Source organism: Salmo salar, chromosome 10 (assembly GCF_965601325.2).
Source record: "Salmo salar chromosome 10, fSalSal1, whole genome shotgun sequence".
NCBI classification, from domain to species: Eukaryota; Metazoa; Chordata; class Actinopteri; order Salmoniformes; family Salmonidae; genus Salmo; species Salmo salar.
This window is the reverse complement of record NC_138300.1, coordinates 28,833,805-29,115,207: the sequence shown is the minus strand read 5'-3', so window position 1 is coordinate 29,115,207 and position 281,403 is coordinate 28,833,805. Positions and strand designations below refer to the sequence as shown.

General features: G+C 42.8%; 8 protein-coding genes, 1 long non-coding RNA gene and 1 other non-coding gene across 28 annotated transcripts; 7 read left to right on the top strand and 3 right to left on the bottom strand.

Annotated features, from left to right (window-relative positions):
• Positions 1-46,439: 46,439 nt before the first annotated feature.
• Positions 46,440-46,514, top strand: trnaa-ugc (transfer RNA alanine (anticodon UGC)). Its single transcript has one exon. It is a non-coding gene; the product is annotated as a tRNA-Ala (tRNA).
• An 18,126-nt stretch (positions 46,515-64,640) lies between these two features.
• Positions 64,641-94,106, bottom strand: ect2 (epithelial cell transforming 2). Of its 5 annotated transcripts, XM_082956879.1 has the most exons (27): positions 93,777-94,106; positions 92,734-92,892; positions 92,505-92,584; positions 89,768-89,863; positions 89,020-89,202; positions 88,265-88,354; positions 88,026-88,133; positions 87,257-87,330; positions 86,497-86,627; positions 86,193-86,308; positions 85,753-85,815; positions 85,066-85,291; positions 84,504-84,770; positions 83,975-84,099; positions 82,739-82,858; positions 82,455-82,523; positions 82,267-82,377; positions 81,968-82,064; positions 80,951-81,032; positions 80,736-80,814; positions 77,408-77,527; positions 76,191-76,329; positions 71,989-72,143; positions 71,124-71,231; positions 70,838-70,978; positions 69,832-70,200; positions 64,641-65,637 (listed from the first exon to the last, which is right to left on the bottom strand). In XM_082956879.1, the coding sequence occupies exons 2-26, from the start codon at positions 92,861-92,863 to the stop codon at positions 69,856-69,858; spliced, it is 3,255 nt and encodes a 1,084-aa protein (XP_082813005.1). In that variant the 5' UTR covers positions 92,864-92,892; positions 93,777-94,106; the 3' UTR covers positions 64,641-65,637; positions 69,832-69,855. The 5 variants fall into 5 exon arrangements, with proteins under 5 accessions (XP_082813005.1, XP_082813006.1, XP_082813007.1 ...); XM_082956880.1 differs by lacking the exon at positions 89,768-89,863; XM_082956881.1 differs by lacking the exon at positions 69,832-70,200 and having other exon boundaries at positions 93,777-94,105.
• Positions 94,107-96,564: 2,458 nt separating this feature from the next.
• mcf2l2 (MCF.2 cell line derived transforming sequence-like 2) lies at positions 96,565-232,381 on the bottom strand. Of its 8 annotated transcripts, none has more exons than XM_082956871.1 (34): positions 231,954-232,381; positions 208,644-208,727; positions 205,310-205,424; positions 195,661-195,751; positions 195,209-195,328; positions 185,123-185,239; positions 184,737-184,886; positions 184,263-184,387; positions 184,039-184,153; positions 179,115-179,234; positions 178,706-178,897; positions 168,510-168,701; positions 168,211-168,397; positions 167,753-167,859; positions 167,019-167,107; positions 146,051-146,117; positions 145,555-145,670; positions 122,293-122,362; positions 122,103-122,195; positions 121,815-121,907; positions 121,251-121,376; positions 120,806-121,024; positions 120,114-120,206; positions 118,853-118,931; positions 117,210-117,264; positions 116,967-117,064; positions 114,598-114,696; positions 106,362-106,448; positions 105,715-105,789; positions 105,251-105,340; positions 104,788-104,903; positions 104,186-104,301; positions 99,293-99,390; positions 96,565-98,566 (listed from the first exon to the last, which is right to left on the bottom strand). In XM_082956871.1, exons 1-34 carry the CDS (start codon positions 232,030-232,032, stop codon positions 98,475-98,477), a joined length of 3,765 nt encoding a protein of 1,254 aa, XP_082812997.1. In that variant the 5' UTR covers positions 232,033-232,381; the 3' UTR covers positions 96,565-98,474. The 8 variants fall into 8 exon arrangements, with proteins under 8 accessions (XP_082812997.1, XP_082812998.1, XP_082813000.1 ...); XM_082956872.1 differs by having other exon boundaries at positions 195,215-195,328; XM_082956874.1 differs by lacking the exon at positions 231,954-232,381 and adding an exon at positions 223,491-223,858.
• On the top strand, positions 147,325-154,855 carry b3gnt5a (UDP-GlcNAc:betaGal beta-1,3-N-acetylglucosaminyltransferase 5a). The gene is given in 4 exon segments (XM_074112227.2): positions 147,325-147,568; positions 151,891-152,984; positions 152,986-153,083; positions 153,086-154,855. Coding segments are annotated over 3 exon segments (1,113 nt in total). The 5' UTR covers positions 147,325-147,568; positions 151,891-152,187; the 3' UTR covers positions 153,304-154,855.
• Positions 232,382-236,909: 4,528 nt separating the features above from the next.
• Positions 236,910-243,991, top strand: rfc4 (replication factor C (activator 1) 4). Of its 2 annotated transcripts, none has more exon segments than NM_001140769.2 (11): positions 236,910-237,051; positions 237,274-237,394; positions 237,608-237,686; positions 237,788-237,867; positions 237,994-238,113; positions 238,302-238,445; positions 238,614-238,734; positions 243,145-243,270; positions 243,389-243,469; positions 243,591-243,704; positions 243,791-243,988. In NM_001140769.2, coding segments are annotated over 10 exon segments (1,068 nt in total). In that variant the 5' UTR covers positions 236,910-237,051; positions 237,274-237,281; the 3' UTR covers positions 243,881-243,988.
• A 30-nt stretch (positions 243,992-244,021) lies between these two features.
• On the bottom strand, positions 244,022-246,147 carry LOC106613919 (uncharacterized). The gene is made up of 2 exons (XM_014216706.3): positions 245,652-246,147; positions 244,022-245,466 (listed from the first exon to the last, which is right to left on the bottom strand). The coding sequence occupies exons 1-2, from the start codon at positions 245,823-245,825 to the stop codon at positions 244,246-244,248; spliced, it is 1,395 nt and encodes a 464-aa protein (XP_014072181.3). The 5' UTR covers positions 245,826-246,147; the 3' UTR covers positions 244,022-244,245.
• Positions 245,305-249,911, top strand: LOC106613917 (fizzy-related protein homolog). 5 transcript variants are annotated; one of them, XM_014216704.2, is made up of 14 exons: positions 245,305-245,393; positions 246,671-246,767; positions 246,989-247,117; positions 247,240-247,303; positions 247,405-247,532; positions 247,613-247,692; positions 247,790-247,973; positions 248,082-248,147; positions 248,267-248,369; positions 248,468-248,652; positions 248,790-249,023; positions 249,119-249,223; positions 249,309-249,401; positions 249,542-249,911. In XM_014216704.2, exons 2-14 carry the CDS (start codon positions 246,699-246,701, stop codon positions 249,581-249,583), a joined length of 1,482 nt encoding a protein of 493 aa, XP_014072179.1. In that variant the 5' UTR covers positions 245,305-245,393; positions 246,671-246,698; the 3' UTR covers positions 249,584-249,911. The 5 variants fall into 5 exon arrangements, with proteins under 5 accessions (XP_014072179.1, XP_014072177.1, XP_014072178.1 ...); XM_014216702.2 differs by having other exon boundaries at positions 245,323-245,393; positions 247,402-247,532; XM_014216703.2 differs by lacking the exon at positions 245,305-245,393 and adding an exon at positions 246,209-246,227 and having other exon boundaries at positions 247,402-247,532.
• Positions 249,912-254,504: 4,593 nt separating this feature from the next.
• On the top strand, positions 254,505-258,110 carry LOC145858579 (uncharacterized). Its single transcript, XR_014379014.1, has 2 exons — positions 254,505-254,641; positions 257,147-258,110. It is a non-coding gene; the product is annotated as an uncharacterized LOC145858579 (long non-coding RNA).
• Positions 258,111-259,195: 1,085 nt separating this feature from the next.
• k0841 (K0841 protein) lies at positions 259,196-267,207 on the top strand. Of its 2 annotated transcripts, XM_014215723.3 has the most exons (20): positions 259,196-259,290; positions 259,471-259,571; positions 259,771-259,833; positions 259,982-260,014; positions 260,185-260,209; positions 260,342-260,474; positions 260,602-260,761; positions 260,878-260,968; positions 261,059-261,150; positions 261,240-261,294; positions 261,396-261,523; positions 262,075-262,153; positions 262,248-262,396; positions 262,597-262,759; positions 265,542-265,622; positions 265,713-265,858; positions 265,998-266,094; positions 266,214-266,352; positions 266,536-266,668; positions 266,785-267,207. In XM_014215723.3, the coding sequence occupies exons 2-20, from the start codon at positions 259,474-259,476 to the stop codon at positions 266,885-266,887; spliced, it is 1,968 nt and encodes a 655-aa protein (XP_014071198.2). In that variant the 5' UTR covers positions 259,196-259,290; positions 259,471-259,473; the 3' UTR covers positions 266,888-267,207.
• A 985-nt stretch (positions 267,208-268,192) lies between these two features.
• On the top strand, positions 268,193-277,417 carry sin3b (SIN3 transcription regulator family member B). 2 transcript variants are annotated; one of them, XM_014216699.3, is made up of 19 exons: positions 268,193-268,686; positions 269,747-269,853; positions 269,974-270,127; positions 270,382-270,720; positions 270,912-271,064; positions 271,184-271,306; positions 271,395-271,484; positions 271,598-271,716; positions 271,898-272,111; positions 272,576-272,692; positions 272,851-273,089; positions 273,203-273,386; positions 273,504-274,239; positions 274,366-274,535; positions 274,719-274,892; positions 275,132-275,224; positions 275,527-275,621; positions 275,964-276,162; positions 276,410-277,417. In XM_014216699.3, exons 1-19 carry the CDS (start codon positions 268,579-268,581, stop codon positions 276,641-276,643), a joined length of 3,648 nt encoding a protein of 1,215 aa, XP_014072174.1. In that variant the 5' UTR covers positions 268,193-268,578; the 3' UTR covers positions 276,644-277,417. The 2 variants fall into 2 exon arrangements, with proteins under 2 accessions (XP_014072174.1, XP_014072173.1); XM_014216698.3 differs by having other exon boundaries at positions 270,382-270,741.
• The last annotated feature ends 3,986 nt before the right edge of the window (positions 277,418-281,403 follow it).

The following is a 281,403-nucleotide window of genomic DNA, read 5'->3' as shown; positions in this document are numbered from 1 at the left end:
GCGTCTCACAAAGACACAGCGGTTAGAACCAAAAATCTCATTTGGAATCATCAGACCAAAGCACTGGCGGTTCTAGCTTGTATGGCTCCCTGAGCGAAACCCCCCTTCAGCCCCCCCCCCCCCCCCCGAAAAAAAAGCACCATTCTGCACTAACTGTAATTTTTATTCAGACATTTGAAACAACACAAATAAATAATCATAACATTTAAAACTATATAAATATAAAAATATATACAAAAATAAGACTCATAGATATAAAAAAACAAGTAACAAAGAGAAATAGAAACATTTGTGTTGATTTGGCACTCATCCCCCAACACGGTCAACCAAGAGTCAAGACTACACCACTTCACCTTGGTGGTGTGCAAACTGGTTTTATATTATTAACAATTTTGCACAAACCAGAAAGAAATGCAACAATATGTCTGTGAAACCATATATTCACAGTATTATGAATGAATTGTTGTGTATTTGGTAGCATTTCGTAGTGTGACTGATTTTACTAATTGCATTAGTACTGTACAAAGTTAGAGGTGCGCTATTTGATAGATTCCCCTGCTCCCCCTACCTCGGGCTTCCAGTGGGGAGACCTGAGGTAAACCTACCCCTGACCCTCTCCCCATCTCATACTTGGGCGGCATCTATACCTAAATCCGCCACTGGACCAGAGGACAGATTTCCACCGGTCTAATGTCCATTGCTCATGTTTCTTGGCCCAAGCAAGTATCTTCTTCTTATTGGTGTCCTTTAGTCGTGGTTTCTTTGCAGCAAGTCGACCATGAAGAACTGATTCACGGAGTCTCCTCTAAACAGTTGATGTTGAGATGTGTCTGTTACTTGAACTCTGTGAAGCATTTATTTGGGCTGCAATCTGAGGTGCAGTTAACCTCTATGGGCTAGGTGGGACGCTTGCGTCCCACCTACTCAACAGCCAGTGTAATCCCGTGGCGCGATATTCAAATACCTCAAAAATGCAAAAACTAAAATTTTTCATATGACTATTTTACACCCATTTTTCAAGCTAGCATATAATGTCACAGCTAAATGCAGCACTAACCTTTGATGATCTTCATCAGATGACAACCCTAGGACATTATGTTATACAATACATGCATGTTTTGTTCAATCAAGTTCATATTTATATCAAAAACCAGCTTTTTACATTAGCATGTGACTAGCATGTGACTAGCATTCCGACTGAACACTGCCGGTGAATTTACTAAATTACTCACGATAAACGTTCACAAAAAACATAACAATTATTTTAAGAATTATAGATACAGAACTCCTCTATGCACTCGATATGTCCGATTTTAAAATAGCTTTTCGGTGAAAGCACATTTTGCAATATTCTAAGTAGATAGCCCGGCATCACAGGGCTAGCTATTTAGACACCCAGCAAGTTTAGCACTCACCAAAATCAGATTTACTATTAGAACATTTTTATTACCTTTGCTGTTCTTCGTCAGAATGCACTCCCAGGACTTCTACTTCAATAACAAATGTTGGTTTGGTCCCAAATAATCCATTGTTATATCCAAATAGCGGCGTTTTGTTCGTGCGTTCAAGACACTATCCGAAAGGGTAAATAAGGGTGACGAGCATGGCGTACTTCGTGACAAAAAAATTATAAATAATCCATTACCGTACTTCGAAGCATGTCAACCGCTGTTTAAAATCAATTTTTATGCAATTTTTCTCGTAAAAAAGCGATAATATTCCGACCGAGAAAGCGTGTATACGTACAAAGAGAGAGAAAATAAAAACATCTCGTGCGCTCGTGCACGAGCCTGAGTCTCAGAGTACTCTGACCAGCCACTATCCAAACGCGATAATGTGTTTCAGCCTGGGGCTGCCTTGATATCATTCAGCTTTTTCCCGGGCTCTGAGAGCCTATGGGAGCCGTAGGAAGTGTCACGTTACAGCAAAGATCCTCAGTCTTCAATAAAAAGAGCCAAGATGAACAACAACTTGTCAGACAGGCCACTTCCTGTTCAGAATCTTCTCAGGTTTTTGCCTGCCATATGAGTTCTGTTATACTCACAGACACCATTCAAACAGTTTTAGAAACTTTAGGGTGTTTTCTATCCATATATAATAAGTATATGCATATTCTAGTTACTGGGCAGGAGTAGTAACCAGATTAAATCGGGTACGTTTTTTATCCGGCCGTGTCAATACTGCCCCCTAGCCCTAACAGGTTAACTCTAATGAACTTTGAGTCTTCCTTTCCTGTGGCGGTCCTCATGAGAGCCAGTTTCATCATAGCGCTTGATGGTTTTTGCGACTGCACTTGAAGAAATGTTCCAGATTGACTGACCTTCATGTCTTAAAGTAATGATGGACTGTTGTTTCTCTTTGCTTATTTGAGCTGTTCTTGCCATAATATGGACTTGGTCTTTTACCAAATAGGGCTAACTTCTGTATACCGCCCCTACCTTGTCACAACACAACTGATTGGCTCAAACGCATTAAGGAAAGAAATTCCACAAATTAACTTTTAACAAGGCACACCTGTTAATTGTAATGCATTCCAGGTGACCACCCCATGAAGCTGGTTGAGAGAATGCCAAGAGTGTGCAAAGCTGTCATCAAGGCAAAGGGGGGCTACTTTGAAAAATCTCAAATATATTTTGATTTGTTTAACACTTCTTTGGTTACTACATGATTCCATATGTGCTATTTCATAGTTTTGATGTCTTCACTATTATTCCACAGTATAGACAATAGTAAAAATAAAGAAAAACCCTTGAATGAGTAGGCGTGTCAAAACTTTTGACTCGGTTTCATTTTAAGCATGTTTTTATACTTGCATCAATTGCAAAGACATTGGCAACTTTATATTTGTAGTCAACTTTGTTTTGAAGTTATCAGGTCACAGAGAGGTGAATAAACCATGTGATTCTATGTTTAGTCGAGGTCTTCTGTGTATAAAGTTACGCAGGAGGGCAAAAAATTGATCTAACGACTCACTTAGCTGTTCTACGAGTGGTCTTGGCTGTTCTACGAGGCGGGCGTTAGATTACAAGCGTTTTCAAGTTCAACGTAAATAACGATGGTTTTTTGAAACAGCTCAGAGATTTAACGATGCTCCAATGAAGGTTCTAACAATGAACTTAGTCTTAAAATGCTTTTGTGAAACTGGGCCTAGGACATTGTTGGACTTTGTATACATTCTAATGGGGTTCAAAAGAAATAGGCTTCTTGCTTTTGGGGAAAGAAATTATGGAACTTGTTTTAACAGACCACGTGAAATTATTGTCTGGAAGCACAACAGTCAATTCAAACATGAAATGGCAACCTCACTTTTCAAATGTAATTTTGTTCTGGAGGTGGAAATTCTATACTGTAACGAGTGCGCTGAGAGTCGGGAAGCAGGCCTACAGGTGAGCAAGTTTTGGGGGAAACAGAGACTGCGAGATAAAACGACTTGTCTGAGAAGGACAGAAGGACAGACTGTGCAACAGAAGGCACACAATCGAATCCACCTTGAGCCACCTGGGAAAATCTGCAGGGATTACCACTGGCCTTGAAATGACTGACATTGAGTCTTTTGTCAATTTGATGATAACAGAGCCCCTGATAACTAGGAAGAATTCTGCACAGGGACAGAACACAGATCTAAAGAAACCGAAAAACAGAAGAATACGCTCAATACAGGCCGCAAAATCTCCTTCAAACTTGACAGCCCAATCAGAAGATTGGTGGTAGTTTGTGGACCCATATGGCACCCACAGGTGGACAACTTTACCTGCCAACCAGACTCCTCTAGAATGCCAAATCATTGTCCAGGGAGAATGCCAGTGACATTGAACCAACTGCAAAACCAAGTTTTCTTTGTTTTGAAGCCATTTTAGTTAGCCACCCATGACTCCAACTCAATCCTCAAGTTTGTACACGACACAATATAGTGGTAGGCCTGATTACCAATAATGACAAGACAGCCTACAGTGAGGAGGTTAGAGCCCTGGCGGAGTAGGGCCAGGAAAATGAACTTTCCCTCAACGCCAACAAAACCAAGGAGCTGATCGTGGACTACAGGAGCCAGAAGAGGGAGCACCCCCCCATCCATATCGACAGGGCCACAGAGGCGAGGATCAAAAGCTTCAAGTTCCTTGGTGTGCACATCACTGAGGACCCAAAATGTTCCCACCTCACTGACACTGTGGTGAAGAAGGAGAAACAGCGCCTCTTCGACCTCAGGCGGCTGAAGAAATTCATCATGGCCCCTCACAAACTTCTACAGATGCACCATTGAGAGCATTCTGTCAGGCTGCATCACCGCCTGGTATGGCAACTGCACAGTCCTCAACCGCATGACTCTTCGGAGGGCACTCTGCCTGCCCTCCAGGACATTTACAGCACTCTGTGTCAAAGGAAGGCCAAGAAGATCATTAAGCACCTGAGCCCCAGTCTGTTCACTCTGCTACCATCTAGCAGACAGAGACAGTACAGGTTCATCAGAGCCAGGACCGAGACACTGAGAAACAGCTTATATTTCCAGGCCATCAAGTCTGTTCAACAGCCATGACTAGCCAGCAATCTTCCCAGTACTCAGCTCTGCACCTTGTGACTAATGCCCCATGTACAGTCGTGGCCAAAAGTTTTGAGAATGACACAAATATTAATTGCTTAAGTTTGCTGCTTCAGTGTCTTTAGATATTTTTGTCAGATGTTACTATGGAATACTGAAGTATAATTACAAGCATTTCATGTGTCAAAGGCTTTTATTGACAATTACATGAAGTTGATGCAAAGAGTCAATATTTGCAGTGTTGACCCTCTGCAATCCGCCCTGGCATGCTGTCAATTAACTTCTGGGCCACATCCTGACTGACGGCAGTCCATTCTTGTATAATCAATGCTTGGAGTTTGTGGGTTTTTGTTTGTCCACCCGCCTCTTGAGGATTGACCACAAGTTCTCAATGGGATTAAGGTCTGGGGAGTTTCCTGGCCATGGACCCAAAATATCGATGTTTTGTTCCCCGAGCCACTTAGTTATCACTTTTGCCGTATGGAAAGTTGCTCCAACATGCTGGAAAAGGCATTGTTCGTCACCAAACTGTTCCTGGATGGTTGGGAGAAGTTGCTCTCGGAGGATGTGTTGGTACCATTCTTTATTCATGGCTGTGTTCTTAGGCAAAATTGTGAGTGAGCCCACTCCCTTGGCTGAGAAGCAACCCCACACATGAATGGTCTCAGGATGCTTTACTGTTGGCATGACACAGGACTGATGGTAGCGCTCATCTTGTCTTCTCCGGACAAGCTTTTATCCAGATGCCCCAAACAATCGGAAAGGGGATTCATCAGAGAAAATGACTTTACCCCAGTCCTCACCAGTCCAATCCCTGTACCTTTTGCAGAATATCAGTCTGTCCCTGATGTTTTTCCTGAAGAGAAGTGGCTTCTTTGCTGCTCTTCTTGACACCAGGCCATCCTCCAAATGTCTTCGCCTCACTGTGCGTGCAGATGCACTCACACCTGCCTGCTGCCATTCCTGAGCAAGCTCTGTACTGGTGGTGCCCCGATCCCGCAGCTGAATCAACTTTAGGAGACGGTCCTGGCGTTTGCTGGACTTTCTTGGGGGCCCTGAAGCCTTCTTCACAACAATTGAACCACTCTCCTTGAAGTTCTTGATGATCCGATAAATGGTTGATTTAGGCACAATCTTACTGGCAGCAATATCCTTGCCTGTGAAGCCCTTTTTGTGCAAAGCAATGATGACGGCACGTGTTTCCTTGCAGGTAACCATGGTTGACAGAGGAAGAACAATGATTCCAAGCACCACCCTCCTTTTGAAGCTTCCAGTCTGTTATTCAAACTCAATCAGCATGACAGAGTGATCTCCAGCCTTGTCCTCGTCAACACTCACACCTGTGTTAACGAGAGAATCACTGACATGATGTCAGCTGGCCCTTTTGTGGCAGGGCTGAAATGCAGGGGAAATGTTTTGGGGGGATTCAGTTCATTTGCATGGCAAAGAGAGACTTTGCAATTAATTGCAATTCATCTGATCACTCTTCATAACATTCTGGAGTATATGCAAATTCCCATTATAGAAACTGAGGCAGCAGACTTTGTGAAAATGAATATTTGTGTCATTCTCAAAACTTTTGGCCACGACTGTACAGTATATGGAGTCATGGAACGCTGGTCACCTCGTACTCTGTTTATATACTGTTGTTTACTCACTGTGTATGTATGTATGTATGTATATACTGTATTCACAACATAGCTCATCCTAATATACCCACTACTGTCCATACCATTTAAAAAACATTGTATAATAATTTTGTATTGGCTAGACATTCTACTGCACTGTTGAAGCTAGTAACATTCGCATTTTGCTGCACCTGCTATAGCACCTGCAAATCTGTGTACGCAACCAATAAACTTCGATTTGATTTCAGTTTTTCTGATGGAAATAAAGAATTTGATGTGCCAAACATTTTTGTAACTTACCAGACACTTATCCAGAGCAACGTAGTAGTAAGTTCCTTGCTCAAGGGCACAGACATGTTTTTCACCTAGTCAGCTCATGGATTTGAACAAGCAACCTTTTGGTTACTGGCCCAACACTCTTAAATGCTACACTACCTGCCTCCCATCCTTTCTTTATTCTGTTTTAGAACACAAAGAAAGTGCCTTTGACTGTTAATTCAAAGGGAGAATCTAACTGGTGGAAAAACACTGGGAAATATGATAGGGCTGGGTTTGTAGTCGACTACAACTGCATTCACTTAACATTCAGAGACCAAGCAAAGGGGCTGTACAGGCCTGACCTTTGGTGAGCTTTATGATAGCTGTGCAAACGTTCCTCTGTGATAGGCTGCGGTATTGTTGCATATAAAATAATTACAATTACAGATTATTTCCCCCCACTTCCCTTTGCAGTACGATTGAACCTGCTCACGACAAGACTATTTTACCCTTAGAAATGCCGGATATCTAGAGAGAGACACTGAAAATATACTTAATAATTATTTCTGAACACAAAGGAGGGAGAGTCTGATTCCTGTAAGACTTTAAACAGGTTTGAAAGGTGCGTTGACTGGAACATCTTTGAAGACATCTTCAGGAGGAGAAATAAAACGGCTGGGCTCATTCCTGGTAATCCTAAAGAAGAAGGTACAGGAGGAGTGATTTTAAGTCAGCCACTGACAACTATAAAAAGCTTTAGATATTCCTCCAGTCTTTAAATAGCTAAAGAGTCGATGTTAGTAAAGGTAAGGAGTTTATATTTAAACCTTATTCAAAGAGATCATCTGTAGACATCGACATTACACAAGGCATCAATTAGTGCTTTGAGCTGACACGACAAAGATTGTGTAAAAAACTGTCCCGCTCCGGGGTTGGATGTGATGTTTTTATGAGGTGAGTGGTTGAGGATGCTATTTTAATTGTCATAAGTGCAGTGGTTTTAAAAATACATTTAATTGGTGCTGCTTAAAAGTCAGATGTTGGTATGTTAGCAGCTCCTGGAGGAAGAAGCAGTGCATTCTCAGACAGCTGAAGAAGCTGCTCAGTATTTCCTCTGCATTCTTGTCTCTGACTTGGGCTGTTATCACCTTCAGAGAGTTAATACGCTGCAAAGTCATTTGTGAACAATCAGTGTATTTTTTACACAAAAGCACACCAAAGCGCTTCAATTGACCCTGGAAGTTTTGGAAGAGGCAATTACTGAAAAAAGATTGGATGAGAGCCAGTACAGATGAGAGGACGAGGACAAGAGAGTGCATACTGAGACTGACAACCTCGAGAGAGTTTATGAAATGTAATTTAGCTAACGGTCACACAGCACAAGTTATGCTGTCCTTCTGTTTGTAAAGGAATCAGATTCTGAGGCATATTTGTCATTCTTGTGGGTGCTTTTGTCCATTCTTATTATCACCACGTTTAGATGATACCTGCAGTAAGATCTTCAATGGGAAGCACAAGGCCCTCTAGGATTACATCATCAGTAAATCATAAGCATCTTTATGTTCTGTGGACACTTCAGCGTTCTCATGAAGGACTAAGCTAACATATGGAATTGTTTTGAAATGGTCATACCATGGATCATTTAGCTATCTGATTTAGAATTTTAGGACCCCTTTAGGTATAAAAATAAATATTTGATAAAATATTCAATTTGGCATTTACTACTATAGCCCATAGAAACACATTGAATAATACATTGATAAATGGCAAAAAATAGAGTAAAAAAAATTATAATAAGAATAAAGTTTTGAAGTGTCTGTCCAATATAAGAACGCTCAGGACATACATGCATACATACATACAGTGGGGGGAAAAAAGTATTTGATCCCCTGCTGATTTTGTACGTTTGCCCACTTACAAAGAAATGATCAGTCTATAATTTTAATTGTAGGTTTATTTGAACAGTGAGAGACAGAATAACAACAGAAATATCCAGAAAAACGCATGTAAAAAATGTTATAAAATGATTTTCATTTTAATGAGGGAAATAAGTATTTGACCCCTCTGCAAAACATGACTTAGTACTTGGTGGCAAAACCCTTGTTGGCAATCACAGAGGTCAGACGTTTCTTGTAGTTGGCCACCAGGTTTGCACACATCTCAGGAGGGATTTTGTCCCACTCCTCTTTGCAGATCTTCTCCAAGTCATTAAGGTTTCGAAGCTGACGTTTAGCAACACGAACATTCAACTCCCTCCACAGATTTTCTATGGGATTAAGGTCTGGAGACTGGCTAGGCCACTCCAGGACCTTAATGTGCTTCTTCTTGAGATACTCCTTTGTTGCCTTGGCCGTGCGTTTTGGGTCATTGTCATGCTGGAATATCCATCCATGACCCATTTTCAATGCCCTGGCTGAGGGAAGGAGGTTCTCACCCAAGATTTGACAGTACATGGCCCCATCAAATGATGCGGTGAAGTTGTCCTGTCCCCTTAGCAGAAAAACACCCCCAAAGCATAATGTTTCCACCTCCATGTTTGACGGTGGAGATGGTGTTCTTGGGGTCATAGGCAGCATTCCTCCTCCTCCAAACACGGCGAGTTGAGATGATGCCAAAGAGCTCCATTTTGGTCTCATCTGACCACAACACTTTCACCCAGTTGTCCTCTGAATCATTCAGATGGTCATTGGCAAACTTTAGACGGGCATGTATATGTATTCTTGAGCAGGGGGACCTTGCGGGCGCTGCAGGATTTCAGTCCTTCACGGCGTAGTGTGTTACCAATTGTTTTCTTGGTGACTATGGTCCCAGCTGCCTTGAGATCATTGACAAGATCCTCCCGTGTAGTTCTGGGCTGATTCCTCACCGTTCTCATGATCATTGCAACCCCACGAGGTGAGATCTTGCATGGAGCCCCAGGCCGAGGGAGATTGACAGTTCTTTTGTGTTTCTTCCATTTGCGAATAATCGCACCAAATGTTGTCACCTTCTCACCAAGCTGCTTGGCGATGGTCTTGTAACCCATTCCAGCCTTGTGTAGGTCTACAATCTTGTCCCTGACATCCTTGGAGAGCTCTTTGGTCTTGGCCATGGTGGAGAGTTTGGAATCTGATTTATTGATTGCTTCTGTGGACAGGTGCCTTTTTTACAGGTAACAAGCTGCGGTTAGGAGCACTCCCTTTAAGACTGTGCTCCTAATCTTAGCTCGTTACCTGTATAAAAGACACCTGGGAGCCAGAAATCTTTCTGATTGAGAGCGGGTCAAATACTAATTTCCCTCATTAAAATGCAAATCAATTTATAACATTTTTGACATGCGTTTTTCTGGATATTTTTGTTGTTATTCTGTCTCTCACTGTTCAAATAAACCTACCATTAAAATTATAGACTGATCCTTTCTTTTTCAGTGGGCAAACGTACAAAATCAGCAGGGGATCAAATACTTTTTTCCCCCACTGTACATACATACATACATACAACCATTCAAAAGTTTGGGGTCACTTAGAAATGTCCTTGTTTTCCATAAAAACATACATGAAATAAGTTGCAAAATTAATAGGAAATATAGTCAAGACGTTGACAAGGTTATAAATAAGGATTTTTAATTGAAATAATTATTGTGTCCTTCAAACTTTGATTTCGTCAAAGAATCCTCAATTTGCAGCAATTACATTGCAGACCTTTGGCATTCTAGTTGTCAATTTGTTGAGGTAATCTGAAAAGATTTCACCTCATGCTTCCTGAAGCACCTCCCACAAGTTGGATTGGCTTGATGGGCACTTCTTATGGTCAAGCTTCACTAAATAGTTATTTGTGTCATTGTCCTGTTGTAGGACATTGGCTCCAATTAAGCGCCGTCCACAGGGTATGGCATGGCATTTCAAAATGGAGTGATAGCCTTCCTTCTTCAAGATCCCTTTTACCCTCTACAAATCTCCCACTTTACCACAACCAAAGCACCCGCAGACCATCACATTGCCTCCACCATGCTTGATAGATGCCATCAAGCACTCCTCCAGCATCTTTTCATTTTTTTCTGCATCTCACGAATGTTCTTCTTTGTGATCCGAACACCTCAAACTTAGATTCGTCTGTCCATAACACTTTTTTCCAATCTTCCTCTGTCCAGTGTCTGTGTTCTTTTGCCAATCTTAATCTTTTGTTTTTATTTGCCAGTCTGAGATATTACTTTATCTTTGCAACTCTTCCTAAAAGGCCAGCATCCCGGAGTCGCCTCTTGACTGTTGACGTTGATACTGGTGTTTTGCGGGTACTATTTAATGAAGCTGCCAGTTGAGGACATTTACATTTACAATTTCGTCATTTAGCAGACGCTCTTATCCAGAGCGACTTACAAATTGGTGCATTCACCTTATGATATCCAGTGGAACAACCACTTTACAATAGTACATCAAAATCTTTTTTGTGGGGGGAGGGTGGGGGGGGGGGGGGGTAGAAGGATTACTTTATCCTATCCCAGGTATTCCTTAAAGAGGTGGGGTTTCAGGTGTCTCCGGAAGGTGGTGATTGACTCCGCTGTCCTGGCGTTGTGAGGGAGCTTGTTCCACCATTGTGGTGCCAGAGCAGCGAACAGTTTGACTGGGCTGAGCGGGAACTGTGCTTCCGCAGAGGTAGGGAGGCGAGCAGGCCAGAGTTGGATGAACACAGTGCCCTTCTTTGGGTGTAGGGACTGATCAGAGCCTGAAAGTACGGAGGTGCCATTCCCCTCACAGCTCCATAGGCAAGCACCATGGTCTTGTAGCAGATGCGAGCTTCAACTGGAAGCCAGTGGAGTGTGCGGAGGAGCGGGGTGACATGAGAGAACATGGGAAGGTTGAACAACAGACGGGCTGCGGCGTTCTGGATGAGTTGTAGGGGTTTAATGGCACAGGCAGGGAGCCCCGCCAACACCGAGTTGCAGTAATCCAGACAGGAGATGACAAGTGCCTTGATTAGGACCTGCGCCGCTTCCTGTGTAAGGCAGGGTCGTACTCTGCGAATGTTGTAGAGCATGAACCTACAGGATCGGGTCACCGCCTTGATGTTAGCGGAGAACGACAGGGTGTTGTCCAGGGTCACGCCAAGGATCTTGGCACTCTGGGAGGAGGACACAATGGAGTTGTCAACCGTGATGGCGAGATCATGGAACGGGCAGTCCTTCCCCGGGAGGAAAAGCAGCTCCGTCTTGCCGAGGTTCAGCTTGAGGTGGTGATCCGTCATCCACACTGATATGTCTTCCAGACATGCAGAGATGTGATTCGCCACCTGGTAATCAGAAGGGGGAAAGGAGAACATTAATTGTGTGTTGTCTGCGTAGCAATGATAGGAGAGACCATGTGAGGATATGACAGAGCCAAGTGACTTGGTGTATAGCGAGAATAGGAGAGGGCCTAGAATTGAGCCCTGGGGGACACCAGTGGTGAGAGCACGTGGTGCGGAGACGGATTCTCGCCACGCCACCTGGTAGGAGCGACCTGTCAGGTAGGACGCAATCCAAGAGTGAGTCGCGCCGGAGATGCCCAACTCGGAGAGGGTGGAGAGGAGGATCTGATGGTTCACAGTATCAAAGGCAGCAGATAGGTCTAGAAGGATGAGAGCAGAGGGGAGAGAGTTAGCTTTAGCAGTGCGGAGAGCCTCCGTGACACAGAGAAGAGCAGTCTCAGTTGAATGACCAGTCTTGAAACCTGACTGATTTGGATCAAGAAGGTTATTCTGAGAGAGATAGCAAGAGAGCTGGCCAAGGACGGCACGCTCAAGAGTTTTGGAGAGAAAAGAAAGAAGGGATACTGGTCTGTAGTCGTTGACATTGGAGGGATCGAGTGTAGGTTTTTTGAGAAGGGGTGCAACTCTCGCTCTCTTGAAGACGGAAGGGACGTAGCCAGCGGTCAAGGATGAGTTGATGAGCGAGATGAGGTAAGGGAGAAGGTCTCCGGAAATGTTCTGGAGAAGAGAGGAGGGGATAGGGTCAAGCGGGCAGGTTGTTGGGCGGCCGTCCGTCACAAGTCGCAAGATTTCATCTGGAGAGAAAGGGGAGAAAGAGGTCAAAGCATAGGGGGCGGGGCGCTGTCGCCTGCGCTGCTTGCCTCGCCAGTTGTGCACCGGGGCCTCCCACTCCTCTTTCTATTCTGGTTAGAACCAGTTTGTGCTGTTCTGTGATGGGAGTAGTACACAGCTTTGTACGAGATCTTCAGTTTCTTGGCAATTTCTCGCATGGAATAGCCTTCATTTCTCAGAACAAGAATAGACTGACGAGTTTCAGAAGAAAGTTCTTTGTTTCTGGCCATTTTGAGCCGTATGTTTTTAAGCTAAACCGTTCAGACGCTACGGACCTTTTTCGTGAGAAAACTGATTTTCGCGATGTCTCATGGCCTGACAAAGACAGCTGTAGTTCGGCCGCCTTCCACAACAGACGCGGAAGGCAGACATTGGTGAATATGGTGGGTGCAAAAAAACTCTTGCTTAAACTGACAGATTTTGATGGGGATTTTTTTATTTTGTTACCTGAATTGATACACGGGTGCGTCGATAGACTCTTAAGGATTCAGAATACATCTTGGGTTAGCTGATAATGTAACAAAAACAATGCTCATGCTTCAAAGGGGCAGAAGGCCATGTGTTGTTATGGTTCTGGAGGGCCAGATAGCTAGCAACAATAACAAGAAACTGCCATGTGGTGAATCTTAAATAGCTTGTCTTAGCTCGTTTAATCTTGTTCTTGTTTTGAGGTGTTTTGACTGATGTCACGTCTATGCTAATATGGCTAAAAATTTGCTTACCAACAACTGTAACATTGTCTTTGAGAGACAAGTGCTCATTGTGCAACTTTATTTGTTTTCAATAAACATAAGGGAGACTAAATATTGTTATCAACAATCTAAGCGAACCCTGTCTGTTTTGCCACATAGTTGCACACGCGTCGGTTTGTTGCTAACCAACCAACCTCATGGAAAGGGGAGACTCTCAAACACGATGGTGTTCCCCATTTTTCTCTATAACCCCCACAAGTGTCACGGGACTCGTCTGAAGGTAACCCAGTACAGGTTAAAACAATTACTGGAAGAATGGAAGTAGTTTTGTGCCAACAAAAAAGGGGTTAAATACGTGTCAAAAAATATATATATTTCCTGAGATTTCTTATATCGCTTTCTTATATTGATCAAATCGCTGAATACAACAGGTGTAGACCTTTCAGTGAAATGCTTACTTACAAGCCCTTAACCAATAATACAGTTTAAGAAAAATAAGTGTTAGTAAATACTTTCTTAAAATAAACTGATATAAAAAATAAATACAATTTTAAATTTAAATTAAAAAGAAGAAAATAGCAAAAAAACAAATAGGAGCAACAATAAAATGATAGTAGCGAGGCTATATACAGGGAGTACCGCTACAGAGTCAATGTGCGGGGGCACAGGTTAGTTGAGGTAATTGAGGTAATATGTACATGTAGGTAGAGGTAAAGTGACTATGCATAGATAATAAACAGAGTAGCAGCAGTGTAAAAATGGGGCAGGGAGAACAATGCAAATAGTCCGGGTAGCCATTTGATCAGCTGTTCAGGAGTCTTCTGGCTTGGGGATAGAAGCTGTTAAGAAGCCTTTTGGACATAGTCTTGGCACTCCGGTAGCGCTTGTCATGCAGTAGCTGAGAGAACAGTCTATGACTGGGGTGGCTGGAGTCTTTCACAATTTTTAGGGCCTTCCTCTGACACCGCCTGGTATAGAGGTCCTGGGTGGCAGGAAGCTTGACCCCACTGATGTACTGGGCCGTACGCACTACCGTCTGTAGTGCCTTGTGGTCAGAGGCCGAGCAGCTACCATACCAGGCGGTGATACAACCAGTCATGACTATCGATGGTGCAGCTGTAGAACTTTTTGAGGATCTGAGGACCCTTGCCAAATCTTTTCAGTCTCCTGAGGGGGAATAGGTGTTGTCGTGCCTTCTTCACAACTGTCTTGGTGTGTTTGGACCATAATAGTTTGTTAGTGTTGTGGACACCAAGGAACTTGAAGCTCTCAACCTGCTCCACTACAGCCCAGTCAATGACAATGGGGAGCGTGCTTGGTCCTCCTTTTCCTGTACTCCACAATCATCTCCTTTGTCTTGATCACATTGGGGAAGAGGTTGTTATCCTGGCACCACACTGCCAGGTCTCTGACCTCCTCCTTATAGGCCCTCATAGTTGTCGGTGATCAGGCCTACCACTGTTGTGTCGTCAGCAAACTTAATGATGGTGTTGGAGTCGTGTTTGGCCACGCAGTCGTGGGTGAACAGGGAGTACAGGAGGGGACTAAGTACACACCCCTGAGGGGCCCCAGTGTTAAGGATCAGCATGGCAGACCAGGGGCGAAAATCTGATATCAACTTTGGAGGGGACAATTACATGACATTTTCTCAAGAGCAATTCCTGAGGGGGACACCAAAAGTAGTGCTGTAACACATAGCCTACATTGTAATATGGTAAATGTATATTGAGGAACCAAAGAAATAAGGTGTTTGCCGTACTCCTAACTACCGGTACCCAAAACTACACAACTAATCACAACAGCAATACCATTGCCTTTAACAAATCTTAGTTCAGTCACCAGTTTAAGTTGAGAGTGGGGGTATCCATGGCATTTTCCAATTATGTTCCTATTTTACAAGTCAAAAAAATGGAGAACCTTTCATAATGTTGCCAAACAAAGACTCAACAAACTTACCTGAGACTCCGTCTCTGCCAGTCTGTCCCTGCATATCTGTCCCCAACTCTGCTGTCTGTGTGCCATCTGTTGCCTGCTCTGCCTAATGACATCATTGTGAAACATTTCCATTAGAATTTAATTTCTTTCTTATGAACATTTTATCAACTACTCTTTGAGATATTAGGCTACTAGGGTTCTTACTTTGCGTTTTGGTGTGCTGAAAAATACTCTTTTTCTGCCATTTTTCTACCTGGCTGGCTGGCTACACACACACACAGTGTGTAGGTTATTTACAGTAGGAGATGGGCTTCTATCATCTTATCTTTTATCATTCTATTTGGGCTTCGATCTAAAAGGTAGCTAGCAAATGTGAAACGGATTAAAATGACAAGAGTTGACAGCTGTATGAGTTCACCATTTACACAACATATGCTGCAACCTTTTGTAATTTTAATAGTTTGTTTCATATTGGCTGGCTTCCAACAATAGCTGAATTTGCAAAGCAAGCGAGCACCAATTCCGTTTCAGTGGTGTTTGCTATAATCTTTGCTACCCGGGTTAAATAAAATAAATAAATAAAAGTTCCCTTGCGACAATTTAGCTTTTGCAATGAGACCATTAAATATATTTAAGACAATGGTAGAAGAGAGTGTAGTTTTGTTCAGTTTGGACTTCAGTTTATCGCTAACCTTATCACAGGGACTTTGAAGCACTAACTTACATCATCTGCATGCTGATCTTGGAATAAATTGACGATAGCAAAGATTCCATCTTTGACGAGGCCACATAAATGGAATAGGTACTAGCTAGCTTAATAGTTAATATTTGCGCGCTAGCTCTGCATATTCAGCTAGTGTGTGTGCGCGATTGACTGGATTAACCTCACTTCAGTTACGTTCATTGAGTGCCTTTCAGACAGTAGACACGACCCCTCTGTTACCTTGACAACTAAGGAACTGGCAGTGGATCAAACCATTGTGAGGCAAAGGGTGGGGGGGGTCGCAATCTTTTGAAACTTAAAAGCGCGCTATTAACCTATTACATCTAGACGTTCCGCTAGCGGAACACCTGCTCCAATATCCAATGATAGGCGTGGCGCGAATTACAAATTCCTCAAAAATACAAAAACTTCAATTTTTCAAACATATGACTATTTCACAGCATTTTAAAGACAAGACTCTCCTTTATCTAACCACACTGTCCGATTTCAAAAAGGCTTTACAGCGAAAGCAAAACATTAGATTATGTCAGCAGAGTACCAAGCCAGAAATAATCAGACACCCATTTTTCAAGCTAGCATATAATGTCACAAAAACCCAGAAGACAGCTAAATGCAGCACTAACCTTTGATGATCTTCATCAGATGACACACCTAGGACATTATGTTATACAATACATGCATGTTTTGTTCAATCAAGTTCATATTTATATCAAAAAACAGCTTTTTACATTAGCATGTGACGTTCAGAACTAGCATACCCCCCGCAAACTTCCGGAGGAATTTGCTAAGAATTTACTAAATTACTCACGATAAACGTTCACAAAAAGCATAACAATTATTTTAAGAATTATAGATACAGAACTCCTCTATGCACTCGATATGTCCGATTTTAAAATAGCTTTTTGGTGAAAGCACATTTTGCAATATTCTAAGTACATAGCCCGGCATCACAGGGCTAGCTATTTAGACACCCGGCAAGTTTAGCACTCACCAATATCAGGTTTACTATTATAAAAGTTTGATTACCTTTTGTTGTCTTCGTCAGAATGCACTCCCAGGACTGCTACTTCAATAACAAATGTTGGTTTGGTCCAAAATAATCCATCGTTATATCCGAATAGTGGCGTTTTGTTCGTGCGTTCCAGACACTATCTGAAAGGGTAAATAAGGGTCGAGCGCATGGCGCAATTCGTGACCAAAAAAATCTAAATATTCCATTACCATACTTCGAAGCATGTCAACCGCTGTTTAAAATCCATTTTTATGCCATTTTTCTCGTAAAAAAGCGATAATATTCCGACCGGGAATGTCCATTTAGCTAAACAGAGGAAAGTAAACAAAGCTTTCGGTCGACGCGGGCACGAGCCTGAGTCTCACAGTACTGTAACCAGCCACTACCCAAACGCGCTACTTTTTTTCAGCCAAAGCCTGCAAAGCCACGATTCAGCTTTTTACCGCCTTCTGAGACCCTATGGCAGCCGTAGGAAGTGTCACGGGACAGCTAAGATCCTCACTCTTCAATAAACAGAGACAAGAAGAACGACACCTTGTCAGACAGGCCACTTCCTGCATGAAACCTTGTCAGGTTTTTGCCTGCCAAATGAGTTCTGTTATACTCACAGACACCATTCAAACAGTTTTAGAAACTTTAGGGTGTTTTCTATCCATATGTAATAAGTATATGCATATTCTAGTTACTGGATAGGAGTGGTAACCAGATTAAATCGGGTACGTTTTTTATCCAGCCGTGAAAATACTGCCCCCTAGCCATAACAGGTTAAGTGTCTATAATCAGCACATTTGCTTTCATTGCGTATTATTAATATTATTTAAATTACATAGTTATGTTTCAGTGATATATTGGGGGGGACAAATCATATTTTTCCCAGGATGGGGGGGTCGTGTCCCCCTCGACCCCCGGGGATTTCCGCCCCTGTGGCAGACGTGTTGTTGCCTACTCTTACCACCTGGGGGCGGCCCGTCAGGAACTCCAGGATCCAGTTGCAGAGGAGGTGTTTAGTCCCAGAGTCCTTAGCTTAGTAATGAGCTTTGTGGGCACTATGGTGTTGAACGCTGAGCTGTAGTCAATGAACAACATTCTCTCATAGCTGTTCCTTTTGTCCAGGTGGGAAAGGGCAGTGTGGAGTGCGATTGAGATTGCGTCATCTGTGGATCTGTTGGGTTGCAGAATGCTGTGGTAGCCACACTGGTTAAGAGTGCATTGCATTCTAAATAAATCACTGACAGTGTCACCAGCAAAGCATCATCACACCTCGTCCTCCATGCTTCAATGTGGGAACCACACATACGGGGATCATCCGTTCACCTACTCTGCACCTCAAAAAGACCAGGCGGTTGGAAACAAAAATCTAAAATCAGACCAAAGGACAGATTTCCACCGGTCTAATGTCCATTGCTCGCGTTTCTTGGCCCAAGCACGTCTCTTCTTATTATTGGTGTCCTTTAGTAGTGGTTTCGTTGCAGCAATTTGACCATGAAGTCCTGATTCACGCAGTCTCCTCTAAACAGTTGATGTTGAGATGTGTCTGCTACTTGAACTCTGTGAAGCATTTATTTGGGCTGCAATTTCTGAGGCTGTTAACTCTAATGAACTTATCCTCTGCAGCAGAGGTAACTCTGGGTCTTCCTTTCCTGTGGCGGTCCTCATGAGAGCCAGTTTCATCATAGCGCTTGACGGTTTTTGTGACTGCACTTGAAGAAACTTTCAAAGTTATTGACATTTTCCGGATTCATGTCTTAAAGTAATGATGGACTGTCATTTCTCTTTGTTTATTTGAGCTGTTCTTGCCATAATATGGACTTGGTCTTATACTGCCCCTACCTTGTCACAACACAACTGACTGACTCAAACACATTAAGAAGGAACTTTTAACAAGGCACACCTGTTAATTGAAATGCATTCCAGGTGACTACCTCATGAAGCTGGTTGAGAGAATGCCAACAGTGTGCAAAGCTGTCAACAACACAACTGACTGACTCAAACACATTAAGAAGGAACTTTTAACAAGGCACACCTGTTAATTGAAATGCATTCCAGGTGACTACCTCATGAAGCTGGTTGAGAGAATGCCAACAGTGTGCAAAGCTGTCAACAAGGCAAAGGGTGGCTACTTTGAAGAATCTCAAATATAAATATATTTTGATTTGTTTAACACTTTCTTGGTTACCACATGATCCCATATCCCATTTTCACTGTTATTCTACAATGTAGGAAATAGTACAAATAAAGAAAAACCATTGAATGAGTAAGGTGTATCCAACATTTTGACTGCTACATGTGATGGTGAATGCATGCAAAAAAGATATACACCAAATGAGATGTAGAATTTCACTCAGAATGAAATATCAAGAAAGATCAGGTAAGAATAATTTAATTAATAAATAATCAAACAGATATCAATTGCCAAAGCCAACTCAATCATTTTTTTTCTGCCAAGGTAGGATTTACCGGTCATGCGTAGATGGATACAGTTCTGACATTTTTTTTTACATTTTAGCTAACCCTAACCCTTTTCCTAACCTTAACCAACTCCTCCTAACCCGCTACATTAATTATCCTATCCTGCTGCGTAAGTTTTCTTAACCTGCTACGAAAAAAATCTAAAGCTGTATCCCTTCTAGGCCAAACCAGATTTACCCTCAATCCTCCTTCTCTTCTGAACCTTTCCTTTCCACTTTGAAGGGGTATTTTCTTTTGTTGGGCTGGTCCATGAAATGATTTGGTCAAATGTAACAGAGTAAAAAGCAAGTTACTCCCTTCAGCAATTACTTGAATAAGAGTACAAGTACAGCCCACTGAACGTAACTAGAAAAGTACTTGTTCCTCCAAAAATTCAAAGAGCAGTAGTGGGCCAGATTCAAACCCATGCCAACTCTGGCATAATGTGTGGTGGGGTCAGCACCTGTAACCACTGGACCACACAGGCACTGAAGCAACATTACATTTATTCAGACTATTGGTTTCCTTGAAAATATAATAATACAATTGATTTAAAAAAAATCTTTTCCCTAACAAAAAATGCATCTATTCCCTATAAATGTCAATTTATTATAATCCACACAAGACGCTCAGAAGTCTGCATGTAGCCAACAAGGTGAAAAATCTGTTGATGTGCCCTTGAGCAAGGCACTTAACCCTAATTAGCTCCAGGGGCACCATACTAATATGGCTGATCCTGTAAAACAACTCATGTCACTGCACATATCCGGTGTGTGACAATAAAAAAAAAAGTTGAAATGTTAATGACGCTCAGTGGACCTGCATTCTAATATAGCGTACAAACACTGCATCCAGCTGCTGTTGGTGATTCTAAATATTCAATATTCATTCAAATTCTCCAGCTGCAGGATTATTTTCCTCCTGCGATGAAAGGGGCCAAATTAAGATCCGACATCTGTAGTGTGAGTAAATGTTTGCTGCCGACACCAGGCTTACGTTAACAGATATATGCTCAGAGAAATGAATAATGAGTGACCTGGAGGTAAAAAAAAAAAGGTGTGTGGGAAGAAAAACCATTCCAGGAAGGGAAGATGATTCCACACATACTGGAATGGTTTGTTGGTTCGATGAAACTATAGATGTTCCATATAAAATCAAGAATTGACATTCTCTTAATTCAAATGCTGTATAGTCTGAAACTGAGTGATATGTAGATGTGAAGGGTAAGGAATGCCCTTCACAGGAATGGGAGCTAGAAACCTTAAGACAATCTCTCAGAGAAGAGCTGAGAGCCTCACAAGGTCACAGACATAGAATGTTAAGGTACAGCTGGAAATGGAGCGGAAACACTGCCCTAACTCATCATTACTATGGTAAAACATGTAAATAACCTCCGCTCTTTCTCCATTTGATATTGGCTCTTTAAGTAATCACTCCCCTTAGTGGAAAGTCAATACTGTTTCTCACCTGTTAAGTGCCATAAACCCTTGTGCCATGCATACATTTTTCATAATTTGAGACATTGATCCAAGTTGTGCTATCACCTCTCTCTCTCAGGGGGTGTCTCATTGCACAAGCAGACAGACCAATGGTGTTTTAAGTTACCTAGAATATCAGGTCGTCATTTGTGATCATAAGGAATCCAGCCAAAGGACTGGATAGAGTGACGTCCTACTGAGGTTTTCAACTATGGTAATTTATAAAGGGCTTGTTGGAGACCGACAATATCCCACAGTACACGAACATGACAGCTGTTACAGGAAAAAAAAAACATACATTTATTTTTAAAAGGGGCACATCTTCTTTGTTACACACACATGGATGTTACACTTTGCAAACAGCAGACAACCTTAATTGACAGTTGCAAACTGCACCACTTCTCTCCCGAGTGGCACAGCGGTCTAAGGCACTGCATATCAGTGCTAGAGGCGTCACTACAGACCCTGGTTCAATACCAGGCTGTATCACAACCGGTGTGATTGGGAGTCCCATAGGGCAGCGCACAACTGGCCCAGCGACGTCCGGGTTTGGCCGGGGTAGGCCGTCATTGTAAATAAGAATTTGTTCTTAACTGACTTGCCTAGTTAAATAAAGGTTAAATAAAACATAAATAAAAGGGATGACAAATAAAAAGGCCAATGTCAGGTCATGAAGTGCTATGGGATGACCCTGAGATAAAGTATAGTGTTTCCAAGATGATAGAATAGCTCAAATGGCTGAGGGGTAACTTTCATCCATAAAACTATATAGTTTCACGCATGAAACGAGGTGTTATGAGTGTCTGACTGCATCGGATTCAGATATAAATAGAAAAAATCCATCAAACACATACAGTGCATTCGGAAAGTATTCAGACCCCTTGACTTTTTTCAAATGTTTCTACGTTACAGCCTCATTCTGAAATTGATTAAATCATTTTTTCCCCTCATCAATCTGCACACAATACCCCATAATGACAAAGCAAAAACTGTTTTTTAGAAATGTTTGCAAAAAACAAACAAACAGAAATATAACATTTACATAAGTATTCAGACCCTTTACTCAGTACTTTGTTGAAGCACCTTTGGCAGAGATTACAGCCTCGAGTCTTCTTGGGTATGACGCTACACGCTTGGCATACCTTTCAGGTCTCTCCAGAGATTTTCGATCGGGTTCAAGTTCAGGCTCTGGCTGGGCCACTCAAGGACATTCAGAGACATGCCCCGAAGCCACTCCTGTGTTGTGTTGGCTGTGTGGTTAGGGTCATTGTTCTGTTGGAAGGTGAACCTTCGCCCCAGTCTAAGGTCCTGTGCGCACTCTGGAGCAGGTTTTCATCAAGGATCTCTCTGTACTTTGCTCCGTTCATCTTTCCCTCGATCCTGACTAGCCTCCCAGTCCCTGCCTCTGAAAAACATCCCCGCAGCATGATGCTGCCACCACCATGCTTCACCGTAGGGATGGTGCCATGTTTCCTACAGACTTGACGCTTGGCATTTAGGCCAAAGAGTTCACCCTTGGTTTTATCAGACCAGAGAATCTTGGCTCATGCTCTGAGAGTCCTTTAGGTGCCTTTTGGCAAATTCCAAGGGCTGTCATCTGCCTTTTACTGAAGAGTGGCTTCCGCCTGGCCACTCTACCATAAAGGCCTGATGTTCTTGGGGACCTTTTTTTTTAACCTTTGTTTAACTGTATCAATGGTGCCGACATTTTTTGGTACCCTTCCCTAGATCTGTGCCTCGACACAATCCTGTCTCTGAGCTCTACGGACAATTCCTTCTAACTCATGGCTTGGTTTTTGCTCTGACATGCACTGTCAACTGTGGGACCTCATTTATACAGGTGTGTGCCTTTCCAAATCTGTCCAATCACTTGAAGTTATCACAGGTGGACTCCATTCAAGTTGTAGAAACATCTCAGGGATGATCAATGGAAACAGGATGCACCTGAGCTCAATTTCGAATAGCAAAGTGTCTGAATACTTATGTAAATAAGGTATCTGTTTTTTTATTTGTAATACATTTGCAAAAATGTCTATAAACCTGTTTTCGCTTTGCCATTGTGGGGTATTGTGTTTAGATTGAAGAAGATTTGTTTTATTTAATCCATTTTAGAATAAGGCTGTAACGTAACAAAATGTGGAAAAAGTGAAGGGGTCTGAATACTTACCGAATGCACTGTACCTGACATTCAACAAGGGACGATATTTATTTTATAGTCAAAACTGATTCCATTCATGTAATGGTTCATATGGTGTGGACCACAGAGACTATATGACCCTGGAATAGATCTCTGAAATCATCTCACTTAGTCCTCAGTCGTACATTTGAATGATCTGCTAGTGCTATCAGACTCCGATGATGTCCTGAACCATGGTGGTACTCTACTACTTATAGACCAGAATGTTTTGAAAAAAAAAAACATCACTACATCTCTGCCATCAGAGTTTAGGCCCCTACAAGATAATAACCATCTTGTCAAGATGAGTCTTCACGGTTCACTCTTAAAGAGCGACTTCCCCTAAAAAACAACTACTCCCTTTGAAAATGACCTGTGGCATTGATATGAGTCGTGAAAACCCCAGAAGTGTTGCAGTCTTTGATTCTCTGGTATAAAGTAGCGGTCGAAATGTACACAATTGTTACCAGGAGGAAAATGGGGATGTTTATGCTTTTTCAATTTCAGTCAGTAGGAGGGTTTAGTTGTTTTTGTATTCCAAGGGAGGGTCATTTGAAGTCGATTAAATGTAACAAAATAAATACCCACACCAAACTTAAAGACAGGAAGCAAACCAAAATGATTGAGAAAAAGTAAAACAGGGGAGATCAGAAAAAAGGATTGTTTGTCTAGAAATCAAACAGGGAGAGTCAACTAAAGGTGCTAACCCTCCACATCTCTCAAGACAACTGGAGCACTGGGCCAGCCACTCCTAAATATCAACTGGACCAGCACAGGTGAAACACCTTCCCACTAAAGAGATTACAAATCAGTACAGGTGTAACACCTATTGACTAACAAGGTGACACAAATCTGTGCAACCCCACGTGCTAACATGCTAACGTCCAACCTCAAAATAGAAATGGAAAAACCAAAGCCTCTAACACTAGTGTGATCTCAATATTTTATTTAAAAATATATATTTTTAGGGGTGGATCAGCTTAATATTGCAGAAAGATTGTTGCTTCCATCAATGTAATTGTCTGCATCATTTCCAATCCCACATATCTTTTTTTGGTAAATATCCATTTACATACACACCCATACATATACATATGTATACATATACACATAAATACATACACATACCTATATAGATATACATACTTTTATTAGAATATACCTTTATTATTCCCCGCAAACCCTACCACCCTTCCCCCAATTGGAGTAAACTAATAAACAGTAACACTTAGGCTTCTACCTTCAGTTTATACATCTTATACACATTTTTCAGACACAATCTATTTTACAATAGTTATATTTTGTTTGTTTTTAGTCCTTCCTTTATTTTGGATGTCTATCCAGTTTGATTTATATTTGTAACTGTGCTATTTCACAAAATTTCTGAACCTATATACATTTTACAGACCCTGTATATTATACATTGTTATTAGTCCCACCCTTCAGCTCCATTCAACCCCTCCCATCTATCTCTTAAAACCATCCATTTTGGATTTCTATTTGCCATATATTTTTCAACTGTGCTGTGATGCTTCACAAAAGTACTGAACCTTTCTATTCTCATAGCTTCTACAGATTGTAAATTAAAGATAAACATTTTTGCTAAAATAATTATTATATTATTGATTGATTGACTATGGCTTTTCAAAACACCCTGTATTGCTATCTGCAGTGTTAGTTCTAGGCAAATGTTGCAATTCTTCAGCCATTCCTGGACCTGTGACCAAAAATTAGCTACATATGGACAATACCAAAATAAATGATCTAATGACTCTGCCTCCTCACAGCAGAATCTGCAGAGCTGGGAAGATTGTATCCCCCATATAAATAACATTCTATTGGTTGCAAGAATTTTGGATTGTAATTTAAATTGAAAAATTCGAAGTTTTGAATCCGGCATTGTTTTGCGTGTCAGTTCATAAACCATGTGCCATGGAATGGGTACATTGAAAATCTCTTCCCAACTATTTTGCAATTTATATGGCACAGGTGTCAATTTTTTGTCCTTAAATGAAATTGGTATATGTTTCTTTTTATCACACTTTTCTTTAACCATTAATGTTCTTTAATGCAGGGCCGACATACAAGTTCCTTACTTTTTCCCATCCTACTTGCCTCTTCCCTTTTTGTGGTAATGCTGCAATTAGTTGGTTGTAATTTTGGGTAGAGCAGACATTTCCATATGTCTGTGTTAGCTGCATGTGTGACATAACTCCACCAGTCCTTTTTATGTTATCATTCACTAAAATTATAACTTTTTTTTAAATTTCATCGAAAAATACATTTTTTTATCAATATCAACATTTGTTGTATTATTTGCTCTGTCTTTTCAGGTAGATTAAACTGAAATTGCAACCAAAATTCTAAGGCTTGTTTAAAAAATAACGATATTTTGGAGATTCTTTCCTTTTCAAACAACCGAAAGTGAGCAGTTGGAATCTGAATAAAGGGAAAAAGGCCATTCTTGAACATGGGGTGAGACATTCTTACCAATTTACTAGAGAACCAGTTTGGATTTAAGTATGTATGACTGATGACTTTAGTGAGAGGTCTAATGCTTTAATATTTAATAATTTCTGCCCTCCAAATTCATATTCGTTATATCAATAGGCCCGTTTACTTGTCTGGCTTGCCATTCCAAATAAAATGGAATATTCCTTGTTCATATAATTTTAAAAGCAGGTCACTAGGTGTAGGCAAAACCATAAGCAAATAGGTAAACTGTGATATGACTAAAGAGTTAAAATCAGGGTGATTTTTCCACAAATAGACAGGTATTTTCCTTTCCATGGTAGCAAGATCTTATCTGTTTTTGCTAACTTTCTATAAAAATGTATTGGAGTGAGATCATTTCTTTCTTTTGGGATTTGTATACCGAGTATGTCCACATCCCTGCCAGACCATTTTATTGGTAAACTTCACGGTAATGTAAAATTAGCATTTTTTTGTCATCCAATACGTAATATAGTATCATAATTTGGTTTTAATCCAGAGAGGTTAACAAAAGTATCTAGATCCTCTATGAGGACATGGAGGGATTCTAATTGTGGTTTTAAAAGAAAACATAAATCATCAGCGTACCTTTGTTTTTAAGCCACGGATTTCTAATCCCTTAATATTATTGTTGGATCTAATTTTAACAGCTAACATTTTGATGGCAATAATAAATAGATATGCCTATAGTGGACAACCTTGTTTTACTCCTCTAGATAGTTTAAAACTTTCTGAGATGTAGCCATTATTTACTATTTTACACCTAGGGTTACTATACATAACTTTAACCCATTTTATAAGAGATTCCCCAAAATTGAAATATTCTAGGCATTTATATATAAACTCCAGTCGTACTTTAATCAAAAGCCTTTTCAAAATCAGCTATGAAAACCAGGCCTGGTGTCTCCGATATTTCATAGTATTCTATTGTTTCCAGTACTTGTCTTATATTATCTCCAATGTATCGTCCGTGTAAAAAACTTGTCTGATTAGGATGAATAATATCTGACAATACTTTTTAAATTCTATGCACCAAGCATTTAGCTATGATTTTTCACAACACAGAAGTGTAAGAGGCCTCCAATTTTTTAAGAGGAGAAGATCTTTATATATACCACTTGAGTCCTATTTCAGTAATAATGATATCAGACCTTCTTGTTGCATGTACAATAATCTACCATTTATATAGGAGTGGTTAAAACATGCTAATAATAGTCCTCTGTGTATATCAAAAAAGGTTTGGCATACTTCCACTGGTATGCCATCCAGCCCTGGAGTTTCCCCAGACTTAAAGGCTTTAATTGCACCAAGAAGTTCCTCCTCTGTAATTTGGCCTCCACATGAGTTTCTGTACAGATGTTAATTTTACATTATTATTAGGAAAAAAATCCATACAATTAGCTTCGGTTAGTGGTGATGGAGGAAACTGAAACTAAAACATATTTTTAAAGTACTTAACTTCCTCTTTCAAAATATAATTCGGTGAATCATGCGTAACTATCATTTGTAACAAGTTTCAATAAAAACATTTTGGTAGCATTTCTATACTGAAGACTGAAAAAGAATTTGGTGCATTTTTCCCAATATTCCATCCAGTTCGCTTTATTTTTATAATATTGTATATTACACTGGATCTTTCTTGAATAAGTTCCTCCATTTCTTTTTGTTTTTCCTCTAACTTATTCTGTGCCTCTATGGTACAGTTTTTATTGCTATCTAACTGTACTGTTAGTCCTTCAATTTCCTTTGTTAATATGGACTCTTTTGATCTAAATTGCTTTTGTTTTATAGATGATTACTGAATTGCATGGCCTCTAAAGGCACATTTAAAAGTATCCCATACAATAAGGGGATCTGCTGATTACTTTCTTATGTCAATAAGGGGATTCTATTTATCAAAATATATGTTTGTAAACGTACCATTAAAAAGTAACATGATTGATAGTTTGCAGTGTGATTTCCTATGTTATGTCTGAAAAAGTCAGTTATAAATTCTTCTGTCCTAGTTCTAAACAATTTATCATCTAGTAGGCTTTGATTAAATTTCCAATATCCTCGCCCACGTGGAAATTCTGTAAGAGTAATATATATGCCAATTATGTGATGATCCGACCGCATTCTGTCCCCTATCAACACTTTTTAAACTTTTGGTGCCAGAGAAAATTACATTCCACATTCCAATATATCCATAACATTCATGATTACCTTAAGTGCCTGAGGGTAATAGTTTGCAGTGTGATTTCCTTTCCGGTCCATAGAGGTATTTAAAACTGTATTAAAATTTCCCACCATAATAATAGAGTCTAGTGTTGCTTGTAGACTTGATAAATTCTTATATATATTTTCAAAGAAGCTTGGATCATCATTATTTGGACCATATAGGTTAATAAGCCATATCTGTTTATTGTCTAATAACATATTTAAAATAATCCATCTACCTTGATGATCTGTTTGGACAATTTGCACATTTGGTTCAAAATTACTGTTAAATAACACCATTACCCCTTTTGAATTTCTTTGCCCATGGGAGAAATATATTTTGCCCCCCCCAGACCTTTTTCCACAAAACTTCATCTAAAATTGTTGAATGAGTTTCCTGTAAACAATAGATATTATATTCCTTCTCTTTTAGCCAGGTTTATTTATTTTATTTTACCTTTATTTAATTAGGCAAGTCAGTTAAGAACAAATTCTTATTTTCAATGACGGCCTAGGAACAGTAGGTTAACTGCCTTGTTCAGGGTCAGAACGACAGATTTGTACCTTGTCAGCTCGGGGATGCGAACTTGCAACCTTTCGGTTACTAACCCAACGCTCTAAATACTGATCGTCTTTTCTTATTATCTGCTAAGCCATTACAATTATAAAACTGGCTATACTTATTTCACCACTTGCCATAATGAGACAACTTTCAATTCTATTTATCAAAATATATGTTTGTAAACGTACCATTAAAAAGTAACATGATGATTGAGTGTCTATATAGCTGTGCAATGATATTTGCATTGCTACTAAGTAAACCTCCAATTGGTTCCCACTATTCCACCCGCTAAAAGCCCTCCTCATCCCGAGTTGGGTTGTCATCCCAATGCCCGGCAGGCCACCCTCGACCCCCCACATCCCATATCCCTGAAGAGACTGGGATCCATCCTTCGAAAAGAGCACACAGTGCCACTCACAGAACAGAAGTAGATCAACCACCAAATGCATTTCCACCTCGATTTGTATTATATATAGCCATCAAAAAATATATATTTAAAAAATCCTATTTCTTATTTTCCATAATTAGCTATTAATATTTGTAGTAATCTAGGCAATTTATGCAAAGGATTTTACCTCTCAACAGTCTCGCCATTACCAACATTACAGTATTGCAAGCAATTATTGTCAATCATCCTTTATTGTCCCTAACATCTTTTACTCCCACACACATACACCCACACACTCATACACACTCATACACACTCAACCCCTTTCCCCCACACAACCATAGGCTTACATTCTCAACAGTTGCACCATCTCAGAGCCCAACACAAGAAAAGTCTTAATTTACGATTGCATAAACAGTTGCAGCTGTATGAGAAGGCCTGCAAAACTGTGCAAAAAAGTGGCCTGAAATGGGGAGATTTTATTAACCGTTGTCACGTCCTAGATTGTGGAGGTCAAATGTACCCCTGAAACACCCACAACACGGTCCCCCGTATTGACCATACCCAAGCATCTCCATGCAGTCAGACTTAGATTTTTTTGCCGCCAGAGCCACAATAATATACCCCCTCTCTGAATGGCCGAGTGTGACCCCCCCCCCCCCCATGGGTTACTGCAGCTAGTGTTGCCAGTACTGCCACTGCCTGGGTGGGGGCACCCCACCGGAATCCCCACCGGCTAGGTACAAGGTCGTGAAAGTTCTCATTAGCAGCTTTGAGAATTTCCTTATATAGTATGCTCTCCCTTTAGGGGGGCTTTGGCTTTGCAGGACCAACCCTGCCAAGCAGGCTCAGAATCTTGAGGGGGCAGTGCTGCTCTAGGTCTCTGACCGCATTTTGGCTGCATACGGACCGCTTACAGCAGGCCCATAAAACAGTTCGGGACTTCTCCTTAGTATCTGGGCCATTAGGTGAGTGTCTAGGTTATAGGGTTGTGGACCTTTCCATCAATATAGGATCATAAATACATAAATTAGATGTATAATTTATTTAAAAAAATGTGTTCCCCATGATAGGACAATAAATACCTTAAATGTATAATTTATTTTAAAACGCTGTTCCACCATGATAGGACAATAAATAAATAAATAAGATGTATAATTCATTGGAAAAAGTTTATCCATCATCTGAACAACATTGAAAGCTCTCTCACACCCCCACTCACAGCAATACATTGGTTCTGGGATATGCAACCATTTCCTTGCTCACTCAACGCCAAACTTTCCCAAACACCAAAAAACACACACCACACATACTGTGCCTTCTGTTTACTGCGTTTTTATCTTCACCATGTTGAATTAGTGCTTTTGTGTTCCAATTAGTTATATTTAAAGATATAAAAGCTATATTTTTTGTTGTATTATTACAATCCATGAGAACTGTGTGTTTCATTATTTTTCTCGTCTATAAGAACTTAGTAATTTTTAAAATAACCATGGAGTAGTCTTTGTGTCTCTGAACAACTGGTTATCAATATATAGTTTATCAACGACGAGAGCTACTCGTTTCCCTTTTAATCTATTTTCCTTGAAAATTGGATACAGAACTTTACGCTGTTCTGAAATTTCCTTTGGGAACTGGTCATTCATGCCAGCAAGTAATTTACCCAGGCTTTTAACCATTATTGTATCTTTAAAGAAAGCAAATTTGGCAACGATTGGGTGTTCATACCTCTGCCCAAAACGGTGTACAGGTTCGAGTTGGATTTTGTCGATAGCTTCGCATGAAATCTGAAGCTCTGTAAGGAGGAACTCTCTAACTACAGATTCAGGAACTTCTCCTTCTTTCTCTTGGATACCTGTAAGTACCAGATTCTCTCTCATGGATCTAGTCTGTATGTCAAGTAAGGCTTCTCTCAGAACGGTGTTCTCCTTTTTAAGTTCATTAACTTCGGTTTCAATCTTATTGACTGTCCCTTTTAGCTTGTTTGTGTCTTTCTCCAATGTCGCAGCTTTTTCATCACTCATCTTGAGGCTTGCCTTCAACTCTTTTATATCCTTACTGACTAGTTCAAGTATACCCCGTTTGTCATTTATTGATTTTAACAGATCGGTTTCGACCTTTACCATTCCAGATAGGTTCCCCTGTCTTACTCTCCGTTATGTTTGGGTGTTGCTTGTTTTCGGAATATTTGTCGATACATTTCTCTAGTCTTAAGATTTGTTTTGTGTTGTTATCCAGATTGAAGGTTATCACCCACCAGAATGTGTAGTGCTAATATTCAGTCTAACTTGCTGATATTGAATATTACGTTTTTGTCTTGAGTGCTCTACATAACTACATTCAGTCCGCCATCTTCCTTCCTGGTGTTCTCTCTGGTGGACCTATTGATTGAGAGAGAGGGGGGTAAAGGGTGAGCTCCTATTTATCAGAGTTACATGAATTACTATGAAGTGGCAGCCACGGAGATGCACAGCGCATGGGTTCTGAAAGTAGGCTAATTCGAGAAGGCCTATAATTCATTTAAACAGTCTTCATTTGACTTTAGGCTACTAACAACAGGAGGGCTTTGTGTTGTAACCTATTTCTTCCTATTCAAGAAATAAGAGGTAGGCCTACCTGTTTGACAGACTAAATTATAGTCTATTATCCATAGATTTTTGTCAGACAATTCCTTCAGTCACCATGCACTCCTTAAATATCTCAGTGTCAGTAAAGGCTTGCTATGTTAAGCTAAAACCAGGGCTCAAATTGAGGGCTTATGTGAGGGCATTGTGGCTTCTGTTAAAGAAAATGGCTAAAAGCATAGGCCTACCCCTTGTTACCCCTTGTCATGCTCTGTTATGGTATTAAAAAAAGATTGTTTGTCTCCAGCCATGCAAAATTATTTAGAATTGCAAGAAATGTGTTTATAAAAGGCTATTTTTTTTCAGACCGTAAATAACATTTATTTTGTCCCACCACACAAAACGCGATCACGACCACCAGGTTGAAATATCAAAACAAACTCTGAACCAATTAACGTTATATTAATTTGGGGACAGGTCAAAAAGCATTAAACATTTATGGCAATTAGGCTAGCAGTTGCTAGCTAATTTGTTCTATTTAGCTAGCTTGATATTGCTAGATAATTTGTCCTGGGATATAAATGTTGAGTTGTTATTTTACTTGAAATGCACAAGGTCCTCTACTCCGACAGTCGGTCAACCGAATCGTTTCTAGTCATCTCTCCTCCTTCCAGGCTTTTCTTCATTGGACTTTATATGGCAATTGGCATCAAACATTCATATTATTACACTCAAAAAATTAGGGGTTTAACTGGAGTTCTTCCCAGATCCTCGAAGAACCTTAACAGCCCCAAAAGGTTCTTCAATGAACTTCTTAGGAGGTAGGGTTCATCGAGGAACCCCCATTGTTGCTGGAGTTCTTCGGGGAACTTTGCAACTGAAAACACTCATGTCAAGTTTGAATGTGACAACAGTTAAAAATGTAAGTTGGGTTGATGTTTGGCTCTGAATATGTATCAAAATAATTTCTATAATATTATAAAACATTAATGAATAACGAAGACAATTATGGTCTTCTGTGAATAGCTTCCATAACGTTAGCTGTTACATTAGTTAGCTATAGTTCAGAAGAATTAACGTAAATACTAGAAAGCCGGGTTTGACTGTTGGTGTTATGACCTACAGCACAGTAACGTTAGCTAGCTAGAAAATGTTATGTCCTAACTATGCAGAACTAAACTCAACTCAACTTTAGGACCCTGTCTTTCAAAGATCCTTTGTAAAAATCGAAATAACTTCACAGATCTTCATTGTAAAGGGTTTGCTTTTCAATGAACCATAAACAAATACAACTGTGAAGGACCTTGGCATTACTCTGGACCCTGATCTCTCTTTTGACGAAAAACAGCTTTTTTCCATCTACGTAACATTGCAGAAACTTTCTGTCCAAAATGATGCAGAAAAATGTATCCATGCTTTTGTCACTTCTAGGTTAGACTACTCCAATGCTCTACTTTCCAGCTACCTGGATAAAGCACTAAATAAACTTCAGTTAGTGCTAAACATGGCTGCTAGAATCTTGACTAGAACCAAAAAATGTGATCATATTACTCTTATTATATTAGTGCTAGCCTCTCTACACTGGCTTCCTGGTAAGGCAAGGGCTGATTTCAAGGTTTTACTGATAACCTACAAAGCATTACATGGGCTTGCTCTTACCTCTCTTTCTGATTTGGTCCTGCCGTACATACCTACACGTATGCTATGGTCACAAGACGCAGGCCTCCTTACTGTCCCTAGAATTTCTAAGCAAACAGCTGGAGGCAGTGCTTTCTCCTATAGAGCTCAATTTTTATGGAATGGTCTGCCTATCCATGTGAGAGATGCAGACTCGGTCTCAACCTTTAACTTTTTTAGGATAGGGGGCAGCATTCGGAATTTTGGATGAAAAGCGTGCCCAAAGTAAACTGCCGGCTACTCAGGCCCAGAAGCTAGGATATGCATATAATTATCTATTATCTAGATTTGGATAGAAAACACTCTAAAGTTTCCAAAACTGTTAAAATAATGTCTGTGAGTATAACAGAACTGATATGGCAGGCGAAAACCTGAGGAAAATCCATCCAGGAAGTGCCATTATTTTGAAATGGGTGTTTTTCCAATGAAAGCCTATCGACCATTTAAGGGGATAGGACCCAGATTCCACTCCCTATGGCTTCCACTAGTTATGAACAGTCTTTAGACATTATTTCAGGCTTTTATTCTGAAAAATTAGGGAGAATGACCACTTTGAGTGAGTAGACCCTGGGAAGTCCCCAGAGCTGTTTCTGCGCGTGACTGAGAGTGCGCCTTTCTTGTATTTCTTTTATATTGACGACGCTATTGTCCGGTTGAAATATTATCGATTATTTAGGCTAAAAACAACCTGAGGATTGATTATAAACATCGTTTGACATGTTTCTACCAACTTTACTGGTACAATTTGGATTTTTCGTCTGCCTGTTGTGACCGCATTTGAGCCAATGGATTACTGAACAAAAGGTTTTTGGACATAAAGAGGGACTTTATCAAACATTTATGGTGTAACGTAGTCTTATTAGTGCCACCATATGAAGATCATCAAAGGTAAGTGATTAATTTGATTGATATTTCTGACATTCGTGACTAATCTACTTGGCTTGTAACTGTTTGTAATGTTTTGTGTGCTGGGCGCTGTCCTCAGATAATCACATGGTTTGCTTTCGCCGTAAAGCCTTTTTGAAATCTGACACGGTGGCTGGATTAACAACAATTTAAGCTTTATTTTGATATATTACACTTGTGATTTCATGAAAGCTAAATATTTATAGTAATTTAATTTGAATTTGGCGCTCTGCAATTTCACCGGATGTTGTCGAGGTGTCCCGCTAGAGGCACACAATTCCCAAACAGGTTTAAGTCTTTACTGAAGACTAACCTCTTCAGTAGGTCCTATGATTGAGTGTAGTCTGGCCCTTGAGTGTGAAGGTGAACGGAAAGGCACTGGGGCAACACACCGCCCTTGCTGTCTCACCCTGGTCGGTTCCCCTCTCTCCACTGGGATTCTCTGCCTATAACCCTATTACATGGGCTGAGTCACTGGCTTACTGGGGCTCTTCCATGCCATCCCTAGGAGGGGTGCATCACTTGTGTGGGTTGAGTCACTGATGTGATCTTCCTGTCCGGGTTGGCGTCCCCCCTTGGGTTCGTGCCGTGGGGGAGATCTTCGTGGGCTATACTCGGCCTTGTCTCAGGATGGTAAGTTGGTGGAAGATATCCCTCTAGTGGTGTGGGGGCTATGCTTTGGCAAAGTGGGTGGGGTTATATCCTGCCTGTTTGGCCCTGTCTGGGGGTATCATCGGATGGGGCCACAGTGTCTCCTGACCCCTCCTGTCTCAGCCTCCAGTATTTATGCTGCAGTAGTTTATGTGTTGGGGGGCTAGGGGCAGTCTGTTATATCTGGAGTATTTCTCCTGTCTTATCCGGTGTCCTGTGTGAATTTAAGTATGCTCTCTCTAATTCTCTCTCTCTTTTTCTCTCTTTCTTTCTCTCTTTCTCTAATTTTTTCTCTCTTTCAGAGGACCTGAGCCCTAGGACCATGCCTCAGGCCTGATGACTCCTTGCTGTCTCCAGTCCACCTAGCCGTGCTGCTGCTCCAGTTTTAACGGTTCTGCCTGCGGCTATGGAACCCTGACCTGTTCACCGGACGTGCTGCCTGTCCCAGACTTGCTGTTTTCAACTCTCTAGAGACAGCAGGAGCGGTAGAGATACTCTGAATGATCGGCTATGAAAAGCCAACTGACATTTACTCCTGAGGTGCTAACCTGTTGCACCCTTAACACCCACTGTGATTATTATTATTTGACCCTGCTGGTCATCTATGAACATTTGAACATCTTGGCCATCTTCTGTTATAATCTCCACCCGGCACAGCCAGAAGAGGACTGGCCACCCCTCATAGCCTTGTTCCTCTCTAGGTTTCTACCTAGGTTCTGGCCTTTCTAGGGAGTTTTTCCTAGCCACCGTGCTTCTACACCTGCAATGCTTGCTGTTTGGGATTTTAGGCTGGGTTTCTGTACAGCACTTTGAGACATCAGCTGATGTAAAAAGGGCTTTATAAATAAATGTGATAGATTGATTGAATTAATGAACATGCGCCTGTGGTCACAGTTATGAAAATGTAGGACACTAAAGAGGCCTTTCTACTGACTCTGAAAAACACAAAAAGAAAGATGCCCAGGGTCCCTGCTCATCTGCGTGAATGTGCCTTAGGCATGCTGCAAGGAGACATGAGGACTGCAGATGTGGCCAGGGCAATAAATTGCAATGTCCGTATTGTGAGACGCCTAAGACGGCGCTACAGGGAGACAGGATGGACAGCTGATCGTCCTCGCAGTGGCAGACCATGTGTAACAACACCTGCACAGGATCGGTACATCCGAACATCACACCTGCGGGACAGGTACAGGATGGCAACAACAACTGCTCAGTTACACCAGGAACGCACAATCCCTCCATCAGTGCTCAGACTGTCCGCAATAGGCTGAGAGAGGCTGGACTGAGGGCTTGTAGGCCTGTTGTAAAACAGGTCCTCACCAGACATCACCGGCAACAACGTCGCCTATGGGAACACACCCACCGTCGCTGGACCAGACAGGACTGGCAAAAGGTGCTCTTCACTGACGAGTCACGGTTTTGTCTCACCAGGGCTGATGGTCGGATTTGTGTTTATCGTCGAAGGAATGAGCGTTACACCGAGGCCTGTACTCTGGAGCGAGATTGAGTTGGAGGTGGAGGGTCCGTCATGGTCTGGGGCGATGTGTCACAGCATCATCGGACTGAGCTTGTTGTCATTGCAGGCAATCTCAACGATGTGCGTTACAGGGAAGACATCCTCCTCCCTCATGTGGTACCCTTCCTGCAGGCTCATCCTGACCCTCCAGCATGACGATGCCACCAGCCATACTGCTCGTTCTGTGGGAATTTCCTGCAAGACAGGAATGTCAGTGTTCTGCCATGGCCAGCGAAGAGCCCGGATCGCAATCCCATTGAGCACGTCTTGGACCTGTTGGGTCAGAGGGTGAGGGCTAGGGCCATTCCCCCCCAGAAATGTCCGGGAACTTGCAGGTGCGTTGGTGGAAGAGGGGGGTAACATCTCACAGCAAGAACTGGCAAATCTGGTGCAGTCCATGAGGAGGAGATGCACTGCAGTACTTAATGCAGCTGATGGCCACACCAGGTACTGACTGTTACTTTTTTATTTTAACCCCCCCTTTGTTCAGGGACACATTATTTCATTTCTGTTAGTCACATGTCTGTGGAACTTGTTCAGTTTATGTCTGTTGTTGAATCTTATGTTCATACAAATATTTACACATGTTAAGTTTGCTGAAAATAAACGCAGTTGACAGTGAGAGGACGTTTCTTTTTTTGCTGAGTTTAGGTTTGTATTATTTCCTGAACTATATTCTGTCCCATATATTGTATATCGTTTCCATAAAGCCAACATGGTTTTACACTTATTAATATAAGTTTCCAATCTCACTTTTGTGAGAATGAACTAGCTAACATTAGCTTCGTTGACACCAACTAACCAACTAAGGACGGTGACCTGTCCAGACGAGATGTTGCAACGAACTTAATCGGTCAATGGAGGGCTTCCTCTTTATATAGCCTGCTACAGCATGCAATACTGTTGTGAACTCACAAGGGAGCATAACATTACATGTACAATACTCTCCCATTTTGGAAAAGTTGCATGTATTCCCCCTTGTGGAGGGAAATGAATAGCTTAGATGGTAGCTATAGATGGGATTCAAATGTATAATGGTATTAATACAGTGACTAGACCTCTTTTGTATACATGCATGCCCTTCAGAATCCAAACACAGTATTGCCACGTAGCAAAATGTTGCGTATAATCTTTCAAGTCAGCCTGAAAAAATATTGAACAATTTGTGTACAAAGATAGCTTGAAATGTGATATTAGGCCTGTATGGCAGTACTTTTACTTTATGGCAGTACTTTTACTGTATGGCAGTACTGTATTGGCTAGTGCTTTGTCCAATATGTTCTTCTATTTTGCATTCAATTGTATGTCGATGCCATTTATCTTTCATTATTTATTTAATATATATAAAACATTTTATGCTTGTAAGACTATTCTTTCACACATTTTTTCTTCCTTTGAAATTCTTATAGGACAGAACAGGGACACAATGGAATTGGGATCAAGAAGAAGGCAAGGATATGTAGTAGGACAGCTGCATTTGAAGTGTACATTTAACCTACATAGCAGTCAATACAAACTGAAATCTATCAGCATACAAATGTGTGCAAAGATCTTTTCAGATCTTCTCAGAAGTGAATCAAGTCCATGAAATGGATATAGACGAAATAAAATTCAAGGACCAGCAGAGGTAGCGAGGCGAGGCAGGGGTGAAGACATCATCCTGCTATTTCAACAGTTCCTGAAGGACAATACAGAAGAGGCACACAGGGGTATTTGCTCTTATTCCTTCCCTTTCTATAATGTATTTTGCAATAAAATTAGCAAGTGTAGTAAGATCATTGCTTTACTTTACTAGGACTCGAGACCACAGCAGCGATCCTGCTCTTGCCTCTACTTGTTCAATGAGGACCCAAGTGACCTTTATGTCCGAGACGACAAGGTATGCCTATGCACAAATAATCTGTTTCTTCATAAACATAAATGTGCAAGCTTATATAAAACTACAGCTGAACATTTGTTATGTTCTTTGTTAATTGTATGTGTATTCATCTTATCTTACTTTTGTTGACACAGATTTCACCGCTCCCCACTCCTTTACTGCACATCGGCGGAAATCCATTTCACCATGAGAGTGAAATCACGCTGGCCTTTGATGGGGAGAACAAGCATGCCCTAGAGGACATCCCTAGAGGACATCCCCATGGGACTTGGGGCTCTGCTAGGGCTGGATTTTTTTTAATTTTCAGCTAAATTTCCCCAAAATTTCTGAAAAACACTTATATTCTTAAGTTACTGTGTTCTGGGGATAAGAGACGTTGGGGTGAAGTTACCAGGGCCGGTCATAAAGATGGCAAACTTCCTAACATAACTAAGTTGTCAGTCGTTGCTAGGAGTGGTGGTAGGAGTCAGGCGCAGAGAGCAGAGGTGAGGAACTGTGTGTTTATTCAATAAAAACACAACACGATCGACGCCAACACAACGGACGTGAAAAATGCAAAGTGCCCAAACAACAGGTGCACAGCATGCATGAAAATAGAACAGTAGTAGATCGCCAGCACATCCAAATACAAAAAAACACAACCTGACGCTAAATAATCCCGCACAACACTGGGCGGGCTAACCAGGCTTAAATAACCAAAATCAAAAGACAAATGAGGAACAGGTGCAACCAATAAGACAAACCAAACGAAAAGGAAAAAAGGATCAGCGGCGGCTAGTAGGTCGGTGACGACGACCGCCGAGCGCCGCCCGAGCAGGCAGGGGAGCCACCTTCGGTGGGATTCGTGACAGTACCCCCCTCCTGACGCGCGGCTCCCGCAGCGCGCCGCCACCGACCTCGAGGGCGACCCGGAGGACGAGGCGCAGGGCGATCCCCATGAAGGCGGTGGAACTCCCTCAGTAGTGGAGGGTCCAAAATGTCCCTCCTGGGTACCCAGCACCTCTCCTCCGCGCCGTACCCCTCCCAGTCGACGAGGTACTGTAGGCCCCGCCCCCGAAGTCTGGAGTCCAGAATGGCGCGTATTTTATACGCCGGGGACCCCCCAATGTCCAGCGGGGGGGGAGGAACCTCCGGCACCTCACCTTCCTGCATGGGACCAGCCACCACCGGCCTGAAGAGAGACACATGAAACGAGGGGTTAATACGGTAGTAAGATGGAAGTTGTAACCGGTAACACACCTCGTTTATCCTCCTCAGGACTTTAAACGGCCCTACACACTGCGGGCCCAGCTTCCGGCAGGGCAAGCGGAGGGGCAGGTTTCTAGCCGAGAGCCAGACTCGATCCCCTGGTGCAAACACAGGGGTCTCACTGCGGTGCTGGTCAGCGCTCTTCTTCTGCCGTCCACTCGCCTTTGTAAGTGCGTCTTTGACGGCTCTCCAGGTGTCCTTCGAGCGCTGCACCCAATCCTCCACCGCAGGAGCCTCGGTCTGGCTCTGGTGCCATGGAGCCAGGACCGGCTGGTAGCCCAACACGCACTGGAACGGTGACATGTTGGTTGATGAGTGCCGTAGAGAATTCTGGGCTATTTCTGCCCATGGCACGTATCTTGCCCATTCTCTGGGCCGGTCCTGGCAATACGTCCTTAGAAACCTACCCACCTCTTGGTTCACCCTCTCCACCTGCCCATTACTCTCGGGGTGGAAACCCGAGGTCAGGCTGACCGAGACCCCCAAACGTTCCATGAACGCCCTCCAAACTCTGGACGTGAACTGGGGACCCCGATCAGAAACGATGTCCTCGGGCACCCCATAGTGCCGGAAGACATGGGTAAACAGGGCCTCCGCAGTCTGCAGAGCCGTAGGGAGACCGGGCAACGGGACGAGACGACAGGACTTCGAGAACCGATCCACAACGACCAGGATAGTGGTGTTCCCCTGTGATACGGGAAGGTCAGTGAGGAAGTCCACTGATAAGTGTGTCCACGGCCGCTGTGGAACGGGAAGGGGGTGTAATTTCCCTCTAGGCAGGTGTCGAGGAGCCTTGCTCTGAGCGCACACCGAGCAGGAGGAAACATAAAACCGCACGTCCTTACCCAAGGTGGGCCACCAGTACTTCCCCCTCAGGTTCCGCACTGTCCTCTCGATCCCAGGGTGACCCGAAGAGGGGAGATTATGGGCCCATCGAATCAATCGATCACGGAGACCAAGCGGTACGTACTGAACCCCTGTCGGACACTGCGATGGTGCAGGTTCCGACCTTAACGCCCGCTCGATCTCCGCGTCCAACTCCCATACCACCGGAGCTACCAAACACGACGCCGGAAGAATGGGAGCCGGATCGATGGCCCTCTCCTCGGTGTCATATAGGCGGGACAGTGCGTCGGCCTTCGTGTTCAGTGAACCTGGCCGATAAGAGATGGTGAACCGGAAACGGGTAAAGAACATGGCCCACCTGGCCTGACGCGGATTCAGTCTCCTAGCTGCCCGGATGTACTCGAGATTACGGTGGTCAGTCCAGATGAGGAAAGGGTGCTTTGCCCCCTCAAGCCAATGTCTCCACACCTTCAGAGCCTTGACCACAGCTAACAACTCCCTGTCACCCACATCATAGTTCTGCTCCGCCGGCCCTAGCTTCCTAGAGAAGAAAGCGCACGGGCGGAGTTTGGGTGGCGTGCCCGAGCGCTGTGATAGCACGGCCCCCACCCCAGTCTCGGACGCGTCCACCTCCACTATGAATGCCAAAGAGGGATCCGGATGAGCCAGCACTGGAGCGACGGTAAACAGCTCCTTCAGGCGACTGAACGCTCTGTTCGCCTCTGCTGACCAGCGCAAGCGCGCCGGACCCCCCTTCAGCAGTGAGGTAATGGGAGCAGCAACTTGACCAAAGCCCCGGATAAACCTCCGGTAGTAATTGGCAAACCCTAAAAACCACTGCACCTCCTTTACCGTGGTCGGAGTCGGCCAATTACGCACGGCTTTAACGCGGTCATCCTCCATCACCACCCCCGAGGTGGAAATGCGATACCCCAGGAAGGAAACGGCTCGTTTGAAAAACTCACATTTCTCAGCCTTGACGTACAGGTCATTCTCCAGCAGTCGCTCAAGCACCTTGCGCACCAGGGAGACATGCGCGGCGCGGGTGGCGGAATAAATCAAGATGTCGTCAATATACACCACCACCCCCTGTCCGTGCAGGTCCCTGAGAATCTCGTCAACAAAGGATTGAAAGACGGCTGGAGCATTCTTTAACCCGTACGGCATGACGAGGTACTCATAGTGGCCCGATGTGGTACTAAATGCGGTTTTCCACTCGTCTCCTCCCCGGATACGCACCAGATTGTACGCGCTCCTGAGGTCCAGTTTCGTGAAAAAACGCGCGCCATGAAATGATTCCACCGCCGTAGCGATGAGAGGTAGTGGGTAACTGAACCCTACTGTGATGGAATTTAGACCTCGATAATCAATGCACGGACGCAACCCTCCATCCTTTTTCTTCACGAAAAAGAAACTCGAGGAGACGGGTGACATGGAGGGCCGAATATACCCCTGTCTCAGAGATTCCCGTGACATATGTCTCCATAGCCAACGTCTCCTCCTGTGACAATGGGTACACGTGACTCCTGGGAAGTGCAGCGTTTACCTGGAGATTTATCACGCAATCCCCTCGTCGATGAGGTGGTAATCGGGTCGCCCTCTTTTTACAGAAGGCGATAGCCAAATCGGCATATTCTGAGGGAATGCGCACAGTGGAAACCTGGTCTGGACTCTCCACCGTCGTCGCACCGATGGAAACTCCCTTACACCTGCCTGAGCACTCCTCTGACCACCCTCTGAGAGCCCCCTGTCTCCACGAAATATTGGGATTGTGATTGGCCAGCCAGGGAATCCCCAGCACCACCGGAAACGCAGGAGAATCAATGAGGAAGAGACTAATCCGTTCCCCATGATCCCCCTGCGTTACCATGTCCAGTGGCACCGTGGACTCCCTGACCAGTCCTGACCCTAATGGTCTGCTATCTAAGGAGTGCACGGGGAAAGGTTGGTCCAATGACACCAGGGGAATCCCTAGCCTTAATGCGAGCCCACGATCCATAAAGTTTCCAGCTGCGCCTGAATCGACTAGCGCCTTATGCTGGAAAGAGGGAGAAAACAAGGGGAAAGTTACTAAAACGAACATGTGACCAACAGGGAGCTCTGGGTGAGGTTGGTGCTTACTCACCTGAGATGGACGAGGAGTGCTCCGCCTGCCATCCCGATTCCCAGAGGAGCTCCCCCAGCACCTGTCGGTAGTGTGTCCTCTCCGACCACACTGGATACAAGGGGAGCCTCCTCCTCCGGTTCCCCTGGACGCGGCCCCCCCTAGCTCCATAGGAATGGGAGCTGGAGGACCTGGAGGTGGAACCAACAGGGCCCCGTCTTTCCACCCCGCTCCAGCAGCCAAGGTCCGGAACTCCAGAGCAAAGTCCTGTGCGCTCCTCGTCTCCTGACGCAGGTGGAACAGCCTTTCACCCGCCGCCCGGCCTTCTGCTGGGTGGTCGAACACGGCCCGGAACCGGCGGGTGAACTCAGGGTAGTGATCCCTTGCCGAGTCTGGGCCGTACCACACTGCGTTGGCCCACTCCAGGGCACGTCCCGTTAAGCAGGAGACGAGGACGCTTACGCTCTCCTCTCCGGAGGGAGCTGGATGAACGGTGGCCAGGTACAAATCCAACTGTAGCAGGAACCCCTGGCACCCCGCCGCCGCTCCATCGTACTCCCTGGGGAGAGCCAGGCGTAGGGCTCCGGGTCCGGACGTCGGTGGAGGGGTAGATGGTGGAGGAGGAGTTGGTGCTGGGGATGCGGTAGGGAGGCCACTCCTCTCCCATCGGTCCATCCTCTCCATCATCTGCTCCATCGCTGAGCCGATTCGGTGGAGGATGGTGGTATGGTGAAGGACCCGTTCCTCCATCGATGGGAGAGGAGGGGAGGCTGCTCCTGCTGACTCCATAGCTGGTGCGGGATTCTGTCAGTCGTTGCTAGGAGTGGTGGTAGGAGTCAGGCGCAGAGAGCAGAGGTGAGGAACTGTGTGTTTATTCAATAAAAACACAACACGATCGACGCCAACACAACGGGCGTGAAAAATGCAAAGTGCCCAAACAACAGGTGCACAGCATGCATGAAAATAGAACAGTAGTAGATCGCCAGCACATCCAAATACAAAAAAACACAACCTGACGCTAAATAATCCCGCACAACACTGGGCGGGCTAACCAGGCTTAAATAACCAAAATCAAAAGACAAATGAGGAACAGGTGCAACCAATAAGACAAACCAAACGAAAAGGAAAAAAGGATCAGCGGCGGCTAGTAGGTCGGTGACGACGACCGCCGAGCGCCGCCCGAGCAGGCAGGGGAGCCACCTTCGGTGGGATTCGTGACATAAGTGGTTGTTGGGCAAGTGATTTAGGACACAGACACACTAAAGCAAAAAAATCTGTATTTAGCATCAAGTCGACATTGTTGTTAGTTTAACTATGAATCATTTTTAATGTATCTTGTTTTTATTGTACATCATTATTTAAAATAATTTTTTGTAATGAAAAGTACTATACAAAGTATATGTATGTCATGTCTGCCGAAATGTTGCAATTGTTTAATGTGTTTTGTTTGGTAAATTGTTTTGTAAATATTAATTCACATTTATGGTGCCACTAAACAAACAATGAATTATGTAAATTAATTTTGTCAATATTGTTAAATATTTTTTTTTATAATGGAGGGAGGGTGGACAGGGAGTTAAAAAAATGAACCCCAACGGGTTCTTTGAGGAACCATTAAAAGGGGTTCTTCGAATTATCTTTTTCAAGGGTTCTTCGAAGAACTTATAGGGGTTCCCACAAAAGGTTCTTTGAAGAACCTTTTTCAAGGGTTCCTCGAAGAACTTACAGGGGTGTCAGGGATTTCTTCGTCGGAGGACGATATGGCAAAATCATCATCGGAAAATGAGGACCAATATGCAGCAGAGTTGAGATGGTTCATTTTGAACTTTTAATAAATTCCAAAACGAACATACAAAATAACAAAAATGAACGCACGATACACTGACAGTCCTGTTAGGTTTACACACACTAAACACGGAACACACACTAAACACGGAACAATCTCCCACAATTAAACAGACAAACACAGCCAACTAATATAGGACTTCCAATCAAAGGCAACACCACACAGCTGCCTTCAATTGGAAGTCCACCCCAATTAACCAAACATAGACATACAACTAACTAGATCAACATAGAAATACGTAAACAAGGAACAGTGCCCAAAAACCCCGGGATAATAAATCAAACGCCCTCCTAACTAACACGCCACCCTGAACCACATAAAACAAATACCCTCTGCCACGTCCTGACCAAACTAAAATGACAATTAACCCTTATACTGGCCAGGACGTGACAGTACCCCCCCCCCCCCCCCCTTAAAGGTGCTAACCCCGGAAGCACCTTAAGAAAAACAACCCCAAACAACAACAAAAACAAAAATTCCCCCCTACTAAAGGGAGGGAAGGGAGGGTGGCTGCCGTCAACGATGGCATTGTGCTACACCCCCCCTCCCCAACCCACCTATATCTGGAGGTGGCTCTGGTTCTGGCCGTTCCAGGCAGTCGGGCCACTCTGGCATCGCCGGGGGGCAGTCGGGGCAGTCTGGCAGCTCGGGGCAGTCTGGCCGCTCTGGCAGCTCGGGGCAGTCTGGCGGGGCAGTCTGGCAGCTCGGGGCAGTCTGGCCGCTCTGGCAGCTCGGGGCAGTCTGGCCGCTCTGGCAGCTCGGGGCAGTCTGGCAGCTCGGGGCAGTCTGGCAGCTTGGGGCAGTCTGGCAGCTCTGGCAGCTCGGGGCAGTCTGGCAGCTCGGGGCAGTCTGGCAGCTCTGACATCTCCGGGCAGTCTGGCCACTGACATCTCCGGGCAGTCTGGCCACTCTGGCAGCTCCTGACTAGTGGGTGGCTCTGGCGACTCTTCACTGACGGGCGGCTCTGGCGACTCTTGACTGACGGGCAGTTCTGGCGACTCTTGACTGACGGGCAGTTCTGGCGACTCTTGACTGACGGGCAGTTCTGGCGACTCTTGACTGACGGGCAGTTCTGGCGACTCTTGACTGACGGGCAGTTCTGGCGACTCTTGACTGACGGGCAGTTCTGGCGACTCTTGACAGCACCACGCACTAGATGCCTTGTGCGTGGTGCTGGTACTGGGTGTACCAGACTGGGAACACGCACCTCCAGGCTAGTGCGGGGAGCGGGAACAGGACGAGTCAGACTGGGCTGACGTACTTCCGGGTCCGCACGAGAGACAGGAGCTGGAAACCTAGGGCTATGGAGGCGCACAGGCGGTCTTGATCTTACCTCCTGCACAACCCGTCCTGGCTGGATGGAACTAGTAGCCCTGTACGAGCGGGGTGCTTGTACAGGGCGGACTGGGCTGTGCAGGGGCCTGATGGTAGCCGTGCGTAGAGCGGGAGTTGGGTAGCCTGGTCCTCAGAGGCGTACCGGCGACCAGATGCGCTGCGCAGGCATCCTCCTACCAGGCTGGATGCCCGCTCTAGCACGGCACCTGCGAGGGGCTGGAATAACGCGCACCGGACTGTGCGTGCGTATGGGTGAGATAGTGCGCTCCTCAGCGAAACATGGTGCTCTCCACCTCATACGCTCCTCCATATAACCACGGGTAGCTGGCTTCCGGCTCTTCCTAGGCCTAGCCAAACTACCCGTGTGCCCCCCCCAAAAAATGTATTGGGGGTGCCTCTCGTGCTTCAACGCCAGTCATGTCCCTCGGAAACGTTCCCGGTCCATACCAGCCTTACTCCATGGGCCTTCTCCGGCCATAACCTGCTCCCAAGTCCATCTCTCCCGTTTGTCCAAATCAAAATTCCTCTGCTCCTTCCTCTGCTGCTTGGTCCTGGTTTGGTGGGAGATTCTGTCAGGGATTTCTTCGTCGGAGGACGATATGGCGAAATCATCATCGGAAAATGAGGACCAATATGCAGCAGAGTTGAGATGGTTCATTTTGAACTTTTAATAAATTCCAAAACGAACATACCAAATAACAAAAACGAACGCACGATACACTGACAGTCCTGTTAGGTTTACACACACTAAACACGGAACAATCTCCCACAATTAAACAGACAAACACACCCAACTAATATAGGACTTCCAATCAAAGGCAACACCACACAGCTGCCTTCAATTGGAAGTCCACCCCAATTAACCAAACATAGACATACAACTAACTAGATCAACATAGAAATATGTAAACAAGGAACAGTGCCCAAAAACCCAGGAATAATAAATCAAACGCCCTCCTAACTAACACACCACCCTGAACCACATAAAACAAATACCCTCTGCCACGTCCTGACCAAACTAAAATGACAATTAACCCTTATACTGGCCAGGACGTGACAAGGGGTTCCCCCACAGTTAAATTTGAAGAATCCCTAAAGGATACTCCAGGAACCTTTACTTTTTTGAGTGTGCCATGACGACCGACCGACCTCAGTTCATCTTTCAATCACCCACGTCGGTATAACCAATGAGGAGATGGGAGAGGCAGGACTTGCACCGCGTTCAGCATCACAAATACAACTGACTTCTATTTTAGCGCTTGGCAACGCAGACGCTTGTGTAGGCGGCCTCCCTGTGGCTCAGTTGGTAGAGCATGGTGTTTGCAACGCCAGGGTTGTGGGTTCGATTCCCACGGGGGGCCAGTACGAGGAAAAAAATAAAAAGGGATGAAATGAATTGAAATGTATGCATTCACTACTGTAAGTCGCTCTGGATAAGAGCGTCTGCTAAATGACGTAAATGTAATGTAAATGTAATGTAGGTGTAATGATTGAATAACATGTACAGTTGAAGTCGGAAGTTTACATACACTTAGGTTGGAGTCATTTAAAATCCTTTTTCAACCACTCCACAAATTTCTTGATAACAAACTATAGTTTTGGCAAGTTGGTTAGGACATCTACTTTGTGCATGACACAAGTAATTTTTCCAACAATTGTTTACAGACAGATTATTTCACTTATAATTCACTGTATCACAATTCCAGTGGGTTGACTGTGCCTTTAAACAGCTTGGAAAATTCCAGAAAATGATGTCAAGGCTTTAGAAGCTTCTGATAGGCTAATTGACATAATTTGGGTCAATTGGAGGTGTACCTGTGGATGTATTCCAAAGCCTACCTTCAAACTGACCATCATTATGTTTGGAGGGAAAAGGGGGATGCTTGCAAGCCGAAGAACACCATCCCAACCGTGAAGCACGGGGGTGGCAGCATCATGTTGTGGGGGTGCTTTGCTGCAGGAGGGACTGGTGCACTTCACAAAATAGATGGCATCATGAGGTAGGAACATTATGTGGATATATTGAAGCAACATCTCAAGACATCAGTCAGGAAGTTAAAGCTTGGTCGCAAATGGGTCTTCCAAATGGACAATGACCCCAAGCATACTTCCAAAGTTGTGGCAAAATGGCTAAAGGACAACAAAGTCAAGGTATTGGAGTGGCCATCACAAAGCCCTATACCTCAACCTCAAATACCTCAAAATTTGTAGACAGAACTGAAAAAGCGTGTGCGAGCAACTGGGCCTACAAACCTGACTCAGTTACACCAGCTCTGTCAGCAGAAATGGGCCAAAATTCACCCAGCTTATTGTGGGAAGCTTGTGGAAGGCTACCCAAAACGTTTGACCCAAGTTAAACAATTTAAAGGCAATGCTACTAAATACTAATTGAGTGTATGTAAACTTCTGACCCACTGGGAATGTGATGAAAGAAATAAAAGCTGAAATAAAGCATTCTCTCCAGTATTATTCTAACATTTCACATTCTTAAAATAAGGTGGTGATCCTAACTGACCTAAGACAGAGCATTTTTACTAGGATTAAATGTCAGGAATTGTGAAAAGCTGAGTTTAAATGTATTTGGCTAAGGTTTATGTAATCTTCTGACTTCAACTGTATGTATGAATTTATTTAGCAATGCTTGCACACACAATGCGAGCGGTTTTGTTCAGCATGTTAAGCTCTGGTCTGTCCGAGGAGTGAGGATAAACAGCATGTTGGCATGTTCTCTGCAATCCACTTCATGTTTTAATTTTTACTTTGGGTGTAGGGGAGGGTCACTGGTCTTTTTTCAAGTGTTCAAGATGGGTCGGGGAAAAATATTCACTACCGGTTAAAAGTTTTACAACACCTTCTTATTTAAGGGTTTTTATTTATTTTATACTATTTTCTACATTGTAGAATATTAGTGAAGACATCAAACTAGGAAATAACACATATGGAATCATGTAGTAACCAAAAAAGTGTTAAACAAATCAAAACCAAATTTAGATTTGAGATTCTTCAAATAGCCACCCTTTGCCTTGATGACGGCTTTGCACATTCTTGGCATTCTCTCAACCAGCTTCACCTGGCATGCTTTTCCAACAATTTTGAATGAGTTCCCACATATGCTGAGAACTTGTTGGCTGCTTTTCCTTCTCTCTGAGGTCCAACTCATCCCAAACCATCTCAATTTGGTTGAAGTCGGGGGAATTGTGGAGGCCAGGTCATCCAATGCAGCACTCCATCACTCTCCTTCTTGGTAAAATAGCCCTTACAGAGTCTGAAGGTGTGTTTTGGGTCATTGTCCTGTTGAAAAACAAATGGTAGGCCCACTAAGCGCAAACCAGAGGGGATGGCGTATCGCTGCAGAATGCTGTGGTAGCCATGCTGGTTAAGTGTGCCTTGAATTCTAAATAAATCAGTCTCACCAGCAACCCCACACCATAACATCACCTCCTCCATGCTTTACTGTGGTAAATACACATGCAGAGATCATCCGTTCACCCACACCGCGTCTCACAAAGACACAGCGGTTGGAACCAAAAATATCCAATTCGGACTCCACACCAAAGGACAAATTTCCAACGGTCTAATGTCCATTGCTCGTGTTTCTTGGCCCAAGCAAGTCTCTTCTTATTATTGGTGTCCTTTAGGAGTGGTTTCATTGCAGCAATTCCACCATGAAGTCCTGATCCACACAGTCTCCTCTGAACAGTTGATGTTGAGATGTGTCTGTTACTTGAACTCTGAAGCATTTATTTGGGCTGCAATTTCTGTGGCTGGTAACTCTAATCAAATCAAATTTATTTATATAGCCCTTCGTACATCAGCTGATATTCTCAAAGTGCTGTACAGAAACCCAGCCTAAAACCCCAAACAGCAAGCAAAGCATGTGAAAGAAGCACGGTGGCTAGGAAAAACTCCCTAGGAAAAACTCCCTAGAAAGGCCAAAAACCTAGGAAGAAACCTAGAGAGGAACCAGGCTATGAGGGGTGGCCAGTCCTCTTCTGGCTGTGCAGGGTGGATATTATAACAGAACATGGTCAAAATGTTAAAATGTTAAAATGTTCATAAATGACCAGCATGGTCAAATAATAATAATCATAGTAGTTGTCGAGGGTGCAACAAGCACGTCCGGTGAACAGGTCAGGGTTCCATAGCCGCAGGCAGAACAGTTGAAACTGGAGCAGCAGCACGGCCAGGTGGACTGGGGACAGCAAGGAGTCATCATACCAGGTAGTCCTGAGGCATGGTCCTAGGGCTCAGGTCCTCCGAGAGAAAGACAGAAAGAGAGAAAGAGAGAATTAGAGAGAGCATATTTAAATACACACAGGACACCGGATAAGACAAGAGAAATACTCCAGATGTAACAGACTGACCCTAGCCCCCCGACACATAAACTACTGCAGCATAAATACTGGAGGCTGAGACAGGAGGGATCAGAAGACACTGTGGCCCCATCCGATGATACCCCCGGACAGGGCCAAACAGGCAGGATATAACCCCACCCACTTTGCCAAAGCACAGCCCCCACACCACTAGAGGGATGTCTCCAGCCACCAACTTACCGTCCTAAGACAAGGCCGAGTATAGCCCACAACGATCTCCGCCATGGCACAACCCAAGGGGGGGGCGCCAACCCAGACAGGAAGACCACGTCAGTGACTCAACCCACTCAAGTGACGCACCCCTCCCATGGACGGCATGGAAGAACACCAGTAGGCCAGTGACTCAGCCCCTGTAAAAGGGTTAGAGGCAGAGAATCCCAGTGGAAAGAGGGGAACCGGCAAGGCAGAGACAGCAAGGGCGGTTCGTTGCTCCAGCCTTTCCGTTCACCTTCACACTCCTGGGCCAGACTATACTTAATCATAGGACCTACTGAAGAGATAAGTCTTCAGTAAAGACTTAAAGGTTGAGACTGAGTCTGCGTCTCTCACATTGGTAGGCAGACCATTCCATAAGAATGGAGCTCTATAGGAGAAAGCCCTACCTCCAGCCGTTTGCTTAGAAATTCTAGGGACAATTAGGAGGCCTGCGTCTTGTGACCGTAGCGTACGTGTAGGTATGTACGGCAGGACCAAATCGGAAAGATAGGTAGGAGCAAGCCCATGTAATGCTTTGTAGGTTAGCAGTAAAACCTTGAAATCAGCCCTTGCCTTAACAGGAAGCCAGTGTAGGGAGGCTAGCACTGGAGTAATATGATCAAATTTTTTGGTTCTAGTCAGGATTCTAGCAGCCGTATTTAGCACTAACTGAAGTTTATTTAGTGCTTTATCCGGGTAGCCGGAAAGTAGAGCATTGCAGTAGTCCAGCCTAGTAACAAAAGTAACAAAAGCATGGATTAATTTTTCTGCGTCATTTTTGGACAGAAAATTTCTGATTTTTGCAATGTTACGTAGATGGAAAAAAGCTGTCCTTGAAACAGTCTTGATATGTTCTTCAAAAGAGAGATCAGGGTCCAGAGTAACGCCGAGGTCCTTCACAGTTTTATTTGAGACGACTGTACAACCATCCAGATTAATTGTCAGATTCAACAGAAGATCTCTTTGTTTCTTGGGACCTAGAACAAGCATCTCTGTTTTGTCCGAGTTTAAAAGTAGAAAGTTTGCAGCCATCCACTTCTTTATGTCTGAAACACAGGCTTCTAGCGAGGGCAATTTTGGGGCTTCACCATGTTTCATTGAAATGTACAGCTGTGTGTCGTCCGCATAGCAGTGAAATTTAACATTATGTTTTCGAATGACATCCCCAAGAGGTAAAATATATAGTGAAAACAATAGTGGTCCTAAAACGGAACCTTGAGGAACACCGAAATTTACAATTGATTTGTCAGAGGACAAACCATTCACAGAGACAAACTGATATCTTTCCGACAGATAAGATCTAAACCAGGCCAGAACTTGTCCATGTAGACCAATTTGGGTTTCCAATCTCTCCAAAAGAATGTGGTGATCGATGGTATCAAAAGCGGCACTAAGATCTAGGAGCACGAGGACGTAATGAACGTATCCTCTGCAGCAGAGGTAACTCTGGGTCTTCCTTTCCTGTGGCGGTCCTCATGAGAGCCAGTTTCATCATAGCGCTTGATGGTTTTTGTGACTGGAATTGAAGAAACTTTCAAAGTTCTTGAAATGTTCCGTATTGACTGACGTCTTAAAGTAATGATGGAATGTCGTTTCTCTTTGTCGTTTCTCTTTGTCAATATGGACTTGGTCTTTTACCAAATAGGGCTAGAATTTCCACAAATTAACTTTTTAAGAAGGCACACCTGTTAATTGAAATGCATTCCAGGTGACTACCTCATGGAGCTGGTTGAAAGAATGCCAAGAGTGTGCAAAGCTGTCATCAAGGCAATGTGTGGCTATTTGAAGAATCTCAAATATAAAATAGATTTTCACTTGTTTAACACTTTCTTGGTTACTACATGATTCCATGTGTGTTATTTCATAGTTTTGATGTCTTCACTATTATTCTACAATGTATAAAATAGTAAAAATAAAGACAAACCCTTCTAAAACTTTTGACCGGTAGTGTAGGTAACACTTAATTTTAAGGGGTCCTTATTACCTCCTTATTACACATGTAATTACACTAACAAATATTGTTAATTTAATAACTGTAGTTACATTGTAATAACAACATAACTGGTGGTAATTGCGGTCTGTAATTACAGAGGTGTAAGAACATGCTTGTTACCATGCTTGTTACAAATTCATCAATTTAGTGTTAAGTTTCTTCTCAGCTGCATCTGATTCAGTAATAACTGTCACAAGGTTGTAATCTCATGGACAGATGCGCTATGTGTCCGAAAAGGTTATAATAAAAAATAACTTATAATTGATGTGTACATTACCCATTATGACAACCTGAACCTCCTTGCCATCCAAGTGAGGATAAACCCATTAGTACAACACAGAGTACATGTAATATCTGCATAAGTACAATGTAATTACTCGGTGTTACACAGGATTTATCTACTTAAAATGAAGTGTATCTCGAGGGCTACTTACTTGTAATTAATGTGTACTCATATAGTACATTGCCCATCCTGACAACCTGGTCCTCATTTTAAGGCTTCTGGAAGCACCATCTAAGTGGGAGGATAATCACACTAGTACACCACAGATTAAATGTAATATCTGCATAAACACAATGTAATTACTAGGTGTTACACAGGATATAGCTACTTAAAAGGAAGTGTATCTTGAAGGCTACTTACTTGTAATTAATATGTGCTTATATAGTACATTACTCATCTTGACAACCTGGCCCTTATTTTACAGCTTCCGGAAGCACCACCGAAGTGAGAAAATAAACACACAAGTACACATACATAATATGTTGTAACATTTCTTCAGGGACTTGATTCCATTCAGCCACAAGAGCATTAGTGGGGTCGGGCACTGATGTTGGGCGATTAAGCCTGGCTTGTAGTTGCCGTTCCAATTCATCCCAAAGGTGTTCGAGGGAGTTGAGGTCAGGGCTCTGTGCAGGCCAGTCAAGTTCTTTCACACCGATCTCCACAAACCATTTCTGTATGGACCTCGCTTTGCGTACGGGGGCATTGTCATGCTGAAACAGGAAAGGGCCTTCTCCAAACTGTTGCCAGAAAGTTGGAAGCACATAATCATTTAGAATGTCATTGTATGCTGTAGCGTTGAGATTTATCTTCACTGGAACTAAGGGACCTACAGTGAGGGGAAAAAGTCTTTGATCCCCTGCTGATTTTGTACGTTTGCCCACTGACAAAGAAATGATCATTCTATAATTTTAATGGTAGGTTTATTTGAACAGTGAGAGACAGAAGAAAAACAAAAAAATCCAGAAAAACGCATGTCAAAAATGTTATAAAATGATTTGCATTTCAATGAGGGAAATAAGTATTTGACCCCTCTGCAAAACATGACTTAGTACTTGGTGGCAAAACCCTTGTTGGCAATCACAGAGGTCAGACGTTTCTTGTAGTTGGCCACCAGGTTTGCACACATCTCAGGAGGGATTTTGTCCCACTCCTCTTTGCAGATCTTCTCCAAGTCATTAAGGTTAAGGCTGGCATTTGGCAACTCGAACCTTCAGCTCCCTCCACAGATTTTCTATGGGATTAAGGTCTGGATACTAGCTAGGCCGCTCCAGGACCTTAATGCGCTTCTTCTTGAGCCACTCCTTTGTTGCCTTGGTCGTGTGTTTTGGGTCATTGTCATGCTGGAATACCCATCCACGACCCATTTTCAATGCCCTGGCTGAGGGAAGGAGGTTCTCACCCAAGATCTGACGGTACATGGGCCCATCCATCGTCCCTTTGATGCGGTGAAGTTGTCCTGTCCCCTTAGCAGAAAAACACCCCCAAAGCATAATGTTTCCACCTCCATGTTTGACGGTGGGGATGGTGTTCTTGGGGTCATAGGCAGCATTCCTCCTCCTCCAAACACGGCGAGTTGAGATGATGCCAAAGAGCTCCATTTTGGTCTCATCTGACCACAACACTTTCACCCAGTTGTCCTCAGTTGTCCAACTTCAGACGGGCATGTATATGTGCTTTCTTGAGCTTGGGCTGATTCCTCACCGTTCTCATGATCATTGCAACTCCACGAGGTGAGAACTTGCATGGAGCCCCAGGACGAGAGAGATTGACAGTTCTTTTGTGTTTCTTCCATTTGCGAATAATCGCACCAACTGTTGTCATCTTCTCACCAAGCTGCTTGGCGATGGTCTTGTAGCCCATTCCAGCCTTGTGTAGGTCTACAATCTTGTCCATGACATCCTTGGAGAGCTCTTTGGTCTTGGCCATGGTGGAGAGTTTGGAATCTGATTGATTGCTTCTGTGGACAGGTGTCTTTTATACAGGTAACAAATAGAGATTAGGAGCACTCCCTTTAAGAGTGTGCTCCTAATCTCAGCTCGTTGCCTGTATAAAAGACACCTGGGAGCCAGAAATCTTTCTGATTGAGAGGGGGTCAAATACTAATTTCCCTCATTAAAATGCAAATCAATTTATAACATTTTTGATTCCTGTTTCCACTGCTCCAGAGTCCAATGGCGGCAAGCTTCACACCACTCCAGCCGACGCTTGGCATTGCGCATGGTGATCTTTGGCTTGTGTGCGGCTGCTCGGCTATGGAAACCCACGAACAGTTCTTGTGCTGAAGTTGCTTTCAGAGGCAGTTTAGGACTCGGTAGTGAGTGTTGCAACCGAGGACAGATGATTTTCAGTTGACAGGGACAGTTCTAGCAGGGCAGAAATTAGACAAACGGACTTGTTGGAAAGGTGGCATCCTATGACAGTGCCACAGTGAAAGTGAGCTCTTACTGAGCTCTTCAGTAAGGTAATTATCCTGCCAATGTTTGACTATGGAGATTGCATGGCTGTGTGCTCGATTTTATATACACCTGTCAGCAACGGGTATGGCTGAGATAGCCAAATCCACTAATTTGAAGGGACGTCCATATAATTTTGTATATACAGTATAGGGTATTTATTATGACAATACTTTCTCCAGACAATTTGACGTTTGCGCTGCACCCGATCCTATAGCTGTACAGCAAATTATCAATCTGTTCGCTAGCTCACCTGACCTGTGTTGATTGACAGTTTGCTGGTCTAATCAGAGTGCCGAGTGTGCGTTTCACGAGCCAATCTGTTGTAGTTTTTTTGCAAGGGCGATGCTACTGTCTCTGTCTGCGTATAGATTGATGCATGTAGACTCTGTGCCACAACATTTGTGACAAAATGTTACAAAACCTGACCAGATCATTTCAAATCATCAGTCTCAAGTCAAAGTCGAGTCTCAAGTTATCAAGACAGCTCTGTAGTTAGGCACCTTGGTTGGCTAGTTAGCTATATTAGCTAAATTTGGCTAGCTCGCTCACAAAGGACTTGTGGGCTTAATGTTTTCCCTATACAAAACATAGAAACTGGTTCTGTTCCACGTGCTCCATCTCCGGCCTCTAGGTCACCAGGCTGCTCGTTATGGCGCACACCTGCCACCATCGTTACGCGTTCCTGCGTGTCATCAGACTCATCTGGACTGCATCACCTCCCGGATTACCTTCCCTATAAATGTTACTCCCTTTGGTTCCTTCCCCAGGCATTATTGTTTCTATTCCTGTGTCATGTCTGTGCGTTGTTCGTGTTTCTTATTTTGTATTATGTTGTGTTTATTTATTAAATCACTCACTCCCTGAACTTGCTTCTCGACTCTCAGCGCACATCGTTACAGTAGAAAATGTGCCAAACTAGCCTGACACAGCAGTGAAATTTTGCCTTTACAAACATAGCATGCCACAGATTTAGGACCTGAAAAAAGAAATTGTGGTCTGCTGGGCAGTTCCCAAATCCTTATGTTACATCGCTGCATGTCAGTCCTTTTCAGACAATCCCCCTATCACTGTTGGTCCTCCTCTGTGACCTCACGGCTGAGGGTTTTAACTTTCCTCTTGAGAATTAGAATCAGAAGTACAGTCGTATAGCTCATCGCAATACTTCACCTCTTCGGGCAAATAGTACCCTAGACTGTCCTGATCATCTGGTTGAGAATTCCAGAATATTCCTCGATCCCAGCAGAAATGTCCCATCCACATAGTAGGAATTTAGATGTGCAGATAGACCAAAGCCCAGTCTATTTTACCGTTACTATAGTCAAGTCTCAAGTCTGTGGGTTATGGGATTTAAATATAGATGTTACCATTTTAGTAATCAACCTAGCTAGCTAGTAAAAGTTTAAAAAAAAAATATTTCAAAACAGGCGGACCAGATACCCAGTGACAACACTCAGGTATGCAGCTGCCATTTTCCATTGGGAAAGATAAATTGCTCTGTATTTACCAGAAAAGGTAGCTCATCCACCATGATAGAAGAGGAAGATCCAAACCCTACCAGCATGCCAGACGATGAAGTTCCAGGTCCCTCGGCCGCTGGTAAGAGGCTGCTGTCTGCACAGTTGCAGAATGTTCTCACTGAGGTGCATATTAAGGAAACATTTGCGCAGTGGAAGGTTTACAGGAGAATCAGCTGTATACCTGCAACAGGTATTCAGCATCACAGCTGTCTGATAAAGTACTTAGGATGGAATCAGGACTTCCAGACAAAGACATGTTCAACATCATTGAATACTTGGAACGCTACAAGGACTGCGTTGTCTACTTTGCCAAGTAGAGGGTTGAGATGCAGTCATATGAGGATCACGTGTTTATGGTGCTTATGAAGTTGCGTCACAGCTACACCAACTTGCATCTGGCTCAACTATTCCATTGTAGTACAATCACTGTTACAATCACTTTCATTATCGTGATCCACAATCTTTTTTCATGAGCATCATGAAGACTGTTCCAAGTCAGGAGAAAAACCAAACATGTTTTCCTACATCTTTTCAGGGTTCCAGCAGAAACTTCAGGATAGTCATTGACTGTACTGATATAGAAGTTGCTATTCCAAGTCCGATGGATCTGCAGAAGCAAACCTACTATGTGTACCGTTCAATATATTACTTCAAGCTACTCCAGGGAATTGCACCTCATGCGGTGATAACATACTGCAGTGATTGTATCCAAGATCTGTGTCGGACAAAGCCATTGTCCAGAAGTCAGGGTTTTAGAAGATTTTCACGTCTGGAGACATGATTTTGACAGACAAAGACTTCTTGATCCAGAGCTTAATGCCTGCAGGAGTCAGTCTGAACATTCCTCCATTCCTGAACCGCGGAAGATTCACAGAGAGTGAAATACATCTCACAAAAGACATAGTGAGAAACAGGATTCATGTTGAAAGGGCAAATGCTTGACTAAAAGATTTCAAAATCCTGAGATTCATCCCACCTTATCTGTATTGTTATAGTAATGTGCTGGTGTAGACTTACTGTGCACTTGTAAACCCCTAAAACCCACTCATCAGCTGTTGATTGGGAAACAAGAACAAACAATGAGGCATGAGGATTGGGTGTTGAGGAACCACTTGTCACATTGTCCAAGGTGGGTTTGTGTTATGATAAACAATGCATTTTCTGTCCAGATAAAGATGTTGATACAGCATTGAAAAGGAAACACCACTGACCAAATGTCTCTTTGTTTTCCAGTCCAACAGGAGTGCATCTCTCAGACCATCTGGTGCATGGACATCCTGTGGCAGTGTGATCAGAGCGCGAGCACATCGAGCCTGTGGACGAAAAGGTCAGTAACTCATCAAATATAATACAATATTGTGTGAAACATTGCATTTGTAGATGCATCGACATTTAGACTTTCTGTCCCCTTTTCCCATGTTTTGGACATGAGACGTGACATGCGGAACATCAGGCTCACCCCACCTTTTGATTAAAAAGTTGGAGGAAATACATTCCTAGCGTGTGAGGAACATGTTTGCTGGCCTCATAAATGCTAGCAAGCAAATATTTAGAAACACTTTTTTTTGTTTGGCTAGAGTTATGTTAGCTAATTTGCAATCCCTTTAGCTTGCTTGCTAGCTGTAGGTATTTATAAAATTGTGCCAAAATGTCCCGTTTCCATCAAAGCTGTTTTATGTGGTACGACTTTACTGACATAGAAACTGTGGATGGAAACATAGTTACTTATCTTTTCCACCCTTTTATTTCTGCATTGTTACAGGACATCAGTGTCAACACCTGTGAGCACATTCGAGGTTGTTATTATTTCAAGTGTGTTTTGCAGATGGGCAGATCTTGACGCGATAACTTAATTCCTGGGATAAATAAATAATTGCACCAATGCATCCCATCCAAAAGTAAAAAAGTTCCTCGACAGCGAAACCCTTGCAAGGTTACATGATGGAATAAGAGTTTGTCTTATGACCATTATAAGTGCTTTTATAAAACATTATTCAACCAAACTTAATAGGCGTATAATTTGACAAGCACGGATAGCTATTTCACAATTTTAACCTTTTAACCATGTTGAAAAATGTTTAATTGATAGTTATAGGAATTGAACTATTGTCAAATGTACCGTTAACCTGTCGTTAACCTGTCTGGGCTAGGGGGCAGTATTTTCACGGCCGGATGAAAAACGTACCCAATTTAAACAGGTTACTACTCTGGCCAAGAAACTATAATATGCATATTATTAGTAGATTTGGATAGAAAACACTCTGAAGTTTCTAAAACTGTTTGAATGGTGTCTGTGAGTATAACAGAACTCATATGGCAGGCAAAACCCTGAGAATAATTCAACCAGGAAGTGGAGGATCTGAGAATTGTAGTTCTTCTTTCTAGTCCCTTTCGAAACTACAGTATCCGTGGGGTTATGTTGCACTTCCTAAGGCTTCCATTGGCTGTCTAAAGCCTTCAGAAAGTGGTTTGAGCATTCTCCTGTCACTGGGCAGATAATAGGAGCTCAGTTTCTGAGTGGATTGCCTGGCAACAAAGAGATTGGATATGAGCGGTCATGCGAGCACGCTGTTCCTTCTTTTTCTCCTTGAATGAATACGCTATTGTCCGGTTGGAATATTATCGCAATTTTACGTAAAAAATACCATAAAGATTGATTTTAAACAGCGTTTGACATGCTTCTAAGTACGGTAATGGAACATTTTGACTTTTCGTCTCTTGTTCCGCGCTCGCAAGTTATGCCTTTGGATAAGTGATCTGTACGCACGAACAAAACGGAGGTATTTGGACATAAATATGGATTATTTGGAACAAAACCAACATTTCTTGTGGAGGTAGCAGTCCTGGGAGTGCATTTTGACGAAGATCAGCAAAGGTAAGAGAATATTTCTAATACTAATTCTGAGTTTAGGTTGCCCCAAACTTGGTGGGTGTCTGTATAGCTCACCGTGATGGCTGAGCTATGTACTCAGAATATTGAAAAATGTGCTTTCTCCATAAAGCTATTTTAAAATCTGACACAGCGGTTGCATCCAGGGGTAGTCTATCTATAATTCTTTAAATAATTGTTTTATATTTTGTCAACGTTTATGATGAGTATTTTTGTAAATTGATGTGCACGTTCATCGGACGTTTTGGTGGGAATACATTTTGTGAACATCACGCGCCAATGTAAAATGCTGTTTTTGGATCTAAATATGAACTTTATCGAACAAAACATACATGTATTGTGTAACATAATGTCCTAGGAGTGTCATCTGATGAAGATTGTCAAAGGTTAGTGCTTCATTTAGCTGTGTTTTGGGTTTTATTGATACATGTCCTTGCTTGGAAAATGGCTGTGTGATTATTTTTGTCTATGTACTCTCCTAACATAATCTAATGTTTTGCTTTCACTGTAAAGCCTTTTTGAAATCGGACAATGTGGTTACATCAAGGAGAAGTGTATCTTTAAAATGGTGTAAAATAGTTGTATGTTTGAGAAAGATGAATTATAACATTTTATTGTTTTTGAATTTGCCGCCCTGATATTTCACTGGCTGTGTCCCGCAGGTGGGACGCTAGCGTCCCGCGTAGCCCATAGAAGTTAAATGATTTAATAATTTAAAGTGTTTTTTATGTGATCCATTTGTGAACCTGTTTTTGACATTGAGCCTGGGCATCAGACTCCAGATCTTTATGGCAGAGTTGTATCAATGAGGTGATCGGTTTTCAATTGGCTAACACATATCACGTAGTTTGAAATATGATCCGTTGGGACGCTATCGGAAACTTTAACATTTGTAACAAGCATGGCATTCGTCATTACACCCTTGTAATTAAAGACTTCAATTACATTTTACATTTACATTTTAGTCATTTAGCAGACGCTCACAATTTTTTTTCTCCCCATACTGGTCCCCCGTGGGAATCGAACCCACAACCCTGGCGTTGCAAACACGTTACAAACACCATGCTCTACCAACTGAGCCACACCCTCCCCAGGGTTACCACCAGTTACATGTATGTGTTGCATTGTAGCTATGAATTATTACAATTAATTACATTACTTAATTATATATGTAATTACACTGTAATAAGGACCCCTTAAAATGACGCATTAACAAAATATATTTTACTGAAGGGAGGTTCATCCATTTTCATTCAGAGGTCTGATTTTCTCCAGGTATTCCTCATTATAAATAATGTACAGTCCCTAACTTAGCTAACGACGTTAGATAACGCTTGGTTTCCATACAGTTTTCTGTTTCCAAAACTAGAATCTGAAACAGAGTGGACTGCATTTTGTAGACTTTACCCTTTGCCAAAGTTTTCAAAAATTGTGTTGTTTAGAAGGAGTGCAAGGGCAAATTTAGTTATTGCATACGTGCACTTCACAGCTACGTTCCCTAAAGGAAATATGCAAATAAATGCTAGAATGCTCCAATAGGATTGTTACATCTGCTCCTGCCACGCCCTCTGCTTCTCATCCTGTCTCCCTAACCTGCCCACTCCCCCTGTGCTCTCTCCCTCTTCCCGTGTGTGTGTGTGTGTGTGTGTGTGTGTGTGTGTGTGTGTGTGTGTGTTGTGTGTGTGTGTGTGTGTGTGTGTGTGTGTGTGGGTGGAGACAAGTGTGCTGGAGGCAGAGCAGATCCCCACCAGCTGCAACCTGTTCCATAATCAAGACCTCTATAAATACTCAGCCCTGCCACTTCCACGCTGCCAGGTAGTAACCTCTGCTCAGTCAGTCTGCGGTTTTTAGCTGTTTGTTCCTGCTTAGAACCTGTTTTCATGTTATTCCTGTTTTCCCTTGCCTGACGCTGTTTTCCTCTCCGCTACAGTTCTTCCCGCTCTGACTTTGGCCCCTGTCTCCAGTCCCACGTCTTGTCAGTCCTGCTACTCTGTCCTGGACCCTCCACTCCACTGCGTCCTTGGATTCCTCTCTGGACCTGCTTGCCCAGTCGCAACTCCCCTCACTCCAGCCTCAGCCTTCGCACCTGGCTTCCCCTGGCCTGCACCCCATCTTCCCCCTGTGTTTCAATAAATACCATGGTTACCTCATCCCAGTCTTCTAGTCTGAGTCTGCTCTTGGGTTCACCTGTTCCGCTTCGCGTGACAAGGATCTCACTAGCTTGTTCTTGGCTGCCCACCTCCTTTCTTGTTCTGCCCACTATGATTCAGTTGCTCTCATTGGAAACGATAGATTCTGGGATATCTTGTGTTAGTTATAAAAATCTCTCCAATCCTGTTCCTGGAGAGCTACCGTCCTGAACAACCTGGTCTCAGAGCATTTCATATTATTCTGTATGTAACTCCAAGACACTCCATTTAGTATGATATGTTGCATTTCATACCGTATGTATTAATTTATGGATGTCCATCATCCATTTCTTATGATATGTTACGTATTACAATTCGTATGATATGTTCCGAATTTGCAAAACCTAAAATATGTTTTGAATTTGCAAAATGTACAATATGTTACGAATGTGCAAAATGTACAATATGTTACGAATTCCAATTTGTTGTGGCTCACGTTAGCTAGGTGGCTAAAGTTATCTATTAGGAGTTAGGGTTTTAAGGTTAGGGTTAAAGTTAGGTTCAAGGGTAAGGAGAAGGGTTAGTAAGGTTAGGGTTAAGGGAAGAGTTGGCTAACATGCTAAATGGTTGCAAAGTATCTAAAAAGTAGTAAGTCATTTGAAAAGTTGCTAATTAGCTAAAATGGTCCATTATGAGATTCAAACACTAAACCTTCGGGCTGCTAGACATTAGTTTTTGCCTTAAGTAACCTTCTGTAACATCCATACTAATTTCAGTGTCCCGTATTTACATTTTCTACGTCTAGTCTATGAGACCAGGCTGTCCTGTAGGTTTTCACTCCAACCCTAATCTAGCGCATCGGATTCTAATAATTAGCTTGTTGATTAACTGAATCAGGTAGTTACAACTGGGGTTGGATTGAAAACCTAGAGGAGGGTAGCACTCCAGGAACAGGGTTGGAGAGGGTTGGCAAAACTAAATAGTGGATGCAGCTATGGTGGTAGCTAACTCATGTCTGATTCCGCAATAGCATTACCTGCCTGAATATAATCCAATCTGGAGCTACAGTCAAAGCATATAATTATGGTTTCAACTAGTTACCACAGCCACAAGTCAAAATTGTCAATCGTAAAAATTCATGAAAACAAACATTTTGTTTTTTGGTCTTAATTTAAGGTTGGTGTTAGGCATAAGGTTAGCAGCATGGTTAAGGTTTGGTTTAAAATCACATATTAAGAAGAGAAATTGTAGAAATGGGCAGCCTATATGACTTTATGGCTGTGGTAACTAGTGACGACCTAGAATTAGCTTGACCAAGTTACTGCCCTGATGACACAGATGGCTTCATAAACCTATATCACCCTGTCACAGGCCCTCCCAGTCAATGCCACCTCATAAGATGAAGTACATTGTTTATGAGGATGTCCCGTTTGCAACCGAACATGCAACATAGAGAAGTCCAGCAAGGTGACCCTCAGTATCACATAGACATGCACTAGCTGTGAGAATTCCTATAAATGGAACAGAGAGGAAACTTGAATCAGCTTGATGACAAAACAGTTTTGAGTTTTGTCCCAATTTACCTTCGTAACCTAGCCTGGTGGAACCACATATGATATCTGAAGTCTAGTAGGAAGGTGAATGCAGCAATCAAGTTGGTTCCTTCCACCATGCTAATCATAACTACCATTGGTAATGTAATCTGTGTGTGTGTGTTTTATTTATTTATTTTTACCGACCAGTATCTTTGATGTGGGGCAAGGCGCTGATCTACGCTGCCATGCCCATCAATGACTCTGGCAAAGACCTTACCTCCAGTCTTACCTCTTGCCTGCTCACCAATGGTCGTCGATGGGGAGACCAGAATTAGTTAGGTTAAGTCTGACCTGTTCAAACTTCAACATAATATATGTTTGTCAGATATCACCTATCCTAAGTGCAGTTGGTAATAGAACAGTTACTGTATGTGTTCACAGATGCATCTATGGAGCCAGCACTTGGAGACTTGCAAGATGATGTGAAGGAGTCATGACCGACAGACAGACTTGATACTGACGTCTCTGAATGGAGAGAGACCTGGCACTCAACACATCCACAATGTGGGACTGAAAATGATTACTAATAATATAGTACAGCAGAAATGTCCAGAATTTGTGTCACTGATGAACTCTGCCTGTTTCTACAGATGAAGAGGACTGTAGATGCTTTTGCCAGGTCTCTCTCCATTTGCCAGCCTCGGTCGTTTGATAGGGAGACCATAATTGGGTAGGTATTGTCTGACCTGTTCAAACTTCAACATATTACCTGTTTGTGTTTTAGATATTACCTATCCTACTTGCCATTGGTAATCAAATTTGGAACAAGTTTGGGAAACCCCGGTTTCACTCTGACATGTTTGCCAAGGTAGCCCCATTACAAAAAGACAAAATGCTGATACAAAATATCTGTTTCAGCTGGGAATGACAATGAAAGGTACACATTTTATATTGGCAGAACACTGCTTCTATGGTATTATGTAAAGGTTTGTTTATTCTACATGTACCTGTTACTAGATTTGAAACTTATCAAAACACTTAGTTTAGAATATGTACATAAATTCAGCATTTGCATTCTTCCATATCACTCTATAGGCTACTGACCTATTCAAAGCTTCCTCCGGCATCTCACCATACATCTGCCTGTAGTTATTTAACTCAACCTGGAGGTTTGTTGTGATTGAGTGGGAGGAAACTGCTGCAGGCAAGGTTCTGACAGATGGGTGTGTCCTTGCCACCAAGACACACCCACATCAAACCACACCCCCAAGCCAACTCACATTTGGCTTCTGTCACAGCTGCCAGCTTTTCTTGAAGAGCAAGCCAAAAAAAAACGAGGCCAAATCAGCGGGTGCAGTTCCCCTTTAACTGGCCTGACAGATCTGCTTTGAAGTGGAGGAAAGGCAAATATGAAAAGAGTGTGTCCTCTAATGGGTGCCTTTTCACTGTGGTATTCCCTGGTCTCCCTTTGCCTCTGGGCTCTAGCTTTGGCTCACTATCCAGGAGGCTGCTTATCATCTGGCCCTTTGAACAGACTGGATGGGGAGGATGTGTGTGCTATACTGAGCTTGAATACAAATGTAGAAACGGCAAAAATAAAGGGGATAATATTAAAAAGACACCTTTCAAGTGAGTTACTTGAACCTTAATAGGCCAGTAGCTGTCGCAAAAAGTGCCAAATAAGGAAGTTATCACATTCATTGCTTTACACATGATAGCTCATAGACTGCTTGCTTTGTCCAGTAATGTACATGTCGTGCTCAAATTGAGACAATGAGCATTGCTGACGTGTCTCACTTTAGAGTGGGCTATTCTGAACACGTCAAGAGTGGTCAAAGGATGCTTAAGGCAAGCAAATGGTATCCAGTTAACACTTTACAAATGAACACGTCATTTCAGGCAGCCATTTATTGCTTCCTGGTAATTTCTTTGCAGAACTCCACAGCCTACCAGGTTCAGATTTTCTCTTCCCCCCCAAGTATTAAAGGAGGATAATACACCAAGGACATAATGAATGAGAAAGTAACTGAATAGGTAGATGGGTGAAGTCCAGATGCATGTTTTTGTTCAAAAATAATGTAAACCTCCCCCAAAAAACATCCCAAACACATAATTCATACAGGGATTTTATTAAAATAATTCAATTCCAAACCATAAGTGACTGTATAATAATAGCCACTATTCAATCCAGATGAATGGGGATGGGGGTGCTGATTTATTTTTTAATTCATCTGACAAAAGAAGTAGTGAACAACACCCTATAATTGAATAAACCACCAGAAATAAGCTTAAAGTTGGATCATGTACATGTGTAAGTGCGTTGGATACAGATACATTGGAAGATGATACAGTACCGATAATTACAGACAATCAGGATAGAGGCACATTTACACATTAATAGCAAGAGAGAAAGATACTTTTTAAAGACTATTTACAAAATGATTATGGAGAATAAATATGTACTGCAGCATCATTCCTAGTCCCTTCTGAACAAAAACAACCACTAGACAACAAAATAATCACCTAAAAACTACAGCAAACAGACAGACTTACAGCTTATGTTTGCTTTTGTTCCAATATTCCTGATCATTTGTATAAAAAGTAAAAACATTTCAAGAGCTTTATAAAAGCTGGAAACTATAGTAAGTGAAACCAACAGGCTTGTTCCCATAAAACAAAGAAATAGTTTCATTGGTTAATCATTCAGTGAATTATATACCTCTACGACAAAACTATATAAAATGTCAGTGAATATCTTCTCTATATATGTGGCTGTTTATTACATATGTCAAAATGTCTAACACACGAAGCCAACTTGTAACATTGCAAGTAAACACTAAATACAAGGGTATACATCCTTCATTTTCCAAGTCGGACAATATCTGCCTGAACTTGTGTTAATTAAAACACTTACAGAACATGCCAATCAGCAGTACCATTGCAGAAAGGTGAGCTAATTGAATTACAGTGAGGGGTGCACGGTGCAGAACAGCGTGCTGGGTTTATCCCCTCTGAGTCAATCAGAACAGGTGGGTTGTGGAGCGACTGAACGTGTGGTACTTCCTCTCAAACATGGACGGCAGGTTGACCATGGAGGGAGAGTGCATCGCCTGGTGGGAACAGAACAGGGACATCGATTAAATTAGGAAATTGATTGTGTTCCAAAACAGAAATGACCCCTCGAGTGTTAGTTTAAGGACAATGAGTTACTTGAGTGTTTACTTAAGTTCTTCTATATGAGGGCTTTCTGATCACAAGTATACGCTGGGACTTCTGGAGGACAGTTTAAAAGCCTCGACACGAAGATGGATTGTCATGTGGGCCGCAGAAGCAATCTTGTGGGAAGTGCTTAGTGAAGGATACAAGGTCGTTTTATATGCACCAGTCTCATTTAATTACTTTTACATTCAGCCTTCCCAGCCAAATGTTGGCATTGAACTAATCGAGCAACGCCAATAGAATATTTCTGTTCTCTGCCCAACTTGCAAAACAAGCGTTTAAACCATTCACAACATTTTGTCATGTTATAAAGATGTGGTTCTCTCTCTGCTTATTACTGTGGATGAATCAGTTATATTGAAAAGGAACCCAAGTACTTATATGTTACTGCAGAAACTTGAACATGAAAAGGTGCTGCATAAATGCAGGGTGTTTTCTGGGGAAGCACAGGGTCTGGCTGGTTAAAATGCATACATATTTGACTCTTATTAAGAGTCTGCCCTATGGAGAGACGAGTGTTAAAGGTAGGAGCGTAAACAGGTACGTGTCATGTATACTCCTTCATTAAGGCTGCTGCTGGCTAATGCCAGGGTGAAAGGAAAGGCCAGCCTGAATAGCAACCCAATTTATGCACCAGCACCTCATTGCGTGCTTGTTGCTATAAACACCACCACACAATTTCACTTCAACAGGGCCTAGTCATGTTAATGAGATTTGAGGTGACATTATGGTTTAATGTGAGGACCTGGGATCAATAGCAGTGGAAAAGCAATGACCAGACTGTACAGGACAGACATGAAGCCAGTGCCAGGGTTTCACAAATGCCCAGTGATGGATTGCCAAAAGGTCTGGAGCCTCCATCCAAACACTCAAGCATCATGTGACACACAGATGTTGGCTTTATTGGATTAAATTAGTGGGAGAATGATTAAATAACTGTCACCACAACATTTACTGCTTTGGAGGACATATATCATTACCAAATCATTCGCTGCCGTGACTGCTGTAAAAATACATCCCTCCTTATTCCAAAACGGATTGAGGGGGTTTATGTAAAAGCTTGAGTGAGCGTCTGCCCGGTGCTTCAGGCGGATGTTAGCGGAACTGAGTGAGTGAGGTGTGCAGCAGATAAGTAAAAGCCCACAGAGATCAGGAGAGTGAGTTCCACCCAGGGCTCTAAAGGCTGCATGTACAACCTGGAGTTTTATTTGAGAACCATTGCGGCTAAAAAAAATCCAATACCAAACAATATTTCCCTACACTGCTCAAACAAGACCGGCTGAACAAAAAATAACGAACCTAGATAATTGTTATGATTATTAGGCTTTGCTTTACCGCAGCTTCTGAGTGCTAGTCCTCTCCCTCCAGGGGCTGCTTGCTTCCAGTTCCCAGGCCAGACAAGCCCCGCCCCGTCACTCAAGCAGGCAGCAGTTTCTCCACAGCTGTTTATTCTTTCAGCATGCTGTCAATTTATGCACTCAATATATTCTTAAAAAACAAGAGCGATGCTGCTTCCCAAGCTGCTTCTAAATATGGATCCACATGTTCTCTCTATTAGACTACTAGTTTGTGTATCTTGCGCTCTGCAAAACGCAAGTTAATCTAAGAAAGCTGGCATGTGTCTAAAGTTTTGCTATTCGCTAATGTTTATCGCTAGCTGGATAGCTAAATGCCATTTAGCAAAATGCACTAGCTAGGGCAAAGCAAACATTAGCGCTAATACAGGTTGCTACCAGTATTGGTGTAGATCAGCATGTTTGTACAATGGCATGTTCTGAATCAGATGGTCTACTTTAAAACCTTTGTCTAAATGTAATGTCTATTGAAAAGTGATTATAGTCCCCTGGGAAACACTGACCAACACTTTGGTTCCTACCCTGTTATAACCCATACCTGGCTTTTCATTTGATGCCATGCCAAACACCAACCATAGAATTCGAATAATAAGTATGATTCCAACAATTCACCCAAGTGTTTTGATCTATATCGCAAGTCAAACCGTTACTCAACCAGCTTCAAACGGCTGTGAAAACAATATTTGACTGAAAATATATTTCACAGCGATTTAAGATGGTACAATGACTCCCTACACCATTTAGTGCTTCTTCTCACAAACTGAAATTGAGTTTACAGTGTGAATTTTAGCAACAAGGAAATGACAGAGCGATTTCCATTAGATAACGCAGCCAAAGTCAGAACAGCTTTCACATTTTGCTGCTCCGGCGGCAGAAATCAACAGTCGAATATCACAGCCAATTACAACACTGGCGGGTAAGTAATACTGTGAAAGACTATCATTCCACTATTACTGCAGATATACACTGCTCAAAAAAATAAAGGGAACACTTAAACAACACAATGTAACTCCAAGTCAATCACACTTCTGTGAAATCAAACTGTCCACTTAGGAAGCAACACTGATTGACAATAAATTTCACATGCTGTTGTGCAAATGGAATAGACAACAGGTGGAAATTAAAGGCAATTAGCAAGACACCCCCAATAAAGGAGTGGTTCTGCAGGTGGGCACTTCTCAGTTCCTATGCTTCCTGGCTGATGTTTTGGTCACTTTTGAATGCTGGCGGTGCTTTCACTCTAGTGGTAGCATGAGACGGAGTCTACAACCCACACAAGTGGCTCAGGTAGTGCAGCTCATCCAGGATGGCACATCAATGCGAGCTGTGGCAAGAAGGTTTGCTGTGTCTGTCAGCGTAGTGTCCAGAGCATGGAGGCGCTACCAGGAGACAGGCCAGTACATCAGGAGACGTGGAGGAGGCCGTAGGAGGGCAACAACCCAGCAGCAGGACCGCTACCTCCGCCTTTGTGCAAGGAGGAGCAGGAGAAGCACTGCCAGAGCCCTGCAAAATGACCTCCAGCAGGCCACAAATGTGCATGTGTCTGCTCAAACGGTCAGAAACAGACTCCATGAGGGTGGTATGAGGGCCCGACGTCCACAGGTGGGGGTTGTGCTTACAGCCCAACACCGTGCAGGACGTTTGGCATTTGCCAGAGAACACCAAGATTGGCAAATTCGCCACTGGCGCCCTGTGCTCTTCACAGATGAAAGCAGGTTCACACTGAGCATGTGACAGACGTGACAGAGTCTGGAGATGCCGTGGAGAACATTCTGCTGCCTGCAACATCCTCCAGCATGACCGGTTTGGCGGGGTCAGTCATGGTGTGGGGTGGCATTTCTTTGGGGCGGCCGCATAGCCCTCCATGTGCTCGCCAGAGGTAGCCTGACTGCCATTAGGTACCGAGATGAGATCCTCAGACCCCTTGTGAGACCATATCCTGGTGCGGTTGGCCCTGGGTTCCTCCTAATGCAAGACAATGCTAGACCTCATGTGGCTGGAGTGTGTCAGCAGTTCCTGCAAGAGGAAGGCATTGATGCTATGGACTGGCCCGCCCGTTCCCCAGACCTGAATCCAATTGAGCACATCTGGGACATCATGTCTCACTCCATCCACCAACGCCACGCTGCACCACAGACTGTCCAGGAGTTGGCGGATGCTTTAGTCCAGGTCTGGGAGGAGATCCCTCAGGAGACCATCCGCCACCTCATCAGGAGCATGCCCAGGCGTTGTAGGGAGGTCATACAGGCACGTGGAGGCCACACACCCTACTGAGCCTCATTTTGACTTGTTTTAAGGACATTACATCAAAGTTGGATCAGCCTGTAGTGTGGTTTTCCACTTTAATTTTGAGTGTGACTCCAAATCCAGACCTCCATGGGTTGATAAATTGGATTTCCATTGATTATTTTTGAGTGATTTTGTTGTCAGCACATTCAACTATGTAAAGAAAAAAGTATTTAATAAGATGATTTCTTTCATTCAGATCTAGGATGTGTTGTTTAAGTGTTCCCTTTATTTTTTTGAGCAGTATATTATGGATGTTTTCTTAAATCTACAATGCAAAAATCCTGTCAAGCACCTTTAAATTATGAGCACCAGTGCAACCAATATTTGTATTTATTTTGAGCCCTGGTGCCAGCACAGTCCAGGAATTAGGAGTTAGTCAGTGAGACAGCCATCACCCAAGCACCTATCCCAGTGAGTTAAAGCCAGCGTAGTGATGCTCACATCAGTCTGAGGTCAGTCAGCCACCTATAGGAGGGTCTCTTTGCGGGGGCTCAGGCAGCCTGCCTTGCGGGTGTCAGAGTAGGGGACCTGCAGGTACCGGCAAGCCCCAGGGGGAATCCTCCCTTTGGACGGGACCCTCAAGGAAGGGGGGCTGGTAGAGTAAGGAGGCATGGTATGGGTGGGTTGGGGTCTAGGTGGGGTCTCCTCAGGGCAGGGTAGACTAGGGGTGGGATCGGGGGTGTGAATACAGACGGGAACGCGGAGCCGGGGACAGGGGGCGTTGTCCAGGGAGTTCGAGCGCTGCACCACAGCAGCAGCAGAGTCCTTGGCGGAACCACTGAGGTTGAATGTGGAGGTAGAGCGAGCCATCTACACAGTCACAAATCAGAGCATGGGGGGGGGGGTCAGAGTATTGGGGGAGAGAACTCACAAGACAGACTACTTATCCCACCACTGCACCAAGGTGCACTTAAAATCCCTTTTTAATAGCCAAGTTTGAGAGCAGTAACTTTCTTCAAATATTTAGTGTTGTATGATTAATCTTTACCGTTTTAGTAAAAGGAAAGACAAATATCAAGAAGGTAACCTTGCTCAGAAAAAGGGTAATCAAAGATTTTTTTTAAATTAAGCCTGACATCACTGACGCAGTTAGAAGAACAGGAAATAAATGTCTAAAAGTTCAACAGGCATGTGAAAACTGCAGCCATTATCAAAATACAAATGGCTTGCACTGGAGGAACAGCAATTTCACCGTTAGACAAACTCCTAATGTGTAACCCATTTACCATCATGCTTTGGAGAGCACTGCAAATGGATCTTCAGAGGGAAACAAGGTACATGGTGCAATTAGACAGCCCATGTCAGAATCTTAAATTACGTATGTTTCCTCTGCCATAGCCCTGTTAACCTCCTTTTGACTTGTAATATGCCCCTTTAGCCTCTTGACTTGGTTAGATAAGCCTTGTTCAAGGCTTGGACTTGAAAGTAGATGGTTGGATGAACTTACAGACAGGGTGGCACTGCTGCCCACACGGCTCATGTTCTCAGAGCTAGGGCCAGGGCTCTTGTCATCTGGGGTGCTGTTGGCCATGAAGGCTCTCTGGATCACCCGTTTGGGTGTTTTGGTGAAGGAAAAGGCTCTCGTTACCTGGGGTGTAAACACAGTCACACAAACACTCAAAACCTGACTCAAAATAGCTCTTTCTAACATGCAGCTGTGAACATGTCTAAAATCCAGCATAGGCCTGTGTGGAATACAGGAGTGAGACGGGCTAATTCGGAGCCCATTTTACCTTCTTTGAAGTCTTTTTGATGACTCTAGAGGCTTTACTCAGCGTGCTGTCCATATCCTTTGTGCTCACTTGGACAGAGTCAGGCTCAGTGCACTGAATTAGATCTTGCTGTTTAAAACAGAAACAAATATAAATATCCAGCCCATTCTGCAACGCTGTCAAAATGCAAAGAGTGAGAAGCAGTTGTCCGTTTTTGCAAGCAGCTGGAGCTCATTGGTATTCAGGGTGCGGGGAGAGCCAGTGAATCAATTAAGATCGCAAGCCCAGGTGGTAGTAGAGGTTTACATCGCCACCTAGTGGACACCTCACTCAGAGCTGGAACAGCCCGGGCACACCGCCGAAGCTTATTGCGCCTGTTTTTAATTATGATGGGAAACATACGTCTGTCTGTAGCAGCCAATTACTAGCTAGCTTCCTCAATCAATCCCTAATACTACATCAGTGAAAAGACCTGTGGAGGAGAAAAACCAACCCATCTATGTCTGAAGTGTTAAAGTTCAAATACAATTCCACTTCTAATTACATTAATCCATCTTCCAGTTTAACCATAGAGGACAATCTAATAGAATTAAAATGACCAAAAAGGACTCTTGCGCAATATAATTTGTAAGTGTAATAAAAGTGGCCTAAATAATTAAATAATAGAATTTGTGTCCTCTTCAACCTCCAGAATCCAGACACTGTTCTACATGAGGACACCAGACCAGTGAGGGATGCCTTGGTCCCTTCGGCCAGTCTGGCTGTGTTAGTGAGAGGACGAGCAGACAGGCAGCATGTGTTACAGCTTGTGTTCTCAGGAGCCCTCCCACCCAGCCCCGTCTGGCCTATAGCGGCTCAGTGGACCACTGTCTCTCGCGTCTCTCACCGCGTCAGCCTTGCAGATGGTATTGGCCACCTGGCGACAGAGCATCTTCAGCCAGGTTGACTTCATTGTGTCCTCAGTAGTCAGCTGGAAGCTGAAGAGAAGATTCTCCTGCTCCGTGGGCGGGCGCACCACCAGGGCAAAGGCATTATGGCAATCTGAGAAAGGGAGAAGGGGTAAGGAGAAAGATTTGAGCTTTCTGGTTTGGTCGACTCGATGTAAAGAATAAGCTGCCCAAACATTTCATCCATTTCTCTTTAAGACACGTAGAGGGGCATCTCTGTATGTATCAACACTAGGGCTGGCACAATTACTGTAGTCATAACCGGGTTATTGTGTGTGTAACAAAAAGGTGACTTAAGACGAGACAGCCGGGAATTCGTGCGGTCGAGTCCATTTCTGCGGTAAGGTGGACTCTTAACGTATTGAAACTTTGTTAGTCCTTGCTGAAACAAGCAGTGTTGTAGCAAACTAGTCTTCGGATGCCTAGGCAACACCCCCCTCCCTGCAGCAGCACAGAAATAAAATGAATAGAATTGGAACCTCCAGCCCTTGCAATTTGACTGGTAAACTCATTGGTACACTCGCAAAGGCTGCCTGGTATTGTGATGCAATAATTTCCATGGTAATGTAGAATGTTCATACAAATTATGTTAGCAATGTGGCTCACGCAAATGGAATGCGTTTTTTTGTAATGTCAGTTGAGTTGACTCAAAAACCACAGCACATATTGATAGGTACACCTCCTATACGTTTCTTACACTCGCAATGGCCGCCAGTCCACCCACTACGACATCATTGACTTGAATGGGGACGCCAATTCTATTGAATCATTTCTATGGCAGCACATTCATAGAGGAGAAAATGTGCTTATAACCGTGACCAGTCATTTGGCTGACCAATATTAACAAAAACTCCATGACTGTCATAGCCCTAATCAACATACACTGCTTATAGCTAATACAGTGCATACTGACAGTGAAATTAAACCTAGCAGCTCTTGGACAAGGCCAAACATGAGCTGAGTCACTGCTAGTGGGAGAGAGGAGAGATATGTTTACTTGATTATGTCTGGGCTGTCATATCAGACACTTACTGTTGACTCCCAACATTAGGCTATCCAGTATACTTATGAATGAGATTTCACATGACCAAAAGGATACAGGGGAGAGAAGGACAGAATTAGCAATAAACATGCTCAGAGAATACCGTATTCACCCGAAAGAGTCACACAAACCAGCACTATCCTGTTGCTTAATAATAACGTTCACCCACAAGAGTCTAAGCTGGGGGGGGGGGGGGGGGTTCTACTAAGCTATAGCTATATGGAAATGTTCATACTAAGGATCACTTAGCTACTTCATTTAGAATTCAGAGCTGGAGCTAGCCATACATATATCCATCCACACACACGTTCAAAAGTTTGGGGTCACTTAGAAATGTCCTTGTTTTTATAAAGAAAAGCTCATTCTTTGTCCATTAAAATATCAAACTTGATCAGAAATACAGTGTAGATATTGTTGTAAATGACTATTGTAGCTGGAAACGGCTGATTATTAATGGAATATCTACATAGGCGTATAGAGGCCCATTATCAGCAACCATCACTCCTGTGTTCCAATGGCACGTTGTGTTAGCTAATCCAAGTTTATCATTTTTAAAAGGCTAATTGATCATTAGAAAACCCTTTTGCAATTATGTTAGCACAGCTGTTCATTGTTGTTCTGATTAAAGAAGCAATAAAACTGGCCTTCTTTAGACTAGTTGATTATCTGGAGCATAAGCATTTGTGGGTTTGATTAAAGGCTCAAAATGTCCAGAAACAAAGAACTTTCTTCTGAAACTCATCAGTCTATTCTTGTTCTAAAAAATGAAGGCTATTCCATGCGAGAAATTGCCATGAAACAAGATCTTGTACAATGCTGTGTACTACTCCCTTCACAGAACAGCGCAAACTGGCTCTAACCAGAGTAGAGAGAGGAGTGGGAGGCCCCGGTGCACAACTGAGCAAGAGGACAAGTACATTAGAGTGTCTAGTTTGAGAAACAGATGCCTCAAGTCCTCAACTGGCAGCTTCATTAAATAGTACCCACAAAACACCAGTCTCAACGTGAACAGTGAAGAGGCGACTCGGGGATGCTGGCCTTCCTAGGCAGAGTTGCAAAGGAAAAGCCATCTCTCAGACTGGCAAATAAAAAGAAAATATTAAGATGGGCAAAAGAACACAGACACCGGAGAGAGGAACTCTGCCTAGGAAGGCCAGCATCCCGGAGTCGCCTCTTCACTGTTGACGTTGAGGCTGGTGTTTTGCGGGTAGTATTTAATGAAGCTGCCAGTTGAGGACTTGAGGCATCTGTTAGAAATTGTGTGTGTGTGTGTGATATAAATATATATATTTTTTTTTGGGGGGGGGGGCCTTACTGCTACAGTATGAGCCCATACAAACACATTGAATAACAGATTCACTACATGGAACAGATAACACCCCCAAAAAGATCTAAAGGAAGTTTGTTCTGAAGTGTCTGTCCTATAAATCTGAGAGATAAGAAAGATCAGGGAATATTTGAAATGGTTTTGACATGTATTTAACCCCTTATTTCTGGCACTTAAGTCTCCATATACAGTGCATTCGGAAAGTATTCAGACCCCTTCCCCACCTTTTGTTACATTACAGCCTTATTCTAAAATGTATTAAATAACCCCCCCCCCAATCAATCTACACACAATATCCCATAATGCCCCCCAAAAAATTGAAAATGTATTATGAAATACAAAACCGAAATACCTTATTTACATAAGTATCAGACCATTTGCTATGAGACTCAAAATTGAGCTCAGGTGCATCCTGTTTCCATTGATCATCCTTGAGATGTTTCTACCACTTGGAGTCCACCTGTGTTAAATTCAATTGATTTGACATTTGGAAAGGCACACACCAGTCTATATAAAAAGGTCCCACAGTTGACAGTGCATGTCAGAGCAAAAGAAATCCCACCATATCCACCTGTATTATATTTACTGTATAAATGACCATGCCATGTTAGAATATGTTCTCTTATTTTTATGGCTATATTTTGGTTTATATGAAAATAAGAGTAAATAGCAACCGTGGTTATGAAGCACGTGGTAGATTAATCGGCACTCAGGACAGACTGGGGAAAAGGTTAATCTTCCAACAGGATGACTCTAAAACACACAGCCAGAGCCCTGAACATTGCTGTGCAGCGACACTCCCCATCTAACCTGAGAGCTTGAGATGATCTGCAGAGAAGAATGGGAGAAACTCCCCAAATATAGTTGTGCCAAGCTTGTAGCATCATACACAAGAAGACTCGTTGCCAAAAAGGTGCTTCAACAAAGTACTGAGTAAAGGGTGTGAAAACTTAGGTAAATGTGATATTTCAGTTATGTATTTGTAATAAATTAACACATTTCTAAAAACCTGTTTTTGCTTTGTCATAACGGGGTACTGCGTGCAGATCGATGCAGATTTTTTTATACATTTGCAAACATTTAAAAAATGTTTTTTTGCTTTGTCATTATGGGGTAGATTGGAGGGAAAAAAATTAATTGATCCATTTTATAATAAGGCTGTAACGTAATGTGGAAAAAGTAAACGAGTCTGAATACTTTCAGAATGCACTGTATACAGTACTTCCATTAATTATTTCGACTGACACTGGGGGACCTTCAGATGAGTCTTGTGAGAACTGTGGGCGTCCGAGAGCAAAACAACCAACGTGTACGTGAGCCTCATCTTTCCATAGAGGGGTCACAATAGTTTGGGGGTTTTATTAGTGTGAAGCCCGAACTGTTCAGACGCTACAGACAGAAGTTGTCAGATCGGCTTTACCAACTTCAAAACGGAGAACACCATCGTGTTTGTGAGAGACTCCTCTTTCCATAAAGGGGTCACAATAGTTTGAAGGCAAAACCCGTTTGGACACTACAGACGATTTTGTGAGAAGATCGATTTTAGATCTCAGTCTGACAAACACCGCTCTAGCTCTGTCACCTTTCACCGCAGATCCCCCCCCCCCCCCCAAAAAATCACCTATATCTTAAACTGACAGATTTTGTAGGTTTTGTGTTATTATTATGCTAATTAGACTTCCGCGGGGGGCTCGGACATCGTATCAAGGGGGTTAAGCACTGTCTGTTACGTAGTTCCGTAGAGAACATGCCAGGAGCTGGGGCTCACTCACCCTCTGTATCCTGCAGGTCCAAGACCCTCCTGATCTGGGACAGAGGCATGAGGGTGATGTGTTTGAGTTGGGCTGCAGGCCGCGTCTGGCCCAGAGGACTCCTGAATGTGCTGATCACCTTATGTCTCTTCCTGGCAATCTGCAAATACAGACAAAAATTCTCAATCAAAAAGGGGCTTAGGTGCAGTCGGCCAGTCTGAATTTGAGAAACCTTTAGAGTCCCCCATCTTGGCGATGTAAAGATTTATTTTTTTTAAACGTTAAGGCAATTTCTTGCAATTCTACACATTTCTCCATGAAGCCAAGATACATTTAAAGCTAATTGCACGCTATTTGTTAAAATGTTTCCATTTGTTTTTTTACCCAAACATAAAATCAACTACTAAATTCATTGTTTTTAGAATTTAAAAATGTCCCTGTCTGGCTTTTATTTTGGTGATTTTTATAATATAATCTTTGACAAATAAAACGTATCTTTACTACATACATCATATCTGAAGTATGTGTCCCCTCAGGGGGAGGGGTGATAGAGGTTATGCTGTGACAAATCAATAGGAATAGGGCCTCTTATAAAAGGCAAAAGGTCCCAGTCATTAGCATGCGTTTAAATGGCCAGTGTGGGGGCCGGGGCAGAGGTTTGGGTCTGTCCCATGAAGGCAGGGTGATATCTATCGGGCAGAGGGGAGTGGAGATCTGAATACAGAGGAGTTAATCAATGAATAATTCAAGAGTGCAGCCCCTGCTCTCCCCATCCTCATTACCAGGCTGCTCTGACTCTCCTGAATAAGGACGCCTCACCCATTCTGGGTTTGATTGCTCACCCCCATACTAATGTAACACTTCACTAATTAGGAGAGAGATAAGAAACTGTCAGCAACGATATATCGCACATCGATAAATAATCCACTTTTTTCCCCCTCCAACAATCTCCATTTAAGCATTTCAAATTCCAAAGATTTCATAATGAGGGGGAGGGTGAGAGGACGGCAAGGGGAGTAGCTGGTATGGCAAGATAGTGAAAATGAGCGATGGTGTTAACTTGGAGAGCGTTTGGGGTGTATTGTAAAGTTGTACAATCTAAAGCCATGTCACAATAAGGAGGCATGTGGGCAAGACCACAGTTCAAATGGTAGTTTTTTTCCCCCTTTCAAATATTTTCAGTACTTCATTGAGCCCATCTGGCTCTTTTGGTATTATTTAATTGATGTGGGCGTTACCTCGAGACAGTCGTTGAAGAGAAAGAGTGTGACATTTTCGCCTCGGTCACAGGGTTTGTCTCCCAGGGCGATGGTCTCCACCCTGTGGACCAGGCTGCGGTGGGACGAGAGCAGGTTGGCCTAAAGAGAGAAAAGAAAGGATGAATATCACACTCAACCAAAGACATCCAGCAGCCATTTGTGAATAAATAAATACATGTCACCAGAGATACCTTCATGATTCACTCACAGGCCTCATTTAAAGCTTGAATCCTTAGTGGTGAAACTGCCACGTTCGTTTGCGATATTACAGCAAAGTTACTGCAGTCAACAAAAACGTATTTTCCCATTGCATGGGCAATAGAGCACAATATGTACTGCAAACATTTTTTACCATGCTGCCAGCTCTGCAATAAAAACAATAATGGTGGCACTGTTTCCCGCTACTGCAGATTCCATCTTTAAAGAGCCTTAATTGGAATTAAATGGGTCTAAATCTAAAGATTGGTAATTTCACTGCTTATTCATTTGGATGCTCTGCTTAGGGCTGTGGCGGTCATGAAATTGTCAGCCGGTGATTGTCATACAAATAACTGCTGGTCTCACGGTAAGTAATTGACCGTTAATTAACTTACGTTTAGCGCCTCCGGCTTCCACGCATAGCCTACAATCCACTGATGCGAATCTTGGGAACATCTACATTTTAAAAAGTCTAATAATTTAATATATAGCCTACACCATCACAGTAAATCCATTATTTATTTAGACAGGTGTAAAGAAACAAAGAGAGTAGTACACTCCATATGTATAAACTCCCAGTCATTTATTGGTTAAACAATAAATGACTGGGAGTTAATATACAGTACCGGTCAAATGTTTTAGAACACCTACTCATTCAAGGGTTTCTTTATTTGTACTATTTTCTACATGTAGAATAGTGAAGACATCAAAACTATGAAATGACATATGGAATCATGTCCCAAAAAAGTTAAAATCAAAATGTATTTTATATTTGAGATTCTTCAAAATAGCCACCCTTTGCCTTGACAACTTTTCAAACTCTTAGCATTCTCTCTATCAGCTTCAGCTGGAATGCTTTTCCAACAGTCTTGAAGGAGTTCCCACATATGCTGAGCACTTGCTGGCTACTTTTCTTTCTCTCTGTGGTCCAACTCATCCCAAACCATCTAAATTGGGTTGAGGTCAGTAGATTGTGAAGGCGAGGTCATCTGATGCAGCACTCCATCACTCTCCTTGGTCAAATAGCCCTTACACAGCCTGGAGGTGTGTTGGGTCATTGTCCTGTTGAAAAACAAATGATAGTCCCACTAAACTCAAACCAGATGGGATGGTGTATTGCTGCAGAATGATGTGGTAGCCATGCTGGTTAAGTGTGCCTTGAATTCTAAATAAATCACAGTCTCACCAGCAAAGCACCCCCAAATCACACCTCCTCCTCCATGCTTCACGGTGGGAACCACACATGCAGAGATCATCCGTTCACACACACTGCATCTCACAAAGACACAGCAATTGGAACCAAAAATCTCAAATTTGGACTCATCAGACCGAAGGACAGATTTCCAACGGTATAATGTCCATTGCTCGTGTTTCTTGGCCCAAGCAAGTCTCTTCTTGTTATTGGTGTCCTTTAGTAGTGGTTTCGTTGCAGCAATTCCACCATGAAGGCCTGATCCACACAGTCTCCTCTGAACAGTTGATGTTGAGATATGTCTGTTACTTGAACTCTGAAGCATTTATTTGGGCTGCAATTTCTGAGGCTGGTAACTAATGAACTTATCCTCTGCAGCAGAGGCAACTCTGGGTCTTCCATTCCTGTGGCGGTGCTCATGAGAGCCCGTTTCTTCATTGCGCTTGATGGTTTTTGCGACTGCACTTGAAGAAATGTTCAAAGTTCTTGACATTCTCCGTCTTGACTGACCTTCATGTCTTAAAGTAATGGAGTGTCATTTCTTTGCTTATTTGAGCTGTTCTTGCCATAATATGGACTTTTGACCGGTAGTGTATATATAGTGTATGCAACTATTTTTATAGCTTCCAGTTTATTTCGCCGTTAGTCAGCACCTCCACAATAAATACTTTTCTCTGGGTGTGCACCAGCTCATGCTTTCTATTAGACAGGTGTAAAGAAACATGATATGAAGAAAATGTAGCCTATTTCAGAAGAACAGAAATGCGCTTTTTCTAGCCTTAGACTGCACACGCTGGGCATCATTCACAAGTGATAATATTCTCACCCCATCAGACTATTCTCAATTTAATCTTGTCTTTCACATTATTTAGTATATATAAACGATTTATTTTTAGGGGAATTGACCATTTTCATGCACCTGTCGTAACATGGGCAGGGTAAAAAAGGCATAATCTATATTCACTTGAATAGCGAATGGAGGACGCTTTCCCCACAGATGAATTTCATGCCAGGTAGGCTACTCCGATTGTAATGCGAAGCAAAGTGCTTAATATTAGGAAACTTGAGAAATAAATATATAGTAGGCCTTGCCAATGGAAAGCTGATGGGATCCTCTTTTTAATAGAGGCCATCAAAACTCAGTTCACACTCAATTGCATAGCCTATAGAAATGTAGCGCAAAATGGGCTTATAGGAACACGGATTTCATTCCATGCATCAACCAGCTATGAGGAGCTGGCTCTCACAGCGCAACAGACGATTCTATTCCTCTCAAACTCTGAATGTCAGGGCTCTCATGAAGTGTTCGGTTTGATTTTCGATTTGCATTGATGTCAGAATGATTAGAGAGACCAGAGTGCTGAGCACCGGCCATTAGTGACTGACAGTTAGCAAATTTGGTAGACTACTAATGACCATCAGTGGCATCAGAGCTCAGTTTTGGAGAAGCCTGGTCACGTGGAATTTGACAGCGGTCGTGACTTAATATGTGGCATTAATATGGTCACCCTAACAGCCCTAGCTGTTTAACCAAATCAAGATAAGAGCTATCCTCACAGCCCAGAGCCAGAGGTGTACCAACTCTCCCACTCCCTCTAGTACCAACTCAAGTCCACTCTAATCACCTCAAAACAGGACACCAGAACACAGAAGAATGGCTTGGTTCACATTATACAAACAGCGCAACAGAAATTCTATCCAGAATGTAGCTTGAAACATGCACAATAAGCTGTGCATTACAAGATACACATATGTATTGGACAGTGCGAAAAATGCATCCCAGGGAAATTTGAAATATGGGTATCAGCCTGAACGCATAGGGAGAGGCCTGGCCGTTATTGTGCTGAGGACAGCCATTTACAGATTAAAGGCTCAACAAAGCTTGCCACATTCTAGCGACGAAATACACAAACTTACAGGGCAGCCGTCAACTTCATAGACAACATCAAAGATCTGCTTCTGTCCCTCTGTCTTTCTCTTGTCTTCGTTTATATGACTGGGGATAAAATGCATTCAGTTTAGCCAACTGACACATTTACATAAAATGATTGTAGTAAGGGATAATGGATGAGGCTTCAACTTCATCACAACAAAATGCTTCAGGCATTGCTGGAAATGCACAGTTGACTCACGTCATAACTTCCTTGAGTGATTCGATTGCCTTCTCCAAAGTGATTCTGTCAGGGTTTTCATCGGCAGTGTGCTTCTTAATATCTGCAGCATGGATGGGGTCAATGGACAATAACATACATAATTGATAGAATAATGAAAAGTCAACAGCAAACGGATATGACAAGGACAAATTTGTAACAGCGGATAAAGGCGAGGAGCATCTTTTTCCTTCATGACACTTCAGTTGCAAATCAAGCACTCTTCATACTAGTGTTGTCACGATAACAGAATTTTGAATTCGATATCAGGTTTAGTATCACAATACCAAAACGATGCCACGGCAAAAAAAAGAAAGTTGGGAGAATTTTTTGGGGGAAGGCTAAACTAGTTACAACTTATTAGTTAGCAACATATTGATGACTTACATTTCTCCAAAAAATGTGCAACACAGTAAATGTAATGTAGGCCTGCCTACCTGTTACAATTGATCCATGTTACATTTAAAATCACATCAAATTTCATTCAGCCCCGGTCTCCCGTATGCAGTCACGTCGAATTGCGAAGCACTATGCTGATACTGTTTCAAAAAAGTGCAGTTCACGCTAGTTTTTTTAGGAGTTGAAAAATAAATGAGGTTGTGATGGAAAGCTGGTCTTTTTAACAAGGGCCATCAAAAGTGCTTTCAAAGTGTTTCCCGCGATTGCTTAATGCTGACTCCCCATTGCATGCGCAAGAAACTAAGCCTAGTACTGCCTTGAGAGAATTCAAACAAATTGACAGACACGATCCGCTCAGTCAGTTTATGACATGAGACACATTTTGATAGAAGTACCGAAAGTAATAGAAATTCTACAACTGAACCGTTGTTTATGTTGTAGTATCTAAAAAGTACCACAGTTTTGCAATACCGTGAAACACTTCTTCATACTGCAGCTGAGGAGAATGCATTGCAATTAGTACTTCTATCATGGCACATATGCAGCATGTTGCTCAACATGTGGCTGTCAAGTGTGAGCAGTGTGTGTGGTGTAGTCTACCGTTGAGAAGGAGGGCAACGCTTGGCAGTCTCTGCACGGGGCGAATCAGAAGCTCCACCAGCTTCTGCCGCCCACACTCGGGCTTCGACTGATTGATCTGGAGGCAAGAAAACACTAATGTTGAAGGAGAGGAGACCTGACAGATGTCGCAAACTACTCATATAAACATGCTCACAGTGTTTCTCAAAGCTTAATTCACAAAGAGATGAGAAATGAATGATCTTTAACATGAGGCATATGGTAACTTCAAAACCCACACTCACATGGATGTATACACGAATGTACATAGTCTCACATACCTTGAGGAAAGCATGGAAACGTGGTTTCTGCTTCTCACACCTCACTATCGTATCCTTGCTCATCTCAAAGAAGTTGACGAATGGTGGGTAAGCCTTCACCAGGTCTTTAGACTGACAGAGAAGAACAGTCAGAATGTCCAAAATGGCTAAATACAACATATTTAAGAACAAAGGCTTGTTATACTCACGTATTTGAGAATGATGTCCCCGACACTCTTGTCCTCAGACCAGTCCATAACCAGCTCTTCCAGATCAGCCTGTCAAAACAACCCAATAAGCAGAGACACAGAGGGCCTTTAGATGACTACTGCAGACTGAACTCTTGTTCAGGTCATTAGGGCGACACACAATTGGCCCAGCATTCTCCAGGTTTGGCCGGGGTAGGCCGTCATTGTAAAAAGAGTTTGTTCTTAAATGACTTGCCTAGTTAAAAAATAAAAACTTTGGACATTTCCAGGAGAGAAGTGCTTACCTTTATCCTGGTGTGTACATCATAGATCTCTGGGATGCTGCCAAAGATGGTCTTGATTTCTTCCTGAGCCAAAATGGGTCCTCCAACTTGGTCTTCCTTTTCCAGGGGGAGTTTGAACAACTATAGGAACAGACATTTCAGGTGAGACACAGCCAAGATCCCACTATTCCCTAAACCAATACACACCCACCCCCCAATACAGATGGTACCATTGACTTATGCGTGGGTGGAGAAGTCAACCAACTGGCTGTGAAACACGTGGTTTAGATAAGGCCTCATTATTTCAGACTGAATATTACTACCAGAATGTCATAAAAAACAGACAGTAAATCTATTTTCAGCATTGGGGAAGAAAAAAATATTTCTAGAGTGCAGGTATGTATTAAATATAACAAGCCAACCTCCCTTCTCATCTAATCAAAGACTTAGAAAACACCCAAACAATAGGTCTTTAATCTAATCAACTACCAGGAATTAAACCCATTAAAATTCCTGTGATCTAGCAAAGCTATATTCAGCTTTCCCTGTAAAAGGTATAAAAAAGGCTCCAAATGGCTTTTAATTACAATTTTTTCTAATAAAAACACATTTTAACAAGCGCCCAACATGTGTGAATCATAATGGAAAATTAGTATTCAAGCCCACACTTGGCAGGCCAGCTTATCGGCGAACTTCAGAAGGCAGTGGACATGAAGTCGACCTGTCAGCAGTCAGTGTTAAAGACCATTTGATGTGAAGCCTGCCATCTGTCTCATCTGAGCTGGCATGGTGTAGTGGGCATGGGGCAGAGGACACAATACTACAGGTTACTTCATAAGACTGGTGGTGGGTGACCAGGCCTGGGTGAAAGTGAGCACAGGTGACTTAGGGGGGAGTGAGCCAAGGAGTGGGTACATTATTTTTGGCATAGTGATGTTTGCTTAACCAGAGAGTGAGCGAGGACATTCCATTCTACTTGTATCATAGTAATGCTATAGCAAGCAGAGAGAGAGATGGAGAGCTGCCAAAGTGGGAGCAATGAGACAAGGAAAGGCCTGAGGCTTGGATCGATGAGCAACAGAGTGAGTGGTGTGGTGTGAGTGGTAGCCCGCCTGCCTTGCTGACAGTCCTGATGCTCATAATCCTATTCATTTTCTCCCCCACTGGTCACTGGACTCAGGCACCGGTGGGACAGCCTGATAAGGACCCTAGCATCCCCGGTGGTGTTATGTGAGCCCCATGTCCACAGCAGCAAACCTGCATGACTGTGGTGAGAATATCCACATAGTTGCTCTCTGTCTGGTATAACTCCTTGGAGACCTGCCATCTTGCAGACTGCTTCAGGACAGCAGGTGTAGAGCTCTTCGACGGCCGGGAGTGTTCTGGGAAAGTGCCAGAGAGAGTCAAGAAGTGAATATTGATTGAGACAGTGGAGAAAAACATGTTTTCTTCAACAATACACAATCCAGAACTTCTGTCGTTTTTGACTTCCTGTATGCCTCATAGTTGAGGAAATAAGAGTATATTGTCTGACATGCAAAGTGAGAACTACTCTGTGGAAGCTTTGGGCTTTTGTCTTAGCTAGCGAGAATCGTTTGAGAAGGCAACAAGTGTATTTCATACCATCTCACCCTCAAATCAACTCTCCGGGCTTTAACAATCAATATACTATTCTTCCTGTTGTACCTCTTTGATCAGCAAGACAGCACAAAAAAAAAACTTCTTATACAGTTTCTAATATCATGCAAAATCAGATTACACCACAGCGACAGTTCAACTGAGTGACCTGTCTTCTCCTGGCCCGCGCTAAGATAGAGTGACTCCTGGGACGAGTCCATCCATGAAGCCTCCTCCATCTCTGTGGCCTGGGCTGGCTGGGGGCATGGGAGGCCCTCTAGTGTGCCAGTCTCCTGCTGAGGGGTAGGGGTGCTAGAGCAGTGGAAGGTCCACTCTTGGTCTGCCCCCCTACTCCTCTCTCTGGCACTCCTCATCCTCCTCTGCCTGCTGGTCTCAGCACATACCCTCATACACCTGCTGCGCTCTACACTGTTCTCTGAAAGACAGGGTGTTCAGTCTCATTTGGGGGGGGGGGGGGGGGGGTTCAAACAGAATAGCAGAGCGTGTTGCTTCTTCCTGCCTCCCTCTGCGACCAGCAGTGACTGTCCCCACAGTCTATGACAGGGTCCTGATTACAACTGACATGAGACACTAATTATGCTATAAACCCTGTCTCTTTTTGCCTGCAATAACTTTTAACGAGGACGAGGGGCTTATTAACAACCGTCAAAGTGTTCCCAGAACTGTGACATGACGTGTGGCTGATTATGAGTGACTATGGCTCTTCTCACCTGCCAGGGCCTTGCAGGACTCTGGGGTGTTGGAGATGTCCAGCAGAGAACCAATGGACAGGGAGTGCTCGGCAGAAGGCCTCTTGCGGGGGGGAGGGAAGGGGGAGATCTCCGTCTCCTTGGTGAGCTGGGCCAGAGTGTCTCTCAGACGCCTCCTCTTCCGGTTACTGTTGGGTGTGTTGAGGGACAGCAGGGACACAGCCTTCTTCATCACAGGACTGTCCATCTGAGAGCAGGAGAGTAGCAGAAACACGGGCATGACGGATGAAGGTGTATGGAGATAAGTTTGACGAAACCCCCCCACTCCGATAATTTCACCTAGTTTATTACGCAAAGCAGTGACGTGGAAGTGTACGGACTACGTTTACATGCATACAATACTACAATTGGGAATACTCAGATTTATATAATAGTTCGATAAAATTGTTAAGATGGTTTGTAAGCCTACATGCTGAGAGACTTTGAAAAATGCAGAAAAACTTTCTATCGCAGCAACTAAATTATTTTTGTGGAGCCTATTTCATTCTGAGTTGGGACAAAGTGTTTTTGATTTTCTTAGCTCACTTCACTCGCACCAAAGAGGGACACTCATGAGGATGTGTGCGACACAGCTATAGAATATCAGCAGTGTCCATTCCACTGTAGAGATTTCTGTATATATGACTGACTGACTCAGACAGAACTTACCTTCTCATAGAAGTACATGGACTCCCCTGCTCTGGCATCCATCTGTATGCTCCCCCAGAACCACTTGAACAGTCAAAGAAACAGAGTATTGATACAAGGCAGGGAACACCAGTGTTGACTATCTCTGTTCAAATTACGTGCCTAGTCGAAAGGAAAATAAAATATTGATCCATCCAAGTCAGTATATCAATACAACTAAACACATTGAATAGAAATGCTTATTTTACATACTGTTTAGAAATATAACAATGCTTATTTTCCAAGACTCGACAGTGCCAACATATTAGAAAAATGCATTAATTTGAGGTGCATAAATGCCAGAATTTTAGGTAGTATGCTTCAGTCAGACAAACTGTTCATATGTTGTTGTTTTTATGTTTATGTCTGCCTCCCCCCGGTTCAGTGATGTAAGCTGACATCTACTACATTGAAGTGCTCACCTCCTGTTTGACAACATAAAGTCTCCTTGACGGGACAAATGGCAGCTCCTTGACAGAGTTTTCCTCCACCACCATGTGAGTGCACTTCTCATCTCCAACCTCCAGGTAGCTGCCACCTAGGAGAAACACATTAGGATTAAGGTTTTAGAAACTCCAAAAGGACTCCATAAAAATAAAATACTATTGAAGAGGAATATGTGCATGCAGAGCAGCTTTTGTAAAGACTAGACATAACATATCAAAGAATGAAAAAAATACTGAAAAAATAACGGTCTAACGAATCAGCAAGATCTCAGGCCAATACCATGTTTGACTGTCCTTTCCTCCATGTTGGTCTTGTCTTCGTCTGAGAAGCCCAGGAAGCTCAGCACACAGTCTTGAAAGGGGGGAACTTTGAACTCTGTGCGGAACTCTTCATCTCCAGCATGGAACTTACTGTAGGAACAGCTGATTGTCAGCCCCTATGAATTTACACTGAGTATACAAAACATTTCCATGACAGACTGAACAAGTGAATCCATGTGAAAGCTATGATCCCTTATTGATGTTACTTGTTAAATCCACTTCAAATCAGTGAAGATGAAGGGGTGGAGACAGGTTAAATAAGAGTTTTTAATAAGAGTTTAAGCCTTGAGACAATTGAGGCATGGATTATCTATGTGTGCCATTCAGAGGGTGAACGGGCAAGACAAAACACGCAAGTGCCTTTGAAATGGGCATGTTAGTAGGTGCCAGGCGCACCGGTCTGGGTCAAGACCGGCAACGCTGCTGGGTTAACGCTCAACAGTTTCCTGTGTGTATCAAGAATTGTCCACCACTCAAAGAACATCTAGCCAACTCAACACAACTGTCGGAAGCAATGAAGTCAACATGGGCCAGCTTCCCCGTGGAACACCATCAACACTTGCACAGCCCATGCCCTGACAAATTGAGACTGTTCTAAGGGAAGAGGGGGTGCAACTCAATATTAGGAAGGTGTTCCTAATGTTTTGTATACAATAGTATAAATTGATGTACAAACATGAATGTGAAGACCACAATCAGGTCCATGAGGAGGTACTTACACATCATCTCTATGCTCCCAGGCCTTATGGATCCATGTTGGGGTGAGGATGGGCGTGCCCATACACACAGCAAGCTACAAGAAACAGGTACACGTCACATTAGGAGAATGATTGTTTATAAATGTGTATTGAGGTAACTGGTCCGCTGTAACATTAACCGCAGCATAGGGTGGTTATGGGTGTATAAATAAGACACACACACACACACCCAGGTACTGCTAGAGGTCACAAGTTTATTCTCCAAAGCTAAGGATGAAAAAAGGCATATGTATTGAAACTGCTCTCATTCTTGTACTTTGTTAAACACTAAGACAACTTCTGATGTAAAACAGCTCAGTCTGTCTGTTAAGAGAACAAGGCTACTTTTCCTGTTTAAAGTGCTGGAGCAAAACATGACGAAACTAGTTAAGCTTTCAATTCAGAAAAGGATGGGGTGTGGAGAAAAGCAAACAGAACTACAGATAATCAATAAAAATAACGATTTCACAGTCAGCAAGTGAAATGTCATGTAATGAACAAAATATTCCAGAGTTAAGAGCGACTCCCTGAGGAGAATCTATGAAAAACACAGCTTAAAGGAACCAATGAGGGAGTGTATTAGCACACCGCGAGTTTTGATAGTTTAAACTGTGCTGTGGAACTAAGTTTGAAGATATTCAGTTAAAAGTATGGAAAAATTGGTGGCACAAAATCACAACTAAATCATATGGATTAGGCTTATACATGAGCTCTTCCAGATGGGAGGAAATGTTAGGGGTGTTTTACAAACCTTGTACTTCTCGCCATGAGTGGAGTATGCAATGAGATGGGTGACTTTAGTGCTGAAGTCCTTACGGATGGCGCCACCCATGTGATGCACCAGATTCACCAGGTTTTTCTGCAGGAGATAAACGAAAGTGACATTTGACACCAACATATCTCTTAGCATCAAAATAGCAAACAAACCCAACATGTTGGTACTTGGTAGTGTTACAAATGACAAAATCAGTTTGAATGCATTCCACTTACAACTTCCTCTTTGCTGCGGAAACCAGTGAAACACAGTGACAAGTTGAGCATGGTGGTCGAGTATAAAGGACGAGAGGAAAATGGCAGGGGCTGTGGGAAACAAACATGGTTCTCAAATCTCTGATACTGAAAACTTTCCTCCAATGCTTGTATCAAGTTCTAATCTTGTGGGGGTGCTTTACTGGTCAGTAGCAAAGCTGTATGGCCTATGCATGTGTAAACATGTGATGTTATACAGAACACAAACATCTCGAAGTTAACAGGCTCTGTAGATAAGGGGAGAGATCCGGAGATAATTACTCATTCTGAATATTATGGCCATATTTCATGCCTTTTGCATCAGTGTCTGTCCATGTTCAGTTTTTAGAGTTGTGATTTACCCCTCCATAGATCTACAGTCATCTTAGAGCGGTGACTGGTGAGATGTGCAGTGATCTGTGGCCAGTGGTGTGTTCAGCTTCTGCAGTAAACGGACTGTGTTGAGCAGGTGCTCTGCTTAGACCCAGATAACAGTGACGCATTTCTCAGGGTTCATGGGAACAATCAAAACCCTCCTATAAATCTATTTAACTTCCAAGCACAACTTTCCCTGCGTTTTACTTCATCTTCCTGTAGCAGGCAGATGCTAAATTGCACCATAACAGTCAAAACATCAGATCTTGAACCTGAGAGGAATGATCCATAGCTGAGCACCGAGTGCCATCCCTGAGTGATTGAGTGAGTATATTTCAGGAGTGATTTGCTCCTGTCCTTACCTCCTCTCTTCCCGCACAGTGCAGAACAACCGGGGGGCCCACGATGCGGTTGTCATGTTTGTAAAGGTAGCTGTAGTCAGGCGAGGCAAAGTCTGTGAGCACGAACACAGTCTCAAACTCTGTGTTTTCTCCGTCTCCAAACTCTTTGACGTTGTCTGTCTTTATGCAAGGCATGTTGATATCCTGTGGATTAAAATACTGTTAATGAGAGTAGGGACACACAAGTAGTTCGTTGATATAAAAAGGAGTAATTTTATAAATTATGAGGGGTATATCATATTGCAATATGAATGACTCATTTAAAGCACATTTAGGTGAGTTTAGAGCAAACAGGAACATTAAAGTTCAGGTACTTGAAAGCCGTTCCTTCATTTGCAGACACACACACTGCCGCACACCATGATGACATTCCTAAATGCCGTACGAAATTAATTGAGTGCTCACTCAGATGGTGTTATTTTTAAATTCAGTCAAGAGCAGAAATTGAATCAAGAACACAAAAGGTCAAATATTACTACCATACATCAGAGTACAGCGGACTAGAGTAATCAACAGTGTGAACATGTTAGATCATTATGTTAAACATTTAGCTTGGACACCAGGTGTTAATAGAAATCTGTGACATTTACCAGTAATTGTGATGATACTGCTGCAGTTACACACAAATCACCCTGTGATTGCCCATGCAAAGACACCCCCTTGGTGCATTAAAGCATGCAACACACTCCCAGTCCGGACAGACACATACCATATTGACTATAGATTTTATAAATTTCTCTCCGTCCTCAACACCCGGTTCCCCTCCTTTAATCTTAACCACCGGCACTTCCATTATTCTGACGGCCTGTAAAATTAAGCATTAACGTCAAGCTGGCGACACCAAACGGACAAATTCTCTGAACCAGGGGCCAGTGTCCTTGCAACCCAGAAGGCAATGACTTCAAACAAATGTCAAGTGCAATCCAGGGGGAAAGTTCTGATATATTAAAAGTTCAAAGGAGCAGGATAACTTTTTTTTGTCAATTCAGTCCGATTAAACTGTTGGCGGATGTGACAGCAATAAAATTTGATTTGAGTAGTCACATACACATGGTTTGCAGATGTTATTCCGAGTGTAGCGGAATGTTTCTTGTGCCGACAGTGCAGCACTTATCTATGTACAGATTGTCCCACGAAATAGATCATTTAAAGGGGAAGTTCAAAATTTTTACATGTAGCCTTATTTTCAATCGTTCTGTGCATGTAGTTGATACCACAAAATGTAAAAAAAAAAAAAATTTAAGACAAAATTGCTTGTTACATTTTGCCGAGTCATCACTTGCCATTGAATACAAGGCAATTTGAAAATGTGTCTAAAGCATGTTATAAAAAACTGCAAAACACTCCAAACCAACTCATATTACAACACAATCTCATTCTGGATAATGCCTCTGTACAATACATTTTTTTAATAATTGTTCCACTGTACCATAAATCCATGTCTGAATGATACTGTTAAAAAAAAAATCAAAAATGCAAATATGGATTTATGAGGCAGTGGAAAATGTTTGTTTTTTTAATGGATGCAGAGGCATTATCCTGAACGAGATTCTGATTATTCTTCAGATATGACAAGTTTCTCAGTTGTTCTCAAGGGTGAAGCCATTTTATTCCAGCAGTTAGGCGTGTGCTGTTTCACGTTCACAGACAAATCACATTTGCCCACTGTCCTCCCCTGACTCGCACACAGACATGTCTCCTGTCCTGCCTTCACTATGAAAGCTTTGGCAGTAGTGGGTCTCTAAAGGCTATGGACAGGACAGAGTCTGAAGTTTAACCTGTTATGGCTAGGGGGCAGTATTTTCACGGCTGGATAAAAAAACATACCCGATTTAATCTGGTTACCACTCCTACCCAGTAACTAGAATATGCATATACTTATTACATATGGATAGAAGACACCCTAAAGTTTCTAAAACTGTTTGAATGGTGTCTGTGAGTATAACAGAACTCATTTGGCAGGCAAAAACCTGACAAGGTTTCAGGCAGGAAGTGGCCTGTCTGACAAGGTGTCGTTCTTCTTGTCTCTGTTTATTGAAGAGTGAGGATCTTAGCTGTCCCGTGACACTTCCTACGGCTGCCATAGGGTCTCAGAAGGCGGTAAAAAGCTGAATCGTGGCTTTGCAGGCTCTGGCTGAAAAAAAGTAGCGTGTTTGGGTAGTGGCTGGTTACAGTACTGTGAGACTCAGGCTCGTGCCCGCGTCGACCGAAAGCTTTGTTTACTTTCCTCTGTTTAGCTAAAAGGAGATTCCCGGTCGGAATATCATCGCTTTTTTTAACGAGAAAAACGGCATAAAAATGGATTTTAAACAGCGGTTGACATGCTTCGAAGTACGGTAATGGAATATTTAGATTTTTTTTGTCACGAATTGCGCCATGCGCACGACCCTGATTTACCATTTCAGATAGTGTCTGGGACGCACGAACAAAACGCCGCTATTCGGATATAACGATGGATTATTTTGGACCAAACCAACATTTGTTATTGAAGTAGCAGTCCTGGGAGTGCATTCTGACGAAGACAACAAAAGGTAATCAAACTTTTATAATAGTAAACCTGATATTGGTGAGTGCTAAACTTGCCGGGTGTCTAAATAGCTAGCCCGTGATGCCTGGGCTATGTACTTAGAATATTGCAAAATGTGCTTTCACCAAAAAGCTATTTTAAAATCGGACATATCGAGTGCATAGAGGAGTTCTGTATCTATAATTCTTAAAATAATTGTTATGCTTTTTGTGAACGTTTATCGTGAGTAATTTAGTAAATTCTTAGTGAATTCGCCGGAAGTTTGTGGGGGTATGCTAGTTCTGAACGTCACATGCTAATGTAAAAAGCTGTTTTTTGATATAAATATGAACTTGATTGAACAAAACATGCATGTATTGTATAACATAATGTCCTAGGGTTGTCATCTGATGAAGATCAAAGGTTAGTGCTGCATTTAGCTGTCTTCTGGGTTTTTGTGACATTATATGCTAGCTTGAAAAATGGGTGTCTGATTATTTCTGGCTTGGTACTCTGCTGACATAATCTAATGTTTTGCTTTCGTTGTAAAGCCTTTTTGAAATCGGACAGTGTGGTTAGATAAAGGAGAGTCTTATCTTTAAAATGCAGTGAAATAGTCATATGTTTGAAAAATTGAAGTTTTTGTATTTTTGAGGAATTTGTAATTCGCGCCACGCCTATCATTGGATATTGGAGCAGGTGTTCCGCTAGCGGAACGTCTAGATGTAAGTTAACTGGAGAACCTGGGTGAGATTCTCATCTTGGCCGAAGCTAGACTGCTAAATAAATAGGCTATATTAGTCCCACATTTATTTGTAATGATATTGACTCAATGCACTCATCCTTAAAACAATAAAAACAATCACAAGAAACAAAACAACGCAATGTTTTCACAATGACAACCCATACAACTGGGCTCAGAACTATTAGGGCATGGTACCTGCAGTGCTTTAACAAGTGCTCCATTTTTGGCAGCTTCTCCCACAAGAACGACTCTGGTTTCGACACGATGCAGCATCTCTACAAGAGAATACAGAGGACTAAAGGCTCAGTGAATCTCAAAGGTAATGTGAAAGCAATCATAGAAAGAAGTATTTCCTGTTTTGCGTGACAGCCTCAGGTAAAAGGAAGTTAATATCCAACTGATTGAGAGAAGGGGAAACTCTTGCCTTCCATGTCTTCAGAGTCCAAACTCAGGAATACATCCTTAGTAGTCTCAGCCAACCTGGAGTCATACACAGAGGAGTCCACCAGCAGGCTACGAGCCATCCCCAAAGTAACTATGCTGCTGTCAGCCATGGCAGTGTGACAAGGGTGGTGGCACAATCCTGTCCAAACAATCAAAAGTTAGGAGAGTCAGAGCTTGAGGAGAGAGTGAGGAGTAAACTGCCAAACCACTTGGAATAAAAATGGAAGCGAATGTTATGTTCTAGTCTGAACTAGGCCTGACTGTGCTACTACAAAGCCAACTAGCTTGGATGAGTGTTGTTGATCTGTGTGTTAACGTTAGAATCAAGATAGCAAGCTAGGCACATGATTACGATTGGTTTGTTTTCTAAGATTTAACGTTACATACAGTATCTGAATATTGTTAACTGTTAGCTAACTAACGTTACCTATGTGCACATTGGTGCAATGTCTAAGTTGGTTTGAGCAAGTAAGAAGTTGGTCCACTAACGTTAGCTAACTAACTTCCAACTGCTGTTCTAAATGTATAACTAGTAATCGTTATTCAGGCAGGGTATTTCAAGCGTTTTTGGTAGGTATCTTGGCATTTAACATTATTCGTACTTTACCATTGTGACACAACATCAGGAGTCTGTGTAACGTTAGCTATGCAGTGTGTCCCAAAGTTAGACGTACTGTCGATTTTTTTACTTTTCCTGTTTAAAGCAATATCCCATGGCTATGTATAAATAGAGTAAAATACATCCCCAGTTGTTAATCAAGGTTGTTGCTGTTACTTAGTTAGCTAGAAACAATGTGTACGTTAACGTACAGTGGACAAACTTGTCAAAGGCTGAACGAAGTAGGCTGGCTCACATTAACAGTAGTTATATACATTACCTAACGTGTTGCTAGCGACCTGCTGAACAACTTTAGCTAGCTAATTAACGCGAGCTCACTTGTTGGCCAAGGGTGCATATTGTTAGCTAGCTACTTAATAATCATGGTTACTGGGAGAAGTAAACAAAAACATCAAAGGACTTACCCAAAGCTTTGGAAATAACAAAAATCGCCGGTGACAGTTGCAAACTGGCTAGTCGACCAGTTCAGCTAGCGGTTGGCTAACTGAATTGACACTGCTATCTGCAGGTTATTCCTGTCTCTAAAAGTAAATATATATATATATATGTTTGCGGTACAACAAACAAATATTTGCGTAACTCCTGGCTTAAATCTTATCTAATGCATACTGAAAACGCGAAATTAACTTTGGTTGTCGGAATTAATTGTTTGTCTGCATAATCCATTTTGTTTGGGACATTGTACTCCCGTGGACAAAACAGTTCGCTCAACCTGAATTCAAAAAGCAAGGCATACAAGGCGGCTGTAATCTGATTGGACAAGAATGGAAAAGCCTGAGCGGAAGCAGCACTGCGGGGCTTCTGATTGGCTCGTGGATTCAAACTACGATGCCCACTGACATTGCGATGGACACGGGTTGACTACGATGTTGCACACACACCTTTTCATCAGAGATTCTTCAAATTCCCCGCTTCTGTTATAAATCCCTAAATAAACCTGGGCAACTTGTAGTTAATTGAGATGTGGGACAATGGTCGTCTATAACTCTATACCGTTACATAACTCTATACCTCATTACATACCTCTGTTTTTTTTCAAGCTAGAATATTGTTGACCAAAATAACGAAGATAGTAGCCTGCCCTATTGCTGGCAACCTACCAATAACCTACCAAATGCCAACTGTTACAGTGCTGTTAATAAATATTGCATAAAGCTTCAAGTTCCTCGCAGTACACATCATTGACAATCTGTAATGGTCCACCCACACAGACAGTGTGGTGAAGGAGTCGCAACAGCGCCTCTTCAAACTCAGGAGGCTGAAGAAATTTGGCTTGGCCCCTAAGACCCTCACAAACTTTTACAGATGCACAATTGAGAGAATCCTGTCGGGCTGTATCGCCGCCTGGTACAGCAACTCCAGCATCCGCAACCGCAGGGCTCTCCAGAGGGTGGTGCGGTCTGCCCAACGCATCCCCAGGGCCACACTGCCTGCCCTCCAGGACACCTACAGCACCCAATGTCACAGGAAGGCCAAAAAGATCATCAAGGACAACAACCACCCGAGCCACGGCCTGTTCTCCCAGCTACCACCCAGAAGGAGAGGTCAATACAGGTGCACCAAAGCTGTGACCGAGAAATTGAAAAACAGCTTCTATCTCAAGGCCATCAGACTGTTAAATAGCCATCACTAGCCGGCTATCGCCTGGTTATTCACTGCACCTTAGAAGATGCTGCCCTATATACATAGACATGGAATCACTGGTCACTTTAATAGTGGAACACTAGCCACTTCAATAATGTTTACATACTGCTTTACTAAATTATATATTTATATACTGCATTCTATTCTACTGTATTTTAGTCAATGCCACTCCGACATTGCTCGTCCTAATATTTATATATTTCTTAATTCCATTCTTTTACTTTTAGATTTGTATGTATTGTTGTGAATTGTTAGATTCTACTGCACTGTTGGAGCTACACCTGCAATAACATCTGCTAAATATGTTTATGACCAATAACATTTGATTTGAGAAAGGTGCATTGTACATTGAGATAAGTGAGATAGGCTAGCACATAATTTATTCCTCTCCCGTTTCTAGGCTTACATGAAGAGGAGTGTGGAGCAACAAGACAGCGTCAACCTACGGTTTTCATTTCAGTCCCTCTCAGGCAAATCAACTTTCTCAGACTTGCACCCAGACAAGGATTCAAGACAAAATACCTATAGTACAGGCCTACCTCTTTGAACTGCCCAATATTCCCTGGTGTCATCACTGAGAGTTTGTTCCTGGGGCCGATGCTCATGATTAATTCCTCCCAGCAGGCCCTTCTGGCTGCGCTGCAGAGTTTGTCTTCACAGAGCCTCTGGAAACCTGCACCAAGCCTGGAGGACAAAGTGATGAGCGCAAGCAAGTCCCTTTCCTCCTTTTCCTTTTTTCCTCAAGTCCCAGCTTCTGTATGCCTGTCACATCCCCACCTCTTTGTGTCAACTCCTCTCTCCACCTGTATTCCCATATGTAACTTGAAAGACATTGTACAACAAAGCCTTGCCTTGCCCTCCACCCCCCTGCCATTGTCATTCCCTGTACCACACTCAATTTCTACCGCAGTGATTGGCTGTGATGGACTAAATGTTCACATTGCAGTGATAAGTACCTTAATTGAAAAGGTCCAGGATACTGCACAATAGTTTTTTTGGAACACTTTATTGAAGTGGAGCTAGTGCTAAGATATGCCCTAGTAGTGTATATGCCAATGGAAATGAAAAGATAGTGAAAGGCAATGCAAAACGACATGAAATGTACATCTATATGATAATCACCAGCAAGGAAATTTGGCCTACGAAGATCACATCTTTCAAACTTTTAATCCAAGAATATGTTGCATAACAGTTTTGTAAAGAAATCTGTTGATGTACTCAGAGTGGCAGGTTTAGGTTAATGTTTTTGGTGAAAATGAATGATTCTGAGAGAAAGAATATACGTTTTTAGACACATTTTTTTTCAAGTGCTATAAATAATTCTATTTTGATCATTTCTTTCATGTAACTGGTGCCAGAGACTAGATATCTTGAGCATTTAAAACTTTATGTGCTTATTTTTAAAATATAGTTTCATCTCGGGAGAAGAAAGCAGATCAAAAGTTAGTACCAGTCATCAACTGAGGGAATTACAATGATGTAGTGGGCTGGCTGTATTCTGCTACCCGAAACCCCATTGATTACTGACAAAAGAGCAGAAATAAATAATGGCTTTCAAGACGCATGTATTTCATCATATACTTTACAGAAAAAATGATTTACACATCACTTAGATGGCATGGTCCATAAAAACAGTCACAGATTTATTCTGATTTCACCGTAAATAATGACATTTCATTTTAACACAGCCTTAAATCATCACAAATGAGTCAAAAACCTGTCTAAAAAGGCAGCTGCTTTGTGGGAATTCATTGCCTTTTGGCTGAATTTCATAACGTCTTAGATATTTTTTGCAAAGGTCCAGACCTCTTTTTCACATTCCATCACCAGGATTTACCACACTGCATCTAGAGTTTCCTCTGTCTTCAGTCCATTTGAGAACATGCTGATAACTTTCAGTGTCTTCCAATACTTAAAACACCCCAAATTGTTAAAACACTTGAAATGTTCCTTGACGGTCATATTCAGAGAAGATTTAATCACATTGACATGATGCAACAAGTTCATTGAATAATATGTTGTTATTGTGAAAAATAATTGGTTCTCAATGACAAACCTGGATATAAAAGTCAAATAAATAAATACAAAATTGTTTGCAGTAGCAATACAGCTTTTTGAGGCTCTTTATATTACAAGACTGCTATACTGTGGCCGTAGACAATCTCAGGTATGTTATATAATATCTGGGGCATTCAATGCCATTCTATGGCTTAGAAACACTGATATTTATACAAAAGTCAGATGATAAACTGTTGAAGGATCATATGAGTCATATCACTGATGGCTCTTAGCTAGTTCTTAAATATGCATAATAGTAAAACATTATATATTGGGAACATAGCGTATAGCAATAAATATTCTGTACAGTAAAATTGGAATATTTTCATTACAATGATAGTGCATTGTTAGAATAAGTTAATTCCTATGTTCAATGCTTGTAATCATAATCAACCATAAGATGCTACTTCATGGGTAAATTCACTACATTCCAACCAGGACATACAGTACATTTGAGATGAATCCAATGGGGAGGCACAAGCCAAAATCTGAAAGAAGATGGCATGAATACTTATATAATGATCAGATGGGAATTGATATTTATAGAATAGTTATACACAGATTTTACACAAGTGAAAAAAAGAAATATATTACATGTATGTACATAAGATGAAGTAAAGAGCTATTTATGTTCAGGGAATAGAATAATATCTCTTGCAAAATGAGAAATCCCTCAGTTATTTATAAAACAACTGAACGGGCAAGGAATTCAGCAGGACGAAACAAAGTTTGAAGAAATTTAAACTTTAAGGATTTTTAAAAGGTAAGAATACAATCAAGCTTGTCTCCAATTAAGTCTATAGATCAAACATATTCCCCTCGATGGAGAGATCTCCAGTTTCCATGGTGGTACTTCCTGGCCCACTGTGTTCAGGATGACCCTCCTCACAAAAGGTTACCTGGGGTGTATTCATTATGCCTATTCTGTTGCAAAATGTTTTCCAACAACAACTAAAGTTTCTATTGGACAAATTCAGGTAATTCCCTACCCATTTCATTCTGTTTGCTCTGTTTGTTTCTGTTTGGTTCTTAAACGGTAAACGGTTTCCGTTGCAAAACGTAATGACTACACCCTTGATTAGGCCACAGGAGGGAGTGTGGTGTGCAGCAAAGGCACATCAGAATATCTTTGAGAGCACTAATCAAGTACAGGGTTTGACACATGGCAAAATGGTGGTAAAAGTTATTTTCTTCAATCTCAGTAGCTGAGCCGAGCAAAGGTCTTATTTTCAGTGTAGCATAGCAACAACAGAGGGCACCTACACCACTATTGACTTGACTTCAGACTTGCATTTTCTCTGTCTGAGCACAGCAGCTGAAATTGCTCCCCCACTTTGAAGCTTGACCAAGTTGGGCTAACAGCATGTTCCAGAAGTTCATGGCCAAATGGTCCATCATGCTTATCTACTTTCCTGAGATACATCTCCCCACGTACTGGTTTCATTTTCCTCTGAGTCAGACAGAGCTGCTGTGCACATGTCACTGAAGATATCTGGAATGTAAAAACAAAAAGAAGAGTTAAAGACGCAAACTCACATACATGGGAGTTAGGATCTAACATTATGGAGGCCAAGCAACAGGCGTGAAGGGAGTGGTGATTCTTAAGATTCAAACATCACCATCAGTCTTTTTAGAGAGGGGTTGCATAGAATGGATACAATGACTGACCAAACAATGCAGTTTTAATAGCAGTGTAAAGAAGGACACGATGGTGAAACAATATTGATTAAGATCAATACCAGTGAAGAGTGCTTCTATTCAACTTTATAGTAGTACAAACCAGTATGCTGCTGGAATGTGGCTTATAAATGGTTTCAAGTGGGGAAGCTCTGAGCAAAAATATGTCAACTGCCCAAGCAAAGAACAGAAGATGGCATTCCTCTCAGTGCAGACAAGAGCTTGAGAGAGCACTTGTTTAAAGGACAGAGCTCCAAGACAACAAGACAAGCAAGGCCGTGAACTGAACATTTCAAGGGAAGGCTAAGGTGAGGGAGGGAGGGAGGGAGGGGAGAGAGAGATCATGCTGCAATGGATGACATCATGCTTTGCTTGTTCACCTCTCAGGCAAAAGCTTTACCGTTAGCGTCCTCCCAAGCACGCACCCCGCCCAATCCCCCAGCACTGAATCAAACTACCGCTTTGAGCTAGGGTGAGTGTTTTCTTGCAATGCCAGGAATACCTCATAATTTTATAGTGGATGTGGATTAGTCAGAAATACCAGTAGTGTTACAGTATGAGTGACCTCCTTCTGCTGCTGTCTGAAGTATACTGGGCGGTACCAGACCTGTCTTCTGAGTAATAAGATTCTTGACTAGCCTAAAACATGAAAGAGAATGTAGGCTTTAATGGAAAGGCTGGTGTAGGGTCTCATGCTGGAATAGAAGTGATCAGAGAGTGACTAGGAGTTGGATTACTGCCACTGGCAGTGGGGAGAGCTGATGGAGCCCTGGGAGTGTACAATCTCACGTATTTATAGGCATAGTATTTGATCAGGAGTTTTCTCTATGATCTTGTCTGTGAACTGTCAAGTCCAAAGTTTCAGTTTTTGACACCCTGCTTCGTGTGATGGAAAGCTTGTGTATTCATTGGTTATGCTGCTGCTTCCGACAGTTGATTCTGTCCAAAGCCTCTGTACTGCTTCATATATGTATTTAAATCCTCCCGGCATTCTGTCTATACACTCTGAACACTCTGCAGCTCTGCCTAGCAGAACAAGCACTCTCTGGCCTTGGCCTGATGCGAACCACCCACATGAAGGGACATGAGAAGGTGCACTGGCCCCATTTCTCATGTATTTAGTATTTATTAGGATCCCCCATCAGCTACAGGATTAAAACAATTACATCACAACAAAAGAACAGCCTATATCATAAATAAAACAATACATCATATTGCATTATTACTCTATTATTAGAAATGTACAATATAAAAGGTAACATTTTACAGTGTGTGTGCGTATGCGTGTTTGTGTGTGTGTGCGTGTGTGTGTCTCTCTTCAAAGTCTGCGTAGTAAGGTGCTGTTTTATCAGGGGTTTTTTAAAATCAGATTTTACTGCTCGCTTAAGTTACTTGTTGTGGAAGAGAGTTCCATGTAGTCATGTCTCTATGTAGTACTGTGCCTTTCCCAGAGTCTGTTCTGGACTTTGGGACTGAAGAGACCCCACTTGGGAGGTCTTGTGGGGTATGTATGGGGGTCTGAGCTGTGTGTTAGCTGTTTGAACAGACAATTTGGTGCTTTCAACACGCCACTACCTCTCACAAAGACAAGTAGTGATGCAGTCAATCTTTCCTCTACTTTGAACCAGGAGAGATTGACACGCATGTTATTGATATTAGCCCTCTGTGTACATTTAAGGGCCAGCTGTGCTGCTCTGTTCAGGGCCAACTGTAATTTGCCTATGTCTTTTTTTTGTGGCACTTGACCATATAACTGGGTGGTAGTCCATGCGTGATAAAATTATGGCCTGTAGGACTTGTTTTGTTGCTTGTGATGTCAAGAAAGCAGAGCTTTACAGACAGACCTGTCCCCATCTTAGCTACCTTGCATCAATATGTTCTGACCATGTCAGTTTACAATCTTGGGTTACACTTAGCAGTTCAGTCTTCTCAATTGACACATTATTCATTACAAAATTTAGCAAATAATTTGTCCTAAATTCAATGCTTTTAGTTTTGGATATATTAAGGATTAGCTTATTACTAGCCACCCATTCTAAAACTGACTGCAGCTCTTTAAGTGTTGCAGTGATTTCACTTGCTGTGGTAGCTGGTGTGTATAATGTTGAGTCATCAGCATAAATAGACACACAGGCTTTACTCAAGACTAGTAGGTCATTAGTAAAAATAGAAAAAAAGTAAGGGTCCAAGCAAGACCGCTACCTTGTGGTATGCCAAACTCTACCTGGTTTACGTTAGAGGGGCTTCCATTAAAAAACACCCTCTGTGTTTTGTTAGATAGGTAACTCTCGATCCATGATATGGCAGAGGATGTAAAGCCATAACACATACGTTTTTTTCAGCAGCAGATTACGATCGATAATGTCAAAAGCTGCACTGAAGTCTAACAAACAGCTACCACAATATTCTTATTACCAATTTCTTTCTGCCATTCATCAACCATTTGTGTCAGTGTTGCGTACGCTTCCCTATATGCGTGCTGAAAGTCAGTTGTTCATTTGTTTACTGTGAAATAGCATTGTACTGGTCAAACAACTTCTTCCAAAAGTTTACTAAAGGTCAGTAGCAGGCTGATGGGTCAGCTGTTTGAACCAGTAAAGGGTGCTTTGCTATTCTTGGGTAGAGCCATTACTTGTGCTTCCCTCAAGGCCTGAGGGCACACACTGTCCTGTAGGTCTAGATTGAAGAGATGGCAAATAAGAGTGGTAATATAGTCCGTTACCATCCTCAGTAATTTTCCATCCAAATTGTCAGTACCAGGTGGTTTGCCATTATTGATAGACAGCAATAATTGTTATACCTCTTCCACACTCACTTTAAAGAATTCAAAATAACAATGCTTGTCTTTCATAATTTGGTCAGTTATTAAGGGATATGAAGGTTCAGAGTTTGCTAATCTTGCCAATGAAAAAGTAATTAAAGTAGTTGGCAATATCAGAGGGTTTGTGATGAATAAGCCATCTGATTCAATGAAGGATGGAGCTGAGTTTGCCTTTTTGCCAAAAATGTAATTTAAGCTGCTCCAAGGCTTTTTAATCATCCTTTATATCTTTTATCTTTGTTTCGTAGTACAACTTATTCTTCTTTTTGGTTAGTTTAGTCATATGATTTTTCAATTTGCCAATCGGCTGTGCAGCCAGACTTTCGTCTCATCCCTCTCAACCATAAAATGTTTTAATTCCTCATCAATCCACTGGGTGCATGCTTATCAGTACATTGAAGAAGCAATTTCATAAATGTGTACATTCTGGCATCTGGTTGTTCTTCAATACACACAGACCAGCAAATATTCTTTACATCTTCAACATAGGAATCACTACAAAACCTCTCGTATGATCTCTTATAAACTATTTTAGGGCCAGCATTTGAAACTTTGGTTTTTCTAGATATGGCTACTATATTATGATCACTACATCCGATGGGTGTGGATACTGCTTTGGAGCATATTTCTGCAGCATTAGTAAAGATGTGATCAATACACGTGGATGATTTCATTCATATATACCCTGGTAGGTTGAATAATAACCTGAACCAGATCGCAGGCACTGGTTACAGTTTGAAGCTTTTTCTTGAGTGGACAGCTTGAAGAAAATGAGTCAATATTTAGGTTACCCAGAAAATATACCTCTCTGTTGATATCACATACACTATCAAGCACTTAACACATTATCAAGATACTGACTGTTAGCACTCAGTGGTCTATAGCAACTTTCCACAAGAATAGGCTTTAGTTGAGGCAGGTGAACCTGAAGCCATAATACTTCAACAGCATGACATGAGATCCTCTGTAAGCTTTACAGGAATATGACTCTGAATGTATACAGCAACACTTCCCCCATTGGCATTTCTGTCTCTTCTGTAGATGTTATAACCATGTATTGCTACCACTGTGTCAAATGAATTATCCAAGTGAGTTTCAGCGATAGCAAGGAAATGAATGTTATCTGATGTTAGTAAGTTATTGATTTCATGAACCTTGTTTCTCAGGCTACATATGTTATTGTGGGCAATTTTTGCCCTTTTCTGGATTGCTTATTTGCGCTGATAGTGCAAGGTGAACTGCTCCCAGTGGGCTTCCTACTAGGGTCAATTGTCTCAGTGCTAACAGTGTAATTCAGGTTTATAGGCACATGATTACTGATGACAAAAGCTGTCAGATTGACATAGGTATTCAGGGGAGTGAGAGAAACATAAATTAAGTTACATTGACCGTACTACCATTTCTACAGGAGGTGATATGCTTTCCATGTCCTCTGTTGTTGATTACGACAGTGAGGACTGGAGCATTTATATACCCTGGCTGTCAGTCTCTAAAACAGTGTGCAATGTTGCTGGAGATAATCTTAGAACCCCTGCGGTTAGAGTGAATCCTCTCTCTTTTACAGAGTGCTGGTTTCTCCCACAGCAAATCAAAATGCTCACAAAAGGAGACATTCTTGTTCTTGCAAAGTTCCTGTTGACAGCATTTGTAAATATGCTGTCAACAGTGAGTGGGCTGGGGACATACTGAAGCCTACGTGTGGATGCTAGGTGTGAAGCTGACACCTTATCTGTGGCATGGACAGACAGGTGCACCCGCTCCTGGGAGCACTGTGCTAACATCAATGCAAATGGTGGACCAGATTTCAGTTAGTCAGAGGTATCATACACAAAGAGAGTTGTGCAGAGTTTTAAAAACTTCTGTGCAGTACATGTTGACTTCCATCCATGAAAAAATATATAAATTCTTCATATCACTGACTGCCGAAAAGGAGAGGAGAGGGTTGTGTGAGACGTTTTAGTGCCAGAACCCAAAGATGCAAATGATTGAAGACGGTTTTAAAATATGAAATATGCATGAGGTGATGAAATATGAGCATATTCAAAGCATTTTTAAGTGCAGCTTTAATCTAATGGTGTATTAGTCACCCCAAAATGTACTGCGAAAGCTCGTGTGAAACCACAATCCCTCTCTCATCCACCCTGGCTTGCAGTGGATTCTGGAGGCTATTACTGTGAGAAGGTAATAACCACTCCTCATAGTGGTGGGATGAATCGAACAGACGTATATATTATTCATTTAGGCATTGTGTTTTAATTTCCACTGTGATATACAGATCTACTCAACATTTATGCTTTAATATCCTGAATGCCTCATCGAAATAATTTTACAATTAATTAACGTTTAATATAAAACAACACAGCAATAACTGTTAGTCCCAAGGGAACCCAGGAACAACATTGTTATTAGTTATACATTTTTACAAACACGGTTTTAAATCAGAGAAGCGATAGAGATGGGAAGTGTGTGAATACAGTGCAGGAACAAGGACTAATATGATTGTGCTTTTTCCTGTTGAGTTGGGTCCCTCTTACTACGGCAGGAGAATTGGTTTCTCTCTGGGACTCTCATAGTGTTCAATGGATAGAGAGGGTGGGTGCTACCATCACTCACCAGTGGCCATTCTCTGCCTCATCCAGGAACTGTACTAAATCTCCTGACTCCAGAGACAGGTCCTGCGCTGTCCTCGACTCGTACGTCAACTGGACACGGAAGCGATCATTGTCCCCCTAAGAGCCGGGAGAGAATGGAGGAGGGTGATTTAGAGGAGATGCTCTATCCTTGTAGTTGTGGTTTGTCTTTGTATGTGATGGTGTGTAACTTTCGTGTGTGTGTCATGTGACGTGTGTCTGTGTCCACCCATCTATTCTATGTGTGTGTACAGCATGTCCATCCGTCAGTCTCATGTTGGACTCAGGGAGCATTATTCTCAGTGTGGTAGAGTTGTGTAGCAGGCCCTCCATTAAAACAGATCTCCGGCTCTCATACATCAGAAAGATTGTAATGGAAGGAGAAATCCAGAGGCTCTGGGGAGACCCACACTAGGCTATTTTGTCTTTTAAATGTCAAGTCGTCAGCCCGCGTTAACAAGATGGGTGATGGTGGGAAATAATTAAGCAGAGAGGATTTATTTCCCGGGGATTGAAAGGATTTAAGAGAAGCAACAAGATGGAGGGGATGAAGTTACCTGTCAGGATTTATTCAACATAACTTACATTTTTATTACTGGACTGGTCCTCACCATCCGAAGAGTTGGAGAGCTCCTCTGCACTCGAATGGATGGTTTCAAAGTCCTCTGTGTCCATTGAAGGCAAACACCGTTGGGTCCAGCCTAGAGGAAAAGAGCATACAGAAAGAAGACAAGGTCCTATTAACCCTTCAGTTGACTAGAAGAAGTGAACACGTTAGTTTTAAGACATGTCATTACACATCCACTGCTTTGCAAATGTACCCTTTACACATAAGCATTGAACATTCTGAAACATTTATACTGACAGTCAAAGAAGGTATGAAGAAGTTGGAAATATCTAAAAAACACAATGCAAGAAACCAATCGAAAAGGTGCCACATACAACAAGACACTCAATGGCAAAAAAAAGACAAAAAATGTTTAACCAAAACCAGCAAAATTAGAAAAGAAAAATACGTCATAGCGTGACTTTTCCATCAGTAGATTACCTGGTTGAGAAGTGGACCTAGGCACAGCTGAATCAGTGCTTGTGGTGCCTTTGTGTCTGCTCGCAGCAGGGATAGCACTGCGTAATGTATCTGGGAGGAAATTAGCTCTTTACAGACCACTGGGATGCCATTTTACATCACATTGCAGGAAATTGATATACGCATTCAGAAATAAATTAAGGAGCCATCATCGCTCCACAGCCACACTGACTCATTACCAACAACATGGCACTGCTAATGTGAAGTCATCTTGTTCAGCACTTTTTGTGCCAAACTAATACATATACCATGCATCACATTGAATCACAACGGAGCAGGCAAAACACACACCCACACACAGACACTCATGCAAGCACACATGCACGCGCACACACACGTCACCTCACCAAAATGCAAAGCCGTCCCCATTAACAAAGACGGCTGAACATGCACAGATCCACAGCATACTGTGAAGCTATAGCTACCTTCATAACCGAATGGTGTTGGATCACTCTTTATCTCATGTCTTTTGGTCTTTTTAACATGAGTTGAAGGAGGACCTGTCAGGGGCAATGAATGCATGGTGGAAGCGTTAGTGGAAAATTTGATCTATTGAGACAGTGAAGCAAAATCCATTTTATTGTACATCCTCAGTTTTCATTGCTCATAAGTTATTGAAATACTTGATTACTAGGAAGAAGAAAGGAGGGGAATATTGGCAAAATGAAGTTCTCATCTAAATTCCACAACAATTGCACTTGCTTTGCAGCTCTGAATGTCACCCCACATTCCAAATGTCAGCTTATCAAAATTCACATTCGATTACTATGGTTTCTCAACAACAATTTTTTTTCCCTTTTTGTTTCATTTCTGAGAAAGACTGATTTTATTCATCATCTCATCAATATCATGAGATTCATAAATGGGTAGGCCTTGTTAAGAAAATATATTTTTCTCTCATTACCTTAGCTGACTCCTGCTCTCTACATCTCTAGCTCTCTCTCCCTTCCCTCTCTCTCTCAAAGAGCCCCCTCACTAACCGGTCTGTACCTGCTCTCAAACACTTTAAAAAGTTTGATGGCGACGGGAGGAGAGATAAAAAGAAAGCGAAAGACCCCAGGCAATCAGGTACCTTTTGTGCGTCTGGTGGCGGAGACACTGATAGAGGAGGCTAAAGAGAAGCGGCGCGTGACATCTGTCACCTTAGATGGAGGACAGGCTGTGAAAGGCAGGGCAGGGTTAGCAATTAGCTGGGCAAAACAATATGAGGGAGGGAGAGAGGGATGGATGGCACAGGAAGGCACAGAGAAGCATTTTAATGGCAAGGCTAAATGAGCATATTGCTTTGAGGATTCCTGCCTTTTCTCTGGATTGACTTCTGATTTGATATAAGACTTGGTGATAACTGTCACTGTTGATTCCCCACTAAACACTGTCCAGCTTAAATGGATAGTGTGACATTTTAGCAATTAAGCCCTTTTTTCTACTTACCCAGAGTCAGATGAACTCATGGAGTGTAATTTTGTCTCTGCATACAGTTTGAAGGAAGTAGAAGCATGCTAGCTGTTCCTGTAGACTTCCAGTCAGTGTGCTAATGCTAGTTAGCAATGGCTCCAGAAATGACCTTCAACTTCCTTCAAACGGCACGCAGAGACTTAATTGCCAAAATGGCGCACTATCCCTTCAAGATGATTAATTTCTCTTAGTTGTATAAAATTAGTGAGTTCAAACAGGCAGGCGGTTGACTGTGGGACTGAGAAACATGCAATGAATGGAGGAGACACGAGGAAGTGCAGGAAGATGAAGATAAATCGTGGACAAGTTCTCATTTGCAACCTGGCCAAGAAAAAGCAAAGCAGTGCTACAAAAACAACAACACAGAGTTAGACATGGGATAAACAAACGTACAGTCAATAACACAATAGAAAAATCTGTATACAGTGTGAGCAATAAATAGGCCAATAGTGGCGAAGTAATTACAATTTAGCAATTTACACTGGAGTGATATATGTGCAGATGAGGGTGTACAAGTAGAAATACTGGTGTGCAAAAGAGCAGAAAAACAAAAACAAATATGGGGATGAAGTAGGTAGTTGGTTGGATGGGCTATTTACAGATGGGCTGTGTACAGCTGCAGCGATCGGTAAGCTGCTCTGACAGCTGACGCTTACAGTTAGTGAGGGAGATATGTCTCCAACTTCAGTGATTTTTGCAATTCGTTCCAGTCATTGGCAGCAGAGAACTGACCCACTTCCCAGTGGGTCAGAAGTTTACATACACTCAATTAGTATTTGGTAGCATTGCCTTTAAATTGTTTAACTTGGGTCAAATGTTTCGGGTAGCCTTCCACAAGCTCCCCACAAAGTTGGGTGAATTTTGGCCCATTCCTCCTGACAGAGCTGGTATAACTGAGTCAGGTTTGTAGGCCTCCTTGCTCGCACACACTTCTTCAGTTCTGCCCACACATTTTCTATGGGATTGAGGTCAGGGCTTTGTGATGGCCACTCCAATACCTTGACTTTGTTATCCTTAAGCCATTTTGCCACAACTTTGGAAGTATGCTTGGGGTCATTGTCCATTTGGAAGACCCATTTGCGACCAAGCTTTAACTTCCTGACTGATGTCTTGAGATGTTGCTTCAATATATCCACATAATTTTCCTGCCTTATGATGCCATCTATTTTGTGAAGTGCACCAGTCCCTCCTGCAGCAAAGCACCCCCACAACATGATGCTGCCACCCCCGTGCTTCATGGTTGGGATGGTGTTCTTCGGCTTGCAAGCCTCCCCTTTTTTCCTCGAAACATAACGATGGTCATTATGGCCAAACAGCTCTATTTTTGTTTCATCAGACCAGAGGACATTTCTCCAAAAAGTACGATCTTTGTCCCCATGTGCAGTTGCAAACCGTAGTCTGGCTTTTTATGGCGGTTTTGGCGCAGTGGCTTCTTCCTTGCTGAGCGGCCTTTCAGGTTATGTCGATATAGGACTCGTTTTACAGATACTATTGTACCTGTTTCCTCCAGCATCTTCACAAGGTCCTTTGCTGTTGTTCTGGGATTGATTTGCACTTTTCGCACCAAAGTACGTTAATCTCTAGGAGACAGAATGCGTCTTCTTCCTGAGCGGTATGACGTCTGCATGATCCCATGGTGTTTATACTTGCATACTATTGTTTGTACAGATGAAGGTGGTACCTTCAGGCGTTTGGAAATTGCTCCCAAGGATGAGCCAGACTTGTGGAGGTCTACAATTGTTTTTCTGAGGTCAGAAGCTTCTAAAGCCATGACATCACTTTCTGGAATTTTCCAAGCTGTTTAAAGGCACAGTCAACTTAGTGTATGTAAACTTCTGACCCACTGGAATTGTGATACAGTGAATTATAAGTGAAATAATCTGTCTGTAAACGATTGTTGGAAAAATGTACCTAAGTGTATGTAAACTTCCGACTTCAACTGTAAATATCAAACCTAGGAGGCTTATGGTTCTCACCCCCTTCCATAGACTTCCACAGTAATTATGATGACTTCCGGAGGACGTCCTCCAACCTATCAGAGCTCTTGCAGTATGAACTGAAGTTGTCCACCCAATCAAAGGATCAGAGACGGGGCATAAAAAGAACACCCGCCACCCGCCAAATGCGGGTAGATTTAGGTATTGCCTATTTCACCAGCCATGTTGGCGGGTGGTCAATTTGCTCTGCAGTGCGTTACATTTCTGAATAAAAAATCAAAAGTCAAGTATGTGCACGTGCGAGTTGCAATTTATTGCTGCGGTCTGCTGTTTTGTTTCATAGCTGCTAATCGCACAAAGAAATAGGAATCCTATTTAATCCTATCCTGTGCACAGGTATGAAAGTTGTTGGTCTAATTGTTCAAAAGTCTACAAAGTTAGAAATTGTCCTTGTGTTTCTTGGCTATTTACATTATTTTGTTCAGAAGCTCGGTTGTTTTTCAATGTTAGTTTGAGTCTACTGTTTCAACAGATAGCCAAAGAGACGCTCTAGTCTGATCCCAAATCTCACACTCGTGACTCGAGTGGTAACCTCTCGCCCTTAAACGGGTAGCTGAACATTTTGTCTTTGTCATTTGATTTAATGCTACAAGCTTGGCACACCTGTATTTGGGGAGTTTCTCCCATTCTTTTCTGCAGATCCTCTCAAGCTCTGTCAGGTTGGATGGGGAACGTCACTGCACAGCTATTTTCAGATCTCTCCAGAGATGTTCGATTGGGTTCAAGTCCGGGCTCTGGCTGGGCCACTCACGGACATTCAGAGACTTGTCCCGAAGCCACTCCTTCGTTGTCTTGGCTGTGTGCTTAAGGTCGTTGTCCTGTTGGAAGGTGAACCTTCGCCCCAGTCTGAAGTCCTTAGCAGGTTTTAATCAAGGATCTCTCTGTACTTTGCTCCGTTCATCTTTCCCTCTATCCTGACTAGTTTCTCAGTCCCTTGCCGCTGAGAAACATCCCCACAGCATGATGCTGCCACCACCATGCTTCACCATAGGGATGGTGCCAGGTTTCCTTCAGACGTGACGCTTGGCATTCAGGCCAAAGAGTTCAATCTTGTTTCTGATGGTCTGAGAGTCCTTTAGGTGCCTTTTGGCAACTCCAAGCGGGCTGTCATGTGCCTTTTACTGAGGAGTGACTTCTGTCTGGCCACTCTACCATAAAGGCCTGATTGATGGAGTAGTGCAGAGATGGTTGTCTTTCTGGAAGGTTCTCCCATCTCCACAGAGGAACTCTGGAGCTCTGTCAGAGTGACCATCGGGTTCTTGGTCACCTCCCTGACCAAGGCCCTTCTCCCCCCATTGCTCAATTTGTCCGGGCGGCCAGCTCTAGGAATAGTCTTGGTGGTTCCAAACGTCTTCCATTTAAGAATAATGGAGGCCACTGTGTTCTTGGGAAACTTCAATGCTGCAGAACGTTTTTGGTACCCTTCCCCAGATCTGTGCCTCGACACAATCCTGTCTCTGAGCTCTACGGACAATTCCATCAGCCTCATGGCTTGGTTTTTGCTCTGACATGCACTGTCAACTGTGGGACCTTATATAGACATGTGTGTGCCTTTCCAAATCATGTCCAATCAATTGAATTTACCACAGGTGGACTCCAATCAAGTTGTAGAAACATCTCAAGGATGATCAATGGAAACAGGATGCACCTGAGCTCAATTTCGAGTCTCATTGCAAAGAGTCTGAATTCTTATGTAAATAAGGTCTTTCTGTTTTTCCTTTTTTATACATTTACAAGAATTTCGACAAACCTGTTTTTTCTTTGTCATTATGGGGTATTGTGTGCAGATTGAAGAGGAATTTTATTTATTTGATCAATTGTAGAGTAAGTCAGAAACGTAACAATGTGGAAAAAGGGAAGGGGTCTGAATACTTTCTGAATGCACTGTACCTAGGTAGCGAATGCAGCTAGCAAGTTCAGCCTACTTAAACACACAGCTCAAACAGAGAGGGATGCTATGTTAGTTAGCCGGCTATGGCTATCCAACACTATAACTCTTCCAAGTCAAGGTAAGCTTTTGGTTTTATTAATTTATTGCCACAGGTCCCGGCAGTGTAACTGCTAAACTGCTTGCTGTACACTTTAATAAAGCGTTAGTTCTAGTAGCCATGTTGACAATGACGTTTGCTAATATAGTGACAAAGATGTAGTCTGTGTTTAGTGGTTGTTGTATGAAAGTTTGGCTTGGAAAGGTTTTTCCACTTGGTCACAGACAGCTGTTGTCTTGTGCACTGAAGTCCACAAGCGAAGGGAAAAGGTGAGAGGAGGAGAGTGCGTATATCCGAGAAGGAAGCGGAGTCAATCACCACCTTCCGGAGACACCTGAAACCCCACCTCTTTAAAGATTTAGATGCACTATTGTAAAGTGGTTGTTCCACTGGATATTATAAGGTGAATGCACCAATTTGTAAGTCGCTCTGGATAAGAGCGTCTGCTAAATGACTTAAATGTAAATGTAAATGTAACTGGAAGGAAAGGCGGCCAAAGGAGGTGTTGGCTTTGGGGATGACAAGTGAAATATACCTGCTGGAGTGCGAGCTACGAGTGGGTGTTGCTATGGTGACCAGTGAGCTGAGATAAGGCGGGGCTTTACCTAGCAAAGACCTATAGATGACCTGGAGCCAGTGGGTTTGGCGATGAATATGAAGCGAGGACCAGCCAACGAGAGCATACAGGTCGCAGTGGTGGGTAGTGTATGGGGCTTTGGTGACAAAACGGATGGCACTGTGATAGACTGCATCCAATTTGTTGAGTAGAGTGTTGGAAGCTATTTTGTAAATGACATCGCCAAAGTCAAGGATCGGTAGGATAGTCAGTTTTATGAGGGTATGTTTGGCAGCATGAGTGAAGGAGGTTTTGTTGCGGAATAGGAAGCCAATTCTAGATTTAACTTTGGATTGGAGATGCTTAATGTGAGTCTGGAAGGAGAGTTTACAGTAGCCAGACACCTAGGTATTTATAGTTGTCCACATATTCTAAGTCAGAACCGTCCAGAACCGTCCAGAGTGATGCTGGACGGGCGGGCGGGTGCGGGTAGCGATCGGTTGAAAAGCATGCATTTCGTTTTACTAGCATTTAAGAGCAATTGGAGGCCACGGAAGGAGTGTTGTATGGCGTTGAAGCTCGTTTGGAGGTTTGTTAACACAGTGTCCAAAGAAGGGCCAGATGTATACAGAATGGTGTCGTCTGCGTAGAGGTGGCTCAAAGAATCACCAGCAGCAAGAGCGACATCATTGATATATACAGAGAAAAGAGTCGGCCCGAGAATTGAACCCTGTGGCACCCCCATAGAGACTGCCAGGGGTCTGGACAACAGGCCCTCCGATTTGACACACTGAACTCTATCTGAGAAGTAGTTAGTGAACCAGGCAAGGCAGTCATTAGAGAAACCAAGGCTGTTGAGTCTGCCGATAAGAATGCGGTGATTGACAGAGTCAAAAGCCTTGGCCAGATCGATGAAGACGGCTGCAAGTACTGTCTTTTATCGATGGCGGTCATGATATCGTTTAGGTTGGGTGGGATATGGGTGGGGTGGGGTATGCTAACAAGATGAAATCTATCGACAACTCAAGTTCACAGCGAGGCATTACCATCGTCGGGCCAATAAGTACAAAAACATCACCCCCTCAGTGTCCATTTCTCTTCAGCTAGCCTGCTCTGCATCATGAATGGAGTCAACTACACAGTATTAGATTATCACCATACAAATGCTGACATATTATGTACAGTAATGTTATTGCCCACTTACAAACCACAAGACCCCTGTAATAGCACCAAAGTGGTAAGAAAATAAACCTATCTCCCTGTTCAATTGGTTTGTTTAACTAAAAGCAATCTAATGTATGTTGTAAAATATAATCAGATGTAGCTAATCAGGTTATCAGTATTGTTATTAAGGATGTATTCTGTGGAGAAGAACCTTGAATCAAACCATCCTCTTAAAAAAATGTTAATACACTTTTGAATGTCAAAAGCATTACAGGCTGACATTTACTAAGGCTACCTGTCTGCGAATTTAGCCTTCATGCGTTTTCATTGCCTGGATGCCAAGGTTGTTCTATAGTCTTGAAAATGTGAAATCCCTTTGTTCTCTAGACATACTAGTATTTGGAAAATTCTAATCAAATCAAATGTTATCTGTCACATGCTTCATAAACTACAGCTGTAGACTAAGGGTGAAATGCTTACTGACGGGTTCAACAATTTCCAACAACGCAGAGTTAAGATACAAAATAAAAATAGTGACAAGAAATAAATACACAGTGAATAACAATAACAAGAAAAATAACTATATAACTAATAACTATATACTATGGCTATATACAGGGAGTACCAGTACTGAGTCGATGTGCAGGGGTACGAGGTAATTGAGGTAGCTATGTACATACACTCAGTGAGTGACATGGCCGTGGTTCTCTAAAAAGTAGGCAGACATGCATCGAGGCATTCAGTTCGTATTCGATCGAACGTTAGAATGGGAGAAATTTGCGACCTAAGCAACTTTGAGCGTGGTATGATCGTCAGTGCCAGGCGTGCCGGTTCCAGTATCTCAGATACAGACGGCCTCCTGGGCTTTTCCCACACCGCAATGTCTAGGGTTTACAGAGAAAAAGATAAAACATCCAGTGAGCGGAATTCCTGTGGGCGAAAACAGCTCGTTGATGAGAGGTCGAAGGAGAATGGCAAGAATCGTGCAAGCTAACAGACGGTCCATAAACAAGCAAATAATGGCATGTGTTATGGAGAACGGCATTTTGGAACGCACAACTCGTCGGTCCTTGTCACGGATGGGCTATTGCAACAGGCGACCACATAGGGTTCCACTCCTATCAGCTAAAAACAAGAAGAAGCAGCTCCAGTGGGCAGGCGATCACCAACACTGGACAATTGAGGAGTGGTCCGACGAATTCCAGTTCCTGTTGGGTCATGCTGAGTAAGCAGCATGAGTCTATGGCCCCATCCTGCTTGGTGTCAACAGTACAGGCTCGTGGCAGTGGTGTAATTGTGTGGGGAATGTTTTCCTGGCACACATTAGGTCCCTTGATACCAATTGATCAATGTTTCCTTCCCCCAAAGAATTCAGTCTGTTCTGGTGGCAAAGGAGGGTGCGACCCGGTACTAGATGGGTGTATCTAATAAACTAGCCACTGAGTACATATATAGGGATAGAGTGACTAGGCAACAGGATAGATAATAGATTGATCTGTAGCAGCAGCGTATGTGGAGCAGGAGCAGCAGCATACGGTGTGAAAGTGTGTGTGGTATCAGTATGCATGTGTAGTGCATATGTGAAAGTGGGCATATGTAGTGTGTGTATGTGTGTGTTGGGTTGTCGGTGTAAGTATGTTTAAGTGTGTGGGTAGAGTCTAGTGTGTGTGCATAGTCATTGCAAAAAAAGGGTAAATGCAGGTAGTCTGGGTAGCCATTTGATTAGCTATTTAGCAATCTTGTTGAGTAGTCTCATGGCTTGGGGGTAGAAGCTGTTTAGGGTCCTGTTGGTTCCAGACTTGGGGCACTGGTACCACTTGCCGTACGGTAGCAGAGAGGACAGTCTATGGCTTGGGTGGCTGGAGTCTTTGACAATATGTTGGTCCTTCCTCTGACTCCGCCTGACATACTATACATACACTAGTTCTCTGCTCTGAGCGAAAGCACCAGTGTGTATTAGCAGCATTGCCTGCGGCACAAAGACATACAGAGTAGCAGGCTAAGGATAATGACTAACAATGAGAATGAATGAGAGTAGGTGAAGTTGTATACAACACAATGAGTGGGACCTCTTCAAAGAGGGGATGAGGACAGGGTGGTGATAAGGACAGGGTGAGCAGGTCAGTGGAGATGTCATGGCTTCTTTACCTGAGGGAAGAGACCTTCTATTGGAGAGGCCCTGCAAGGTGAAGCGCTTTCTAGCAAGAGCAGCATTGTGGTCAGGGTTATTAGTTGCAGAAGCCTCAGCTAGGGAGGGAAAGGGAGAGGAAAACGGTAAAGGAGAAAGCAGAAGCAGAGGGTAGAGAGAAAGCCTGAGGTACGACTTTGTAAGAGTAATGGATACCATGACAATCCTGGACATTATGGAGACCTCTATTCAACCACCCACACTTGAGTCTGCATGAAAACTGATTCAAAGATCAGGTGTAGACCAACCTAAACCTATTTCTGAAAATATATTCAAATTGTCACAAGTTTGAAGAGTGCTGACAAGGTTGTAAAAAAATATGTTTGTAAGATTATGCTGGAGACAGATGGTCCTTAATGATAGCTTTTATCTAGATCTTTCTCATCTCCACTAAAAGGGTCTCTCTCTGGTCTAATCACAATGCTGACAGAGCTCTGAGATGCATAATAAGTTTGCCATGGAATTTCCTGGAGACTTTCATCATATGGACAAATCTGATCCATGATTTACCCCTCTATGTTCCATCAACACAACCTGCATTAGGAAGAGAAGAGTCCTCCACAATCATGCTGGAACTGCATGGGTATAAGGATTTAGACACCTGCCAATGCCAAAACTAGAAGACAGTTTTACACTTTTTCAAAATGGACAGCTTGTCTTGGAGAGTGTGTGATTTCAAGGACACTTGAACTACCTGCCCTGGAGGACCGCTCAAAATGTCCATATTATCATGTACATAATTATCACCTTCTGATTGTGAGAACACAGAATAATCACAACTTCCAGGTTCATCTCGTCTCACACCTCTGACAAAGCTGCCAAACAGAGAGATGTCAACGCAGCTGCTGCTTCTGTCCTCTGAGGTTACTCTGGCCTTCTGGAGATCTTGAGATTAGAAAATAAATCAGAGCTTTTGGACAACTATGAGAGAGAATACAGTAGACTGACTAAGAATGGGAAAGCAGGGCCTCCTGAGTGACGCTGTGGTCTAAGGCACTGCATAGCAGCGCTAGCTGCGGCACTAGAGATTCTGGGTTCGAGTCCAGGCTCTGTCGCAGCCGGCCGCGACCGGGAGACCCATGGGGCGGCGCACAATTGGCCCAGTGTCGTCCGGGTTAAGGGAGAGTTTGGCTGGCAGGGATATCCTTGTCTCATCACGCACTAGCAACTCCTGTGGCGGGCCAGGCGCAGTGCACACTGACGCGGTCGCCAGGTGTACGGTGTTTCCTCTTCCATGTTAAGCGGGCGTTGTATTTCGGAAGACGCATGGCTCTCGACCTTCGCCTCTTCTGAGTCCGTACGGGAGTTGCAGTGATGATACCACGAAATTGGGGAGAAAAGCGGAGTGAAATTATTTTTTATAAATAAAGAATGGGAAAGCCTTTCATCAGACTATCTGAGTGTGGTGTATACCGTACCGTTGGCAGAATCTAACAGCTAGTCAGACTAACCCCGGAAGACTGGGGAGGTATAGTGGGAGGTGTACTAGTGGGACTACAGTATTTGGGGTCACGACCTCTGGAGTGGGTCCTTCTGACCCAAAAGGAAACAGTCCCAATCAGGGAAATGGTTGGCATCAGTTACATATGGGTCAAAACTAAAAAGTTCCACCAGACCACAGTTCAAAACTCATTGTAGTCAAAACCATACTGTACTGCAGTTGTGTAACTAAATGAATAATGTAGACATTTTAGTGTAAGGTTGGTACTGAAAAACACCATTGCTCAACCAGCTTCTGTAATATTCCTTTCCCACAGAGGAGAATGGGAGAGATTTCATAGATTTCCTCTGTGAGTCTGTGGTGGGGGTAATAAAGGCCCTCATGCACCCAGGACTAAGCACCTGTCGGATCCACTTACTCCTAGAGCTAGGGATGTCCAGCCACTGACCACATCCAGAGTCAAAGAGCAACTCTCCTCTTCTAACCACCAACAGCCGCTCCCTGGAAGACTACCGTTATCCCAGCTCCCTCGCACTGTGATGCAGCAGTGCTCTGCCGCCGGGCTCTACACAGCGTGAAATCTTACCCATTACCTCATCCTCATCTGCCAGTATAGTGTATGTAGTGAGCGATCAGAGGGAAGTGGTGGTGAGGGGTTGGCTTGGGCTGATGCCGAGACAGAAAGAGTTGGAGCCAGTAATAGTTAGAGCCCAGATAAAACATCCCAGCTAATTGTGCCATCAGTGTGGTGTCTTTCATAATGCCATTATGGGATGATTTGTACATGGAAGTTGCTGCCTTTTGTTTCCAGTCAGCGGAGCTGAGTGGATGCTGGTTTGGCAGGGCCGGGGGCCTGGCGGGACTGGCTGCGGCTGTGTGACATCTCACCTCGTTTCTGTCTCATGTTGGGGCTAGGGTTGCTCCTCCTGAAGCCTGTCTCCGGGCTAGACGAGTCCGACTGCCTCAGGGCCATTTTGCGCATGTTTCTGAGTGGAGGAGACAAGAGATATAGGACAGTCAATCACACAGCCACTGTAGAAGTGTTACATTCACTATCCTTGAGAGCATCTGTGCGGTGCCGCCATTCAATCACAGGACATGATGAAAACGTTGAGAGACGGAGTACTCTACCTCATGGGAGCATGATACACATTCTCAGTGATCTTCTGATGGAGTTGACTAGCCTCTGTGAATGGAGAAAAGAAAATGGCATTGGAATAGAAAGTAGATTTATTTTCAATGGAATGAAAGGGATATTAGATTAGGTTAAATTGACATAAAAAGGTCAGTGAGGTGAATTTATTAGGTGAGATCTTAGGTATGCAAGTGTGTGTGTGTGCACGCGCATGTGTTTGCATGCTTGTGTATGTCACACTGTGTGTAGGACTGTGTGAGAAACCTGCAGTCAAAAGCAGGTTGATAAACCTATGTGTTTCAATGCCAGGCGATAAAACAGGAGAAATCCCAGGGGTCACATAAGCCACAGGAGAGTCCGTGGACCAAAACAGCGCAGTCAGACCTGAAGCCATAGACCAAAACAGTGGTGCAGACAGAATGGAAGCCACTAATCCGTGTCTTTAAAGGCCCAGTGCAGTCAAAAATGTGATTCTCCTGTGTTTTATTTACATTTCCACACTATGAGGTTGGAATAATGCTGTGAAATTGTGAAAATTATGATAATGCCCTTTTAGTGTAAGAGCTGTTTGAAAAGATCGCCTGGAATTTCAGCCTCTTCTGGTGGGATGGCGTTTTGGCCTGCCTGGTGACGTCACCAAGGCAGGCAGTACATTATTTAATAGACCAATAAGAAAGATAGTTCCAAACCTCTCATTTTCAGTATTCCCCTCCCCACTCAGACCACTCACAGACAGTCCTTTCAAAATTCTTGCTTGAGAAATAGTTCTTTGCTAAAAAGCTATTTTTGTTTCTTTTTGACAATTTTTATTGAAAAAAAAATCACAGTAAGGTACTTAATTGTTACCCAGACATGATTTGATATTGAAAGAAAAATGGCTGCATTGGACCTTTAACAGGAGGACAGGACAGTTAACTGCCAAGGCCCAGGGGAGTCATCAAATCAAACAGCTGCAGCCGGTATCCTCAGTACAAGCCACTGCTGGAGCTGGATGGTCTGTATACTGGCCTTGTCCTGCTATTACACAAACCCCACATCGCCGGGCTTTTTAATACCGCACACAGTGGCTTATCTTGTGTGCCGCTCTTTTCTGCTACGTGCTGCCCTCCCCCTCCCCCCGCTCGCCAGCCGAGACAGGCGTAAATCACCTCCAACCCTCCAGCAGGCCAGAGCATCTTTCTCTCACTCTGCTTCATATGAGGGCTGCTATGTCATTACTCAGTCCCCTCACATACACACACACACATCCTCTCTCTCTCATACACACAGCTTGTCAGTCCAGCCGAGTGTAGACAGAGCAGAGGGTCGTTTTCCTGACTGTCAGGAGCTTCAGAGCGGAACAGTCGGCGATTGATGCATACTGCTGGAGGGTGGTGGAGGGAGAGGAGTGTGTATGTGTGTGTATGTGAGTGAGTGGACTGTACCGTCAGGGTCAGGTATGTGTTCACAAACAGTTGTCCACCTGCCTCCCCTAACTCTAAATCAGCTCTCCTCCAACACTGAATAACCCCCCCCTCCCACTGCTTAACATTCACATCAGCAGTCTGAGAGGGTTCAGGGCTGTGTTCAGATGTCTAGTGCTGTATGAGAGAGAGGGTGGTTTGAATATGCCTAGAGAGAACCCCCACACACTGTATACCTCTGCAAGCTTCGAGCTGGCCCGTCAGAACTTTTCGGATCTCTGACACCCACATGTTCTTCACATCCATGGAGGGAGCCTGTGGAGACACACAAACACACAGTTATACACACATATATATATATATAAACACCCTGAGGTTTTACTCTATAGCCTGTCTCACACCAGACAATAGATTTTTCTGTGAGAATGATGTCTGTGGGTGGCTACTCTTCATAGGGCAACACTGCCACCCAGTGGTCAAAGGGATTGGTTTCATCAGACCAGAGAATCTTGTTTCTCATGGTCTGAGTCCTTTAGGTGCCTTTTGGCAAACTCCAGTGGTCTGTCATGTGCCTTTTACTGAAGAGTGGAATCCATCTGGCCAATCTACCAAAAAGGCCTGATTGGTGGAGTGCTGCATAGATGGTTGTCCTTCTAGAAGGTTCTCATCTCCACCGATTAACTCTGGATGTCTGTCAGAGTGACCATTGGGTTATTGGTCACCTCCCTGACCATGGCCCTTCTCCCCCGACTGTTCAGTTTGGCCGGGCGGCCAGCTCTAGGAAGAGTCTTGATGGTTCTAAACTTTTCCCATTTAAGAATGACGGAGGCCACTGTGTTCTTGGTGACCTTCAATGCTGCAGACATTTTTTGGTTGCCTTACCAAGATCTGTGCCTCGACACAATCCTGTCTCGGAGTTCTAACGACAATTCCTTCAACCTCATGGCATGGTTTTTGCTCTGACATGCACTGTCAACTGTGGGACCTTATATAGATAGGTGTGTGCCTTTCCAAATCATGTCCAATCAATTGAATTTACCACAGTTGGACTCCAATTAAGTAGTAGAAACATCTCAAGGATAATCAATGGAAACAGGATGCACCTAGGCTAAATTTCGAGTCCAATAGCAAAGGGTCTGAATACTTATGTAAATAAGGTATCTGTTTTTTATTTTATAATACATTTGCAACATTTTCAAAAACCTGTTTCGCTTTGTCATTAGGGGGTATTGTGTGTAGATCAATGAGGATTTTTTAAATGTAATCCATTTTAGAATAAGGCTGTAACATAACAAAGTGTGGAAAAAGGGAAGGGGTCTGAATACTTTCCGAATGCACTGTATGCTACTTAGTAAAGGATGTTGCTGAATCACAGTTTTATCAAGTTTATCTAGTATGTATTTAGAATTCTTTAGAATAACTGGTAATATCAAATGGGAATAATGGATATGTTTTGGAAGTTTTTTTTTTTTACACAGAAACTATATGGACATGTACCTGAATGATATAGACTTCCTCTCTGCCGTTATACCAGACCTCGAACTTCTTAATGTCTCCTTTGACATTTTCTGTGATTCCCACGGCACTCATCTGAAACAAAGGCAAGGCTGTGGTTAAAAACAGTGACGGCTTTATATTTTAGATTTACACCGCTGATTCACACTATGATGCCCTTATATTCTTCAATGTGAACTGCTACAGCTTTTTTTCTACAAGCTGAAATGTGTCTTTTCACTTCTATTGAGCGATGAGTAGCACTATTCATTGAGTTGGTTACATGCACACTAGCCAGCGAGTGGGAGCAGAAAACAAGTTCAAAGGTTTCCTCAAGAAAACAAATGGTTGTTCCAGGATCCCAGTGATGAAAGGTTCCTGTCATCGTAGGGCCCTGTTTACTGCCTTAATTTTTCATGCGTCTAGATAAGCTTGAATTGAAATATGGGGAGTGACAGTGAATACCAAGGTTCTCAGGGGTATGAGAGAGCCACTGTGAAGTTTCCATTTGAGGCGGGGGAACTTAGTGTAGGATAGTGGGCAGTATGGCCCTACAGTCAAGCAAATGGACTTAGCACATGCTTTCTTGTTTCAATTTCAGGTCAGAAATAGTTCTCTTACACAAAAGGTGATGTTTGTATATACACACAGGTTATGTTTGTCCAACAAGAACTGACCCCACCAACCGACCTCACCTTTAGTGAGTGCTTGAAGCTATAGGAGGGGGATGGCTTCTCGTCCGTGGTCTCCTCCCGCTTCTTACAGAAGAGCAGCATCTTGTTGTAGAGGAACAGGTGCCTCTGCATGGGCTTGAAGCGGGCCAGGTCCTTCACCTTGCTGTGGCCCTTCTTGTGGTCCGTCCACACGTTGAACGAGCCCTGCATCAGAAGCTTCCCAAGCTCACTAAGGTTTCCCTGGGGGTGAGAGAGACACAGATGCCATCAGTCCCACACCCACGTACATACAGTACACCCTCTATACATCTATACAGCCTAGCCATGACAGTCTCTCTCCGCCCGATTAGTCAAACTCATTTACGGCAGGGTTTCCTATAACTTTCCCACAGCCCAGCAGATCCACTCTAAGATAGGCATCAAACTGATTTTTCACACCCTTAAACTCCAGCCCAGTCATACTGACCTCAAATCCTGTTATGGCGATCTGATGCATGGAGTCATTGACAGATTTGATGATGTCCAGCATGGTGGCCAGGGCCTCCTCCAACTCAGCAGTACCCTCCTGATTCTTACTGCATTTCAGCATCTCCTAGAAGGGGAACAGAGCCGGTAGGGTCAAAGTGAAGTTGGATAAATAATATATCTTTCAGTGTTTGGCTTACTCCTACACTAACAACAGACCAAGTTTCAGAATGAAGGCTTTCCAACCACACAGGCTACTGCAAAGAAACCACTCTAAAACCAACAGCAACTTATACTATTCAATATCCATTCAGCTGTGTCTTTTCAGCAACATGGCTACAGGTACTGACCTAACTGTGTGGGTGGTTTTACTGCAAGATATCAAGGTGCACTAGGCATGACAAATACATATACTTGAGACTTCCAATCAGATTAGGACTGAATGAAGTGCTCTGCACGTTAGTCCAAGGATCAAGTTTGAGCATAGTATATGTTATCTGTGTGTTGATGTGGAAGGCTTGATTGTATGGTGCTAAGGTGAGAGATTTGACCGTGATAAACTTGCCTTGAGCATCAGCTGGTACTTGGTGATCCTCTGCACAGGCTTGAGTAAATATGCATCCAGGGAGAGTTTGTGGTCCAGCTTCTTCTGACATTCCTGCAGTAACAAACATCACAGAATGTTTCTAGTTGCAATCATTTGTGTTAAGTCAATGTTATAATTTTAGTCATCCAAACAGAAAATGTAAGTTTGTCCAATGACATGTTGCTTAATGTAAACTGACACCATCATATAGTGGAATACTATATCATAACCATGTTAACACTGAGACACATAGGGAAGGGGAGTCACCTGGAAAAACAGGCTGTCACCACACTGTCTCCACAGTGCCTCTGATCGGGGCTTGTTCTGACAGTATTTCTCATAGATCTGCAGCTCTTCTTTCTGGAGAGAGACACACACAGACTTTGCACTGCAACACACCGTAACAGCACAGTAAATGGCCTTCAGTTTCCAAATGACATTAACACAAGGAACTCACCCTTTTCAAAAAGCAAGTCCCCACCAACTCTGGCCTCTCCATGCAATTTTCAAGCTCTTTGAAAAAAGTCCTGTGAACAACAAGGAATAAGTGAACTCAATTACACATTTCCTGTTTGCACTTTACAAGGCACATAAAGCATAACATTGGATACAATTGCATAGCAACTGCACATTCAGTTTCATCAGATTGCCATTTCCTATGCTGGGAAGTAAAGCGGAAGTGTAGAGTAAAGATTGGTTTGGAAAATAATAGCTTGTGGGCAGAGTCTGTGCACTTCTGTTTGGAATGTTTGTGATGTTAGGGAAGCCGGAGATGCCGGTCTGCAATTTTCTTTCTCCTGATGGTTAAATGCAGGTAAAACTGCGGAACCTACTTGTAGCAGGGACCTTAAGGGTTGCCTTATTTCCTGGGGTGAGTGAACTGAGCAGTCGGGCAAGTTTTAAAAAAACTGAAAACAAAAATGCAAGGAATTCCAGCACGCCAGCCTTAAACGGGACCATGTCTATGTTCCCTCAGCCCCATGTTGCAAACCAGGTGTCAGCAACCCAAATGAGAGGAAGAACATTATTCTCTCAACATCTAGTATTTTTTGGTGGTGCACGGGATGTGATAAGTATATTACATAGGGCGATTCCAAGGTAACAGAATGATGCTGACTCTCAGATTCTTCAATTTAAAAAGCATGTCAAACAAAACCCAATGATTGTTTAACTTTGCAAACTATACAACTCTATACACAAGGACTACTTTTAACAAATTCCTATAAACATTTTACAAAAACATATTTACTGGAAGAACAGTGCAGATGCAAAGCCTGGTAACAGAATAACGGATTGTGCTAAAAAAAACTTTACTGCAAATAATTCCAGCAGCCTAACATAGCTACAGGGCCTTCAAAAAGTATTCACACTGCTCGACTTTTTTCACATTTTGTTGGGTTACAGCCTGAATTTAAAACGTATTAAAGTGAGGTTGTGTCACTGGTCCTACACCCAATACCCCATAATGTCAAAGTGGAATTATGTTTTTAGAATTTTTTACAAATTCATTCAAAATGAAAAGCTGAAATGTCTTGAGTCAATAAGTATTCAACCCCTCTGTTGTAGCAAGCCTACATTCTCACCCTGTGTGCAATATTAGTGTTTAACATGATTATTGAATGTGTCACGACTTCTGCCGAAGTTGGTGCCTCTCCTTGTTCGGGCGGCGTTCGGCGGTCGTCGTCACCGGCTTTCTAGCTACCACCGATCCACGTTTCTTTTTCCATTTGTTATGTCTTGAGTGTTCACACCTGGTTCCCATCTCGTTATGATTATTTCCCTATTTAACCCTCTGGTTCTCATTATGTTTTGTGCATGATTGTTTTCTTGTCTTCGTGTTAGTTGTTTGTGTCAGGATGCCCTGCGTGGATTATTGGTTTATGATTTTTTCCGAGAGTAAAGTACATTATTTTACTCAGTTCTGTGTCCTGTGCCTGACTCTATCCTCACCTCCGCACAACTGACATCTGACAGAATGACTACCTCATCTCTGTGCCTAACACATACAATTATCTGTAAAGGTCCCTCAACCTAGCAGTGAATTTCAAACACAGATTCAACCACAAAGACCAGGGAGGTTTTCCAATGCCTCGCAAAGAATGGCACCTATTGGTAGATGGGTAAAAAAAGACAACATTGAATATACATTTGAGCATGGTGCAGTTATTAATTACACTTTGGATGGTGTATCAATACACCCAGTCATTACAAAGATACAGGCATCCTTCCTAACTCGGTTGCCGGAGAGGAAGGAAACCGCTCAGGGATTTCATCATGAGGCCAATGGTGACTTTAAGACAGTTACAGAGTTGAATGGCTGATAGGAGAAAACTGAGGATGGCGCAACATTGTAGTTACTACACAATACTAACCTAAATGACCGACCGAAAAGAAGGAAGCCTGTACAGAATAAAAAATATTCCAAAACATGCATCATGTTTGCAATAAGGCACTAAAGTAAAACTGCTAAAAATGTGGCAAATAAATGAACTTTATCTCCTGAATACGAAGAGTTATGTATGGGGCTAATCCAACACGTCACGGAGTACCACTCTCCATATTTTCAAGCATAGTGATGTCTGCATCATGTTATGGATATGCTTGTAATCATTAAAGAATAAAATCCTAGAGGAAAACCTGGTTCAGTTTGCTTTCCACCAGACACTGGGATATCAATTCACCATTCAGCTGGACAATAACCTAAAACACAAGGCCAAATCGACACTGGAGTTGCTTACCAAGACGACAGTGAATGTTCCTGAATTGCAGAGTTACAGTTTTGAATGAAATCTACTTGAAAATCTATGGCAAGACCTGAAAATTATTGTCTAGCAATGATCAACAACAAATTTGACAGAGCTTGAAGAATGTTGAAAAGAATAATGGGCAAATGTTGCACAATCCAGGTGTGGAAGGCTCTTACCCAGACTTACCCAGAAAGACTCACAGCTGTAATTGCTGCCAAAGGTGCTTCTACAAAGTATTGACTCAGTGGAGTGAGATATTTCTGTATTACATTTTCAATAAATTTGCTAAAATGTCTAAAAACATATTTTATGTTTTGAATTCAGGCTGTAACACAACAAAATGTAGAATAAGTCAAGGGGTATGAATGCTTTCTGAAGGCACTGTACTGGGGCGTCACAAAAGCAGTATATTTTGTTTCTCTGCTACACTGGAAGCGTAACTTTTGGTCAGGGCAAGCAGAGCACAAGCCACTTTATCCTATTGCTCTCACCGTACGTATTAACTGAAGATGATGTGGGCAATGACACTACGGAAAGCTATTCATTTTCAATAGAAGAAGTGAAGTGGGCAAGGGACATTAACATTCTACATTGTAGAATAATAGTGAAGACATCAACACAATGAAATAACACATGGTATCATGTAGTAACCAAAAAAAGTGTTAAACAAATCAAAATATATTTGAGATAAGATTCTTCAAGTAGCCACCCCTTGCCTTGATGACAGCTTTGCACACTCTTGGCATTCTCTCAACCAGCTTCATGGAGGTAGTCACCTGGAATGCATTTCAATTAACAGGTGTGCCTTCTTAAAAGATAATTTGTGGAATTTCTTTCCTTCGTATTGAGTTTGAGCCAATCAGTTGTGTTGTGACAAGGTAGGGTTGTATATTATGCCATATTATGGCAAGAACAGCTCAAATAAGCAAAGAGAAACGACAGTTCATCATTACTTTATGCCTTAAAGGTAAGTCAATGAAGGTCAGTCAACAGGCTCTCATCAGCACCGCCACAGGAATGGAAGAACCAGAGTTACCTCTGCTGCAGAGGATAAGTTCATTAGAGTTATCAGCCTCAGAAATTGCAGGCCAAATAAATGCTTCAGAGTTCAAGTAACAGACACATCTCAACATCAACTGTTCAGAGGAGACTGCGTGAATCCTGCCTTCATGCTTGAATTGCTGCAAAGAAACGACTACTAAAGGACACCAATAAGAAGAAGAGACTTGCTTGGGCCAAGAAACACGAGCAATGGACATTAGACCGGTGGAAATCTGTCCTTTGGTCTGATGAGTCCAAATGTAAGATTTTTGGTTCCAACTGCCGTGTCTTTGTGAGACGCAGAATAGGTGAATGGATGATCTCCGCATGTGTGGTTCCCACCGTGAAGCATGGAGGAGGTGGTGTGATGGTGTGGAAGTGCTTTGCTGGTGACACTGTCAGTGATTTATTTAGAATTCAAGGCACACTTAACCAGCATGGCTACAACAGCATTCTGCAGCGATACGCCATCCCATCTGGTTTTCGCTTAGTGGGACTATCATATGTTTTTCAACAGGACAATGACCCAAAACACCTCCAGGCTGTGCAAGGGCTATTTGACCAAGAAGGAGAGTGATGGAGTGCTGCATCAGATGACCTCGCCTCCACAATCACCCGACCTCAACCCAATTGAGATGGTTCAGGTCCTCTGACACCGCCTGGTATAGAGGTCCTGGATGGCAGGGAGCTCAGCCCCAGTGATGTACTGGGCCGTGCGCACTACCCTCCGCAGCGCCTTGCGGTCGGATGCCAAGTAGTTGCCATACCAAGCGGTGATGCAGCCGGTCAAGATCCTAACAATGGTGCATCTATATAACATTTGAGGATCTGTGGGCCCATGTTGAATCTTTTCAGCCTCCTCTTGCGTGCCCTCTTCACGGCCATTTTGGTGTGTGTGGAGCATGATAACTTCTTAGTGATGTGGACGCCGAGAAACTTGAAGCTCTCGACCTGCTCCACTACAGCCTTGTCGATGTGGATGGGGGCGGGCTCGGCCCTCCATTTCCTGTAGTCCCCGATCAGCTCCTTTGTCTTGCTGATGCTCGCGTCACTGGTCAATTCGCGGCTGTGTTTTCCTTTGTAATCCATGATAGTTTGCAAGCCCTGCCACATCCGACAAGTATCAGTGCCGGTGTAATAGGATTCGATCTTGACGCTTTGCCTGTTTGATGATTCATTGGAGGGCGTAGTGGGATTTCTTACAAATGTCCGGATTAGTGTCCCACTTTTTGAAAGTGGCAGCTTCTTAGCGAAGAGCAATTTCTCAAGCAAGAATTTTGCTAGGACTGCCTTGGAATGGTCAGAGTGGGAAAAAAACAGCTGCTATTTGCAGAGAGGTTTAGAACTCTCTTCTTATTGGTTTATTAACTAATTTACTGTGTGGTGATGACACCAAGCAGGCCAAAACTCCATCCCACCAAAACAGGAAGAAATTTCACTCAATCTTACACTAAAAGGATTTTAACATAATTTTCACAATTGCACAGTATTATGTATTATTCCAACATCATAGTGTGGAAATATCCATAGAAACACAGAAAAACCACGTTTTTCACTGCACTGGACCTTTTAAGTCGATCTCTGTGTGTGTTATGACAGTGATTAAGAAGTTGCAGAACGTTTTTTGGGTGGGCTACGATGAGAACAGAGTTTTTCTAAATAAATTGGCTTAGGCTATAAATACATAACGTTACCGCTTTGTTTTCCCTGGCCAGATGGGGCAGTTATTTCTTACACTATCTTTCTAGTATTATTACCTATAGTCAAAAATAACTTTTGGATATTAGATCTCACCAGAAATTCAACTTCCCTGAACTTGACACTTTCTTTGAACATCCCGAGGCAGTTGGCAGCCCCACTCATCCCGGTTGCAACACAAAAACGTCAACGCCGGAGAAGAAGTGGGGTTCTAGTGTAACGATCGTCGTAAGGAGGAGACCAAGGTGCAGCGTGGTAAGTGCTCATGTTTACTTTTATTTAACTCAGAACACTAAACAAAATAACGAAAAAAATAAGACGAACGTTACATTCTGCAGGCTTACACAGAGCTGTACAAAAACAAGATCTCACAACCGAAGGTGGGAAAAAGGGCTGCCTAAGTATGATTCCCAATCAGAAAAAATGATAGACAGCTGCCTCTGATTAGGAACCATACTTGGCTAAACATAAAGAAATATATGACATAGAATGCCCACCCCATATCCCACCCTGACCTAACCAAACAGAGAAAAACGGCTCTCTCAGGTCAGGGCGTGACATCTAGTCAGACTCAGGTGAAGAGCAAACCATCCAATGCTTCCGTGTATATTACAGGCTGACCACACCGCTCGCGTCGTGTGCGCTGCAAAATAAATTTTAAAATCTGTCATTCAATTATTACCCCCATACTGCTCGTGCACGCCAACGAGCATCTGCGTTGCCAAGTGCTACAATAGAAATCAGTTCCATTTCTGATGCAGATCGCGCTGCAAGACCTGCCTCTCCCATCTCCTCATTGGTTTATAGAAGCAGGTACCCACGTGCCATCTCCTCATTGGTTATACCCACGTGGGTGACTGAAAGACGAACGAGGTCAGTGGCGGTAATGCACCTAATTTATGAACGTTGCCAATCGCAATATAAAGTCAAGAGAAGAAAAAGCCTGGAAGGAAGAGAGATGACTAGAAACGATTCAGTTGACCGTTTAATGTGTGGATTAATTGGCAGAGTAGAGGACCTTGTGCATTTCAGGTAAAATAACAACTCAATGTTTATATCCCAGGACAAATTAGCTAGCAACAGCAAGCTAGCTAAATAGGACAAATTAGCTAGCAAGTGCAAGGTAACTAGCTAAAGGCCATAAATGTTTAATGCTTTTCGACCTGTCCCCAAATTAATTTAATTGGTTCAGAGTTTGTTTTGATATTTAACCTGCGTGTCTTGATCGCATTTTGTGTGGGGGGACAAAATAAATGTATGCACAATGGCGCACGTGCGCAGCTGGTTTGGGTTCCGTGTTACTCTCTAACGTTCATGAAAATAAAATAGACAAGCTCAGGGTGAGGATCTCCTTCCAGAAAGACATAAAGGGACTGTAACATACTCGGTTTTACAGATTCATGGCTCTCTCCGGATATATTGTCCCCGTCCATACAGCCAGCGGGGTTCTCCTTACATCGTGCGAGCAGGAAGCAGGAACTCTCCAGGAAACACAGAGGTTTAGGGGTATGTCTCATGATTAACAACTCATGGTGTGATTGTGGTAACATACAGGAACTCAAGTCCTTTTGTTCTCCCGATCTGGAATACCTTACAATCAAATGCTGACTGCTTACGTCTCAAGATAATTTTCTTTAGTTACTGTCACTGCTGTTTCGATCCCGCGGACTGGGAAATGTTCCGGGTCGCATCAATGAATAGTACTGTAGTATACGCTGACTCAGTGACTGGGTTCATCAGGAAGTACATGTTGTTCCTACGGTGATGATTAGAACTTACCCAAACCAAAAGCCATGGATAGATGGCAGCATAATGCAATTATATTTTTGTCAAAATGACTAAGACTAGACTAAATCTAAAAAGCGTGCCTAAATGAACAATGCTTCACACCGACAGTGTGGTAAAGAAGGCTCAACAGTGCCTCTTCAAGAGGCTGAATAAATTTGTCTTTGTCCCTAAGATCTTCACAAACTTCTACAGATGCACCAACAAGAGCATTCTGTCGGGCTGCATCACAGCCTGGTATGGCTACTGCACTGCCCGCAACCGCAGAGCTTTCCAGAGGGTGTTGAGGTCAACGTAGTCTCGCTTTGCCATTCCTCCAAAATGGCGTTGTTGTCACACCTCCCTTGGTGGTCTAGAGAATTTTGTATCGCAATGGTGGTTTGAATGGTCTGCTGGCTCCCAGCTGCAAGATTTTTATTGGATGTGACATTTCAAGAACCCTCCCCCACACGCCCATTGAAGGGTGTGTGACATGTTATGTTCATCACTGTTTTCTGACCAGGTAGGCCATATTATGTAGAAAGTTGTTCCGTATGCTAGCTAGTTTGCAACACTTCAGAAAATGTAAGAAAAGACGGAGGAAAAATGTAATTCTGTTTAGCCAGAAGTCTGATCTATACACAAAATCAAGTCGATGAAGGCATTACAACGCCTCTGCTTGAACACTCTTTTCTTTGCAGAGACGTTTTGGTCTGTCTACCTACAAGCTATGGTAAAAGTTTAGTGTGTCAAGTGTAGCCGACAGTCCGCGATTTATTGAAATTGAAAGTAGAGAAATCGATGGTAATAGTAGTTTATCCTCTGATGTCAACACGCGGGTCAAAGTGAGATGGAGGATGAGAAAATTGCCAAGGGTGAATATACGATTGTCTTGGTCCCAGCTTTGAAGTACCTTTACTGACCTTGCCTTCTGGATGATAGTGGGGTGAACAGACCGTGGCTTGGGTTGTTGATGTCCTTGATGATCTTTTTGGCCTTTCTGTGACATCTGGTACTGTACGTGTCCTGGAGGGCAGACAGTGTGCCCCCAGTAATGCATTAGGCAGACCGCACTACCCTCTGGAGAGCCCTGCAGTTGTGGGCAGTGCAGTTGCCGTACCAGGTGGTGATACAGTCCGACAGGATGCTCTCAAATGGTGCATTTGTAAAAGTTTGTAAGGATCTTAGTGGCCAGGACAAAGTTCTTCAGCCTTCTGAGGTTGAAGAGGCACTGTTGCGCACTCTTCACCACACCGGCTGTGTGGGTGGACCATTTCAGATTATCAGTGATGTGTACGGCGAGGAAATTGAAGTTTTTCACCTTCTCCACTGCAGCACCATCTATGTGGATGCTGTCTCCTGAAGTCCATGATCAGCTCCTTTGTTTTGTTCACGTTGAGGGAGAGGTTATTTTTCTGGCACCACTCCACCAGGGCCCTCACCTCCTCCCTGTAGGCTGTCTCATCATTGTTGGTAATCAGGCCTAATACACCTCTGTCGACTGCAAACTTGATGATTGAGTTGGAGGCATGCGTGGCCATGCAGTCATGGGTGAACAGGGAGTACAGGAGGGGGCTGAGCACACCCCTTATTGGGGCCCCTGTGTTGAGGATCAGCGTAGTGGATATGTTGTTTCCTACCTTCGCCACCAGGGGGCAGCCCGTCAGGAAGTCCAGGACCCAGTTGCACAGGGCAGGGTTCAGATCCATGGCCCCGAGCTTAACGATGAGGTTGGAAAGTGCTATGGTGTTGAAGACTGAGCTGTAGTCAATGAACAGCATTCTTACATATGTATTCATCTTGTCCATATGTGATAGGGCAGTGTGCAGTGCAATGGCGATTGCATCATCTGTGGATCTATTGGGGTGGTATGCAAATTGAAGTGGGTCTAGTGTGTCAGTCAGGTATGGTGGAAGTGATATGATCCTTAACCTGTTGGGGCTAGGGGGCAGTATTTGCACGGCCGGATAAAAAACGTACCCGATTTAATCTGGTTACTACTCCTGCCCAGTAACTAGAACATGCATATAATTATTGGCTTTGGATAGAAAACACCCTAAAGTTTCTAAAACTGTTTGAATGGTGTCTGTGAGTATAACAGAACTCATTTGGCAGGCCAAAACCTGAGAAGATTCCTTACAGGAAGTGGCCTGTCTGACCATTTCTTGCCCTCCTTGATCATCTCTAACAAATACAGGGGATCTCCGGCATGACGTGACACTTCCTACGGCTCCTATGGGCTCTCAGAAGGCGGGAAAAAGCTGAATGATGTAATTCCATCCCCAGGCTGAAACACATTAGCACGTTTGGCAAGTGCTCTATCAGAGGGCCATTAGACTGAGGCTCGTGCATGAGGGGATAGCATGCTTTTACTTTCACTCTCTTTGTAATAAAAAACGATTTCCCGGTCGGAATATTATCGCTTTTTTACGAGAAAAATGGCATAAAAATTGATTTTAAACAGCGGTTGACATGCTTCGAAGTACGGTAATGGAATATTTAGAATTGTTTTGTCACGAAATGCGCCGTGCTCGTAACCCTTCTTTACCCTTTCGGATAGTGTCTTGAACGCACAAACAAAACGCCGCTATTTGGATATAACAATGGATTATTTGGGACCAAACCAACATTTGTTATTGAAGTAGAAATCCTGGGAGTGCATTCTGACGAAGACAGCAAAGGTAATAACATTTTTCTTATAGTAAATCTGACTTTGGTGAATGCTAAACTTGCTGGGTGTCTAAATAGCTAGCCCTGTGATGCCGGGCTATCTACTGAGAATATTGCAAAATGTGCTTTCACCGAAAAGCTATTTTAAAATCGGACATAGCGAGTGCATAGAGGAGTTCTGTATCTATAATTCTTAAAATAATTGTTATGCTTTTTGTGAACGTTTATCGTGAGTAATTTAGTAAATTCACCGGCAGTGTTCGGTGGGAATGCTAGTCACATGCTAGTCACATGCTAATGTAAAAAGCTGGTTTTTGATATAAATATGAACTTGATTGAACAAAACATGCATGTATTGTATAACATAATGTCCTAGGGTTGTCATCTGATGAAGATCATCAAAGGTTAGTGCTGCAGTTAGCTGTGGTTTGGGTTTATGTGACATATGCTAGCTTGAAAAATGGGTGTCTGATTATTTCTGGCTGGGTACTCTGCTGACATAATCTAATGTTTTGTTTTCGTTGTAAAGCCTTTTTGAAATCGGACAGTGTGGTTAGATCAACGAGAGTCTTGTCTTTAAAATTGTGTACAATAGTCATATGTTTGAAAAATTGAAGTTTTTGCATTTTTGAGGTATTTGAATATCGCGCCACGGGATTACACTGGCTGTTGAGTAGGCGGGACGCAAGCGTCCCACCTAGCCCATAGAGGTTAACTAGCCTCTCAAAGCACTTCATGATGACAGAAGTGTGAGCTACTTGTCATTTAGTTCAGTTACCTTTGCATTATTGAGTACAGGAACAATGGTAGACATCTTGAAGCAAGTGTGGTCAACAGACTAGGATAAGGAGAGATTGAATATGTCCGTAAAACCCTCCAGCCAGCTGGTCTGCGCATGCTCTGTGGACCTTGTACTTGAGATGACACACACAGATGTTCATGGGAGTGTCTCTGTTTTATTGCACATCAGCCAATGAGGGTAACCCTGACAAAAATCGACAACATTCTGAGCGCAATTCCCTTACTTTTCTGAATTTAGGAAAAAACATTCCGCTTTGCCCATTACTGACGTGAGATATGCAATAGCCCTACTGTCTATCATTACTTTGGAGGTTTTTGGATATGATGAACACTTGAGTGATGATGATTATGATGATACATAAAATTACAGAATATTTTCAGTTCAAATAATTACACAAATAAAAGCAACAAACAACGTAATGTTATGAAAGTAAATACACATTTTGTGAGTCTACATTGTCATTGGTTTCAGTACAACGTCTTCTTTCTCTCTTACATTACTTCTCTAACGGTGACATTTAAGATCATTTCCATTCTAGGATCTCAGCACTACAGCTGAAATCAACTGTTTGTGACCTCAGTCTGCATACCAAATGAGCAGACAGTTTGTTCTTCTCACGGTTTAAGTTCAGTTTGTGGTTGCTGATACACAACAGTAGTTCCTCATAGTCCAATTTTTGCAACAGGCTTATTTGGAAGTTCTGGAACTTGGGTAGAACCTGCTAGTTGTCAAAGCAAACACCTTCTGATCAAGAAGCACACTTGCGAGATGATAGAGTGCTTTCCAGACTCTTGCTTCAGCTCACTGTCTTTAGCAAATCGTTGCAAGAGGTGGCCTCAAATGGTCTTGCTGACTTACTGTGCAATATCAAACTGGACATTTTTATTTTATTTTTATTTCATCTTTATTTAACCAGGTAGGCAAGTTAAGAACAAGTTCTCATTTACAATTGCGACCTGGCCAAGATAAAGCAAAGCAGTTCGACACATACAACAACACAGAGTTACACATGGAGTAAAACAAACATACAGTCAATAATACAGTAGAAAAATAAGTCTATATACAATGTGAGCAAATGAGGTGAGATAAGGGAGGTAAAGGCAAAAAAAGGCCATGGTGGCAAAGTAAATACAATATACCAAGTAAAACACTGGAATGGTAGATTTGTAGTGGAAGAAAGTGCAAAGTAGAAATAGAAATAATGGGGTGCAAAGGAACTAAATAAATAAATAAATACAGTAGGGAGAAGGTAGTTGTTTGGGCTAAATTATAGATGGGCTATGTACAGGTGCAGTGATCTGTGAGCTGATCTGACAGCTGGTGCTTAAAGCTAGTGAGGGAGATAAGTGTTTCCACTTTCAGAGATTTGTATAGTTCATTCCAGTCATTGGCAGCAGAGAACTGGAAGGAGAGACAGCCAAAGGAAGAATTGGCTTTGGGGGTGACCAGAGAGATATACCTGCTGGAGCGCGTGCTACAGGTGGGTGCTGCTATGGTGACCAGTGAGCGGAGATAAGGGGGAACTTTACCTAGCAGGGTCTTGTAGATGACCTGGAGCCAGTGGGTTTGGCGACGAGTATGAAGCGAGGGCCAGCCAACGAGAGCGTACAGGTCGCAGTGGTGGGTAGCATATGGGGCTTTGGTGATAAAATGGATGGCACTGTGATAGACTGCATCCAGTTTATTGAGTAGGGTATTGGAGGCTATTTAGCATGCATTTAGTTTTACTTACGTATTTAAGAGCAGTTGGAGGCCACGGAATGAGAGTTGTATGGCATTGAAGCTCGTCTGGAGGGTTGTTAACACAGTGTCCAAAGAAGGGCCAGAAGTATACAGAATGGTGTCGTCTGCGTAGAGGAGGATCAGAGACTCACCAGCAGCAAGACCGACATCATTGATGAATACAGAGAAAAGAGTTGGCCCAAGAACAGAACCCTGTGGCACCCCCATAGAGACTGCCAGAAGCCCGGACAACAGGCCCTCCAATTTGACACACTGAACTCTATCAGAGAAGTAGTTGGTGAACCAGGTGAGGCAAACATTTGAGAAACCAAGGCTATTGAGTCTGCCGATGAGAATGTGGTGATTGACAGAGTCGAAAGCCTTGGCCAGGTCAATGAATACGGTAGCACAGTATTGTTTCTTATTGATGGCGGTTACGATATCGTTTAGGACCTTGAGCGTGGCTGAGGTGCACCCATGACCAGCTCTGAAACCAGATTGCATAGCGGAGAAGGTGCGGTGGGATTCGAAATGGTCGGTAATCTGTTTGTTGACTTGGCTTTCGAAGACCTTAGAAAGGCAGTGTAGGATAGATTTAGGTCTGTTGCAGTTTGGGTCAAGAGTGTCACCCCCTTTGAAGAGGGGGATGACCGCAGCTGCTTTCCAATCTTTGGGAATCTCAGACGATACGAAAAAGAGGTTGAACAGGCTAGTAATAGGAGTTGCAACAATTTCGGCAGATCATTTTAAAAAGAAAGGGTCCAGATTGTCTAGCCCGGCTGATTTGTAGGGGTCCAGATTTTGCAGCTCTTTCAGAACATCAGCTGACTGGATTTGGGAGAAGGAGAAATGGGGAAGGCTATTCAGATAGCAACCGATAAGACAGCTAACGATTAGCGGGCCGCAGATGGGCGTTCAGGTTACGTCGCGACGGAGGGGCCTGTTGGATAACTCCCTCGGGCAGATAATGTCGGTAGTCCAGTCGTGAGGCCCGGTGGGGCTCCGCATCAGCAGTAAAACGGGTCCAGATAGGTGATTGTAGCCCAGGAGTGGCTGATGGAACTCTTCAGCTGGCTAGCTCCGGAATAATTGATGTTAGCTCCGGGACCGACGTTAGCCAATAGTCACTCGGATAGCAGCTTGCAAGATCCAGGTGTAAATGTCCAGAGCTTGCGATAGAAATCCGGGGATATGGAGAGAAAAATAGGTTCGGTATGCTCTGGTCTGAGTCACGTTGTACAAAACTGGCGATAGCTATTCGAACTAAGGGATAGCTGATGACCGCCAACCGTGGTTAGATGAATACTAACGCTAGCTTCTGGCTAGCTTCTGTTGTGGATTTCAGATTTGAGGTGAATAATACTTTTTTTTTATTGGTGAGGCGTGTTGCAGGAGAGTGTTTAGATGTTGAGTTTTTAGAAAAAAAAATATATAAAAAGATATGCGAAGAAAATATGTAAATATGTATAATACACGGGACACGACAAGACGAGGACAAAGGACGTCTGACTGATATGCCATCTTGGAGCACAAATTCTTGGGCCCCTTGATATTGGATGAGGTCTTTTGTGAGGCGCACATGGTATTCACAGTTCTTACATCAAATACTTTGGTATTTCTCTGTGCCGATAACCTTGAAGACAAATACCAATTATTTCCAAAGGACATCTACATATCCGTGACTTTGTACCATAATGAGTTGAAACAGTGACATTTAATAAAAGTAAAATAAGGTTTTAACATCTGAGACTGACATGCATTATGCAACACATTTGCAATGATAAACTTTGGTGCCACATAAAATGGGCTTTATCAGTTACTTAATTGTCAAGGAAAAATACAAACAATGTAGAAATGATCTAGGCTACAACTGTCACTATGACCAACTGACTATATTATTCAATGTAGCCTACAAATGTGAGCCTGTAGGACCTGTGCAACACTGCTTTCAACCTATATGATAAGTCTACGAAGAGGGTAATGATTAATACTGGGATAAAAAACAATCAATCAAACAAAAGTACACCTGTAGCTGCATGGCCTGTTGCATTGACAAAAGTTATCTGTAGATAGCTACTGAATGTTGTTAGAAGGTAGAGCACTTAAGTACGCAGTGATCACTTTTGTTCTTGTCAGAGCCGATGATGCACCAAAAACCGGTGCTTGTAGCAGTTGAATTCCCATATCTGGCGGCTGGTCATCTGTCGCTGGGGCTGGGTCCCTGAATAGGCCTTGTCTCGCCGGACTGTTCGTATTTTCCTGAGCAGACACTCTTTTGGTACTTCTGAGGGTCGAGACAGATCGAAAAGATGTGCTGCGGCTAACTATAGAACTTGCTCTTTCCGTCACAAAATAGACCATTCTTTCCACATCATTGGCACTTCTTCATATGAGTAGAAGATTGCGACAGGAGCCACATAATTTACTGCTTTTGAAAACCCACCACTCAGTGTGACAGGTCGCATTATCTATACTAAAGCCAGTGTGTAGTCCGGTCGCAATAAAGACGATTTACCTTGCAAAAGGTTATGTTTTTTCCTGTTACAGTCGTACGGTTCACCACAAACAGGACATATATCAACATATTTTGATGGGGTTTTAATCTGCAATTTCATGAACATCCTCACACACTGTTGCACTTACGACACTAATCTAGTGAGCACCTTTGATGCTCCGCCAAAGCAAGGCATTTGATTGGTTTGACATGTTGCGAGGCATCACTGAGTTATACCTGGTTCCCACCCATTTTTAGCTGACTTTGTGCCACAGGCTTCCCGTTTACGGAAGTCTGGTTCTCAAAAAGGCTACGGGCAGCCCAACACATCATGAGAGCACAGTGCTTGCCCTCCAGGATATCTACAGCACCTGGTGTCACAGGAAGGCCAAGAAAACCATCAAGGACCTCAGCCACACGAGTCTTGGCCTGTTCACCCTGCTACCATCAAAATGGTGGAGGCCGTACAGGTGCAGCAAAGCTGGAACTGAGAGACAGATTTTATTAAAATTTTATTTCACCTTTATTTAACTAGGCAAGTCAGTTAAGAACAAATTCTTGATAAACAGCTTCTATCTCCAGACCGTCAGACTGTTAACCTGATATGGATAGGGGGCAGTATTTTCACGGCCGGATGAAAAAACGTACCCAATTTAAACTGGTTACTACTCTTGCCCAGAAATGAGAATATGCATATTATTAGTAGATTTGGATAGAAAACACTCTGAAGTTTCTAAAACTGTTTGAATGGTGTCTGTGAGTATAACAGAACTCATATGGCAGGCAAAAACCTGAGAAAAAGTTGACCAGGAAGTGGAGGATCTGAGAATTGTAGTTCTTCTTTCTAGTCCCTTTCGAAACTACAGTATCTGTGCTGTTACGTTGCACTTTCTAAGGCTTCCATTGGCTGTCTAAAGCCTTCAGAAAGTGGTTTGGGCCTTCTCCTGTCTCTGGGCAGAGTATAGGAGCTCAGTTACTGAGTGGTCTGCCTGGCAACAAAGGGATTGGATATGCGCGTTCCCGCGAGCATGCTGTTTTTTATTTTTCTCCTTGAATGAATACACTATTGTCCGGTTGGAATATTATCGCAATTTTACGTTAAAAATACGTGCGTTACCCTTTGGATAGTGACCTGAACGCACGAACAAAACGGAGGTATTTGGACATAACTATGGATTATTTCGAACAAAAACAACATTTCTTGTGGAAGTAGCAGTCCTGGGAGTGCATTCTGACGAAGATCAGCAAAGGTAAGAGCATATTTCTAATACTAATTCTGAGTTTAGGTTGCCCCGAACTTGGCGGGTGTCTGAATAGCTCGCCGTGATGGCGAGCTATGTACTCAGAATATTGAAAAATGTGCTTTCTCCTTAAAGCTATTTTAAAATCTGACACAGCGATTGCATAAAGGAGTTCTGTATCTATAATTCTTAAAATAATTGTTATGTATTTTGTCAACGTTTATGATGAGTATTTTTGTAAATTCACCGGAAGTTTTTGGTGGGAATACATTTTCTGAACATCACGCGCCAATGTAAAAAGCTGTTTTTGGATATAAATATGAACTTGATTGAACAAAACATACATGTATTGTATAACATAATGTCCTAGGAGTGTCATCTGATGAAGATCGTCAAAGGTTAGTGCTTCATTTAGCTATGTTTTGGGTTTTATTGACATATATGCTTGCTTGGAAAATGGCTGTGTGGTTATTTTGGTCTATGTACTCTCCTAACATAATCTAATGTTTTGCTTTCGCTGTAAAGCCTTTTTGAAATCGGACAATTTGGTTGGATTAAGGAGAAGTGTATCTTTAAAATGGTGTAAAATAGTCGTATGTTTGAGAAATTGAAATGATTGGATTTTTGAGGTTTTTGTATTTCGCGCCACGCTGTTCCATTGGATATTGGCTAGGCGTTCCGCTAGCGGAACGTCTGTCCTCAACAGTCATCACTAGCCAGCAACCACCCGGTACTCTACCCTGCACCATAGAGACTGCTGCTCTATGTACATACTGTAGAGTCATTGAACACTGGTCACTTTAATAATGTTTACATACCGTTTTACCCACTTCATATGTACAGTACCTTCAGAAAGTATGCATACTCCTTGACTTATTCCACATTTTATTGTATTAGAGCCTGAATTTTTCTAATTTTATTAAACTATTATCATACACCTGCAACAAAGATAGCTCAGATGTGTGAGTGCCTTTTGAATTTTGAATAGCCCGAATTAAAAAATTATTGTTCTCACGCATCTACACACAATACCCCACTATGACAAAGTGAAATATTGTTTTTAGAAAGGTTTGCAAATTTATTGAACATGAAATACAGACATATCTAATTTACATAAGTATTTCTTACCCCTGAGTCAATACATGTTAAAATCCCCTTTGACAGTGTTGTATAGCACACTGTATTACTTACAACTAATATAAGGACAGGACATGAGACGTGAGTAGAAATTAACGTGGGCATTGTTTAATGCGTTTCACAAGAAGAACATTTCAAGCATTTCAACGTAGGTAAGCAAGGGGGGGTTACATGTGCCCTAAAAGGGACAAAACTAGAATATCAATACACAACAGACAGCGATTACAGCTTTGAGTCTTTCTGAGTAATTCTTTGCACACCTGGATTGTACAATATTTGCACATTATTCTTTAACAAATTCTTCAAGCTCTGTCGAGTTGGTTGTTGATCATTGCTACACAGCCATTTTCAAGTATTGCCATAGATTTTCAAGCTGATATATGTGTGTATTGTTATTGTATTGCTAGATATTGCTGCATTGTTGGAGCTAGAAATATAAGCATTTCGCTGCACCTGCAATAACAACTGCAAAACTGTCTACATTCAATAAACTTTGATTTGATTTTTTTGTATATCGCATGCCCATGTGGCGTGGAGCTCTATGGGTCCCTGTGGAACCTTTTGTTTGTCCCTTGGCTCTCGCTGTAGCTCAACCCAACCTGAGAGTGAGTGATCACAGGGTAGACAGGCTCATACAGGGCCTTAAAGAAAATGGGTGTCAATTACATTAGGCGTCACACGTAAAACACAAAGACCCCAAGACAATACAGAGCCCACTGTCAATGGAGCTCTCTCAGCCAATCACAACACAGGGTTTGTTTGTTTATTTCCTACTTCTTGCTCTGGTGATGAGGCATGTCAAATGGATCCTACATAGTTTAAAAATATATATTTTTTTATTGTTATTGAATATCCGAAACATATAATATACTTGCAGTGAAGCTGCTCAACAACTACATCATACCAGTCATCCAACAGACTCCCATTCAGAGCGACACACAGAAGCATCCAGGGTCAATGCCATGCTCAAAGGCACGTTGACAGATCTCCCACCAGGCCAAAAAACATGAACCCTCCAAGATCCCCCCCACCGTTCGCCAATAGCTGTCCCTCAACCATTCGAGACCCCTCCCACAGTCCCCCCCCCCCCCCAAGAATAAAAATAAATTAAATTAATTCCTTTCCCCACCCCCAAGAACCCCTCAGTGCACCAACAACCAAGAGAATGAACTAAAGAGAAAAAAAGACAGAAGAAAACAATGCTAATTTTTTTTATAATAAATGTAAACAAAGGACATCAAGGACAACTAAAATCATAACAGCAATGCCAACTGTATATGTTTGTGTGCATGTCTGGCACTATTACATGTCTGTGTGTGTTCTTGTATGTGTTTATTTGAATGAGAGTGTGTGTATATATGCATGTGTACAAACACCTGCACGGCTCAGCCTCAGGCAAACCGGCATTAGTTGTAAAAACACTCCCCCTCAGTGTCATTCAAACGTACCTTTTATTATGTTTTATTTTGACCTCTTTTTTTTTTACTTTTATCTTTGACCATCATTCTATCTCCCGCACAGCAACTCCACTCCCACTTGTCTCCAATTCCACATCCCAACCCTCACCCCATCCCATCGATCTCTGCTGGCCACCCACTTCGGGATTCTACGCAACACGTCTTTCAACTATGCTGTGATGTTTAACGAAACAATTTCAATCTATCTAATCAAATAGAATACACAGATTGACGAGTTGACGATAAATACTTTTACAAAGAGTATTAGTAATTGACTGACCCGGTCTCTCCAGATCTCCTAACAGTAGTATTTCTAGGGTGTCATGACTTCCGCCGAAGTTGGTCCCTCTCCTTGTTCGGGCGGCGTTTGGCGGTCGACGTCACCGGTCTTCTAACCGTCGTCGCTCCACCTTTCATTTTCCATTTGTTTTGTCTTGTTTTCCTGCACACCTGGTTTACATCTCCTCTTAATTACTATGTGTATTTAGCCCTCTGTTCCCTCCATGTCTGTGTGGGGTATTGTTTATTGTCTAGGTTGGCACGCTTCCGGCTGGTTTGCGCTGGATTTTGTTTTGTACCAGTGCTTTGTGGCAGCCGGTACTTTGTGTTGTACTTTGTGCTGCATCACATGTTCTTTGGGCATTTGTTTTTGTGACTCGGTTGCGTTCTGTTCTAATAATTGCCTCAGTAAAGTGCTTTATCCACTCATCTCTGCTCTCCTGCGCCTGACTTCCATGCACCAGCTACACCCACCGTTGACATAGGGTCAATTTTAGATCAATGCTATGCATTTTCAGCCATTCCTGAACCTGAGACCAGAAACAGGCTACCTGAGGGCAATACCAAAATAAATGGTCTATTGATTCTGTATCCTCACAACAAAATCTGTAGAGCTTCGATGATTTTATGCCCCAAATATTCAACATTTTGTTCTTGTCAAGAATTCTATATAATAATTTTAGCTGAAAAGCACAAAGTCTTGAATCTTGCGTTGTTTTATATATCAACTCATACACCCGTACCATGGAATCGGTACATCAAAAATCTCTTCCCAACTATTTTGCAATCTGTATGGCACAGTTGACAACATCCTGGTCCTCAAATTAAACTGGTAAACCTTCCTATTTATGCTATTTTTATTCCTCTGCCAGTTTTGATCCTTTATATTGGGCAGACAGACCAGTTCCCTACCTCCTCCCGCTGCCACCTGCCTCCTCCATTTTTGAGGTAATGCTGTAATCAATTGGTTGTACTCTTGGATTGAGCAGACCTTCCTGTACAATTCTGATAACTCTATGAAGGACATACATCTACCATTCCAATTTACAATATAATTTAAGAACAAAATACAATTTTCAAACATCTTTCCCATAAATACAGGTATTTTATCAACCAGCACATTTGAGTTCAGCCATAATATTTGTTCTTCTTTCAGGGGGATTAAATTGAAGCCAGCTCTGCAATGCTTGTTTGAAAAAGAGAGATACTTTGAAAAAAGTATAATTTTCAATTAATTGATAATGTGACATGGCAATCTGCACAAAGGCAAAAAGGCCATGTTTAAACAATGGAGAGAGGTTTAGTGCTTTTATATTTAATCATCTCAACCCACCCAATTAATTTTCATTATAGAAACTCAGCAAAAAATATAAAACGTCCTCTCACTGTCAACTGCGTTTATTTTCAGCAAACTTAACATGTGTAATATGTTAGATTCAACAACTGAGAGGATAGATCCAACAACTGAGACAAACTGAACAAGTTCCACAGACATGTGACTAACAGAAATTGAATAATGTGTCCCTGAACAAAGGGGGGGTTCAAAATCAAAAGTAACAGTCAGTAACTGGTGTGGCCACCTCCTCATAGACTGCACCAGATTTGCCAGTTCTTGCTGTGAGATGTTACCCCACTCTTCCAAGGCACCTGCAAGTTCCCGGACATTTCTGGGGGGAATGGCCTTAGCCCTCACCCTCCGATCCAACAGGTCCCAGACATGCTCAATGGGATTGAGATCCGGGCTCGTCGCTGGCCATAGCAGAACACTGACATTCCTGTCTTGCAGGAAATCACCACAGAACGAGCAGTATGGCTGGTGGCATTGTCATGCTGGAGGGTCATGGCAGGATGAGCCTGCAGGAAGGGTACCACATGAGGGAGGAGGATTTCTTCCCTGTAACGAACAGCGTTGCGATTGCCTACAATGACAACAAGCTCAGTCCGATGATGCTGTGACACACCGCCCCAGACCATGACGGACCCTCCACCTCATCCCGCTCCAGAGTACAGGCGATAAACGCGAATCCGACCATCACCCCTGGTGAGACAAAACTGTGACTCGTCAGTGAAGAGCACTTTTTGCCAGTCCTGCCTGGTCCAGCGACGGTGGGTTTGTGCCCATAGGCGACATTGTTGCTGGTGATGTCTGGTGAGGACCTGCCTTACAACAGGCCTACAAGCCTGAAGTCCAGCCTTTCTCAGCCTATTGCGGATAGTCTGAGCACTGATGGAAGGACTGTGCATTTCTAGTGTAACTCGGGCAGTTGTTGTTGCCATCCTGTACAGTGAGGGAAAAAAGTATTTGATCCCATGCTGATTTTGTACGTTTGCCCACTGACAAAGAAATTATCAGTCTATAATTTTAATGGTAGATTTATTTGAACAGTGAGAGACAGAATAACAACAAAAAAATCCAGAAAAACGCATGTCAAAAATGTTATAAATTGATTTGCATTTTAATGAGGGAAATAAGTATTTGGCCCCCTCTCAATCAGAAAGACTTTTGACTCCCAGGTGTCTTTTATACAGGTAACGAGCTGAGATTAGGAGCACTGTGCCTCCTTCCCTCAGCTCGTTACCTGTATAAAAGACACCTGTCCACAGAAGCAATCAGTCAATCCGATTCCAAACTCTCCACCATGGCCAAAACCAAAGAGTTCTCCAAGGATGTCAGGGACAAGATTGTAGACCAACACAAGGCTGGAATGGGCTACAAGACCATCGCCAAGCAGCTTGGTGAGAAGGTGACAACAGTTGGTGTGATTATTCGCAAATGGAAGAAACACAAAAGAACTGTCAATCTCCCTCGGCCTGGGGCTCCATGCAAGATCTCATCTCGTGGAGTTGCAATGATCATGAGAACGGTGAGGAATCAGCCCAGAACTACACAGGAGGATCTTGTCATTGATCTCAAGGCAGCTGGGACCATAGTCACCAAGAAAACAATTGGTAACACACTACGCCGTGAAGGACTGAAATCCTGCAGCGCCCACAAGGTCCCCCTGCTCAAGAAAGCACATATACATGCCCATCTGAAGTTTGCCAATGAACATCTGAATGATTCAGAGGACAACTGGGTGAAAGTGTTGTGGTCAGATGAGACCAAAATGGAGCTCTTTGGCATCATCTCAACTCGCCGTGTTTGGAGGAGGAGGAATGCTGCATATGACCCCAAAAAAATCAACCCCACCGTCAAACATGGAGGTGGAAACATTATGCTTTGGGGGTGTTTTTCTGCTCAGGGGACAGGACAACTTCACCGCATCAAAGGGACGATGGACGTGGCCATGTACCGTCAAATCTTGGGTGAGAACCTCCTTCCCTCAGCCAGGGCATTGAAAATGGGTCGTGGATGTGTATTCCAGCATGACAATGACCCAAAACACACGGCCAAGGCAACAAAGGAGTGGCTCAAGAAGAAGCACATTAAGGTCCTGGAGTGGCCTAGCCAGTCTCCAGACCTTAATCCCATAGAAAATCTGTGGAGGGAGCTGAAGGTTCAAGTTGCCAAACGTCAGCCTCGAAACCTTAATGACTTGGAGAAGATCTGCAAAGAGGAGTGGGACAAAATCCCTCCTGAGATGTGTGCAAACCTGGTGGCCAACTACAAGAAACGTCTGACCTCTGTGATTGCCAACAAGGGTTTTGCCACCAAGTATTAAGTCATGTTTTGCAGAGGGGTCAAATACTTATTTCCCTCATTAAAATGCAAATCAATTTATAACATTTTTGACATGCGTTTTTCTGGATTTTTTTGGTGTTATTCTGTCTCTCACTGTTCAAATAGACCTACCATTAAAATTATAGACTGATTATTTATTTGTCAGTGGGCAAACGTACAAAATCAGCAGGGGATCAAATACTTTTTTCCCTCACTCTACCTGTCCCGCAGGTGTGATGTTCGGATGTAGCGATCCTGTGCAGGTGTTGTTATACGTGGTCTGCCACTGCGAGGACGATCAGCAGTCCATCCGGTCTCCCTGTAGCGCTGTCTTAGGCGTCTCACATTACGGACATTGCAGAGTCAGTAGAAAGGCCTCTTTAGTGTCCTACGTTTTCATAACTGTGACCTTAATTGCCTACCGTCTGTAAGCTGTTAGTATCTAAACGAACATTCCACAGGTGCATGTTCATTAATTATGGTTCATTGAACAAGCATGGGAAACAGTGTTTAAACCCTTTACAATGAAGATCTGTGAAGTTTTGGATTTTTACGAATTATCTTTGAAAGACAGGGTCCTGAAAAAGGGACGTTTCTTTTTTTGCTGAGTTTAGATAGGCACGTTTTATTTTGTCTGGTTTAGCGTCCCAGATAAAGCAAAATATTTTTTGCTCATATGATTTTAAAAACGAGTCATCAGGAGTAGGATCCTACATAGTTAACATACCTGTACAAGGTGTTCTATTGAGAGCTGACCAGTGAAAAAAAGGGGGGAATAAACTGCACAAACCACTTGTTCCATGTGAGTGCCTACAGCCAATGGAAGCATGGCAGTTGTTAGCAATGGGAGACTAGGGAGAGGAAGATGGTTCCCTCAGGATTGTTATCATTTTGCAGCAGGGATAGGGACCATGCCAATCCTTTTTCTTTTGATGTCACAGGCACATTTGTCTACTCGCTGGATATGGAAATGCAATTCAGAAAGAGACAGAGGAAATTTGCTTACCTGTTGTGAAATTCATATATTTCTGGGAGATTGCCAAAAAGCACATCTTTCTTGTTCTCCAGTGCTGTAGGGATGAGGGGGGAAAGCTCTGTGTTGTCCAGCTCGGCAGCATACCCCTGGACAGGAAAATTACATTCAAAGCCATTAAGTAAAACTATGATGCCTCTGTGATAATGTGAACCCAATAAAACCCAGTCCTTCACATGGCTTTACACCTAACATTTGAATGAACATTACATGAACATAAATCAGTGACAGTTTGAGTAGCCTAATGGCTCATCTAAATCGACAAAGCAAGCACATTTTAAGTCCAACAAAAGTTCATACAATATTCTGAAATGGCCAGACCTGATGCAACATTTGCAATGTCAGGTTTTATGTTCCCTAGGTGCAGTTAGCAGAGAAAGGAGAGCTTTCTCTACTGTCTCTAACATTATTGCCACTAATTCACAACGTTTCACAGTCACGAGAGAGCCATTTAAAGTAACAAACGCACCTCCATGATGCTCTGCAGCTCCTCGACGTACAGCCTCTCAGTTTCAATCAGCTCATTCATGATGTGTCTAGGGAGGAAAAATACAGTATCCGTCAATTACAGAGAAGCCCTTTAGTGGTATTTGTTAGTGCAGATAGATTAATAAAAGCCAGAATGGAGACTCCAATTGCCACTCATATCCTAAATGCTTTGTCAAAGTTCTCCAACCAAATAATCATCCTCATCAGGAGGTGGGTGTGCACTCAGTCGAAGGTGGAAAACACGGTCATCAAACAAACCCAAAAGAGGCTCTGCTAGATATAGAAGCACAGCACCCCAGACATGAGGTACATTGGGGGGAAAACAAGGCCTAACAGAGGAGGTTGTAATAAAACCAAGGAGCTTGAGCAAAGCTAACATTTCCAGACTTTAATGGCCCCTTTAATGTGCACATGAGTTCTGAGGTCTTGATTTTTATGTGCCATCACGAGCCCATCGAGACACTGAGTGCTGTTTGATGTATGGGCACATTTTATAGGTCAATAAAGCTCTTCAAAGGCACCCGCCATTCTCACAGAGGCAGGCATCTGTCATATCATATGTGACTGCCTTCCGAATTCCCAATACATTAGGATATTTGCATATCCATTTTTGGATGTGGGAAGGCAGCATCGTGTGAATAAATATCATGGACAGAGATGCCTTCATTGAACCCCTGGGGGACAAAAACATTCCATGAAGTCATGTGCCTAGCCTGTTATTGGTGCTCCTTAGTAAGACAATTTTTCTTGAATGCCCTAGTGGACAGTGTTTACATTAATGATAGTTACTTGGTCGTTCTACCTCAAGTTGTTTACACTAGCTAAATGTATTAGTGCATAAAAGAGCTGAGATGTCTACAGCCCTCTGCGTGCCAAGAAGATAATATCACCCTCCAACCAAAAAGCAATGCTTTAACTATATAAAACAAAGAATGTATATATGTCATGTACTAAAAGAACACATTGCCAATGCCAGTTTGTCCTGTGCATATCTGACTTTGTATGGCTACAATCCCTTTCCAAATGTGACCCTCGGGAAGACTGAATTACTTTTATTATGAAGAGTATGTAGTACCGGATGCAATTCAGATGACAAATTCCAAGCTCTGGCATAGAATCCAGCTTCACTCCTGCTGGTTGGCCTCACTGATTTGATAATAACTTAGAGAAATCATAGACTGACTAAGTTGAGGTAGGCAGGGGAAGTAAAGGGGCTGGGCTTTCCCCCTCTAGCCCAGCAGTTTCCTCCCCCACCAGTTCCACTCTGCTCTCACTCTCTCACAGTCACACAGATGGAGAGACAGAGACAGAGCAGCTCAGGCAGCAGCCCTGAACCCTGGAGTTACTACACAATTACGCTGTTGTTCCCTACACACAGACAGGAAAGAGAAAAAGAGAGTGAAAGAGGGGGATAGTGCTCATCTACTGGAAAGGAGGGGCAGGGGAGAGTACTTTTCTGTACTTTTCCCAGAAACAGGTGGATGGAACTCACAGGCTGGTAAGTGATCAGGGAGAGGGAGGTGTGGGGGTTTTATGCTCTAGCTGAAAGACTGTTTATAATACCTTAGGGTGCTCAAAGCAAGAGTTCACACTGCTTTTACAGTTAGCCTGTGGGGAGATGTCCACTAACGGTAGAATCATCGCTGGGATGAGGAGGGAGAGAGGGGGGGAGAGGCCAATCCCCTTTCATGGAATTGGAACCTAACCTCTCTTGGTAGGTTTTAAACAATAGACACAGGAAATCTAACAGAATAAAAAATACAATTATACTCAACAATGATATAAAAATTAGGTCATTTTAGAGATCATTGGTAGATATGATAAAACATCTGCTAATACAAATAAGAGCTCTGTTTAAGTGTTCTTATCTATAGAGGCTAGTAGCTCCAATTTGTCTTGGGTAGAGGCCTTTCAGCACATCAAGCTTACATCACATTGTGAATACAAATATGTTGGATGCATTTGCAGTTAGTTTTGGTTGTGTTTCAGATTACTTTGTGCCCAACAGAAATTCATGGATTGTGTTATTTGAGTAACTTTTATTATAAATAAGAATAGACTATATGTTTCTAAACACTTCTACATGAATGTGGATGCTACCATGATTACAGATAATCCTGAATGAATCGCCAATCATGATGAGTGAGACAGTTACAGAGGGTCAAAGATCATAGCCCCAAGACTTGCTAATCTCTCACCATTACCAATAACAAGGAAGGTTAGCATGTCTTGGAGGTATGATTTTTGACCCTCTGTAACTTTCTCAATCATCATTATTCACGATTCATTCAGTATTATCCGTAATAATAGGCACAAAATAATCTGAAACACAACCAAAATGAACTGCAAATGCATCCTAGAAGTTAGTAAAGTCACAATCTTGATGTTGTCATTGCGCACTAGGAATATGGGACAAATACTAAACTTTTGACTACTTTATTCATAAGAATCTTTAGGGATGTCAATCATTTTGACCCCTACCTTTTTGAGTAAAACAAACAAAATCTCTTTCTTTGAGCAATTTCATTAGTATAACATTTTAGTCTTTTTTTGAGCATACAATATAGCTTTTTTTGTCAATTATGTGTATTTTCATCCATATATCCCTTTAAAATCATAACATTTTTCAATTACCCCTCATTTTTACCATTGAAGGTGGGCTTTTTTGAGTGGTAAGGCGACTGTTAAACGAAAGCCAAGGAGTGAAGTCGGGGGAAGTGCATCTGCGACAGCCAAAAGTGGGACACTGATGTGGTTTTCAACAGCAAGGCTCAGTGCAACGTTTCCATTGTTTGTAAAAGTTTTTCTTTATAATGTTGAATTAAACGTGTCTCCAACCCCAATATCACATGCTCAAACTCTACATTCGTATGTACATTGTACAATCAATTGGTGAGAGAAAGCATCAAAAATCACATTTATTTGCACATATCCACTGTATACATGGATTGTGGCAAAGTTGGTTCCTGTTTCAGGGATGTCTTTGGTCACATTTGCGTGGGTCAAACAAAAACACCCTAATGATTGGTTGATAATAGAGCCTCCCACAATGCAGGTGATGGCTACAGGATGAAGTTGGTGAAGAGCAATTACAGAAACTTGCAGTCAAAATTTCATGACCTTTGATCACGATTCTTTTGAACAATTTTTTGGACAAAGTCGGACAATTTCTATCCCCATAATTCAACACACTTTCAAAGGTGGTGACCAACGATGGTCAACTTCTTGGCAAAAGTGATCTGCTCGAAAGCGCCCAGTGTTACATTTAACCCTGCAATTATAACATTTAAATTCCGCCACTCTGTTGCATTGTTTACGACCAGTATGTCCTAGAAACATAGTTACAAGGATTTTCCTCGTTTGGGCAAAAGTCCATTGTCTGTCCTCCGTTCTCTCTCCTCTGTGACCCGGAAACAGTGGAGTGTGTCAATTCATTAGTAGGCAAACGGAAGACGGTCCCCTCTCCTCGATAGCCTCCTTCTGGCGAGGAAGCACAAGTGTTTCCCTTCGTGAAAGACTTTAAATCTGCCACACCCCCTTTGAATCAGCTATTGTTTTCTCGAAGAAGAAAAGCTACTTATCATTTTATCTATTGAATGTATTGCACAACTAGCTATATTTGTTTTGATCACTTTATACATTTATTTTGGGATTCCAGCCTGTAAATGTAATTTGCCTGATGACACGCGATTGGAGAATGAGTCATTTCATACATTTTACGTCCACTTTACGTCTCCTTGCCACCTCTCCTCGATTACCTTTGACTGTTTTCAAAAAGGAGGCTAGAGAGGACAGAGGAGAGAGGACGCAGGAGTTGAGGAAATCTATACTGAACAAAAATATTAATGCAACATAACGATTTTAGTGAGTTACAGTTCATATAAGGAAATCAGCTAAATTAAACAGTGGCAAGAAAAAGTATGTGAACCCTATCCACAGAATATTTTGGCAGTTGTGCTGTGGTACATCCAGGTACTCTTTTGCGAACTTCAGATGTTTCTTCCGTGGTGTCCTCTCATGAACACTATTCTTGTTTAGTGTTTTACGTATTGTATACTTGTCAATAGAGATGTTAGCATGTTCCAGAGATTTCTGTAAGTCTTCAGCTGACACTGTAGGATTCTTCTTAACCTCATTGAGCATTATGGCCCTTGCAGTCATCTTTGCAGGATGGCCACTCCTAGGGAGAGTAGCAAAGGTGCTGAACTTTCTAAATTTATAGACAATTCATCTTACCGTGGACTGATGAACATCAAGGCTTTTAGAGATACTTTTGTAACCCTTTCCAGCTTTACGCAAGTCAACAATTCTTAATCTTAGGTCTTCGGATCTCTCTTTTGTTCGAGGCATGGTTCACATCAGGCAATGCTTCTTGTGAACAGCAAACTCAAATTTTGTGAGTGTTTTTGGAGAAGTCATTAGCCTATGGGTTCACATACTTTTTCCAACTTACACTGTGAATGTTTAAATTATGTATTCAATATAGACAAGAAAAATACAATAATTTGTGTGTTATTTGTTTAAGCACATTGTCTATTGTTGTGACTTAGACCAAGACCAGATCAAATTGTATGACCAATTTATGCAGAAATTCAGGTCATTCCAAAGGATTCACATACTTTCTTTTGCCACTGTAAATCTAATCTATGGATTTCACATGACTGGGCAGGGGAGCAGCCATTGGTGGGTCTGGGAAGACCCACCCAGTGGGAAGTGAGGCCCAGTAATCAGAATGAGTTTTTACCCACAAAAGGGCTTTATTACAGATATAAATACTCCTCGGTTTGATCAGCTGTCCAGGTGGCTGGTCTCAGACCATCCCGCAGGTGAAGAAGCCAGATGTGGAGGTCCTGGGCTGGCGTGGTAACACGTGGTCTGCGGTTGTGAGGCCGGTTGGATGTACTGTCAAATTCTCTAAAACCACGTTGGAGGCGGTTTATGGTAGAGAAAATAACATTAAATTATCTGGAACAGCTCTGGTGGACATTCCTGCTGTCAGCATGACAATTTCACGCTCCATCAAAACTTGAGACATCTGTGGTGTTGTGTGACAAAACTGTACATTTTAGAGTGGCCTTTTATTGTCCCCAGCACAAAGTACACCTGTGTAATGATCATGCTGTTTAATCAGCGTCTTGATATACCACACCTGTCAGGTGGATGGATTATCTTGGGGATTCGATCTAGCAACCTTTCGGTTACTGGCCCAACGCTCTAACCACTAGGCTACCTGCCGCCACTAACAGGGATGTAAACAAATGTGCACACAATAAGCTTTTTGTGAATATGGAACATTTCTGGGATCTTTTATTTCAGCTCATGAAACCAACACTTTACATGTTGTGTTTATATTTTTGTTCAGTATAACTAAGAAAAGACCACAGCTATACAATAGTATTAATCTAACTCAATCAATCTTTTCATAAATAAGCAAAAGGCAAAAAGTGTTCAATTTAGCCTGTCTCCACGAGAATGACGAGTGCCTGTGGAAGGCACTCGTTACCACTGCCACAAAGTCATAAACCCTGCCTATTTGAACAATTTATCTTATTAAAATGTGATTTTAAACCTAACATTAACCACACTCCTAACCTTAAATTAGGACCTAAAAGCAAAAAATTTTTTCATGAATTTATAGAAAATAGACAATATTGACTTTGTGGCTGTGGTAACTAGTCTCGCTCCAGTTGGTACAGAATAGACGGGCGCAATTGATTTAAGTAGCCCGGCAGAGTTCGCACTTTAGCACAATTGGAATAACTTCAAAAGTCCAATCACAGGTTTAGCCAATTGTTCATATTTTTGTCCTTCTCTTTTCAGATCTTATGATGTGGGTCGCTCTTTGACTGGACAGTGTGGACACTGGTAGCAAAATAGTGATGACTCGAGACATAATTCTCAACAATACAGTCACAGTAGAGAGCGGAGGAGATGAAATTGAACGAAATACCAACATTTCTCAAAGGAGCCCATGTCTCCAGTTGGGTCAATATGGTGGAACTCATGCACTCCCAAATCATTTGGAATAATTTTGAAAGTAGAAGCCTCTCAAAGGCTATTGGACCTGTCAAAAAGACGGCGTGAAAAGGACGGCGTGAGGGCAGGAAGGATCGCAGAATGTTTATGAATTTCAGAAGGATCAGAAGATGTCAATGTGTGCAGCTGGTGACGACAGACTTTGTCCTGTCTGTGTTGATGGTGTGCTAGGAGCAGCTGGACTACCATGTGGAGAACCGCTCCTTGGTCAACAGCTATGACTTCATCAACAAGAGCTTTGGCATCAGCCAGCAGAAGTCGGAAAGCCTGAGCAACTTCCTGTACCTCATCAACCACCATGACAAGTGTAACAGCAATGAAGTGCTGCTGCTGCTGTTTGTCAAATCTTCCCCAGAGAACCTGGAGAGGAGGCAGGCCATCCGGGCCACCTGGGGGAATGAGAACTACATCCAAAGGGAGCTGGGGGCCACCATGAGGGTGGTGTTTGCCCTGGGGGTCTACTCCAACCCCCAGCAGAGGGGCAATGTGCAGAGAGGGCTGCTGGGGGAGGACCAGGTCTATGGGGACCTGGTCCAGCAGGACTTTGTGGACACCTTTCACAACTTCACCATCAAACTGCTGCTGCAGTTCCGCTGGAGACACACCTACTGCAGCAAAGCACGCTTCCTCATGTCAGCCGACGATGACATCTTTGTCCACATGCCCAACCTGGTGCACTACCTGCAGGGCCTGATCCAGCAGGGGGCCCGGGACCTCTGGTTGGGCCACATGCACAGGGGAGCCCCCCCTATCCGCCAGAAGGACAGCAAGTACCACGTGCCTTATGAGATGTACCAGTGGCCCTCCTACCCAGACTACACCGCGGGGGCAGGGTACGTAGTCTCAAGGGACGTGGCTGCCAAAATCTACCAGACAACTGTTCCTCAATGCCTCGCTGTACATTGACGACATGTTCATGGGCATCTGTGCCAACGCCATGGGGGTGTCTCCCCAGGAACATGTTTACTTTTCAGTGGAATGAAGGCCCCCTATCACCCCTGCATCTATGATAAGATGATCACCTCTCACGGACATGTGGCAGACGTCTGGTACCTGTGGAAGGCAGCTACGGATCCACAGATTCATGACATTTCCTCTGGCCAGGTGGGAAAGCTGTACTGCAGAGCAGTGAAAATCATGCTCCTCTGTAAACCTTACTATTTAAATACCTACCCATGCAAGGCAGCCTTTTCATAGTGTACTGTTAGGCTGCACAGAATGTCACTGCAGTCTTTTCATTTATATTTCAGTGTCTGCAGGTATCATTTTCAAAATAAAGACCAAAGCCATGTTCTTGACCATATATTCACCACACCTGCCTTGGCTTGATGGATACTGCAGTTGTACTTTGTGGTTTAGCTAATTGTGTGATGTAAACAGACGTTACAGAGCTAATGTTCTTGGCTGCAGTCAATAAGTCAAAAGTGAAAAATACTTCAAATAAAATGTTGCTGGCAGACTGTTTTTAATTCAGTTTACCATTGCTCATTATCTGTATCATACACATTTTATAATCCCTCTTCTCTCTATAGAGCTAACTCCATTTCTTCCCCCATTCCCCTGTTTCACTTCTCCTAAAATGTCAGGCTGCAAACCAGGAGCAGACACTGGCATTTCCCAAAACAATCTGCTTCTAACCACATCCTGCTCACCAAATCATTCCATATGAACTCTGCTCCCCCATCTCTCCCATCTTTGTCTGGGTCCCCCAAAAAGGCAACATGCAGTATTTAGTGACACTGCAGACAGGAATTCATGGGCACCAGAGGGAGGAGTGAAGCTAGATTTGGATTCAGTATGGATCTCTAGGGGCCCTAGCCTACAGTACCATGCCTCAGGGACTTAGGGCAAATAAACAGTGGTTCTCCATTGTGGTTGAATGAAAAATGCAGAATGTGACAAAATCCACTGTGGGATGGAAAAACTCTCTCTCAACCTTACATGGAATTAATTTACTTCTTGCTGTCACGGTTGTCGTACGATGAAGGAGCGGACCAAAGCGCAGCGTGTGTATCATTCCACATTTTCTTTATTAAACTGTGAAACTACGCAATACATACAAATAAACTGAATGCCCAAACCATGACGAAGAGTTACAACATACACTTACTCAGAAATCAATCTCCCACAAACCCAGGTGGGAAAACCACCTACTTAAGTATGATCTCCAATTAGAGACAACGATGACCAGCTGCCTCTAATTGGAGATCATCCCAAACAAAGCCCAACATAGAAATACAAAACTAGAACATAACACATAGAAAATCTAAACTAGAAAAAAAACCTGTCACACCCTGACCTACTCTGCCATGGAAAATAACAGCTTTCTATGGTCAGGATGTGACACTTGCAGTTTTATCCGGTACTACTTTATGCTTTAAGAGATACTGCCAGTGATGGGAAATCAAAATCAACCAGGATGTTGCTATTCATGTGTTTTTAAAATCTATTGTGTACAAAAAAGCCCCCTTATGCAAAAATACCCAGAACTGTTACGGGACATTTTATGATATCAGGTGACATACAGTATGTACAGTAGCTGTTGTATGTTTCAAAGAGACATGACCTACATTGATAACTGTGCTTATCAGAAGAGGGGAATGCAAATGTCATTCACTTCCTGTGTCAGATGAGTCACAGATTGTACTGCCTATTGCATCCGTACAACCTAACAAACCCCTAACAGTTACAGTAAAGACGTGGCAAATAATGTTTTCAAAATTCTGAATAAAATGATGAGTATGTTCCATATCAGGAGGCATTGTGCAGGCTGAAATTAGAGCAGGAGACATTCCACAAGCAGGTGTGTGGTCACCTGGTGCTAACAGTCAGCTGGGAGGCTCTGCCTTAAGTCTCTCTTCATCTCTACAAATCCTCTCTTCAGACAGCTGTACTGTGTGTGCTATGCTCTCCTAAACTCTCCTTTCAATTGTCACTTTCTGTCTGTGACCTCTCTCAAAGTGCCTTAAAACAAGCTAATGGTTGAGGAAATTGACTTTCACCCATAGGAGGAAAAAGCTGTGCCAAAGGGAACTTTTTTGGATTCATACACTGGGTACCTTACATCCAGCAGAGCTTAATGATGATTTTGACATGAGGGTCATGTTTCAATCTGATTTCTACGATCCCTGGCTATGTGGTTCTTGTAATTTATAACAGTTCTTTAATCCATTGCCCCCTTACTATACTGAACAAAAACGCAATATGTAAAGTGTTGGTCCCATGAGCTGAAATAAAAGATCCCCGACATATTCTATATGCACAAAAAATCTTATTTCTCTCAAATTTTGTGCACAAATTTGTTTACATCTCTGTTAGAGAGCATTTCTCCTTAGCCAAAATAATCCATCCACCTGACATGTGGCATATCAAGAAGTTGATTAAACAGCATGATCATTACACATGATCATTACACCTTGTGCTGGGGACAATAAAACAGCACTCTAAAATATGCCGTTTTATCTTACAACACAATGCCACAGATGTCTCAAGTTTTGCGGGAGCGTGCAACTGTTTGAGAATTTAATGTTAATTTCTCTACCATATGCCGCCTCCAACGTTATTTTAGAGAATTTGGCATGTAACCACGCCAGCCCAGGAACTACACATCCGGCTTCTTTACCTGTGGGATCGTCTGAGACCACCCACCAGGACAGATGATGAAACTGAAGAGTATTTATGTCTGTATTAAAGCCCTTTTGTGGGGAAAAACTCATTTTGATTGGCTGGGCCTGGCTCCCCAGTGGATGGGCCTGGCTCCCAAGTGGGTGAGCCTACCCAAGCTAAAAAAAAAAGTATATTTAAATATATAGCAAGTATACTTAAATATACAAAACAAATCTAATAATACACAGTACTTCAAATATGAGATGTAATTTTCTAGTATATCTTAAGTGTACTAAAAATATACTATCATTACACTTCAACATTTTGATTAAATGTGTACTTTATATTCATTGTTTTTTCAGTCTTAATATATTATAAATATGCTATCATTACACTTCAATACACTTATTAAAAGTGTATTTTAAATTCATAGTTTTTTCAGTCTTTTAGTATACTATAAATACACTATCATCAACTTTCAATATGCTTATTAAAAGTGTACTTTAAATGAATTGTTTTTCAATATTTAAGTATACTATGTTCACTATCATTAAACTTAAACACACTCATTAAAACTGTACTTCAATTTTAAAAATGTTAATTGTATTTCATTCAAAATACACTTGGAGTTGTATTTAAGTTTAAGAATTTATTTTATGTAACTCTGCTTGTGAGTGATCAAGTGCACAATAAGTATACAGTAACTTGCAAAAGTATTCATACCCCCTGGATTCCTTCACACTGCATTGTGTTACAAAGTGGGATTAATATTGATATACTTTTTTTTCACCTTTATTTAACCAGGTAGGCTAGTTGAGAACAAGTTCTCATTTACAACTGCGACCTGGCCAAGATAAAGCAAAGCAGTGCAGCATAAACAACAACACAGAGTTACACATGGAATAAACAAAACATACAGTCAATAATACAATAGAAAAAGTCTATATACAGTGTGTGCAAATGAGGTAGGATAACGGAGGTATTGCAATAAATAGGCCATAGTGGCGAAATAATTACAATATAGCAATTAAACACTGGAGTGATAGATGTGCAGAAGATGAGTGTACAAGTAGAGATACTGGGGTGCAAAGGAGCAAAATAAATAAAATAGATAACAGTATGGGGGTGAGGTAGTTGGATGGGCTAATTACAGATGGGCTATGTACTGTACAGGTGCAGAAATCTATGAGCTGCTCTGACAGCTGATGCTTAAAGTTAGTGAGGGAGATATGAGTCTCCAGCTTCAGTGATTTTTGCAGTTCGTTCCAGTCATTGGCAGCAGAGAACTGGAAGGAAAGGCGGCCGAAGGAGGACTTGGCTTTGGGGGTGACTAGTGAAATATACCTGCTGGAGTGCGTGCTATGGGTGGGTGCTGCTATGGTGACCAGTAAGCTGAGAGAAGGCAGGGCTTTACCTAGCAAAGACTTATCGATGACTTGGAGCCAGTGGGTTTGGCGACGAATATGAAGCGAGGGCCAGCCAACGAGAGCCTACAGGTCGCAATGGTGGGTAGTATATGGGGCTTTGGTGACAAAACGGATGGCACTGTGATAGACTGCATCCAATTTGCTGAGTAGAGTGTTGAAGGCTATTTTGTAAATGACATCGCCAAAGTCAAGGATCGGTAGGATGGTCAGTTTTACAAGGGTATGTTTGGCAGCATGAGTGAAGGATGCTTTGATGCGAAATAGGAAGCCAATTCTAGATTTCATTTTGGATTGGAGATGCTTAATGTGAGTCTGGAAGGAGAGTTTACAGTCTAACCAGACACCTAGGTATTTGCAGTTGTCCACATATTCTAAGTCAGAACCGTCCAGAGTAGTGATGCTGGGCGGGCGGGCAGGTGTGGGTAGCGATCGGTTGAAGAGCATGCATTTCGTTTTACTTGTATTTAAGAGCAGTTGGAGGCCACGGAAGGAGAGTTGTATGGGATTGAAGCTAGTCTGGAGGTTTGTTAACACAGTGTCCAAAGAAGGGCCAGAAGTATACAGAATGGTGTCGTCTGCGTAGAGGTGGATCAGAGAGTCACCAGCAGCAAGAGCGACATCATTGATGTATACAGAGAAAAGAGTCGGCCCAAGGTTTGAACCCTGTGGTACCCCCATAGAGACTGCCAGAGGTCCGGACAACAGGTCCTTCGATTTGACAAACTGAACTCTGTCTGAGAAGTAGTTGGTGAACCAGGCGAAGCAGTCATTTGAGAAACCAAGGCTGTTGAGTCTGCCGATAAGAATGTGGTGATTGACAGAGTTGAAAGCCTTGGCCAGGTTGATAAACACAGCTGCACAGTAATGTCTCTTATCGATGGCGGTTATGATATCGTTTAGGACCTTGAGCGTGGCTGAGGTGCACCCATGACCAGCTCGGAAACCAGATTGCATAGCGGAGAAGGTACGGTGGGATTCGAAATGGTCGCTGATCTGTTTGTTAACATTGGCTTTCGAAGACCTTAGAAAGGCAGGGTAGGATAGATATAGGTCTGTAGCAGTTTGGGTCTAGAGTGTCTCCTCCTTTGAAGAGGGAGATGACCGCAGCTGCTTTCCAATCTTTGGGGATCTCAGACGATACGAAAGAGAGGTTCAACAGGCTAGTAATAGGGGTTGCAACAATTTCGGCTGATAATTTTAGAAAGAGAGGGCCCAGATTGTCTAGCCCTGCTGACAAGTAGGGGTCCAGATTTTGCCGCTCTTTCAGAACATCAGCTATCTGAATTTGGGTGAAGGAGAAATGGGGTAGGCTTGGGCAAGTTGCTGTGGGGGGTGCAGGGCTGTTGACCGGGGAAATGCTTATTCTCAATTATCGCGGATTTATCGGTGGTGACAGTGTTTCCTAGCCTCAGTGCAGTGGGCAGCTGGGAGGAGGTGCTCTTATTCTCCATGGACTTTACAGTGTCCCAGAACTTTTTGGAGTTTGTGCTACAGGATGCAAATTTCTGCTTGAAAAATCTAGCCTTTGCTTTCCTAACTACCTGTGTATATGGTTCCTAACTTCCTTGAAAAGTTTCATATCGCGGGGGCTATTCGATGCTAATGCAGTACGCCACAGGATGTTTTTGTGCTGGTCAAGGGCAGTCAGGTCTAGAGTGAACCAGGGGCTATATCTGTTCCTGGTTAAATTGTTTTTGAATGGGGCATGCTTATTTAAGATGGTGAGGAAAGCACTTTTAAAGAATAACCAGGCATACTCAACTGACAGAATGAGGTCAATGTCCTTCCAGGATACCCGGGCCAGGTTGATTAGAAAGGCCTGCTCGCTGAAGTGTTTTCGGGAGCGCTTGACAGTGATGAGGGGTGGTTGTTTGACCGCAGACCCGTTACGGACGCAGGCAATGAGGCAGTGATCACTTAGATCCTGGCTGAAGACAGTAGAGGTGAATTTGGAGGTCAGGTTGGTTAGGATGATATCTATGAGGGTGCCCGTGGTTAAGGATTTGGGGTTGTACCTGGTAGGTTCATTGATCATTTGTGTGAGATTGAGGGCATCAAGTTTAGATTGTAGGATGGCCGGGGTGTTAAGCATGTGCCAGTTTAGGTCACCTAACAGCACGAGCTCTGAAGAAAGATGGGGGGCAATCAATTCACATATGGTGTCCAGGGCACAGCTGGGGGCAGAAGGTGGTCTATAGCAAGCGGCAACGGTGAGAGACTTGTTTCTGGAAAGGTGGATTTTTAAAAGTAGGAGCTTTAATTTAATGGTCATTTCTTGTCAACAAAGAACTCAAAATACTCTGTAATGTCAAAGTGGAAGAAAAAGTCCAAAACAAATATTAAGATTAATAAAAATTAGATAACTAAAATATAGTCGTTGCATAAGTATTCAGCTCTTTTGTTTAGGCAAGCCTAAATTAGTTTTTGGCTTAACAAATCACATAATAAGTTACATGGATTCTGTGTGAAATAATAGTGTTTGACATGATTTCTGAATGAGTAACCCTTCCTCTGTCCCGCATACATGCAACATCTGTAAAGTCCCTCAGTCAAGTTTTGAATTTCAAGCACAGATTCAACTACAAAGACCAGGCTGCCCTTCAAAAGCTTCATAAAAGGGGCAGTGATTGGTAGATTGGTAACAATATCAAATCAGAAATTAAATATCTATTTAAGCATGGTCAAGTTAATAATTATGTTGTGGATGATGTATTAAACCACCAGGCACATCAAACATACAGTCGTCCTTCTGAACTGTGCTGCAGGACAGTAATGAAACTGCTCAGGGATGTTACCATGAGGCCATTGGTGATGTTAAAACAGAGTTCAATGGCTGTGATGAGAGAACACCGAGGATGGATCAACAACGTTTTAGTGACTCCACAATAATGATTTGAAAATAATAATACAAATATACAGAATATATAAAGTAATACTGCAAAAAAAAAGAATGGCCTAAAAGCAAAGCCTTATGTTTCGGGCAAATCCAACACAACACATCACTGAGTAACTGCCGCCTTATTTTCAAGCACGGTGGTTGGTGGCTGCATCACGGTACGGGTATGCTTGACATTGGCAAATACTAGGGAGTTTTTCCAGTTAAAAAGTAACGGGACAGAGCTAAGCACAAGCAAAATCCTGAAGGAAAACTTGCTTCAGTCTGCTTTACAACATACAATGAGAGAAGAATTCACCTTTCAGCAGGACAATAACCTACAACACAAGGCCAAATCTACACTGGAATTGCTTACCAAGGAGACAGTGAATGTTCCTGAGGGGCCAAGTTACAGTTTTGACTTAAATCTGCTTGCTTTAAAATAGCTGTGTAGCCATGAGCGCCAACATCTTGACAGAGCTTGAAGAATTATGAAAATAATATAGGGCTAATATTGCACAAGAAGACATGGCTGTAATCGCTGCCAAAGGTGTTTCTAGCATGTATTGACTCAGGGAGCTGAATACAAAAAAAAATGTATAGAAATCTTCCACTTTGACAGAGTATTTTGTGTAGATTGTTGACCAAAAATTGCAATTAAATTTGTTTTAATCGCACTTTGTTAAATCAAAATGTGAATAAATCCAAGGGGTATGAATACCTTTGCAAAGCTGTCATCAAGGCGAAGGGTGGCTACTTTGAAGAATCTTAAATATAAAATACATTTTGATTTGTTTAACACTTTTTTGGTTACTACATGATTCCATATGTGTTATTTCATAGTTTTGATGTCTTCACTATTATTCTACAATGAGGAAAATAGTAAAAACAAAGAAAAACCCTTGAATGAGTAGGCGTTGACTGGTCCTGTATTTAAAGTATACTTTCAAAAACAAATGTGCACAAAAATTGGCATATTTCCCAGCATCCTTTTCTGCAGCTGAAGTTTTGATTTATATTATGATATTGTTCCTCATATTTAGTTTATTCAAATATTTTGATGTTCATTTTCAAACTGAATAATGTTGTACTTTTAATAACAGATTACACATTTTAATGAAATGTTCATTTATTTCCAAAATGTGAACCACTAAAGTGTGAAATGCCAATGGTGCACACTTCACAAAAACGTCCCTTAAAAATTTCTGCTCCAGCCACAACTCTTTTGTAAATAGCATGTTAAAATTGTCTGAGAAGATGCCTCGGTCAATCAAGGTGTCACGACTTCCACCGAAGGTGGCTCCTCTCCCTGTTCGGGCGGTGCTCGGCGGTCGTCGTCGCCGGCCTACTAGCTACCACCGATCCCATTTTCCTTTTTCGTTTAGCACTGTCTGGTTTGTCACACCTGTGTCTTGTTGTATCTGATTCGGTGGGTTTATATTTCCCCGCTGCAGGTTGGGCTGTGTGCGGGATTGTTACTAATTAGTACGGTAAGGGGTGCGTGCCTGCACCACGGGATTTTGTTTCGTTTTGTGCGGTATGTGTTTTACCGTGGACATTTGTGTTCGCTAGTATTCGGAGTAGAGATTTCTCCTCTGTGTGAACTGTATTCCTATCCCTGTGGGTGGATGCTGCTTTTCGTGCGGTTACCTTTTGTGTTTGTGCTGTGCCTTTGGGATCGCCTGTATTAAAACATTTGATTCCCTGGAACCCATCTGCTCTCCTGCTCCTGATTCCACACACACCCCCCTTTTGCAAGAGGCTTGTTACAGAATCCCGCACCACTATCATGGAGTCAGCAGGAGCTGACGCGCCCTCCACGTCCATGGGGGAGCGCGTTCTACATCACACCACCGTCCTCCACCATCTCGGGACTGCCATGGATCAGATGATGGCAACGATGGAGAGATGGGAGAGGGGTGGTCTGCCTACCCCTGCACCCACCGTGTACCACCCTACCCCATCACCTGTGCCGGCACCATCCGGGCCCAGCGGTATTCGGCTCGCGCTCCCGAGGGAGTACAATGGGACGGCTGCCGGGTGCAAGGGTTTTCTGCTCCAGCTGGAGCTGTACCTGGCAACCGTTCACCCGGCTCCTTCGGGAGAGGTAGCCTGCAGAGACGCTACCCTCACCCTGGACCAACTAGTGGACATGTCCATCAGGTTGGATAACCTGCTGGCTACCTGTGGGCGTCCGGATAGGGTCCTGTTGGTTCCACCCCCCAGCACCTCTGCTCCAACCCCATGGAGTTAGGAGGTGCTGCAGCGAGGGCAACCGGAGGAGGAGACTCCTCCTGCACCGGATGTGGTCGGAGAGGGCACACTGCCGAACGGTGTTGGAGGGGCTCGTCTGGGAATCGAGATGGCCGGCAGAGCACCGTTTAGACACCTCAGGTGAGTCAGCACCAAGCTCACCCAGAGCCCCCTGTTGGTCACATGTATGTTTTGATTTCTTTCCCTGAGTTTTCTCCTCATTCCCAGCATAAGGCGCTAGTCGATTCAGGCGCAGCAGGGAATTATATGGATCGGGGTTTCGCACATAGGTTAGGGATTCCCCAGGTTCCGCTGGACAAACCTTTTCAGGTGCACTCCCTAGATAGTCGACCATTAGGGTCAGGGGTGGTCAGGGAGTCCACGGCTCCACTGGACATGGTTACGCGGGGGGATCATGAGGAAAGAATTAGTTTTTTCCTCATTGATTCTCCTGCGTTTCTGGTGGTGCTGGGGATTCCCTGGTTGGCCTTTCACAATCCTACCATTTCGTGGCAACAGAGGGCTCTAAAGTGGTGGTCAGAGGAGTGCTCAGGCAGGTGTGTGGGAGTTTCCATTGGCGCAACAACGGTGGAGAGTCCAGACCAAGTCCCCGTCGTGCACATTCCCCCCGAGTATGCCGATTTGGCGATCGCCTTCTGTAAGAAGAGGGCGACCAAATTACCACCTCATCGACGAGGGGATTGTGTGATAAACCTCCAGGTAGACGCCGCACCCCCCAGGAGTCACGTGTATCCCCTGTCACAGGAGGAGACGGTGGCTATGGAAACATATGTCTCTGAATCTCTGAGGCAGGGGTACATTCGGCCCTCCATGTCACCCGCCTCCGCGAGTTTCTTTTTTGTGAAGAAGAAAGGAGGAGGGTTGCGTCCGTGCATTGACTATAGAGGTCTAAATTCGATTATGGTGGGGTACAGTTACGGCGACGGAGTCATTCCACGGAGCACGCTTTTTCACAAAATTGGATCTCAGGAGCGCGTATAACTTGGTGTGGATCTGGGCGGGAGATGAGTGGAAGACAGCATTTAGTACCACATCTGGCCATTATGAGTACCTCGTCATGCCGTATGGGTTGAAGAATGCTCCAGCCGTCTTCCAATCCTTTGTAAACGAGATTCTCAGGGATCTGCATGGGCAGGGTGTGGTGGCTTATATCGATGACATCCTGATATACTCCGCTACGCACGCCGCGCATGTGTCTCTGGTGCGCAAAGTGCTTGGGTGACTGTTGGAGCATGACCTATATGTCAAGGCTGAGAAATGCGTGTTCTTCAAACAGTCCGTCTCCTTCCTGGGGTATCGCATTTCCACATCAGGGGTGAAAATGGAGTGTGACCGCATTTCGGCCGTGCGTAATTGGCCGACTCCCACCACGGTGAAGGAGGTGCAGCGGTTTTTAGGGTTTGCCAATTACTACTGGAGGTTTATCCGGGTTTTGGGCAGGTGGCTGCTTCCATTACCTCACTGCTGAAGGGGGGGCCGGTGCGTCTGCGGTGGTCGGCTGAGGCGGACAGAGCTTTTGATCGCTTGAAGTCGCTGTTCACCGAGGCTCCCGTATTGGCTCATCCGGATCCCTCTTTGGCATTCATAGTGGAGGTGGACGCGTCCGAGGCTGGGGTCGGAGCCGTGCTCTCACAGCGCTCGGGCACGCCACTGAAGCTCCGCCCCTGCGCTATCTTTTCGAGGAAGCTCAGCCCGGCAGAGCAAAACTATGACGTGGGGGACCGGGAGCTGCTAGCTGTCGTAAAAGCGCTGAAAGTGTGGAGACATTGGCTCGAGGGGGATAAACACCCTTTCCTCATCTGGACTGACCACCGTAATCTGGAGTACATCTGGGCGGCGAGGAGACTGAACCCTCGTCAGGCAAGGTGGGTAATGTACTTCACCTGATTTAGATTTACCATTTCGTACAGACCAGGTTCCCAGAACACGAAGGCGGACGCACTGTCCCGTCTGTATGATACGGAGGAATGGCCCATCGATCCCACCCCCATACTTCCGGCCTCTTAACTGGTGGCGCCGGTGGTGTGGGAGGTGGATGCGGACATTGAGCGGGCATGTCGTTCGGAGCCTACTCCACCTCAGTGTCCTGCGGGACAGAGGTATGTCCCGCTTGGTGTCCGCGATAGATTGATTCGGTGGGCGCATACGTTACCTGCCTCTGGTCACCCAGGCATAGATAGGATGGTGCGAAGCCTTAGGGGGAAGTACTGGTGGCCCACGCTAGCTAAGGACGTGAGGTTTTACGTCTCCTCCTGTTCAGTGTGCGCTCAGAGCAAGGCTCCTAGACACCTGCCAAGAGGGAAGTTACAACCCCTCCCCGTTCCACAGCGGCCTTGGACACACTTATCGGTAGGACATAGTTTCTGATCGGGGTCCCCAGTTCACGTCCCGGGTGAGGAAGGCGTTCATGGAGCGTCTGGGGGTCTCGGTCAGTCTGACCTCTGGTTTTTATCCCGAGAGTAATGGGCAGGTGGAGAGAGTGAACCAGGATGCGGGTAGGTTTCTGCGGTCGTATTGCCAGGACCGGCCAGGGGAGTGGGTGATGTATGTTCCATGGGCAGAGATGGCCCAGAACTCGCCTCGCCACTCCTCAACGAACATTTAGCCTTTTCAGTGCGTGTTGGGGTACCAGCCGGTCCTGGTACCATGGCACCAGAGCCAGACCGAGGCTCCTGTGGTGGAGGAGTGGGTACAGTGCTTGAGGGAGACCTGGGAGGCCGTCCAGGAGCACCTAAACCGGGCCGAGGCCCGGCAGAAGATGAGCGCTGACCGCCACCGCAGTGAGGCCCCAGTGTTCACGCCTGGGGATCGGGTCTGGCTCTCGACCCGAAACCTGCCCCTCCGCCTGCCCTGCCGGAAGCTGGGTCTGCAGTTTGTGGGGCCATTTAAAGTCCAGAGGAGGATAAACGAGGTGTGTTATAGGTTACAGCTCCCCCGTTATTACCGTATTAACCCCTCGTTTCATGTGTCTCTCCTCAGGCCGGTGGTGGCTGGTCCGCTTCAAGACGCTGAGGTACGGGAGGTCCCTCCGCCCCCCCTGGACATCGAGGGGGCCCCGGCGTACATGGTACGATCCATTCTGGATTCCAGGCGTCGGGTGAGGGGCCTGCAGTACCTCGTGGATTGGGAGGGGTACGGTCCGGAGGAGAGATGCTGGGTGCCGGACGTCTTGGATCCTTCTCTGCTGAGTGAGTTTCACCGCCTCCATCCGGATCGCCCTGCACCTCGTCCTCCGGGTTGTCCTCGAGGCCGACGTCGGCGCGCTGCAGGAGCCGCGCGTTGGGGGGGTACTGTCACGACTTCCACCAAAGGTGGCTCCTCTCCCTATTCGGGCGGTGCTCGGCGGTTGTCGTCGCCGGCCTACTAGCTGCCACCGATCCCATTTTCCTTTAGCATTGTCTGGTTTGTCACACCTGTGTCTTGTTGTATCTGATTCGGTGGGTTTATATTTCCCCGCTGCAGGTTAGGCTGTGTGCGGGATTGTTACTAATTAGTACGGTAAGGGGTGCGTGCCTGCACCACGGGATTTTGTTTCGTTTTGTGCGGTATGTGTTTTACCGTGGACATTTGTGTTCGCTAGTATTCGAAGTTGAGATTTCTCCTCTGTGTGAACTGTGTTCCTATCCCTGTGGGTGGATGCTGCTTTTCGTGCGGTTACCTTTTGTGTTTGTGCTGTGCCTTTGGGATCGCCTGTATTAAAACATTTGATTCCCTGGAACCCATCTGCTCTCCTGCTCCTGATTCCACACACACACCCCTCTTGCAAGAGGCTTGTTACACAAGGTAACGTTTACAATGCTAATTACAATTGCTAATGAGGTTAATGAGTAAAAGTGTATTTGTGAAAGTATGCTTGAAACACATTATAAATACACTTTTTTTGTAAATAAAATACATTAATTCTATTTCAAATACCATTTTAGTATATTTCTAATTTATGAGAAATATACATAAAATGTACTTAAGGTGTAATCTATAGATTAGGTTCTAATTTATTTATCTCAATTGACTGATTTCCTTATATGAACTGTAACTCTGTAAAATCGTAGAAATTGTTGCATGTTGCGTTTATATTTTTTGTTCAGTATAATTCTCAGATTTGTTTAGGGTTGTCCTGGTTGTGACACCTGATTCTTGTTTTGTTAAGTGTTTATATTTCATGTTAAAAATACATGATAAAACATTTCAAACTATTTAAAAATAATAATGTAAAACATTTACACATTAGTACATTTTTCACTTAAAAAAATTCCACCCCAAAACTATATTTTGGAATTAGTTTCATTAGTCCATTGTTGATATAGTCCCAACATGGTTTGCATGTCAGCAATCACATTTTCAAGATATATAACTTTCAAAATACAGAAATACAGCTGGTATCATGCAAATGCATCAAACCGATGTGCCTCCTGGCACTGTGTTTTAACCCAAGTGTTGCTCATCATGCCTGACTGCATTGACACACGTTGGCTATATGTGGCTCTTCATCTCCTGCACCTCAGCTACAGTTGGGTGTACGACAGATTCTCCTCAGTTACTGAGGGAATGGTAGTCCATTGTCGATGTTGACATCATAAACCATATCATTAGCAACTTTGTGAGTACATACAGCAGTTGCTCTGTATCAACTTTGACGGAGAGCAGAGAGAAAGAGAAAGGATGGTTCTCTTTCTCAGAAGATTTTACTTTCCATATTGTAGAAGGGCAGAGAAGAGAAAATATCAATTTACCTCCGCCTGGTTGAAAGACTCTCCTCTGTCTCGTTCGTCACCAGGATGTGGCTGGAGCCTCCCTGGCTTGCCTCATGCATTACCTCAATCTGGGGACAGAAACACAGAGTGATGCAGTCATGGATACTGTAGGTGGAGGAAGGGTCACACACATATACCTTGGAGGCCCCTATTTCCTTTCAAATATCACACTCTTGGTCAAAGAGCGTTGTGTCATAACTGAAAGGTTGCTGGTTTGAATTCCAGAGCTAACTAGGTGAAACATCTGTCGATGTGTCCTTCAACAAGGCACTTAACCCTAATTGCTCCTGTAAGTCGCTCTTGATAAGAGTGTCTGCTAAATGACAAAAATGTAAATGCTGTTAGATAAGATGAGATGCTTATCATGCATGACTAGTATGGCACATTATTGATATTCATCAGACAGACATGTTGTCAGGGGAAAATGTGCATAATTGATTTAAACCAGGGCTCTAGGTTTTCTTATCTCCACATGTTTCAGCTGGGGAAAGGCAGGAAACAGAAGATAGTAAAACTGGACACCCCAATGACTTTCTCTCCCAGACTCCCATTGACCAAGAGTTCTGTTCTAATAAATGATAAAATAACTATATTGGCGGAACACTGTCATAAAAATGGACCAGTGGCTAGCCAACAAAAAAAAGATGGTTGTTGTTGTTGGAGATGAGTTTGAACCATTCAGGTTCAATTGTCTAGAGTTCATCAGATCTTACCTTCAGGCTCCCTTTGACTTTGCGACTTAAATTTTTCTTTTTGGCGAGCTCAGCCTCCGTGGGCTGCTTTGTGGCACTGGAGTTCTCTGAGGTCCTTCGACTGAGTGCTGGTAATGGTTACAGACCAGGGATGGGGAAAAAGAAGAAAGAGAAACATAAGTCCTGTTTCCATTCTCTGTGTGGAACAACAGCAGAAGGCCCTGGCCCAAAGCCATGTCCTCTTCCTGTCGTAGTACCGCAGTGAATACGATAAACTTCCTTTACAAGGCGAAGGCATCAGGATGTAAGGTTTTAAACATATGCTTTGTCTAAAACTAGAAAATGACTGCTTCCTGGCAAGTAAAGTATAGTATATAGACTACCTTTCAGTTTGAATAGCAATGAATAGGCTCTACATTGATGGTCTTGTGTTGAGGGCAGGTAAATTTTGTGGTTAGGTCAAAGTGGGGGAGACTTACCAGGGGCAGGGCCGGTGGTCCTGGGTGTTTTGGAGGGCGCGGGGCGATTGGGAGAGGACTCAGGCCGGGGTGCCACAGGCTGGATGGGCCGGGTCTGTTTGGCCGACAGCTTCTTCAGACTGACCTGTCTTTTCTCAAACATCTCCTGTACATCGTCCAACCTTTTTAGAGCCTTCTTTACATTGGCCTGAGGGAAAGCACAATACAAGTGGTAAAAAAATAGAACAATTGTTCATCAGTAGGCTGACAACTCCAGGAACTAGGATTCCATGAGTGAGTTAAGGGACCACTGTACATACCTTGACTTCAGCGTTGAGGACTAGCTCATACTGGTTGTGGATGGTCTTGAGGTCACTCAGTTGGTTCTCCTTAGCCGTCTCCAGGAACTTCTCAATGTCCTGCAGCGCTGCCTCAGCCCCATCCTGGGACTGGCACTTGTCCACTGCCTGAGAGGCCAGCAGGTACACCCCTGACTCACACCACTGGTTCACCTGCAACCACCAGAGAACACATGGATGAATAAACAATAACTACAGTATGTACTGTCGAGGCTCCACATCAGTAGTATATATCTATGCTCATTGGCATGGCACTATCTCTTTTGAACAACTATACATAGCATTTGCAGTAGCAGTGCGTGGGTAAAATCACTGGGGAAGCCAAGCCAGGGGGGAAAAAAACATTATTACAACCTATGTGTTGTGATAATTGTGTTTGCTCTATAACCTGTTAGTCACGGTGTCAAGGCATATTAACTAAGACAATAAGAAGACACAGTGGCAAAATAAATTCAACCACACTTTTCTTTCATCACAAAACCAGGGAGCAACATCTGCCCTGTGAAGTCCACAAAACATAATGCATGTAACAAACAGTTTCATTACCTACAGCATGGTCAAGCAAGTTAATGTTTCCAACATTTTCAGACTACTAAACAACTATTGATTTAAAACCACTGAGAGGTCCAACAAGTCGCAAATATTAACCAAGCGCTGCCTCCACCATTCCAGCACCATTTCAACATCATCTAATTACCTATGCTTAGTCTAATACAGTGATAACTAAAAGATACCAAAAATGATTTATTCCAATCAACATAAGCTAAATATGATGTGGGCTGTCCATGGTACTGATTTGTGTATGTGTGTGTGTGTGTGTGCGTGCAAGTAGAAAAAAACATGTTGACTCACCCTACCTGTAGAGAAATGCCAATACCATCCTCCTCTTTCATGTTGCCTAAACAGTCTATGACTGTCATATACGCTGTTACAGGCTTTGGTTTTTCCATTTTATATTTTGAGGTTGAATGTTAGCACGAGGGGCGCACCAATTGGTGTCACCTCATTAGTCAGTCTGTGTAACGCCTGTTCTGGTTGGTCATCTCGTTAGATGGAAGGTGTTTCACCTGGTTGGCCCAGGTGCTATTTCAGAGTGGCTAGCCAAGTGCTCCAGTTGTCTTGAGGGATATGGAGGGTCAACAACTTTAGTTATTATTATTTTGATTTCTAGAAAAACGTTCCTTTGTCTGATTTCCCTGACTTCGTTTTGCTCCACCTTTGTGGTTTGCTTCATGTCTTTAAGTTTGGTGTGGGTTTTTCTTTTGTTTGCCTCTTCATGGGAAAATTTTGTGGGCGCTCATGGTGGGTTCCAGTTGTTGCTAGTCAACTTTCAGTGGACACCCCCATGAGTGTCTTTCAGATCCCCTCCTAAAACCCCACCTGTTTCATTTTGGTTGTTGGTCAGTGACTCTTTGTTAGTTCCACCTTCTGTTTGAGCAACATTTTTTGTTTTCTTGCGGGAGAACGTCACAACGCTTTTAGTTTTTATTGTCCTAGGCTACCTGGCTAAAATGCTTGCTCTCTAGCCTAACTCCCTATTATGAGCAACGATGTTCCAGGCCAGCTAGGTAACATTAGCCTAACGTTACTACATCTAGATACATGTTGAACTTTAACCCTCTCATGCCAGGGGCACAATGTATGAATTTATGTATGGATCAGAATTTATGTTATAATCATTGGCCAGTACGGAGAATTAAGTAAAACCACATGTTAAAATCCCTATCTCCATCCATTGCTAATTTAGGAAAGAGACGATTTTAGCTAGCTAGCCACCGGAGGACACCGACACAAAAATGTTAAACAATTCCTGTTTTCTGTCAATGACGTTTGGCTTCTAATGTGATGTGATTGGTGTGAAGCCAAATCCAAACTGGCTTCCCTTGACACTTTCTTTTGGTGCGCCAGGACCATTCACAGCTGAGCTCACTCTGTTTAGCTCAACGCTGATTGGCTTTTTTTTAATCAAGGGAGGCCAAATGCTCATTGGCTTCCCTTGCATGCAATGTTATGTGCGGCAACAATATCATAATATTTTTGAACAGACAGCATCTGATACATGGGCTACACATAAAGAGACAGAGTGGTGCTATTTAGTTCACTTGGATGCTTTCTCCGGTGAGATACATTCACCCTCGTGCAAATTGAAGGACATTTACGAAACACAAACGTACATTATTTTGTTTCTTTTTTTATTGGTCATTTTTTGGGCTGCCATGAATACATGCCACTGAGTATTTGTAGTGGCATTTAAACAATATGTAAATCTTCATCCAGGCATGTTGTACTGTTTACAACAAGTTCTTGGTTTGGTATGTGGTTATCACTTACATGGAAGATTAAAGAATACCTCATGATAGGCAGTAGACCATACTATTTACAAAGAGGCTTTGCATCTATATTTTTTATAGCTGTTTATTTACCACAAATTGATGCTGGCACTAAGACCGCACTCAACAAGCTGTATAGAACCATAACCAAACAAGAAAATGCTCACCCGGAGTCAGCGCTCCTAGTGGCCGGTCACTTTAAAGCAGGAAAACTGAAATCCATTTTACCTCATTTCTACCAGCATGACACCTGTGCAACTGGAGGCGAAAAAACTCTAGATCACCTTTACTCCACACACAGAGATGCGTACAAAGCTCTCCCTCACGCTCCATTTGTCAAATTGGACAATTACTCTATCCTCCTGATTCCTGCTTACAAGCAAAACCTCAAACAGGAAGTACCAGTGACACACTCAATACGGAAGTGGTCCACTGAAGTGGATGCTAAAGATGGCGCCGACAGAGATGGTCGCCTCACTTCGCGTTCGCGTTCTCAGGAAACTATGCAGTATTTCGTTTTTTTATGTATTATTTCTTACATTGTTACCCCAGGAAATCTTAAGTGTTATTACATACAGCCGAGAAGAACTATTGGATATAAGAGCAACGTCAACTTACCAACACTACGACCAGGAATACGACTTTCCCGATGCGGATCCTCTGTTCGGACCACCACCCAGAACAATGGATCGGATCCCAGTAGGCGACCCAAAACAACGGCGCCGCAGAAGGAGCAGACAGAGCGGTCCTCTAGTCAGGTTCAGTAGACGGGCACATCGCTCACCGCTCCTGAGTATACTACTCGCCAATGTTCAGTCTCTTGACAACAAGGTAGACGGAATTCGAGCAAGGGTTGCCTTCCAGAGAGACATCAGAGATTGTAACATTCTCTGTTTCACGGAAACATGGCTCACTCGGGATATGTTATCAGAGTCGGTACAGCCACCCGGTTTCTTCACGCATCGCGCCGACAGAAACAAATATCGCTCTAGTAAGAAGAAGGGCGCGGGTGTATGCCTTATGATTAACGAGACGTGGTGTGATCATAACAACATACAGGAACTCAAGTCCTTTTGTTCACCTGACCTAGAATTCCTTACAATCAAATGCCGACCACATTATCTACCAAGAGAATTCTCTTTGATTATAATCACAGCCGTGTATATCCCCCCCAAAGCAGACACCTCGACGGCCCTGAAAGAACTTCATTGGACTCTACGTAAACTGGAAACCATATATCGTGAGGCTGCATTTATTGTAGCTGGGGATTTTAACAAAGCTAATCTGAAAACAAGGCTCCCTAAATTTTATCAGCATATCGAATGTGAGACTCGAGCTGGCAGCATTCTGGATCATTGCTACTCTAACTTCCACGACGCATACAAAGCCCTCCCCTGCCCTCCTTTCGGCAAATCTGACCACGACTCCATTTTGTTGCTCCCAGCCTATAGACAGAAACTAAAACAGGAAACGCCCGTGCTCAGGTCTGTTCAACGCTGGTCCAACCAATCGGATTCCACGCTTCAAGATTGCTTCGATTACGGGACTGGGATATATTCCAGATAGCCTCAGACAACAACATTGATTTATAGGCTGACTCGATGAGCGAGTTTTTGCAAGTGCATCGGAGATGTGGTACCCACGGTGACAGTTAAAACCTTCCCCCAACCAGAAACCGTGGATTGATGGCAGCATTCACGCAAAACTGAAAGCGTGAACCACTGCTAATAATCATGGCAAGGCGACCAAAAACATGACAAAATAAAAACACAGTGTAGCTATTCCCTCCTTAAGGAAATCAAACAAGCTAAGCATCAGTATAGAGACACAGTAGAGTCACAATTCAACGGCTCAGACACAAGACGTATGTGGCAGGGTCTACAGTCAATCACGGATTACAAAAAGAAAGCCAGCCCCGTCGCGGACACCGACGTCTCGCTCCCAGACAAATTAAAAAACGTCTTTGCTCGCTTTGAGGACAATACAGTGCCACTGACATGGCACGCTACCAACACCTGATTGCTCTCCTTCACTGCGGCAAACATGAGTAAAACATTTAAACGTGTTAACCCTCGCAAGGCTGCCGGCCCAGATGGCATCCTTAGCCACGTCCTCAGAGCATGCGCAGACCAGCTGGCTGGTGTGTTTACGGACATATTCAATCAATCCCTATCCCAGTCTGCTGTGCCCACAGGCTTCAAGAGGGCCACCATTGTTCCTGTTCCCATGAAGCTAAGGTAACTGAGCTAAATGACTATCACCCCGTAGCACTCACTTCTGTCATCATGAAGTGCTTTGAGAGACTAGTCAAGGATCATATCACCTCAACCTTACCTGTCACCCTAGACCCACTCCAATTTCCTTATCGCCCCAATAGGTCCACAGACGATGCAATCGCAAGCACACTGCACACTGCCCTAACCCATCTGGACAAGAGGAATACCTATGTATGAATGCTGTTCATCATTCAGCATTTAACACCATAGTACCCTCCAAACTCGTCATTAAGCTCGAGACCCTGGGTCTCGACCCCGCCCTGTGCAACTGGGTGCTGGACTTTCTGAAGGGCCGCCCCCAGGTGCTGAGGGTAGGAAACAACATCTCCACCCCACTGATCCTCAACACTGGGGCCCCACAAGGGTGCGTTCTCAGCCCTCTCCTGTATTCCCTGTTCACCCATGACTGCGTGGCCATGCACGCCTCCAACTCAATCATCAAGTTTGCAGACAACACTACAGTGGTAGGCATGATTACCAACAACGACGAGACAGCCTAAAGGGAGGAGGTGAGGGCCCTCGGAGTGTGGTGTCAGGAAAATAACCTCACACTCAACGTCAACAAAACAAAGGAGATGATCGTGGACTTCAGGAAACAGCAGAGGGAGCACCCCCCTATCCACATCGACTGGACAGTAGTGGAGAAGATGGAAAGTTTTAAGTTCCTCGGCATACACATCTTGGACAAACTGAAATGGTCCACCCACACAGATGCACAAAGCATCATCGGGGGCAAACTACCTGCCCTCCAGGACACCTATAGCACCCGATGTCACAGGAAGGCCAAAAAGATCACCAAGGACAACAACCACCCGAGCCACTGCCTGTTCACCCCGCTATCATCCAGAAGGCAAGGTCAGTACAGGTGCATCAAAGCTGGGACCGAGAGACTGAAAAACAGCTTCTATCTCAAGGCCATCAGACTGACATTGAGTGGCTGCTGCCAACATACTGACTCAAATCTCTAGCCACTTTAATAATACAAAATTGGATGTAATAAATGTAACACTAGTCACTTTAAACAATGCCACTTTATATTGTCACGACTCCTGCTCGGGTGGCACTCGGCGGTCGTCGTCACCGGCCTACTAGCTGCCACTGATTCCCTTTTTTCCCCCTTTCCGTTTATTGTTTGCACCTGTTTTTTGTGTTGGGCTTATTAGCTGGGCTATTTTACCCAGTAGGCCCGCCTGCTCTGAGTGCGGGATTATTGATCTGTGTGTTGCTTGTACACGTTCATTGTGTTTTTGGTGCTAGTGCATGTTGTGCGCCGACTATTTTCTGTCCCCTGTGTTTGGGGCACTTTGGTTTTTGTGTGCGCTCTGGATCGCTGTGGGGTGGCTTGTGTTCGCCGTTGTGTTCATTAAAAACACTACCCTGTATTCTCTGCTTCCTGCGCCTGACTCCTCACCCACTACACCCAAGCCTTACATATATAATGTTTACATAGCCAACATTACTCATCTCATATGTATATACTCTTGCCTATGCCGCACGGCCATCGCTCATCCATATATTTATATGTACATATTCTTATTCATCCATTTACACTTGTGTGTATAAGATAGTTGTTGTGAAATTATTAGATTACTTGTTAGATATTACTGCACGGTCAGAACTAGAAGCACAAGCATTTCGCTACACTTGCATTAACATCTGCTAACCATGTGTATGTGACCAATAAAATTTGATTTGATTTGATTTCATTACATTACAAGAGTGTGCAAAGCTGTCACCAAGGCAAAGGGTGGCTACTTTGAAGAATCTAAAATCTAAAATAGATTTTGATTTGTTTAACACTTTTTATGGTTACTACATGATTCCATATGTGTTATTTCATAGTTTTGATCTCTTTACTATTATTCTACAATGTAGACAATTGTAAAAAATAAAGAAAAACCCTTGAATGAGTGGGCGTGTCCGAACTTTTGAAGTGATTGTGTTAGCTGTGTTGTTAGCTAGCTCTTCTGAACAACAGTGTCCTGACGAGAGAGCACATTTTCTATGCCAGGTGAAATTGTCCACATTCTTTCATTGTTGTAGATGTATCCAAATAAATGTCACTAGAAAACAGCTTAAACAAATACAAATGCAGCTACTTCGTTGTTATTCTGGCTGTACAGTCGTGGCCAAAAGTTTTGAGAATGACACAAATATTAATTTTCACAAAGTCTGCTGCCTCAGTGTCTTTAGATATTTTAGTCAGATGTTACTATGGGATACTGAAGTATAATTACAAGCATTTCATAAGTGTCAAAGGCTTTTATTGACAATTACATGAAGTTGATGCAAAGAGTCAATATTTGCAGTGTTGACCCTTCTTTTTCAAGACCTCTGCAATCTGCCCTGGCATGCTGTCAATTAACTTCTGGGCCACATCCTGACTGATGGCAGCCCATTCTTGCATAATCAATGCTTGGAGTTTGTTAGAATTTGTGGGTTTTTGTTTGTCCACCCGCCTCTTGAGGATTGACCACAAGTTCTCAATGGTATTAAAGTCTGGGGAGTCTCCTGGCCATGGACCCAAAATATCGATGTTTTGTTCCCCGAGCCACTTTTGCCTTATGGCAAGGTGCTCCATCATGCTAGAAAAGGCATTGTTCATCGCCAAACTGTTCCTGGATGGTTGGGAGAAGTTGCTCTTGGAGGATGTGTTGGTATCATTCTTTATTCATGGCTGTGTTCTTACGCAAAATTGTGAGTGAGCCCACTCCCTTGGCTGAGAAGCAACCCCAAACATGAATGGTCTCAGGATGCTTTTCTGTTGGCATGACACAGGACTGATGGTAGCGCTCGCCTTGTCTTCTCCGGACAAGCTTTTTTCAGGATGCCCCAAACAATCGGAAAGGGGATTCATCAGAGAAAATTACTTTACCCCAGTCCTCAGCAATCCAATCCCTGTACCTTTTGCAGAATATCAGTCTGTTCCTGATGTTTTTCCTGGAGAGAAGTGGCTTCTTTGCTGCCCTTCTTGACACCAGGCCATCCTCCAAAAGTCTTTGCCTCACTGTGCATGCAGATGCACTCACACCTGCCTGCTGCCATTCCTGAGCAAGCTCTGTACTGGTGGTGCCCCGATCCCGCAGCGGAATCAACTTTAGGAGATGGTCCTGGCACTTGCTGGACTTTCTTGGGCACCCTGAAGCCTTCTTCACAACAATTGAACCGCTCTCCTTGAAGTTGTTGATGATCTGATAAATGGTTGATTTAGGTGCAATCTTACTGGCAGCAATATCCTTGCCTGTGAAGCCCTTTTTGTGCAAAGCAATGATGACGGCACGTGTTTCCTTGCAGGTAACCATTAATAACAGAGGAAGAACAATGATTCCAAGCACCACCCTCCTTTTGAAGCTTCCAGTCTGTTATTTGAACTCAATCAGCATGACAGAGTGATCTCCAGCCTTGTCCTGACATGATGTCAGCTGGTCCTTTTGTGGCAGGGCTGAAACGCAGTGGAAATGTTTTTGAGGGATTCAGTTCATTTGCACGGCAAAGAGGGACTTCGAAATTAATTGCAATTCATCTGATCACTCTTCATAACATTCTGGAGTATATGCAAATTGGCATCATACAAACTGAGGCAGCAGACTTTGTGAAAATGAATATTTGTGTCATTCTCAAAACTTTTGGCCACGACTGCACTGTTTGACGTGACCATAAGTAAGCCGTCGTAGGCTAGCTAGCAAGCAAGGGGTAAGAACGTTCCCAGCCAATATGGCAATGGAAAATTTAGAACAAATGACCATAGATACAGAACAACAATACTGAACGACTAGGTCGCGTCTCTGGCAACCGAACCGATAGAACGAACGACCAGCTGGTGCTCAATATGCGTAAACGTTCATCCGGAGACTATCTAGCCCTTCCCAGTAGCTTGGGCTCTGGAGGAGGTGAGTCGACCACCCTCGGTGATTCCCGTGGGCACTCGGGCGACATCAGATTCCCTCGGTAAGGGTAGCAACTCTAGATTTGTGTCAGGACTATATCTTGTGGAAGGATGAAATAGTATGAATACATTTTTATGAAAATATGGCAATCATTATTTTAATATGTTGTTAATCCGTTGTACAAAAGTTATAGTGCCCTCGAAGCTGGTGTTTAAAGGATATATTGGCACAGATATCACTTTTGTACAACTGGTTAACAACATATTAAAATAATGATTGACATATTTCCATCTTTATTTTGATGAATTTATTCATACTATTTCATCCTTCCACAACACCCATGGCAATATATCCTCCAAACACCAGCTTCTCGGGCATTATCAGCTAAGTGGAAATGTCTAGGAGCAACAATGACTCAGGTAGGCCATACAGCTCACAGAACGGGACTGCTGAGTGCTGAAGCGTGTAAAAATCATCTGTCCTCGGTTGCTACACTCACTACCGAGTTCCAAACTGCCTCTGGACGCAACGTCAGCACAATAACTGTTCGTCGGGAGCTTCATGAAATGGGTTTCCATGGCCGAGCAGCCACACACAAGCCTAAGATCACCCTGCGCAATGCCAAGCGTCAGCTGGAGTTGTGTAAAGCTCACCGCCATTGGACTCTGGAGCAGTTGAAACATGTTCTCTGGAGTGATGAATCGCGCTTCACCATCTGACAGTCCAACGAACTAATCTGGGTTTGGCGGATGCCAGGAGAACGCTACCTGCCCCAATGCATATTGGCAACTATAAAGTTTAGTGGATGAGGAACAACGGTCGGGGGCAGTTTTTCTTGGTTCGGGCTAGGCTCCAGTGAAGGGAAATCTTAACGCTACCGCATACAATGACATTCTAGACGATTCTGTGCTTCCAACTTTGTGGCAAGCGTTTGGGGAAGGTCCTTTCCTGTTTCAGCATGACAGTGCCCCCGTGCACAAAGCAAGGTCCATACAGAAATTATTTGTCGAGATCGGTGTGGAAGAACTTGACTGGCCTGCACAGCGCCCTGACCTCAAACCCATCAAACACCTTTGGGATGAATTGGAACGCCGACTGTGGGCCTAATCGCCCAACATCAGTGCCTCACCTCACTAATGTTCTTGTGGCTGAATGGAAGCAAGTACCCGCAGCAATGTTCCAACATCTAGTGGTAAACTTTCCCAGAATACTGGAGGCGGTTATGGCAGAAAAGGGGGGACCAGCTCCATATTAATGCCAATGATTTTGGAATGAGATGTTTGACAAGCAGGTGTCCACATACCTCAATTACCTCGTACCACTGCACATCGACTCGGTACTGGTACTCCATGTATATAGCCAAGTTAATGTTACTCATAGTGTATTTATTCCTCGTGTTGTTATTTGTCTATTTTTCTATTTAAAAAAATATCTCTGCATTGTTGGGCCCTTAAGTAAGCATTTCACTGTTAGTCTACACCTGTTGTTTACAAAGCATGTGCCAAATCAAATTTGATTTGATTTCAAACTGTGTGAAAGTTATTTGAATCTATTAGAGAAAGTGTAAAGGACGCAATTGATCATGCAAACAATTTCTCTAAGAGGCCAGTGTCTTTTCTGTCAGAAATATAGGGATGAGGAGCTTCCTCTGTAATGCACCTCACCTTGTCTATGCCTTTGTGTATTTGGTTTGATTTGGAGAGGATGTCGTATTTCTTCTTGGCCTCGTTGGTGAAGTCGTCACAGATGCGTCGGAGCTCCACACACTTGGGCCGTATGGAGTCCACAGCATAATGGTTGCTCTGGATCAGCTGGTCCCCATGTAGGGCATGGAGCTGGGCCTTCTCTAACGACTCCTGACATGCACACAACAGACAGACAGAGAGCCATTCATCTCACATGACCAACACACTGGGGCACATCCATGTGAGGCTCACATACAATGCAATCAAAGGCTGATGATCATATGCTAATGAAGCCATAGTGGAGACATTGTGCAATGTACTCAATCATTGGAATTGAAAGGTTTAGATGTTAAATCTCATTTGACGTATGTTATGTGACTGAGCTGACCTGAGCCTTCTCCTCTAAGGTATTGAGGTCGTTCAGTAACATCTCCACTCGGGTGACACAGTCCCCAATATCTGACAGGGAAGTCAGAGTGTCCATCAGACTGTCCAATGACACTTTCACCTGGGAGGGAGGAGAGGACACAGAGACTGCAGATCAGGCACGTATTCATGTCCAGTTTCTGCTAACTTATATGCTTGAGAGGGAGAGTTATACTGTAAGTGTAAACATAAACAAGCATGTATAACACTGAGAAAAGTGAAAAAAGTAAAGGGGAAGCAACTATTTTTAGACAAGCAAAGTGTTACATTGTAATGGCTTTTCACAAAGCGTCCAGCCCTGAAGGCTTACATCCCAAAAATATATGTGAGTCTGCCTGTGAATTAAGCCACCCTGTTAGCAACATCCTCAATTCCTCATTCAAGGAGGGAAAATTTCCTTCACAGTGGAAGGAGGACACAGTGCTGCCGATACCTACCCCCCCATCGACCAGTTGAGGCCTACTGTATATCACTAACTCCACAGCTCTCTAAAGTATCAGAGAGTTTTGCCGCTGCCTGGATTAAAGAGGACATGTCACCAAACCTTAGGCAATTTGGGAGCATGCCGAACAGATCATCCACCCAAGCCCTGGTCAGTATGCTTGACTGCCTATACAAAGAATCTGACATTCCATCTACAATATCCACCTTAATCTCCAAAGCCTTTGATAAAATTGACCACACCACAGCAATAGAGCGTCTGATACAACTGGGTATGAGACCAGCACAGCTACTATCCCAATAAGCAAAATTGCGTTGAAAAGACGTCTTTTAGACTTCTATTCCAGACATTGACGTCAGGTGCATTTTAAGTGCTGAAAGAAAGGTGACATTGAAAATATGTATTTTCCGGATGTTGAAAATACGTATTTTCCAGATGTCTAAAATGTATATTGAATATACATATCAAATACGTTGAAAATCTGTATTTTTCGGTCATTGATTCTATGGCCAAATTTCAACTACACATGTACATTCTCAATGAAGTAAGCATTATATCACAATAATATTTTTAAGGAGGAATCTGCAGTTGCTACATCCATTTGGGGATTTCGCGTGCCTTTTGGGGATTTCCCATGCCTTTTGGGGATTTCCCGTGCCTTCAGAAAGTATTCACACCCCTTGACTTTTTCAACATTTTGTTGTGTTAGAGCCTGAATAAAAAATAACAAAAATGTTGATTTTGTGTCACTGGCCTAAACACAATACCCCATATTGTCACTGTGTACTTATGTTTTTAGAAATGTTTACCAATTAAATACAAATTAAAAGCTGAAATATCTTGAGTCAATAAGTATTCAACCTATTTGTTATGGCAAGACTAAATAAGTTCAGAAGTAAAAATGTTCTTAACAAGTCACATAATAAGTTGAATGGACTCACTCTGTGCGCAATAGTAGTGTTTACCATGATTTTTTAATGACTACCTCATCTTTGTACCCCACACATAAAGATAATTGTAAGGTTGTTCAGTCAAGCAGTGAATTTCAAACACAGATTCAACCACAAAGACCAGGGTGGTTTCCCAATGCCTCGCAAAGAAGGGCACCTATTGGTAGATGTGGAAAAATAAAAAACCAGACTTTGATAATCCATTTGAGCATAGTGACGTTATTAAATACACTTTGGATTATGTATCAATACACCCGGTCACTCCAAAGATACAGGTGTCCTTCCTAACTCAGTTGCCAGAGAGGAAGGGAACCACTCAAGGATTTCATCATGAGGCCAATACTGACTTTAAAACAGTTACAGAGTTTAATGGCTGTAATTGGAGAAAACTGAGAATGGATCAACAACATTGTCCTGTAGTTACTCCCGAATACTAACCTAAATGACAGAGTGAAAAGAAGGAAGCATGTACAGAACACAAATATTCCAAAACTGTTTGCAATAAAGCACTAAAGTAAAACTGCAAAGAACGTGGCAAAGAAATTAACTTTATGTCCTGAGAACAAAGCATTATGTTTATGGAAAATCCAACACAACACATCATTGAGTATCACTCTTCATATTTTTAAGCAGGGTGGTGGCTGCATTATGTTATGGGTATGCTTGTCATGGGCAAGGACTAGGGAGTTTTTCAGGATAAAAAGAAAGGGAAAAGTGCTAAGCACAGGCAAAATCAGAGGAAAACCTGGTTCAGTCTGCTTTCCAACAGACACTGGGAGACAAATTCACCTTTCAGGAGGAAAATCACCAAAAAAATAGAAGGCCAAATATACAGTAGCTTACCAAGATGACATTGAATGTTCCTGAATGTACCAGTTACAATGTTGACTTAAATTGGCTTGAAAATCTATGACAAGACTTGTCTAGCAATGATCAACAACCAACTTGACAGAGTTTGAAGAAAGAAATTGCCAAATATTGTGCATTCCAGGTGTTCAAAGTTTTTAGAGATTTACTCAGAAAGACTCACAGCAGTAATCACAGCCAAAAGGTGCTTCCACAAAGTATTGACTCAGGGGTGTGAATACTTATGTAAATGAGATATTTCTCTATTTCATTTTCAATACATTTGCAAAAATGCCTAAAAACATGTTTTCACGTTGTCATTATGGGGTATTGTCACTAGTTGGGAACCACTGCAGTAGAGCACAGTAGATTACAGTATGGTATGGTACAGTACAGGACAGTCAAGTTTTATTCAGTATAGCACAGTACACTATAGTTTAATTCAGTAGAGTACAGTACAGTTTAATTCAGTAGAGTACATTAGAGTAAAGTAGAGTACAATACAGTACACTATACTTTTCTTTACTTTACTCTATTGTATTGTACTGAACTGTACTCTACTGTTCTGTAATATACTTTAATTTTCTATACTGTACTGTGTACTGTAATGTAATGTACTCTGCTGTGCTCTACTGTACTATACTGTGCTGTACTATGATGTCCAAACTTGTGAAACATACTGTAAGTGTCTATGTTTGGTTCAGATTTGGTCCGGTCCAGATCGACCAAATCTGAACCAATTATAGACGTCTATGTTTGGGCCAAATATAGACTGGTCCAAAAGACGTTGCCGTCAGTAAATGCTTAGTGGGGAGGTTCCAGGAAACTAATACGGCCCTGAACCCCTCGAAATGCAAGGTCCTGTTGATATCATTTGTGAGAAACCTGCCCCCTCCAAGTCCCCTTACAATCAGCGGGAAAGACCTGCAAGTCTGAGTCAGTCAATTCTTGTGCTTGTCCTTGTGCAAAAGAATCTACAGTGGGACGAACAAGTAACGTCCATTGTTAGAAAAGGAAACAAGAAGTTGTTTTACGAAGACTAAAAAGTTTCAATGTCCCACAGGCTGACCTGGTAGCCATACACAGGCTACATCCACCCCTGCCTAGAACACGCATGTAACGGCTGTCGTCGGGAATAGAGGACCAAAACGCAGCAGGAATGTGGATGCTCATCTTGTTATTTATTTAAAATAAAGAGAACACCAAAAGAACAAAGGAACACACAAACAGCAAAACAGTCTTGTCAGGCTCACACAGGCAAAACAAGAAACAATCTCCCACAAACACTTAAACAAACACATACCCATATATAGGACTCTCAATCAGGGGCAACTAGAAAACACCTGCCTCCAATTGAGAGTCCAACCCCAATCAACTAGACATAGAAATACAAAAGACTAGAGACCACAGAAATACAAACATAGAACATAACCCCAAAAACCCGGAAATAATAAATCAAACACCCTACTACATAAATCACCACCCCGAACCACATAAACAAAATACCCTCTGCCACGCCCTGACCAAACTACAATAACAAATAACCCTTATACTGGTCAGGACGTGACAACGCAGCACCAGCTTGGAATAGCTCCTTAACTTAAGCCCTCTCCGATCAACTGGAGCGCATCCAGAAGTGCACTTGCAGAATCATCCTCTCCACAGCATATTCTGGATACAAGGAGGACGCTCTGACTTTATTATCACTACCCTCACTTTGTGAGAGAAGAGAGAAACAGTGCCTGGGCTTTGCTGTGTGACGTAGGATGTGGAATGTGAACACACTTGAAGCTGGGATGTCCCTCCTACCATTTTATTCGTACTTCCGACTGTACATCAACTCCTGGCTGAACCCTATATCGCAATCATTACATCGTAGCACAGCAGGAGAGAGTGGTTTCATCACGGTAGCACATTCAAAGAGCGATTTATAGCCATTCATCTAAAACAATTCATAGATTTTGAACAAAAAAAACCTTTCTGTTCATCATAAACAGACGAGATTAATGAGGTGAAAGGCGAGTTCCTAAAGCCAAACTAGAGCTCTGTGAGATGTTCACAGTAATGGGGCAGACGTTTTGATCAAGAGAGACCTTTAGAAAATATGCACATTTTGTCTAACACTAAACATACAAATGTATTTTACAGTTATAAGAAAGGTTAAATCTTATAGTTAGTTGTTTTATAATTTGATTATGCTATATTTAGAAAGCATAAAAGTGAGTTCAAGCCTTATTAATACAGTTTTCTTGAATAGAAAATACATCATATAAAATATAATATAATCATATTTTTATTGTGTACTAGTCTTGTGTCCTCAAAAGTGAATCCACCTCAGCAATTTTTTTTTATATATATATTTGAGTATGCAGCATTACTAGTTATTGTTTATGGCCCTCTCATGATAAACAATTACATGGGGATTACGTAGATTACATTTTCAATTACATTTAGTTACATTTAATTAAATGTTTGTGTATGTAGTATAATATCCATGTATTTCAGTGACCTTGACTGCCATGCTCTCTCTGGAGGAACTCAAATAGCCAGGATGTGTTCTGTCCAGCTCTCTTTTTTTATATGATTAAGCAAAACCTGCTGACCACAGTAGTCAGCAAACAGGGACTCTGTCATAGAAATCTACATACCTCTCGGAAGTCATGTTCAAAATGGCGTAACTGCAGGCACTGCTCCAGTTTGAGGTGATGTTTGGACCAGAACTGTTGAAAAGCATTTTCTGTCTCATCCAGCTGGGCCAACAACCTGAAACCCATGCACTCATGAACTGTACGTATATGTTTGTACTGAACTGTACATAAAAAAATGTTTTATTAGAAACATATAGTATCTGAACTAGGTCCCAGTAACCAACCTTTCCACTGTAGTCTGGTTCTCCATCTCGTCTGGGTTTAGTTTGTGGTTCTCAGACTTCGTGGCCTGCTCTTTGATACAGCCCAGCAGAGTAGTCCCCTGTTGCATTGCTAATTTCAGTTCATCCTGTCAAATTTAAATAACAAATTAAATACCAGGCTATGCCAGGAGGAGACCCACCTGCCTATGGGGGGATCATGAGACGGGCTGCTCCTGATCAACAGTCTGGTTTTGGAATAGAATACTTGCTATGCTTGTTATCTAGGCCATTGATGCTAATGAGTGTGGTTAAACTACTAAGCAACAGGCCATGTTAGAAACCAGTCCACTGATCTCACTACTGTATGTGCATCTACTAATGCTATACTACCACTCATCAACATAGGGAATATTCAGATGCTAACTATGGGTACAAGTGAACCCTAATAGGTGCCAGGTTCAGAAGCCCCATGTTGATGCTGAAGCAGTGTCTCACCTTTAGTTTGTCATGCTTCTCAGTGTGAGTAGTTAGCAGGTCTTTGGTGTACTGCACGTCATTGGGCAGCTCCGTCTCGGCCAGATCTGTGCCAAACATCTGCAGCATTTGGGCTGTGGTCTTCACTGTCACAGCAAAGTTCTCAATGGCCTGAGAGCAAAACACAAACACACCTCAGATTATACTGTGCCATGACCCATACATTTTTAGGATTACATCTATAGTAAACCGACAACCCAGTAGAAGATAAATATGGTAGAAAATGATTATTATGTGGAAACTGGCAATATTTCAGTATTGACTTCTCTGTAAGATCCTGCAGTTACAAGAAATTCCCAGTGAGTAAAGACTGTTTAGACCAAAGGTCAAATGTCATGGTGACTCACTGTCCGGTGGTGAATCCACTGACTGTGACAGTACTCCAGGTTCCCACCAAGCTCACATGTTAGCTGGCCCTTATCTACGTAGCCATGTAAGTCAGACAGGGAGTTCAGCATCACAATCTGTAAAGACAGAAAAGATATTCACATACAATACTGTATGCTATAAAGTCACCTATGTATTTGGACAGTGAACTAAAAATGTTTCATTTGGCTCTATACTCCAGCATTTGGGATTTGAGATCAAATGTTTTATATGAGGCGACAGTTCAGAATGTCACCTTATATTTGAGGGTATTTTCATACATAAATATTAAACTTTTCAGAAATTAAAGCACTTTATGTATTGTCAGAATAACAGGCTAAGGCCTAGTTTTCTGTGACATTTTCGTGGCAGTGGAAATGCTGACAGGAAGGCCCCACTCACACACTCACACACTTATGAAGAAGTTTCACTTACACTCGCACAAAGGAGAATGAACATTGAGAGAAAAATTTACATTGACCCTAGAAAAGAAGAAAAAGAAGAAGAAATGAATTGGGACTGGAATTTATTAAAATAATAATTAAATGTTAAATATGGTTGGAAACATTGGCGAATGTTAAAGTGTGACTGAAGTAATATAGTAAAATGGTTAAGGATGATATATTTGTTTGTTTTAAGGTACAGTACATTTGGAGATAACATTTCGCTATCTATCATGTTGAAATAATAGGATGATGATGGGATGTTGAATGTTTAAGATGCAACTGGAGTAATAAGTTAGGTTAGGGTGAAATTAGAATTGAGGGAAATTGAATATTAAAGGTTGATAAAAAAAAAAGGAAAGGGAGATACCTAGTTAGTTGTACAACTGAATGCCTTCAACTGAAATGTGTCTTCCACATTTAACCCAACCTCTGAATCAGAGAGGTGTGGAGGGCTGCCTTAATCGACATCCACGTCTTCGGCGCCCAGGGAACAGTGGGTTAACTGCCTTGCTCAGGGGTAGAATGACAGATTTTTACCTTTCGGTTACTGGCCCAACGGTTTGAAGGGAATAAGAAGTGTTAATGTTTAAAACTAGAAGTGATGATGATGTTTAGCTAGAGGTATATTAAGGGTGCTAGCTTGACCTAGAATAGTAAAGTAAAAGTAACGTTCTACAAGGAATCCTTAAGGTTACCTTATTGATAGACGTTTTAAGTAGCTGTTAGAGTTTTGAAACACCAATTGAGGGACTGATCATCCTGAGGGGGGCAACAAAAGACTGTTTATAGTTGTAGAAGGTACGACATCATTTTTCTTGTTATTAAATGATATGCTTCTCATAAAAGTGTAATATACAAAAAATATTGCATTGGCAGCCTAATAGGGGTTTAGATAAGGGCGCTGGAGGTATCTAATCCATAGTTCATTTTTGCTTCTCATAATTGCTTGTGTGATTATTGATTTGTGATGTTGATTGATTGAGCTGGGACTTATAATGCCTGTTTCTGGAATTTTGAATAAACTTGCTTTATTGTTCTGAAACCCCTGTGTCATGAAAGAGTCATACAAGTGCCTGTCGTTTTACTCTAGGTTTCTGAAATTGACTTGATTCATTTAGGATTTTTAGCATCTGGTTAATTAGTCTATTGGGAACCTTAGTTGCTGGAATAAAATAAAAAACCTGAGACCGAACTATAGGTACTGAGTACAATGGTTGGAGTGGTAAGAGAGGTGTTTCTGGGCTAAGCCTACCCAGGAAATAGGGGCCACTCATAGTGGGCTACGGTGGAAGGTCTGGCCTGGGTGATTCTGAGAAGGCGCCAGGTGGAACGAGAGTGAGGCAGCATAAGCACTAGGCTCTGAGGTTAGCCCACTTTACTGTAAGGCCCTTACTGTTGAGTTTGAGGAACAGGCCCTAGCCGTAAACTGGCTCAGTGATAAGGCAGAGCAGCATCTAACAGATCTGAGAGATTAATGACAAGGAATAACTGACTGCTATTGGGTAGGCAGGTTGGAGTTGAGTTGTTAATCTTGCAGAGGTGGTATTTTAGCTTTGACAGTATCTAGTACCCCCATTTGAAGGTGTCATAAGTATTTGGAGAAATGCACATATATGCGTACTAAAGTAGTCAAAAGTTTTGTATTTGGTCCTATATTCCGAGCATGCAATGACTACATCAAGATTGTGACTACAAAATGCATTTGTAGTTTGTTTTGGTTGTGTTTCAGATTATGTTGTGCTAAATAGAAATGAATGGTAAATAATGTATTGTGTCATTTTGGAGTCACTTTTAATGTAAATAAGAAAATAATATGTTTCTGAACACTTCTAAATTAACGTGGATGCAACCACACTATGCCATTTCAACATAGAAATGTGAGTAATTTTTGGTTGAGATGTTGATCAATAAGATTTCAACCTTTATTCACCCACTTAAAAAGACAGACAGAAGTTTTTTGAATTTCCAATATGTTGTCACTATGCGTTCAACTATCTAAAAGCACAATAAAGTTCAAATGGGAATACAATGTCAGATATTTTGTGTTTATAATGTGTTATCACTGTGTTTCATCTAATAGCACAACCAAATTACTTGGATTCAGATTACATTAAAAGTACACAGTGCAAGTGATCAGTGCTGTTCGAGATTCTGCACAGATGTTTATATTGTGAATTTAAAGAGTCTTGCTTCCTTCGGTCTCAACGTAGACTTTGATCTGAAGCCATTCTTGTGATTATGTGATTTTGCTATTGTAAATGTTTGTAGGCCTATGTAGCCAAATTGTATCTATGATCGTATACTATCCATTCATGTTTTTGGTGTGTTCTTTTTATATCTGAGAATTAACCAATGATATCAGGCCACGATTACAGAGACCTGTGTGTGTCCTTTGACACTATATACAGTTGAAGTTGGAAGTTTACATACACTTAGGTTGGAGTCATCAAAACTCGTTTTTTCAACAACTACACAAATTTCTTGTCCTAACCAACTTGCCAAAACTATAGTTTGTTAACATCTACTTTGTGCATGACACAACTCATTTTTACAACAATTGTTTACAGACAGATTATTTCACTTATAATTTACTGCATCACAATTCCAGTGGGTCAGAAGTTTACATACACTAAGTTGACTGTGCCTTTAAACAGCTTGAAAAATTCAAGAAAATGATGCCATGGCTTTAGAAGCTTCTGACAGGCTAATTGACATCATTTGAGTCAATTGGAGGTGTACCTGTGGATGTATTTCAAGGCCTACCTTCAAATTCAGTGCCTCTTTGCTTGACATCATGGGAAATTCAAAAGAAATCAGCCAAAACCTCAGAAAAATATTGTAGACCTCCACAAGTCTGGTTCATCCTTGGGAGCAATTACCATACACCTGAAGGTACCACGTTCATCTGTATAAACAATAGTACGCAAGTATAAACACCATGGACCATGCAGCCGTCATACCACTCAGGAAGGAGACGCGTTCTGGCTCCTAGAGACGAATGTACTTTGTTGCAAAAACTGCAAATCAATCCCAGAACAACAGCAAAGGACCTTGTGAAGATGCTGGAGGAAACAGGTACAAAAGTATCTATAACCACAGTAAAACGAGTCCTATATCAACATAACCTGAAAGGCCGCACAGCAAGGAAGAAGCCACTGCTCCAAAACCGCCCTAAAAAAGCCAGGCTACGGTTTGCAACTGCACATGGGGACAAAGATCGTACTTTTGGAGAAATGTCCTCTCGTCTGATTAAACAAAAATAGAACTGTTAGGCCACTGTTTGACCATCGTTATGTTTGGAGGAAAAAGGGAGAGGCTTGCAAACCGAAGAACACCATCTCAACCGTGAAGCACGGGGGTGGCAGCATCATGTTGTGGGGGTGCTTTGCTGCAGGAGGGACTGGTGCACTTCACAAAATAGATGGCATCATGAGGAAGGTACATTATGTGGATATATTGAAGCAACATCTCAAGACATCAGTCAGGAAGTTAAAGCTTGGTCGCAAATGGGTCTTCCAAATGGACAATGACCCCAAGCATACTTCCAAAGTTGTGGCAAAATGGCTTAAGGACAACAAAGTCAAGGTGGAGTGGCCATCACAAAGCCCTGACCTCAATCCTATAGAAAATTTGTGGGCAGAACTGAAAAAGCGTGTGCGAGCAAGGAGGCCTACAAACCTGACTCGGTTACACCAGCTCTGTCAGGAGGAATGGGCCAACATTCACCCAACTTATTGTGGGAAGCTTGTGGAAGGCTACCCAAAACGTTTGACCCAAGTTAAACAATTTAAAGGCAACGCTACCAAATACTAATTGAGTGTATGTAAAATTCTGGCCCACTGGGAATGTGATGAAAGAAATAAAATATGAAATAAATCATTCTCTCTACTATTATTCTGACATTTCACATTCTTAAAATAAAGTGGTGATCCTAACTGAACTAAGACAGGGAATTTGTACTAGGATTAAATGTCAGGAATTGTGAAAAACTAAGTTTAAATGCATTTGGCTAAGGTGTATGTAAACTTCCGACTTCAACTGTAAACTAGTCACCCCGCAGTGTTTGTCATTATACCCTGATGAAGACAGCTTGTCTGTATCACGCCTGTTCCCGCTCTTCCACTCCCGCCAGGCTCTCCAGGATTACTCAATCAAGCCACGATCAGTACGCACACCTGCCTTTCCCCGTCACGCGTATCTGCGCTCATTGGACTCAGCTGAACTCTATTACTTGTGTTATTGCCTTCCCTATATCTGTCTGTTCCCTGCTTCGGGATTGATGTTTGTCATATGTCCTTGTTTACCCGTGTGCTGACGCTGGTCCTGTCGTGTTCTATGTCCGTTCCTGATTAAATGTTTGACTCCCCGTACCTGCTTCTCCTGTCCGACGTCACTCCTTACAGTCTGTCAAAACGTTGGTTAGTAAAATATTGCATCTGAGCTCCTAGAGTGTGCGGCTCTCCTTTAATTTTTCAAGTGTTCTACTCCGCTAGCCAGCACCTCACCTTTTTGGTGTGCGTTTCTTTCACCTCTATATTGTGAAGATCTCCACAAACCTGTGACCTTTGCATGCTATCTTGAAAATGTAGCCTTTCTATTATTACATATGACTTGTAGTTACAGTAACTTCAAAATGTGACCATGGATGTGTTTCAAATTTTAAAGTTGAATAAAAACTGTTACATTAGTTTGTTAGGACTTAACTTTAGGCTATTTACTGTATTACAAAAGTCATAATTAATTGTTAGGTTGGTTGCTGTAAATAAGGTATTTCTGTTTTTTATATTTAATAAATGTGCAAACATTTCTAAAAACCTGATTTTCGCTTTGTCATTATGGGGTATTGTGTGCAGATTGATGAGAAAAATAAATAATTTCATCCATTTTAGAATAAGGCTGTAACATAAAATGTGGAAAAAGCCAAGGGGTCTGAATACTTTCAGAATGCACTGTAGGAACTAAATCAAACTTTTTTTATGCCCTCTATATAAAGCTCGATTTGGTTTAGTCCTACTCTTTAATTTCATAATTCATAAGGCCCTAATCTATGGATTTCACATGACTGGGAATACAGATATATCTTTTGGTCACAGATACTTGAAAAAAAAGTAGGGGTGTGGATCAGAAAACCAGTCAGTATCTGGTGTGACGACAGTTTGAGTTGATCAGGTTGTTGATTGCGGCCAATGGCTGTGCTAAGTTGTTGGATATTTGCTGGAACTGGAACACGCTGTCATACAGGGCGATCCAGAGCAGCACAAACATGCTATATGGGCGACAACGATATCAGCAAACCAGGATTCATCCGTGAAGAGCACACTTCTACAGCGTGCAAGTGGCTATCGAAGGTGAGCATTTTCCCACTGAAGTCAGTTACAACGCCAAACTGTTGTCAGGTCAAGACCCTGGTGAAGAAAACGAGCACGCAGATGAGCTTCCCTGAGACGGTTTCTGACAGTTTGTGCAGAAATTCTTCAGTTGTGCAAACCCACACTTTCATCAGCTGTCCGGGTGGGTCTCAGATGACCCCGCAGGTGAATAAGCTGGATGTGGAGGTCCTGGGCTGGCGTGGTGACACGTGAGTCCGGTTGGACGTACTGCCAATTCTCCAAAACGACGTGAGAGACAACTTATGGTCGATTAAATTAACATGAAATGATCTGGCAACAGCTCTGTTGGACATTCCTGCAGTCAGCATGCCAATTGCACGCTCCCTAAAAACTTGACATTTGTGGCACTGTGTTGTGTGACAAAACTGCACTGTCGCCTTTTGTCCCCAGCACAAGATGCACCTTTGTAATGATCATGCTGTTTAAAATCAGCTTCTTGTTATGTCACACATGTCAGGTGGATGGATGGGTAAAAAAATACAACTAAAACAGACATTGAATATCCCTTTGAGCATGGTTAAGTTATTTATTACACTTTGGATGGTGCATCAATACACCCAGTTACTACAAAGATACAGGCGTCCTAAATCAGTTGGCAGAGAGAAAGGAAACTGCTCAGGGATTTCACCATGACGCCAATGCTTAGAGTATAATGACTGTGATAGGAGAAATCTGACAATGGATCAACAACCTTGTAGTTACTCCACAAATCCAGCACATCACTGAGAACCACTCCATATTTTCAAGAATAGTGATGGGTGTATCATGTTATGGGTATGCTTGTAATCGTTAAGGAATAAGGAGTTTTTCAGGATAAAAAAGAAATGGAGTGGAGCTAAGCACAGGCAAAATCCTAAAGGAAAACCTGGTTCAGTCTGCTTTCCACCAGACACTGGGATATGAATTCACCATTCAGCAGGACAATAACCTAAAACACAAGGCCAAATCTACACCAAGAAGACAGTGAATGTTTCTGAGGCCAAGCTACAGTTTTCTACTTAAATCTACCTGAAAATCTATGACAAAACATGAAAATTGTTGTCTAGCAATGATCAATAACCAATTTGACCGACCTTGCAGAATTTTTTTAAGAATAATGGAGAAATGTTGCACAATCCAGGTGTTCGAAAGCTCTTAGACATTTACCCAGAAAGACTCACAGCGGTAATCGCTGCCAAAGATGATGTAACATCTGCTTCCAACTCAAACACGTAGATCCCCTGAACGCAGCTCACTCTCCAGATCCCAATCACCTGAATTCTAATCACCTGTTCACACACCTGTATGTCATTATCACACACTATTTAGTTCAGTTCTTTGCACCCCATCACTGTGAGGTATTGTTTGTTTTGTGACATGTCTTTCAGAGCTATGTTTTCCCCGTGATTGATAGTTTTTGCCTGCCTCACTAACGATGCCTTTTTCCTATTCCCTGTCTGTACTTTAGCCTATTGGATTTCCTGTTATCTACCTATTGCCTGATCTCCCGGACTACGTTACTAGCCTTTTCCCTGCCTGTACTGTTGCCCTTTTGGACCCCCTGTGTATGACCTTCTGCCTTCTCCTGTGGTCCTTTTAAACACCTGCTGCGCCCTGCACTTGAAACCTCCGTGTCTCCCCTCGTGTTCTTTAAAGATGATTCTAACATGGATTACTTATCAAATCAAGATATGTATTTATTACAACAACAACAAAAAATGTTACCCCTTTTTTTCTCCCCAATTTCGTGGTATCCAATTGGTAGTAGTTACAGTCTTGTCTCATCGCTGCAACTCCCGTATGGACTCGGGAGAGGCGAAGGTCGACAGCCATGCATCCTCCGAAACACAACCCAACCTAGCGGCACTGCTTCTTGACACAACGCACATCCAACACGGAAGCCAGCCGCACCAATGTGTCGGAGGAAACATCGTACACCTGGCGACCTGGTCAGCGTGCACTGCGCCCGGTCCACCACAGGAGTCACTAGCACGCGATGAGATAAGAATATCCCTACCGGCCAAACCCTCCCTAACCCGGATGACGCTGGGCCAATTGTGCGTCACCCCATGGACCTCCCCGTCACGGCCGGCCACGACAGAGCCTGGGCTCGAACCCAGAATCTCTGGTGGCACAGCTAGCACTGCGATGCAGTGCCTTAGACCACTGCGCCACCCGGGAGGCTAAAATCAAGATATATTAGTGTTTTATTTTTCATATTTTCTTTTCTCACAAATGTTAGATTTTTACACTTTGACATTGGAGTATTTTGTGTAGATCGTTGTCAAAAAATGACAATTAAATCCATTTAATCCCACTTTGTAACACAAAATGTGGAAAAAGTCGAGGGATGTGAATACTTTCTGAAGGCACTGTATGCCTCTAACTTTCTCACTCATCATTATTCATAATTCATTCATGATTATCTGTAATCATGATAGCGTCCACATTAATTTAGAAGTGTTTAGAAACACATTCTATTCTTATTACAATAAAAGTGACTCCTAAATGACACAATACATTATTTACAAGATACAGTAAGCATGAAAACAGATATGTATTAAATTACCCTCAAATAAAAGGGGACATTCGGTATTGTCGCCTCATATGAAACATCCAAAATGCTGGAGTATAGAGAAAAAGTCAATAAATACGTAGGGGAGTGTAGATGTTAATGCAACTTCCTCTGCATCACACTCTGAATTTTGCAAAATATAGCCCACTGGGCACACACTGGTTGAATCAACATTGTTTCCACATTTCAATTAAATTACCTTGAACCAACGTGGAACAGATGTGGACTTGACATCTGTGCCCAGTGGGAAGTGTCATGGCATGCTAATGCAGCGTGATTTGATGTCTTGTGTCTTCTGTGGGTTTTATTACAACTAGGTTTTGGGCTTATTACAGTTCTCTACTAACACTTCCTCACCAGATGGCTTGACTTGAATCATATAACACTTGCATAATGATGGCATGCCCACATGAGTTGGTGAGGAATCTAAGGAGGTTTTGGAACATTTGTCTTGGAAAATGTGTACAGTCATGCAGGAGAATTGGCCTTCACCAAAATTCTTGAATGAAGTAAGGGAAATATATGAATGTCAGGTCCAAATTGATTGGCACCCTTGATAAAGATGAGCAAAAGAGACTGTATAAAATAAATAATACAAATACTGAGCTATATTGTACAGTATGCAAAAAAAGCAACATATTTTATACTAATACACTTGTACAGAGAAAAATAGGGGTCAAAATTATTACCTTTCAATACCTCCCTTGTGAAGATAACAGCAATGAGCCTTTTCTAAAATGTTTTATGAGATTGGAGAACACATTGGGAGGGATCTTAGGCCATTCCTCCATATAGAATTTTTAGGGATTTTGTGGTCAATTAACAATTTCTTTGTGGATTTTGATGTGTGCTTGGGGTTATTGTCTTGCAGGAAGATCCACTTGGAGCCAAGTTTCAGGCTCCTAGCAGAGGCAAACAGGTTTTTGGCTGAAATGTCCTGGTACTGGGTAAAGTTAATGATGCTGTTGACCTTAACAAGGGCCCCAGGACCAGTGGTAACAAAATAGCCCCATATCCAACACCATATTTTACAGTAGGTATGGGGTTCTTTTCTGCATATGCATATTTATTTCGATGCAAAACCCACCAATGGTGTTCGGGACCAAAGACCTCTATTTTCATGTCATCTGAACATACAGTAGCACCTGTTCCAATCAAAATCCCGTTTAGCAAACTCTAGGCATTCACATTTGTCGGATGACATGAAAATAGAGCTCTTTGGCCACATACACCAGTGGTGGGTTTTGCGTCAAAAGAAAGATGCATATGCATTGAAGGTATTGAAAACATGGGTGCCAATACTTTCTACCCCTATATTTGAGATAAAAAATGTTTAATGTTAAACAAAATCTCTTTCTCCAAGAAATTGTATTAAATAATATAATTTTGCACAAAAAAAATTGCATACAGGTGTTTTTGCTTATTTTTATCAAGAGTGCCAATAATTTTGGACCTGACTAAATATGTTGGCGCATTTGTTGCTCTACATAAACAAGCAAAACATGCAGTGAGTACATAGTCACTGTTCTAGCAGTTAGTTTACCGGTGAACATCACACTGCCATGCAACACGCCACATGACATCAGGTCACTCACTATCTCACACCCAGACACAGAGGAAAAGTTTATACGATGATCTAAGAGTTGGACACGGTGAGTGGTAGCGAAGCATGCTTACCGGTACCTTCATTTTAAAGTCATCCCGGTGCAGCTTAATGCCTATGTCAGCGACGGCCCTCTGGAAGAAACGGGAGGGCCTCAGCACCAACACCAGCTGGAGGTTCCCTGGAAATGCCCCCTAGTGGCCACAGGTACAAAGCACAGCTTCATGACATCTCATAGTTCTGAATGTGGAGGGAGCTCCTGCTCTGTTTATTTCCATTATGTATCGCACATATTATACCTGGGAATAATTTGCCTTACGCAAGACTTCCTGATATAGAAGCATTGGTCTATTTTACAATGGTACATAATGCTGAGATAAAATAGCCTGGTTCCATACTCTATGTGCTGTGGCAAACTCATCCTTGATGCCAAACACAGAGAGAAGTCGAGTGAAGCACAAACAGACTGGACCACCAGGAAAGAGATAAAAGCGTTGTCTGAAGTTAAATATGGACGTCTTCATACCGCTATCCGCGTCAGCGAGGCCTTCACTGAGCTCCATTTGTCCCGCCTGCGGTCGATGATTATAACGAAACCGATGCTGGCAGCGTCCAAACTAGACAAGGAAAGATAGAAATAAACACATGCGGTAGGTGTAGCTATCCAAGCATGTAGTCACAAGACATATCCAAGAGGGCACTACAGTACACTGCTGTATTCATTCTGTCTCTGTACAGTTTAAACAGAGTTTATACCAAATCACTTCAGCGCTCTCTGAACCAGGCCATTATAGTTAACAGTGTAAGAGGAGCTGTGTAAGCTTGTTTAATGTTTGGGGTGTTTTACAGGGAAGATGTTAAGTGATGCTCATTAACATTCTCAATGTGTTACTCTGACAAAAGGGTGAATGAAGTTGCTCCCCTATCAGCACAAGACGTTTAAAAGACAATGAAAAGAATATGTATTTTTAATGTCTTGTGCTCACTGGGTGGTGATCTTACTGTGTTATCTGGTCTAGTATATTCCTACTCGACTGAAAAACTTTTGTCTATTTTCCTGACTGAGAGCAGCTTACATGAGACCAGATTAATTGAACGCTCACTGTGTCATGAGAGAGAGAATGATATCCCAGATGTGCCATTTTCGGAGAGTATTTCACAAGACACCTTTTTCACATTTTGCCACACCCTGAGAAATGTGTCTTGTGAAATACAGTCAGGTACATAATTATTGGCACCCTTGAGAAAGATGAGCAAAAAAGACTGTATAAAACAAATAATACAAATACTGACCTATATTCTATGCCATTTTATTTTATACTAATACAATTGCTCAGAGAAATAGATTTTGTTTCTTAACAAGTAATAAAGACAAGTAATGAAAAAAAAAGTGGATTTTGATTAGTGTTTGGGGTTATTGTCTTGCTGGAAGATCCAATTGTGGCCAAGTGTCAGCCTTCTGCAGGAAGCAACCAAGTTTTGGGCTATAATGTCCTGGTACTTGGTAAATTTCATGATGCCGTTGACCTTAACAAGGGCGCCAGGACCAGGGGAAGCAAAATAGCCCAAAACATCAAAGATTCATCACCATAGTTTACTGTAGGTATGAGGTACTTTTCTGCATATGCTTCTGTTTTTCAACCCCAAACTCACCACTGGTCTGCATGGTCAAATTACATGAAAATAGAGCTCTTTGGCCACACACATCAGTGGTGGGTTTGGCGTTGAAAAACAGAAGCATATGCAGAGAAGTACCTCATACCTACTGTAAAATATGGTGGTGGATCTTAGATACAGTCTTTCTTGCTCATCTGCAGTATATCAAGGTTACCAATAATTAAGGACCTGACTGTATCTTCAGATTTGTGGTTAGTTGGGAGCCGGAACCACATCCCATACAGAGGGAAGGTAATGGTATTTACAGTGCCTTCGGAAAGTATACATACCCGTTTACTTTTTCCACATTTTGTTGTGTTACAAAGTGGGATAAAAATTGATTTAAGATTTGTCATTTGTTGTCACTGATCTACACAAAATATTCAGTAATATCAAAGTGGAAGAAAATATATACAGTATATATTTTTTATGACAAATAAAACGCTAATATATCTTGATTATGTCACTTTTACACAACACTGGCAGCGATACATTTTCAAGTCTTGCCATAGACCTTCAAGCAGATTTAAGTCAAAACTGTAACTAGGCCACTCAGGAACATTAAATGTCTTCTTGGTGAGCAGCTCGTGTAGACTAGTCTTTTTTAGGTTATTGTCTTGTTGAAAGGTGATTTAGTCTCCCAGTGTCTGAACTAGGTTTTCCTCGAGGATTTTGCCTGTGCTTAGCTCCATTACGTTTATTTTTATCAGGAAAAACTCCCTAGTCCTTGCCGATGACAGGAATACCCATAATCCACCACCATGCTTGAAAATATGAAGAGCGATACTCAGTGACGTGTTGTGTTGGATTTGCCCCAAACATAACACTTTGCCACGTTTCGCAGTATTACTTTGGTGCCTTGTTACAAACAGGATGTATGTTTTGGAATATTTTTTATTCTGTACAGGCTTCCTTCTTTTCACTCCGTTGTTCAGGTTAGTATTATGGAGTAATTGGGTCGTCCACAGTTGTCGCATCTCAAGAGGTTCAATAAGAGTTGATGATTTCATTTGAAACCATCCATACATTCTCTTGGGACAGGGGAAATGGAAACTTGTTGTGTACAACAGGGAGGGGCAATTGAGTGCTTCACAAAAAAAATGTAATTGTTAAAACGTCTCTAGCTTGTCTATCTATGGGTAACACGGTTCAAATGAAATCAAATTTTATTGGTCACATACACATGGTTATCAGATGTTAATGCGAGTGTAGCGAAATGCTTGTGCTTCTAGTTCCGACAGTGTAGTAATATCTAACAAGTAATCTAACAATTCAACAATAACTACCTAATACACACATCTAAGTAAAGGGATGGAAAAATAATATGTACATATAAATATATGGATGAGCGATGACAGAGGGGCATGAGTATATGAGATGAGTAAAGCAAGACACAGTTGAAGTCGGAAGTTTACATACACCTTAGCCAAATACATTTAAACTCAGTTTTTCCTGACATTTAATCCTAGTACAAATTCCCTGTTTTAGGTCAGTTAGGATCACCACTTCATTTTAAGAATGTGAAATGTCAGAATAATAGTAGAGAGAATGATTTATTTCATATTTTATTTCTTTCATCACATTCCGAGTGGGCCAGAATTTTACATACACTCAATTAGTATTTGGTAGCGTTGCCTTTAAATTGTTTAACTTGGGTCAAACGTTTTGGGTAGCCTTCCACAAGCTTCCCACAATAAGTTAGGTGAATGTTGGCCCATTCCTCCTGGCAGAGCTGGTGTAACTGAGTCAGGTTTGTAGGCCTCCTTGCTCGCACACGCTTTTTCAGTTCTGCCCACAAATTTTCTATAGGATTGAGGTCGGGGCTTTGTGATGGCCACTCCAATACCTTGACTTTGTTGTCCTTAAGCCATTTTGCCACAACTTTGGAAATATGCTTGGGGTCATTGTCCATTTGGAAGACCATTTGCGATCAAGCTTTAACTTCCTGACTGATGTCTTGAGATGTTGCTTCAATATATCCACATAATGTTCCTTCCTCAAGATGCCATCTATTTTGTGAAGTGCACCAGTCCCTCCTGCAGCAAAGCACCCCCACAACATGATGCTGCCACCCCCGTGCTTCACGGTTGAGATGGTGTTCTTCGGTTTGCAAGCCTCTCCCTTTTTCCTCCAAACATAACGATGGTCAAACAGTGGCCAAACAGTTCCATTTTTGTTTAATCAGACGAGAGGACATTTCTCCAAAAGTACGATCTTTATCCCCATGTGCAGTTGCAAACCGTAGTCTGGCTTTTTTATGGCAGTTTTGGAGCAGTGGCTTCTTCCTTGCTGTGCGGCCTTTCAGGTTCTGTCGATATAGGACTTGTTTTACTGTGGTTATAGATACTTTTGTACCTTCAGCATCTTCACAAGGTCCTTTGCTGTTGTTCTGGGATTGATTTGCACTTTTCACACCAAAGTACATTCATCTCTAGGAGACAGAACGTGTCTCCTTCCTGAGTGTTATGACGGCTGCATGGTCCCATGGTGTTTATACTTGCGTACTCTTATACAGATGAACGTGGTACCTTCAGGCGTTTGGAAATTGCTCCCAAGTATGAACCAGACTTGTGGAGGTCTACAATTGTTTTTCTGAGGTCTTGGTTGATTTTTTTAGATTTTCCCATGATGTCAAGCAAAGAGGCACTGAATTTGAAGGTAGGCCTTGAAATACATCCACAGGTACACCTCCAATTGACTCAAATGATATCAATTAGCCTATCAGAAGCTTCTAAAGCCATTACATAATTTTCTGGAATTTTCCAAGCTGTTTAAAGGCACAGTCAACTTAGTGTATGTAAACTTCTGACCCACTGGAATTGTGATACAGTGAATTATAAGTGAAATAATCTGTCTGTAAACAATTGTTGGAAAAATTACTTGTGTCATGGACAAAGTACATGTCCTAACCGACTTGCCAAAACTATAGTTTGTTAACAAGAAATTTGTGGAGTGGTTGAAAAACGAGTTTTAATGACTCCAACATAAGTGTATGTAAACTTCCGACTTCAACTGTATGTAAACATTATTAAAGTGGCATTATTAAAGTGACAAGTGATCCATTTATTAAAGTGGCCAATGATTTCGAATCTGTATGTAGGCAGCAGCCTCTCTGTGTTAGTGATGTGTTATGCTCGACCCACTCAGTTTCCCACCACAAAACACCAGATAAAGAGTAGAACCAGGTCACCTGCTTTTATTCTATGATTTGACTATTAGATGTTCAATGTTTCTTTTGACATAAAAAATGAATAGTTTCGTCATATTAAAACAAGAGTTCAGTTCTCGTAACAGGGTTGACAGTTTTTTTAATTTCATTAAAATGAATCATATTAAATAAATAATAATATTCAGAAATGACTTTGTCAAAGCAACAAAATAGCTAGGGATTTACAATAATGATGTAAACTTGGATACATTTTGGGGTTAAGTGGGTTAAAGTCACAGAGGGTGCATGGAGGGACATGTGAAAATGCTGAATTTTGGCACTTTAGCAAGTCTTTATTCATATTAAACATAGGCTGTACTGAATTCTCCATGCGTTTTATATTAAAGGGCACGTCATTGAATATAACATGCTAAAAGTCAATATTGGTGCGCAATTTCTACCTAAAATATAAAAGGGACGCAAAGGCACTAATTTCAACAATTTTGTTGATCCATCCTCAGGTTTCTCCCATCACGGCCAAACTCTGTAACTGTTTTAAAATCACGATTGTCCTCATGGTGAAATACCTGAGCGGTGTCCTTCCTCTCCGGCAACTAAGATAGGAAAGACACCTGTATCTTTGTAGATTTTTCAACTAGTCAGCTCGGGGATTCAAACCAGCAACCTTTCGGTTACTGCCTCAACGCTCTTAACCACTAGGCTACCTGCTAGAAACAGAAAATAGGAGAATATCTTATTTCTAATGATGTCAACTTTATTTCTCAACTCTTAATATTGAGCAAATTACACTCATTGTAGTCATTACACTCACTGGAGTTTCTGACATAGGCTTTGGAAAAAAACTCATTGGCTACCAGTGTGGCAAGTGCCGCTGGCTACTGGTAAGTTTTCTTGACTTGGACATATATTTTTGCCAACACATGGTTAGTCTTTGTTTAACCAGGTAAACAGCTGATCTTAGCGAAAATGTGTTCTAGCTAATAGGCCTGCTACCAAGGACTGTGGGCTCTCCTTCTCTGTCAATCACCACATCCTCATCGGCAGACTCAATAGCCTTGGTTTCTCAAATGATTGCCTCGCCTGGTTCACCAACTACTTCTCTGATAGAGTTCAATGTGTCAAATCGGATGGCCTGTTGTCCGGTCCTCTGGCAGTCTCTATGGGGGTGCCACAGGGTTCAATTCTTGGGCCGACTCTTCTCTGTATACATCAATGATGTCGCTCTTGCTGCTGGTGAGTCTCTGATCCACCTCTACGCAGACGACACCATTCTGTATACTTCTGGCCCTTCTTTGGACGCTGTGTTAACAACCCTCCAGATGAGCGTCAATGCCATACAACTCTCCTTCCGTGGCCTCCAACTGCTCTTAAATACAAGTAAAACTAAATGCATGCTCTTCAACCGATCGCTGCCTGCACCTGCCCGCCCATCCAGCATCACTACTCTGGACGGTTCTGACTTAGAATATGTGGACAACTACAAATACCTAGGTGTCTGGTTAGACTGTAAGCTCTCCTTCCAGACTCACATCAAACATCTCCAATCCAAAGTTAAATCTAGAATTGGCTTCCTGTTTTGCAACAAAGCATCCTTCACTCATGCTGCCAAACATACCCTCGTAAAACTGACCATACTACCGATCCTCGACTTCGGCAATGTTATTTACAAAATAGCCTCCAATACCCTACAAAATAAACTGGATGCAGTCTATCACAGTGCCAACCGTTTTGTCACCAAAGCCCCATATACTACCCACCACTGCGACCTGTACGCTCTCGTTGGCTGGCCCTCGCTTCATACTCGTCGCCAAACCCACTGGCTCCAGGTCATCTACAAGACCCTGCTAGGTAAAGTCCCCCCTTATCTCCGCTCACTGGTCACCATAGCAGCACCCACCTGTAGCACGCGCTCCAGCAGGTATATCTCTCTGGTCACCCCCAAAGCCAATTCCTCCTTTGGCCGTCTCTCCTTCCAGTTCTCTGCTGCCAATGACTGGAACGAACTACAAAAATCTCTGAAACTGGAAACACTTATCTCCCTCACTAGCTTTAAGCACCAGCTGTCAGAGCAGCTCACAGATCACTGCACCTGTACATAGCCCATCTATAATTTAGCCCATACAACTACCTCTTCCCAACTCTATTTATTTATTTATTTTGCTCCTTTGCACCCCATTGTTTCTATTTCTACTTCCACTGCAAATCTACAATTCCAGTGTTTTACTTGCTATATTGTATTTACTTTGCCACCATGGCCTTTTTTTGCCTTTACCTCCCTTATCTCACCTCATTTGCTCACATTGTATATAGACTTATTTTTCTACTGTATTATTGACTGTATGTTTGTTTTACTCCATGTGTAACTCTGTGTTGTTGTATGCGTCAAACTGCTTTGCTTTATCTTGGCCAGGTCGCAATTGTAAATGAGAACTTGGTCTCAACTTGCCTACCTGGTGAAATAAATAAATAAAATAAAAATTCTCCGTGGCCGACGTGAGTAAGATATTTAAACGTGTTAACCCTCGCAAGGCTGCCGGCCCAGACGGCATCCCTAGCCCCGTCCTCAGAGCATGCGCAGACCAGCTGGCTGGTGTGTTTACGGACATATTCAATCTCTCCCTATCCCAGTCTGCTGTCCCCACATCTTCAAGACGGCAACCATTGTTCCTGTACCCAAGAATGCAAAGGTAAATTAACTAAATGACTATCGCCCCGTAGCACTCACTTCTGTCATCATGAAGTGCTTTGAGAGACTAGTCAAGGATCATATCACCTCCACCTTACCTGTCACCCTAAACCCACTTCAATTTGCTTACCGCCCCGATAGGTCCACAGATGATGCATTCGCCATCACACTGCACACTGCCATATCCCATCTGGACAAGAGGAATACCTATGTAAGAATACTGTTCATTGACTACAGCTCAGCATTCAACACCATAGTACCCTCCAACCTCAACATTAAACTTGATGCCCTGGGTCTCAACCCCGCCCTGTGTAATTTGGTCCTGGACTTTGACGGGCCGCCCCCAGGTGGTGAGGGTAGGAAACAACATCTCCACTTCGCTGATCCTCAACACTGGGGCTCCACAAGGGTGTGTGCTCAGCACCCTCCGTAGTACTCCCTGTTCACCCATGACTGCGTGGCCATGCACGCCTCCAACTCAATCATCAAGTTTACAGACGACACAACAGTAGTAGGCTTGATTACCAACAATGACGAGACAGCCTACAGGGAGGAGCTGAGGGCTCTCGGAGTGTGGTGTTAGGAAAACAACCTCTCGCTCAACGTCAACAAAACAAAGGAGATGATCGTGGACATCAGGAAACAGCAGAGGGAGCACCCCCCTATCCACATCGATGGAACAACAGTGGAGAAGGTGGAAAGTTTTAAGTTCCTCTGCGTACACATCACGGAAAAACTGAAATGGTCCACCCACACAGACAATGTAGTGAAGAAGGCACAACAGCGCCTCTTCAACCTCAGGAGGCTGAAGAAATGTGGCTTGTCACCTAAAACCCTCACAAACTTTTATAGGTGCACAATTGAGGGCCTTCTGAGTGGCGCAGTGGTCTAAGGCACTGCATCGCAGTGCTAGGTGTGCCACTAGAGATTCTGGGTTTGAGCCCAGGCTCTGTCGCAGCCGGCTGCGACCGGGAGACCCATGGGGCAGCGCACAATTGGCCCAGCGTAATCCAAGTTAGTGGAGGGTTTGGCCGGCAGGGATATCCTTGTCCCGACTTTTGTGGCGGGCCGTGCGCAGTGCATGCTGACACGGTCGCCAGGTGTACGGTGTGTACGGCTGGATTGTGTTTCGGAGAACGCACGGCTCTCGACCTTCGCCTCTCCCGAGTCCGTACGGGAGTTGCAGCGATGAGACAAGCCTGTAACTACCGATTGGATACCACAAAATTGGGGAGAAACAGGGGTAAAAAAAAAAAGATGCACAATTGAGAGCTTTCTGTCAGGCTGTATCACCTCCTGGTATGACAAATGCACCGCCCACAACCACAGGGCTCTCCAGAGGGTGGTGGGGTCTGCACAACGCATCACCGGGGGCAAACTACCTGCCCTCCAGGACACCTACAGCACCCGATGTCACAGGAAGGCCAAAAAGATCATCAAGGACAACAACCACCCAAGCCACTGCCTGTTCACCCCGCTACCATCCAGAAGGCAAAGTCAGTACAGGTGCATCAAAGCTGGGACCGAGAGACTGAAAAACAGCTTCTATCTCAAGGCCATCAGACTGTTAAACAGCCATCACTAACACAGAGAGGCTGCTGCCTACATACAGACTTGAAATCATTGGCCATTTTAATAAAGTGGATCACTAGTCACTTTAATAATGTTTACATATCTTGCATTACTCATCTCATATGTATATACTGTATTTTATGCCATCTATTGCATCTTGCCTATGTCGCTCGGTCATTGCTCATCCATATATTTATATGTATATATTCTTATTCCATTCCTTTACTTAGATTTGTGTGTATTGGGTAGTTGTGGAATTGTTAGATTACTTGTTAGATATTGCTGCACTGTCGGAACTAGAAGCACAAGCATTTCGCTACACTCACAATAACATCTACTAACCATGTGTATGTGACCAATAGCATTTGATTTGATTTGAGGCTATGTTAGAGTTCACACTTTCAACTATAATGTAGGGAGTTCAAAATAATGAAAAACTATTTACAAAATCTAATAATTAAAAAATGTTGATTACTTCCACTTGCCATTATCATTCACCTGATGATAAGACAAGACGTGAGAAAAAAACTGTTTGCTAATATATGATGGGGTCGCTGGGTCACTGGTTTTACATCAGGTGTAATGTAAACCATTATTATTGCAGACAGACTGAGTCCATGCAACTTATTATGTGATTTGTTAAGCAAATTTTTACTCCTGCACTTATTTAAGCTTGTCTTAACAGAGGGGTTGAATACTTATTGACTCAAGCCATTTCAGCTTTTTATTTTTATTTCACTTGTAAAAACTTCTAAAAATGTAATTCCACTTTGACATTATGGGGTATTGTGTGTAAATTCAGGCTGTATCGCAACAAAATGTGGAAAAAGTCAAGGGGTGTGAATACTTTCTGAAGGCACTGTATGTTTATTTAAGCCTGTGTTTCTTCAAGCAGCACTCATTCAAATGAATGCATCACTGTGCTGCTAGAAGCAGCACTCTTTGACCTGTCCTGATCAAATATACAGTAGCATTACAGTAAGCTTCTGTTCTCCACTGTGGGAAAATAATGTGCACCAGAATTGCAGAATTGATCTGAACTGCATAACCATGGGAGCATATTTATGGTTGTAGTGAAGCTGCATACCTTACCTGGGGATGCTAGTCAGATATGTGACAACATTCTGGAAGTCCTCGTCTAGGAGGTCGCCGAAGCCTGAGTATTCAGGGAAGGTGATGATGGGGGCGCCATCTTTCCCTCTTCCTCCTGCACACATAGGGTTACATCAATAGATTGACAGAAATGCGTCCATTTTGTTACATTCATTCATTTACACCAGGCTTCTACAGTAAAATAAATATTTATTTGGATAAAAAACGACATTCTGCTGTTTCAGATCTGATCAGACTTTATATCAATAGAAAAGTTATATTTCTACTAATCAACCACAAGGTGGTGGCATTGGGCTAATGTCAGCACAAATTCGGATTTGATAATTTTTTTGCCAAAAGTCATGATTGAATCAAAACTTTTATGAAACATGAAACTAAATAAGTTTGATGAGTGAAAATGTTGATATGACAATCTAAATGAAGAAATATGAGGAGAGATGTAAATTTCAAATAATCAAATTTGTCTTGAAACAAATGAAGCAATCAGAGGCAGCCATAATATAATCCATGATCCTATATCTCTCCAATCAGATATTTATCAGTCAAAGTGTATCACTATGAGAAAGCATAGTGGAACAGCAAGTCACCCTATATCTAAAGTGTTCCTCCTCACTCATGATCATGCCCCAGTGCCTGCATTCCTGAGTGGAGATAGGAGTATAGATGTCGGCCTTATGAAATAGATTTTAGGGTGAATTCTCAACTTCAAAACAGTTCAGTTTGGGATGACAGAGGGGAACTGCTGTAAATTGCACCTCATCTGCCTGAGGCAGTCTGATTTTCTATTTGAGGCACCCCTGAGTCTGGACACTTACATTATTTGGACATACACTGCTCTTATTCTGGAGGAGCACGTCAGGAAATGCTGCCTTTCATATTAGTGGTGAGGTAACTGTAGCTCTTTACTTTTACTGACTAACTTTTTCCCTTCCTAACTCCTCCTCTTCCTTCTTCTCTCTGTCTCTCAGTTCTAAAAATGTACTAACACTGAAGAAAATCACATAGACAAGCATAACAGCCTCCTCCCAAACTCAGATGTCTTTGTGCTAAAAGCAGCATGTAGTTTATTTCCTGTGCCATCTCGTCTGCCATCCATCCCACTGAGTGACAACTCATCTATCAGTCTTCCCAGCCAGACACATCCAATTATTTACCTGCATATGGCAGAAAAATCCACCACAGGGAATCCTCACATATGTCAGGGCTTCTGTTGCCTACCTCTTTCACTGACAACAGTACACCAGATAACAATCAGAGCTGTACAATACTGCCCTGTCTAGAAAGCTCAACTCAGCATCACCTCATCAGTTATAAGGTAAGTAATGCAGAAATAATGCTTCTATAGGTGTGGAGGTAATACTGGAATAACGTCAACAGCGAGGTGGCCTTTGCTTGTAACCAGTGGCGTAAAGTACAGTACTTAAGTAAAATTACTTTAAAGTACTACTTAAGTAGTTTTTTTGGGTAAGTAGTATTTTACTGGGTGACTCACTTTTACTTGAATCATTTTCTATTAAGGTATCTTTACTTTTACTCAAGTATGACATTTGGGTACTTTTTCCACCACTGCTTGTGACTCTGTCAGGTATCAGCGTCACAATATGGAGAAAAGGAATGGAGACCAATGTTTAAAATCGTACAAAACAACCCAAACTCAGTGACATTGAGAATAAAAACAGGCTTGCTGTGTAGATAATGATATATACTTGTGCTTTTTCCACAGTAAAATGACATAAGTTTGAAAGCTAGCTTTGCTGAGCCAGGGTTTTTGGAGTAAGACACCAGCTTGGCAGGATCGCAGCTGGCTGACCCTTGGTGGTTTGACATGGGTGGGAAGGAATGGAAACAATCCCTGTGGAGCCAGAGGCTGTGGCGTAGAGCTCCCGTCCAATCAACCTGGTCTCAGGGCAATTCGTTGGATTTGGCTCTTTTACTCCATTTATATTACGTTACGTTAGGTTACATTATGAATGGAATAGCGGTTCTACAATATCATACGAATTGGAGGACGTATCATATACGTCTCACCCGGTCATACAATAGCTTAAGAATTGGATGATGTAATTTATCATACATCTTGGGGGATGTATAGTATTATCTGTCTTTCTCTGAGATCAGGTTGCTTGTTTCAACAAAGGAGAATGACTGGGAGAATTTACATTGGTAGTTAGGAGAACTAACAACAAAGGTTAGGATCATTTATGTAAAAGGTTAGGAAAACTACTAAAACGACAAACGTTAGGAGAATTTACGTAGCAGTTTAGGTGAAATGAGTCAAGGTTAGAATAAGGGTTAGCTAAAATGCTACAGTTGTTCCCTACGCGACTCGAACACCAACCTTTGGATTGCTAGACGGTCGCGTGATACATCCACACATCTTCCCTGACCAGCCTCCCTACTTTTGTTTCTGTCTAAAGTAACTAGACCATTAGTACATATCATATGTCTTGGAGGTGCTTAGAAATACGCATAGTATGTTTTGTGTAGTATGGCTCTGAGGCCAGGCTAGCCCAATAACTACCAACAACTCCCTCTGTTATTGTTCCAGCTTAGGCCCTGCCACTCTGTTCATGTCTCCACTACTCTTCTATGTCTCTGGTAACTCAAAGGTGGCTATGGCAGAAGTTTAAGACACATTTATTTGGGTTTAGGGGAAATAAAACCGAGATGGTAAAAGGTTTGAGAGAGTCTTCAGACTGAGGTGATCGTGAGTGTACGGACATGATTTAGTGGACTCAATATTGTCAAATGCATGTTAATAATAATGTATAGTATGTACACAGTCATTGCTTCTGCATCCCAACTTAACTGAATAGAAAAAGTGGCCAATTTATCCACTCTGAACAAAGCTCATGAATATGGCCAGAGAGACAAAGACATCCTGGCAGGAAATGGTTCATGGTGTAATGTGATAATGCTGTTATTGTCCTGGAACAGACCATGGAGCAGACCAGACCTCTCTACTGTCTGAGACAGGAAGTGATTAAGAGGCAATCCTATCGATCAGTAGTTAAAAGGTTCAAGTCCGGTCACAACTCAATCATGTCTTAACGTCAACAATGGAAATGGCCTTTAATTCATAACGGATATAACAAATTTACTTTTTCTGACCGTGATCAAAATGAATTAACAAACATTACATTGTGCTGTTCTGTATAACTGTAAAGTATATATGATCACCTCTGACTAAAATGTGATTATTTTGTCATTCCCATATTTGCTCCTTCGCAAAGGGAGAGGAACTCAAATATCTGCCCGTCTGTGTGTGAGGGAAGCAGGGATAAGGAGAGGAGACGGAGGCCTAGCTACGTACCTGAGAGCAGGGCAAACTGCCGATGCAGCTGCTCTATGATGTCGACGGCAAGCAGGGGCCTGATCTCCTGCTGCATGATCTCATCTGGGGAGGGAGAGGAAAACAACAGGGAGATCAACTCCAGTCAGCAATCACGATATCATAGGAATGTATAGGAAAGAGAGCAGCATTAAACAACTGCGTACAATGTGTCCCCACAAATCAAGCCCTGCGGCCATACACTGGCCCAGTCATCATCGGTGGACAATCCATCCACATGTCTGACAGGTCAGTATGACCTGTGGAAAATGAGGCCAAGGCACGGCTCTGGACATTTCCACAAATCAAATCAAATCAAATGTTATTGGTCACATACACATGGTTAGCAGATGTAAATGCGAGTGTAGCGAAATACTTGTGCTTCTAGTTGCGACCATGCAGCAATATCTAACAAGTAATCTAACAATTTCACAACAACTACCTTTTACACACAAGTGTAAAGGAATGAATAAGAATATGTACATATAAATATATGGATGAGCGAAGGCCGAACAGCATAGGCAAGATGCAGTAGATGGTGTAGAGTACAGTATATACATATGAGATGAGTAATGTAGGCTATGTAAACATTATAGAAAGTGGCATTGTTTAAAGTGACTAGTGATACATTTATTACATCCAATTTTTTATTATTAAAGTGGCTAGAGATTTGAGTCAGTATGTTGGCAGCAGCCACTCAATGTTAGTGATGACTGTTTAACAGTCTGATGGCCTTGAGATAGAAGCTGTTTTTCGGTCTCTTGGTCCCAGCTTTGATGCACCTGTACTGACCTCGCCTTCTAGATGATAGCAGGGTGAACAGGAAGTGGCTCGGGTGGTTGTTGTCCTTGATGATCTTTTTGGTCTTCCTGTGACATCGGGTGATGGGTTGTGCAGACCTCAGAGAGCCTTACGGTTGTGGGCGGAGCAGTTGCCGTACCAGGCGGTGATACAGCCTGACAGGATGCTCTCGATTGTGCATCTGTAAAAGTTTGTGAGTGTTTTTGGTGACAAGCCAAATTTCTTCAGCCTCCTGAGGTTGAAGAGGCGCTGTTGCACCGTCTTCACCACGCTGTCTGTGTGGGTGGACCATTTCAGTTTGTCCGTGATGTGTACGCCGAGGAACTTAAAACTTTCCACCTTCTCCACTGCTCTCCCGTCGATGTGGATAGGGGGGTGCTCCCTCTGCTGTTTCCTGATGTCCACGATCATCTCCTTTGTTTTGTTGACGTTGAGCGAGAGGTCCTCCCTGTAGGCTGTCTCGTCATTGTTGGTAATCAAGCCTACTACTGCTGTGTCGTCTGTAAACTTGATGATTGAGTTGGAGGTGTGCATGGCCACGCAGTCATGGGTGAACAGGGAGGACAGTAGAGGGCTTAGAAAGCATCCTTGTGGGGCCCCAGTGTTGAGGATCAGCGGGGTGGAGATGTTGTTTCCTACCCTCACCACCTGGGGGAGTCCCGTCAGAAAGTCCAGGACCCAGTTGCACAGGGCGGGGTTGAGACCCAGGGTCTCGAGCTTAATGACGAGTTTGGAGGGTACTATGGTGTTAAATGCTGAGCTGTAGTTGATTAACAGCATTCTTACATAGGTATTCCTCTTGTCCAGATGGGTTAGGGCAGTGTGCAGTGTGATTGCGATTGCGTCGTCTATGGACCTATTGGGGCGGTAAGCAAATTGGAGTGGGTCTAGGGTGTCAGGTAGGGTGTAGGTGATATGATCCTTGACTAGTCTCTCAAAGCACAGTGTCTGTTCTCTTGCTAACAGTGGTCTCCATGTCTACCACTGCCCCTCGCAGTCAATACCTTTAGCTGTGAACGCAGATCTTTGTGTGCCTTCATTCAATTTCCATTACAAGCTTCTGTAGCTACTGTATCCCTCCTTTCAGACATATGTTTCTTTCATTGTGTTGTTCTTGGAAGACTCAGTAGCCATTCTGGATGCTTGGAGGGGAGGGGGGAGGGTTAATGAAGCTTCATCACTCTCTGCCTTAATATACTGCTCAAAAAAATAAAGGGAACACTAAAATAACACATCCTAGATCTGAATGAATGAAATAATCTTATTAAATACTTTTTTCTTTACATTGTTGAATGTGCTGACAACAAAATCACACCAAAATAATCAATGAAAATCCAATTTATCAACCCATGGAGGTCTGGATTTGGAGTCACACTCAAAATGAAAGTGGAAAACCACACTACAGGCTGATCCAACTTTGATGTAATGTCCTTAAAACAAGTCAAAATGAGGCTCAGTAGTGTGTGTGGCCTCCACGTGCCTGTATGACCTCCCTACAACGCCTGGGCATGCTCCTGATGAGGTGGCAGATGGTCTCCTGAGGGATCTCCTCCCAGACCTAGACTAAAGCATCCACCAGCTCCTGGACAGTCTGTGGTGCAACATGGCGTTGGTGGATGGAGCGAGACATGATGTCCCAGATGTGCTCAATTGGATTCAGGTCTGGGGAACGGGCGGGCCAGTCCATAGCATCAATGCCTTCCTCTTGCAGGAAATGCTGACACACTCCAGCCACATGAGGTCTAGCATTGTCTTGCATTAGGAGGAACCCAGGGCCAACCGCACCAGCATATGGTCTCACAAGGGGTCTGAGGATCTCATCTCGGTACCTAATGGCAGTCAGGCTACCTCTGGCGAGCACATGGAGGGCTGTGCAGCCCCCCAAAGAAATGCCACCCCACACCATGACTGACCCACCGCCAAACCGGTCATGCTGGAGGATGTTGCAGGCAGCAGAACGTTCTCCATGGCGTCTCCAGACTCTGTCACGTCTGTCACGTACTCAGTGTGAACCTGCTTTCATCTGTGAAGAGCACAGGGCGCCAGTGGCGAATTTGCCAATCTTGGTGTTCTCTGGCAAATGCCAAACGTCCTGCACGGTGTTGGGCTGTAAGCACAACCCCCACCTGTGGACGTCGGGCCCTCATACCACCCTCATGGAGTCTGTTTCTGACCGTTTGAGCAGACACATGCACATTTGTGGCCTGCTGGAGGTCATTTTGAAGGGCTCTGGCAGTGCTCCTCCTGCTCCTCCTTGCACAAAGGCGGAGGTAGTGGTCCTGCTGCTGAGTTGTTGCCCTCCTACGGCCTCCTCCACGTCTCCTGATGTACTGGCCTGTCTCCTGGTAGCGCCTCCATGCTCTGGACACTACACTGACAGACACAGCAAACCTTCTTGCCACAGCTCGCATTGATGTGCCATCCTGGATGAGCTGCACTACCTGAGCCACTTGTGTGGGTTGTAGACTCCGTCTCATGCTACCACTAGAGTGAAAGCACCGCCAGCATTCAAAAGTGACCAACACATCAGCCAGGAAGCATAGGAACTGAGAAGTGGTCTGTGGTCCCCACCTGCAGAACCACTCCTTTATTGGGGGTGTCTTGCCAATTGCCTATAATTTCCACCTGTTGTCTATTCCATTTGCACAATAGCATGTGAAATTTATTGTCAATCAGTGTTGCTTCCTAAGTGGACAGTTTGATTTCACAGAAATGTGATTGACTTGGAGTTACATTGTGTTGTTTAAGTGTTCCCTTTATTTTTTTGAGCAGTGTAGTTTGGTATCACCCTGAAGCACAATGCAGCTAGCTTTCCACTGTGAACAAAACTCCCTCTGTCTGGCCACGGTATAAAGGAGTGCATTACAACAGACTACACTTTATCAAAGACTGAGCGAGCTTTGAGTGGGTCTTGCAGCCAGGGCTATAGATAGCACAGAGAGCCTCACAGAAGCATGTTTCTACTGTATGGAAGTTGTAAGCTGTAGTGTTGTCATGGTACCAGCAACTTCAAGTCTCCACAGGGATTTGGTCCATTGTTTGGTATCAAGGCCAAATTACATTGACAGTATTATTCTTAGCATGTTACCTCATTTACACATATTTCCACGGCTCTTTTTACGACAATATACTAAAACGTGTGCATCACAGTACACACACACACACACACACACACACACAAACCTGCACGCATGCGCACGGACACACACATACATCCTCCCTCAGCAGAGTGGTGGCGAGAGGAAGGAGGATCTGCGTCTGGGAGCATGTTAACACGCTAACTCCAGATCTTATCATCCTGCTGCAGGAATCCCAGCCTCAGACATGTAAGTAAATCACAAAGCCAGGTCTCATAATGGCCTCTGCAGGCTTCAGAGAAAGGTCACAGCATTCACTTCTAGAGGAACAGCATGCAGAGCACAAAGACACAACCCACCCTCCTGCCTCCATCCTGCCAGCTACAGGCTCTGGAAGGAATTAGCTCTCCAAGAACAGATACATAAATAATATGACATAATACTGAATTGAATATTTAAAAAAACAGCAAGATCACAAAACAAGATCACAATGGTCAGTCTTGTTCTTTGGCGTCGCAGAGCAAACAATGGAAAAATGCATGATCAAATTCTATTGACTAAATACCAAAAAGCATTATAGTATACAGTAATAAAAAACAGCACAACAACACATTGATTCTAGTTACTGGAATGCTATTGGTTGTATGCTATTGTGATTTGACCAGAAGAAAGTCCAGTTCTTCCAGGTTTTCTATATCACGTGGTGAGGGAAAACTCCTGGGCCTAGTCAGTCATATGTTTAGTCTGGTGGGTGTGTTGATTCTGTAGCAGGTTGTGCCAGCAACATGTGGAGACACCATGGATTAATGCCATGGCAACACAGAGGGGCACCGTCCTCTGCTCTCCACACACCTCATCAAACCTCATCCCAGTGTCCACCTTGTCCTAGGCAGCCTTCAGCCTTCTGCTCCAATTCATCAGGTTTAATGAGCAGAAACACACACATTCACTCTCAGCCACAGTCACACATCTACTGGAAATGAGGACTTTAAGTACATACCATATTTCCCCTTAACTAAGCTGTGTGGTATACTGGATGGATGTATTATTGTGATGTGTCGTTAATAGGGCACATTAAAGATTGTCAATCGCACAAGGTTCAAAGTGCAATGCAACATTGTAAAATATGGAGTTTAAGTCGGAAGTTTAAGTCGGAAGTCGGTTTAAGTCGGAAGTTTACATATACCGTAGTCAAATGCATTTTAACCTAGTTTTTCACAATTACTGACATTTAATCATAGTAAAAATTCCCTGTCTTAGTTCAGTTAGGATCACCACTTTATTTTAAGAATGTGAAATGTCAGAATAATAGTTGTAATTTTCCTTCCTCATGATGCTATCTATTTTGTGAAGTACATCAGTCCCTCCTGCAGCAAAGCACCCCACAACATGATGCTGCCACCCCCGTGCTTCACGGTTGGGATGGTGTTCTTCAGCTTGCAAGCCTCCCCATTTTTCCTCCAAACATAACAATGGTCATTATGGCCAAACAGTTCCATTTTTGTTTCATCAGACCAGAGGACATTTCTCCAAAAAGTATGATCTTTGTCCCCATGTGCAGTTGCAAACCATAGTCTGGCTTTTCTATGGCAGTTTTGGAGCAGTGGCTTCTTCCTTGCCGAGCGGCCTTTCAGGTTCTGTCGACATAGGACTCGTTTTACTGTGGATATAGATACTTTTGTAACTGTTTCCTCCAGCATCTTCACAAGGTCCTTTGCTGTTGTTCTGGGATTGATATGCACTTTTCACACCAAAGTACGTTCATCTCTAGGAGACAGAACGCGTCTCCTTCCTGAGCGGTATGACGGCTGCGTGGTCCCATGGTATTTATACTTGCGTACTATTGTTTGTACAGATGAATGTGGTACCTTCAGGCATTTGGAAATTGCTTCCAAGGATGAACTTGTGGACTTGTGGAGGTCTACAATTGTTTTTCTGAGGTCTTGGCTGATTCCTTTAGATTTTCCCATGATGTCAAGCAAAGAGGCACTGAGTTTGAAGGTAGGCCTTGAAATACAGCCACAGGTACACCTCCAATTGACTCAAATGATGTCAATTAGCCTATCAGAAGCTCCTCAAGCCATGACATAATTTTCTGGAATTTTCCAAGCTGTTTAAAGGCACAGTCAACTTAGTGTATGTAAACTTCTGACCCACTGGAATTGTGATACAGTGAATTATAAGTGAAATAATCTGTCTGTAAACAATTGTTGGAAAAATTACTTGTGTCATGCACAAAGTAAATGTCCTAACCGACTTGCCAAAACTATAGTTTGTTAACAAAACATTTGTGGAGTGGTTAAAAAACGAGTTTTAATGACTCCAACTTAAGTGTATGTAAACTTCCGACTTCAACTGTATTTGACTGACAACAATAAAGCTATAACTACCCTAAACTTTTAGGATTCCCATTGTAGAGTACTGTATGCTTGGTACAGATCAGGGCACCAGTTACTCTCTCTGGAAAGTACATAATTTCTTCAAATACATTTTTTACATTAGCTCACCTCAATAACCTAGATGGAGTCCAACCAACCAGGTGCTTTACCTTTTTTTCATTAGCTATGGTGAATATTAGGACAATGTGCGAGGTCCGAGAATTCCCTAAATCAAGTATCCTACTTCACTTTACCCTACTTTCCCTCTAAATCGATTTATACAAAGGCTAAAAAATGCATCATTGCTTAGCCTACAAATGAACAACAAGGCTGTTATGAAATAATGAGTAGAGGACAGGATACCAAACACAAAGCAATTGCAACACATGTTATATATTTGTAGCCTACATAAGGTTTATAACACAACAATCTAATTTTCACACCCGGCCGCCATCAGAAAATCACAAAATCCTGAAGCACAGTTGCATCTCCCGCACAGAAAACTGCAAAACAATTGAGGCATTTTGTCCCTGAGCATTAGCTATGGACAGACGGGCAAGAGTCCCTTGTGCTCCTCAGAAGACACTTGAGAATAGAACCTCTTGATATTCTGTTGTAATGGAAATAAAGTCTAGGACACAACAAATGTGTCTCTCTGTTTGGCATGTAAACACCCTATAGCTCCCGACAGAGAGCCAGCGAGCGAGGGGAGTATCAATACCTTACCTATGACATGTCTGGTTCTCTTCATCATAGCGCCACGATAGTCGGGTGTGAACAGAGAGAAGTCACACTAATCCAGGCGACAGAGGTAAATCACACCAGTAGAACTTAGTCCAGACTTGCTTTTCTACCATTATCATCCCTTTCTTCTCTTCAGACTTCCTGAGTAACAACACAGACAGACAGACAGACAGACAGACACACACACACACTGCTACACTCCCTCCCCCCATTTACACACACCAAAACACACAAACACACACACACCCATCTCGTACAGTTTTTTCTAAGGAAGCAGTGCGTCCGAGTCTTTTGTCACTTTTTCCAGCCCTAGCTGCTTCACGCAGCTCCAGTCTAACCTCTCACAAGGCTCTCTCAGAACATAGCAACCACACAAGCAACCTATCAGGACATCAGGGAGGAGGGAGGGAGATCATAAACACACTGCTTACTGCCTCTTTAAGTGGGAGGCAGCCCCAAACATTTAACTACATACTTTTGAAAGAATGAAGAGAGAGCGAGCGAGAGAGAGCGAGAAGATCCCTTCAACATCATCCCTCTTCATTAAAGTCACACGCTGACCGTGCACCCCTCTCTAATCTGACTCTGTCTTTCTCTGTCCTTTCTGTGGTTGACTGAACATGACACCCCCCGCCCCGCCCCTCCCTCCTCTGAGTCCTCCCCCTTGTCAGAGCAGCTGGCTGGGAGTACAGGGGTGTTTATGGTCCTAGAGGAAGCATGTCCCAAAACACCGGTGGCAGCTACTGAGGCATTGTATGTTAAATAAGCAGCTTCCCTTCCCATTGGATTCCAAAATAGTGAGATTCACTGAAACATGTCCAGTTTGCCAGGTGAAATGTGTTACAATGGTCTCAAAAAGGTCAAAGGACAACTTGAAAAACATTCTCTTTTGTAAATCCGATGAAACTTTTTATGTCCCTTAATTTAATATTCAATTTGAGGACACATTATATCACTTACAAAACATATGTCCATGCAATCTGAATCCATGTCAAGGTTTATACTTAAAACCCTACCATTGATTGTGTAAACAAGCTTTCTCCCCCCACCCAACGAGAGCACTTATCGTAACTAAGAGAGCTAGTTAGGAGACGAGGCCCCCTGCATGACGGGGGTAAGAGAAAGCACCAGTAGATCTGCTATAATGGGATAATTAGCTGTGTGCTTAATAATTTGGAGGGTCAACAGCAATCTACAGCAGGGAGGTCAGCTGTGTCTGAACGGGTAGACGGGCTGCTGTGTCTGCCCTGTCAACCTGCCTGAGCCACCATGTATCTCACACACAGTGTTAGAGGGTTACGTAACAAGAGACCATTATTGAGGACAGGATAAGGAGACAGCCAATTGTTCAGAAGGAGAGTGCAAATCAATGTTGATGACAACATTTCCCACTGTTCTCTTCCAAACAGAAGACACAAGTAACACATACACTCTAGATTCTTGTGTGAAAAACAAAGCCTACAATCTCCACCACATATAGCCTAAATGCCACACATTCATCACACGTTCTCTCCACACTTTCCTTGTAGAATATGAACCCCTTAGTTGACAAATTGAGCCCTGGGGTGAGAAGTTCATCCCTTTAACAAAATCTGTCCTCCAGGAGAGGACAGTTAATAAGCTGGATAGGTTGGCAGGTAGCCTAGCGATTAAGAACGTTGGGCCAGTAACCGAAAGTACGCTGGTTTGAATAACCAAGCCGACAAGGTAAGAAATCTGGCGAAGTGTCCTTGAGCAAGGCACTTAACCCTAATTGCTCATGTAAGTCACTCTGGATAAGAGCATCTGTTAAATGACTAAAATATCAATGTTACATGAGGAGCCCTCCTAATGAGCAACTTAAAGCAGAGGACTATTTAACAAAAAGCATCAGGGACCACAGCACTGTTTTTCGAGCTCCCCTAACATTAACATGTGACTGTAAAGACGCCCAGCCAACCAGGCCTGAGCATCCCATAATGTTCCTTATCCAGTTGGATCCCTGCTACACGACCTCCACCCACACAGAGAGACACACACACATGCGCGCAAACACATACAGGTGTGTCCATGTGGAGTAATACGTTTCTCAAAATCCACATTTAACACAGAAGCCCAATTAAATTACACACATAACGTATTGTATAAAAATAGTCCAGCCTTGTGATTTTAATGTCATTTTATAGTGGTTGAAACAGCCTCTCCAGAACAAAAGTTCTGTCTTAACTAATGGGACATGAGAAGCTGTGACCAACACTCCATGCTGAGCGGAGCAGGAGCCCATAAAACAAAGTGAGGTAGTGTTTTTGGAAGAACTAGGCCAAGCATCTCTCCACCACCACCCTCCATGGGCCCAGTGGGGGAGGGGAAGCCCTCACGCTCATTCTGACATACACACAATGGTGTAAGCTAATAACACAGGGAGAATACGACACCGCTAATATTTCTCTCTCTCTAAGAAGAACATCAAATAGAACATCAAACATCATCTTTGATACAATATGTGGTAAGTATGCTCTATCATTGAGTATTCAAACTACCGAACATGATGTAGTTGGTAGAATTGATTGTGTTTATATACAGAAATCCTCCCTGTACTCCATTTGACTTATACATCAAATGAAATTTTATTTATCACATGCGCAGAGTACAAAAGATGTAGACTTTACCGTGGAATGCTTACTTATGGGCCCTTTTCCAAAAATGCAGAGTTAAAAAGACAAATTTGCAAAAAACAAAACAGGAAATAGTAACACAAAATAACAAGACTATATACAAGGAGTACCGGTATCAAGTCACCTGTACATACAGTTTACAATAACATGGCATTGCCAGGATCCTAGATCTACAAACACTCCTGATGTAATCTCTTACAATATTGTTGGAGAGGAAGTCTGGATATAGCAGTTATTTTGGTTCGGAAGTCCAGATACGTCCAAAAGAGCACGTTTCCCATTGACACTCAGGAAAAGGGCAGCCGTGCAAGAAAACAATAAAAGGATGTGTCAGAAAGGTCCATTTATCTCCCAATAACAAACCTCACCTAGTGGTGAATATCAAATGAAATCGAAGCCAACACTGCCTCCAAAACCAACACAAGATTGAAGAGATGTCATAACATGGAAGGCTACTGTACATATACAGCTACCATAGGAAAACAAAACCATGTATGTTCCCAGGTATGTTCCTGACAGTATGTTCCTAGGAGGCAAAGGGGGAGGCGGGCATGGGGGCCAGACCAAACCAAAGGTATGTTGTCATGAGGGTTTGATTACAACGGGCAAGGTTTTGGGAGACAATGGGAGTCTGGTTGTGTTTGAGCCCTTTGAAAGTTGAATGAGCCCCAGCTGTGTTATAATCTGGACTTCAGGTGGAGGGAATACCAACCAACCTAATGGAAAGATAGGGCTGAAAATAGGGACTTTGATCATACATTTTATGCCAACATTCATATGGTAACTTGTCCTAGGAACAGAACTAATGGATGTCATTATAGTGCTAAGAGCAGAAAGGATATCTAAGGAAGAGATGTCAAGGTCATGTGACAGTCATTATGGTTTCAGTCATACATTCAGGACATTAAGATGGATTCCCCATTCTCTTATTAACAATCAAATACTTCTTGGAATTTCCACCCTGGCAGTTACAGAAACTGCTGTTTGGCTTTTCCTTTGTTCAGACTAAATATAATTTTATCAGAAAGACCTTTGGAAACAGCCAGTCTAGGAACAACAAAAAGGGAAACAGATCCTCACTTGAATGTACCCAAACAATTTAATTACATTTCAATCTTTAGATCCACATACAGTGCATTCGGAAAGTGTTCAGACCCCTTGACTTTTTCCACATTTTGTTATGTTACAGCCATATTCTAAAATGGATTTAATTTGTTAAAATCCTTAGCAATCTTCACACAATACCCCATAATGACAAAGAGAAATACAGAAATACCTTATTTACATAAGTATACAGACCCTTTGCTATGAGACTCAAAATTGATCTCAGGTGCATCCTGTTTCCATTAATTATCCTTGAGATGTTTCTACAACTTGATATGAGTCCAGCTGTGGTAAATTCAATTGATTGGACATGATTTGGAAAGGCACACACCTGTCTATATAAGATCTCACAGTTGACAGTACATGTCAGAGCAAAAACCAAGCCATGAGGTCGAAGGAATTGTCATTAGAGCTCCAAGACAGGATTGTGTCGAGGCACAGATCTTGGTATGGGTACCAAAACATTTCTGCAGCATTGAAGATCTCCTAGAACACAGTGGCCTCCATCATTCGAAATGGAATAAGTTTGGAAACACCAAGACTCTTCCTAGAGCTGGCCGCCCAGCCAAACTGAGCAATCGGGGGAGAAGGCCCTTGGTCAGGGAGGTGACCAGGAACCTAATGGTCACTCTGACAAAGCTTTAGAGTTCCTTTGTGGAGATGGAAGAGCCTTCCAGAAGGACAATCATCTCTGCAGCACTCCATCTATAACAACACAGGGAGAGAACCAGATGCAGACACCAGAGGCAGATGGTTAGAGTCTCTGATATTTGTTGAAAAACAAGGGGCAGGCAAGAGGCAGGTCGAGGACAGTCAGAAGTTCATAAACCAGGTCAGAGTCCAGAAGGTACAGGGTGGCAAGCATGCACCAGGTCAGGGCAGGCTGAATGGTCAGGCAGGCAGGTACAGTGTCAGGGCAGGCAAAGGGTCAGAACCAGGAGAACTAGAAAAACAGAGACTATCAAAAACAGGAGCACGGACAAACACGCTGGTTGACTTGACAAGACTAACTGGCGACAGACAGAAGACACCAGGATAAATACACAGGGAATAATGGGAACAAATGGGAGACACCTGGTGGGGGGTGGAGACAAGCACAAGACAGGTGAAACAGATCAGGGTGTGACACCACCAATCAGGCCTTTATGGTAGAGTGGCCAGACGGAAGCCACTCCTCAGTAAAAGACACATGGAGTTTGGAGTTTGCCAAAAGGCAACTAAAGACTCTCAGACTATGAGAAATAAGATTCTCTGGTCTGATGAAACCAAGATTGAACTCTTTGGCCTGAATGCCAAGCGTCACGTCTGGAGGAAACCTGGCACCATCTCTACGGTGAAGCATGGTGATGCAGCATCATGCTGTGGGGATGTTTTTCAGCGTGAGGGACTGGGAGACTAGTCAGGATCGCGGGAAAGATGAACAGAGCAAGGTACAGAGAGATCCTTGATTAAAAACCTGCTCCAGTACTCAGGACCTCAGACTGGGATGAAGGTTCACCTTCCAACAGGACAACGACCCTAAGCACACAGCCAAGACAATGCAGAAGTGGCTTCGGGACAAGTCTCTGAATGTCCTTGAGTGGCCCAGCCAGAGCCCGGACTTCAACCCAATCGAACATCTCTGGAGAGACCTGAAAATAGCTGTGCAGCGAGGCTCCCCATCCAACCTGACAGAGCTTGATAGAATTTGCAGAGAAGAATGGGATAAACTCCCCAAATACAGGTGTGCCAAGCTTGTAGCGTCACTCCCAAGAAGACTCAAGGCTATAATCTCTGCCAAAGGTGCTTCAACAAAGTACTGAGTAAAGGGTCTGAATACTTATGTAAATATATTTCAGTAAACATTCCTAAAAACCAGTGTTTGCTTTGTCATTATGGGGTATTATGTGTAGATTGATTAGGGGAAAAAACTAATTCATTTTAGAATAAGGCTTTAATGTAACAAAATGTTGAAAAAGTCAAGGGGTCTGAATACTTTCCGAATGCACTGTATTTTCAAGGCTCAGCAGCTAACTGTACACCATATGGAGAAGTGACTGACAAATGCTGTACATTCCATTCTCAGGATAATCACACATAAGAGAGGGTGCATGTCTACACATTGTGTCAGAGTGAGTTGGCTGAGCATGCGCACACGCATGTACGCACGCACGCACACACACACACTATAAAAAGACAGGCACTGAGGGTTTGTGGGACCTTGTAAGGTTTTACAAAAACTGCTATCAACGGCTTCTGGGTAGGTTATTTTGTGACATCATTCAACTTTGAGGAATATTGCCAGCTAGTCTTTTTCCACACGTTTAAAAAAGTCAGACAGGACAGCTTTATCCAACCATAGACACACGCCGATTCAGATTTTGGAATAAAAACCTGAAGCTATTTTTTCTGCTGTCATTGCCACTTCTCCACAGAAGGAAACAATCAAAATGGTGCATGCTTGCATGTTATAAGACATGTTCTACTCAGTATTCTTTCAAAGGTGGTTGTGATGTGGAGCTTTTCTATCCTGGACAATGAAAGCCATTTGACATGCAGATAGGAAAGCAACCTGGCATACACTATCTGAGAAGGTGACAACTGCCTATTCATAAATGCATCAGTCTAATAATATTAGAAGGAAAGGCACACCACAGATAGCAGCTGCAGACTAATGAAATCTCACCAAAGCATTAACATATAGCAGAGCCTTTAACATTAACATATAGCAGGGCCTTAGCAGATCAACATCAATCAACTACCTGACAGATCCCCACTTGTCTTTTCCTAATAGCACTGACTTCGCTGATAACTACTTTATTGAAGTAAAATGCTCTTACTACAACTGTGATATGTGGTTGTCTCATCTAGCTATCTTAAGATGAATGCATTGCACTAAGGATAAGAGTGTCTACTAAATTAGTAAAATAAAACGTCAAATGGCAGGTGGATGAAGCGAGGGAGAGGAACTGAGGAGGAGGGTGAGAGGGAAGAGAGGGAGGACATACTTCTGGCTGACTCGTGTGCTACCCGCACGCCGGACACTGCGAAGGGATGGTCTGGTACCGCGGAGAGCCGTCCATCATCCCACCACAGCAGAGCATCTAAATATCTGCACCAGTCATCTCTAATATAGAGTCTGAGTGTGTGTGTTTGTGTGCAAGGGGTGGCTTTCCTGCACAGCAGCCTGTGTAGTTCCTTCCTACTCAGTGCCTAGTATAGCCAAGGTCAGTCCAGACTTCAGCTCAGGGAGACAGTAGGGAGACAGGGACAGACAGAACTCTGAGTGGCTAGCAGATCGTCACTCTCCTCCCAGGCTTAGAGCTCCTGAATCCCCCCCGGTCTGCTATTCATGTCCCCTGGACACTCTTCTCTTACAGTGCCTTGCATCTGATAGCCCGGTCTCTCAGAGCAGCACAACTCTAACACACCACACACACTGCATACAGTACACACACACCAGGTCCCCTGCCAGCCTCTACCACCACAAGTATTTCTCTTCAGTCCAGGGAGGCAGTGAGCTGCTGCCTCTGACCTCTGCCTAGGTCTCTTCCCTCCACTTCCCTCTCTTTGTCAGGCACATGCAACAGAGAATAATCACAAACCCTTCTTAGCTAACCTCTATCAAAGCTCAGGTGACTTCACACTCAGGTGAGAATCTAACAGTGAAATGCACCATCACTGTGAAGCACAACATGGAAACATAGAAGCAATGGAAACTGAAAAAGAACTCTGTCATACATTCCAATGTGAATTTATAGGGCATTTTGAACTACCAGCTCTATTCGTAACAAGGTTCCCACAAGGTGTTCACAGGGTAATCACCGTCCTTTCTGAACGTCTTCAGCCTGTAAGCACACAGAACTCCTTACTCAAGACGTCACAAGGAAACACCACTCAATCACCAGCCCCTACCTACTGCTATCTACTGAGCAGGCTTCTCCAGTACCACAACTAGCATACATCACATGCTATGAAACAGCTGTTTCACACCACTCATAGGCAAAATAACCATAGGAGCCAGACCTGTATGAGTGTCAAACACACAGAAAATGTCCATGAAGGTTTAAAGTAGATAATACAGTCACTTACACATAACTGAGCCCATGGTGAGGTCTTTCTGTCTGGACCAGACCGACAGTCCTGCCCTGAGGACTCCAGCTGTGGTATGGAGAGCCGCGCAGAGCACCGCAGAGCAGATTCCTTACTGTGTGTGTTTCTGTGAGTGTGTGGGTGCATGTGTATGTGTTCTGTCAGGGCTCTCGCCAGCAGTCTGAGTTGAAGTCTTGTGACCAGTGGAGCTCAGGAGACTGGCATAGTTTACACCAATCTCCTCAACAATGTCCTGAGGCACTGGGGGCTTCCCTTTCCTCCCCCACCCTGCCCGACATTCAGCCGTTGTGCTGTGTGGCCACCGTGCGTCAAGAACCCACCACAGCTTTTCCTCCTTCTGGCTGTAGCTCATTCACTGGCCTGGCCTTGTCTCGGAAGCACTTTCTCACCCCTCCCTCCCAAGACACTCTCAGTGGACAAGGGTATGTATCACATGAGAATAAACACACAAGAATATTATCAGTTATACTCAGTCATACTGTATCTAAGTTACACCCATGGGCATGGCAGTTATTTGTTTGTTTATTTGTTTATTCAGATCCTCATTAGCTTTTGCAGAAGCAGCAGCTACTCTTCCTGGGGTCCACAAAAATCACAAAACAGCAACAAAACACTAATACACTGATAGACAAGGACAGTCACACAAATGTAAAATAATAAAATACAACAACACAAATGATGTGCGTGTTGGAGTGTGTGCATGTGTTTGTGTGTCCCCTCACATTTAGGGGGCTAAGTTTGGAGAACTGCTATTTGCAAAAAAGAAGGAGAAATCCTACTACTCCAATATAACTTTTTTACACCACACAGCATACTGTAACAACTGAAGAGGCAAAGGAGTTACCAACCATTACATAAAAATGTGTCCTTTTAGTGTCCAAGCAAACACCAATATGTGTGATACTGTAGCCTTGATGTTTGTCACAGGAAATTGTAACCAGTGGGCTTCCTGTCTTTAAAGAGATATAACACACAGGTCTGTATCTTAAAGCTTACCTTTCCACTGGCTGATAAACATATATTACTCTCGCTAGCTAATATTAATACACTAGTCTATTCAGGGAGCAGTTTATTGACATGATATGCCTTTTTTAGCATTAGTGTTTACCTCTGCATGCCCCAACAATACACTTTAACAACAATAGACCACAGCTCAGTCCACAAAGATGGCTTGTTCTGTCACAGCTCAAACATACCGTACAGCGCACATGTGGTGATATGCCACTTTTTGCATTTAATGTAAAGAAGTGAAATGTCCCACCTTTCTTTTTAGATGACTTTGAGATAAGTCTCCACAGCCTACGTTCAGATAGTTGGTCTCTCAAGCTGAGAGAATGGCAGGGTCCAGACTCCTATTCCCAGGTGTTGTAGAGGTGGAGCGATTACTTAATGTGAGTAGAACTATCCTTAGTTCAGTTCAACAGTATGATTTTGAATCACTATATTGACAGTATCTATTTTAAACCACTATGCTAATGAAACAGCATGAAAGACTACAAAAGCAGTAACTCCTGCAAGCATATTATAACAACATTTGCACTGTTTGTTTTTCAACTTAAGGGCAAGGAGTCAATTCCATCATATGACATCACCATGTTTCTCTGTCAGCAGAAGCAGGGATGACCTTTACCATTGGGACATGTGCTCTAAAAACAGAAAAACAGGAACAAGATGCTGGCATATAAGAAGTCTGGATCTGGAGATCACACTTCCCATTTCCACGTCCTCTGCAGCCCTCCCTGAACCATGACCTATTCAGTTCTGAAGCCTGATCAGCCGGCCAGCCCTTACCATCACCCATGGTTGACATCAACGAATCACAGGGCTATACGCCTGCACTATAAGCCTGCACTGCATGGGTCCAATGTTTGCAGTAAGGCCACATTATACTAGTGTCACTGGCATCTGGCAGTCACTCCTCCCTCCAGAGAAAACACACACACACACACACACACACACACACACACACACACACACACACACACACACACACACACACACACACACACACACACACACACACACACACACACACACACACACACACACACACACACACACACACACACACACACACACACACACACACACACACACACACACACACACACACACACAGGATGGTGAGGTTTAGTACTGTATATGTGAGCTCTGACCAGCACCATGCTGGTAGTCAAGAGGTCCAGGGTCACACACACTGAGTCAGATAACCACATGTAACCGGTGTGAAATGGCTAGCTAGTCAGCGGGGTGCGCGCTAATAGCGTTTCAATCGGTGACGTCACTCGCTCGGAGACCTTGAAGTAGTTGTTTCCCTTGCTCAGCAAGGGTCGCGGCTTTTGTGGAGCGATAGGTAACGATGCTTCGAGGGTGTCAGTTGTTGATGTGTGCAGAGGGTCCCTGGTTCGAGCCCAGGTAGGGGCGAAACTGTTACCCACATACAGTGTCTTTTATCTCTTCCTGCTATTGTAATGAGGCTCGCACATGTATGTTGTCATGTCAACACAAAGTCACCCTGTTTTTAAAAGATAGATATTGGATGGTTCATCTGGTCCTCTTCACAAGTAGTACATGACTAAATTACAATCGAGTCCGTCAAGTCCAAATAGCATATATTTACCTTCCCTTTGTTGATTTATCTGACAGGAACAACCCTACCCAGTCTGAAAAACCATTGTTAAAATATGTGAGAACATCATGAAAAAAGATAGTTTCAGCACCATTTAATAATAAATTAGCAGTATGTTGTCCCACATTTAGAGCTGTTGTAAACATCTGGTCTATTATCTGATGTATAAATTGTTAGTGCTGTGAACCTCAGTTACCAGGGCAGGAGCAGAGCATGCATCAAATCTCTCAATTGTGAGAGGCACTGAGGATAGGAAATCAATCCAAAGATCAGGTCTGCTGTGACTGCACACAATATACAGCAGCCCCTTGCGAGATAGATTAAGGTTCTAAACATCTGCAGTGTTATTGTCTACAATGAATCGACACAGTGGCCTTGAGAGGTAATTATTCTCAAAAACAATGCCCTGTGGGGGGGTGAGCAAACCTTGCTGCAAACCTTCCTACCCACCTTCACAGAGTGGAGGGTCATGGGGCCAAGGTCACAGAAGGAGAATGGGGAGTAGTAATCCTAAGTACTCCCTCTGTGTGTCCTAGGCTGACCTAGTAGGACTCCTCTCTTCCCCCTACGTGCCATCTGGTTTCCCAAGCATACTGTGGAGCTTGACCTCGTTTGATCTGATCTGAGGGGCCACCCTGAGCCCTCTAGGACTCGAGTAGTTACACTAGAGTCAGAAATTAGGCCAGACTCTCAAATATATGTTCATATCTTATGGCTCAGTGGGTTATTGTTCCATTGTGTTACTGTGAGCACAAGTCAAATGCTGGCCAAAGCCCAAAGGGGACTGTGCGAAAAAAGACAAACGTTTTCCAAAGGATGTCGAGAGCCCATTTCACGTAAAGCAGGGACAAATAGGAAGCCGTGTGAATACAGCCTACGTCATAAAAACAAGGTTGGCCTGGCTGGGTAAACAAGCCCAGAGCTGTCTGGGGTTATGTCACCAGGGATATTGATGGCTGGAACCCCAATCTGACCTAAAGAGGTTCAAAGATGTTGACAACCTATGACTGATACAAAAACAAATAGCCTATGATGTGCCTGCAGATTCTATGCACTTGTGCCAATGTGTAACATTGCAATTTTGTTTAAATCAAATCGACAAATAATATAATCTTGAATCACTACAAACATTAAATCCTAAATCCACATAATCTAAAATCCAAACACGGAGATAAAGTTGACGGCATTGTTGTGAGGGGATATGATTTCAGAGGTGAGAGGTAAGGAAGGAAGGCATCTGCTCAAGCCGTTTGAGATGATGAACACCAGGGCTGCTGTTCCAACAGGAGAGAGGATAACCCTTTGACCTTCCCATTGTTTACCTCTCTGCGTATGGGACAGTTTTTTATAGATCTGAATTGTGTCTCATTCTGTGCCAAGGCTTATGAATGTACTATCAGTATCACAGAATAACATGGCATCAGGCCCTCATGGTGGCATCTGGTATTGATTTTAGAGAAGAGCACTGACCCTTTGGCTGCTAAGCCGATGAGGGATGGGCACATAGATAAAGGGTGGGACAAAACAATGCTGATTTCTATTTATCTATCTGTGATAACCTGCACAAACCAACATCGCAGATGTCCATAGAGTTTCAATAGATTCATGGCTTACTGTAAGAGGATATAACTACCACAGTGCCATAGTTACAACAAAATGAATGACAGACAAGTTAGCCAACATTTATGGTGAGAGAAACCATAAACATGCTCACACAAAATACATAACGTCAAGGATAGAGGTCTGTGTTGTAGAGCCAGCAGAACATGAACATTGTCATGTCAATTATCACTTATCAGTGAAAATTATGCTTGAAACGAAATGCCTCCGGAAACCATATATTGTAGTTATTACTCTGACATTTTAATGTGTTTTCCAGCCTTGGTGCCTTTATGATTCCCAGTCAGCTGCAAGCTGTGTCTTTATTCTGTGCTCATGTTTGGAAGTGGTTGTATTTTCTTTTTCTATAGGCCTATAGACTGTTTCATTTCCCTGTGTTAACCACATACTGTATATGGGGCCAGCCATGAGTGGCCAGACCATACTAATCCTCTTAGTTCAATTAGCAACGGGTGACTGATGCCACACATTTCCATTCTTCTACTCTGCTAAATAGTACAGTGTGCAAAATTAGGGTTACTGCTACACTGGGCCAAATTCTTTGCACACAATGAGGTTAAGAATTCAACCAGTAATACTGAGTTTAAAATTTCCTGTATGGAAATGTAATTCTTCATATTAGAAATCCTTGGGGTGTGTTATGGAGGATTTCCCAGTACACAAGAAGCGTTGTACTACTGTAATTCCTCTGTTGCTATAGAGGCAACAAAACATAACATACTTTTGCCTGACCTTTTCTTCCTGAAAACTATTTGAAGGTTCATTTCAATTAGGTCATGTATTTTCCTCTAAATATCATTTGTTTGGGAGAGCTGTGACTGGATACAAATACCCGCGCAGCCTTCACTTTCTGGCAACTATGATGTCACCTGCCACCAATGAGAGCTCAGATAAGGCTTGAATCTCTCTCTTTCTCTCTCCCTGTGAGTCATGGAGCCTGTTACAAGGTTTTAATTGCAATAATACCTCTGAATACCTCAGCTGCCAAGCTCACCATTTCCCACTCATGGCATAAAATGTCAAGTATGTGATTGAAGCTGCACAGTTCTACATCCCTTACAGATGAACAGAGGGGTGTGTCTTTGATCTTAAATAAATCAATGGAGAATAAATGCCACTAGCAAAATAACATTACTGTCATCAGCATCTTGTGTAGCAAGTCAATCATCTTCTGTATAGAGAAGCTCATTATGAACCTTTTATAAAGGACACTTTGGGGATACAGTATTTAGGTCAGATTGGTGTAATAACACACAGTTGAAGTCGGAAGTTTACATACACTTAGGTTGGAGTCATTAAAACTCGTTTTTCAACCACTTCACAAATTTCTTGTTAAGAAACTATAGTTTTGGCATGTCGGTTAGGACATCTACTTTGTGCATGACAAGTAATCTTTCCAACAATTGTTTACAGACAGATTATTTCACTTATAATTCACTGTATCACAACTCCAGTGGGTCAGAAGTTTACATACACTAAGTTGACTGTGCCTTTAAACAGCTTGGAAAATTCCAGAAAATGATGTCATGGCTTTAGAAACTTCTGATAGGCTAATTGACATCATTCAAGTCAATTGGAGGTGTACCTGTGGATGTATTTTAAGGCCTACCTTCAAACTCAGTGCCTCTTTGCTTGACATCATGGGAAAATCTAAAGAAATCAGCCAAGACCTCAGAAAAACAATTGTAGACCTCCACAAGTCTGGTTCATCCTTGGGAGCAATTTCCAAACGCCTGAAGGTACCACGTTCATCTGTACAAACAATAGTACACAAGTATAAACACCATGGGAGCACGCAGCCGTCATACCGCTCAGGAAGGAGACGCGTTCTGTCTCCTAGAGATGAATGTACTTTGGTGTGAAAAGTGCATATCAATCCCAGAACAACAGCAAAGGACCTTGTGAAGATGCTGGAGGAAACAGGTACAAAAGTATCTATATCCACAGTAAAGCGAGTCCTATGTCGACATAACCTGAAAGGCTGCTCAGCATGGAAGAAGCCACTGCTCAAAAACCGCCATAAAAAAGCCAGACTATGGTTTGCAACTGCACATGGGGACAAAGATCGTACTTTTTGGAGAAATGTCCTCTGGTCTGATGAAACAAAAATGGAACTGTTTGGCCATAATGACCATCGTTATGTTTGGAGTAAAAAGGGGGAGGCTTGCAAGCCAAAGAACACCATCTCAACCATGAAGCACGGGGGTGGCAGCATCATGTTGTGGGGGTGCTCTGCTGCAGGAGGGACTGGTGCACTTCACAAAATAGATGGCATCATGAGGCAGGAACATTATGTGGGTATATTGAAGCAACATCTCAAGACATCAGTCAGGAAGTTAAAGCTTGGTCGCAAATTGGTCTTCCAAATGGACAATGACCCCAAGCATACTTCCAAAGTTGTGGCAAAATGGCTTAAGGACAACAAAGTCAAGGTATTGGAGTGGCCATCACAAAGCCCTGACCTCAATCATATAGATAATTTGTGGGCAGAACTGAAAAAGCGTGTGCGAGCAAGGAGGCCTACAAACCTGACTCAGTTACACCAGCTATGTCAGGAGGAAGGGTCCAAAATTCACCCAGCTTATTGTGGGAAGCTTGTGGAAGCCTACCCAAAACGTTTGACCCAAGTTAAACAATTTAAAGGCAATGCTACCAAATACTAATTGAGTGTAAATAAACTTCTGACCCACTGGAAATGTGATGAAAGAAGTAAAAGCTGAAATAATTAATTCTCTCTTATTATTCTGACATTTCACATTATTAAAATAAAGTGGTGATCCTACCTGACCTAAGACAGGGAATTTTTACTGGGATTAAATGTCAGGAATTGTGAAAAATTGAGTTTAAATGTATTTGGCTAAGGTGTATGTAAACTTCCGACTTCAACTGTATTATCACGACAGCGATCTATAACGCTCAACATATAACATGACACTGATGATAATTGGGGGTCTCGGATAAATTGGGGGCGTGAGAGATGCAAGCAGCAACACAGGGGAGGCTGCTTCCATAAATCAATAGGGCCTGATGCACACAAGCCTGGGCTATCTCAGTTTCTATGGTAACTGCCTGCATGGTCCCCTCCCCCATGGATGGCTGCTGACTGCCTGCCTCACTAGAGCCATGATAGAAGACACTCCGTAACAATCTCCAGCGTGGCACAATAACCTACTTCCTCTGCCCAGCCCGGAAGACCCGGATGTAGAATGTGAAATGATGGTCAACAAGAGGAATTGAGAGAGGGGGAAATAGGAATCTAAAGAGATTTATATTAGGTTTTCTGTTTTCTTTGGCTAATAACATTGACTTTCATTAAATAGCTAATGAAACCCATAGATACCAGTAAATACAGTATATCTATCTTCATGATGATATACATATTAGCGCTTAAATGTGGTTATAGTGATTTACAATTAAATTCATAATAAGAATGGGATGGGATTTCCAGATAATGGAAAAATCCTTTTCAATATAGGAGCATAGGACCACAAGCATTTCGCTACATCACAAGCATTTCACTACATCACAAGCATTTTGCTACACCACATGCATTTCGCTACATCACAAACATTTCGCTACATCACAAGCATTTCGCTACATCACAAGTATTTTGTAACACCACAAGCATTTCGCTACATGCGCATTAACATCTTCTAACCATGTGTATGTGACAAAATAACATTTGATTTCTCTTTGATTTGATTTGACAATCACACTCTCTGATGACACCCCTCTGAAATTCTGTGACAACTAGTTACTACACCAGCATAGTATGAGAAGTCTGACTGGTGTGAGGAACATGATGCGTCCATTATGAATCTATACAATAATAAAATATAAATCCACATACCAGATCCCACTAGATATAACCACATACTTCATGGTTATTTGTGTAACGTTGACTATGACCTTGAACTAACTATGTAAATTGCAGCTATAATGATCAGCCCAAATCTGACATTTCTACCAGTTTAGACCATACATTTACACATGTATCTCTATTATAAAGCAATTCCATATCTGAGCATTTCTAAGGATACTGCCTGGAATAGGGAGACCATCCAGGGAGCAGCTGCTGGGTATCACCTCCCTGCTCCCTCTTTCTCTCCCTGGTACATACCCCTTCCCTCCCCACAACCCCCAGTGTGGCTGATGGCTGATGGCTGATGGAGGGATGAAGACAGGACACTCACCGACATGTGTGATGACACAGTCCACACGCTGCTGGAACTCCTGCAGAGACATCTCCTCCTCTCTTAGCCAGCAGAGCATCTCAGGGTGTGTGCAGCTTTGGCTCTCCTCTCTCCCCTCCTCTGCTCTACTCTCCACCACTCTCCTTTGTCAATCCGCTCCCTCACCGGAGGCTGAAGGACCCTTCACACACAAAGCACAGTGCCACTCCCAGTCCGAAAGCACCTCAGAGATGATGTGAGAGAAGGGAAGAAACTTCAGGGTCTGCGGATATCTCTAACTCCACAAAAAATATATATTTTCCTCAAAAAGTGCAATACAATTTAGCATAGTATGTGTATGTGTCCTTAATAATGGATGGATACACACACGCTCACTGGGTGAGCCAATCAGGAGGGGCTAACACTGCTTTCAGGCTGATGCTCGGCTTGCTGTAATAAAGGCTGAGTCAGACACCAGGAAGCAAATCAGAGAGCAGCTACCTGCCTTGGGGAGATAGGGGGCTAATGGATTCACTAACACAAAACCTGGAGCTATAGAGCCACTGGAATGGAGCTACAGTACCACTTCGGCTATGATGAAAATGTTGCTTCTAAAAAAAATCTGCTTAATCTAAATGGCAGATAATATCAAATAATATCATATACATTTAAAATATAATATTGTAAGTAAAGGATTTCATTTTCAAGTAATCAATTTTAATAATGGAAATGTGTAGGCTGAAATAGGCTGTTAGCGTACAGAAACTAAATATGTAGTTCTGGGACTCTTGAAAAACGGGACAATCTCAACTCGTTTTTTTCACAAATATTTTTATTCATATTAACAAAATTGGAAATATATATTTTGATAGACCAAAGTATCAGCTATCACACCATGTAAGGGAACAACCTACTAATTCTAGATTTGTTTCATAAAATGCACCTAACTGGATTTATGTCAACTCCGTAAGACATTTCAATTCTACATTTATTGTCCAACAAGTTTTTAAAGGCTTTGATTGTTTAAGTCTAACATTAGATTATTGAACTATATAATACAAATATTTTTTTGGTTTTGTTTTATAGCATTAGGAACACCTGCTTTTCCATGGCATAGATAGACTGATCAGGTAAATCCAGGTGAAAGCTATAATCCCTTACTGATGTCACCTATTAAATCCACTTCAATCAGGGAGAAGTAGGTTAAAGAAGGATTTTTAAGCCTTGAGACAATTGAGACATGGATTATGTATGTGTTCCATTCAGAGGGGGAATGGGCAAGACAAAAAATGTAAGTGCCTTTGAACGGGGTATGGTAGTAGGTGCCAGGTGCACTGGTTTGAATGTGTCAAGAACTGAAATGCTCCTGGCTTTTTCACACTCAACAGTTTCCTGTGTGTATCAAGAATGGTCCACCACCCAAAGGACATCCAGCCAACTTGACACAACTGTGGGAAGCACTGGAATCAACATGGGCTAGCATCCCTGTGGAACTCTTTCGACACCTTGTAGAGTCCATGCCCCAACAAAATGAGGCTGTTCTGATGGCAAAAGGGTGGTGCAACTCAATATTAGGAAGGTGTACCTAATGTTTTGTACACTCAGGGCATTTATAAAGCAAACATCATCCCTTAGGTCTAGCACAGCAAATGCTTCAATAGTTTAAGCATATGTTGCAGATCAGTGCTTACATTTATTTCAGAATATTGACAAATAAAATGTATATTAAGGGGGTTAGCCATCAGTGACAGATTTGACGAGCCACACATAATATGAAACATGATCTATTTGAAAATCCCCAATATAAACATAACCATTCTATCAGATCTTCCAGTACTCTGACGGAGTTGACGTGAGACAAAAATCTGACGGAGTTAACAAAAATTGCATTTTTCTTCATTCAAGTGGTGTAAAAAGTACACATTTTGTTTTTCCTCAGTTGCTTTATGACTCTAAAATATACATTAAAAAAACATATTTGAACCAAAATTCATATTCTATCCATCAGATAGATGGAGTTGACAGTTTATGGTTGTGACCATGGTGATTTCGAATTACAGTGCATTCGGAAAGTATTCGGATCCCTTGACTTTTTCCACATTTTGTTAGATTACAGCTTTATTCTAAAATGGATTTTAAAAAATCCTCATCAATCTACACACAATACCCCATAATGGCAAAGCGAAAACAGTTTTTTTGCATTTTTCGCAAATGTATTAAAGATAAAAAATAGAAATACCTTATTTACATAAGTATTCAGACCCTTTGCTATGAGACTCGAAATTGAGCCCAGGAGCATCCTGTTTCAATTGATCATACTTGATATGATTCTACAACGTGATTGGAGTCCAGCTGTGGTAAATTCAATTGATTGGACATGATTTGGAAAGGTACATACCTGTCTATATAAGGTCCCACAGTTGACAGTGCATGTCAGAGCAAAACCCAAGCCATGAGGTCAAAGGAATTGTCTGTAGAGCTCCGAGACAGGATTGTGTCGAGGCACAGATCTGGGGAAGGGTACCAAAACATTTCTGCAGCATTGAAGGTCCCCAAAAACACAGTGGCCTCCATCATTCTTAAATGGAAGAAGTTTGGAACCACCAAGACTCTTCCTAGAACTGAGCAATCGGGAGAGAAGAGCCTTGGTCATGGAGGTGACCAAGAAGCAGATGGTCACTCTGACAGAACTCCAGAATTTCTCTGTGGAGATGGGAGAACCTTCCAGAAAGACAACCATCTCTGCAGCACTTCACCAATCAGGCCTTTATGGTAGAGTCGCCAGATGGAAGCCACTCCTCAGTAAAAGACACATGACAGCCTGCTTGGAGTTTGCCAAAAGGCACCTAAAGGACTCAGACCATGAGAAACAAGATTCTCTGGTCTGATGAAATCAAGATTGAAGTCTTTGGCCTGAATACCAAGTGTCACGTCTGGAGGAAACCTGGCACTCTTTCTACGGTGAAGCATGGTGGTGGCAGCATCAGGCTGTGGGGATGTTTTCAGGAGCAGGGACTGATAGACTAGGCAGTTTCGAGGGAAAGATGAATGGAGCAAAGTACAGAGATATCCTTGATGAAAAACATCTCTGGAGGGACCTGAAAATAGCTGTGCAGCGACGCTCCCTATCCAAACTGACAGATCTTGAGAGAGTCTGCCCCGAAGAATGTGAGAAACTCCCCAAATACAGGTGTGCCAAGCTTGTAGCGTCATACCCAAAGAATTGAGGCTGTAATTGCTGCCAAAAGTGCTTCAACAAAGTACTGAGTAAAGGGTCTGAATACTTATCTAAATGTGATATTTCTGTTTTTTTATTTTTCATAATTTTGCAAACATTTGTGAAACCTGTTTTTGCTTTGTCATCATGGGGTATTGTGTATAGATTGATTAAAATAATGTAATACATTTTAGAATAAGGCTGTAACGTAACAAAATGTGGAAAAGGTCAAGGGGTCTGAATACTTTCAGAATACACTGTAGTTTGTTTAAATCTATCAAAAGTTTCAAACTTTGCAGACCATGAGCAGTCTATCTAACTATTGGAACAACTCACTGGGCAAAAACAGGTTGAATCAACTTTAGCTAAGTAAACAACATATTTCTTTAGGGTAGTTTTGGTGTAGCTCAAATTCTTCCATTGTGAAGTAACATGGTAGCTTGGTAACCTATATTTTCAAAGTAGCTTCCCCATCACTGGCTGTATTAATACAGAGTGTATTAATAGTGTAATGTCATGCAAGAAAGCATGATTCAATACAATAAGGTCAACCCATCCCTCTACTACTCTGTCCCACATTTTGATGAACGCAAACATGCAAGCCAAGGGCATTATCTTCTTACCACACGTTGTTGCCCTTGGGACCTTGGCGATTGCCTAGGAGACGAGCATCGAGCAGCCGCCCCATAGACATCTGCGCCCCTAATGTCACTCCCATAGAAATAGAAATGGTCTCTCCATTACCCCAGGCGACAATCATGAATAACTGACAGCTGGTCGTGACTGGTGATGAGGCATACAAAATGAAAATGTGTAAGGGATAATCAACGAGGGGCTATGCGTTCTATGGAAAATAATGTTGAAGGACGCCAAAGGTGTTTTCCATGACGATGAAACTTGAGTTGAAATTACCTTCCAAGGAGTTGCGTTATTTTCCAGAGAAAGCATTGAGCCCCGAGATAATTATCCCTTTTATACCATGGCTATAATTCAACACATATGCCACTAGAAATGTGTTCATTAATTTGCCAGTAGAAATGTGTTCAACATCTGAAGTTGCTAGCAAGTTTACTAGATAGCTACAATAGTTGCTGTGGTAATCAAACAGACTTGCTATTTTAGGTAACCAAACCATCAGTCCGAGCTTTATATTATGATAATCGAATTCAACAATACCAATCATGTTTTCAATTCGACTTTTGCTTTCAAACCATGTAAGTATGAACTAAAGCCAAATTCTACCGTGCCGATATACCGTGTGTCATACGAAAATAATGCACGCTCTAGAATGCCCTTCAAGCCAATAAGAAACGAGTATTAAACAATGCCATGGCATAATTTTACTTATTTTCTCACTATGTTATTTTAAATACATCATTCGATAGTAGTACAACAGGAGCTACCGCCCTAGATGAGGAGACGGATGAAGAGAAGAAGACGTCTTGAATATTAAAACATTACCGTCGCTCAACTCTCTGATTGGAGGAAAAAGATTACCGTAGGCGGAAGAAGGCGTCGCATCTTCTCCATCAGGGCGGGTTGTCACTAGTTACAACAGCCACAAAGTCAACATTGTCTGTGTTGTAAAAATTAATGAAAATAAAACAAAAATGCTTTTTGATCTTAATGTAATGTTAGGCATGAGGTTAGCCGTTCAGTTAAGGTTAGGGTTACGTCTAGGGTTTGATTTTAAGAAGATACATTTTATAAATAGGCGTGGTTTTAGACATAATTCTAATTTTGTGGCTATAGTAACTAGTGACAACCGTCAGGGCGGGAAATTAACCACACATGTCAACAGATTACACATCCCGAATGTCAACGCATTTTATCTAGCTACATATACCTAATTATTTTAAACGGTGTAAGTTAAGTGTAAAGTCTGGTTTCAATCAACTTTGGGTAAGTTAATTCTTATTACCAAAGCTATATAGCTAGCTACTGAGCACTGTTGCTACTTGCTAACTGTTCTGCGAGCTAGCTGGTGCTTGTTATTGTTTAGCTAACGTTAGCTAGATTGTCAAAGAAAGAGGTGAACGTGTCCCTCTTTTTGACACTCAAGACAGTCAAGTAAGACTCAGTGACTAATGGGCAGTGATCTGTTTTCTAAATCCTATTTTCAAGGAAGAGCCATGCAGGCGTTTTTGAAAGGAACATCAACTCAAGGCACCAGACCTCTGAAAGAGAAAGGTACAGGGACCAGTGGAGAGAAGAAGCAGAAATCTGTCCCCTGGGTAGAGAAATAGTAAGTTCAATTTCTCCGCGGCTGTAGTATAAGCCCTTGAGAATCTTCATTCATAGAATGTAATTACAGACACCCAAAGAATAGAAATGCTATTCGGTAGCTGCAGACAAATATCTTGGTGATAATTAAAGTGGCTTAATATGTTTAGTCAGATAGAAAACCCTGCATTAATTTGATCAACTACACTGAAAACCCTTGTTTGGCTGTTTACAGTAGACCAAAATGTATGGAAGAGGTGGCGTTTCAAGAGGAGGTGGTTGCTGTGCTGAAGAAGACTATAGAGGGCGCTGATGTAAGTAGCCTCTTCAATTCCATGAGTAGTGACTTCATATGCTTAGGGTAAATACTGTCTGCCTGGGATTCTGTTTGAATATTACATGATTTCTGTTGCAGCTCCCCAATCTACTGTTCTATGGACCACCTGGAACAGGAAAGACCTCCACCATCCTGGCTGCAGCCAGGGAACTTTATGGGTGAGAGTGACTCACCAGCTTTCCAGATTACTGCATTCCAACTCCCAACTGATGCAGATCTGCGTTTGTGGGTTTCAGTGATTGTCTACACCACAGTAAGTTTTCAGTTTCCGTTCCTTTCCACAGGCCAGAGCTGTACCGACAGAGAGTGCTGGAGCTGAACGCCTCTGATGAGAGAGGGATTCAGGTGGTGAGAGAGAAAGTCAAGAGATTTGCCCAGCTGACTGTAGCAGGCCACCGCACTGAGCAAGTACCAGTTTAATTAACCTTCATTACATTCACATACCCCCCCAAACACACACGTAGCTAGCGCAATCTACACAACAAATCAGATCATATAATGCATGTACCTTCCTTACCCCCTATAACAGTCAGCAAATTGTTCATGTTAAATTAGGATATTAAAGCCTCTTTCCATTCCTTACCTCTGACAGTGGGAAACCATGTCCACCCTTTAAGATCATCATCCTGGATGAGGCTGACTCAATGACCAATGCTGCTCAGGCTGCTCTCAGACGCACCATGGAGAAGGAGTCCCGGACCACCCGCTTCTGTCTCATCTGCAACTACATCAGCAGGTCAATTGGGCTTCGTATTCCAAGAGGCACTCTAGAATATGAAATCTATAAGTTGTATTTTTTTTTTTTTACATAACATTACAAACTCTTTGAGACACTTTACAATATGATGTAATAAATGTTAAATCTGTAGCTAAGCCAACTTAAATTGACTGATTTTATTTCCAGGATTATTGAGCCCTTGACATCCAGATGCTCCAAATTCCGCTTCAAACCTCTAGCAAATCAGGTCCAAGAAGAGCGCCTGCTGGATATCTGTGACAAGGAGAATCTCAAGTACTCAAAGGAGGTAATGATTACAACTGCACACACTGCATCATCATTGTTTTACAATTATATTGAGTACTATCCCTAGAGTTTGGAAGGCAGCCCATGCGCTTCCTCTACATAAAGGTGGCGACCTGAGTGATCTAAATAATTATCGTCCCCTTACCAAACTCTCTTGCCTAGAAAAAATCCTGGAATCATTGATTAATACTCAGCTGGATCCCTTTTAACTGCTACATCTTTTCTGAATGTAAAACAGTCCAGGTTCAGACCAGGTCATAGTATCATCTCTACTACTTCTATGGTTTTAAATTATGTCATAAATTGTTTAGATACGAAGAAACACTGTGCTGCCTTCTTCATTGACCTGTCCAAGGCACTCGACACTGTGGATCACACCTTACTTATTCAGAAACTCTATGATTGGCTTAGATCGGACTGCTTGCAGCTGGTTTGAGAATTATTTAAAAGACAGAACAGTGTATACTTACTGATGGGGTTAAGTCAGGATTTCTAGACATAACAAAAGGTGTCACACAGGGTTCGATTCTTGGTCTAGTTCTTTTCACTATTTGTATTAACAGCATTGGTCTATCTGTACAAAACTGTAACTTTCATCTGTCATCTGCGTACACTGTTGTATACGCTACTGCCCCTATGGCAGCTCAGGCTCTGACTCTTCAATCTGCTTTTACTACCTTGCAGAAGGCCTTGGTTGACCAGAAGTTGATACTAAATGCTGGTAAAACCAAGTACATGTTATTTTCCAAATCATGTAATAATGTAACTGATGATTTATGCTTAAGTATGTTAGATGGTGCCCCAATTGATCGTGTCCACGCCTATACATATCTGGATTGAGGTAAAGCTATCTTTTAAAAAGCATTTTGACGAGTTAGTCGAGAAATTAAGAATTAAGTTGGGCTTCTTCCATAGGAATAGGACCTTATATTAAATAGTAGAAAACAAATATTCAGTCCACATTTATTTCTGTTATAGATTATGGCGATATTATATACATGAATGCAGCTACCAGTGTTTTGAAGCCCTTGGACACAATTTATCATAGCACACAGAAACAAGTTGCCGCTTGCTATAGACCACCCTCTGCCCCCAGCTGTGTCCTGGACACCATATGTGAATTGATTGCCCCCCCATCTATCTTCAGAGCTTGTGCTGCTAGGTGACCTAAACTGGGACATGCTTAACCCGGCCATCCTACAATCTAAGCTTGATGCCCTCAATCTCACACAAATTATCAATGAACCTACCAGGTACAACCCCAAATCCGTAAACATGGGCACCCTCATAGATATCATCCTAACCAACTTGCCCTCCAAATACACCTCTGCTGTTTTCAACCAAGATCTCAGCGATCATTGCCTGCATCCGTAATGGGTCTGCGGTCAAATGACCACCCCTCATCACTGTCAAACGCTCCCTAAAACACTTCAGCGAGCAGGCCTTTCTAATCGACCTGGCCGGGGTATCCTGGAATGATATTGACCTCATCCCATCATTAGAGGATGCCTGGTTATTCTTTAAAAGTGCTTTCCTCACCATCTTAAATAAGCATGCTCCATTCAAAAAAATGTAGAACCAGGAACAGATATAGCCCTTGGTTCACTCCAGACCTGACTGCCCTTGACCAGCACAAAAACATCCTGTGGCGTACTGCATTAGCATCGAATAGCCCCCGTGATATGCAGCTTTTCAGGGAGGTTAGGAACCAATATAAACAGGCGGTTAGGAAAGCAAAGGCTAGCTTTTTCAAACAGAAATTTGCATCGTGTAGCACAAACTCAAAAAAAGTTCTGGGACACTGTAAAGTCCATTGAGAATAAGAGCACCTCCTCCCAGCTGCCCACTGCAATGAGGCTAGGAAACACTGTCACCACCGATAAATCCACTATAATTGAGAATTTCAATAAGCATTTTTCTACGGCTGGCCATGCTTGGCACCTGCTACCCCTACCCCGGTCAACTGCCCGGCACCCCCCACAGCAACTCGCCCAAGCCTCCCCCATTTCTCCTTCACCCAAATCCAGATAGCTGATGTTCTGAAAGAGCTGCAAAATCTGGACCACTACAAATCAGCCGGGCTAGACAATCTGGACCCTCTCTTTCTAAAATGATCTGCCGAAGTTGTTGCAACCCCTATTACTAGCCTGTTCAACCTCTCTTTAGTATCGGCTGAGATTCCCAAAGATTGGAAAGCTGCCGTGATCATCCCCCTCTTCAAAGAGGGAGACACTCTAGACCTAAACTGCTACAGACCTATATCCATCCTGCCCTGCCTTTCTAAAGTCTTCGAAAGCCAAGTTAACAAACAGATCACCGACCATTTCGAATCCCACCGTACTTTCTCCGCTATGCAATCTGGTTTCCGAGCTGGTCATGGGTGCACCTCAGCCACGCTCAAGGTCCTAAACGATATCATAACCGCCATCGATAAGAGACATTACTGTGCAGCCGTATTCATCGACCTGGCCAAGGCTTTCGACTCTGTCAATCACCACATTCTTATCGGCAGACTAAACAGCCTTGGTTTCTCAAATGACTGCCTCGCCTGGTTCACCAACTACTTCTCTGATAGAGTTCAGTGTGTCAAATCGGAGGGCCAGTTGTCTGGACCTCTGGCAGTCTCTATGGGGTTGCCACAGGGTTCAATTCTCGGGCCGACTCTTCTCTGTATACATCAATGATGTTGCTCTTGCTGCTGGTGATTCTTTGAGCCACCTCTACACAGACGACACCATTCTGTATACTTCTGGCCCTTCTTTGGACACTGTGTTAACTAACCTCCAGATGAGCTTCAATGCCATACAACTCTCCTTCCGTTGCCTCCAACTGCTCTTAAATGCATGCTCTTCAACCGATCGCTGCCCACAACTGCCTGCCCGCCCAGCATCACTACTCTGGACGGTTCTGACTTAGAATATGTGGACAACTACAAATACCTAGGTATTTGGTTAGACTGTAAACTCCTTCCAGACTCACATTAAGCATCTCCAATCCAAAGTGAAATCTAGAATTCTTATTTCGCAACAAAGCATCCTTCACTCATGCTGCCAAACATACCCTCGTAAAACTGACCATCCTACCGATCCTCGACTTCGGCGATGTCATTTACAAAATAGCCTCCAACACTACTCAACAAATTGGATGCAGTCTATCACAGTGCCATCCGTTTTGTCACCAAAGCCCCATATACTACCCACCATTGCGACCTGTATGCTCTCGTTGGCTGGCCCTCGCTTCATACTCGTCGCCAAACCCACTGGCTCCAGGTCATCTACAAGTCTCTGCTAGGTAAAGCTACGCCTTATCTCAGCTCACTGGTCACCATAGCAGCACCCACCCGTAGCACGCGCTCCAGCAAGTATATCTCACTAGTCACCCCCAAAGCCAATTCCTACTTTGGCCGCCTTTCCTTCCAGTTCTCTGCTGCCAATGATTGGAACGAACTGCAAAAATCACTGAAGCTGGAGACTCATATCTCCCTCACTAGCTTTAAGCACCAGCTGTCAGAGCAGCTCACAGATCACTGCACCTGTACATGGCCCATCTGTAAATAGCCCATCCAACTACCTCACCCCCATACTGTATTTATTTATCTTGCTCCTTTGCACCCCAGTATCTCTACTTGCACATTCATCTTCTGCACATCAATCACTCCAGTGTTTAATTGGTATATTGTATTTACTTCACCACCATGGCCATGACCTCATTTGCACACACTGTATGTAGACTTATTTCTACTGTATTATTGACTGTATGTTTGTTTATTCCATGTGTAACTCTGTGTTGTTGTATGTGTCGAACTGCTTTGCTTTATTCTTGGCCAGGTCGCAGTTGTAAATGAGAACTTGTTCTCAACTAGCCTACCTGGTTAAATAAAGGTGAAATAAAATAAACACTTCATTTTATAACATCAAACCGTTTTTACTGTTAGATGCTTTTATCATAAAGTTGGTTGGACCTTGCTAAAAACACATAGGTCATTTCATTATTCTGTTTTTGTTTATAAAGCCTAACTCAAACTACAATTTACTTAACATCATTGTGTAAATATAGAAACTCTGATTACAACACAGGGTTGGTTAATGCTGGAGACTCCACAGAGCTGGGTAAATCTGTCTTTTCCTATCAGGCCCCTATCATGTGGGATAATCTCCAAGTAACTTTTCATTTGGATGTGTTGTCTCTGGGTCAGTTTAGGAGAAAGGAATTTTTATATTGATAAATGTGGGTTTTTTTTGTATATATAATATTTGCTATTTATTTATTGTCTTTTAAATTGTGTATAATTTTATTTTCTGTATTGTTGTTCCCAGGGCACATTTGCAAATGAGACCTAGGTCAAATATGTGTTTTTCCCCTGGTTAAATAAAAGTTAATAAAAATCGTCTTCCATTCTGTTTTCCTGCAGGGTATTGCAGCGTTGGTGAAGGTTTCAGAAGGGGATCTTAGAAAAGCCATAACCTTTCTTCAAAGTGCTGCACGGCTGAACACAGATAATGAGATCACGGAGAGTGCGGTCATAGAGATAGCAGGGGTGAGTGCTTTTATTGTATATCACTCATCAACAATAGTTGCCTGTTTTATGCACTGCAGCCTAGTCAAAAGAGAGGTATCCAACTTTGCTGACACCTATGCTCACATTCCTCTCTAAGGTTGTTCCTCCCAAGATGATTGACAATTTGCTCAAAATCTGTTACAAGGGAACATTTGAAAAACTAGAGATTGCTGTTCGGGTATGCACATTCACTTTTTATTGCTGCTTCATTACATAGGGATCGAAAATCTAACTGCATGACACTTTTAATGTAGCAGCTTTTTGTCAGACTAATCACCCGGCCATTCTTCCACTTACAGAACATGGTAGATGAGGGCTATGCTGCCACACAGATCATCAACCAGCTACACGAAGCCATCATAGAGGAAGAGCTGAATGACAAGCAGAAGTCTGCCATCACAGAAAAGATGGCAGTAGGTGTTTCAAAATGGCATAACTTACATCAATGTGGCACTTAGTTTACAGTAGTAGTGACTTATTGATTTGTCTAATTTTTCAGGTGGTTGACAAGTGTTTAGTGGATGGTGCAGATGAGTACCTGCAGATGCTGAGTCTGTGTTCTGTGATCATGCAGCAAGCCACTGAGTAACTGACTCCACAACCTCATGGATCATTCCTCTCCATATGCATCTAGACCAACAGCCTTTTCTATACATTTTTGTAGGTTGACTGTATTAAAATGTTAATTGTTTCCTGTAAATACTGTCTTTGTCAATCAGTGCTGTTCAACTCATACTTCAGGGGTCAGTTTTATAGAAACATTTTCACATTTATCATCTGGGCTTTGAGTCAGTTGGGAAACAAACAAGTAACCATATATATATATATATATATAAATTAAGATGGATGCTTCATGGCAGACATGCACATACTGTCCATAATATACGTCATACACACACATCACTTTTCAATGCATTTGAAAAGTAGGATTACAGATGTAACAGATCAACATTGTCAGTCTAGTGTAGTTAATATGTTGACTGCTTCAGCACACTCAGAGAGTGTGACAGGGCGAGAGTCTGCCAGGTCAGGTGGCGCTGTATGTGTACTGCCCTGCTTCTGTGATTCTGGTAGCTGATGGAGGTAATCGCATAGCAAAGACCTCACCGCCTCACCATTGGAGTCATCCAGACATGCAGGAGCTAGGTCACAAGGCAGGGAAAGGCTTTGGCTCGTCTCTTCAAGCCACTTCTCTATAAAGGGATCATTATTCATCTCACACATATTATGTAGAATGCAGCATGCCTGAGTCATCACAGGGATCAGGGCAGCATTGCTGTTGTTGCGCTTTAAGCACTGCCAGCGGGCTTTCAGGCGACGAAAGGTAACCTCAATAGGGGTCCGTGCTTGGCTTAGCTGAGTATTAAATGTACGTTGCTGAGGTGTTAGTTGAGGTGACTCTGGATAACATTTGAGCAGCCAGGTCTGCAAAGGGAAGGCTGCATCACCCAACAGCACATAGCCAAGAGGTTGGCCCATGAGTTTGTGAGGTGTCTTAGGTGACAGTCCCCCTTCTCTCGCCAACATCCATAGTTCAGAGCCCTGCAGTATGGTTGCATCATCAGTGCTGCCTGAAAAGCCTACACGGATGTCCCAGAAGTGACCACGTCCATTCACAACTCCCTGCACCACCGTGGAGGGCCATCCTTTGCTGTTCCAGCCATCACTGGTTTGGCTTTGAGATTTCACAGAAATGTGAAGAGAATCAATGACACCCACACAATGAGGGAAACCCCACTGTGTGTTGAACGCAGCAGCAATTTCCTCTAGCTCCTGTTCACTTGGCTGATGAATGAAGAGTGGCTTCAGCACGGTCACAATGATATTGCATACGTCTCGTACACATTTGATTACTGTGGTGCTGCTCGTGCCAAGTAGGTCACCGATAGAGAGATAGTCCAAGTTGGTGGCCAACCGTAATATAACCATTGCCACGCGTTTCTCCAGAGAGACATGACAGGTAGGGTCTTTTACTTCCGGTCTGAGCTGGTCACAGAGTAGGTCAAATGTGTCCTTGGTCAGATGGAATGTGTTGAGCCAGTCTTGAGGATGGAACTCCTTAGTCACAACCCTCTCCCACCAGTCTGATTTAGGCTCTGCAGGTGAGTAATGTCTCATGGGTGAGGGTCTTGATGGGGAGGATGGTCTTGAAGGTGAGCTTGGTGGTGGCTGAAACTAGAAAAAGATATAGCAATTATGGATATTTGAATTGCCACTTTTTACTCATTGAAAAACTGTTCAAGTTGGGATGTTTGAATCACCTAGGCTATTTGATTTTGGCTTTGAAATACTGCATGTGTTCTCTTGATACAGACACTTGACCTTATGTCAGGTTGATTCCACATCAAATTGTTACTTACTGTATGTGCAAGCCTCTTCATTTTGTTGAGGATATACATTCTATGTCTGATATGCCGTTGGATTTCCATCCGTTTATCCATGATGGCTTTCCTAATCTTCTCTCTACGCCTCATGGACAGATACAGAAGCCTCGACCTCCGTTCCACAACAGCTTTTTTCATAGAACTCTCCATGGCTTAAGTGTCGAATCTAGCTAACGTTACAGCATCAAAATGGAGACATGCATGCAGCTAACTGATATGTTTTCAAGCTCAATTTGAGCTAGATAACGTAACTCATAATTCCATGGGTGTTATCAGCACATCCATGTATTAAGATACATAGATGGCTCTGGTTATGAGTATTATTTGGCTAAACTCTTTGCTTGCTAACCTGTGTTTACTGTTAGCAAAGGAAGTAGCTACGTTGATTAGCTAACCTAACGACATAGCTTATGTGCGTTTTCAGAATTCACCAAACGGACGTTAGCTAGCTGCAGCAGCATTCTTCTCCTCTGGCAACAACGTGTGACTGTTCAGTGTTTTGATTTGAACAGCTTAGCTACGTAAACATTTCCCACAATGCATTGCAATTTGGTCAGTAATATTTTATGCTAGCCGGCTAACGTTAACTAGCTAGCACACAGAACTTGTACTTATTTCATTCTACATTATTGCTCCTCAGTTGCTCGTGAATAAGAGAAAAATTATACTGGTGTGTCCTGACACCTGCACTCGATTTAAAAATATTTACTTCCGTGTCCAAGGCGTTGTGTGTGGTATTTGGTAGCTTATCAGAGTTAACTTAGCTTGCTAACGTTACCAAGCAGACGGGAAGGCTCCCTGTCTATTCTTCCGGACCTTAGTGAAGTTAGCTAGCTATCTATGGTTTAGTGAAACGTCATCGACGTAGACTGAACCCTCGTTTATTTGGTGGTGTTGTTTCTGTTAACTTGGTTAAAAAAAATATCTGGCATGCAATGTGCAGAGGATCAGTGCCAGTAGTAGACTGCTCTTTTAACTGTGGCTTTCCAATCAAGATCCAGCCAGCGAGGCACTACCACTACTATGGACCAAGAGTATCAGCGTCGCCTGCTTCGGCAGATCAACATTCAGAACGAAAACACCAGCCCCATTGTGAGTATTCATTATCATGCCACTCTCGCTTTTATTATATTACTGGGAACATTTCTGAAGTGTTATTAAAAGGAAGGTGTGTCTCACCTAACCAACGTGGTGCAGTGATGACCATACTATTAGAACAATGTTATTTTAAAAGGGCGCTGGCACTTGTTGGTTCTCCATTTACCTGTCATGATTCATCATTAGTCATTATTTTACATGTTGTCATTATACAGAAGGTGACCGAGGTGATGCGAAACCTGACGCCCAACAACTCCCCAATGTCCTCTCCCAGCAAACATGGTGACAGGTTCATCCCATCCCGTGCAGGAGCCAACTGGAACATCAACTTCCACAGGATCAATGTATATGTCACTTAAACCTCTTTAATACCCTATCAATTATAATACATTAACTCACTATAGCTTCTTTTATTGACACATTTAGTCAGCTCATAGAGAAATGTTTATGTGATCTGTGTTTTTAGGAGAATGAGAAATCACCAAGTCAGAATCGAAAAACAAAGGATGCGACATCTGATAGCAGCAAAGGTAAGTTACATAACAAACTATGCCACATCAGATGAAATTACTAACATTTAAGAACGGCATACATTATAGTAGTTAATGTAACTGTGGTTCTGAATTAGCAGATGGGCTGGCCTACTCTGCTTTGCTGAAAAATGAGCTGCTCGGAGCAGGCATTGACAAAGTTCAGGACCCCCAGACAGAGGACAGACGGTTGCAGCCATCCACGCCGGAAAAGAGGAGTCTCTTCAGTGTAAGAATCTCATTTGTTTCCAAGCTACATGAAGTTATTCTGGAGCAAGGTCTGACCCAAATATTTTCCTTTATGTGCAGTACTCTCTCAGTGCTAGGAGCACAACAGATGAGGACAATGGCATCTCTCCCTACTCATTGTCACCTGTCAGTAGCAAAAGGTAAATTCATAAGTTGGTGTCTCTGTAAAGTTGCAGGGTGGTTACTGTTAACTTCAAATCAATGTTTTTTCATTTGGTTTGTTTTCTTTCTGTGCAGTCAGAAGTTGCTACGGTCACCCAGGAAGCAGACTCGTAAAATCTCAAAGATCCCATTCAAGGTCTTGGATGCTCCAGAACTACAGGATGACTTCTACCTCAACCTTGTGGACTGGTCTGCTTTAAATGTGCTGAGTGTTGGCTTAGGCACATGCGTCTATCTCTGGAGTGCCTGCACCAGCCAGGTACTGCTTGTGTGACTAATACATGTGCATATGATTTAATTAGCCTCTCATTACACATGGTGTTCATTTCTATACAAACCCTCAGAGAGCATTGATTTGTCTTTCCAGGTAACTCGTCTGTGTGACTTATCAGTGGAGGGAAATTCTGTTACGTCCGTGGGCTGGTCAGAGAGAGTGAGTTCAACTCCATATAATCTGCCGTTTGTAAATCCCACCATAACACTTTTTACTTGCTCTAGGTGTTTTTTGTGTGTGTGGTTTGCTGACTCCAATGCTGTGCGTTTCTGATTCAGGGCAATCATGTGGCGGTGGGGACTCACAAAGGCTACGTACAGATCTGGGATGCAGCAGCTGGCAAAAAGCTCTTTACACTAGAGGGTCACACTGCTAGAGTTGGTGAGCACTCAGTGGAAATTCCCTGTTATAGATGTAGCATACTAGTTGTTCATTTCATCGGTCTCTCCCTCACCATTCCCATGTCTGATCTTCCACAGGTGCACTGGCATGGAACGCAGACCAGTTGTCATCAGGTAGTCGAGACCGTATGATCCTGCAGAGGGACATTCGCACACCACCTCTCCAGTCTGACCGTCAGTTGCAGGGTCACCGGCAGGAAGTGTGTGGTCTGAAGTGGAGTACAGACCACCAGCTGCTTGCATCTGGGGGCAATGACAATAAGGTATAATAGCATATATCATGACTCTGTGTCCACAACCCTCAGATATGGCTTTTAACATAGATTAGCCAAGTTTACATAACATGACAACCTCACCAACCATGCATGTCTGTTCTGGTTATGGCCTGCATTTCTCTCAGCTGCTTGTGTGGAACCACTCTAGTACGGCACCAGTGCAGCAGTACACGGATCACCTAGCTGCAGTCAAAGCCATCGCCTGGTCCCCCCACCAGCACGGGCTGCTGGCATCTGGGGGAGGAACGGCTGACCGCTGCATTCGCTTCTGGAACACGCTCACCGCACAGCCACTGCAGTGCATGGACACAGGCTCGCAGGTCTGCAACCTGGCATGGTCGAAACATGCCAATGAACTGGTACGTACCACTCAGTGTTGTGATGGTGATCCTATAACGTTATTTAAACCTTGATGGCACTTTGATGGTCTGGTGACACTCTCCCTTTTCTATAGGTCAGCACACATGGTTACTCTCAGAATCAGATCCTGGTGTGGAAATATCCTGCACTCAGTCAAGTAGCCAAGCTTACCGGACACTCGTACAGGGTGCTCTACCTGGTAAGTAACATTGTCTTGTTTTGATGTTCCTAACCTCCTAGCTTTTCCTAATGTTCTGATATTGTCTATCCCCTGCACTATGAAGGCAATGTCTCCTGATGGTGAGGCCATCGTCACAGGGGCTGGTGATGAAACGCTACGCTTCTGGAATCTCTTTAGTAAAACACGGTCAACAAAGGTGCAAAAGTGGAGTTTTTTTCACATTTCTGTACAGTACACACTACACTCAAATCTGCTCTTAAAATTACAGTACGTGTCTATGTTTTACTTTCTTGTTGTCCTGTGATTTTAAATGAACTTTTTCCTCTTTTTATTCAGGAATCGGTGTCAGTTTTAAACCTCTTTACCAGGATAAGATAACGGCAACGCAGGAATGGACTTGGAGTGCCTTGAATTCATCACAACATTCATCAACACAATGCAAAAGAATGACCCAACATGGACATGACATCTTGTCATGGAGGAGGAAAGAACTGTTTTACTTTGCCCAGAAACAAGTGAAACTGGATCATTTTCAGATAGAAAATAATTTGTCCTCAATGTTTTTATGAGATTTTTTTCTATTCATGTACACTTCAATATACAGTTATGCTTTTTCTATGTTGATTTTTGTATTCCATGTCTATGTTGAAAGTATGTGTTAAAGGAGCCTTAAAGTACAATGTAGAGAAATGGATCTACAATTTTAGTTGTTGATTATTTTTTTTTTGCCATTTGAAATTCTATATTTGAATGTTATGTTATATAGACTGGGGCAAATTGTATAATATAATGGGACAATCATGGCAATCCATTTTAAGAAAAACAATTAACTTTTGGAATTAAAAAAATAGCCACTAAATGTGCCAAAGCACTACATTGAATATAGTAGGGTGGAGTAAACAAAACTGAGTAAAATGTGATGTTAAATTGCTGGAACTCAAGAACAAGATATAACAAGAGTATTTCAAAAGAAATGTCTGGTGTTTTCTTAGACTTTACTGAGGTATAGTTCATATAAGGAAATTAGCTAAATAAATAAGTTAGACCCTAATGTATGGATTTCACATGACTGGGAATAAAGAATTGCATCTCTTGGTCACAGACGCCTTAAAAAAAAGTGCCGTGGATCAGAAAACCAGTCAGTATCTGGTGCGACCACCATTTGCCTCATGCAGTGCGACACATCTCCTTCGCATAGAGTTGATCAGGCTGTTGATTGTGGTCTTTGGAATGTTGTCCCACTCCTCTTCAATGGCTGTGCGAAGATTCTGGATATTGGCGGGAACTGGAACACGCTGTCGTACAGGGCTATCCAGAGCAGCCCAAACATGCTAAATGGGTGACATTTCTGGTGAGTGTGCAGGCCATGGAAGAACTGGAACATTTTCAGCTTCTAGGAATCGTGTACAGATCCTTGCGACATGGGGCCTTGCATTATCATGATGAAACATGAGGTGATGGTGGCGAATGAATGGTACAGCAATGGGCCTCAGGATCATGTCACGGTATCTACATTCAAATTTACATTAATAAAATGCGCTTGTGTTTGTTCTATGTTTTATAGACTGGGGCAAACATGCACAGCTTATGCCTGCCCATACCATAACCACACTGCTACCATGGGGTAGTCTGTAAACAACGTTTACATCAGCAAACCTCTCATCCACACGACGGCATACACACCAGCTGCCCGGTACAGTTGAAACCAGGCTTTATCTGTAAAGAGCACACTTCGAAGGTGAGCATTTGCCCACTGAGGTCGGTTACGATGCCGATCTGCAGTCAGGTCAAGACCCTGGTGAGGATGACGAGCATGCAGATGAGCTTCCTTGAGACGGTTTCTGACAGTTTGTGCTGAAATTCTTTGGTTATGCAAACCCACCGTTTCATCAGATGTCCGGGTGGCTCGTCTCAGACCATCCCGCAGGTGAAGAAGTCGGATGTGGAAATTCTGGGCTGGCATGGTTACACGTGGTCTGCGGTTGGGAGGCCGGTTGGATGTACTGCCAAATTCTTTAAAACAATGCTTATGGTAGGTAGAGAAATTAATATTGAATTCTCTCCCAATAGCTTGGGTGGACATTTCTGCATTCAGCATGCCAATTGCACACTCCTTCAAAACTTGAGACACCTGTGGCATTGTATTGTGTGACAAAACTGCACATTTTAGAGTGGCCTTTTATTGTCCCCAGCACAAGGTGCACCTGTGTAATGATCATGCTGTTTAATCAGCTTCTTGATATGCCACACCTGTCAGGTGAATGGATTATCTTGGCAAAGTAGAAACACTCACCAACAGGGATGTAAACACATTTTTGCACAAAAAAATGAGATAAATAAGCTTTACATGCATTCTGGGATCTTTTATTACAGCTCATGAAACATGGGTCCAACATGTGTTTATATTTTTGTTCAGTATACTTTTTAAATGTGCATCTGTCGTCATGAGACAATCTAAACAACCATCTGGTTTTGGCCTATTAGCATGGCCGGCCCTCCCATTAGGCAAGATTAGGCCCCAGCCTATGGTGGCACTTCAATTTGGGGCGGCATTTTGACAATTTGGCTGCCGGCGCCACCAGCGCATAGCCTTGCTGCAGTTCAACTAGTATTGGACTTGATAGACTACAATGAGCACATTATGGAAGATAGCATTATTTTATTTGTAGACTTTTACAAGGCATTTGATACAGTTGAACATCATTTTCTTTTTGAGACTCTTAGATTTTTTGGTTTTGATCAATATTTTCAAAGTGTAATTAACACACTTTACAATATTAGTTACAGCTCTGTTAAATTATCCCATGGAACTTCACAAAGATTCGACATTAGACGTGGAGTTAAACAAGGATGCCCAATTTCTCCTTTCTTATTTGTCAAACAAGTTATGGCACATCATATAAATAAGGATAGTTTTAGGGGTATTCAGATACAAGACAAAAAGATAAAATGTTCACAATTGGCTGACGACACCACCTTTTTTTTGAAAGATCATAATGAAGTCAGGAAAGCTATTGAGTGTATTAATGCCTTCTCACATGTATCAGGTTTATCTCTGAATATTAGGAAATGTCAATTATTTGCGTTGAAAAGATGTGACTTAAAACTCAGTATGTAATATCCCTTTAAAAGATGTGATCACATATCTTGCTATTAAAGTTAGCAAAGATCAGAAAGAAAGTGCCAACTTAAATTTCTCTCCTATTGTAGAGAAAACTGGTAAGAGATTTAACTCCTGGTTATTAATAGATCTTTCTTTTTCTTGACGTGCACTTTTATCAAAATCTGAAGGTCTGTCCCGATTAGTTTATATCTCCCTTGGATGTTCCTCTGTCAGTAACTAAGATGGTTGATACTAAATGATTTAACTTCATGTGGAGGAATAAACCTCATTATTTAAGAAAAGCGGTAATATGTAGCACCCAAAGTGAGGGAGGGTTGAATGCTCTGGATTTTAAAACCTGTAGTATAATATTTAAGATTAAATGGATACAAAACTATTTAAGAAATAAGGATTGCATTTGGAATATCATCCCTAATGTAATATTCCAACAGATTGGTGGTCTAGAATTCTTACTGAAATGCACCTTTGATATGGGTAAAATCCCTGTTAAGCTTGCAAACTTTCATAAACAAGTACTGCTAACTTGGAACCTCATGTACAAACACAATTTTCCCCCACATTGGTATACAATCTGGAATAATAAAGACATAAATACAAAAACAAGTCTTTATTTTTCCAGAACTGGTTTGACAACAACATTATTTGGGTTAAACAATTATTGAATAATGATGGACAATTATATGATTATCCAGAATTTATTAGAACACACAATGTTACATTCACTCCTGAGGAGTATCAAATTGTTGTTAGAGTTGTCCCTAAAGGTGCTATTCTTCTTTTAGGAGAATATAACAATACTCAAAGTGCAACTGTTGAGGATTTTGTAGCCTCAATACAATTAGAAGGAATTGACATTTTAAACTATAAATGTAATAACATGTATATAAGGAAACTATGTCAATATGTTACTATTCCCTCTGCCAAAATGTACTGGAATGCAGCCCTGGGACAAGTGAACTGGAACAAAGTTTTGTTGTTATCTGGTAAATATTGTATATCTAATAAGGTGAAAGAAGTATCATACAAACTCATTCATAGAATCTACCCTGTACAGACCTTTATTATACACAGATTTAAAATAGCTATTGATAACAAATGTGTATTTTGTGGTTGTGAACCAGAAACTCTTGACCATTTATTTTGGGACTGTTCTTATGTCAGAAGATTTTGGAGTGAGTTCGAAGATTTTATTTTAAAATAAACGACTATTAATGTTAATTTGAAAGACTGATATGTTTTATTTTGATCCAAATGATATGGACCCTGATTTAACTTTCATTGTTCATTTGTTTATCTTTCATGGAAGATTCTTTGTCCATAGAATGAAGTGGGCAGAGAACAAACCCCTCTTCACATTATTTAAGATAGAATTTAAATATTATTTTGAAATGATCAGTAAATGTAAAAACAAAAAAGCAATACGCACCATAAAAGTATTTAACAAATTGAAAATGAATCTTGATATGTAATACCCCTGTCTGTTAGGTTTATGTACGCTTGTTTGTAAATCTTGTAAAAAAATGTATTTGTTGTGTGCATACATTTTTTTTTAAAGCAAGTTTAAATCAACAACAACAAAAAGGCTTGCTGCACTTCCCGCCCCCACCCCATTCCCGCTTCTCCCGAAGTTCACTCCCACTATCCTTGGTAGCTATGGTGATGCGTGTGTTTATATGGGATTATCCAATTGTGAAACATTAACAAAAATGAATCTGCCAATTAAATGATTGGATTTTTATTTTGTTTGTGTGTGACGAAAACGATTAGTGATTAAGGCAGTAGCCTAACCTAGCTTGTTAACGTTAGCTAGCTACTACTAGTGGATATTATTTTAGCTAAAAGTAATCTATAGAGATTTGAAACAATTTGCTATCATGTCTAAGAGACAAAAACTATCAGGAAGCGAATATTTAAAAAAACAATGAGAAAAGAGGCACAATCTCAAACCAAAGACAAATTCGCTGGTGAAATTGATCAGCGTGCAGCAATGTCCATCAGCTGGTGTGGAGAATTACAAGCCTACTAGGACAGGCCATTCATTCGCCGAGAATGACGAGCCCCAGTTCGCTGATCCTAGCAGCGAAGAGGGCAAACCGGAGGAGTCCGAGCCATGCACTTCCACCAATGATTAAAGCTCTCTGGCTGGACAAGAACAGGTGGTCGCACCAGGCCTGGCCACATCTCCAAACAATGCCGGCGAAGACCCTACTATCTTGGACCCAGACTCAGATTCGTCGCTCCCCGTCCCAGATGACAGTGGTGGTGCTGCTGCTAAATCCGAACTCCCAGACAAAAAAACATAAAAGATCCCGGTGAGTGGCCAAAATATAGGAATGGATCTTTAAGGGATATGTTAGTGCAGGCTGCGCCACATCAGGATAAGCAGGGGAATTTCCCAAGAGATGAGGGACAATGAAAGTTTTCTGTGGCCCACTACAATAGGAGGATGGAGAATTGGGAGAGACCAAGGCTTGTCTATTCCAAGCAAAACGATGCAGCCTCCTGTTTTTGCTGCAAACCTTTTTCATACGAGTGCAAATCTGCACTGGTCAGGGATGGAACCAGGGACTGGAAGAATCTGTGCCACCTCCTCAGCTCGCATGAGAAGTCGCATGACCACCTAGATAGTTTCCAGAGGTGGAAGGAGCTGGAGATCAGGCTGGTGTCCAAGCAAAATCAGATGATTTGATTTCAGGACCATGTACAGCTCCCGAGAGAAAACACATCAGCACCACAACAGAGGAAAGCGGAAACTCTAGGTGGAGACAAAATAAATAAAATGTTGAAATTGATGTTGGGCAATCAAATTCGATATTTAAATAAACTAAATTCGTTAAGGCTGGGTCATTGACATAAAGCTTATTTTACACTACTCCAGCGAAACGAGGCTAGCCATGCATTTCTGAAAGCAGTTGTTTCCAAAGCTCAAATGATCTTACTCTGTTTTACAGTTCCACAGAAATATTAAAATATATGTTAAATATGTTATATAAAAGTGTTATTTTTATTGTAATTGTAACAATTATGGGGTCATGCCATGTGTGATATGGGGTCATGCCATCAGCACTGAGACTGCACTCGTGAAGGTGTTAATTACCTGATAATGGTGTCAGACCAACGCTCTGCATCTGTCCTCGTGCTCCTCGACCTTAGTGCTGCTTTTGATACCATCGATCACCAGATTCTTTTGGAGAGATTGGAAACCCAAATTGATCTACACGGACAAGTTCTGGCCTGGTTTAGATCTTATCTGTCGGAAAGATATCAGTTTGTCTCTGTGGATGGTTTGTCTTCTGACATATCAACTGTAAATTTCTGTGTTCCTCAAGGTTCTGTTTTAGGTCCACTATTGTTTTCACTATATATTTTACCTCTTGGTGATGTCATTCGGAAACCTAATGTTAACTACCACTGCTATGCGGACGATACACAGCTGTACATTTCGATGAAACATGGTGAAGCCCCAAAATTGCTCTCCCTGGAAGCCTATATTTCAGACATAAGGAAGTGGATAGCGGCAAATGTTTTACTTTTAAACTCGGACAAAACAGAGATGCTAGTTCTAGGTCCCAAGAAAGAAAGAGATCTGTTGGATCTGACAATTAATCTTGATGGTTGTACAGTCATCTCAAATAAAACTGTGAAGGACCTCGGCGTTACTCTGGACCCTGATCTCTCTTTTGACGAACATATCAAGAATATTTCAAGGACAGCTTTTTTCCATCTTTGTAACATTGCAAAAATCTGAAACTTTCTGTCCAAAAATGATGCAGAAAAATGTATCCATGCTTTTGTCACTTCTAGATTAGACTACTGCAATGCTCTACTTTCCGGCTACCCGGATAAAGCACTAAATAAACGTCAGTTAGTGCTAAACACGGCTTCTAGAATCTTGACTAGAACCAAAAAAATTGATCATATTACTCCAGTGCTAGATTCTCTACACTGGCTTCCTGTTAAGGCTAGGGCTGATTTCAAGGTTTTACTGCTAACCTACAAAGCATTAAATGGGCTTGCTCCTACCTATCTTTCCGATTTGGTCCTGCCGTACATACCTACACATAGGCTATGGTCACAAGACCCAGGCCTCCTTATTGTCCCTAGAATTTCTAAGCAAACTGCTGGAGGCAGAGCTTTCTCCTATAGAGCTCCATTTTTATGGAATGGTCTGCCTATCCATGTGAGAGAATGGCAGACTCTGTCTCGACCTTTAAGTTTTTATTGAAGACTCATATCTTCAGCAGGTCCTATGATTGAGTGTAGTTTGGCCCAGGGGTGTGAAGATGAATGGAAAGGCACTGGAGCACCAAACCACCCTTGCTGTCTCTGCCTGGCCGGTTCCCCTCTCTCCACTGGGATTCTCTGCCTCTAACCCTAATACGGAGGCTGAGTCACTGGCTTACTGGTGCTCTTCCATGTGTCACTTGAGTGGGTTGAGTCACTGACGTGATCTGGTCCGGGTTGGCGCCCCCCTCGGGGTCGTGCCGTGGGGGAGATCTTCATGGGCTATACTCGGCCTTGTCTCAGGGTAGTAGGTTGGTGGTTGAAGATATCCCTCTAGTGGTGTGGGGGCTGTGCTTTGGCAAAGTGGGTGCTGTACAAATCAAATGAATTATAATATTGTTTAGTGCAGTGACAACAATGGTGGTGTTCATTCACTTGGAGGTCAAGGTGGAGGTCAATGTGTTTATGTGTCGGGGGGCTAGGGTCAGTCTGTTATATTTGGAGTATTTCTCCTGTCTCTTCCGGTGTCCTGTATGAATTTAAGTATGCTCCCTCTAATTCTCTCTCTCTTTTCTCTCTCTCTTCTTTTGGAGAACCTGAGCCCTAGGACCATGCCTAAGGACTACCTGGCCTGATGACTCCTTGCTGCTCCAGTTTCAACTGTTCTGCCTGTGGCTATGGAACCCTGACCTGTTCACTGGACGTGCTACCTTGTCCCGGACCTGCAGTTTTGGACTCTCTCTCTACCGCACCTGCTGTCTCTGACTCTGATTGATCGGCTATGAAAAGCCAACTGACATTTACTCCTGAGGTGCTTTCCTGTTGCACCCAAAACAACCACTGTGATTATTATTATCTGACCCGCTTGTCATCTATGAACGTTCGAACATCTTGGCCATGTTCTGTTATAATCTCTACCCAGAAGAGGACTGCCAATCCCTCAGAGCCTGGTTCCTCTCTAGGTTTCTTCCTAGGTTCTGGACTTTCAGGGAGTTTTTCCTAGCCACTGTGCTTCTACATCTGCATTGCTTGCTGTTTAGGTTTTTAGGCTGGGTTTCTGTACAGCACTTTGTGACATCGGCTGATGTAAAAAGGGCTTTATAAATACATTGTATTGATTGATTTTTTTTAACAGGTGGGATATTATTAATGAGAAACTTGTTTTCCTACTATAGGTAGGTTGCATAATGATATCAACATTGTAACTCTCCAATGCAGGGGTTAAATATAATTAGAGCTTATTTCTTTATCTTCCCAAAAATTTGTAGTAAACCTACCTGTTCGACAGACACAATTATCCTGTCCATCGATGTCGTTATAGCCAAATACTCCAATACTGACTAAATACCTGTGTCTGGGAAGGGCTTGGTGTGTTTCTACACCTGCATTGCTTGCTGTTTGGGGTTTTAGGCTGGGTTTCTGTACAGCACTTTGTGATATCAGCTTATGTAAGAAGGGCTATATAAATACATTTGATTTGATTTTGACTAAAACCAGGGCTCGAATTGAGTGAGGGTATCACATACCCTTTGTTAAATAAAAGGGCAAAAATTAAAATCGATTGTTTGCTTTCTATTTTGAAATAAATACATAAAACGTATCCAGATTACATAAAGCGTTCTATAACAATGCTTAACTCTGATGCTCTAAAATGACTGTGAAAGACGTGACTCCGATGCATACAGGGATATATTGATTCCTCTCTATGACAATCTGAAGCTAAACTCCAGCCTATAATATTCGAGCAGATAAAAAATATATACTTTGCTATTCTGTCCCTATAAACTGAGCTTTTCTCTTCCCGAAATGAGAAAAAGATGAAGATACGGAGGAGTACTCAGCATTTGAAGCTTACAGTTTTCTGCGTCAGTAGAGCCTGTCTGGGTGGAAAGGTAACTTCTGAAAGTTCCATGCTTAGATTCATAAGGATGTCTAAGATGTCATTGTTTTTGTCTCGCCTAGGGCGGCAGAACATCCAGGGCATTGGTGATTTTATCAATGTAATCAGAAAAAAAATATTTGGCTATGTTATTGTCATTGAACTGATAATATAGCCTACTAACCAGATGTGTTAAATTGTTTAATTTGTAGCATAGGCCTATTAATTGGGCTGCTATTATGTTCTGCTCCTCCGACTTTTAGCTGAGAAAAAGATTGGCCCAAGCCCAAACCTGGGGGGGGGGGGGGGCAGATTTTTATCTCGCCTAGGGCGGCAGAACGTCCAGGACCGGCCCTGCCAATTAGGTCTTTATTATTATTTGCCATATGTCTGAAAATAATGTATATATTTATACGGAATGGTGAAGTGGATGAAAGCTGCTGTGTCGCTCTGACTATCTTATTGAGGGGAAAATGTACTTACTCTGATGTGGTTGTCCCGCCTAGCTATTCTATAATTAATGCACTAACTTTAAGTCGTTCTGGATAAAAGCGTCTGCTAAATTACTCAAATGTAAGTTTCCCATTTTGTGTAACATTTCCGTATTCATTACTGAAACCGTTTGAGAATCGAACAGAGCAAACCGAGAATTCTGAATAGACAAATCCAGGTAGATCTCGTCTCGTTTCGTTCAGTTTGCTTCCGTTTAAGAAATGTTTTGCAACAGAATCGGCGTAATGTTGTAGAACGTTAGACGTACTATTTGTCCTGTTTCAGAACGTAAGCAAACGTCACCGGATATGCTGCAGAGCGGGAAATTGAACGGGCGGAAAAATAACAATCGCCCAACTGAGCAAAGTAGGATAGCTAACTTTTCTTGACATCTTTTTGACAGTCAATCACTTGGAAACAAATCTAATTAGCCATCGTACTATTACAGCCACCTGTCAAGCTAAGGTGTACTTGCTAGTATTCGATTTTGGTGAGCATTATTGAGCTGGATAGCTAGCTTGCTAACGCCTCGCTTGTTTTGTCTAGAGGATGGGAGACAGGACCCTGCTGCGGGAACTAAAGCGGTGGGCGATTGAAGAATTTAATCTACCAACCCAAAGTCTCCCAAACGACAACTACTTTAAAACGTGCGTAACGTCATTCATAAATGTCCAATTTAACGTACATGCACCTTTCTTTGGCCTTGTTGAGCTATTCCTTTTTGTCTTGGTAGCAATTCTAACTACAGTCTTTCATATCGGCAGTTGCAGACTAATTAAAACAATTTGTCCCAACATTGAGTTAACCCAAGTAACGTTAAGTATATTGATGTTTGTTTTGATTCAGGTTATGTGTTGGCCCAGGTGCCTCTATATGGAGATATGTCACACAACATATTTTCAATCAGAGGTGGGTATGCAGACAGGTTTTTACAACCTTATTTCTTATACTTCCTAGTGTTTCTAGCAATTATTTGTAGTAACTAGGTCAACTATTGTCGTTTTGTCCTAATACGTTTGTTCTTCCAATATATTCGTCTATTCCTTTGTCTTTTCAGGAATGTAAGGGTTATGCGTGGAAATCTCCAATGGTATCCTTTATTTTTGGTGTCTTGAGTTATCTACAAATGTGATAATTTCACTGTCTCTGAGATGACACCAACTCTTGATAGGATAACTGCCTAATTTCTCTGACAATAATATGACACACAGGTTTTGTTGTATGTACAGTTGTACAAGCCTTGACGTTGTGATCTCTCAGGTACAAAGTTCTGCACGATAAGGAGGTACAACCATATTTCTCTAAACAAATGTCTAGATAGTTTGATAGTCTTAAAAATGTGATACTGTAGCAATGTGTTAGCGTTATGTTTTCTGTGTGCTCATTCTTTTACATTATTGTATGTACACATTTGCAGTTGAAACGGGTAGTGGGGCAGAGTGATGCTGCTAAGCGGTTTGAGCTTCAGGAGCAGATAGAGGAGCTGAGAGTAGAACTAAACCACCTGGACTCTCAAATCAATGGGACTGAAGCACAGCTGGTTACTGAGGGTGAGCATTTGATCAAATATAGAATTTTTTTCTACATACCACATCCTAAAATGTGGTAGGTCTGTATATGTGGATGTCCTCTTTCGCCTTGACGCATTGTACTCTGTAATCCCTTTGTATTGAGTAGAGGAGTCCATTAACCGGAGCTGGGAGATGGTGGAGGAGAACCAATGCAGGGAGCTGCTTTTACAGGCTTTTAAGCAGCGCTGCATGAAGGAGCGCCACTCTCTTTCAGAGGATATCCACAAGATCAGTGGGCACTCTCAGGTTCTGGAGCAGCTGTCTAGGTGTGCTTGCTAGAGCCTCTGCCGTTTACCCTTACCATTACTTACCACACTTCCACATGCATTTGACGCCTCAAGCTAACCCTAAATCCATTCTTTACTTTTGGTGTGTTTTGCAGGAGGGCAGAGATGAAGGTGGTGTTTGGAAATGAAACCTCCAATAGCAGTGGGGACCATCTCAATCCATCAGGAGCAGAGCCTAAGGTTCTGGTAAGTGCTTTACTATATTTTATTACTTATATGATAGTCTTCGAAGTGATGGTTTTGCATTTTACCGGTCTTGTTTATTTTTCCCCTTAGCGTAACGTCAGAGAGTTGTGTGATGAAAGACTCCAGTTCTTCCAGTCTTTGCAAGAGAGTGAACTGAACATGACATCTTCCACTGCCACACAGTAAGAATCATCAGATGGTTTTATATAGGAACTGGAGTTATCCATGGGATACTTCTATTGCTAAATCATTGTTGTCTCTCTCTCTTCAGCTTGACACGTGAACAGAGAACTGCACTATTTCGGCATTGGTTAAGTGCTGTGGAGGTAAGTTGCATTGTTTGCACTTAGTTAGTTACATCATGATCTGTTTCATATTTTCTTCATGTGAGTGAGAATCATATTGTTATTTTTTTTAATCTCATCAGGGCTTGTTGCAATGCTATCCTCCGAACCAAGTGCTGTCAGCCTTGCAGTACCTGGCCTTGGGACAGGAAATGACATTGGAGGAGATGCTTGCCTCTTTGGATGTGGCTCGTGATGTTGCTGCATTACGGTAAATGGTTAAAAAAAATATACATGTAAAGTTTTGTTGTATTTTAACCCCTTTTCTCCACAATTTTGATCTTGTCTCATCGTTGCAACTCGGGAGGCGAAGGTTGAGTCATGCGTCCTCTGAAACATGACCCACCAAACTGCACTTCTTAACACCCACCCGCTTAACCCAGAAGCCAGCCGCACCAATGTGCCGGAGGAAACACCGTTCAACTGACGACCTATGTCAGCCTGCAGGCACCCGACCCACCACTAGGAGTCGTTAGAGCGCGATGAGCCAAGTAAAGCCCCCCTGGCCAAACCCTCCCCTGACCTGGAAGACGCTGGGCCAATTGTGCGCCACCCTATGGGACTCCCGATCACAGCCGGTTGTGATACAGCCCGGGATCGAACCCGGGTCTGTAGTGACACCTATAGCACTGCAAAGCAGTGCCTTAGACCGCTGTGCCACTCAGGAGGCCGATAAATGGTTAAATTGATAAGAAAGTTAGCTGGACAAAAATATCTGCATGGATTTGAATTATAGGGGCAAATGTATCTGTTTAATTTTAGGTTTCGCTACGAGAGTAATCACCTGCCGGACATCTCAAAAGAAGAGGAAGAGCTACCACCCGTTAAGAGTCTTTTACAGGTGCTTTACACGTTTCCGTTTACACTAAAATACCAACATGGGGCCAAGACACTGCATAGGCTGGAACAGTAATATATGTGTGATCTTTTTGCAGTCAGCCTGGGAGGAGGTGGAACAGAGTCTGATGGAACTGGCTCAGACACGGTCACGAATTCAACTGCTCCAGACCCAGCTTCATGCCCGAAAGAAAGAGGCACAGTTAGAGCTGATTGGCGGGGAATCTCAGACCGAAGCCCTGTCACAGTAAATCTGCACAATCGATTGACTTCTTCCACATCATTTACATGACATTTACATGTCATCAATGAACATGCTCAGCCTCTAAACTAGTCATGTCAATTCATCAGAAGACTTTGGTTTGTTGTCTGTATCTATTGTTTGTGATGCTCTTTACTCTTTCCCAGTTTAAAACCTCTTTTCTCCCATGTTTCCGTCCTGCTCAGGTCAGTGTTTAAGCTGGAGATGCAGTGTGGGATTCAGGCAGCAGTGAGAAATAGTTTGCGGGACCAGTGTGTTCAAATGGAGCAGCATGCCAGGGACCGACAGGAGGACCTCCGCAACCTACGGAGCCAATGGCAAAACATCATGGACTTCAGACAGCTTGGGGTGAGAACCTGCCATCATTAAAACTGTGTACTTTTGTGTCTTCCACGCACACCACAGCATTTCATCACTTGCCACACATTTACCTCAATCTCACACAAATGATCAAGGAACCTACCAGGTACAACCCTAAATCTGTAAACATGGGGACCCACATAGATATCATCGTGACAAACTTGCCGTCAAATTACACCTCTGCTGTCTTCAACCAGGATCTCAGCGATCACTGCCTCATTGCCTGCGTGCGTAATGGGTCTGCGGTCAAACGCCCACCCCTCATCACTGTCAAACGCTCCCAAAAATACTTCAGCGAGCAGGCCTTTCTAATTGACCTGGCCCGGGTATCCTGGAAGGATGTTGACCTCATCCCGTCAGTAGAGGATGCCTGGTTGTTCTTTAAAAGTTATTTCCTCACCACCTTAAATAAGCATGCTCAGTTAAAAAAATGTAGAACTAAGAACAGATATAGCCCCTGGTTCACTCCTGACTTGACTGCCCTTGACCAGCACAAAAACATCCTTTGGCGTACTGCATTAGCATTGAATAGTCCCCGCGATATGCAACTTTTTAAGGAAGTCAGGAACCAATATACACAGTCAGTTAGGAAAGCAAAGGCTAACTCTTTCAAACAGAAATTTGCATCCTGTAGCACTAATTCCATTAAGTTTGAATAAAAGCACCTCCTCCCAGCTGCCCACTGCACTGAGGCTAGGAAACACTGTCACCACCGATATATCTACGATAATCGAGAATTTCAATAAGCATTTTTCTACGGCCGGCCATGCTTTCCACCTGGCTACCCCTAACCCAGCCAACAGCTCTGCACCCCCCGCAGCAACCTGCCCAAGACCCCCCCGCTTCTCCTTCACCCAAATCCAGATAGCTGATGTTCTTAAAGAGCTGCAAAATCTGGACCCATACAAATCAGCTGGGCTAGACAATCTGGACCCTCTCTTTCTAAAATTGTCTGCCGCAATTGTTGCAACCCCTATTACTAGCCTGTTCAACCTCTCTTTCGTATCGTCTGAGATCCCCAAAGATTGGAAAGCTGCCGCGGTCGTCCCCCTCTTTAAAGGGGGAGACACTCTAGACCCAAACTGCTACAGACCTATATCCATCCTGCCCTGCCTTTCTAAAGTCTTTGAAAGCCAAGTTAACAAACAGATCACTGACCATTTCGAATCCCACCGTACCTTCTCCGCTATGCAATCTGGTTTCCGAGCTGGTCATGGGTGCACCTCAGCCACGCTCAAGGTCCTAAACGATATCATAACCGCCATCAATAAAAGACAGTACTTTGCAGCTTTCTTCATCGACCTGGCCAAGGCTTTCGACTCTGTCAATCACAGAATTCTTATTGGCAGACTCAACAGCTTTGGTTTCTCAAATGACTGCCTCGCCTGGTTCACCAACTACTTCTCTGATAGAGTTCAGTGTGTCAAATCGGAGGGAATGTTGTCCGGACCTCTGGCAGTCTCTATGGGGGTGCCACAGGTTTCAATTCTCGGCCGACTCTTTTCTCTGTATACATCAATGATGTTGCTCTTGCTGCTGGTGATTCTCTGATCCACCTCTACGCAGACGACACCATTCTGTATATATCTGGCCCTTCTTTTGACACTGCTAGCATACCTCAAAACGAGCTTCAACGCCATACAACAGTCCTTCTGTGGCCTCCAACTGCTTTTAAATGCTAGTAAAACTAAGTGCGTGCTCTTCAACCGATCGCTGCCCACCCGACTAGCATCACTACTCTGGACGGTTCTGACTTAGAATATGTGGACAAATACAAATACCTAGGTGTCTGGCTAGACTGTAAACTCTCCTTCCAGACTCACATTAAGCATCTCCAATCCAAAATTACATCTAGAATCGGCTTCCTATTTCGCAACAAAGCCTCCTTCACTCGTGCTGCCAAACATACCCTCGTAAAACTGACTATCCTACCGATCCTTGACTTCGGCGATGTCATTTACAAAATAGCTTCCAACACTCTACTCAACAAATTTCATGCAGTCTATCACAGTGCCATCCGTTTTGTCACTAAAGCTCCACATACTACCCACCACTGCGACCTGTATGCTCTCGTTGGCTGGCCCTCACTACGTATCCGTCGCCTGACCCACTGGCTCCAGGTCATCTATAAGCCTTTGCTAGGTAAAGCCCCGCCTTATCTCAGCTCACTGGTCATCATAGCAACACCCACCCGTAGCACGCGCTCCAGCAGGTATATTTCACTGGTCATCCCCAAAGCCAGCACCTACTTTGGCCGCCTTTCCTTCCAGTTCTCTGCTGCCAGTGACTGGAACGAATTGCAAAAGTCACTGAAGCTGGAGACTTTTATCTCCCTCACTAACTATAAGCATCCCCTGTCAGAGCAGCTTACCAATCACTGCACCTAGCCCATCTGTAAATAGCTCAACCAACTACCTCATCCCCATATTGTTATTTTTTTGCCCCTTTGCACTCCAGTATCTCTACTTGCACATCTATCACTCCAGTGTTAATGCTAAATTGTAATTATCTCGCCACTATGGCCTATTTATTGCCTTTCCTCCCTCCTCTTACTACATTTGCACACACTGTATATAGATTTTTCTATTGTGTTATTGACTGTACGTTTGTCTATCCCATGTGTAACTGTGTTGTTGTTTTTGTCGCACTGCTTTGCTATATCTTGGCCAGGTCGCAGTTGTAAATGAGAACTTGTTCTCAAATGGCCTACCTGGTTAAATAAAGGTAAAAAACGAAATGTGACACACTTTTTTCATGTTTTTCTTTATAGGATGTCAGGCAGGAACAGATAAGAGGTCTGATCAAGGGGAACTCAATAGCTAAGACTGAACTGACTCGTGTCCACAAAGAGGTATGCCCACTATGCTGCTGTGTACTGTAATACATAGTGTAAACAGTGGCCATCTAACTTGACCTTTTCTTCTCACCTGTCTGACCTGAGATTGGACAGTTTGTCCAGGGAAAGCTGGTTCCCCAGTTTGCTAAAGTTCTTTCAGCGGCCAATAGGCTTCGCAACTCTGTGTCCCAGGAGGCCAGACAGTTTGGAAACGTGTCACTATTGACACTTGACCGCAGGATCATTGAAGGGTAAGTGCTTCATATTTGTTCGTGTTTGATGGGTGAGAGGCGTTATCCTTCTAATCACTATTTGGTCTGGATGAGAAAAAATGCTCAAAGGGACATTTTTCAGATGGTTAAGTTTTGTAAACTGCTATATATATTTCAGCGAGCAGAGAATTCCAGCTGCATGGTTGTCTATCCATCGTTTGCATTCCTTGCCCTTCCACAATCTGTGTCAAAGCCTGGCTTTCCCAATGTATCGGGTGAGTCCCAGCTTATTATTCCATGACCATTTATGCACCTAGTGGTTTGCTTCTTGCTCTTATCCTCTTGTTTATTTATATATTGTCTGTTTTTTGCCTGCTTTATGGTTCTCTGCCAGGCCCCTGAGGAACTGTACACCCAAGCTCTATCCCAGCATCTGGAGCTTCGATTTCTGCGTCGTTTGCTGCAATTGCACTCCTCCTCTTTAACAAATGTGGAGAAGCAGGGAGCACTGCTTCCTGCACCTGACCAACAAGGTACAGATCTTCTATAGAGTTCAAAGATGCAAACTAACAAATGGGAGAGCTCGATGCCATCCAATCAGATGCCAATCAAACTGTATCACTCATCTTTACCTAGTTACCCAAAGGCAGATTATGCGATCGTACGTTTGATCTCTTCATCTCGCTTTCATCTCCCTCTTATGTATTCCTCCTTAGCCCTCCTGCTACGTGTCCTGGAGGAAGACAAGGAGCTGCTTAAGTCTTTATTGCCCAAGGTTCGGGAGCTTGCCCAGCGCTGCTCACAGGGCCTTTGTTATGGGTATCAGGTCAAGACTGCAATTTCCCATTGGTAAGTGCTACCATCAACACTTTCTCCCATATAACTCTTACTCATATTGAACCTCCATATTATTCACCAGCTACTATTGACAATTCACCTTTTTCTTCTGTGTTCTTTCTGTGCAGGTGGGATCAGCCTGCTCAGTTTGCTCTGCCTGACATACGTAAGGGGGGACTGACTTTTCAGCAGTGGCTACAGAGGTGGAAATTTGCAGCTAAGGCTTCTTGATGAGCTCCCTAGAAAATAAAGACAAGACTGAAGTGCATAGATACCCAGCAAACAGGATGTCCAGGGGACCATGACACAACCTGCTGAAGTTCTGGGGACATCTTAATGACTAATTTCTGTTTGCAGCGTATGCACCAAGGTGAATTTTAGAGAACAATACTGTTCTTTGTAGTACTAAAACTACAATTTTATTCCCACTGACATTAATTTACAATATTGTTTGTTTCTCACATCTTCTTTTTGCTAAACATGATGCCATTCAATCTGTATCACATGTAAATTGCTATTGTTTTTATGCCATTAAATGAACTTTGCCTGCACCTTATCTCTGTTTTAATGCGCTTGACGGTTAATCTCAATCACAAATGTAATCCTATTTGACCAAGACAGTTGCATTAGTTGTTATCCATATGACCATGTTATTGACAATACAGACAAATACTTTTTTGTTGATAGAGGAATAGATTGTTGAAATAAATGAGTGTTCCATATAGGACCACTTTGTTCATGGTGTGGTTTTGCAATGTCTGTGAGCTGTAGTTGTATGAATAATCCTAATATCCTGTGTTTATTATTGGCAACTAGCTATATTCAGGACTTGTTCTTGACACATGGAATGGTTTTCTGTGTGATTTGCATTGTTTGACCAATTTTATGGCACGCCCTGTACTTTCCTTCCCAGTTGATGAGAGGCAGGCAGTCAAATGACATTGCTCACACCGGTCATATCTCGATCTTTGCAAGTGGAGGCATTCGTAAAAATATGCCTATTATACGTGCAACGTGAACACTTATGTACAAATTTGTCCTCTAGTCTGCGTATGAAGGTGTGAAAATTGAAAAAGGACTGTACTGTTATATTGAACGATGATGCAGAACCATCCCGAGCCCGACTCGAATTATGCTGCGTTCATAACCAAGTGGGAAGGTGGTATTTACCTTATTCAACTGGGACAGACCACACGAACGACCCTTCCAACTGGTAATTACTAGTATATCATCCCTGAGCGCGGCTTCTCCCACATACAGATCTCTGAAGTCACCCACTAAGGAAATTATCTCGATAACAGCATTTTCGCAGTTAAATGTAACACAACATATAAATCATAATTGTTTACAAGCATGATAGCTGTACCTTTCGTTTATGGTTGAAGTAGCTTGTTGGCCATTAGCCAATCTGCATTTCTCAACGAGTTGAAGGCACGTGAATGCATCCAATTGGTAATAACCACCTTCCCACTTTGTTTTGAACATATCATTATGAAGCAGACTCCACCCCTTTCTCCATGCGTCTGCGCACTGATCAACTGTGCTTCCGGATGCCAAGATTGAGCAAGACTGACTGCACAGCTGCCGCCGAATTTAAAGAGACAGTCAATCGTTTATTTAAAATAACATAATCAGCAACCATTGTCTCAAAGCTTGTTTTAAAAGAGGCTTCACTCTGAGATAGCGCACCAGTAGTAGTCACTCGTTGGACCAATAATGGCGTTTAATCAAAGTCAAATCGAGTAGTAGCTTATCCTCATAGCTAAGTTACCTGGTTGGATTTTCCCTCTTGCTTGCTGGCTAACGTTAGCCAAATAAGCGTTGCTAGCTGGTTTCCCGACGAAGAGCAATATTTGTCGGCTAGCCAACAACCATATATTGAGGCTTATAATCAAGTAGTAGTGGCTACTATCGCCGGGATAATGGCGAAAATTCAGGCACACAGCAACACGAAGCAAATAAACCAAATTCAAGACAAGGCCTATGTTGTACAAAAACAAGTGCAACAACAGCACTTTCAGAAACTGAAGGTAAGAGACGGGAACAAAAATGGAAAAGTCTTCCTCAGAACCATTTTGTGTTCGTCAGATATTGGCCATCTCTTGATGCTAACGAGTTAGCTTGCTAGCTAATCATAAGGGGTTCTGATTGGAATGTTACTAGCTAGATAACGCTAGTTGGCGTTTGTTGTCGCATGCATGCACAGTACTTTAGTGGAGGTTAGCAAACGCCAGCTAACTTGGGTTCTTCAATGGCGTTAAACACGATTTTAGTAATGAGTCACTAGGTCTTCCAAATACAGCCCAGTAGGACACAACGTTAGTTATCTAGCAAGTTGATTTGGCTGGCTAGAAGCTACCTAGTTTGATTGTCAGATAACTTCGGACATCCGAAGTTCCTTGTTCACCTTCTCTGCCCACACTACCAGGCAGAACAAAGTCAAACGTGCGTTGTCTAGAATGGGATGGTGTTTGTTGGCACAAAATGGGAGACTTGTCTTTGCTGGTTTGTAATCCGAGGTCGACAGCTAGCAAACATACTCGTCGGTTCACTTGCTTGATTATGAACAGAATGGTATATTTAGAAAACCCAAACGTTTTGTTATTGTTTATTCAGGCGTATTCCTTGTTTTCCACCAAGCACACAAAACCATCGATTTTGTTAGCTAGCTAACCATACAGTTTACGTTTTCATAGTTGGCCAGATTTGAGCTACGTTAATGTATCAAAGACAAAGGTGTTTCGATGTCGTGTATAGTAAGCCTATTTAAACTAGTCTGAGTAAGATTTTTTTGTATCTGCCTATTATTTGAAGTGTAGCTGCAAATAATACTGGTAGATAGTTGGAAAGCTAGTTAGCTAAACGAGTTATGGTCAAGACATGCCATAAGTTATTCAGCTAATGACTGCATTGAGGAGCAACATGATTGGTTTGCCCCTGTGTTTGTGAACGTGTAATAACAGTGATAACATAACACACACCACACTGTTCTTTGTTGATGTTCTGCAGTGGGCCCCTTAATTTCTTGCTTTTTATGGAGAGAAAAAAATACAATTTGCTCTAATGCCTCACCATTATCTTTACCCTCAGGTTGAAGATGCCCTATCATATCTGGACCAAGTGAAAATACGATTTGGGAATGACCCTGGAATATACAACAAATTTCTTGACATAATGAAAGAATTTAAATCACAAAGGTATAGCAATTTTCACAGCACTGGGCCTTTAAATGCATTGAAAAGCAGATGTTCTTAATGCCATCTCATTTAAGGTCATGTCCTCTGTCCCTATAAAAGTCTTTCTCTCCTCCTTCATAGCATTGACACACCAGGTGTTATAAACCGTGTGTCTCAGCTCTTCCACGGACACCCGGACCTTGTCTTAGGATTCAATGCCTTCCTGCCCCCAGGCTATCGGATAGAGATTCCCAAGAATGGAGTGGTTTTTCTTCAGTCACCTTTCTCTGCCCAGGTGGGTCACTATAAATGTGTATTGATTGGGTTTCCAGACAATCGTATTACTGGCTGCCTCTGCACAACAAGTTGTGTAACCCAGTTTTATGAATCAATATCCACACAAAGTACTGGTAGTGGGCCTATATATAAGTGGAGTGTGCTACAACTTTTCCACCAGAGCAGACCACATGGTCACACACGAAGGTGCGCTTAAGATGCATGTTGTGAAGTTAATTTATGTTAAACATGAGTGCGCCTTTTCTTTGGTAGGTCTCCCCAGGCCAGGGGAAGAGTATTGCAAGCCCTGCTGTGAGTGCCACTGGCTCATCTGTTGCTGAAGCTGGCTCTGCCCAAAGTGAAGCTGTGGCATCGCCTGAAAGCATCTCCTCGTCCTCTGGACCCCCAGAACCCCCCAGTAGACTGTCCTTGCCACTCCCCAGCAGAGAGAGCCAGTCCCAGCCACAGTCCTCCTCGGTGTCCCCCCCTGCCTCGGAGCCCAGCCCTGTAGAATTTGACAGTGCTATCAGCTATGTCAACAAGATCAAAAACCGCTTCTTAGACCATCCAGAGATCTACAGATCCTTCCTTGAGATACTACACACTTACCAGGTACACTGTGTCATCAATATGGTAATTGATTTGTTTTTCTGTCACTTGAAAACAACACATTTGATTGATGTCTGCTTAAAGTGAAGTTGTTTGCTAGCATCTAGGTCAAGGCCACTTTAAATTGTTGCAGATGAGTGTGTATCCTATCACAGTTACTCAGATGGAACAACGGTCTGTTTTTGTGTTTTCAGAAGGAGCAGCTTGAAGTCAAGGAGAGCCGGGGTCGTAGTAGTAGTGGGATGACAGAGGATGAAGTTTTCTCAAAAGTGGCCAGCCTCTTCAAAGGCCAAGAGGACTTACTGGCTGAGTTTGGACAGTTCTTACCAGATGCTAAGAGATCATTGGTTAGTATTTTCCACTTCTTTCTGAGAATGTTACCTGTCCATGGTCATTATGTTTGATCAGTTGATTTTCAGTGCCATTTGTGTTGCTATATCGAACTATCAGTTCTGTGTCCTTTCAGTTCACTGGCAGCTCCCTGACAGGGAAAGACCAACTGAAGAGGGCAGAGGATGAGGATATGAGCAAACATAGCAAGAAGAGATCAAGGCCCATGCTGCTGCCGCACATGACGCCACTGCTCAAGGTTTGGACTTAATCACACATTCATATGCTTGAGCATTTTCCTAGAAGACCTTTACTGTATGTGATTGGTTATGGTTTGGTTATTTTAGAAAAAGATGAAGTTTTCGTGCTCCCAAGACCAGTCCTTTGCCTCAGTTGGGAAGCATGGAGTCTTGCGGGAGTTCACCTTTTTTGACAAGGTAATGCTCAAGACAGGACAGGTGTCAGTGTTGGAATGATTCCATAATGTTTTGGCTCTGACAGGCGTCATGTAATCCTTGGTCACCAATGACAATGTTTTGATTCGTTGCAGGTTCGACGTTTCTTCAAGAGCCAGGAGGTGTATGAAAACTTCCTCCGCTGCATTGCTTTGTTTAACCAGGAAGTGGTTTCGGGAGCAGAGCTGCTGCAGCTTGTCACCCCCTTTCTGGGGTAAGTGGACTGTGGGAGCTTGCATTGGACCATGGGAGCTTTCAAAGGGAACAGTCACTGATGTCTTCCGGAGTAAATAAATGCATACTGATATTTTTGTACTCTATGAAGGGCAGTATGTTTTGCCAAGTCTCCTCTTGATCCCATTCATTTATTTGTACATGTTCATTATTTCCTCCAGGAAGTTTCCAGAGCTATATACCCAGTTCAAGTCATTTCTGGGGGACAAAGAGCTCTCTCATTCAATGTCTGGCCTGTCAGACCGCTACATGGAAGGTGGTGGGGGCAGGGAGGTTGACTATGCATCTTGCAAGCGCCTGGGATCCAGCTACAGAGCACTACCCAAGACTTACCAGCAGCCCAAGTGCAGCGGTCGCACTGCCATCTGCAAAGAGGTCTGCAGAAATTAAATAAGTTCTGTTTTTTAAGAGTTGCCATTCCTGCACTGATTTCTAGTCCAAGTTCATAGCATTTTTTGAGTCTGGTAGTGGAAGACAGAAACAAGTTGTTTGAGGGCTAGATATATGGCCTTGACAGGGATTACTATTGCTCCAGTAGCTGTGAATCTACTCCCATACAAGTTTTGTTTGTCAGTGCATGCCAGTTCTTAGTCATTTCCCCCCCCCCCCACATTCTTTTAGAGTTCAACTTGCCCAATGTTTAGTTGGAGCTTTTAACTTGACATCTGTGTCAGTGAGGATAAGGTATTGGTAACAACCAATCAGAATTGAGCATGTGATGGTTATTTTTCCCAGACACTAATGGCTTCTGGTTGGCTTTAATGATGATATTCTTAATTGTATGGTTATTGAATGTGAAACCAAACAGGTGTTAAAGTCCTGACTTCCTGCATTTACAGGTGTTGAATGACACCTGGGTTTCCTTCCCCTCGTGGTCAGAGGACTCTACGTTTGCAAGCTCTAAGAAAACCCCATATGAGGAGCAGCTTCATCGCTGTGAGGATGAGAGGTTTGAAGTAAGCAAGATGAGATATCAGAACTACTATTACTACAGCCACCAATTATATACAAACGGACTGTTCTCCCTTATCTACCCAGAGCATCATTCTGCAGAATAATTTAGATGAACATGTTCCAGAACGATTGCTAATGGTTATTTTCCTGTTTCCTCAAGTTGGATGTGGTCCTGGAGACAAACCTGGCCACCATCCGGGTCCTGGAGAGTGTTCAGAAGAAGCTGTCCCGTCTGTCGCCCGAGGACCAGGACCGCTTCCGTCTGGACGACTGTCTAGGTGGCACCTCTGAGGTCATCCAGCGCCGAGCCGTCTACCGTATCTATGGCGACAAGGCCCCTGAGATTATAGAGGGTCTGAAGAGGAGCCCTGCTACTGCTGTGCCTGTGGTGCTCAAGAGGTCAGGGTGCACACACAAACCACACACACATCCAGGGGTGTAACTAAGATACTTGGCTAATGTGAATCTAGCTGTGTGTTAATTCTTCCATGTCCTCTCTGCTGTGTCTGTAGATTGAAAGCGAAGGAGGAGGAGTGGAGAGAAGCCCAGCAGGGCTTCAACAAGATCTGGAGGGAGCAGTATGAGAAGGCCTACCTCAAGTCCCTGGACCACCAGGGGGTCAACTTCAAGCAGAATGACATGAAGGCCCTGCGATCCAAAAGCCTGCTCAATGAGATTGAAAGTGTTTATGATGAGGTGACTACTCTGCTGTCAATTCAGTCTACTTTCTCTGTATTGATAAACTGATACATCAAATGTTCTGAGCACAGGAGAACATCTCCTCTCTGTGTCTAACACGTCTGTACCCCTCAGCGTCAGGAGCAGAGCACAGAGGAGGGGGGCGTGGGCCAGCAGGGGCGTGATGGGAGCAGTGCAGCAGTGGTCAGCGAGCCACACATGGTGTTCACCTATGAGGACAAGCAGATCCTGGAGGACGCTGCCTCCCTCATCATCTACCACGTCAAACGCCAGCCCACCATCCACAAGGATGACAAGGACCATATCAAGCGCATCATCCAGCACTTTGTCCCTGACCTATTCTTCTCCCGCCGCGGCGAGCTCAGTGAGACGGAGGAGTGGACGGACGAAGAGGCCGAGGTGGAGGAGGGAGGAGACCGGGGAGGTGGTGTTAGCAGCAGCATAACAGGAGCAGTGGCGACACCAGTTGGCCAGCCGCAGCAACAACAGCAACTGAATGGGGAGTCGAGGCGGCGGCGCTGCACCTCTCCTCAGACAGCGGAGCTGGGTGGAGCCTCCTCTCACAGCCTGGCCCCAGAAGGAGGGGAGAAGGTGGACCTGAGAGACCCCGAGGCAGAGCACCAGAAGGAGCTGGACGGAGTCTACAACCTGTTCTTCGTCAACAACAACTGGTACTTCTTCCTGCGGCTGCACCAGACCCTGTGCCAGCGGCTGCTGAGGGTGTACCGGCAGGCAGAACGGCAGCTGCTGGAGCACCGTGCCGAGCAGAACCGTGAGAGGCTGCTGATGGCAGAGGGCCGCAGGGATAAGGCCAGCGACCTGGCCATGGAGCTCCGCCTCAAACAGCCAAGTAAGAGAACTTCTCAGATTTTGTCTTTTTAATATTTTGTATTCCGCATTGGTGAGTGTGTATCTCTGTATGGGAGAGGGAACATTGGATTAAAGTTGCCCCTTTTTTTTTGTACTCGATCCACAGGTGAGGTGGAACTGGAGGAGTACTACCCAGCGTTTTTGGACATGGTGCGCAGTCTTCTGGATGGGAACCTGGAGTCTACGCAGTATGAGGACACACTGCGGGAGATGTTCACCATCCACGCCTACATCGGCTTCACCATCGACAAGCTCATCCAGAATATCATTAGACAGGTCAGGTTTGTCTCTTACTTTAGTTGCCAGATTGCATTCTACAGAACCAGAGCCATATCCGTTCATTACATATTCATGCTTTACCTCAATAACATTGTGATACTGACGTGTTTGATTGTTCTCTGAATGCCTGTAGGTTCTCCTTCCTCTGGGCTGACATGTCATTTCTCTGTCTCTGTGCAGCTGCAGCACCTGGTGAGTGACGAGGTGTGCCTGCAGGTGGCTGAGCTGTACCTGGCTGAGAGGAAGAGGGGCGCAGCGGGGGGGAACCTGTCGTCCCAGTGTGTGAGAGCAGCCTGGGAGACCAGCTACCAGTGGAAGTCTGAGAGGGTCATGGCTGAGGAGAACTGCTTCAAGGTAACGACCTGCCCTGGGGTGACAAACGCCGAACCTTTTAGCCTTGAATATTTGATATTTTCTATTGATTCTGTGCTTGAGCATGGGGAGACTCCGAGGGTGTATCTTTTATTTGGTTGAGAGGGAATAGTTTCCTCCTAGCGTTAGTGTAGGGCTTTAGCTGCTGCTTTTTTGGAACAGAGATTTTGTGTTAATCGTTGATGTTTAATGGCTTGCTGTGGTGTGATTTGCCTTTGTAGGTGTTGTTCATTCAGAACAAAGGCCAGGTGACCTTGACCATTGAGCTGCTGGACACAGAGGAGGCCCAGGCCGACGATCCCCTGGATGTGCAGGTAAAGAATCCTATGGACAGTCGCACCTATAGAATGTCACAGGATTCCCTTTGGACATGAACATAGACTGACCTTGTAAGGCAACTTGCTGCTTCAGATTTTGATGGGCAGCTTGCGTGTTGAGGTTATTAAATTGTAAACATTATTAGTTCTCCTACCCACTTTCAAAAGTCAATACACGGTAAAATGATCATTAAACCTCTGAGTTTATGGCCTTTTTGTTATTTAATCTCAGTTTTAGTGTTTTTGCAATGTCCTGGCTTTTTTTCCATATTGATTACATTTTCTCTTTCCTTGTCCAGTGCCTGTCCAGCTATATGGAACAGTTTGTAGGGACAGAGTCGACGCTTTGCTCGCAGACTGAAGGCTACTTTTTCAAACCTGTATTTTTGCCCAGGTAAGAGATTCATGCTATTACTGTTAGTTGTGGTCTCCATATATTGGCCATCGTATGAAGCCACATTATTTCCCTAGATGTTACATAGCAATCCTCTATTGTGTTTTCACATTTTGTCATTTCACTGTCTTAACTAATGACTGCGTAAAAGTATTTGGGTGCAGATGGTTTCTGCCCGCCATAACAGCAATGCACAAAATGAGTCCTAGTATCACCGGCTCTGATTTGAATGTGGCTGTCCCTGTGGTCCTCTGTCTGAACCTGAGGCACAGTATTTTCTTCTGATATACTCTGACTGTCCCCTGCTTCCCTGTGCAACTGTGTGTGGGTCTCTGTGTGTAGGAACCTGAGGCACTTCAGGCGCTGGCAGGTGCGCCAGGTGGAAGCGATGCGCTGCAGACGGAAGTGGCACAGGCAGCTGGGCGTGGAGAGTGCTGGCAGTCTGGACTGCCGCTTTAAACTCAACACCCACAAGATGGTGTTCGTCATGAACTCTGAGGACTACATGTACCGCCGGGGAGCGCTGGTCAAAGCCAGGAAGGTAGCTATTAGCATTTGTCTTACTCTTTTTGTGTTTTGAGGTGAAGAACAGCTAAGGCAGGAATATCTTGTCGCTTTAATGATTTATAGCTTTAGATGGCAGACATAAAATCTGGTTCCAAGTTAATTTAATGTGTTTTGTGTCTTATTTTGGCATCAGCTAGACCTTATCATCCAGACTGCTTCCACAGTGGTGCATGAAGCCCTGTCTGTAGGTTTGACTAACTCTTCCCGTCTCTCTCCCTTAGTCCCAGCACAGGGTGGCTGTGAAACAGCACGAGCGCTTTGACAAGTGGCACCAGGGCTGGCTGGCAGAGCACGTGCCTCCGGCGGCCGATCGCTCGGTCCACGACTGGCTGATGGGTGAGGAGGAAGAGGACATGATCCCCTGCAAGACCACCTGCCTCAACACACAGGTCAAAGGCCTGCCTGTCAACAGATACCAGGTGCATTACAGTAGGAAACCCCCCTCCTCTCCCTAGAGGTTGGATCCACACACACAATCTCTCTCTCACACACACACCTGACCTACTACACACACTGAGAGAGACTGGGTGGACTTTGCAGACATGTTGAGACTGAGATTGGGGGATCCAGTGCGGAACACAGGAGCTCTTCATCCGATTCACCCATGCTGCTTCTCTGTTCACACAGTCAGCAGTGCAAGCAGAGGGACGTGAGAATAAAATCATTGTTTGTTTCAGAAATGTTTGTTTCAGAAATGTGAATGTCTCTTTTAAAGTCCATTGTAGTTTTTAGCTTCTGAAGCCAGAGGGCCTTTTTTTGTTTGTTTTTGTATATGTTTATACTGAAGTACTGAGAAATGGTTAAAAATGTGTTTCATGCTCCACAATGTCTTTTGTACAGTAAGCTCAACTTCAGTAATTTGATTACTGTATGTGCATATACAACTGTACACATTTTATATATGCATTTACATGAATATGATGAAAAATGTCAAATTACATGGATCTTAGTGTTTTGCAGGCAGCCAATTCTTGATATTTACTTTTTTCTGGTCATTTTTATTTTTCTTGTGACTAAACAGATGATTGATTGCCAGTGTGACAAGTCCTCACAATTGATTTAACTTTGTACATTTTATGGAACATCAGAATTATGTATCATATTCAAATCTTTACTTTGGTTTGTCATTTTGCATACTAAAATAAACTATCAGTGTTAAAAAAATAATGTATAACATTTATCCTGTATCAGTTATCATGAATAAACAACCTAGTTGTGAACTTCTTAAACAGCCTGGAAAAGCCTTTTTTAACATTTTATATACAGTACCAGTCAAACGTTTGGACACACCTACTCATTCCAGGCTTTCTCTTGGCATTCTCTCAACCAGCTTCATGAGTTAGTTCCCTGGAATGCATTTCAGTTAAAAGGTGTTCCTTGTGGAATTTCTTTCCTTCTCAATGCATTTGAGCCAATCAGTTGTTGTGACAAGGTTGGGGTGCTATACAGAAGACAGCCCTATTTGGTAAAAGACCATGTCCATATTATGGCAAGAACAGCTCAAATGAGAACTTGTTCTCAACTTGCCTACCTGGTTAAATAAAGGTGAAATAAAATAAGCAAAGAGAAACGATAGTCCATCATTACTTTAAGATCAAGATCAGTCAATACGGAAAATGTCAAGAACTTTGAAAGTTTCTTCAAGTGCAGTCGCAAAAACCATCAAGCACTATGATGAAACTGGCTCTCATGAAGACCGCCATAGGAAAGGAAGACCCGGAGTTACCTCTGCAGAAGATAACTCTAATGAACTTAACTGCACCTCAGATTGCAGTCCAAATAAATGCTTCAGAGTGCAAGTAACAGACACATCTCAACATCAACTGTACAGAGGAGGCTGCGTGAATCAGGCCTTCATGGTCGAATTGCTGCAAAGAAACCATTACTATACTGCATGTTTCGGATATTCAATAGCCTTTTTTTAGCAAAAATAAACTACTAAAGGACACCAATAAGATGATTTGTTTGGGCCAAGAAACATGAGCAATATATATTAAACTGGTGGAAATCTGTCCTTTGGTCTGATCAGTCCAAATTTGTGATTCCAACTGCCGTGTCTTGGTGAGACGCAGAGTAGATGAACAGATGATCTCTGCATGTGTGGTTCCCACTGTGAAGCATGGAGGAGGAGGTGTGGGAGTGTTTTGCTGGTGACACTGTGATTTATTTAGAATTCAAGGCACACTTAACCAGCATGGCTACCACAGCATTCTGGTTTGGGCTTAGTGGGACTATCATTTGTTTTTTAACAGGACAATGACCCAACACCTCCAGGCTGTGTAAGGGCCATTAGACCAAGAAGAAGAGTGATGGAGTGCTGCATCAGATGACCTGGCCTCCACAATCACCCGACCATAACCCAATTGAGATGGTTTGGGATGAGTTGAAACGCAGAGCGAAGAAAAAGCAGCCAACAGGTGCTCAGCATATGTGGGAACTCCTTCAAGACTGTTGGAAAAGTATTCCAGGTGAAGCTGGTTGAGAGAATGCCAAGAGTGTGCAAAACTGTCATTGAGGCAAAGGGTGGCTACTTTGAAGAATCTAAAATATATTTTCATTTTGACACTTCTTTGGTTACTACATGATTCCATATGTTATTTCATAGTTCTGATGCCTTCATTATTCTACAATGTAGAAAATAGTAAAAATAAAGAAAAATAAGTAGGTGTGTCTAAACCTTTGACTGGTACTGTATAAACAGCAACACCTCCCCATATAATTTGTTTTCTTGATTGTGTTGGGCTGCAGAACTTGGAAGTGCAACATTGTGGCTTTTCTTCTCATTCCAAAGAATTTGCCAACAAAATTCCTAACCTATGTATGTATGTTCAACATTAGGAAATCTCGGTACAGACAACACTATTTTTTATTATGGAATGGACAAAATAAAAAAGCCAGAGCCAGGGCGACAGTTTAAAAAAATATGCGTGGTTTATAAAACCCAGATGTGACAGGATCACCAAAGTGTATACAGAAATAGAAATGAGACCATCATTAAAACCATCATAGTACAACGTTATACACTCAACATTTACAATCTACTCTGTAAAAGGGCTATTGTAAGACATTTCCTTTGTCTTTTTAAAACACAATCACATAACTGATCTTTTTATCAGTTTTCATAACGCGTTCAAAGTACATCCATGTAGTTACTATAGACACTGTTAGTCTTCTACTTTAGAAAGGGTACAACAACATCAAGAAGGAAGTAAAGATGCAGAGACATCAAGCACATAACATGGGATTTAGCAAGCAGTAAAATCAGCAAATCATTGAGGTTTTACTCATGAGAAAATGTGATGTCAGGGCTTGCGTATGATTCAGGTCTTAGAAAAAACTATACAAAATAACCCTCAATGTCAAAGGGTTATCACTTTCTAACCATATCTTGACATTAAAAATGGCTCAGTTGTACATAAATTAGTGAATAACTGCTAAGCAGTCATATGCATTAGAATGCTTCCAAGGTAACATCTTAGGAAACCATCAGTATCTTGTTAGTGTCATCACTCGCTTGACTGAGGGTTGTCAACCCCTAGTCCCCTCCCTCCAGTAGCCCTGGACGCAAACCCTGAGGATGAGGGAGCCAGGAAAGAATATGGAAACACCAACAAGATACAGCCAATCACAATCCAGGTTCACTTTCTACTTTTTCTCTTTTTTTTTAACAAACACAATTCAACAGGTTTTACACTTAAAGAATGCAGGATTGTGAACAATCAAAATGCTCCTCAACACCTGGAATACTGCTTGTTCTAAAGCTAAATGAAAAACAATGTATGTAATCAAGATTTAACAGTACAGCTAGAATTTACAGTATTCTCCAGATAATTAACAAAATCATTCAGATATGTACAATGGAAAACAAAAGCAGCATGCAGGCAAGACAATTGTCAGAGTGATACTAAAACAATCTCATGAAGTTGGGAGGGAGGAGTTTGTGGTCTCTGTCAAAAGAGGACAGTGTTACATTTTTAGACTAGATTAAACAGTGTGTATCTGTGTGTGTTTTGAGGGGTAGAAGAGCTCTCCATCACTTCAAAAGGACTGAAATGCCAAAGGCGACCTTGCAGCAGGGTGCTCTTTGGTGGAAAGACTGGTTGACTAGCCTGTTCCATATTTGTAGTGAGTGTGGGAAGAAAGTGGAAGCAACTATTCTTCCAACAAAGAGGACACAATCAGTAGTTAGATAATTGAATTGTGTGTTTTGTGATAGTGGTTTCCATCACTACCAGACTTCATTGCACAGCCATAATTTCCATATGTCTAACTGCATCATCACCACAGTAATGGAAGAAATCTATCTCAAAGGCACACGACATTGTGTGTATTTCTTGTTGTTGATGGTGCTCTTACACATTTACAACATTTTGTAGCCTATGAACTTTGCAATTTAAACAAATATTTTACACTGGGACTCCAACTGTGATTTCTCATTAGACGCGTCAACAGTCTAAATAGTAAAGAAAAGCTAAGAGGAAGGCAAGACAAGCTCATGCTGATTGATCAACACATCAACACTGTACATCAACTACTGCATTGTGTAAACACAGTTGAGCCCCAGGGTGAAAGAGAGAGGGTGTCACACACAGGGAGTGGGGAGAAAGCAGTCAACAACACACACACTTATCCTTCCTTTGAAAAGCCACGAGGTCCACGATAAGGGGCTTACCCGCTTCAAAGTTACAGCCGATAGATTGTGCTTGTAAATGATATAAGTAAAGCATGCATGTAACAAAATGAACAAACAAAAAGAGCACTAACAATGGATGCCAGTTGAACAATTTCCATGGGGTTCTTTTTCTTGGCGAAACCAAGTAATAAAAAGTACTAATGTTAATCAAGGAACAACATACATTAAAGCAAAATCATGAGTTTTGTTGATGAGTGCATTGCCATAAAAGCATGAGAAACAGAAATGTACTGTAGAATGAGTTGATAATTGAAATCAACCTCACCTTCAACATCATTTTTGGGCACTGAGACTTGAAACTGTGAGCTAACCCAGTCCTAAACAACAGAGTAAATACTGCAGGTCTACAACCCAAGGAGGACGGGCCTATTTAATCACGGCTATCTGATCTGAGAACTACTGTTTCACAGCAAAGTCTTTCCAGGATTAAAGATCACTTGACACAGCAGGTATACGACTCACTCACTTGGTCCCTGTTCTAGTCAACAGGCCTGACAAACCCTACCACTCAAAACCCTGACA

Coding starts and splice junctions, on each gene's coding strand:
- LOC106613917 (XM_014216702.2), top strand. CDS start 246,699: ATGGACCAAGAGTATCAGCGTCGCCTGCTTCGGCAGATCAACATTCAG. Junction 248,148..248,266: donor CCGTGGGCTGGTCAGAGAGA/GTGAGTTCAACT, acceptor TTTCTGATTCAG/GGCAATCATGTGGCGGTGGG. Junction 249,224..249,308: donor CGTACAGGGTGCTCTACCTG/GTAAGTAACATT, acceptor TGCACTATGAAG/GCAATGTCTCCTGATGGTGA.
- mcf2l2 (XM_082956871.1), bottom strand. CDS start 232,032: ATGCTCTGCTGGCTAAGAGAGGAGGAGATGTCTCTGCAGGAGTTCCAG. Junction 184,388..184,736: donor AGAAGCATGACAAACTAAAG/GTGAGACACTGC, acceptor TAAATTTGACAG/GATGAACTGAAATTAGCAAT. Junction 105,790..106,361: donor CGCCACCAGACGCACAAAAG/GTACCTGATTGC, acceptor TGCCCCTGACAG/GTCCTCCTTCAACTCATGTT.
- rfc4 (XM_014215727.3), top strand. CDS start 237,282: ATGCAGGCGTTTTTGAAAGGAACATCAACTCAAGGCACCAGACCTCTG. Junction 237,687..237,787: donor AGACTATAGAGGGCGCTGAT/GTAAGTAGCCTC, acceptor TTTCTGTTGCAG/CTCCCCAATCTACTGTTCTA. Junction 243,705..243,790: donor CCATCACAGAAAAGATGGCA/GTAGGTGTTTCA, acceptor CTAATTTTTCAG/GTGGTTGACAAGTGTTTAGT.
- LOC106613919 (XM_014216706.3), bottom strand. CDS start 245,825: ATGGAGAGTTCTATGAAAAAAGCTGTTGTGGAACGGAGGTCGAGGCTT. Junction 245,467..245,651: donor TGAAGAGGCTTGCACATACA/GTAAGTAACAAT, acceptor ATCTTTTTCTAG/TTTCAGCCACCACCAAGCTC.
- k0841 (XM_014215723.3), top strand. CDS start 259,474: ATGGGAGACAGGACCCTGCTGCGGGAACTAAAGCGGTGGGCGATTGAA. Junction 259,572..259,770: donor AACGACAACTACTTTAAAAC/GTGCGTAACGTC, acceptor GTTTTGATTCAG/GTTATGTGTTGGCCCAGGTG. Junction 260,969..261,058: donor GAGCAGAGCCTAAGGTTCTG/GTAAGTGCTTTA, acceptor TTTTCCCCTTAG/CGTAACGTCAGAGAGTTGTG.
- sin3b (XM_014216698.3), top strand. CDS start 268,579: ATGGCGAAAATTCAGGCACACAGCAACACGAAGCAAATAAACCAAATT. Junction 273,387..273,503: donor TTGAAAGTGTTTATGATGAG/GTGACTACTCTG, acceptor TGTACCCCTCAG/CGTCAGGAGCAGAGCACAGA. Junction 274,240..274,365: donor GCTCCGCCTCAAACAGCCAA/GTAAGAGAACTT, acceptor CTCGATCCACAG/GTGAGGTGGAACTGGAGGAG.
- ect2 (XM_082956879.1), bottom strand. CDS start 92,863: ATGGCTGACAGCAGCATAGTTACTTTGGGGATGGCTCGTAGCCTGCTG. Junction 88,355..89,019: donor ACTGTGCGGGAAGAGAGGAG/GTAAGGACAGGA, acceptor TGTTTCCCACAG/CCCCTGCCATTTTCCTCTCG. Junction 70,979..71,123: donor TCAAAAAGACTTCAAAGAAG/GTAAAATGGGCT, acceptor TTTACACCCCAG/GTAACGAGAGCCTTTTCCTT.